This window comes from Podarcis erhardii (genome assembly GCF_964252035.2).
Source record: "Podarcis erhardii genome assembly, chromosome: 5".
In the NCBI taxonomy this organism is placed as follows: domain Eukaryota; kingdom Metazoa; phylum Chordata; class Lepidosauria; order Squamata; family Lacertidae; genus Podarcis; species Podarcis erhardii.
In genome coordinates this window covers 30,024,123-30,290,309 of record NC_138509.1, presented here as the reverse complement: position 1 = coordinate 30,290,309, position 266,187 = coordinate 30,024,123, and the positions used below count along the sequence as shown (strand labels likewise).

Sequence of the window (266,187 nt, the reverse complement as noted above, 5' to 3'; positions counted from 1 at the left end):
TAGCAAATAATTTAAAGGGAAGTTTTTAATGTTTGATGCTTTACTTTGTTTTTAATTTGTGGGAAGCTGCCCGGAGTGGCTTGGGCAACCCAGTCAGATGGGAAGCATATAAATAAATTATTATTATTAGAAAAAAATATATGCAGAGTGACAAAGTTGTAATGCCTCCTATAAACAGTAGTGCAAAGAGTGCAAAGTAGTATCGTTTAGTGGCTAAATTTGCAGTATTGTTTAGGAAAGATGAACCAATAGGAAACTTGATTTAACAGTGCAATCGTAAGCAACACATCTGCTTTCTGATGTATTTAACCAACACATCTGCTTTCTGGTGTATTTCCTGTACAAATTAAACTGCATCCCAACTGTTCTTAGTTGGGCAGGGGCAGGCAAGAAGTGAGTTTAAATCTTTGTTTTCTGCCCTTCCCTAAATTTCTATGGAATGAAATTTAGTCACACCTGCATTTTGGATGGCGCTAACTTACACAAAGTTTGGATTATATCATAAATCATTAGCTTAAGATCTGCCTTTCCTCTTGCAATTCTAAATCATGATCTAAATGGTTTTTAAATTGCTGTGACATAATCCACCCTAGATGAAAGCACCACTTCCACTAGTTCTCCCTAAGTGCTGGGATCACTTCCATTTTGAAAGGTTTTTGTTGTTGTTGTTGTTGTTGTTTTTTAGCTAAGTAGGCTAGCTTTATATTTATCACAAAATATCAGATGCCTTTGCTTGGGCTACTCACCTCCCTTTCCATTTGCTACATTCTACAAGCATCCAAATAATAATTCAAGAATGAGCATAATTATTTGTAATAATTCTGTAAAAGCAGCGTCACACAAATTTTTAACAGTATTAAGCAGGATATAAATATTCTTAAATAAACAAGCTAGATGGCTCTTAAGTCATTCATTGCAGAGTTCAGAGAAAGTGACAGTATCGCAAGAACACCCTCTTAAGCAGCAGACAGGAGCTTTAATTGCTACTGTTTAGGCATGATAGCTGTGGAAGCTCAGTGCGCAAAGGGAGTATACAACTAAACCCCAACTGCTGGGGTCAGACATTGGACAGCTCACGCCTTAGGAACATCCTAGGGGCACCTGGCCTTCCTGGAAAGAGGATGTTGGGACTAATTCCTATACTTCAGGGAGCTGAACTAGATGACCCTTGGGGTCCCTTCAAATTCAGAAAGTCTATGAAGCCTATCACAGGGAGAGTCTGCAGACTCCTCACCCTCCAACTTCACTTGACTGCAGTGCCAGGGTGTTCTAGATAGCAATAACTGGCTTATTAAATATGTTTTTCCACCTCAGGTAACTTTGAAAGGATTTCCTTTGCATGATGCACCTGATTATTTCCATTCCTTTTAAAATTACCGCTTGTCTATCTAGAGAACCAGTATACAAACCTTCAGGGTTCAATTCAACCCGTGTTTTGTCATACTTGGTGCTGCAACATTAATTGTTGCAAAATTTAACCCCTAAAGATAAAACTTTCTTTGGATTATCCACCCACAAGTTTATGTGATGCTTTGAGAAAGATATGTATCATTTGCGGTGAGAAACCATGTTCAAAGTATGCCTCTTAGATACAATCCTCAAGATCCAAAGCAAATTCCAGAAATACTTGATGGTAGCAATTTTACTTTTCTAGAATTTACAGTCCTCTTGTTGAAAAGACAAATGTAGCTAGCTAAATCCTGGCATGATTGTTTTCTACAACTAAGAATTGGGTTATTTCTTGCCCCCTTTTCTTCAGGTTCTCAATATATCATGACTGGCTAAACCATTTTGTGGCCTGAAAGCTCGTGGGCTTATTTACAATGCTGTTCCAGCTGCTGCTCTTCTGCATATATTTTGGTTCAATGGCTTTATTCTCTGCTTTCCACATCATATACTGCAGCTGCCATCAACCGCAATTCTTCAAAAGAAACCTTTCTGCAGGTATTTCAATGCAGTGCTTTTTGCATCCAGCTTATACTATAGAACAGCTTCCAACACACCAAAGCAAGTATTTGGTTCCTGTGGGGTATGCTGCAAAGCTGAAACGTAAAGGAATTGATGGAATGGCAACACCATAAGTGAAGTTAAGAATTTACAACTAGGAATAAGAGCCAGACACCTGAAGAATCACACCTTATTTATCTATTGGGAGCAAGCTTGATTCAGTGGCGCATTATGACATTTTCATGCCCAGGGAATGCATATATGTAATAAAAACAGGGCTAAAATGCCAGAAACATAAGGATGCTTGAAGCATTTCAGGAAGCCACAAGACAACTTTATGGAAGGGCCAGGTGCTGTTAACAGATGCGCCAATCATGAAATACCACTTCAAGAAGCATTGTGCCCTTCCATGCCAGCTGTTGTGAACAGGTAGGAGAGGACAACCTGTCAACTTCACACCTTCACCTTCCAGGGATATTTGAACAGCAGCTGCTGGGAAACTGATGGATTAGTATGGATCCTTTTTTTGGGGGGGGGGGTCGTCATCTGAGGTCCGAAGGGACCTTGGGGTGGCGTGGGGTCACCTACTCCAGCCTCCTGATCAGAGCAGCCTCAGCTATGCAGAAATGCAACTGCAAAACCATTGACCAGCTGTTTGGCCAGAAAGGGGGGGGGGTAACGAGTGTGTTAAAAAAACCGTGAATTCGGTTGGCGGCGAGGGCGGCGAGGGCGGGCAGTTCCCATTTAAGGTGCGGGAGGGGGGGAAAGGGCGGAAGCTCGGCTACGCCCCAAACCTGCTAATAAACAAACAGGTCCCCGAGGCCGCCCTCAAAACACACCCGACAGCGACTTGCGCTTTTCTTCTCCAGAGCGTGTTTCACTGTAAGGGCGTCTTACTATGCCTTGCAAAAACATTAACAATAATAGTATCTGGGCGGCCTCCGAAATATAAAAAACGCAGGTCTTCTAAAGGACGTCTTCTCAAGGTGCGGCTCAAAACGGGCATGTAGGGGCACGTCTAATAATAAATCCTTTGCCCACCGTGGCGGAAAGAAACGCAGGGTGAGGTGTGGGGAGGGGGGGGCTCGCCTTGTAGAGAGAAGAGACAGGGCAGGGCAAAGAGGGGCGCTTTCTAATGGCGGCCAAGAAAGAAGGCGGAGCCCCCCCCCTTTAAAAAAAGAAAGGGAAAAAGAAGCCACCCTCCCCTCCCAGGCACCTCGCCGCTTTCGTTTTCTGAGGTAAAGCGAAGATTCTGTGCTGTTCTCCCCCTTCGTCGCCCTCCTTCCTCCTCCTGAGGGAAGACAAGAGCCCACCATTTTTTATTTTTAAATGGAAGCCCAACCACAGCAAAGCAACGAACACCCCAGGGCGCCTCTTCCTGCTTTTCTACTCCCTGAATAATAACAATAACAGCTGCAGCTGCTAACGGGACCCGAGGGCGCGGCCTCGCTTTCTTACCCGCCGCCAGCGAGCAAAGGAGGACGAGGAGAGCAGAGCGATGCATGTCGGCTTTTCTCTCGGGCTGCGTCGTCTGCAATGCGGGAGGGTCAGCTGACAGGCAGCCTATATAACAAGCCGCGCCGCCGACTGGGAGGAGGGAGGGGGTAAAGCCAGCTACTGCGCGTGCGCACCGGTGGGTCTGCTGAAGCTCGGGAGCCCTGCTCCCGCATTACTGCTGTTGCGCAAGCGTAGTGGTAGACCGAGAAGAAAAACCGATTCTTCCTCGTCGGCCTGGTCTCGTAGTGCGCATGCGTTCCCCCACCGGTTCCCTAGCTCCCTGCAATCCTCTCTGGGTCTGGTGACACTGATTCATCTTAGACATGAGGGGAGCGGGGTTGTGTCATAGACGGGAAGAGGCCGGGATGGTTGATTAGAAGGCTATGAAAGCAAAGTCATGTGAGAGGGGCGGCTGAAGCTCGACCCCCTCCTCTTTGTGTTTGCTCAGCGTTTACTGAGCACAAAAAGCCTGCGTAGGCAATCAATGAAATAAATGTATTCGTCGGGATTGCGTGCAGCCCGATCCTGTGTATGCAGCTGTGTAGTGCGATTTTACACCCAGAGGTTACTGTTTTGCAACTTCCCTAGTGCAAAAATAATGGCATATATAACAGATCTTAAATCTTCTAATGAGTAACAAGTCACTCCTGGTGGGATATACTCTCAGATAAGTCCCATATTCACGTACGTACTCACAAATAATGTGTTCCTAAGTGTGTATAGGGCTGTGGCCTAAGGCAATTAGGTAATCTTAACAGAGAAACTGCAAAAAGCAAAGGGGTTTGCTCCTTTGCTGTCCTCTGCCTACTCAAGGGATTCATGCTCTTAACACACTCACTCACTTCAAATGAGCTTTGGTCCTGATAGTATTTGAAGTATCCTTTGTGAATCTAAGCTCTTGCACCATGGCTGCAATAGGCCAATTTCTTCCAAGTGCCTTTACTTTTGTTACATCGTAAGTGGTCACATGCAGAAAAAAAATAAAATTGTGAAATGTATGCGTTAAGTGTGGTTTCTTGGCTTTAGCAAATGGAGAATTTGGCAACTTAGGCACCAGGTAATAACATTCCTTTTCAACCAGGCCTCTGGATGCTTTAATAATCTATGACCTTTTAAATGTGTCTGGAGTGGGGTTATTGATTTTGTTTGTTGTTATGCATTTTTGTTTTTATATTGTAAACCAGCCTGTGATCTTCATATAAATCTATAAAATAAATAAAAATTTCTAAATTGCTATATAACTGAGGGTTGGCTATGATCCTAAACTACCATCACCCTCAGGGCAGAGGGGTTTGCTTCAGTGAGCTGAACCAGGACTATGCTGAAAGTGTCTTTTGTTTGTTATCTCTCTAGACTAGGATAAGCCAAGCATTTCTTTACTGTGGGCTAAATGTCACATTTATAGTAGTTCCACAGGCAGAACTGATGTGACACGTAGCCTCCATTTTCACACATCTTAAGAGTTGTCAGGGGCATAAAATATTATGTTCTTAAAGGGAAAGAGGCAGAAGAAGCAGAGGTCAGATCTGGGGATTGGAGAATGAAAGCCTCTTAGGATGCTTCTCTTTGGATTTCTGGTGTGAGGTAGCAGAAGTGGATATGTTGTTTGCCTCCTCCTATGTTGCCTTTGTAAATATGTCAAATGTTACAAAAATGCTGTGTGAGTCACCCCAAAAGTGCTGCCTCTGGAACTTTTCACAAGTGAGGAACATGGAACAGCATTCACAGACTAGCCTTCTGTCATCTTTGAGTAAGAAGCTAGAATGGAAAAATACAAACACAGTAGGAGAAATGAATGAATTTCAGGAGAACAAGGAGCAACAACCACACCCTCCTGCTGCAGTGTACTGCAATGCTTTCCAGCTCAAGCTTCTCTGGCTTCCCTCCCAGACCTGTTAAGGTGCAGAAACTAAGCCTGGAGGTCACAAATGCACTGGTTTCAGATTTGCTTCTTGGCCTAGTTTTTTTTTAAACTGCAGTAGCATTGAGTAGAAGATACTGGGTGAAAAATACCTCTCTAGAATCCCTGGGCTGCTAGTTTTTGTTTTGTTTTAACAAAAAAAAAGCACAGGGTCTTGTTGAAAGGAGGCTGGCCTTTACAGATGGCATTCCTGTAGCAAGACTTGCACTACTCAAGGGAGGGCCTTGTTAGTCATAGTACTTGTGTTTTGAAACTACTACTTGCCCTGGGAAATTCAGTTCACTTCCTCTCTTTTTGCCCTTTTGCAACAAGTGTTGTCTGAATGCTTCTTCGGGCAGCCCGGAATAAGCTTGAACGTATCATATTTTTCACTCCATAAGATGCACCTTACCATAAGAGGCACCTAGTTTTTAGAGGGGGAATGGAAGAAAAAAAATATTATTTAAAGGAAGCGCTGAGCAGAGCCTGTATGCATCCCAGGCTCTGCTCAGCACTCCCTTTCACGAGCCGTGCAGAGCATGTGTGTGGCGCTTGCGGGCTTTTCCTCTCCTCAGGGAAAGGCCCCCAAGCACCGCACACACGCTCCACACAGCTCGTGAAAGGGAGCACGGCTCTGGGGGGCTTTTCCAGGAGGTGGGGGAAGGGACTGAGGGGCTAAGCCAGAAGCTAGAACAGCAAGAGGGAGTGCTGCACATCAATACCTCTCGCTGTTCTGGCTTCTGGGATAGCTACGCAGCCTGCATTTGCTCCATAAGACACACACACATTTCCCCTTACTTTTTAGGAGGGAAAAAGTGCGTCTTATAGAGCGAAAAATATGGTGATTCCCACCCGTCCAGTTTGCCAGTGGCATACACCAGTCTCCTGCCACCGTTGCTGCTACTGAAGGACCTCCTTTCTCCATAAATACTTGCCTATACCTTAAGATCATCATTGGAAGGCTTCCTCTAGGTGCCCCTATCATCTAGGGAATGTGGGTGATTCTAAGTGGTGGAAACCCAGTTGCAGGATGCTCTTGTTGGAGAAATTTTAAAAGGGGCTCCTAGACCCTTCTGTGAGGTTACACTCACAAAATCCCAACAGAAAAAGATGCAGGCTCTCAGGGAAAAATAGGTGTTTATTGAAATGCAAATATGCAAGGGACAACCGCAAAAATAAGGAGGCTGCAAAGAGCCACATCCAAAGCAATGTTTCATATCATAGGTGCTGGCGCCCTGGGTGCCTGAGCACCCACAAAATTCCCCAAGAAGGGGCCAGGCACCCACAAATGTCAGCGCCAGGGCCATGCACACAGCATGGCACCCGCAGCCCCAGGCACCCATGGTCACAGGGCCGAGCTGGCACTCCTGTTTCACATACACGTCTAGATTGCACATGTGATTTCCAATCACCAATCAAATGATTACAGCAATCTTAACAGTTGCAACAGAACGTCAACATCCTTACTCTTCAGATCAGTCCTCATCATGTGATTACATATAATCATTTTAATGTCTTAAGACTTTTGCTAATTTTTCTATTCATTAAATGACTCCATACCCCCCCCCCCGCAAAATCCTTTCCCCATCTGTCAACAAAACAAGATTAATCACAATTGCCATGCCTAGCTGATTCTCTTTTTTATGCACACAATGGCCACCCTATATGCCAACAGTTTATTATTTCAGTCTTCTGGAATGAACATTAGCTACTTACAGTACTTAAAAGAAACTTAAAAGGTAGGCAGGCACGGGCCTTTTCAATTTAGCTAGGCCATAGGCTCAAAAGAAAACAGAATCATAAAACTGATATTTTAATGAATTTTTTTATTTTCTTCATTGCTCTCCTCAGGGAAAACTTTGCATGGCACCTGCCTTATTGTCCTTTTCATTCAGTGAAAATATGTTTTTTATGTTTAGATGCAATTTTAATTCTGCCTTCTGCTGCTTTTGTGATTTTGCAGCTCTTAGCTAACCACACTTTTTATTTACTTTGGGCCACTGTGAGAACAGGATGCAGATGGGCTTAATCTGGCAGGCTCTTCTTATATCTGTGCTGCCATAGACACAGTAGAGAAGTCATGTATCCTGACATCTGGAGCTGTGGTGTGATACATTTCACTAACCTCACAATAGCAGTTTTTCACCAGTGGAAATTGTATAGATTTAATGGCACACAAAGACCACTGTTTGCAGCTTTATTCTTTCCAACTGTAAAGCATGAACATGATCTCAAAATAGCATACCAAATCAGCAAAAAACTATAATACCCCATGACTCAGATTTTTGTCAGATGGTATCTGCATCAGACATTTTCATGAAGTCAACTTAAACTGAAATGTGATCTCAAAGGGTAGTGAAAGTATATTGTGCAATGAGCTTTCAAATGCTGTACTGTATTTATTTCCTCATGTGGGCAATGATAGATGGGACAGGACACATCTGGATTAGAAGCATCAGATACCTAACAGTATTGACAGTTTGAAATTCTACTCAAAGCAACAGCTTTATATTCATGGGTCACTTCAGAATTGGTGGTCCCAGAACTGCAGCCATGTCTTCGTCACAATATATTAAGAACTTGAAGCTTAAAGTCCATGGTTCAAATCTCACTGTAGATATGATTTCTCTAGAGGGCCTCAGGAAAGCCATTCTCTCTCAGCCTTAGTCCGCCATCTGCAATATGGAGATGACTATACAGTGGTACCTCAGGTTACATATGCTTCAGTTTACATACGCTTCAGGTTACAGACTCTGCTAACCCAGAAATAGTGCTTCAGGTTAAGAACTTTGCTTCAGGATGAGAACAGAAATTGTGCTGCGGCGGCGCGGCATGGCAGCAGCAGGAGGCCCCATTAGCTAAAGTGGTGCTTCAGGTTAAGAACAGTTTCAGGTTAAGAACGGACCTCCGGAACGAATTAAGTACTTAACCCGAGGTACCACTGTACAGATCTGCTTTGCTGGGCTACTGCTGAGTGGATTCCTAAAATAAATTATATGAAGTATGCCTATTCCCAGGTTAACTAACAGGGTCAGCTGGGGCAAAACAAACCAAATTGGGGAGTAAAAGTTTAAGGACCCCTGGATGATTAAGTCCTGACAAAGGCGACTATGGGGTGAGGTGCTCATCTTGCTTTTCAGGCCGAGGGAGCCAGCATTTGTCCACAGCTTCCTGGTCATGTGGCTGGGATGACTAAACCTGCTTCCCCATGTTGCCTCTGCCTCCCCATGTCTGTTTATCCCCACCCACTGCCTTATTATCCTGCAGCAATGGGCAGGATTTTGTGTTCTCCTTACCATAGGTGGGTGAAGTGGATGGACACAAGAGGGAGGAATGGGTGGTAACAGCTGTGGCTATCTCATCTCCTGCCTTACTAATGTGATTAAAGGTAAATATCTATTCTCCAGACTGAATTATAGCAATTCCATCAGTTCAATCTAAGAGTTGCCAGTTGGGGAGAAACCCAGCCTGCCTGAACTCTGTGCCTTTGACAGAGGTTTGATCTGCAGAGATCTGCAGGTGAAGCTTGTCGTGACGCCAAGCTAAATATCTGTAAATCAAATTTTTGATAAAGAAAAAAACCGCTGCAGAGATGGGTTCAACAGTTGGCAATCCCCAACTACACCGCAAGGCACAGTGCCAAGGACTGAGTGAACTTTCAGCTCTACTAACAGAAAACAATGAGCCACATCTTATCAATAGCTCCAAGGAGTGTGGGTTGCAGTGGGGAAGTCAAGAGATGGTGAATCTCTTTCCCCCACTATTACAGAAGTTAAATGTTTTACCACCTAAGTCTTCAAGCTATAAAGTACGTTCTCTAGGCAGAGTTTTATCCAGTCTTGAATTCACCTAAACTAGGGCCAAACAGGGACGCAGGTGGCACTGTGGGTTAAACTACAGAGCCTAGGACTTGCCTATCAGAATGTCGGTGGTTCGAATCCCTGCGACAGGGTGTGCTCCCGTTGCTCAGTTCCTGCTCCTGCCCACCTAGCAGTTCGGAAGCACATCAAGTGCAAGTAGATAAATAGGTACCGCTCCGGCGGGAAGGTAAACGGCGTTTCCGTACACTGCTCTGGTTTGCCAGAAGCTGCTTAGTCATGCTGGCCACATGACCCGGAAGCTGTACGCCGGCTCCCTCGGCCAATAAAGCGAGATGAGCGCCGCAACCCCAGAGTTGGTCATGACTGGACCTAATGGTCAGGGGTCCCTTTACCTTTAGGGCCAAACTAGGGATAACCATGAGTAAGCCCAAAAAGAGGCATGACTTAACTAAGCATGAATGAGCCAAAGTAGATAAATGCATTGTTGTGCACAGTCTTAAAAATTCAAATAGCATCTACTGGGGGGAGGGGTTAATAATGATTATGATTGCACCAGTCAGCAGGCATGAAGGAGAAATTTAACAGTGAAACTGGATGCCTTCATCTGCCCCAGCTATAACAAAAAATGTCTCTCCCATACTGGTCTCTATAGCTATGGCAGATGCTGTAACTCACTTTACCCCTGATGATGCCTTCTTCCATTGTTTCTTGAGACAGACAGATGCCAACACTATTAGCTCTGTTTACTGAGTTTTAATTGTAATTGTAATTCAATTTAATTGAATAATTTTGTTGTGTTTTTTTGTATTCCTGATTGTAAGTTGTTATGAGACCATTTTTTATATATGGCAATCATGATTTATCATCATCTGAAAAAGTGACAACTCCTGCCTGTTCTTCCCCCGGGGTCTTTCACTTCTCCTCCTCCTCTGCCACCTTCATACAAGAGTCCTGTTTACTACTTCAGCAAAAGGGAAGGCAAAAGAACCTTATAGTGGGAGGGCTGTAGTTCAGCATTAGAGCTTTTCTTGTAGAAAGACCCAAGTGTAATTGCTGGCGTCTCCAGACAGGGCTGGGAAAATCCCCTCTCTGAAAATCCCCTGTTGGAAACCTTGAAGATCAGCTGCCATGGAGCTAGGCAGATATTACAGTTGCTTCATGCATAGCTATAAATCTGAAAGTATAATTCTGTAATGTGGCTATGTAATTATGCTCTAGGGACACGGTGGTGCTGTGGTCTAAACCACTGAGCCTTGGGCTTGCCGATTGGAAGGTCGGCGGTTCGAATCCCCGCGATGGGGTGAGCTCCCGTTGCTCAGTCCCAGCTCCTGCCAACCTAGCAGTTCGAAAGCACGTCAAAGTGCAAGTAGATAAGTAGGTACCGTTTCTGTGCACTGCTCTGGTTTCGCCAGAAGCGGCTTAGTCATGCTGGCCACATGACCCGGAAAAACTGTCTGCAGACAAACATCGGCTCCCTCGGCCAGTAAAGTGAGATGAGCGCCGCAACCCCAGAGTTGTTTGTGACTGGGCTTAACTGTCAGGGGTCCTTTACCTTTTTTAAATTATGCTCTGTTTCATGCATCTATGTTGATAGTGTTTTTGAAACTGTATGCAAGATTCATTGTGGCACCTATTTGTAAGAGCCAATGTGGCATTGTGTTTAGAGGATCAGACTAGGACAGAGGAGCCCCAGGTACAAATCCTGCCAACCAGAAAATTCACAAGATACCTAGGCCTAATTTATCTCTCAGGGTTGTTGTGCTAATGATAAAATGTGTGGGATAGGACACAACCACATATGTCAACTTGAGCTGCTTGGAGGAAAGGGGATCATAAATAAATGTAATAAATAAAATAATTTAGTATCAATAATACTAATACTGCTGCTAATAAAGTGCTTATAAATAGCACTTGATTCATAGGTGCCAGTCAAAGGAAAACCAAAACAGGTTTGCAGCCTCCTGCATTTTAAGATGAACTTTGTATTCTGACCACCTGATCACTCATATGAGACATTTTAATCGGTTCAGGTCAGGTTAAACTCAAGCTGTAAACAAAAGGTTAGTCATCCTTAATGTTAGGATTGTCATATCTTTCTTTTTTTTTTTGTACAGACCTTGATCTGGGGTTTGTAACTAGTTCTGAGCTGAATAATTTGGCCCCGACATGTTTATCTGATTTTAGGGAGGATTAAGAACACCTCCAAATATTGGATTAATATTTGTAGGGTGGTAGACTTTAAAGAATTTTCATTTCTTACCTTTAAAGACAAGGTGGCCAAGGGTTGCTTTTTGTTTCTCTTTTCATTATAAGGGGTATTCTGACGCAGGAACACAGCAAGGTTGCTATTATAAAATGAGAAAGAAAGAAAGAACACTCCAACCATCTCATGTGTGAATGTAAAAAAAAAGACAATAAAACTTTAACACACACACCCCACACAAGTTGTCAAATATTCACCCAGCCATTGATGAGGGGGTAAATAGTCCTGTGAAAGTAGGAGGGGAAAGAAAGATAATCAGCCTAGCTTGAAGTTTCTCTCTACCTCTGTCTTTCTTTCTTCCTGTCCCCACCCTTGTCTTTCTTATTGCCCCTTCATGATGTCATTGGGGCAATTCTGCTTTCAAAACTGCATACACCTGCTAGCGTTTTGGGGTGGTCATACAGCTTCATTTCTGTTCAGTGCATATCCTGTAACTTCAGTGCAGAAATCACACAACTTTTTAGACCAGAAATGTTGTGTTTTATTTTTGTCCCGTTTCTGTTGCGCTATAACCTCTCCAAATGGCAATAACATGGTAGCATTGGGGAAGCACTACAGAGCCAAATCCAATTTTTTGATCTCACCCAAAAGGCCTTCATGAAAATATGTGTCTTTGATTGCACAGGAGCAATTATTTTAAGATGATGCTGTTAAAGGCACTGTAGCAGGGGTGCAAGAAGGTGACCTTACTGATCAGTTTTCAGAGAACCTTTTTTTTGCGGGGGTTTGGGGGACTAGACTCTGTGAAGCATAGTACAAGTCCCTGTTCTCAGAATACTGTATGCAGAAATGCAGCTGTGCTGGTTTTGGGGATATGTTACATTATAGTCAAGGAAGATGCGAACAAAGAAACCTTATTATGTTACAAAACTGCCTGCACTTTAACAGGGGCCTAAATCAGTACTCAACAGTAATATATTAACTAACAATAAAGACGGGCTTAATCCTTTACATAAGATTACGGCAGATATGCCTTTTGCAGAGACGCTGCGACGTTTTGTTGCAGTTCCCGCTTGTGGAATCTTTAGAATTTTGCTGAGTGAATCTAGGCCTTTATCACCGTCCGTTTGTCATAGCTTGATCAATTGTGTCCTGTGGACATTATCTAATGAAGGTAGCCAGATGCAAAAGGGGATGGGGCTCCTGTAGACTTAATACTTGTGTAGAAAAATGAATGGTCAGGCAAGCTGCATCCGCTGGTCCCCCCCCCCCCCCCATTCTGTTAAACACAGTAAATGTTTGCGAGCCCTGCTTTCTTTTGCATTTGGTGACCCTATTCAGGCGGCGGCCACTTTGTGCTAGTGTGATGTGTGTGATGTGTGGTGGGCCCTTTTGGACTCAGAAGAGGGCAGAACGGGAACAGAATGGGGCGTGGCTGGCTGGTTTGTGCAAAGCATGGAGTTTCCCCCAATCTGTGAATACAGTGGTACCTCTGGTTACGAATTTAATTAGTTCCGGAGGTCCATTCTTAACCTGGAACCGTTCTTAACCTGAGGTACTACTTTAGCTAGTGGGGCCTCCCGCTGCCACTGCGCTGCCGGCACGCGATTTCTGTTTTCATCCTGAGGTAAAGTTATTAACCCAAGGTACTACTTCCGGGTTAGCGGAGCCTGTTACCCGGTGTTTGTAACCCGAGGTTCCATTGTACTTTCTTTTCAGGCTTGGGCAGCATAAGGAGTACTGGCATTTGGATATTAAGATCGATCTTAGTGTATATGGTATCAGCAGCTCTACAAAAGTACCCAGATTCTTTAAAGTTTGTCAGGTTTCACACAACAACTGCAAGTCTTTTTTGGTGTGTTGTGCAGTCTGTTTTCCTACCATATGCCACATAACAGGACCGAGGTTTTGTGATTTGGCCTCCGAGTTACAGGATTCTCTCAACTTTTCTGTTTTGAAGAAATTAGCATTTGGTCTGCAGGTGGCAAAATGTATTTTTTTTTATTAAAAAAAAATCTGACTCTGACACCTGCTTGTGCAGAAATAAAAAACCACCTTGCAGAAGACTTTTAGCCTTCCTGGGCTTTTACAGCTGTCACTGGGAGAGCCACAAGCAAAGCTTGTAAACCATTTTTTATGGCCTTCTGTTTCATTGCTTTGTTTTTAAAAGAGTGCTTTGAAGTCAAAGATACCTGACAAGAAAATAACCTAAAAGAGAAATATAGTAAAAGGTAAAGGTACCCCTGCCCGTACGGGCCAGTCTTGACAGACTCTAGGGTTGTGCGCCCATCTCACTCAAGAGGCCGGGAGCCAGCGCTGTCCGCAGACACTTCCGGGTCACGTGGCCAGCGTGACAAAGCTGCATCTGGCGAGCCAGCGCAGCACACGGAAACGCCGTTTACCTTCCCGCCAGTAAGCGGTCCCTATTTATCTACTTGCACCCGGGGGTGCTTTCGAACTGCTAGGTTGGCAGGCGCTGGGACCGAGCAGCGGGAGCGCACCCCGCCGCGGGAATTCGAACCGCCGACCTTTCGATCGGCAAGCCCTAGGCGCTGAGGCTTTTACCCACAGCGCCACCCGCGTCCCTTAAAAGAGAAATATATCCACCCATAAACAATATCTTCAAATATAGATGTATCCAAGCCACAGAGAACTGTCCTACTGCTACTCTGGACTGTTGTGTGGTTTACAGGATCTGCTCCTAAACTATGGACTGAGGGCAAACCTTGCTGAAGCTAGAGTGGTCTGGATCTGTCCATTGCCTTGATAGGAAGGAGACTGATCTAGATCTATGTCACCTTTAATTTTGTGATGGAAGAAAGGCAGAATATATACGTACTAAACAGATGTATCAACGTAGTTCACATTCTGTGTAATGATGTATGTTGTCCTCAGAAACTCAAGAGGAAGTTGATCAACTTTTTCTTAAGTATGCCTATTCACCATATAACACATCTTGCAACATTTCCTGGGTGATAAGAAAATTAAGATTGTCAGGCTTCCCCCCTGGTTTTTGTTTTTTTTAAGGAAGCAAAAACACCAGGCCTGCTAGTGTGCTTTTAAACAAGGATTGATACTGTATGCAGCAGTCAGCAGCAGATAAAAGTTTTTCATGACCATGGAAAGAAATGTTTTCACTTGATAATTGTTGCAGGTCAAAGTGCTATTGAAAAGTTGGACGGCTTCTTCTACTTTCACTTCTTCATTGTAATATGAACATATGGAGAAATATAAAGTGCATCTGGACTAACTACCGTTTCTGTTTGAGGTACCAGTTCCGTTCTTTTTGAAGCTACACTTACCAAGATATCTAAAAAAGAAAATATAAAAATTAGCTTGGCTGATCTCCAACCAACATGGTCTTTCTGGATCAGATTCATTTTATTATATAGCTGGGGTACCCGTGTCTGCTGGGCCTCCCCAAAGTTGATGGGCATTGCCATTCAAATGGTGTGTGTGTACTGTGTCATATGATTGATTATGCAGGGCTTACCTACCCCCCCCCCCCCCGCCATTTTATTCAAGTTGGCACCCCTGCTCTGGGCGTTCCTTCTGGCCAGTTTATGAAAGAAGGAAGAAGCCATACCATAAAAGTGCAGAAATCCAGAAGGGCACTTAGCTGCCCAGATTTATTACACCACCCTCATTTAAAGAGTCCAGAGAACACGCCTTCCCCTTCAGTAGGAAAACTGCTGCTGCTACTCCCAGCTAAACAAGACAGAGGAGCTCCTTTGGGTGACCTGTTTATTGAGTATTCATTTTGATTTCATCCCATAGGTTCAGTGCAATCAGTCCTGTTTTATGGAATCAATTCTAGGGTGAATGCAAGCACAGCAACAAACCCACAAAATCTTCCGTGTGTTCCTGTTATGCTCTCATGAGTTTGCAGCGTCAGATTTTAGTCACTGCATGCAAAATACATTGGGATGCACAATTTGGCAGTCTGCTGGGCCCCAGCTTTGGAAAGGCTGAGAGATATAGCTTGGATGCCCTCCAGATTTTATGCATTATTCAGAGTGGTGTTTCCCCCCCCCCTCCCTTCTGTCTTCAAGTGATGCAGTAATTTTAAATCGGATAACAGTGTGCAGGACAGCATGAAGTTCAGTGTTACACTGTTCTTGCTTTCATGGATTGGGCCCTATTGAAATGTTGTCCTGTGAGCCACCTTCAGGGTCACTGGTGGAAAGGCAAGGTAGAATTGTTTTAGGATCAAGGTAGACAGAATGTAGATCAGGAGCTACTGGTAGATCTCTGGATTACTTGCAGTGGATTGGCAAGAGTTTCCAACTCCCAGTTGTTTAACAACGGCAAAAACGTTTTTACTAACTAAACTTGGCTGTTGCAATGATGAAAGCTAACCTGGAGTGGACTTCTATGTGAAAGGACTGTGAGCTCAACTCAGTTCAGTTCTGCTACTGAAAAGTAATTCTTAGGTTCAGAATATGCTCAGAGGTACCCTGATCTTTAATTCTAACTGATTGTCTTTTGCACCTGCCTCAAGCTGGTGGGTGTCGGGGTTCTAGTAAAAAAGTAAAGCAGATCTGGACATCTTTAAGTTTGCCTATCCTTTTAAAATAAGAAAACAGGAAATACAAGTGCCAAACTCTTGCCCTTGGTCCTTGGGTGGCACACGCTTTGGTGCTTTTCCGGGAGTTATGGAAGGTTGTAGGCATAATAAGGTAATTTGTGGAGGTGGTGCAAGGAGACAACATTGTACCCAAGTGCCTGGGGGTATGTCTTAAGTGGTTTTAGATTTAATGGCTCACCACATGGTGGGGAAACTGTTTAGGGATGTGCACACATGTGTATGAATGTGAGAGATCTGTGTGCAAGGCCAGCCCTATCATTAGACATAGTGAGGCAGCTGCCCAAAGGCAGAAGATGCAAGCAACAGGTCTTCCCCTGCACCCTCTCTAAGCTACCCTTATTGTCCTCCAGCCTGGTAGAAGCTGCCCCATTGCAATTCAGTAAGATTCAATTGACAGTTCAGTTAACAGGAGCAGGAGGTACTGTATTTGCCTCTGGCAGCAAAATAACTTGACCCATGCACTGATTTATTTGTGTGTGTGTTGCGTTGCGGTTGTGGTTTCCTTAAGTGTAAAGCTGAAGTGAAAGAGGAACAGAAAATGACTTGCAAATTTTTGCAGAACAAGTTAAGATGTGTACACAGAGCTAAACTGCAAAAGGAAGGTGCTGGAAAGTTAGGTCAAGGCAATGTCCCAGTTGAGGCATTTATGGGGCAGGAACAGGCTTTTCACTTGGGGGAAGAACAGTGTCACACTCCCCCCCCCCCCCCGGCACCTTGCATCTGCCACACACCAGAAGGTGACACCTGAGGCGGCTGCTCCCAATGAAGGCTCATGTAGATGAATGATTCATGCCCCTTTTAAACTAAAATAGTACTGGGAAATCCTTGAGTATGGGTCCCTCAGAAGGCCTTAAAGCACTTTTCACCAGTGGGGAAGGAAGCTCATAAGTGAACTCTGTCACCATCTAGTTAAACCAGCTCTTAAATTTCCTCTAATTCATGGGTGCCACATGTGCTGTTCTATTCTATCTCACACAGCCATCTAGGGATGAAAAAGAGATAACAACAACTCAGTTTAGGGCAATGAGATTTTGTGGGACTGAAGGCTGTGGTATCAGGCAAGAGAGGTAAATCCCAAGATACTTCACAGGGTGTGTGTGTGTTGGTGTGCTTTTGCTATGCAGTTAATATTTCTATTTCATATTTTAAGGAAGCTTGTGAATTTTCACAACATCTTTGGAGTGACTTCTTTGGGCATAGCTTTGATGCATGAAAACTGTCAGGAGAATATTTCCTGTGGACACGTTTCATGGGTGCTTACTTTTTATTTTGCTCCTCCACAGCCAATGTGGTATAGTGGTTAGAGCATTGGACAGAGACCTGGGAGACCAGGGTTCAAAGTCATATAGCTCACAGGGCAACCTTGCACCAGTTGCTGTCTCTCAGCCTAGCCTATCTCACAGGCATGTTGTGAGGGAAAAACGCAGAGTGGGGAGCCACCTCGAGCTCTTTGAAGGAAAGGTGGGATACATAAATGTTGAAACAACAGCTACAGCTGTTTTCCTTTGTGTGTGTCTTGGTTAATGCCTAATGTAAATAATCACTGAAGGTCACAGTATTTGCTTTGGATTAGAAAAAAGCCCACTATGCCATTTTTCCAATTGCAGAATCAGCTGCAGCAGTCTTTCGTGTGTCTCCTAAATTGCCTGAGGATTTTTCTTAACAAATGGCAGTATACGAATTCACAATATCATGATAATAGATGAATCACATGGGTTACAATGCTCGTGTGAGTTAGGACTCATTTTACCCAACCCCCACATCCAGCATGGATGTGTATTTTCAGGTAGTGTGCATCAACCCTTCTCAACCCTTTTCCTTCAGTTAGTATTTCCACATTCCACTACGGGCATGGATCTCCCCCTTTTTAGATACAGCTTTCCAATATAATAATAATAATAATAATAATAATAATAATAATAATAATAATAATTTATTATTTATTATTTATACCTTGCCCATCTGGCTGGGTTTCCCCAGCCACTCTAGGCAGCTCCCAGCAGAATAATAAAAACATGATAAAAGATCAAACATTTAAAACTTCCCTAAACAGGGCTGCCTTCAGATGTCTTCTAAAAGTTAGATAATTGTTTATTTCCTTGACATCTGATGGGAGGGCGTTCCACAGGATGGGTGCCACTACCAAGAAGGCCTTCTGCCTGGTTCCCTGTAACCTCACTTCTCGCAGTGAGAACTGCCAGAAGGCCCTCGGACCTCAGTGTCCAGGCTGAACGATGGGAGTGGAGACGCTCCTTCAGGTATACTGTGCTGAGGCCATTTTGGGCTTTAAAGGTCAGCACCAACACTTTGAATTATGCTCAGAAACGTCCAGTATACCAGACTTTCACAATGCAGTGCAAGAAAGCTACAATTCACATGCATTTTCATTTGTACACACTCGGGCTGAAGTGCAAATCTATTCTGTTTTAAAATATCTTTTTGCATCAAAACTGGTTTGTGTGAGAGGCAGAAACTGAATACAGTGACGAGTTTAGAGATGGAGGGAAAGACTATCTACAAACCCAATGAGATAAGTAATTGTTTTCAAAGTTTTTTTAGGAAATTATATACACAAGGGCCAGTAAATGAACAAGAAATTGAAGAATTCCTTAGAAATTACGGATTACCAAAAATTTCAGAACAAAATAAAAGGCTTCTGAATGAGAAAATAACAGAACAAGAGATAGAGGGTGCCATCCAGAATATGCAACTGGGAAAATCACCAGGACCAGATGGCTTGACTGCCAGTTACTACAAAATGCTGAAGGATTGGTTAATACAACCATTAAAGGAAGTTTGCAATGAAATTATGGAGGGGAAAAAGGCACCTGAATTGTGGAAAGAGGCTTTCATCTCGCTTATACCGAAAACAGAGACTGAAAAAAACCAGGTTAAAAACTACCGCCCTATATCTTTACTCAATGTGGATTACAAAATTTTTGCAGACATTTTGGCAAAAAGATTGAAGAGAGTGTTACTAGGGGAGATTCATAAGGACCAAACTGGCTTTCTCCCAGGGAGACATATGTCAGCTAATGTGAGGAACATTATTGATATTTTGGAGATGTTAGAAGTTGACATAAATAGAAAGGCTGTTTTAATTTTCGTGGATGCGGAGAAAGCTTTTGACAACATTTGCTGGAGTTTTATGAAAAAGAATCTCCAAGGGATGGGGGTAGGCCAAGGTTTTGAAAACGGTATAGGTGCAATATATTCAGAACAAAAAGCAAAGTTAATTGTAAATAATGTGGTAATGGAAGAAATATCTATAGAAAAAGGTACACAACAGGGTTGCCCAATATCCCCTCTACTCTTTATATCAGTCCTGGAGGTTTTGTTAAATATGATTAGAAGGGATCAGTTGGTTAAAGGAATTTAGGTCGGAGCTAGATACTATAAATTAAGAGCATTTGCAGATGACCTAGTTTTGACTCTGCAACAGCCAGATACCAGTACTAAAAGAGTGTTAGAACTAATTGAAATATTTGGTCAAGTAGCAGGATTTAAACTGAATAAACAGAAAACAAAGGTTTTGGAAAAAAACTTAACAACGGAAGAAAGAGAGAGGTTTCAGAGTGAAACAGGTTTGGAGATAACAAAGAAAGTGAAATACCTGGGGGTAAACTTAACATCTAAGAATGTGAATTTATTTAAAGACAATTATGAAAAATGTTGGTCAGAAGTAAAGAAAGATTTAGAAACATGGTCAAGGTTGAAACTGTCCTTGTTAGGTCGAATTGCTACTATTAAGATGAATGTATTGCCTAGAATGTTATTTTTGTTTCAGACCTTACAAATTCTGGACAAGATGGATTGTTTCAAGAGGTGGCAGAAAGATATATCAAAATTTGTCTGGCAGGGCAAAAAGCCCAGAATAAAGTTTAAGATTTTAACTGATGCAAAAGATAGAGGGGGGTTTGCTCTGCCGGACTTAAGATTATATTACGAAGCAGCAGCTTTTTGCTGGCTGAAAGACTGGCTACTTCTTGAGAACACAGACATCTTAGACTTGGAAGGATATGATAATTGTTTTGGCTGGCATGCATACTTATGGTACAACAAGGCAGTGGTGTACAAAGGTTTTAAAAATCATATTGTTAGAAAAGCATTATATAATGTTTGGAGCAGATACAAAGACCTACTGGAAACTAAAACTCCCAGGTGGTTGTCACCAATGGAAGCCAAGGGGGTGAAAAAACTTAATATGGATTCTAAATGGCCAAAATATTGTGAAATCTTAGAACATGAAGGTGAAAGGGTCAAGCTTCAGAGTTATGAAAAACTAAAGTCCAAAGTTCGAGATTGGTTGCATTACTACCAGATAAATGAGACATTTAAAGAGGACAGGAAAATAGGATTCCAGAAGGAGAGGTCAAAGTTAGAAACGGAACTGTTAGAACCCAATACTAAGAATCTGTCAAGAATGTATAATTTGCTGCTTAAGTGGAATACACAGGAGGAAACGGTGAAATCAGCCATGATTAAATGGGCACAGGATATCGGTCATGACATTATGTTTGCTGACTGGGAACAGTTATGGACCACTGGTGTTAAGTTCACGGCATGTAATGCCTTAAAAGAAAATATAATGAAAATGATTTACAGGTGGTACATGACCCCAGTCAAGCTTTCAAAAATTTACCATTTGCCCAATAATAAATGCTGGAAATGTAATGAGAATGAAGGTACCTTTTATCACCTATGGTGGACCTGCCCGAGGGTGAAAGCATTCTGGGAAATGATCTATAATGAAATTAAGAAAGTCCTTAAATGGACATTTACTAAGAAACCAGAGGCTTTTCTCCTGGGCATGGTTGGCCAATTGGTGCCAAAGAAGGATAGGATTTTCTTTATGTATGCTACTACTGCAGCAAGAATTCTTCTGGCAAAGTATTGGAAGATGCAAGAACTACCTACTCTTGAAGAATGGCAGACAAAGGTGATTGACTTCATGGGACTGGCAGAGATGACTGGCAGAATTCGTGACCAGGGGAAAGAGGCAGTGGAAGAAGACTGGAAGAAATTTAAAATATATCTTAAAAACTGTTGTAAAATTGATGAGTGTTAAGATGTCAAGGGGTAAGAAGCAGAGAACTACAGCTGTAATCAACAAATTTATGGGAATGTAATGAAGGGATTTAAATGGGTAATTTGACTAAAGGGTTGCTAAAAAATTCTTTTTAAAATAAGGATGCAGCGAAAGGGAGGTATGGGGAAGTCGACTGAAAGAAGTTACAGGAAAATAAGATTATGAAATTATATATGTTTAAATGTTTTGTATGTTTTTGTCTTGTGTTTTGTTTGTTCTTATTATGTGTTTGAAAAATGAATAAAAATTATTTTTTTTAAAAAAAACTGGTTTGTGTGGGGGAATACATGCATTGATTCATTGAAAGAAATTGGATGTGTCTGGATTGGGGTTGACCTCATGTGTACAAAGCTGAAAACAAACAAGCCCAGCACATTCAGAGTGTACTGAATGCACACTAAACCATCTAGCTCTTGGACACTGAGACAAAATTTCCTTGTCTATGTTTTCTACCTACAGGTCAGCAGAGGGAGCCAGAGCATAATACTTTATGTCATGATCTTGGGACCACGGCAAGGAACTCCATGACTCAGTTAGTGCTTATGCTGCCAATACCTAAGGCAGTGTCATGCTAAGTAGCACCCTCCAGCAAAAAGACAAGATCCAACCCAATGGAAAGGACAACAATTAGCTATTAGGACTAAAGCCCCAAACAATGTTAAGACATATTTATTTGCCATTGTTATTTGAGGCTTTGTAGCAGGAGTTGGGAAATGGCTCCAGCTGGCAGGCTGAATCCCTATTTACCCCATTCTTGGTGAGCCACGTTTGAGTGGTGTAAATCACCACAGTGACACCTGTTTTTCCCTCCTGAGTCTCAGGTAGGGGTGGTCAGCATTCCTTCCTCTGATCAACTAGCAACAGTGATTCAATGCCCTTGAATACGTGAGTTACCTGCTGGTGGACTCATCATCCTTCACGACTGTCTTGTTAATAACGTAATATCACTATACTCCAGCCACTCAGTGGAGAAAACTATTGGATTTTGTTGGCTTCCCAGGGTAGCCATGTGATTAGGAAGAAACAGCAACCCCACCCGTGCACTTGTGCTTCTAACTTCAGCTCTGTGTGGATAAATTAACAGGTGAAGCTTTTCATGGCATGGAAATAAGCATTATTGCCTGCTAAACAACTGCATATCAATCCACTGCTAAAGGTACAACTGCAAAGCTCAGCTGAAAAGTTGGCAGCCCTGTGATGACCAGTGTTGGTCAAAGTTTCTTGGTCTCAAAAGTTGTCAATAAAAATCCTTTTAGGCTCAATGGTCTGCAGCCCAATTGTTCCTTCCTTATTTCTCCAGTCCTGCCTGGGTTGCAACATCCAGAACCTAAAACAGAAGCTAAGTCGCCTTTTGGAATTGATGGCTTTTCCCATTGCAGCACTACAGGGACTAGTGGTGTGTCCCAGTGGAAAGTCGCGTTTGTGTGTATTGAAGGTAAAGTAAATAATCCGTTCACAACTGTCTAAAGTGGCCTGGCTCCAAAGAACTGCACAACAAGCTACCCAGGGGAAATTTGGACGTGTTTCTCAAGCAACAGCTCCCCAAGCCACAAGGTAAACTGCGCTTGTTTTGAAAAGGAGGGGAGTTTCCTAAGCAGTTTGTGATGTAGCATAATGGTCTGCCATTCAAAGGGTGTGTGTGAATTCTACTGAGCACGCCCAATGCCTTGATTGCATCTAAAGTAGCTCTTTGGATCCCAGCCAATGAATTTCTCAGTTCATTCTTTGCAACTTAAGTATAGGTTTGCTTGTTGTTGTTTTTTTAAATTATATTAGATTTTAAAAGGAGATTCTGGTTCTCATTAAAGACTGTTTTGTTAATGGTGGTGCTGTAGGCAATGCACATCTCTTATTCATTTATTTAATGAATTAATAGGTCGTCGTTCAAAGTACACCAAGGAATTGCACTAGGGGGAGCTGGCTTCAAGCAGCAGGCCCGTTGGCAGATCAACTCTGTGTTTACAAAGATCTCTGCAAAAGTGACTTCAAGGCTGATAACATCAACCCTGCCGTGTGGGAATCCCTAGCTGACTGTATCAGGTATTGTATTGTGTCAGGTATAGTCAGGTATTGTATCCACAGCAGTGACCAGAGGAGGAATGGCCTCTGGGAGAAGCACAGGGAGAAGGAAAAGCCATGATGTATTTGCAGCAACACAACTCGACACCTTCATCTGCCCCAGCTGCAATAATAAAACATGTCTCTGCCATATTGGTCTCTACAGCCACAGCAGGCGCTGTAACTCTCCAACTGTTTGACTTCAACCCCAATAGGCGCATTCCTCTATTGTCTCCTGAGGCAGGCTGAAGCCAACCACAACAACAAAAAGTACACCATCTCCCCCTTGGTGGCTTACAACATTACAGTCATACCTCATGTTACATTTGCTTCAGGTTACGTGTTTTCAGGTTGCGGACCGCGGGAAACCTGGAAGTACCGGAACAGGTTACTTCCAGGTTTCGCCGCTCGCGCAGAAGTGCTAAATCGTGCCTGCGCAGATGTGGCGCTTCAGCTTGCGAACGCTGCGGATTGCGGACGTGCCTCCGTCACAGATTACGTCTGCAATCCGAGGTTCCACTGTATTATGATTATTACTTCATTCCACGTAGAAACTGATCCCTATGAAACATCTCAAAGTGATATAACAATAAAGACATCAACAAATAATAACAACAGCAAGAAGCAATTCCATATGTAAAAACAAGTTCAAATCCAATGTAGACCGGGATAAATATCTGCACTTGTTTGAAAAAGACCACCTTCAACAGGCCCCAAAGAGAAATAGAGGCTGTGTCTGTCTGATATTCCACCGGACGGAGCTTCAAAAGGCAAGTGCTGCCATGCTAAGGGCCCAGTTCCTACATCATATAGAACGGACCACCTGATGGTGTCTGCAGGTGGCCCTCTCTTGTGTAGCACAGTGACTGGCTGGGTAGAAAAGGGCTGAGACAATTTTTAGGCATCCTGCCCTGAGCTGTATAAGGCTCTCACCAGCACCAGCTCCCAGAACTTAGCTTAGTAGCTAATTCAGTACAATTCTTTCTACAGTGGTGTAACATGGCGGAGATAGCTTACCTCAGTGAGCAGCCAAGCCGCTGCATTTTGCACCAGCTGCAGCTTCCGGGCCAAGCTCAGTGGGCAGCCCCTGCAGTTGAAACAGAAAAAAATACAGTATATCATTTATATATTGCAATACGATATAAAAATAATATTACGACCATACTAAAGATCAAACAATATGCTAACAGTAATAATAATAGCAGCAGTTAAGCATTTCACTTTTCCTTATCCAATTCCACCAGCCATTCATCTATGAAATCAGGCAACTGTATTGTCAAACAACACAGCTGGCCTGCGCTTGGAGGACGGCTATTAATCACTGCTCAAAAGCCCAGCAGGATTCCCTTTCAAGTTTTGTGTGTGTGTGCAGCTTCTATTCATTTTTTGAAACACAGTCGAGTCATAGAAGCACCATGAGGGATCTCAGGCATAGCCTCACTTTGCCTTCGCACTCCCTTTTAAGCTGAATCAAGACCAGAACCCCAAAGTGTCAGCCATTCACCCCACTGCATCTTCTGTGAGATGCAGTCTGCACATCCACTACTCTCTATTACTATTTGCTCCTTTTGAAGCAACCATACTTTCTGCTTCCAAACCGAAGAGGGATTAAATGATACAACTATTTACATATGAAGCTGTTTTCCGTTTCTTTATTTTACCTAAACAAAGCAAAAGAAAGTTGTAAAGTGGAAATGTAAAGTAGTATATTCTGGACCACCCCCCCCCCGTGGCTTTAAAAAGACAACCAGGTTAAGCAAATATCCTAATGCTCCCCCCCAAATAAATGCATGGTATATCAAAGGTATCAGAGTATGCTTTGCCATTGATCTGCGTGAGATAAATGGATTTATGGAGGTAGCCTTCCGCATAACAAAAAATACTTTTAAGGAAAAGTGGGACTGAGTTTTTAGGGATGCACGCTCATCTGCTTAATTGTTAGTTTTTGGCTGACTCGTTCTGTCTTTTACATATTTCCAGATGCTTGCCTAGTGACTGTGTGGGGTTAATTGAAAAACCCGTCGGCACGAAATCAGGTGACGTTGCTGACACATCACCAGTTTGGACCAAAATGCAGATATTCAGAACTGCTGCAAGATAATTGGAATCAGATGTCTTTTTCCCTACCCTAAGCCTAAGGCATTTTGGTTGCTTTAGCAACTTATTCCCCTTGCTTCTCTTCTGATGTCATTCTTGGACTGCATTGCTTTGGAACATAGTGGCAGTGGCTGCCAGGATGAGGAGGTGTGCGGTGGCTGGAAATATAGCCTGTGTGGAGACACACACACACAGCCACTGGGAGGCTGAGGGTGCAATCCTGCCAGCTAGTCATAACTTCATTGAAAGCAGTGGAGTGCAATTGGGGTTATGATTGATGCTGGATTGGATCCTGTGTGTCTAAGACCAGAGATGGATGTTGGTTTGGTGTTTTTCAGAGTTGAAGGTGGCATGGTATAGCTATACCACTATGATAGAACCAGACCTCTATTTCTCATGCTGTACATACTTTGTCTTGGACTGGCTGGGTGAAGAGAAGTGCTGGGAGGCACCAGCTGGGGAACCCCCAGGGGAAGAAGGCTCAGAGCCAGGGGACTGCTGGTGGGACGATGCGTGGTCAGAGGGAGAAAAGGGGAGAAGAATGGGAGGAGGATGTGTCGGGAGCTGAAGAGGCAACAGGGTTTAGTGAGCAGAAAGAGGCTGTGGCAGACGGCAGTTCAGATTCAGAGACAGGAGAGTAGGAGGGCCAAGAGACAGAGATACGGCAGGCTGCTAAAGAATCCAGGGAATCTCATCCTCCTGCTGCAACCTCAGATCTCCTAGAACACACAGATAAATGAAGAGGGCAGAGCAATGAGAGAAAAAACAATGGAACCTTAGGTTACTGGGGAAGGAACTGCGGAAGGCGCCATAGAGAGCAGTGGGAAGGTGGGGACTTTCGGTCCTTGCAACTGCTTCATGGGGGCAAGACATGCCCTGGGAAGGTTTGCTGCGACCACTAGGACTGAGCTGTTTTGTTTCTTTGAATAAAGAGTTCGCTGACATCTGGTACTTTATTGTTTTATTGCTGACCTATGCCTGACTTCCAGCTCCTGACATACTTTCTCCTTCTCTTTCCTGTGCTACTATTATTTCTGGTCAAATAGGATGAGGAGGCTTTTCTGGTGCATCAAAACCTTGCAGCACTTGTTGGACCAAAGGTAATAGCGGGACAAAATAAACCAATGTATACACATTGCTATGGGCACTGATGTCTTGATCATGCCAACTCTCTTAAAAAGCATTGCCTGTTTCTTGAGAGGCTGGATTTTAACTGTTCTATGAAGGCAAAGATATTGCTACATTTGAGTCCTTTGTCACCGTGAGCGGCAACCATATACAGTGGTACCTTGGTACTCGAATGGCTTGGCTCCCGAACAAATCGGTTCCCGAATGCCGCAAACCCGGAAATAAGTGTTCTGGTTTGCGAATGTTTTTTGGAAGCCGAATGTCCAACACAGCTTCCAATTGAGTCCAGGAAGCTCCTGCAGCCAATCAGAAGCCGTGCCTTGGTTTTTGAATGGTTTTGGGAGTCGAGAACCAAGGTACCACTGTAATCATCTCAGGATGGATGCCTATTTTAATTTGCAGGGTGCATATAATGAGACAGTCTCGTGGCGTCCACACTGCACAATTATCATGCCATCTTTCCTTTCCTATTTAGGTTTTGTTGGACCACACCTCCCATCTTCTCTGACCATTGGCCATGCTGGGTAAGGCTGATGGGAGTTGGAGTCCAACACCACCTGGAGGACTGACATGCTGGCAACGTAGGTTGACTTGGCATTTGGCTCCTGAGATTGCTTTGCCGTGTGTTCTGCTCACAACCTGCATTTGCTGCACCGCTTTTAAAGCTGTCTGCCAGCAGCTGGGTTGCAGAGCGATGATGCAGGAAGTGTGGGAACAGTTCCAAGCCGGCACATGGCAAAGCAATCATATAACTGCTTGACTGCATGCTGAACTTAGCGCAGCTAAATTCAACCCACATTCCTCATGGGCTGATCTGGTTGTTGGAGTTGGCCCTAACACTGATTGATAATAAAATGGGGAAGGGGAGTTAAGAAATGTTGTGCTTCCAATCCATTCAAAGGGAGGAAACTGTTCTTATTGTGCGTGAAAGTAGTGAATTTTACAAAAGTGCTGTGAAACCAATTGAAAACTGAGATGCCTGCAAAGTATTTATGCCTGTTTGCATGACAAAAGGCTGGTCTCTCAATTTCCTTTTTACATGGGGAGAAAACCACTAAGAACCGTGCAGTCTTGAAGGAGAGCAAGAATGACTTAGTCCTTCTCCAGCAACCTTGATATATTTATTGCTCCAGCTCTTCATGTTGAGGAGAATATTCCCCATAGGTAAAGCAGTTCTCAAATAACACATGCAGCCAATTACAAAACGTCTTGCCTCTGCATTCACTCCCAACATTGCTGTGACTTTTAATTATATTGTTATAAGGTTCTTGCTTAACCGCAACATGTAGGGCACACATTTTCTCGTAACACAGGAAACGATAAGCTTTAAATGTGTCTAGAAATCACACACGAGTCCCAGTGGAATGTGAGCAACCGACAATACCATTATATTTTCACATGTGTATTACGCGTTCTCTGCTGCAAAACTATATGCATGGGGAACTGAGACCAGGACTCTTGCTGGCGTTGTCATCTCTTCATCTGGCAAATCATGAGCATGCCAGCCATTCTGGCCAAAGCATCCATGGTGGTGTGTGGGAAGTTGGGTTGCCATATGTCCTCTTTTCCCAGGACATGTCCTCTTGTAAAAGGGTAAATAAAATAAGAGTTGTCACAGTGATCCATAGTTAAAAGTTGAAGTTGGCAAATGTGTCTTCTTTTTCGCTCTTCAAAATATGGCCACTGAGAAGTAGCTTGCTGATGAACAGCACTAAGGCTGATGTACATTTTTATGCAGAGAGGGATAGTAGAGCCTAGCAGCTAAAATAGTAAGCTGTGAAGGAAGAACTCCCTGGTTCAGATTTCACCCCTGACATGAACTCACTGCTTTGGGAAGGCAAAGAGGACAGTTTCACCCCCATTCGCATGTTTAAATCTTGCTATCGGTCAGGCTTCAGGGAATCCTATCTCCCTCATGGTGGAAGCAAAGAAGCAGATAAAAAAAGATGAGTTCTTACCAATTAGTTTATTCAATATTCACAGAGAGAGACGAAGGAATGCAGTTTCTCTTAGATAATGGTGTTGCTCTGAGTAAAGTCCCACCCCCTCAGTCTCTCCTATTCTATGTCACCCCTGCGCCGGCTGAGCTATGCTTTCTGCCTCTGAGCTTTCTGTTCTACAACAGTGGTACCTCTGGTTGTGAATGGGATCCGTTCTGGAGTCCCTTTTGCAACATGAGCAGAACGCAACCCGCATCTGCGCGTGTTGCGATTCTCCACGTCTGCGCACGTGTGTGACGTTATTTTGCACGTCTGTGCATGCATGAGCGGTGAAACCCGGAAGTAACTCTTTCCGGTACTTCTGGGTCACTCCGGAACGCAACCTGAAAAATCGTATCATGAAGCAAACGCGACACGAGGTATGACTGTACTCTCAATGCACGCCTGGTCCTGGGGGGGGGGGTCAGGAATGCTATCCAGAGACACTGAGTCTGTCAGCTGTCTCTCCCCTGGTGCTTCTTCTTCCTGGTGCTCTCCCAATATTTCCCAGCTTCTCCCCTCTGCAGCCTCTGAACTGTGACCTTCTGCAAACCACTGTTCTAAATCTATACTGTCCTCCTCTTCTTGGAAAGGTGCAGGAAGCGGGGGGCGGTTCCCACCATTCCTCCTCAGTTCAGTCTCTGACACTATCATTCTTGAGGAGCACAGTTTGTTTGTGCTCTTTGGGAAGGGGACATAGCTGAGTGGCAGAACACATGCATTGCACGTATAACGGCTCCTCACTCCCCTGAACTCCTAGAGAGCCACTGTCACTTAAGAGCATACAAGACTGGGCTAGAAAGAATACTGAAGAGGAAGCTGTGGAAGCCAGCTTTTGAAGAGTCCATCTCTCCTGACCCCTGACTATTGGCCACATTTGATGGGGCTGATGGGAACTGGAATCCAAAAACTTTTGGAGGGCCACAGGCAGTGGTGGAGCTTCATGCTCCGGCACTGGGGGGCGGAGAACAGGCGGGGCAGGGCTGGCATGAATCCTGGGGGCGTGGCATGCCGCCTGCGGGGTTGTGGCACCCAGCACGGGCAGGGGGGCAGCCGCAATGGCACCACACCGGGATAGCGCTGCCAGGGGTGGTGCGCTCCCTCCACACTCCTCTTCCTCTTTCAGTGGCCACAGGTTTCCCGTCCCTGAGAGAGGGCAATGTTGAGACTCAGTGTAAGACAGCTTCTTTGTTCAGCACATCTATTTCCCTTGCAGGTTAATATGCCTTTTGGATATTTTTTTGAACTGAAGGGGACAAATGGAGGTTTACCACCACTCCCAGAGGGAAAAAATACTGAGCACAATTCCAGCAAATATAAACGTGGCACAACTTTGATGTACATACATGCATAATTAATTATATGCCCATTTCATTACCTGGATGCGCATGTAGAGTTTAACCTTGTTTTTAAACAAAATTGAGCTTTCCAATAAGAATTGCATAATTTAAAGCAACGAATGCAACACATTTTACAAATCCCACAAAGAGAACACAGTGCAAGGAGGGTCGGGAGAGAAGAAAAACAAGAAAGGAATGCAGGAGAAAGGATGTGAGAAGGTATAGGAGGCTCGGAGCTAAAGATGCCTTCTCCAGTACAAAACAGGTGAGCCTGCTGACATCAGGATCTAGAGAGCCCTTTGTAAGAGTGGAAGGCACCTTCACATGCGCAGGTGGGATATCTCTGATTTCTGACAGTCCCTCTCCAGCTGCAATCCCTTTTCCCCGCCTCAAGCCATTCTGTCCCTCTGCCCATCAGAAGTTGCTTGGGGAGGCGCACAAAGGGCTGCAGTGGCAGCAAGGAGGCAGAAGAGGCCTGGTGCCCAAGCAGAAGGCTGCTTGCATTCCCCACCTTGCTCAACACTTTTGAACATCTTGCATTAGATATACGGTGAACCATTGTTAACATGGAAATGTTTTTTTAAAAAGCATAGAGATCTGAAAATGTCCCTTGTAAGTGTCCTCTTGATTGCGCAGCACAGAAAGTTCGGTTCAAACTCAAGCAGCTACCACAGACTAGGATTTAGGGGTTGTGGGGCAGATAAACCAGCAGCTGGACTAAACGACTGTCCCAGTACCCACATCACCAGCATGTTTTTTTGGTCATGCAGCTTATGATCTGCATGCGTAATCTGTGTCCATTTGCTTCGGTATGCTAGTTTCAACGACAATGGTGGAAAACCATTAATTAATGAGCTAAGCGGTAATCAAGAGCCATCGTAATTAGTTCACACCATTTCACTATGGCTGTTTTAGAAACACAAGATTATGCCAGAAAATATTAAGTACCTTAAGGATATAATCATATTTGTTGGGGTGATTTAGAGAAACAAAATGCCACTCTCCAACTGGAAATCCAGCTGCTTCTGCTAATATGATTCTGCCTTGAATCTAACAATATGAAGCTCAGGGGGAGCCATAAAACCTCCAAACATGATGTGGAATACTGTTTTCTATGCATAAAACGCCACAGCCTTAGGGGAATTTTTTTTCATATCTTTCCAAAGCTAGATGTGAGTTCTGTATCCTCCATTTGGAAGCCCAACAACTCCCCTTTCCAAGGGTTTGACATGTTTCCAGTTCCAGCTCCCAGTACATGCAGACCTTTTTTCGCACGACAAGGAAAGGAGCCATAACTTAATCTCGTGTGCTCTGAGCCCAGAGCTGCCAGGAATATAAGCAAAAGCATTTCTGCAATGAAGGCTTATGCTTTAAAATCAGTTTGCTCAAGATTTTCAATGTGAGGACTACACCTAAGTAAAAGGAACCAGTGATTAGAAGATGGCACGATCTTCTTAGCTCAGGAGATTTCATCACCCCTCTTTATGCTATTTCTTAACTGTGCTTCTGGTAAGAACTTAGAAGGGTGACACAATGAGCGGGCAAAATCAGCTTGAACAAATCACTTTTTGCATATGACACAAACATGTTACCGCCATGCAGATGTCAAGGAAATAAACAACTATTTGACAAAATACAGCAGTATAAAACAATTTCAAGGAACAAGGCACAAAACCATTGCACCAACAATAAACAATAACATTTGGGGTCCTGCACATCACCTGCAGCTTACTCAAAATGTACACAATTCTTCTTTTGTGTGATATAACAGCCATAACTTATTTGCATTCTTTTAAATTCATGTTGCACAGAGGGCATTGTGCGGCTGTAGTAGCATGCAACAACCATCACCATTTTCTCAAGAACTCAAAGAAGAAGAAGGAAACCCCCACAGAGGTGCAGCAACCTCAGAAGTCACATTACACCTATGGTTCCATCAGTCTGGCAGGCTCCTGTAGTTGCGAGCCAGGAAGCAATTTAAAATTGATGCTAGGGTGAGAAATTGAATTTGTTGACCTCTTGCTAAACCAGCAGGGGATTACTATTATTCTTATATCTGAGCCTGTGCTATGCTGTTAAAAACAAAAAAACTCACTGTTTCAAGCCTGTGGCAAAGGGCGAGGCTTGAAGGATGGATGACAAAAAAGCTGCCAAAGGCAGATGATTGGAAAATATGGAAAGACTGAGAGGTTCAAAGGCATGGCTCATCTACTAGAGCCTGATTACTTTGGAAATATCATTTTCAGACAGAGCCATTTTGGTGCTTAAAGGATAGTGCAAAAAATCTGCAACTGGGGATATCATGCAGCCCAGACCCATTTATCTAGGGATGCATTGGTGTAGATACACATATATGTGAGTAGTAACTGTTTAGCACATAGTATTTATAATTCATTAAATTTAAAGCATTTCCCAAGGATGTTTCAACAACAACAACAACAACAAAGCTCCCAGAGTGTCCTAAAGTGCCACCAGGTTTGCAATCTAAAAAAAGATGGCACATAAGGAACAAGGGATGGGGAGGGCAGAGAAAAACAAGCAAACTTTGGATACCTGTTCTTAAACAAGGCAGTGGAGGCTTAGGATCAGAGTTTTCCTTCTCCGAGATGGGCTACCTTCCCAGGTTGACAAGCACCATCTGCCCTCACTTTCTTCTACAAGCAAGTGCACCAGAGTCTGTCTTCACATGCAGGGGAAGTCCCTAACTCAGCAAGGGTTTGAGGCCCATTAGCTACCCGCACCTGGTTTAGCCAGCCATGTGAAGCAGTTCCGGCTGTGTGGCCACTGTTGCTGATTGCTTCCAGGAGATACAGTTGAGAGCTGAGCGCAGGATGGGGACCAAAGGTGGACAAACTACCCCCAGCAGGAACGTGATGTGTCCCACACTAAAGATACAACCCCTCCCCAACTACTAGGTCTATACTGTACATGTAGAACAGCTGCCTCCCAACAGAAGCCCCATCATCCTTTGCCACATAAGTTGCTGCTTTGGCAAGCAGAGGACATTCAAAAAGATGGCTGGCAATGCTTTTTAAAAGGAAAACAAATTGAAAGTCCTGCTGCGTACACACAATCCCTCATGCATCTGTAAATGGATGCTTGGTCCCTAGGGTGAAGAAGGTGAAAGATGATCAGGGAAGCCTTTGCGAAAGCAGCAGTGGAAGGTGGATCAGTTTTCTTAATGCATGAATGCAAAGCCAATGAAAGATTGGGATTAGTAGAGGAAGGAACACTGGGTAAGTATAGGACGTAATGCATATGGGCAAAGTTAGGCTCCTTGCCCTGCAGAATCACCACAAGAAAGCTGCTTTATTCACTTCCAGAAAATGCAAGGCAAGATGTAGCCAGAAATAACCACGGTGGAATGAGCGTGCAGGGCAGGGGGTGCCAAGCTTTTGGGGCCTGTGGACATATCTACACACACACACTCACACACTGCATCCAAGAACACACCACTATCTATTATATTGTAGTGGTTCTTCTAAGCTGAATTTCAACATGGGTGGGGGAGAGATTCTGGGGTCCCAGGGAAGGCATTTGCAGGTACCTATGTGGCTGGTGGGCCCCATGTTGGTGACTCCTGAGTAGGGGGGATGCATCCTGTTAAACTTCCTCATAGCACGCACACATCAAACCTGCTTCCTGTGGATTGTACACAGAAGCTGTGTAAGAAACACTGCAAAACTGCAGATTGGGGTAAAGACACTTTGGGCCCCAAGTGTGATGGTAGGCTGACAGTTAGGAGGTGACATGCCATTAGGTGTGGCAGCCAGTGGTGGGTGGTGCAAGAGTTTATATTTTAGCATGACCTGCCACATAGCTTTTTCACTGTGTGTATGCGCCTTAGGAAACTGGCTGGCTGTGGCTAATCAATGCATGGGAGTAAGACCATAGCTCAATGGTAGAGCATCTGCATGCATAACGTCCCTTGCCTTGATATGGCAGCTTCCTACGAACACCAGCAACGATGTGCTGTATGAGAAGTAAAGACTATGTTTTGGAACAAGATGGAGATAAATTGAAATTGCAGAGTTTTGAGAAATTAAAAAACAAAGTGTGAGACTGGCTTCACTATTATCAGATAATGGAGGCTTACAAACTGGATAAGAAAATTGGCTTCCAGGTGGAAAAATCGAAATTAGAAACAGAATTGTTAGAACCCAAAATTAAGGTTTTGTCAAGGATGTATAACTTGCTGCTGAAATGGAATACTCAGGATGAGATGGTGAAGTCTGTTATGATTAAATGGGCACAGGATGTTGGACATAATATTATGTTTGCTGACTGGGAACAGTTATGGACCACCGGTATGAAATTCAAGGCATGTAATGCCTTAAGAGAGAATATTATGAAAATGATTTACAGGTGGTACATGACCCCAGTCAAGCTTGCAAAAATATATCATTTGCCTGATAATAAATGTTGGAAATGTAAAGAGACTGAAGGCACATTCTTTCACCTTTGGTGGACATGCCCGAGGATTAAGGCCTTCTGGGAGATGATATATAATGAAATGAAGAAAGTACTTAAATATACCTTTCTGAAGAAACCAGAGGCCTTTCTCCTGGGCATGGTCAGCCAATTGGTGTCAAAGAAGGACAGGACTTTCTTTATGTATGCGACAACAGCAGCAAGAATACTCATCGCAAAATATTGGAAGACACAAGATTTACCCACCCGGGAAGAATGGCAGATGAAGATGATAGACTATATGGGACTGGCAGACATGACCGGCAGGATCTGAGACCAGGGAAAAGAGTCGGCGGAAGAAGATTGGAAGAAGTTTAAAGACTATTTGCAGAAACATTGTAAAATTAATGAGTGTTAGAATAATGTTGGACAGAAAATTAAGTGGTTTCCAGCTGTAATGTTTTAAGAGATATGGAAAATAAGGTTCTGAAATAAGCTAAAACTAATGGTGAGGATTTGCTGAATTTACAATTTGAATTGGAATATAAGAAAGGGAGGTATGAGGAAGTCCGGAAAATAAGTTAAAAGAAAATAGGTAAAGGGAAATTTTATGTGTTTTTCTTTTTTCTAGTTGGTTTTTTATTTTTTCTTTTCTTTTGTATTTTTGTACTTTTGTTACTTTTTTGTCTTGTTTATTCTGGAAAATTTCAATAAATATTTTAAAAAAGAGAGAGAGGAGTAAAGACTATGTAGAAGACCATCACGCACATCAAACCCAGCATGGTACAATTGTTTTCGGGGCAGGTGGAGATGCTCTCAAGTTTACGACAACTCACACAAAAGCAAAATTTGTGCAAGTGCTGCTTTAGCCCTGGCTGCCGGTATTTCTGCTGTAAAAAGGGCTTCTTGTTCATAGTTCCATGGAAGTGCCTCTCATTTGAAAAGATGGCCCTCTGAGGATGCCTTTCACTCATCTTTGGCCATCACTGCATTTGGCATCGCTTTTTCCAAGCAATTCCTGGCATCTGAGCACTAGTGCATGCTTCCAGCTCCCAACTCAACCACTCAACCTGTGGACTCCTGACGGTATCATTAAAGGGCTTGTTATGCTCCAGGCGGCGTCCATCCCTGCACCAGAAGCTTGCAAGTGAAGGGCCGAACCCTGACACTACGTACTACAAGCCTGCCGAGCTCCTTTCCCTGAATCACACCCTTCCCGGCAAGGTGTGCTGTCAATCATTCCCCGCCACCCCACGCCTGGAGGTGCACTTTTGGACAGCGGCGGCCCACAGATACACACCCACAACTCACGGGCAGGATGAAAGTGGCGCCTTTTCTCTCCGGCTCCGCACAAAAACCCAGCAACCCCAAAGCACCCCTCGTGCAGCGCGACTCCTCGCTCCCGCCAGCAGCACGCAAGCGCCCCAGCAACGTAGCCGCATATTTTGTCGGCGAGGGTCTTGGACAAAGCCAACAGAAGGGTCCTTGTTAGCCGGCTACTCCCTGGAGAGGGAGGGTGGGAAGGGAGAGCGCGCGCAAGAAGGAGCGAAGTGGGGAGGGGGCGGCGGCGGCGGGGTGGAGCTGGTCTCTCTCTCTCTCTCTCTCTCTCTCTCTCTCTCTCTCTCTCTCTCTCTCTCCCGCTGCCTGCCTCCCCCTCCGCCTGCAAAAGCTGAGGGAGCGAGGGCGGGAGCAGCCGGAGCCGGGAGGGGATGCCGCGACTTTGCGAACACTTTGCAACTCTCCCTCGCCGGAGGCAGCGCTTCTCCCCGGCCTCGCCAAGGGCTCCCCCTGAAGCGCACGTCGCGGCCGGGCCGCTGGGGAAGCGCTCCAGGAACCCCGGCCAAGGAAAGGAGCGCGCGTCTTCTGAGGGGAAGCCGGAGAGAGGTGGAGAAGGAGAAGGAGGAGGAGGAGGGACTCCTTTCCTCGTCCCCAGGGCGCGCCCTCCCGCCTGACCTCGCGCACCCCGCGCCTCAGAGGGGGCACCTTTCAAGCAGCTTTCCTCAGCAAAAGACGGCGAGCCGGAGTGGATGGTCGCCAGGCTGCTGCTGCTGCTGCTGCTGCTCCTGCCGTCGGCTGCCTCGAAGTCCCTTTCGGGACAAAGGCTTCCCGGAGCCGGCCCTTCCTTGGAAAGAGGCTGCGAGGATCCCGCGTCCGGGTAAGGAGGAGGAGGAGGCGAGACATCTCGCGCCCGAGCCGCGCCTCCCGCGCGCTGCCACGCGGGGCTTCCCCGGCCGGCTGCGCCCTTGTCTTCTTTCTGCCGCTTTTCACGCTCTTTTGTTTCTCGGTGGCGGACGAGTCCTTTTGTGCTGTGCGCTGATGGGTTTCTAGCTTCTCGGATGTGTCGGGAGGGAAGGGAGGAAGGAGCCAAGCCTGGTGGCCGCATCCTGATGCTGGGAAAGCAGGACAAGGGGCTTTCCTTCCTTTAAAGAGAGAGAGATACCCCCAAATTCCCAAGCGGCTCGCGAAGTTTTGTAGGAAGAGAAAGTAGCAGCAGGCTTTTGTTTTCCAATGGTTCCTAAGTTGGATATATTTTATTATAGGGCTCGGTGGGTAGAGAGCAAAGCACCTTTAAAGTTGCATTGTTTCGGTGATAGAAATACCTGTGTTTTAAATCTCTGGCGCTGAATGAAACCCATAGGACTTGGAAGGGCTTAACTTTTGGTTTGTGCCCGTAGATGTTATTTTTGACACAGCCTGTTGTATTGCTGAAGCAGAAAATGGTCCATATTGGCGCTTGAAACAGAAAGAAGGGAGACTTTACCTGAAGTTATTAGGGGTTTTTTTTGGGGGGGGGGTCACATATTGGTGTAAGATGCAAGATGTGGGCTTTTGAATTGTACAGGACTCTTCCTAACCAGAAGGTTGTGGTGCTGAATGGGAGTTTTCAGACAAGCAACTTGAACGCTGTGTTTCAGAGATTAGTTGCTGGTCCGAACAAAAGTATGTTTCTCGAGGCCTCATCAGACAAAACGAAGGGCATAGTTCACCAGGAGTTTATTCTGCATCAGCCCAATTGAAATGAATGTCAGCTTTGTAAGGGTGCTCCCATTCCATCATCATCATTAATTAAATTTGTATACCGCCCTATACCCACAGGTCTCAGGGCGGTCAATAGGGATGGTATCAAACATTTTCTAAACAAAGGCTAGTTCTGTGTAGCAATACCTCATATGGAGTTTATAATGTATGATAAATATACACACTTTCATATCAACATGTGTACATCTGGAAAAATAGATATGTATTGGAGTTGACACCATTTCTGCATGTAAGTAGCTATTGTCCAGAGAATTTGTCACACGTGAAATGGTCCTCTCTTGCATTATATTCCCTGTCCTTTGGGAATAACAAAATGACTGTGGTGCCTGCTTTACAGATGAGGAACTGAAACCATTGGCAATCAGTGCAAACATTCAGAAAAGGTATTGTGGTATAGTCCTTCCATGACATCACTACATAATACCGGAGGCATGTGGTACAGTCCTTCCATCACATTACCACTAAATAATACTGGAGATGTATTCCCCTGCAGCAGAAACTTCCTGAGCGTTAAGGACAATCATGTTAAAGAGAGAAAGTTGGCATACAATTTTCTTCCTCAAATCATAGCTTTCTGTTTGTATAAAGTTATTGACATGGATAAGCATTTAAACATGACAGCCCCACACCTGCTTTCAAAAGTGGTGCAGTCACTGGGGGGACGGGAACAGTCTCACATGTGTTTTATTTCTGGGCAGGGAGTTAAGCAGGTTCTCAGAGGTAAACGTGCGCAGGTTCATTGTTCCGTCCGCTAAACTTGCAAGGTACCTAAACTGCTATGTGGACCACAGGGGAGTTAATGTGGTGCATGAATGCCATCTGTCTTGTTGGTATCTGATGCACTGATCTGAAAAGTGAATGGGAAGTATCTGCAGAGATTACCAGAATCATATCATAAGAGTAAAATGGTATCCGTTGCCAGAATTTCCAAGAACAAGACCTTTTGTTGCCCTTTTTTTACTCTGAAGTGATACCCGACCCCACAGACCTTCTGCATTTAAGACATAATCCAATATGTTTGGCAGAAGGATGAAATCGCAAGAGATGATGAAAAAAATAATCAGAGAAATCCAAGTAGAACAGATCAGGTCTGTGTAAATTCTGCACGTAAATCAGAATCCTGCATCAATGTAACCCAAATTTCTTAGCAAAAAATTAATCCTGTGACACACTCATTTTGCAAATATACCAAAATGGCATAACTCCTCTTATTCGGTGTGATTTTGCACATTTTACTTTATAGTGGGTGTGAAGGATAGGTTATAGTGTTTCTGCCTAGTCATGGAAGAGTAGCAGCCTCATTCCTGACCACTGGAAGTTTTGTTCTGCAATCCTTTGGTTTCTGCAGTTTCTCTGGGTACTAGCCACACGTTTTCAAGTATAACTTCATAAGTGCCAAAGTACAGAAACTTACTTTTTTCCTGGTTAATTTGTTAAGGAAGCTGAATTCTGCACACACAACTTTTACTGATAGTCATAGCCACTACATGGAAGTTCTTCTGCAAAAGACATAGAAGACAATATTCAAAGAAAAAGATGTATGTATTATGTATGTATGTATGTATGTATTATGTATTTGTTACATTTGCACCCCACTTTTCCTCTAGGGAGCTTGAGGTGGTGTAAATGGTTCTCCCCCTCTCCAATTTACCCACAAAACAACCCTGCCTTGTTAAGGGTGCTGGGAATTGTGGTTTGTGAGTTGCAAGCTATCATTGTTGTTGTTGTTTAGTAAATTTGTTAGTCACTCCAAGACAACCCAAAGAGACTTACAGTTCTCAGAATTAATGGGGGATGTTTTTCAAATGTACTTTAAAGGTCTGGTGTGTATGCAGCCTAAAGCTACTACACCATTACTGTCCCCATCTTCATCATCTTCATCATTATCAGTTCATTAAATGTTAGTGTACGTTGTGTGGGAAAATATAAAATAAACATGGTTCACACTCAATGGGTTTACCATACGATGCTGCTGAGAGATAAGGGATAAGTGAGACTTAACTGAAGGTGAGAAATCCGAGCAAATTCTATAGTTCATCTCTGTAAGCAATTATACATTTGGTAGCAATGTTAGCAGTCCCTATGGGCCTTCCAAACTGTAAGGTTGAAATTCTTTATTTTCCAACTTTGGAATACAATATGCGTTTTCTACAAACAAGCTTTTCAGATGCTTTGTCTGAAAAAGAAACGCTTCATTAAAACCAAAACCGCATACATAATGTAAATTGCCAGCAGATTTCAATAGAAGCAATACTGGTGGTAGGAAATGACAGGCGCAAAGGCACGATAAAGCCTTTGTTTGGACTAGAGGACTACAGCATATGATAGGCTTTTGCCAGATGAAGGTCTCCTGTAACAATGATCTTTAATTGACTAAATAAGGGAAGACATTCATTGGAGTGAAAAGGAAGGCTCACGCTTTGAAAGCTGATGGGAACAAAGGATGGTTAGGGTGTGCCTGTACTAGCTCCTCTTCTTGCATTTCTTGTAATTTCAGCCCAGTTTCCTCCTCACTGCCTTGGCACTAGTCTTGGCCCACATTTTTGCACATACCTTTCTTGTATGCATGAGAATCCACTTCCCTGGATTGAGGGCCACTTGAAACAAAAAATGCCCAATGCATTTGCTCAAGGAAAGCTTGTCATCTCTGCACTTAAATGCCATCATTTGAGAGCAAAAAAGAAGGGGGTGAAGTGCTCTGAGATGTTCCTATGGAATTCCTACATAGCTATGATTGATCAAGCTCAGTGGTGACTTAATATTTGCCCTCCGGATAGAAATTAGCATTAGAAATTTGCAAGGTGCAGTGGTGGGATTTGTCTGCGCCTAACCAACCTAGCAGTTCGAAAGCACGTCAAAGTGCAAGTAGATAAATAGGTACCGCTCCGGCGGGAAGGTAAATGGCGTTTCTGTGTGCTGCTCTGGTTCGCCAGAAGCGGCTTAGTCATTCTGGCTACATGACCTGGAAGCTGTACGCCGGCTTCCTCAGCCAATAAAACGAGATGAGCGCCACAACCCCAGAGTCGGCGACAACTGGACCTAATGGTTAGGGGTCCCTTTACCTTTAACCAATTTTCAAAATGCAAAAGACAATGGCACTGAAGAAGTAGAGGGCAAGGTGAGAAGTTAGGAAGTTTGGATGAGGGATGTTGGGGAGAACATTTGCCCAAATCAATTGCCAGATGGTTAGCTCCTCTTTAAAGAGGTTCTAGCTTTCCACAAGAAATGAAAGAAGAGGAGACAGCACATGAAATGAAAGGAAGGAAGATAGCAGCAGCACATGCAGTTAACAGCTCTCCCCGACCCTGCTCCTTCACAAAGGAACATATGTAGATTTGTAAATTAAGCGAGTTACAAACTCTTTTCTTGTCACATTAGAGAAAGACTGTAATTCACGTTGCCAGCTCATGTACTAATTTTCTTCCAATTATGATATTAACGCTTCAAAGGAAAGTGCTTCAATCATACACCTACATTCGCACTGTGGTCTCAGTTCATATATTTTCACCCTGATCTCAATCAGGACTTCAGTTTTTAAAGGCATACCTGATTGCTACAAAACTCTAATACCTTTTGCTCAGCCTGCCTTTCCACTCTTTGGATTCAGGGTGTTATGAGCTAGTTGCAAAGCAATCTGCACACAAGGAGGAGTAATGTGAGTATGCAAAATCACACTTCTTATTTTGGAGGTGCTGCTTCTCACACTACCCAGAAGCCTCCAGGAGGACATGCCATTAGTGATCGGCTTCTGTCCTGAGGGAGGAAGACTGAGAGAATTTGTAACTATATCCTGCCTTTAGAATCATGACAAATGCCGTTCTGATTTTACACTGATATCCGGTCCTACACATCTCCTCTGCTTCTCTTTCAAAAAAATAATAATAACCCATGTTGTTCTCATCTGTTTAACTGCCTGTTTATTGATTTATTCCTTAGCTGGCAGGCTGTGGCCTCAACAACAGGCTACACCAGGCTTTTCTTGACTATGTGGTTTTAATTTGTGATTTATTTATTTTTGAGGGATAGCAGCGGTGTACATAGAAATATTTAAAAGAGCTTCCATGACGCATTGCATAGGTTACTGGATTTTGATGTAAGAGTATCCTACATTGGAAAGATTTGAAGAAAGCCTTGTGTCTGAGCTGCTCCTGCTTACCAGGATTATTGTGAAGACAACAGTGAAAAGCTCTACCATTTAGAAATGATACTAGTAATAACAAGTACCTATTCTCCGGTAAAAAAAGAAAGAAAATAATTTGGATGGCTGCTCCATGTATATATTAATCTGCAAGTGAAATTCAAAGGCGACTTTGTGTTTTTGTTTTTGAAAAGGGACATGATGTTGTCACCTAGACAATTAGCTACTGTCCAGAATGTGCCAGACCCTGGAAAAGGGGACTTGCTCAGAAATATCTTGCAATTACCTCATCCTTCAGGCCAACTTTCTACCTTTAGGTGTGGAAAGTTCTCCTTTCATCCTCCACAAAATCACTCAGTGGTGAAAAAAATGAGCCTGGGCATCATTCTGGATCTGAATGTTCCTGGGAGGCTTCTGCTTCAGGGCTGGCAGAGGCAGGTTCACGTAAATTTCATCCATGGTATTTCTCTTCCAGCTTGGATCTCAGCCACTGTGATTGGAAGCTGTGACTTCTGTTGACACAGTTGATCGCTGCAGCCAAATTCTGGGATGGAGAGACAGACACATGGGTATATTCTTCAGAGAGAGCATGTGAGGACTTCTGTGGATAATTCCTGTTAGTATTCAGAAGCATTATCCACATAAATCTCTCATTCAAACCGGAGAATAGGGTGTTGTGTATATGTAAACTGCAGTGTTTCATCCTACCTTAGAGTCCTGGGGGGGGGGGGGGGCGGCGGGCAGGGAAACGATTGGGTAAGCCCTTGCTCCCTCATGGTATTAGTGCTCAGTGCCTTTCCCACCTACTAATTGGGGAGATTTATGGTTCCCAAAGTGGATGTTGAAAAAACAATTATTTTTCCTGGTAACTTTTACAAACCCGACTTGATGCTTGGACTGGAAATGGAGCAAGGTTTCCTGGAAATGTTCACCCCCAGATGCTGGGATATTCAGCGTTCACCAGGAATATGACAATGGATTGATTTACATGAAGGAATTCTTTCTTAGCACTTCCTTGCCTCCCAAGAGCTGCCTTAGGGCGGTGGTGGGGAAACTGAGCACACTAGCTGCTTTAAGGTGGTAAAACAGAAGCAAACGCAGATTCCAAATTAGCTTGAAGGAACAGGCGTCCCATTCAGTGGCTTCTCTGGGCTCTCGGTTGTAAGGGAGGGTGGGAAAAAAATCAAGTCAAAAGGGGCATGTTTCACTCTCCCCCCCCCCTTTCCCATAACAGTCAAGTAGCAATCTGTGGGCACATATTTTACAGTATAGGGAGAGAAGGAATTTGTTTTATAAAAATAATCTCCAAAAAAAAAAAAAAAAAGGCAACACAGTGTTTGAAACCAGAATATCCCAACCTGGAAAAACAGTTTGTTGAGACGCAGATGTAGGTTTGTGGTTTTGAACATGCCCTAAAGGCACAGCAGGGAAGAGTGTGAACAGAGCAAGCCAACATTGTATTTTGCTGTAGGAGGAAGCAGAGGAGCAGCAGCCAGATGCACCTCTGTTGTCTTTAACGGCAGGAATTCTAAGGCCAAAGCCTCCTGCTCTTGGGCGAACTCACGGCTTAGCAATAAGTTTCCCAGCCATTCCTGGTGGTCTGCAGACCATGGCATGTAAGACATCATGTTTTTCACTTAACACCACCTCCAGCCTGAGGTCTGCTGTGTAATCTCTAAGGGTGCCATTTAGGTATACATAGCATGAGTGATGAGCCCACAGGGAAAATGCACTTAGTTCTCGTTCTCGTTCTCTCTCTCTCTCTCTCTCTCTCTTTTAAACAGATAACCTTCCTCAGAGAATCAAGCTGGAAGCAACCACTTCTTTTTCCAGGAGAAGCCCAATTATGCAGAGCGCTGATTGGCTGGCCTTTGTGATAGGCCCAAAGCCACACTCTCCTGCCTCTTCAGTCTGCTCTGTAACGCTGACCAGTTAGTCCTTGTGGCAAGTCACAGAGTCATTCTCCCCTCCTGCCAAGCTGTATCTCAAGTTCTTTTTTTAAACGTATCTGTGTTTTTTTAAAAAAGGTTCTGAATGAAATTTAATTGTATGAATGTTACAGTGTGTTTTTTTGCGGGGGGGGGGGATGTGGCAGGGGATTGTAAAACCAAAACAAGTGGTGGGAAGGAGAAGAGAAAATCATTGCTAGCTAGGTATTAGTGTGAATAGAGGAGTAAAGCTGGCAAAAAGCAGAGTTTAAAGTTGGGTCAAAATGATTAAGAAAAAACACACTGCACCATTCGCAGTGGGGAAAACCCTCATTGAGCTTGGACTACTCCATGCATGTAGAATTACTCTTGTGAGAGTTTTTGTAGGGGGGAAATGCCTCCCCTCAACATTAGGTACAATGTTTTTTTGTCAGATGAGCCATTCTGAGCAGAGGTGTGTAATGATGTGGTGGTGTTCTCCAGTGGGCTGTGAGAGAAAAATAAGAAAGGAGTCTTCCACCTCCAGTGGGTTTTGACAAGGAAGTTAAAGAGATGGTCTCTGAGGAAAATAAACAAGCACGACCCTGAAGATGACCTTCCTTGAACTTCAGAGAGATAGCGAAAAGAAAATGTCAGAGCAGAGTTATCGATTTTACAGTTGTAGGATATCTGTGTGGCTTTTTCTTCCCAATTCTTTCAATTTCTGAATGTGTAGCACGGGTGAAGAGATTACTGTTTCACCTCTCCCTCTTTCTGATTAGCGGCAGTCCTGGAGTACTACGCTTACAAGGGTTCTTTGTGGGAAAGTGGTGGCACAAGAATAGAATGTGAGGTCACTGCTTTTTCAAGGAAAGGATGTTGCATTATATGTATTGCATTGGGGTAGGATATCAGCCCTACTGAGTGACGCTACCTGCATCCCAGCTGATTTAGGGTAACGTACTCTTGGCTCTAGGCAGCCATTGCACAATCAGGATTCAAATCTACTTGCTGCCTCTTTCTGTCTCCCTACTCATCACTTGTAGATATTATCCCAAGTCCAAGTACACAGATGATTCACCAGGAGTCCACATATGAGTAGCTTTCTTCCCAAGGCGATTTTGTTTTGGTTTTTGTGAAAGGGAACATCTTCTGTTTCCAGACTCATTCTAGTAGAAGTGGGTTGAAGAGGGAGGCATAGAATGTCCACATTATTTATGCATGTGGTTTTTTTTCAAAATTTTATTTGCGAGGATCGTTTTGAGGCAAGCAGTAGTTCGTTTTCATTTTAAGAAGCTTTGGCATTAAGCCTCTCCTTTACTGTCCCTTCAGGGTTATGATGACTTTTCCTTCAGACAGCTGTTGCAGGAAAGAAGAGCTTAATTTAGGCAAGGAAACACTAATCTCTCTCTTCTTTTTTGCTTTTTAATTATATTTTCTTTCTGTGCCTCTGTGTGGTCTAGTTGATCCTTAATGCCACCCTGCCAAGTCCACCAGAGATTTCAGTTGAAATGGGCTTGTAACATTAACAGTAAAATCCTGTGCACATCTACTTAAAAGTCAGTTATGTTGAGTTTGGATTGAGGCCGCAGTCCTATGCGCTCTTCCTTGGAACTGAACCCCATTGAAAACTCTGGAAGTTTCTTCTGAGTGAACGCACATAGGATTGCACTGTCAGCCTGCTTGCATCCTCTTCATTGCTGTACTCCATTGGGCTTGCAGAATGATTACAGATGCACAAAGGAAAAACAAACAAAAGCTGCATTGGCTTCTTGGCAGAGAAAAATGGACAAAAGGGCTTTAAATTGTGTAATTACAGCTTTCTCTAAACATATAAAAAATACGAATAATATACACAAGAATGAAAGCAAGGTTCCAGGCATGAACTGCGTCACTGCTGTGGGCTGAGTTAGATCCTGACTGAAAGATGAGTAGGATGAAAAGGTAATAGACTGGCTTTGGGAAATTGCAGACCTTTCACCAGAGCCAAAACCTAACAGATGCTGCATTCACCCAGGAACAGCAGTAAGAAGAACCTTCTCTCAGTGCCTAGTTAAGGACCCTTGTGGAATTTCCAACCCTCGGACCAGCCATCTCTCTCTGTTTGCATGTTTGAAAAACTGGAAGTGGGAAGTTGAGATAGGCTACATATTTCAAACATACTCATCGCTTGGTGAACATCTTTCTAGTCTTTATGACATCTCGGGTGTCTGCAAGCATGCACATCTCACCACCACTGAACATGAACATCATTAGCATGAACAGTAGGTGGTTCTGTCAGAAAGTTAAGAGAAGAAAGTAACAGACTGTTTTGGGACATGTAGTGCTTTTCGGATGAGAAAGACCACTCTGCCAAATGCCCCATGCCCCTAGGAATAGCAACAGGGAAAGGGCTTTCTAAATGCAGAGTTAAGGGTTTTTGTAATAGCCCCAGAATACCCTTTATCTACACATTTGAAAATTCCTGTATCAGAAAGGCAAGTTAGGCCATGCTGCATATTTCACCACTCCCACCATTGACTGGGCGTCTAATACATTTGCAGTACCTTAGAAAATTCCTACACAGTTCAGTATAAAAGAATAAAAGCCAGAAATATATGTGCAGTGGTATGAGACTATAAAGCAAACAGATTACAACTAAATATCACATAAGCAGAGAATTGCTATGCAGCCAACAGTACATTTTTCCTTTTATGACCGTACGTCTAGTTTGATGTTTTCTCACCAGTTTTCTGATGCAGCCCAATTGTATGCATGTTTGCTTAGGAATAAGTCCCACTAATCACAGTGGGGCTTTCTTCCAGGTAGGTGTGCATATGATTGCAGCCTTAGGCTGGACTCCGCAGCCTACTCTAACCAGATGTGCATAGGGTCCTACTGGTAATGATTCATAAGCGGGTGTTCCTGACATAATGTGTTAGATCTCCCTTTTTGGTCAGTTCACATGAGCATTTTCTGATGCTGCTCTGAACCCCTGATTGCAGCAGTTTGGAGTGCATGTGTTGGAAAATCCAAATTTTGTACCTAGGCAGCCCAGTTCTATGTCAAGAGAAACTGAATCCTGCAATAATACATTAATTTGCTTATTTTGTGCACACATTTGCTTATTTTGCACAATTTTGCTTCCTTTAGTCACAGTCACAGGATGTGATGAAGAACTATTCAGGGCTGAATGCCAATTGGGGGTGGGGGGTCACCCCTCCCCCCTCCCTCTGCCTTTTTGACATCTGCTTCCTCAGTTTCCCCATGCAGAGTGAGTTCTGTCTCCAGGCAAGCAAGCATTCTGAGCATCCTTCAGTTTGGTATCAGCACGGATGGCAAGCCAGAGAACAGTGCCCAGTCTACCATTGGATCTTTGTTGAATTTGGGGATAGGGTGCTGCTGCTAGAGACAGTGCTGTCAACACAACCTGTGGTGGCTTCAAGGGCTGATAACGTGAAATGTCTTATGGCTTCGTGATGACGCCATGCTTTCTGCTTTCATGTTCATTGACTGCCATACAAAAATACTGTTTGTCTAAAGTTGTCGTATAACTTTGCTATATGGATATCCTAAAAAAAAACCCCACAAACATTTTGAAGCAGCGAGCATTTTCATGTGGTGAAACTGCAATAGTTGCTTACTGTATTCCACCATCTGTAATGTGGTTTACTCCCAGGTAGCTGTGCATGGGATCATAGCCCAGCATAACTTCCATTTCATTGCATCCCTAATGTGATAATGGTTTGTAAAGTTAGCCCTCTTGGTTTAAGCAAAAGGAGCATTCTGAGCATTTGAAACCACTTTAGCTGCTGATACACACACTCTCATTGGGTATGTACAGGGTGAGTCCTTTCAAAGAGGCTCCGTGGATACAGAGTACACATGTTCCACTGGGCCTGTTTTAACTCACCCTGTAGTTTGCTGCCTTGGCTGTCATCATGAAAGATACTTCTTTAGGGACGGAGCTGTACTGGTTTGGTTAGCAATGCTTTTGCATGGGTATGCTTTTGTCACCAAAAGAATACTAGGTAAGGTTGGGCAGCAGCTAAGGACATATGAGACCAGGGCCACATATTTGGGCAGGGCAGGACAATGATAATTGAGAACTTGGAAGAGGCTGTCTAGGTTTCTCTTTCTTTCTGCAAAGAGAAGTGTCTGTACTGGAACTCAGCCTGTGCTAGTTTCACACACCACATGCTCCATGCCCAAGGCAACCTTGACAGTCCCCTCAGGCTGGAGCAGCAGTTTCCTTTGTGCCTAGACAGGCAAACCATGCCCTTCATCTTATTCCTTGCCTGTAGCCCCACTGCAGGTAATTGATCATATGCAGCCAACAATGATATAAATAGCCCAGCCTGTCGCTCTATTAATTAGACGTCTACTGTCTTGGTTGTTTTTACTTTTTGTGGCTTTCTCAAAGTTCTTCTAATGAATAGTGAATTATTTAATGTAGGGCTTCCCAACCTTTATATTTATATATATTTATATTTTATATATACCGTATTTTTCGCTCTATAAGACGCACAAGACGCACCTAGTTTTTGGAGGAGGAAAAGAAGGGGGGGGGGAAATTCTGAATCTCAGAAGCCAGAACAGCAAGAGGGATTGCTGCGCAGTGAAAGCAGCAATCCATCTTGCTGTTCTGGCTTCTGGGATAGCTGCGCAGCCTGCATTCGCTTCATAAGACGCACACACGTTTCCCCTTACTTTTTAGGAGGGAAAAAGTGAGTCTTATAGAGCAAAAAATACGGTGTATATATATATATATATATATATATATTTGTGAATGCCACTGTCTCCAAGGACAGCTGCAGTGTCTGGGGAGTGAATAGATCACGTCAGAGGAAATGGGGGGAAATCCTGACCCAGATGCTGATGCTTCCTGGTCTCTCTGTCTGCAGGAAGGGCTGTAGCCTGGAGGCTCACATCATGCTCATTCTATAGGGAGGGAAAAGGTGGTGGGAGCCTTCCCCAGATGCTTATGCTTCCTGGTCTGTCTGCAGCTCAGTGGTGGAACCTTCTGCCTTGCATGCAGAAGGTTCCAGGTTCTGCCTTGCATGCAGAAGGTTCCAGGTTCAATTCCCAGCTAGGGCTGGGTGAGACCCCTCTCTGAAATCCTGAGAGCTACTGCACATCGGTGCAGACAATGCTGAACCAAAAATCTGCTAATGCAGCTTTCTACGTTCCTCTATTTTGTGCCCTCCTTGCCAAAATTATGCCTGTTTTGAAAGGCTGCATCTGGACTGCTATGCGCAGTTACACTTTGCCTCTAGTTCACTGCCTCCCCAGCTGTCTTTGGGCGAGGTTGGGCCGGATTGAATGGCACTGTGCTGTCCTTGCTGCTGCAGCGGCACTCTAGACAACATCACATAAGCTACACCCCCCCCCAGTAGTGCTGTCTGCCATACTGTGAGTGGCTGAGAAAGGACAGCATTCATGTTCAGTATAGAGAAGTGCATTTGATAGGCAGGAGATCATCCCTCTCTATCCAGAGGCTAAGCCAGGTCACCCCCTGTTTAAATGTGGGGCAAATTTGGCTTCTCCCCAAGTGGAAAGTCTCCTCTCCCTGTTTGATACCAGGTCTGATCCTATTACTTGCAGCTAATTAATACACAAGCTGCATGGAGCCTGTCATCGCGGGCAAATTCCAGGGAGCAAGAACAGTTTGTTGGAGCGGAGCAGTCATAGCTGTGTATTATTTTCCACTGTGTTTTCATCTTTCTCTGCTTTCAGACATAAAAAAGAGGTGGATGGTGGAGAAAAGGAGTGTGAATCAATTAAATAATTCTACGACCATGGTTTTTCTCACTTCACAGAGTTATTTTGCTGAACTCTGAGTCATTTTGGGAAAATGTGACTTCATGCTTCCATAGAGTTTCCTTAGTCACCTGTGTAATGAAAGGTACTTCCTTTCTTGTAGGGTGGCCCCTAGATACAGGCACAGATAAATGGGCTAATGTTTGCAGTCATCCTTAGCAGCTGGTTGGCTGACTCATCCTCCCTCTTTTAAACCTTGCTTTATTTTAAAAAAATCAACTCTACACTCTTCATTTTCTTATCCCTCCAGAAGAAAGTATTCCAGGCACATGTATTCCCCACAGAGAAGGCAAGATATGCTAATTTATAATTATCCTCATTAGGTGGGATGGTGAGAGCACACAGCTGCAAGAAAGAGGAAATTAGTCTCAATGGGCTATAATTGTCTTGCAAATGAAAAGTTCTGAGCCCAGAGTACTGGGAAATGGCACCAAGTGTAAGCTTCCAGTCTAGGCACACTCAAGACGAGAGAAGACCATGCTAGGCTACTGGCATTATTCACCACTGGCATTAGTTGTGACAGCTGTGGGTGCCAGGAGCAGGTCAGCAATAACTCACACGGCTTCAGTGAGGTTAACTCATTATTCAGAGAAACAAGACAGCTCCAGAGGCCATGCCTAGAGAGCACAGCAACTCTTGCCAGTAGAACTCACTTCTCTGAGGCAGTTGAGAGGACTGACGTTCCCCACCTTACCACAGCTCCTTAAATCTCCTCCCCAGGGTCCTTCCCAAGCAAGCTGAGGCACTGTCTCTGTGCCTGTCTGTGCTCCACCCTTTTCATACCTCTTCTGGTTCTGGGAAACCAGGGGCAAGGGGAGCTGGTTGCAGCATGAGAGGGCAACCACTTGGCTTCCTCATCTGCCTTACTCAGCTCTGCCTCTTGGTTCCCCTCCTCTCCTGCCTCCGCTTCTGCCGCTGGGCTGCTCTCTGCCACAGAGACTTCCTGCTCACTAAACCCTGTTACCTCTTCAGCTTCTGAAACCTCCTCCCAGTGTGCTCCATCTTCTCTCTCTGGCTCTGAGTCTTCTTCCCTTGGGGGTTTTCCAGCTGGTACCTTCCACCACTCCTCTGCATCTAGCCAGTCCATGCCATCTTGCTCCTCTTTGTATATTTTAAGAGCAGGACTGATAATGCTATGCAAAAACCAAGGCTGCCCCCGCGAAACAGCATCATCTTAAGTTCTCCCCTTGTCCTCTGTGATGGAAAGGAATGGGTAGCTGTGTTATGTTAAGTTATACATCTTCCTGCCCCAGCCCGATGAATTTTGAGTCATGTAAAGAAGTCTCAGTCTGCATTAGTGCATTGGTTACACCGACCAACTTCTTCTTGGGAGAAAATATGCTGCATTTCACTTGCCTTCCAACCAAACATCTCAAATCTCAGTGAACATTAGCTGTGTCAGAAAGCTGAGCGTCAGCTGGGAGCAGCTTATCGGAAGAGGGAAGTGTTAAAAGGTGCACAGAGACCCTCTCTGTTTCAGCTAACAATAGGCCATTTATTACTTTTAATTCTGCCTCCCTTACCCAGACAGCAAGCATGTAAATGAGGAGTTTTGATCCAGCACTAAAGAAGGTAACTGAGATAGAGAGAGAGAGAGCATGTTAGGCATTACATTCTCTAATAAAGATTATTGCAGAGGGAGACTGATAAGAGGAAGCTTTTAAAAATAGATTTAATTTAAGGTAAACTTTCTACTGCTGCACCTAGTTCCTACTTTTTATTTTAAGTTCAAATATAGAAATACGGAAGTTCGGCTGGAAAAAATCTCAGGCACCTGGTCGTCTAGGTGCCTAGAATTTTTATTCAGGCACCTAATTATTTGAAATATCTTTTCCTGGCTCTGTTTACCAGCGGTGAACATCTGCTTCCTTCAAGTGATTGATTCTCTTCAAGGGACTGGATCATGTTATGTTCCTCACGTGATTCTTTTAAAAATAATAATAATAACCACTTCCATTTTTCAGAATGTCAGAATCTCAAATCTGGCAAAACGTGGAGACTTGTAGAAGCATTTAACACAGCAATTATGGCTCCACATGTCCATTTTCTCACCACAGTAGTTTTCATGTCACCCGATTTCACGGTCAGCAGCTACAGCTGCTCTCCAACTACAAGCGTTCTAGGAGCTGTGTAGGAGCTCTACTCATTGAGTAGCTACATCCCTGGATAGACCAGGGTGTACCTAAGTTGCTTTACTGTCTCATTCAACTTCATCTCTTTCAACTGTGATTGGAAACATCCTTGAGCATGAAGTTGTTATGCTTATCCACTTGTTCTATATGCTGCAGGAGCAGAACTTATTCTCTCAAATACCTCACACCTGCTCTTTTTGGACTGAAACATCAGAATTTGTTAGTGTATGACTTCGGTATGAGATTCTATAGTGCATCTTTTCCACTTGTTCCCTCATTAAATTTTCGCAGCTGACTTAGCTGTTGGCTTTATTTTCAGAGTACCTGCACTGTTTTTGATGTGTCAACTTTTCTGGAATAGGTGTTGATAATTATTTAGCGGTGGACAGTAATTATATTGTTTCCACGCACTACTTCCCTGTTCCCAACAGTCTTTGCATGGCAGAGAGAAAGGAATAAATATATTTTTGTCACGATCTATTTATAAACATATATTTATTGGGGCACAGAAGCAAGCACACAGACAAGCAGTGCTAGATTCAAGGCCGTATCAGTGCAATCTTCAGAGTTCTCTCTGCAGGAACTTGTTAGCACCTCTGCTAAACTGTTACTCCCCACCCGGCAACCCCCCAAAACCCTGTTTTTCAGCATTGCACACTCCTTTAACTCAAACCGGGCACATTAGTTCTCATCTACACTGCAGAATCAGATATATGGTTCAAGGAGACTTTGGACAAAGGGTAGGCTAATGGAGTCTTGGTGCCCTGTCAGCTACCAGGCTGTGCCTTTTAAAGGGAGGCCTTGTAGCAAACAGGAGTTTTTTCAACTTTATGTGAAAGAATGTCATGCCTTGCTCCAGCCATACGAAGCATTTTGGTAGATAAATTCTTCATTACTCATGTTGGAATTTGGCCAACACACTGAGGACCCCTTTGCCTTGAGGAAGATATTTCAAATGTCACAAGATTTCAAATGCACATGTGTGTATATGACCTCAGCTTGACATCTAACTGGGGAAAAAACACGGCTGCACTGATACATGATACTTTCTGAAGCATAGTCACATATAAAAATCAACATCTGTAAAAGCTGCATGCAGATACGCCAGAAATGTGAATTGACCATGCGAGGCTTACATAGTTCCATATCACAGTTGCTTTTCTACTACTACTACGTCTTGCATGGGGGTTATATTTCTGGAATGGCACATATAGGCAAAGATACATACCACCCCCCTGGAATTGCCCTGCACAATCATCCTTACCTTCCAGGTAAGGCAGAGAGCTTGCTTACCAGGCTCTGGGATGGTCTCATATGACCTCGTGGGGCTGGCTGAGTTCTCACAAGATATTGTGGGAACTCAGGTGGCCCTGCCAGATCTCGCGAGACCATCCCAAAGCCTGGTAAGTAAGGCAGGGAGTTGAAAAGCTGTTTCCATGCCAGGAAAGCCTGGCGCAAAAGTAGATTCTAAGATCTCCACCTTGCACACAGTTAATTTGTGGGATTTTGACCGACCGGCTTTCAATTGCATAAGGTTGAAATCATGCCAGATAATTGCGTGGAAGATGCAATTATACCATACACTGATGTCAAAGAGAGCATAGCTTGGGAAGAATGGAAAGAAAAGGATTTCGCATCACAATACTGTACTTGATTTTTTTGGAAGACATTTGCTTAGGGTTGCCGCATGTCTTGAATTTCCCAGACGTAGCTGGTATTTGACCCTCATAAACATGACAGCCAATTTCCTAAAAAATAGCTCTAAAACTCTCCTTTTTTTGAGATTTTGCAAAAAAATATATATCTTTGAAATGCTTTCTGGTTTTCAGACAGCCCAGACTACTAAGCTCCCCTGGATTTTATGTGGTTGTGACATATCCAGGTTTAAACACACAATTCTGTTGCTGTCATGTCTAGTTTAACCTTATGGTCTTCTCAGAGGCTTTGGTAAAGTTTCTGCATTCAGAAACCGAGAGTTCAAAAAGAAATGGTACTGAAAGCATGTTTGAAGCTATGTAAAGGGATTTGCATATTTTATTTCACCCCTCCACCCCAGTACCTCAAATATATTGACATGTTCACATCTTGGCAGTTACAGACCCTGGACACGACATGGAAAGCTTTGCTGTCTGGGTGGAAACTGATTAATGGAAGCCGTAAGCTCAGGAAACCGAAAGAGCAGCCGTCACACAATCGCACATTCCATCAGAATAGTTAAGTGAACATCAGCTAGCAGAGACTTTTAAAATGCATAAATGGATGCAGGGCTCTTTTCAATACCCATCGCTGCGAAGATAATCTAAGCAGGGTTTTCGAAACCAAGTACCAGTCTTGCTCTGAGCTCCTGATCATTTATGCTTTTCAATAGGCTGCTTTATGCACCGGGAGGCAGAGAAGTTAACTGAAACTGCTCTGTTGGGAATTGACGCAGTTCTAAGAATCCAAGTGAAGAAATAGCTTCTTGTAGTAGACGCTTCGCTTGTAACACTGTTAAGTGAATGTTTCTTTAAGCAGCGCAAATATTACCCGTATTTGTATATCTACTGTGAGCAAGAGGGACATCCGTTTACTGCATTTAAAAACCCTAAAACCCTGCAAATGGAGTCATTTTCAGATACTGGGTGTGCTCATTCAGTACTGGGGGAGCAGCACTGCAGCAACAGGCTGTGTCCCAAATCTACACGCATTCATTGTAACGTCTGAAAGAGAGAGGGCTGCCTCAGGAATTGGGAAAAGCCTTTACAGGTGATTCAAGGAAGGTGTGTTGCCTGGCGGTGTGTCTGTGAAGTGGGAGAGTAGCATTGTGCCAACAAATAATAATAATAATAATATTAACAACAACAATAACAACTTTATTACAGTCATACCTCGAGTTACAGGTGCTTCAGGTTGCGTTTTTTCGGGTTGCGGACCACCGAAACCTGGAAGTACCAGAACGGGTTACTTCCGGGTTTCAGCAGTCACGCATGCGCAGAAGCGCTAATTCGTGCTTTGCGCATGCACAGATGCGCCAAATCACAACCGTGCGTGCACAGACGCGCCGCTGCGGGTTGCGAACGTGCATCCTGCACGGATCACGTTCACAACCTGAGCATCCACTGTATTTATATCCCGCCCATCTGACTGGGTTTCCCCAGCCACTCTGGGCGGCTCCCAACAGAGGACTAAAAACAGAATAAAACTTCAAACATTAAAAACTTCCCTAAACAAGGCTGCCTTCAAATGTCTTCTAAAAGTCAGATAGTGGTTTATTTCCTTGACATTTGGTGGGAGGGTGTTCCACAGGGCAGGCGCCACTACTGAGAAGTCGCCAGGCCTAGAGACATACAACGGATGTCAGAAGACAGCCTATGCACAGACAACAGTATCAGTCAGGAACAGTTTTCCACTATGATATCACTCTCCCCACAACCGAACCTGTGTAGAGAGCTGGATAGGGTTTGCAAAGGAAAAAAGCCTCCACAGGGGGCCCTGTTACAAATAATGCATATAGATTGGCAGGTGTGGGGAGAGCTTGGCTCTGTGACGCCACCCCTTCCTCCCCTGTGCATTCATTGTCCGGAAAGGGTGAGCCAAATCCTGCAAGGGAGCCAGAGCTTAATGTTCTCTGTTTGTTCTGCTTCCCCCCTGCTCCCTAGCACCTTCTGTTCTCTACTAGAGTGAAAGCTCCAAATGTATGTTTTTGGGTAAAGGGGCACTTCCTAAATCCAGAATGGCATAAAAATAGTAGATCATTAAATATGCGGCAAAGGTATTCAGTTAATAGGAAGGTGGAGGATTCCAGTCTGATGTGATGAACTGAATAGTATGGAAACTTGCTGTTCAGCTTTGAGCAGCCAACGGCACCGAAGGAAGACAGCCAATCCCTATGGGGTCACTTAGTATTTAATAGTCCATACCAAAAACATAAACTCCAAATCTGCTAATAGATCTACGGGGGTTAGCGGTTCGAAGAATATTATCCACAGTATCCCCAAGGTTATGGTGATATTGCATGTTGCTGCTTTCGGAGGTGGCCCATAGATAGAACTACCGTACTTCCATGTTCACATCCTTGGCTTATTGGTGACTTTGAACTATGGGTGAGCTTGACACATTCACACACAATGCGATCCAAATAGTGCTTCAGTTTTGAGGGGAAGGGAGTGGCTTTGGCAAGTCTCTTTTACTCATTAAAGAGCTGTGAGGGGTCTCTGGCATTAGCATCACGAAGTGTGAGTCAAATGAACGGAGTCCCGGTTGGCCATTTCCATATTTATTCCTGTGATTCCTGATTTTCCGGCATCTTCTGGTTCTCCTGGAGCAGATTCCTAGGCTTCCTGCCATTGCGCCGCGGAAACAGTCTGTTTAGGAAGAATCAACTCCTTTACCCAGATGAACACAAGATGCTGAAACCAGCCTTCCTGATTTCCTTCCTTCATCACATGATGTCTTGAAATACTTTCTTTGGCACCTCTTTCATCTGAAAAGCGAAGCAGAGTCCTGGCCTGTTTCAACTAAGTGGTAGATTACTACTTAGCCTAAGGCCAGCACTGTCACTTATTCTTGTGCCCCAGTGTATGAACTGCCCAAAGTGATTCTTGCCATGTTAAAGCTCTAGGATAGGATCTTGTAGCCTAATATAGTGAATGCTTCTGTCCAAGTGATGCATGCTACTAGATTTCAGGTGAAAATAGCTTCTGCCCCAAGGGATGAGGCCCATGCAATCATAGAGGGCAAAAGTCAGAGCAGTTCCTCGACCCACCTGGGCTTAGTACTGTCACCCTCCTTTTATACAGCCCAGTGTTTGAGTGGAAATCTTATTTTAAAGGACATTAATCACTAATTTAGCTGTAGTCAACGGGAAGCTGAAAAAAGGCTCAACCTTCAAACAGGAATTGTTTAAATAAAAGATACAAGGAGCCTGCTAAAAAGTGGTCCAATAAGACCAGCTGATGTTATTAATACATTTTATTTGGGGGAAAATAATCAAAAATCAGGTCAGAGTGGTGGGGAACAGGCTGTCAGTGCAGAAAACACTGGACTTCAGTGACATTATCTGGATTCTCCATAAAAAGTGAGCAGAGGATGGCAATTCCAGAGACAATCACTACTGTCTCTTGAGCCGTTAATGTTACCAACAACTTCATCCCTGATCTTTCATTGTTTTAGATCAAGGTATGGTTCACACATGCATGTTCATCAATAAAAATCATACACATAGGTAAACATTTTATCAAGATTAAAATATGTTTATACAGTGGTACCTCGTTTTATGAACTTAATTCGTTCCGGAGGTCTGTTCGTAACCTGAGGTACCACTTTAGCCAATGGGGCCTCCTGCTGCACGATTTCCGTTCTCATCCTGGGGCAAAGTTCTCAACCTGAGGTACCACTGTATTGCACAAAACATTAACATGTAGCTTTGCTTTTAACAAATGCATTGTACTGTATTTACTCAAATCTAATGCACACCTTTTTGGGCCAAATTACATTGCGAAAATTAAGGTTTACATTCGTCAGCAAATACCTTTTTTGGTTCCAAGGTTCTGAAAATTGAGGTGCACATTAGATTTGATGACACATTAGACGAGTAAATACGGTATTTCTCAATGTTCATCATAATATAGTTGTACCTCTGAAGTCTAACAGAATTTGTTCTGAAGTCCGTTCAACTTCTGAAACATTCGACTTCCAAAGTTCAGCTTCTGATTGGCAACCCTGCAGCCAATCAGAAGCCACGGAAGCCCTGTCAGATGTTCAGCTTCCAAAAGAACGTTCGAAAACTGGAACACTCACTTCCGGTTTTCGATTGTTCGGGAGCCAGAACATTCGACTCCCAAGGCGTTTGGGAGCCGAGGTACAACTGTACAAACATTTCCTCTGTCCCTTTGAAATCAAACTTCTGTAATATATGCAAAATCGTTTCCCCAACTCCTTTATGCTTCAAATGGTCTATTTCCTAAGTTAGATGGGTTCCAGGCAAAATTCCTTCGGTCTCTACTTCAGGTTACAAATTGTGTTCCTAATTCAATTCTATTTCTGCAAACAAGTTGAATGTCGGCTTTACACCAAAGCGTGATGGGCTGCCTTGAAATATTGGCTAAAGATTTGGCCTGGGGAAGGGATTACTTGTACATTTAACCAACAAGGAGTCTATCAGCTCCTGGTCAAAAACTATGGCCCAAAAAGCCTCCTTGATTGGACTTTCACCATCCTTTTTATATCATCTGGGTTATGATACTGCCCTTAAATCCCTGAGGCAGAGGTTATAGGACATTTCATACAGCGACCTTCGATCTCGATCTTATGTAACTTGTGGACCGTTTGCATCTGGAATTCAATATGGACATGATTTTCAGTTACCTTCATATCTTATGAATCTTTCAGTACCTAACTATCGTTGACTGTTTACCAAAGCCAGATTAAATGTATTTTCATCTGAAGTACTAAATGGCAGACTGGCCAGCATACCCTATTAGTATAGGCTCTGTTTACGTTCTCAGGCTGTGGACTGTATGAAGCATATCTTACTACACCGTTGCCAGTATAAACAAGCCGGGGATAAATTAATCAAACCCTTATTGGTAAACTTACTGGCGAAATCTGAAACCTTCTATCTCAAGTATCTTCTTGAAGATAAGTCAAAGGATAATACCCTGGCCGTGTCTAAGTTTGTCTCAGAGGTAATAAGATCTAGAAACCAACATGCTCCAGATAAAACTTAGTGACTGCCTTATAATCTTTAACCTGTATTTCTGCTGTATCTTGCTTTGAAACTGTTTCTTGTGGGTCTTTGGACCTTAATAAAGAATGTGTGTGTGTGTGATATATTGGATTGCGGTAGAGATGGAATTTTTTGAAAATTCAAGAAATTCACATGGATTTCTTTAATTCCTGTTTCGACCCTTCGCCTAGACAAGAAATAAGGATTTCCCTAAATTTTGCTAAAGACGTGAACAATTTTTGTATATTATATGCATACACAGTTTCATTCCAAGTTTCCTAAATTATCCAGAACATACTTACAGCTGTGTTTATAACTATAAAATAGATATACAGTACAGTAGTACCTTGCAAGACGAATGCCTCGCAAGACGAAAAACGCACAAGACGAAAGAGTTTTCCGTTTTTTGAGTTGTTCCGCAAGACGAATTTCCCTATGGGTTTGCTTTGCAAGACGAAACGTCTTGCGAGTTCTTGCGAGTTTGTTTCCTTTTTCTTAAAGCCACTAAGCCATTAATAGCCGCTAAGCCGTTAATAGCCGCTAAGCCGCTAATAGCCGTGCTTCACAAGACGAAAAAACCGCAAGATGAAGAGACTCGCGGAACGGATTAATTTCGTCTTGCGAGGCACCACTGTATAGGAATATTCTTATGAAATTGTGTTAACAGAAATATAGTACAACATGGCTCTTTTATACATATAGCTGCATATATTTGTACATATAATCCCCTCCACCCTTCCCACAAAAAAACCCCTAGCAGTGTCTGAGCAGCTTGGACATATGGGTGCTTGTTAACCAAAGGAAATCTCATGTTAGCAAAACTCAATCTTAAGTGAGGTGTAAACAGCACCTCTTTCTTCAGTAGCCAGTTTAAGCATGCTTTTTTAACAAAACAAAACCAAACCATGTATTTTGGGCCTAAATGGGGGAAGATGACTTCAGGGAAAACAAGTGTGTGGGTTTTTTGGTTTTATTTTGGCAAATTGGGTATTTGATTATATGTTTGTATAACAAATAGCAGGTAGTTTGCCATACGCAGCAGCCTCTCCACCTCCCTTGTTCCCCTGCCAAGGAGAGTTACAAGGGTAGAAAACCCTTGAATTTAAGTTTTGTTCACTGTAGTGTAAACGTTATTTCCTCTTTGTGACATTTAGTAGTGGGTGGCCCGTTAAATTCATTCGAGAAGAGAAGATCTACTGACTTCAGTAAAGGAAGAGGGTAGCACGAGCCTTCTAAAAACAGCAAATTCCCATTTTATGCATGTCTTGAAAAGAGTGTGCTGTTAAGAATACGGAATCTCTACTGCCCTGAAAAATGGTAATAGCCACAATAGTCCATGGCAGCTGTTGCCATCAGAAAGAAAGACTTTAAGGCAGACAGTAGTTTTATGAGAGCTGAAAGTGGTTTGAGAGATGTTTTGTTTCTCATGGAAATGAGTACAGTAGTACCTCAGGTTACATATGCTTCAGGTTACATACGCTTCAGGTTAAAGACTCCACTAACCCAGAAATAGTGCTTCAGGTTAAGAACTTTGCTTCAGGATGAGAACAAAAATCGGGCTCCGGCAGCGTGGCGGCAGCGGGAGGCCCCATTCGCTAAAGTGGTGCTTCAGGTTAAGAACAGTTTCAGGTTAAGTACGGACCTCCGGAACGAATTAAATACTTAACCTGAGGTACCACTGTACAAACATATTTCTTGCCTCTGGTCAAATAGGTGGGGCAGGTTTTTGAGGCAGTGCTTGAACCTCTGAAATCTTGAAGCAAATAAGTAGGACCATACTGTTACCAACAAGAAAGATGACAAAATCAAAAACAAGTAACCTTTAACTCCTCCTGCGCAGCAAAAGATAAGCCAGCATCCGCTTCTCCAGCCTGTTCCCTGCTTGGTCCTGTTGTCAACGCTCCCTTCCCCTGTTTGCTATGTTAGCACACCTGGATTCGTGATCAGGTTGGGGAGGGTGTGGACCCCAGGACCAGGAAGAGAGCAAGCAAGAGAAGCTGATGGTTCCTTAGAAGGTATTTGTAGTTTAGCTTTGTCAACAGTAGCAGCTATGCCTCATTCAGACTTTCTTCAGCCCTTTCTCCTCCTTTCAAAAAAGAAAAGGAGCAGCAGCAGTGTCCTCAAACTGAAAGGCCTTCTGTCACCGCAGGCGCCCAAGCAACGTGACCACCTGTTCTGAGCATCGCCACTAGCGCTGCTGTAATAGTTGCATGGCATAGCCTTTGCTGAAGCCGTGCCACGTAAATCTGCTGCACTCCGAACAACTCTGAAACAGAATATGCCAAATGACTCCATGACTCTGTAGGCCGGTACTGTTATTCCTCTTCTCCCAAATTACTATTTGTGCAGTACAACTGCCACCTCTGTTTAACGAAATGTTAGAGGGCCATTTAAAAACTAGCAAGCCCACTAACGTAAGTTTGCCAGTGTTTCGTGCAAACAGCTCCCCTTGTGCCATTCAAGTAGTACATTCCCCTATGTGAGGACTATGCCATATCAAAAGAGAGGCAAGAAGTGATGGTAGGAAGAGATCGTAAGAGGTGATCACGGCATCTTTTATTCTGAGGTGGAAACCCATGACTAAGTGCAATGAAGTAATTCATTCTCTATTTCTAATCATGCTGCCATCATAAAACCCCCATCAGTTCAAGCACACAGGCAGTAGAGGAAGTCAAGCACAGCCCAAATGCTTGTCTTTGTTTCCCAGCAACTGTGTCACATGATGGAGTGGCTGATATGTGAAACAACAACAAAACCCTTGTTTTTAGAGGATGCTCCACAAGTTACAGGAGGCAGGCACCATCCTTTAAGAAGCATGTCTTCCTGTGTGTGTCCTGAAGAGGTGCTTTCCTTCCATGAGTTTTCAAAATGCTTATTAATTCACCATGTATTGATTTTTTAAAAAATGTGCTGTCTGATTAACATGGGGAAAATAGAGATGTTGCACAGGTCCATGACTCTCATTTGTTTCACCCAGCAACCCTGTAAGCTAAGTTAAAGGAAAAAAAGTTGCAAAAGGGGAAAGTACACATGGTTCAGGTCCCATAGGGTATCCACTAATTAAAAAAAAAATCAAAATATTTTTGATTAATGAAATATGGCAACCCTAATTGACCTGATTCAGAAATGAAGAACCTGCAGCTCTCCAGATGTTGCTGGACTGCAGCTCCTATTGTCCCTGCCAATTGGGCATGCTCTCAGGAGCTGGTGGGAATTGGAATCCAACATCTGCAGGGCTACAGGTTCCCAGCCCTCGCCAAATTGGAGCTAGTCCGATTAAATATATATTTGTGTCCATCTTCCTTGTCCTACAACATCTTCTTACTCTGTATTATTTGTTTGCATCAATGGGCTGTTTCCTCTTCCAAGAAAGAATGTAGGAAGCTTAAGTACAATACTAAAATATGCTTTGTTTTGTTTGGACTTTCAGTCTGAGGTTAAGAATCTTGTCTGATGCAACGTCTGGCAGGATTCCTCTGGCTCATGTTCCCATGATGTAAAGAGTAAGAATCAGACAGTAAAGAAGCAATAATCCATAATTGGCTGTACCACTTCAGAGCAATCATTTGAGCGTATGCCGATGATGAAATTATGTTCTGAATGTAATACACCTATTGGCTTTTATTGGTGCAGTGAGGGGGGATTCCTAAAGCAGATTTTAAAGATGGAATTTAGAAATGTGGTTGAGCAGAAGTAAAGTTACTGAAGAACAACTTCCCCAACGATGCTTCTTCACAACGAAAGTGCTTTCCATTCTCCACAACAGAAGCCTTTGAGCTCTTGAGTAGTTTTGCTCCTTTAACTGTATTTGGAAATGCCACCGCCATCTGGCATAGGACAACTGCAGATGTCAAGTGAGCAGAGGTTTGAGTGTTTTTGCATCTTGTGTAAAGCATGCAGACTTCTTCCCCTGAAAGTGCACCTCCAGGCTTTGAATAAGACATAGCAAGAGGGAGTATGAATCACACATATTCTCCCACTTCGTTTCATGTAACCAGGTGGGCTGAGTGAGCGCACCCAATAATGGTCAAGCCAGATGATTTAAAAACTTGTCCAGCCTTGTTGCACTATTTATGTTTAGCTTTAAAAGTTCACAAGCAACAGTTCAGGATTCTGATGCCAGGACACAGTTTTAGAATTCTGAAATGAGATTAGAAAAAGAGTGCAGCCTGTGTATTACAGGGGAAGGTAGCTGACTGGGTACTTTTTTTTTTTTTGGTATTGTTTTGTTATGAAATAAAGATGGTTTTTGGAGGGGAGTGGGGAGTCCCTGGGATATTGTTTGAGGTGACCTTACTGTTAGGTAGTGGGTGAACATATCAGACGACACAGCAATTCTTCAACAGCTCTAGTTTATTCACATGCCAGAACAGAACTGAACTGAAGGGTTCAGCCAGCCTGCTTATATGGAGCTCCACCACAACACAACTGTAACAACTTTCTGTAACTATCCAATCACTGAACGTCACCTTCGATCCCTTATTTGCATATGTGGACCTGAGTGAAAACTATCTACAGTATCCCCCTGCTGGCCCAGGGTGAGAACATCAGTACATAACAGGTAGGATGAGGTTCAAAGAGAGCAAGTCGTTCATTTTAGTGCCATAGAGGTGCCATTTGGATTTCCATGCACAAGAATTCCTTGGGCTGTATCATCTGGACCAGGGGTTTTCAAACTCATTACCCCCATGGCCCATTGGAGACTGGGGGCAGAGCTTGGCATAATCAGCTGGCAATTACTGATATCAGTTTTTATCTAACCTTCCTTGGAAATTGCCAGATTCTTTGCCACATCACTTTCCTAGCTTTTCTCAAGCTATAATTACAAACATTAGCTCCGGAGGTTTTGTGACTGCTGCCCCACCCCCATTTTAGGCAGAATTTGCTGGCCCAGAGGGTTGAGCCTCAACATACAGAAGGCTTGTTCTTTTATATTTTCTCCTTCCCACCCTGGTGTGCATCCCAAAGTATTTTTATCCGTTTCCTGTAATTTCTTCTCCCATTTGCCTTTCACACTCAATTTGTGCCTTTCTCGCTCTCTCTTTCTCCCCCACCCCTGTCCTGAACCCCCACTAATTTCTTTCCTCCTTGGCCCTTTTGCATCTGTTTCTTCTTCCTTTAACAGCTTACCTCTCTTATCCCCCTCCTCTTTCTTCCCACTTTGCTTGCTTGTTTCTAATAAATATCAAAATTTTACCTGTTGATATTATTTTAGCTTCTTATTCCATTTCTAATTTCCTTCACGCCTTCTTGGGCCCTTTCCCCTCAGAGGAAGCTTCCTCCCTCCTCATCCCCAAAGCCCTTCTGTCTCCTGGCCATCTTTACTCAACATGCAAGAAGTTGCTGGCTCAGCTGAAAGGCTTATGGCGACGGCAGGCAAGGGGTTAAGCAAGTGAAGAGGGAAAGAGCAGGCTGTTGCACTAAGGCTTGCCTGAAAGTGGGCCCACTGGTGAGTCCTGTCCCACTGTTTGACAGACATTGTTCTAGAGGAGGGTTTCCCAAACCTGGGTCTCCAACTGTTTTTGGACTACAATTCCCATCTTCCCTGGACACTACTCCTGCTAACTAGGGATGATGGGAGTTGTAGTCCAAAAAACAGCTGGAGACCCTGAAGGGATACAGTTAGGGTTACCCCAGAAAGCCCTAAAAAAACCTGTTTGTGAATTCCCCCCCCCCCCCAGCCAGGCCTCGGCGTACGCATTTTAAAAAAACTGCATTTCCTCTAAGACAAAAAGCACGAGCCAAGCAGTCCTCTGTAACAAAAATGCTGTAACAAACCCATAGCTGAGAACAGTAAAGCTTTTCGCTTCCCAGATCCCAGATAACCTTGTCCTGGTACACTGATTTGCAACATACTTCCGGGAACAGAGCCAGAGAACGAAAAGCAACATTTCTATGTAAGAATCTGTGAAGGGGGAGAGGAAAAAAGAGGTTTGAAAAAAGGATAAAACCTGCTTGTAAAATGTTTTCGGTGCAGCCTGACTTTTGTGAACTGAATCACACAGGTGCCTTCTGCCCCCCCCCCCCGGATGGCAGAATAAAACGCTCTTTCTCTGGATTAACCCCTTGGTGTTGTTTGACTCCTTTTGTCTCTGCTCGGGTGCAACAATTATTCCTACCCATGGATTAAAAAGGCTACAACCCCAGTTTGGGAAACCTTGTTTGAGAGGGTGGATTTTGCACAGCCCAGAAATCAAATAATTAAAGTACCAGCATGGTGCAAATAGAACCAATCTTTTTAATAATCTAAAAATAAGTAAATCTGTCATCAGCATTTTGCTTTTCTTTGAGCTATATACTATTTAAATATTACACTCGAATGGCCTGCAACACAATGAAAAGGCTGCTCCTGGTTGCCTGCCCCATGATGTTTCCCACCCTGCTGAGATGAAAGCGATTCTGAAGAGCATCCTTAAGCAAAGTCTCAAATGAAAACTGCAGACCATATTGCTTTGTGAGCCACCGTAGGCTTTTAACAGTCCTTAGAAAAGCTCATAAACAGAAATATGACTTTTAAGAGGAAGCCTGTGGTGAGACAGAGGTCAACGAGCCTGCTTACTATAAAAGTCTGGCTCAGAGCAACAGTTCTGAACTGAAAGGGCACATTCAGATGGTGCAGTAAGGACGGCTTCAAACGATCCGGATTTCTTAAAGCTTTGTGATGAGCAAACTCTTCATCCGGCTCCCAGTGCAAGCACCAAGCTAAAGTTGCTTTTTGGAGGTAGCTAGCACAAGAAAAAGTTAGTGATCTGTAACAGACCTAGGTTTGGAATTCATCCTCAATTAGAAGTATTCTGGCAAGACTATAGATATATTTTTTTTTGCTGGTTTGTTTTGACTTTATTCTTTAACCCTTCTCTACAGGCTCCAAGTTAAATTAATATTCGGCTTACCATGAGCTGCCAGCTGCCTCACCTGGATTTTGCCCTCATTTCAGCCTCATGACTCTGGTTCTTGACTGTCCATATGGAAGACAATTGTTTTCCATGTTAATTTACCCATGGGCGTCTCGTTCATTATTCCTTATTGTATCGTATCCTCATCCAGCCCATACTGACACTCAACTTCATACTTCACATAGCAGCATTGTTGTTTTTCAGCTACATTTGTGTTACCCACAGCAAATGCATAAAATGTGAGTGGTGGTCTTAAACACATAGCAGGGAGTCTGAGTGTCCAGTGCATGTTCACATGCACCTGCCTGTTGCATTTTATGATGCTGTTTTAGAGAATATTGATGTGACAGCAGAGAAGCAGTGACAAACGTGACCGCTGTGTGAAGCAGCTGTGAGGACATGCATAGACTTTATACTGGGTATTCTGAAAGACAGGCAACTCCCATTTTGTACATGTGACCTGCACTGTTTTCAGATCCGGCCACTTTTAGTTAACCACCATAAAGGTGCTGTTCTTTGGGGACTGGATAGTCTGGCTGCTGGTAAATTATGCCTTTATGGTGGATGGGGTTATGTATATCTGTAGTATTTCTATGTTTTCGTTAATTCTGCATTGATTTTTATTGACTTCCTTTAATTTTGATTCTGTTAGGCTGCCTTGGGTCTCTTTTTATGGGAGAAAGGCAGGGTAGAAGTCTTCTCATAAATAAATTAAATACATTTCCTTACACTGGCTGGGGTTTGTTGGCGACAGAAATCTGCTCACCAGTTGTCCCTCGGAAGCCAGAATTAACAGCACGTTTATTGTTGTCTCTGGGTATTTTGATACCGGTCTTAAAAAACACTGAGGCTGCAAAACCACAGTGATTGCAGTTCCATAGAAAGGTGGTATACAAATTTTAAAAAATGGAATGGGACTAGAACCCTGTACTTGTTTACCTGGGAGTTGGTCCCACTGAGCTCAGTCAAAATTGCTTCTGAATAGAAAGGTGTGGACAACTGCATTGTTAGAAGGAGAACATTGGGTAGGTGGGTGGGTGCATATTTAGAACTAGAAAATTTTATCCACATTTTTCCAGGGTAAGAAGCAGACAGCTGGGAGTTAAAAGCAACACAGAGCACACAGTTCTGAGTCTTAAATGAGAAACATAAGCCTGCAGACTCGGTTACTTGGCAAATTACTATTTTTATGGCAATAACATATCTGAGCCAATAGTGCAGGTTGGAAGCGCAACACTCAGCCCTGTGTTTTACAAGAGAAGCTGAGAACACACTCAGCAGTCTTCTCTCCTGATTTCTCAATCTTAATTTTGTGAAAAGAGACATCTGGGTCCTATGCGTATTTACTCGAAAGTAAGCCTCGTGGGATCAAATAATTGCAGCCTGTGTGTCTGTATGACACAAGTAATATCTCCCTCCCAAACTGTGAATTGGCAGAATAACTGAAAGTTGTGAGAAGGCCTCTAATCTCGAGTTCTATCTTCCTTTATTTGCCAAAAAAAGAGGACATGCTGTAAACTCTGGCTGGGGGACACACGTTTTGTTACTGTTTTCTGTGTTCAAATAACAGAAAGAAATGGCGTCTCCACAAAGCAACGCCTGGCAGTTAGCTGAGTGCTCAAGAGTAACTGTTTACCCTTTGGAGACTGAAGTGGCTGCTTGTTTCTCACTGTTTCATGGCAGCCATGACTGAATCCACACCTGTGACAGTCGTTTTCGGGCCTAGGGCTGGCGGACCTCGCAGTCAAACTACGTATTCTTCTGTTAAGCACACTGTTTATAAATGGAGTTAGAACTCGCCAGCAGCAGCAGCAGCCATGGTGGGCAGAGGGCAGTCTGGATTGGGATTGTGTTGTCACGTAGGATGGGGAGAGGAGTAACCACTTTCTGCTTTACAGTTTTCCGATGGAAAATGCCCCTTGCAGCTGCTATTTGCACTTGAGCAAATACCACCTGAGGGTGGGGAGATTTGAGGGAGGCGTGCTCTCTTCCCCTGCCCCAGTGCTGTGATCCTTATCTGTATCAGCGCAGGGACACACACACACACACACAGAGAGAGAGAGAGAGAGAGAGAGAGAGATACAGGCTTTCTGCTGAGAAAGAGAAGTGGAAAATCTTAAGTGCACTTTCAAATAATGTACTTAATGTAATGTTTAGTTTAGCTCTGAGATGGAGTTTGGGGGTAGGGGTTAGGCTTGGGGTTTCAAGTGCAGGAAGCAGATGATAGTTACAATCAAGGTCAAAAAGGGAGGCTGTTGGTCATTGTACCAGGCCTGGCGAATCCAAAGACTTAATGTTATTTGCAGGGCTTGAACAATACATGCCGCTATTTCCTACCCTACCTGAAATGATGATTACAGTGGTACCTTGAGTTAAGAACTTAATTCGTTCTGGAGGTCTGTTCTTAACCTGAAACTGTTCTTAACCTGAAGCACCAGTTTAGCTAATGGGGCCTCCTGCTGTCGCTGCGCCACCGCTGCATGATTTCTGTTCTCATCCTGAAGCAAAGTTCTTAACCCGAGGTAATATTTCTGGGTTAGCGGAGTCTGCAACCTGAAGCGTATGTAACCTGAAGCGTATGTAACCCAAGGTACCACTGTAATTGGAGTCCCACGCCCCTCCAGCCACTGCTATGTTGTAGGACATTGCCTTACTCTTATTCATATGCCACTTCAGAGATACTACTTTTTAACTGCTGGAGAAGATACCACTTTATAACTCAAGCAGTATAACCTCCAGAACATATTTTTTTGTCATCTTTAAACATATGGTATCCATAAGCATAGCACATCTGGCCTGAGCATGCCCTCCACTTTCTGGGACGAAATATACTGCTTCCCGAGACTTTTATGTATAAATATTGGTTTAAAATGTAAAAAGTAAAGAATAAAGAATCTATTTATTGCTTGGGTTCCTGGTTAGAAGTGCATGGGTTTCAATTATAGCCATGTGATTCTGTATCAAAACCCAAAGGCAGGCCAAATGTATTCTGGAAAGGGGGAGGGGTTCATTAGTAAAAAGCAACCCGTGCCAAAGTTTCGTGAAAAAGCAGGATGAAGGTTCATGGACCCCTAGAGGAAACTTGGATTATGTGCATGTTAACGAAAGGGTTCTAATAATCTGTTTGCAGTTGGATTCCTGTCACACACAACATCATTTACAACAGTCAGTACATACCCTGAGGCTGGAGGCAGGCAACAGTTTGTGATGCGTTGGTTCCTCTGGTCTCCACACGCATTTCTCTTGCCAGGCCATCACCTCTGGTCAAGCAGCTTCTGCACAGGGACAATAATAGGGTGGGAATACACGGTGTTAGCAGGATCTCTTCCGCTCTCAGGGTGGGTGGGTGGGATTGTGTTTCTCCAGCCTGAGACACCTGTTCTGGGATCCAAATATTTACAGAATGGCTCTGCCCCTCACTCTGAAACACTGAAATATTGTGAAACCTTTGTGTAAGCAACAAAGGGGCCGTTTCGCTTCACTACCGATAAGGACAGACTGGTCATTTAAGGCCTTTGGCAGGCAGATTTTTGCAGCTAGATAAACTATTCCATGGCAAATAGGCTCAGTTGTTAGGTGGTTCTTGTTTATGATAGATTGATGGACAATTGGAAAGCAGCGACCGTTCCTACTGGCTACCTTTTAGCTGGGTTTGAAAACAAAAATCTTATTGGGATTCCATTGAATTTTTATCTTACTGGTGATATATAGGCCACATTATTAGAGTTTATGCCTAGCTTTAAATATATTTAATTTCCTGCACATACGCAAGCTCCTGCCAGGAACAATCTGTAGGTGGTTTCATTTGCGCAACTGTTAAAAGAAATGGCAGCATTTGATTATGACATTTTTTTCAGCTGCCCCAAATATCCTGTCCCAGAGCAAAACCGGTCAGTAAATTATACAAGCTCACAGCTTGTTATTAGAGAAACATGATCTTCACAGACTTGGCTGGGTTTCAGGCCTAATGAGCACAGCAGCAGGTAGGTCCGACTGTGAAATCAGTTGCTGAGTCTAAAAGCCCCTGCCTCCCCAAACCCTTGTAAGTCTTCCCCTCTCCAGGGCTTGTTCCAAGCAACTGGAGACTGTGCCTGCGTGCCTGTCTTTCCCCCACCCATTTCAGCCCTCTCCTGGTTCTGGGAAGGGAGAGACACCTGTTGCTCTTCACTAGCCTGACTCATCTCTGCCTCTTGGCCTCCTTCCTCCCACCCTCCTGCTTCAGCTTCTACCTCTGACTCCTGACTTTTCTGCCACAGACTCTCCCAACTCACTGAGCCCTGTTACCCCTTCAGCTTCTGCCACCTCCTCTTCCCTGTCTTCTCCCTCTGACCACTCACCATCGTTGTCCCACCCCCAATCCCCAGGCTCTGCGCCATCTTCCCTTGGTGGTTCCCCAGCTGGTTCCTCCCACCATTCCTCTGCATCCAGCCATCCATGGCATATCCCTACTGAGCTAACACCTGGATTTGCGAGCAAATGCTGGAATTCTGAAGCCATAGCTGCTCGCACCAAGTTAGTGTGCACATCAGAGCATTGGCACGCTTAACCAGTGCTTGCCCACAACAAGGGTCAGTTTTTATGACCTCTTTGCTACCAGAGAGTTACTGTTTATTTATTTAAGACTGGCCCTCCTCACTTAGCAGGGCATTCTAGAGGATGGACCGTACTGGGCTGGTGTTTCCAATTCCACAGTGGAGGAAGAAGTACAAAGATATTCAGCACTTTCCCCGAATAGGCAGAGGGTGGGCCCAGTGCCGCGTGTTTCATTCAGCCCCTTATTAAGGAGTCGGAGGTGGTTCCTGCCCTCAGTGGGATTCCCTTTCCAGGTTCGAGGCCCCCACCTCCCTTTCTGCAGATCAGAGAGAAGCCTCTGGGCTTCTGCAAATAAACAGTTGGTGGGACCAGCGAGTTTTGCTTGCGCAGAGTATAGACAGTTGCCTTTTAGAGCTTGGAGCTCAAGAGTCTGAAAAGCCAGGAGGGCCTGGTGCCAGAGGGGAAGTGCAGCAAGGGGTCTTTGGGGAAGATTTATTTTTGGGAACGGAGAGATGTTAAGGGGCAGAGGTTGATGGATGCTCTCAGCAGCTGAGAATGGAGCTTACAAGGAAGAGGAGGCCCCCTGCTTTCTTTTTATTGCTCTCTCTGCTGAGCTAGAGCCTTGCTCATGCAGCAAAACAGAGCAGCCTTCAAGCCCTTGATGTGGAAGCAGGGTTTCCATATGCCGAGAGCCCCAGATGTTTCCTTGATGGTTTGAGGCAGAACACAGGGGAGATACTAGAGTGCCATACATTTCCCAGGCCTGTGCGGTGAGATGCAAAGTGTCCACTTTAATTAATGGGAGTCCCATCTCTCTCCCACTGATTTATCTTAGTAGGGGTCGGCAACCTGTGGCCCATGGGCCACAAGCAGCCCACAGGGGGTCATTTAAAGGGGCCACGAGCCAACCGCTTGGCGAGTCGCCGCGCGCTGCACTAAAATGGTGCAGCGTGGAGCGGTGACTTGCTTTGGTGGCGCTGGAAATCGCATCTCTGCAGACGGAGCGATCTCCACGGGAGTGGACCGGCCCAGGCGAGGTAAACCTTGCGACCCCTGGTCTTAGGGTGGGGCTGCATGATATGGGGGAAACACAGTTCCCAAATGTCTTTCTCTCCCACTCCCCAAAAAACCTTCCCCTAGAGAATTGCTGTTTTTTTCTCACATTGATGGTCTAAAACGGAAAGTTAACCCTTGAATTTGCAAGGACAATTGATGGGCATAGGGATAGGCAGGAAGGGTAGGTTTCGCAGCCATCCTTCCCTGTCAGTCCTTCTGCCCATACATTTTTTCTCTCGGCAAATGCATAGAACACACAGTATCCAAAATAAGAGTCTAGTTCCACTGTTAGCTGAGTACAGTGGTACCTCGGGTTAAGTACTTAATTTGTTCCGGAGGTCCGCTCTTAACCTGAAACTGTTCTTAACCTGAAGCACCACTTTAGCTAATGGGGACTCCTGTTGCTGCTGCGCCGCCGCCAAGCGATTTCTGTTCTCATCCTGAAGCAAAGTTCTTAACCCGAGGTACTATTTCTGGGTTAGCGGAGTCTGTAACCTGAAGCGTATGTAACCCAAGGTACCACTGTACTGTGCATGGCTATTGCATTGGGTAGTATCTGCAATACCTTCAGCAATGTATGCAAACTCTCCCTCTCCAGCACATTCTTTATTTCCCTTTGCTGCTTTTAAAAGTTTGCCTTAAAGGCATGAAATGAACTGGGTGAAAATCTGCTTTGCCCGTTTGATCTGGTTTCACCATTCCATTAACTTCAATATAATTTTATTTAGTTACATTAAGAAATAATGCAGAATATTTATACTCCATTACAAGGATAATCCAAAAATGTGTATGGAGAATCTTATGTGTATAAAGTTTCTTTCTTTCTTTCTTTTCTGCACCTGAGCTGTTTCGAAACTCCCATTGGCAGAGATGCCATTCTTAAAAAGGAGGTTCGTAGAATCTATGACATAGGTGACTATTTCCTTCCTGCCCCTGTTATCTGGGGGAGAAACTTTGTTCTTCGCTAAGAGTGAGCACCCACACCATGAGAAATGCTTCTGAAATAGAGCCTTAACCTAGCTCCCTTCCCTGCTGCATTCCACTGGCAAGAAAATACATTTTTGTGAAAGGTTTTTGGGGTTTTTTAAGTCTTTGCTGGTGGTTGATGGATGATGCTATCTGGAGGCTAGTTTTATACAAGAAATTAGCTGTCAGGCTTGCTGCTTTCTCTTTTTTTACTGTTGTTTATTATGTGGCGGTTGAACTTGCTTTTATTGGATTTTTTTTTAATCGTATTTCATTGTCGCCCAGTGCTTTATGCTTTTGTAATTAGAGTATCTCTCTTTGCGTGCCCGTGGGCCATGAATGCAGGTAGCCGATATGATGAATAAATAATCAATTTCTGTTGAGCAACAGGTGGGACTTTCACTTTCACTGCTGCTGTCACTCTAGCCCTTTCCCAGCCCTGAAAGCTCCAGGGCGAGGGCCAGCCTTGCTTCCTAGGAAAATATTTAGGATTAATTGCCTAGGAACCTGATCTATACCGTTCCTCGTGCCTTTAAACTATGCACTTTTGTCTTACTGCTTGGAGAAAGATGGTCGGTACACATTAAGATTAACTAACAATGCAAACTGCCACATAGCACCCAAGCATTAAATAGCTCAGACAAGGTGAGAAGGTGGAGGGGGGAATGTTCGGGGGGGGAGATAATGGGACCGGCAGTCCTCAAAAAGGCAGTAGAGGGAGAGGGGCCAAGCTACACAATCAGCAGAACCTTGTTGCAGCTTTTAAGGTCATATGTTGGAATGCCCCCCCTATGCCCTCCTGCCCATCCCCCAAAAGCACCCTATTCATAAAGAAAGAAATAATAATAATTTATTATTTATACCCCGCCCATCTGGCTGAGTTTCCCCAGCCACTCTGGGCAGCTTCCAATCGAGTGTTAAAAACAAAACAGCATTAAATATAAAAAACTTCCCTAAACAGGGCTGCCTCCAGATGTCTTTTAAAGATAAGATAGCTACTTATTTCCTTCACACCTGAAGGGAGGGTGTTCCACAGGGCTGGTGCCACTACTGAGAAGGCCCTCTGCCTGCTTCCCTAACTTGGCCTCTCGCAGTGAGGGAACCGCCAGAAGGCCCTCGGCGCTGAATCTCAGTGTCCGGGCTGAATGATGGGGGTGGAGACGCTCCTTTAGGTATACAGGACCGAGGCTGTTTAGGGCTTTAAAGGTCAGCACCAACACTTTGAATTGTGCTTGGAAACATACTGGGAGCCAATGCAGATCTCTCAGGACCGGTGTTATGTGGTCCCGGCGGCCACTCCCAGTCGAAAGAAAGAAAGAAAGAAAGAAAGAAAGAAAGAAAGAAAGAAAGAAAGAGTGTCGGGAGAAAAGTCAGGGTAGGCTAGAAGTTCTCTTCTTGATATGCAATATTTTTAAATGCATACATATAATACACACAGAGAAAGAGGGGGAACGATAGAGAGTGTTCAGATACGCAATTCCCCCATTTACAGTTTGCAATGGTGCCAGCCAGAACTGGATCACATTGCTTGGCACAGAATCTTGGGAAGGAAAGCTCAGACAACTGTGGGTGCTTCCAGATGGCTTTTTAATATGCAATCTGGTCGCTGAGAATATTGCAAAAGGTTAAGTTGGCAATAGGCTTTTTTAAAAAAAACTGATTGGAGCTGTCCTGGAAAACAAATATGAAGATTGAATTGGGGGTGGGGAGGGGAAAATACGTCATGCGGATCCTGCAAAAAAAACAACAACCCCCACTTGCATTGATAAGTACTGATTCCATAATAATGTGGAAGCACCTGCTTCTTTCTCTGCTGATCACTTGAGGTAAAGGGAAGTTTCACAAATCCTGTGCACTCGCTCCATCATGAAGTGCCACTCTGGGTCTTTGCTTGGGTTGTGTCGAGGGATGGAGGAGCCCTGCTAGGATGCTGTCCTACCACCCTAGTTAGAATCACGAGATGGAAATTGGCAGCATCCCAAATTTAAGCCAGGAAAGGCGCAAGGGACAGGAAGAAGCCAAGCGAATGTATGTGTGAGCTAGGAGCTTTAGGGGGATGTGAGAGGCCAGATGACACAGCCACCACAGAGATATGTCCCCCACTGACATGGGAGGGTGGTGTGTTCTGTACCTCCAGGAGGCAGCAACCTTCTTGCGGCTACCCTGTTTCCCCCTGAAGGTGGGCAGGGACCTTGGTGACTCACATCCTTTGGAAGCAGTCCTGCACTGGATGAATCTCCTCCGTCGGCAGAGCCAAGAACAGCGGTCTAATGCCCATTAAGTCCAGATAGATCCAATTTGAAAGTGCGTGAATTTTGCATGCAGTTCAGACGTGCTCCTAAGCATGCACTATACTTATTGACACGTGCAATTTCTCTCAAATTCTCTCTCTCTGCAGGGCATCCTAATGCTAGACGATGCTTTCCAGATAGCTGAAGAACAAGGGGGAAGTTTGAGGAAGTTCCCTTTACCCCCTTCTCCTCAAAGGGGAAAGGCCTTTCTTTGGCAAGTCATCGAACGCAAGACTCTCTCTCTCCATGGATAAAGGGCACACGTTACCTCAAGACTTCTGGGAGCTGCTGCATTGCCTGAGGATGAGGAGCAAATACGCCATCCTCCTGGTCTTTGTGGTAGCCCTTGTCATTATTGAGAAGGAGAACAACATCATCTCAAGGTAGGAGGGGGAAAGGAGAGCTGTGCTGGAAGAGAGGCTTTCTCTGTACCCTAGCGTAGCCTTCAGGCTGCAGCTATATCTTACCACCTTTGCAGGTCCCAACTTGCTACCACCATCTCTCCGGCCTTTTGGAACAAGGTAAATATTTCTTGCCTCCCAGTGTGAATTAAGCTACCTCTTTACCCAGGAATGCAGGCAGGTTGCTCTTTTAAACATCATGCCCCACACAGGGATAGGTGGCAGCAATGGATGGTTGGAACTGGTTTCATACAAATTGATTTGATATATAAAAAGAAGAGCCTTCTAGCAGAATCCGCCTAGAAAGGGGCAAGGGGGAACTTTGCAAAGCGCACCTTTTCTCCCTCTTGCTTGACAAGCTGCTGCTGCAAAAGTTCACTTTTCTGAACAGCTTTTAAAGGTACAGATAGGATCCCAGTCCACACAGAAACATAGAAAACTGCCTTATACTGAGTGAGGCCACTGGGCTCACCCAGATTAGCGTTGTCTACACGGACTGGTAGAGTTTCACACAGGGCTCTCTCCAACCCTACCTGGAACCTGGGGCCATCTAAATGCAATGCAAAGCAAAGTTATGGCACTCCCCGCCCCCTGGGTCATCCTACTTGTGTCGAAAGCCGTCTCAGACAGTGGTTATTACACTTTCCATAGACCACTAATAATTGACACTTCCGAGTGCTTATACAAGCGTGGTAGTTAACTACCGTGGTACATAGACAAGCATTTCTATTCTCAATCACTCCCTTTTGCTACCAGGTAACCTATAACAGAAGATCACTATTGCCCGGGCTGGCTTTATGGCAAGTTACAATGGCAGGGCAACAGCCTCTGGTGGCAAATTGCGAATGGCTGGCTGGTTGTGCTGCCACTTGTCCATGCCACTTGTGTTGACTTTGCCGAAGAGATACATACACACAGAGTATGTTTTTGGACTAGCCGAGGCACCGATTTGCAAATGGTGTTCTGGGGGATATAGGGATTCCTTAGAAGGTTTATCAGGGGTTCAGTCAGAATATTAGAATTAGCAGGTAAGCATCCTGCTATGAAACTTTTCTTCACCCCAGGCAAGCCCAAGACATTTTGGTGCCTAATGCCGACTCCACCCCAGGCCTTTGTCAAGTAGGTGAGAACCAGCGGCTGTACTTGATTTCTTAAGGCCTGGAATAACCTTTGAAACACTGCATGTTTAATATTGCTGCTGCTATTCGTTAGGGTGACTTTTGTTCTCTTTCTTCACAGGGTGTCCGACAAACTAAAGCAGTCTCCGCAGTCCTTGATGGAAGCCAACAGCACGGACTCCGGCTTGGTGCTGCCAGAGAATGGCTCCCTGCTGTCCTTAAGCGAGCTGGATGCAGCTTTCTCCCAGCTCAGGAACCGCCTTCAGAATGTCACTTTGCAGCTGGGGGGGACTTTGCCAGCCCCTGTTCAGGGAACCCGAAGACACATTCTTCTCATGGCCACCACCCGCACCGGCTCCTCCTTCGTGGGGGAATTCTTCAACCAACAGGGCAACATCTTCTACCTCTTTGAGCCGCTGTGGCACATTGAAAGGACCGTGTCCTTCGAGACCGGAGGCGCCAACGCCGTGGGCTCAGCCCTTGTCTACCGGGACGTCTTGAAGCAGCTCTTCCTCTGCGACCTCTACATCTTGGAGAACTTCATCATCCCGTTCCCGGAGGACCACCTGACCCAGTTCCTGTTCCGGCGTGGCTCCAGCCGCTCCCTGTGCGAGGAGCCCGTCTGCACGCCATTCGTCAAGAAGGTCTTTGAGAAGTACCACTGCAAGAACCGCCGCTGCGGCCCCCTCAACGTGACCCTGGCTACGGAGGCCTGCCGCCGGAAGGAGCACATGGCGCTGAAGGTGGTGCGGATCCGGCAGCTGGAATACTTGCGCCCGCTCGTTGAGGACCCTCGCTTGGACATGAGGATCATTCAGCTGGTGAGGGACCCCCGGGCGGTGCTGGCTTCCCGCATGGTCGCTTTCTCCGGGAAGTACGAGACGTGGAAGAAGTGGGCCACGGAAGGCGCGGCGACCCTCAACGAGGACGAGGTGCAGCGGCTGCGGGGGAATTGTGAGAGCATCCGGCTCTCGGCGGAGCTCGGCTTGAGGCAGCCAGCCTGGCTCCGCGGCCGCTACATGCTGGTTCGCTACGAGGACATTGCCAGGTCGCCCCTCCAGAAGGCCAAGGAGATGTACCGATTCTCGGGCGTCGCCATCACCCCGCAGGTAGAGGAGTGGATCCGGAAGAACACCCAGGCACCGCACAACAGCAACGACATCTACTCCACCCAGAAAAACTCCTCCGAGCAGTTCGAGAAGTGGCGCTTCAGCATCCCTTTCAAGCTCGCCCAGGTGGTGCAGAATGTCTGCAGCCCAGCCATGAAACTCTTCGGCTACAAGCTGGCCGGCAGCCCCGAGGCCCTTACGAACAGATCGGTCAGCTTGCTGGAGGAGAGGAGGACCTTTTGGGTCACGTAAAGGCACCACTTTACCGGTAGCTTTCTTGTCAGATTGGAAAAGCTGGAGCGCAATAATTGTTGGGGGGGGGAGCAGCGTGTAGCACAAAGGGTGGAGAGGGGGGAGGCCTTTGGCTAGCCTGCTTTGTGCTTCTGCTTATCTTGCGCTCGCCGTCCTCGCACCGAGGTGCTTTCTGCTTTTTCCGGGAGCAGGCGTCACCTGCCTTTCAACTCCCAGGCCCCTAGATGGATTTGTGAGGTGGCTGAGCTCAGTACGAAGGAGAGTTCAGAAGCTGACACAGGCTGGAGCATGAAGCGCTGGGTTCTGCTTTCCCTACCTCATGTTCACATCCTCCTCAGCAGAGGAGGGCCTTTCTCTTAATGCCTGGGGCATTTGTTCACTAAACACCCAAAGAGAGAAAATATTCTATTTTTGAAAGTTATTAAAAAGGAAGAAGAAAAAGAAAAGAAATTGCTTTCACATCCTGCTGGGGAGATGTAAGAAAAGCAGAGTTGTTGCACTGGTAATCACCTCAGGCAGCCTTAAATTTAGGGCTGATATTTGCGAGAGAGTGTGAAAGAGGAGAAAAACGTGTTCATCCTTTTGACAAGAGGGTGTTTCCTGCTTGAGACCCTCAGATAAATTAATGCCTTGTTTAAACTTGAGGAGATGCGTTTGGATCACACCAGTCACCAGGGGAGTGGGGGGGGGGACTGGCTCTACCAACAGTAATGAGAGGATTTTGGCCTACACCACGGGCAGTTTCGTGTGCTTGCTGCCTTTTGTCTTGCTTTGCACCTAAGCCCTTGGAAGAGAGACAGAAAGCAGGCTATGAAAACAACATTCGACGGGAGAAGAGAGGAAGAATGGAATAGCATTCAGCCTGTGTCCCTGAGGATCAGGCTTCCTCAGTGCCATCAGCTGTTTTGGTCTCCGATAGTCTATTTTTGAAAACAAACACCTGCCGTCTGGTTTTCTCACTTGTCACTGAATCAATTGTTATTGAATCTCATCCAGCCGACTGGAGGCGGTTAGAAACAATAGCTGCTTTCTTGTAAGGTGACAGAAGGCTGTGGCTTTAACTGTGTTTCCCACCCTGATTGCTCCTCCTTACCTCCAAAAATTGTTTTTGTGTCCTTTTTAAGTGCTGGTTGGAAACTACCAATAGTTCTTTCTCTGCAGTTTCAGAGTGGGGGTTGTTTTGTACAGAGCAGGCCTGCCGAAACACAGAGGGGACAAAGCAACAGGCCAGTGGAGCTGGTTCAGTGATAGGAAATGGAAATGGTTTCTGCAACAGCAAGAAACAAGATCTCTGAGAGCCGTCAATGAGCTCCTCTTATTCCTTTCTGGTTGTAGGTTCACTTTTTCGTTGCTTTGCTTCAAGTGAATGCAACCAAGTAAGAAACCACCCAATGAATCTTTAGCACATGTCAGCCCCTGCTATTAAACTGAAGCACTTATTACTTGCCCTGCCTGGACTTGAGCATCCATGGTGGAAATACTGAGTTTATTCCAGATAAGCATATATATATATATATATATATATATATATATATATATATATGCCAGAGGGGAAGCTGCGGTAGCGAAAACAAAGGGCCTTGCCTTGTGTCACCATGAATACAAAAGGATGTAATATAATGGCATATACCAAGAGTAGCATGAGATATGTCACATTTCTGAGTGGAGACAGATATAAGACTATGATCCATTCTTCACAGTTGTCACAGTTCTTTCTTGCAATGCTAATTTAACACCTTAAAAAAGAAACAATTACTTTCTGTAATAGGTAAAATATCTCCATATTATTAGAACCTTCATTTCCTTTTGTTTCTTTCTTTCTTTTAACAAATGCTATTCAGCCAGAAGCTGTTAATGCTTACGGCATTGAAGACCATTTTTTTTTTGGGGGGGGGGGGAGAATGGGGAGAGAATTGCCGAATAAGTAACTGCATTTTATTTTAATCCGCTCAGAATGGAACTGTATGCATCAGGGTCCTATTTTCCTGACATGAAGTGAGTGATCAGGGAATGAAAAGAGGATTTTTGCACAGCTGCGGGGGAAAAATATCATCTCTCCACCCCACCCAGAAAAAAACAGTTGATTATCTAAACAGAAAATTTATACCATGGTGTAGTAGAAGATAAAAAGAAAGAGTATGCCGCTGAACAGAAGGTTAAGAAAAATGCTTCTGGGTTGCCATTAACTCTTTCCAAAATGTCTTCCAAAGTTCCAAAGCTAGGTTTTCCACAGAAAGCATCACAGAGGAAGTGGGTGTTCACATCAGCTAATTTTCACCCAGTTGGATGACTTCACACACTCAAGATTACTAGCACCAGTCACCTGTACAGCAAATGAGCACAAATTATTCTTTCCCCTCCACCCTCCCCTTATTAACCTGTCTTCGGTGGAGATAATTTGCCTGACTGATCCTCGCTGTCTCACACATTCAGCGATCAGCCGAGTTACCAAATGATGCCTATGATGCGTGAAATTGCCCTCAGTCGTAATTCAGGGAAGCCTTTAAACAAGGGTTGTGCATTCATTTCCAGTCCTGGGCAGCGCCATGGGCAAAGGAGATGGATGTGGGCGCAGTCCACATGGATCTGGAGTTCTGCACACAGCAGGCATTGAGAGCACCTGCCCCACTGTTGAAGGGAACCCTCTTGTCAATGGTGGGGAAGGCGTGGTGCTTAGACGCAAGGAAAATTCTCTTTTGGGGGTCACTGTAGGGAAATGTTCATGCTCTGTTGCAGTGTTTCCCAATCTTAGGTCTCTGGCTGTTTTGGGACTACAATTCCCATCATCCCTGAACACTGGTCCTGTTAGCTAGGGATGATGGGAGTTGTAGTCCAAAAACAGCCAGAGACCCACGCTGCTATTGTATAACTTGGCATAGAGTGAAACGGAGTCCTGCTGAATGGTGCGCATTGATGTATGCATGTAAAACACTTTTTTGGGATCACTCGAAAGCTCCATTGATACACGTTCATGTGTTTTGGACAACCAACTCCCATCGGCCCCAACCAGCATGGCTCCTGTAGCCCAAAATGTCTGAAGGCACCAGACTGGTGAAACCTGGTCTAGAGCAGGATGGTTGCATCCACAGCTGCAACATCCACTCACATGGCGGCTCAGGTGAATTCTGGGTTCATGTACTAGCAGATATTATTAGTGTGGTGCGGAACCACACAATCTGCCCAAACCACGTGGTTAGAGGTTATGGTCACAGGAGACAGTGTGATATGGCACATGCTACAAAATGTATAACTGAGGCTTAAATGTCAGTTTCTACACAGAAGAAATATTGATGAAAAGCTATCTGTGCCATTGTCATAACGTTAGGACACGTGCTTGCTTTTTGCCTTGGTTGGGAAGCTGCATACAGGTGGCAAAGCAAACACTTCTACTGACTTTGCACCAAATGGTGCAAATTCTTTCCCCTGCAGGGTGGACATCTCAGTGGAGGCAGAATGCTACCTATGAAACAGTCTTAAGCAGGGCGAGGGTCAGATGCCGCACAGCTTGCTCTCTCTCTTGAATATTACTAGAAGGAAGCATGGCTCAAACATGGCCTGTTCCAAAGGACACAGTACAGAGGTGTTGGGATAGCTATGAGAACTTTCTGTCTATGAAAAGCAACATGGACAGTCTTTACTTCCGAATCTCAAGATATCCAGTCCACAGGCAGGTAGGATACTTTAACAGCCCCCATGCCCATTGGAAATTATTCTGGTTTATGGAAAGTTTCAGCCAGCACTGTGTTCACTATGTGTTGCTTCTGCTGTTGCTTAATTTTAATTGTGCTTTCACATTCTGTTGTGTTGTTGTTTTCAAAAAAAAGTACAACTGTCGCTTTGGTGAAAAGCAGCCATAATTTCTTTACATCTACAAAATGGTTCCAGTTTTGTATGTTTTCTGTCTGTCTTTAGCTGTAAAATGTGCAGTGGGTTTGTTTATTTATTTATAGTATGGGGGGGAGGGGAAGATGAAAAATAACTTTATTAGCAGGAATTGGGACTGCACCAAAAGAAAAACAGACTCGGAAATGTTTCCCAATAAATAGAAATGCAATTAAATTAAGAGTAGCTCTGGTTAAAATAAAACATGTCTTTTTTCCCTTCCTGTTTTTTTTGCAAGAATCTTTTACAGGAGAGAAGGGTTCTATTTAAAGGAAAGAACTGGGCAGGAAACAATTTATTCTCCCTCTGTAATCTCAGAGCTCTATCTTAGGAACGATAAGGAGAGCCATTTGTTCTTTTAACAATGTGTTCTGTATCCTCAGCTCAAGAGAATTCTTCCTATTGCACTGCAAGAGGTGCATTTATTTATTTATTTGCCAATGAAAAGGTGGTGTGTGTTTGAGGAGGGGGACGTGGTTGCAGTCACATAAGAAGAGGATTCACAGTGTGATGGCATACAGACGTTTTCTTTTAAGATCTTAAAACAAAAAAGAAAAGTATTGCACACAGTTTTATCACACCAGAAAATGCAGGGGAGCCATAATCCATTGCCCAGTAATGCTATACCAATAATTTTCGCCCGTGGGGCTTAAGTGTGCCTGAATGGGTGCTGGATTGCAGTCATTAGCTGCATTTATACTTTACAGATCACAGGTGATTGGCAAGTCTAGAATCAAGCTATCCTTTAAATATATTCACAGAAAGCAAAATAGGTATGGCTGTCATGCTGCAGCCCAGACAACCCACTTCATCATTAAAATGTTTTATGTCACAGCGACATTGCCAAGCTTGCTTCTGCAAGGTGGAGGAGCAGGCAAGACTTTGCTTTTGCCCCGTAGGAGGAGGGAGGAGCAACTTGGAGGAGGAAGGGCGATGCCGTGGCAAGCAACCTCATCTGGTTGAAGGTAAAGGCAGCCTGGCCAACCCTATATCAAATATGGGGTTCATTCCCCCAGAGAGCCCCAGCTCTTGCGCTTTGGCAGCTGAGAAAGCTTCCCGTTTTGTAAGGCTGCAGACATTTTTATATACTTATTTTAATTTATATTGACATGATGCAAGCATATGGAGATGCTTGGTTAAGCACAGTGTCTGCCAGTCTTGCTGTATCCACTGGGGGATAAGAGTCCAGGCCAAAAGTGGGAGTCCATAATCACTGGTAGGAGCAGACCCAGGAATAGGAGGGGGTGTGATTCTTTGGCAGCTCTCAGGAGATCACACAGAAAGGCTCCCGACTCTAGCTAGCCCGGGGATAGACACAGAGAGGCAATTTTCTCCTAAGCCAATCATTTGACCTTCCTGAGCACAAGGGCGTCATTCAGTGCTGGTATATTTATTTAAGGAAGGGTGGGTGGTTGGTGGGGTTGGTTTTTTTGGAAACTTGATGAACACATCTTCAGTCTGTGAGAGAGTGAGACAGGCTTTGACCTTCTGGGTATTTTGACTTGCTAGATTATAGAAAAATCAGGTTTCCAACAACACAGCCTCGCACCCCCCTCGTGTCTTCTGTCAAGATTCAATCAGCATGCTGTCTTCACTTCCATCTGTGCTGTAAAAGGATGCAGTTGGCCCAGGAGAATGGCGCATAAGCCCAGTTACGGGCTTCCTTTGCTGTGTGGCCTCCTGACCCCCTGTTGCCTTGGGGCAGTGCAAAGCAGCTCCTATCAGCCGTCGGGTTCACTTTGCAAAGCAAATTTTTTGGCACACAAAGCATCCTGCAAGGGTAAGGTTATTGGTTCAGGAGTCTTTGAAGCAGAAAGGCAACAACAACTACTATTATTATTATTCATCTGATTTCTATACTGCTTTGGGTTTTAAAGAAAGAAACCCTCAAAGCAGTTTACAACACATTAAAACATCAGATAAAACAAGCCAGAATAAAACAAATTGATGCTTCAAGGAAAATATTCCGGATCCAAGTGACATTTTGCTTTCCCCCATATTTATCTGCCTACTTAATTTATGTAGCTGCCCCATAGCAGAAGTACTCTAGGAAGCCGGTGTGGTGTAGCGGTTAGAGTGTTGGACTAGGACCTGGGAGATCAGAGTTCAAATCCCCACTCAGTCATGAAGCTCACTGGGTGACCTTGAGCCGGTCGCAGCCTCTTAGACTACCTCACAGGGTCGTTGTAGGGATTAACTGAGAAGAGGGGTGAACCATGTCCTCCGTAAATAAAGCTCTTCTGCTTACCTGCTTAAGGAAGCTGGAGGGAGCAGCCAGATGAAGATGCCCACAGCCAACCTGGCATGCAGAGACCTCCACGTGGTTGCAGTTGGGCCCACGTCAGACGCAAAACACCCCTGGCGCCTGGGGAATTTCTAACACTGGGCTTGTCATTGCACTAGGTAAAGGTAAAGGATCCCTGACCATTAGGTCCAGTCGTGACCGACTCTGGGGTTGCGGTGCTCATCTCGCTTTATTGGCCGAGGGAGCCAGCGTACAGCTTCCGGGTCATGTGGCCAGCATGACTAAGCCGCTTCTGGCGAACCAGAGCAGCGCAGGGAAACGCCGTTTACCTTCCTGCTGGAGCGGTACCTATTTATCTACTTGCACTTTGATGTGCTTTCGAACTGCTAGGTTGGCAGGAGCTGGGACCAAGCAATGGGAACTGACCCCGTCGCGGGGATTTGAACCGCCAACCTTCTGATCGGCAAGTCCTAGGCTCTGTGGTTTAACCCACAGCGCCACCCACGTCATTGCACTAAGTTAAAGTTATTTATAACCCACCTTTTCCCCAGTCTGGGACTCAAGGCAGCTTACACAGAAAAAATATATAGAACAAACTAAAACATAGAAAAGGCAGTCATTAAAACGTAATTAAATGCAACTAAATGTTCATGTAGTAACACAGAAAAAAATGAGTTTGGAGTGGAGCCATCAGAGTTCCTTAGGTATCTCTACGGTTGTCCTGTGAAACATTTTCAAAAAGGGAGGAGTTACCAATGTTAAAAGATGCCTGCAGTGGCACTGCACCTCTGATTATAAAGCCTGTTGCCCTACTTCTGGCCTCTGCTTCTGTGTGAAAGGACAAAGTGGTGCATGCAGTAGTTGAGTGCATTTTCCCACATGTGCACAGGATGCAAGCAAGATACTGCCCTGAGAAAATTGGATTTGGTATTGTTTACTCACCTAATGGCCGAAAATTCTGCAGCTCCGCCACCCTGCCCCATCCAACTTGCCTCAGAGACAGAACTGCAGACGTGTATCAAGCCAAAAAGTTTAGCATTTCCAGCTGCTCTCAGCCTTCCAAGGCTGTTGAGAGAGCTGCTCTCTCCTACTTTTATCTGTTTTTCCATCTCTTGTTTTCTCGTTTATCCTGGGCTACGCTTTAACTCATGCGGAAGAATCATCTGTCCGTCACGTCCCCCTTTTAAACCCCATCTTTGAATGGACAATATCATTCTGCCAGAAACAGCTGTTTTAGTTTGTTTAAAACCAAAACATCAGTATACAAGATTCAAGGCAGGCCCTGTATCTTCAAACTGAAGGGGTTCACATGGGTGGGAGGAATCTGTGAGGAAGGAGGCCAGGAAGAACAGCTGGGTTAAATGGTAGGAAAATGTGCTTCCCGTATCTGCAAGAGGAGAGCAGTTGAGAGGTTCAAAGAATGCCCTCCCTCTGTTTATTTACCTGTGCACAGAGATGTCTGTGTTACGAGCTAGGAGCTCTCCCAAAAATAGTGAAACCAGTATGTAAATATTTTCTTACTGGCCCTATGTGCTGTGATGGAGGTTTTTAGCTGGAGAGCTTTGCCTTGTGCTTAAAACTTGCTTTGGTCCCTGGCCTGCTAAGGCAGTGCCTGCTTGGACGGAGACATGTTGGGGTGATGTTTCATGCTCCTTCAAGGAGTGGGAAAACTCAAGGCAGCTGTAACGTGAAGGGCATCTATATAGTGGCCCGTTTACAAACGAATGATTAAGAAGGCATTACAGGGGTGCAGACACAAGCACACAGGCAGGGTTTTCCCACAAAGAGATGCCTGTTCGGCCCCCTTAAAACCCAGGCGGCTGCTTTTTTATTTTATTTTTTGACAGGCCTTGCGGAAGCTCTTCCAGACAAAGCTGGTTCTAACTCACAACCTAGCAGGAAGCTCTGACTCATTTGCAAGCTGCTTGGAAGAGTCATCAACCATAACTGTGGCTACAAAACCGTCCTAATTTTTGTACGCCTTCGTTTTGTTTGCAATTTCCCCTCATCCCTCCTCACTCCCTGTTTCCTGCAATATACTGCCTGATTAAGAGGTCTGGGAAAGCTCAATGGCTTGCCACATTTTTGTGACAGTTCAGTTGGTTCCAACGTAGTAGTAGTAGTAGTAATATTTTTTTATTTATATCCCGCCCTCCCCAGGCTCAGGGCGGCTAACAACAATAAAATAATACAACATTATAAAATCATTTCATTAAAATTAATTCAACTCAAATTGCTTCTTCCGCTTTGCTTCTTCTCGGGGGACGGGGGGGCAGTCAGTTGACCATTGGTGGCCTTGTCCCCCTCTAATAACCTGCCACATCAAAGCCCAAAGGTAGATCCTATGGCACAATAACAGTGCCTAGCTGCCTTGCTAGGTTTTATTGTCAAGCAGAGAACTGCTGCACATTTAAAACAACAACAACAACCCAAGGCTGTGGACCCGTTAGAAGATCTGTTTTTGCTCTTAAATAAAAAGAAATGCATAATTCTGCTATTCTAAACTGACATCTGTCTGGCACTTTTGTCTGGCAGTGGGAGATGGCGGCTGACGATGCGCCAGCTGCTGAGACTGCCTGCTTAAGTAACTACAAGTGCTGACATGTCCTAAGGTGCTCAGGAAAATAAAAATAAATGTGGGGTCTAGGAGACAAAGCAAAGCAGAAGGCACCCCCCTGTAAAGCTTTTTAACAAGCGCCCAAAAGGAGGCAATGGTATGCTCTCACATTTCCTCATCTGCTGTGTTGGTTGCTCACCTCCCCGATTCTCACCCATTGCTTTCCATTCTCCCCTGTTTCATAGAGAGACAGTGAAAGGAGGAGGAGGAGGCATAAAATTTGAATTCAATTTATTGAAAGAGAGGAGGCAGCTTCAGTCAGCCAAGAAGCGCTACCCCACCCCCAGATGCATGAAGCCTGAGTGTAGTGGTTTCGTGGCAAATCGGTACTCTGCACATGTTCAGAGGCTTTATTGTCATAGCCTGCCGCAGATACCAGCCATGTAAATACATCTGATATCCAACTGCACATTTCCTGGGATTCTATAGCAAGCCACAATGCGTACCATAGGCTACATTATGGTGGAAAGTATAAACTATCAGGGCACAGAAAATCATGTTTGCATGCTTCTTGTATCCCTTCCCGCCATCTTTTTTTAGCAGTGTTGACTGCAAAGGAAATGGGGAAAAACACACACACCAGACAGTTAACTTTTCTTCTGTGTCCCCTCCAGGAGTAGCAAACAAATTGCCCACCACATGCTCACTGCAAAAGAGGAAGTCTCCTAAAGTTATTCTTCTGCGATACATTATCAGACAGATGGTCTTAGGAGGATGAGAGAGAGAGATATGCAATCTTTGCAATTATGGGGGGAGAGTATGTAAGCTTTGCCGGTTTCGCAGAAATCCTTAACTGGGGGTGAGAGGGATAGAATCCAGGTTTTTTGGATACCAGCCAATCTAGCAAGAGGTGTGAAGCTGATTATCTGCAGAGTCAACAAGCATTTGCATCTAGCCCTGTATCTCCTCCTCTGGTGGCAGTGACTCCCCCAAGATCTCTCTCAGAGGCCTTTTCCAAGCCCTGTTATCGGAGAGATAACTGAAGAGGGAACTTCAGACCTGCATACCAAGCTTATGCTCAGCCACTGGGATGTGGCCTTCCTCCAGGCGTGGAGTCGGCCTCATGGGGAACAGCCAGTATGGCATACTGAGTAATGAAATGGGCTCCTGCTGCTGCTGTAGCCCCAACTAGGTGATGCCACTGCTACTGCTATGTCTGACGTGGGTAAGCTTTTTGCTACACCACCTGCAAAGGGAAATCCTAGAGCACCTCGGCAATTTATTTTTAAAAAACCTGACCATGAAGGCAATTTAATTTAAGATCCTAAGAGTTGGAAGGCACCCCGAGGATCATGTAACTCACCCCCCCCTGCATTGCACGAAGATGCAGCTGGGATTGAACCTGTGACCTTGGCATTATCAGCACCATGCTCTAACCAACCGAGCTAATAGATTGCTTTAATTAGACAGCTGTTTAGCAGGCAGCTTATGAGCAGCCTTATAAAAGCCTGGATAGCTCGGTTGGTTAGAGTATGATGCTGATAACGCCAAGGTTGCAGGTTTGATCCCCGTACGGGTCAGCTGCATATTCCTGCATTGCAGCGGGTTGGACTAGATGACCCTCAGGGGTCCCTTCCAACTCTGCAATTCTATAATTCTATGAAACAGTCAGAGCTTCCTTTCCTGGTAGGATAGACAGACAGACAGACAGACAGACAGACAGACAGACATAGACACACACACACATACTGAAACCATGTGACTGGGCATGTGTGTTCAAATTGCCTTCAGTAGGGTTTTTATTTAGAGACCTAAACATCTTAGTAGCGTTTTTGAGCTTGTAATAGAAAATGTCCCTTGTAGGAAAATGCCATGCATTTTTTCCTAGCTTCACATTTGAAAAGAGGGTTCGGCGTTTCTCTCGCTCCCCCTCCCAACCACTGTAATTCTCACCGCGGGCAACAAGAGCTGTGGATTTCATTCAGCTCTATTAATATCCTCTCCATCAGTCTGGCTTTTGAAGCCAGACTCAAAATTAGTTGGAGGCCGGCTGGAAATAGCAGCCCCTTTGCACTCTTGTCTCCTTCTGTCCCCTTTCCCATGCCACTCCTGCCCTATTAATAGCCTCTAAGTGCAACCCGGCCATTTATTCACTCAGTAAACAAATAGTAAAATGTCAGCATGAGGGGAATGCACAAGCGGAGGGATGAGGAAGGGGTGGCAGGGGGAGGGAAGAGTTAAGTTGCAGGAGCAGGTCTTCTCCTTCACTGGCACAGGGGGCCAAAGGGTGGTGGCATCATCACACGCTGCCTCCTTTGTGGGAGAGAGAGTTGCCCTAGGGAAGCCAGGGCAGCAGGCAGGCATCTTCTGGCCTCTTGCCATACCAGCCGGGGCTCTGAGGGGCCACTGGGAGCTTGCACCCCTGCCTCCCAGGAAAGCCATCCTACCCTTGTCCTCCTGCCAGAGAAAGGGAAACTGCAGGGAGGAAATATTATTTCCACTTGCACAGCTGAAGGGAATCTGCACACTACGGCTTCAGTCAGCAGTCAGGTTCTTAAGAGTTGCGTGTGTGCAAAGTACAAGTTTTGGACCTCTTTTTTTAAAAGTTATCACTTGTAAGCTGAGAATATTTGATAGAAAAGCAGGGTATCATGTTGTTGGCAACCGTCTGTCTTGAGAAGCAATGGAGTGCGCCTCCAGGGCCGAAGTCAAACAACTGAGTTAGCAGCAGCAAATTGACCTCTCTGGGGTGCAAGCCTGGGTAGAGTGTATGGAGGTCCTTGGCTACCCAGATGACGAGACTCCCCCACCCCCCTTTGGCTTTGCTGATGTGGCCCCAAAGGAAAGTAGAGCAATTCTGTTTGACACCAGCTTGGCTGCAGGAGTTGCCGGAAGGAGGCATACAAGGCACCATCCAACCGTCTTAGGGACTCCACACTGGATTTGCGTAGGGTTTACTCCTTTGCCTTTTCTTTTCCTGAAGATACCCTGCAAGGCAGCAGAGGTTTAGGATCAGTCTTCTTTCTCCTGGATGGGCTGCCTTCCCAGGTGGATGAGCCCCACCTGCCCCCCGCTTTCCTCCACAGCACGTGCAGAAACCGCCTTCTTGACCGCTGGGCTAAATAATTAAATAGATGTTGCGATGAGGATCAGCAGCTGGAGACTCCAGGGCTTTATCTGGCCACAGACTGAGCTGGCTCCCTAGGTGTGCACTAGTCCCCTCTCACTTAAAACTCAATGTCAACACACACTACTGTGCGCATTCAGTGTTCAACTCACAGTCACCCCAATGTGCACATGGGTTTGTGAGTATACCACAAGTTTCAAAAGAATAAACTGGGGTGTACCTTACAAAAGTAACTAGCGTACTCGGTGGGGTTCACATGTTATCTATTTATCCAGGAGAACCTATAATTATGATCGTTGCTGAGAATCACGTCCAGCCACTAGCTCCTTCTGTTGCAAGCTGACCCTGTGGGATGTTCTAAATAGGAGCATTGAAACGGCAGGCTCTGAGGAAGAAACAGCCTTGCCTTGTGACTCAAAACACTTCCAGACATTCGCCGGCTTGTTTAAGCTAAGAACAAATACCTCCATTTGGGGGGGAAAGACAGGCAAGCGTGCAGGACTGTTAAAAAGCAACTCTGTGCTTGTTTAGGAAATGCTTTTTACCTTCCATGTCACCCTGACTTCCAGTGGGGACATAAGCAAAAACATACCCAAGACTTTTCCCTTTGCCGCTGCTCCTCCCAGACTCTTCCTCCACCTCCCAGGCAATATATGTGATTGAATAACAGAAACAAGCCTTCTTCTCTTTCCCGCTTCATCAGTCTATCCAGTTCCCATGTTCTGTGCCTAGACGGATTGCACTTGAATCAGCTACAGTCCTGCAAACACCCTCATTTTCTAGTTAAGGCCAAAATTAATCCTGATGGACAAGATTTAGAACGGCTAGAAAAGTGATTCTCTAGGATGCTGGCCTGGCAGGGCTGGTGGTGTGCAGTTAGGAAGTGGAGAGGGCCAGGGAGACAGCAGGCAAGCAGGAGTGAGGGGGAAGGTGAGAATTAAGACTGCAAGAGTGAATTAAGACCAGAAAAGGGGGGGGGGGCTAAGATATATGGCAACTGTCTGTCTCAAGAAACAACAGAGGTGTTCTTCTTCACCTCTGGGGGTGAAGCCAAACTGCGGTGTTAGCAGCACTAAAATGACCTCTCTGGGGCACAAGCCTGGGCAGTGTGTATGGAGGTCCTGGGCTGCCCCGATGACAAGAACCCCCTCAGCCTTGCTGATGTGGCCCCAAAGAGACTCTCCACTCCAGATTTGTGAAAGGTTTACTCCTTAGCCTTTTCTTCTCTCAAAGATATCCCCCGCAAGGTAGCAGATGTTTAGGATCAAAGTTTTCCTTCTCCTATATGGGCTACCTTCCCAAGCTGACAAGCCTCACCTGCCCCATTTTCCTCTACAGCATGTGCAGAAACCATCATTGGACCATTGGGCTCACTATTGGTCTTGCCCACTCATTCCGCCAGAGCCTGACTTCGCATGCAGGGGTGCTAAGAAGATGGGTGTGTGTGAATTCAGGTGAGGCTGACAGGTCTGGGCTGCAGGGATGTTGGCAGCCTGAGGTAGAATTCAGGGCTACAGAACCATGGGGGGCGGGGGGCAGTCTGTTCCCTTCTGAGCCTACGTGCCAGAAATGAAACACTTTGTCAAAGGTGAAAGCATGCATCAACATAACCTAATATCCATCAAGTCTATCAGCATTTCAACAGCCCATTTCATTGGAAATTGAAAATTCACCACATGTTGAGTGTCTGGAAATAAATTGCCACAGAGGTGTACCTAAAGTATTCCGGCAAACCTAAAGATGACGCTACATCCAACCCTTTCAGAAGAAGTTTAACAAATAGCAGTGAAAATGTTCTGTTCTCATGGGCATTTGATGCAGTAGCCCAAGGGCTATAGCTAGGAGAGCTCTGTTTGTCTCGCCACCTCCACTGGTCAATTCAGAACCTCCTTGCCTCGGTTCTGCATCTAGAAATAGCAAGGGACCTTCCTTCACAGAGATGCCGTGTCCCCGCTCCCGAGCCCAAATCTAAGGCTTGTGCAAATGATCGCATATAACAGCCCAAGGCCTGTTACGCAATGCACATGTAGTGCTTTGAACACTTGAAGGCGATGTGTCAATGATGCTACCCATCTGCATCCAGTCAGATCAATGAGACATGCAGATGCACCAACATCTGACGTGCATGTGCAAGACAGCTCCTGTGCACAAATCTCACTTTGCACTCAGGCAAAAGCTTGCAGGACTGGAAGCTTGTACACACATCTCTGGGAGCAAAGCCACAATGAACCTAATAGAATTTACTTCTAAGCAGATATACATAGGATTGCGCTGTAAAGCACAATGCAGGTTAGGGCTCCACTCCCATATGCCAGGAACTTTCAAACTCAGTAGAACTACCTTCTGAGTACACTTAGGAAGCTGCCTGGATCAGACCATTCGTCCATCTAGATCCAGGTCCTTGTAGATGCCCATGTCACTGGAAATGGGCTTTTTCCAAGAAATGACATTTTAATACAAACAATGTTATGTGGACACTGCAAAAAATAATTTGTGTGCATGTACAGTACTGACCCCACAATAAACCGGCCACCCAGAATTACCCTAAGAAAGATCTGTATCACAAGTTGCCTGGTAAGAATGGTAAAACAGTGGCCTCTAATGTCCAATAGGGAGAATGCCAGGTTCACACAAAAAATTATGTGCAGAATGAACTAGGGAGCAGCTGGCTTACTGCCTGCTCAGTATTTCAAAGTATGATTTCTTATTTTGTAATCTTAATAATAAATGTGGAACAGGTGACCCAAGGCTATCAGGGCCTGACTGCAGGATAGAAATACAGGGTAGTAATCAATTATATTTTACCCAGAGTAGACCCACTGGAAATAATGGACATTGCAAAGGTTCATTAATTTCAGTGAGTCTACTCTTGAGCAAAACTTTATTCACTACCACCCACATTAAACAAGAAACATGAATTTGAAGTACAATCATGCTTTTGCACCATAAATTCAAAGTGCACATGACTCTCCCCCCCCCCCCGCAAGAATCTTGTGAACTATAGTTTAAGGGTGCTGGGAACTGTAGCTCTTTGTAAACTGCTTTGAAATTTTGTTAAAGGCAAGCAGTATACAGATCTTATGAAATGAATAGACCTCAAGACAAATCCAAGAAATTGCTTTCTTCAGACAAAATTACAAGGTAGATTGTATATGAAGGTTCTGAGAAAAAGTCCTTTAGTTGCTGGGAAGGTTTGTGGTGTGTAACAAGTTTTTGAAAGCCAGCAGGTCCTTTGAATACCACAGCCGTTTCCTTGCTGCAGTGGGGACATGAAGGAAAGGTACATTCTGTTGTGAAATGTTGACAGGAAGTTGCTGTCTAAGTCTTCTTAGAAGTTGCTAGTCTTCCTATGATGCAGTAAGGCAAATAAATAAAATGAAGGATCCCCCCCCCCCCGAGTTGGAAAGAAATGGAGACAGGACAGCTTTGGGATGAATCAAAATATCTCTCATGTACATAAAAGGTTTCTTTCTCTTGGAAGCCCAGGTCGGTGTCCAGCCCAGCCAAAAGGGAAGCTCTGGTGTGTGGTGAACTACAGGCCCAACAGACTCTGAGGAAACCCACAACCTGTGTACTTTTCAGTGCCCTCTTTTTAGCCAAAGGCCTTGGGCTGCTTATTTTGGATGCTGTTGCCCCTCCTATATCTCCTGGATTGGGCTGTTCCAAGAGGTGTTACTAACCTTCCATGCAGCTGCTCAGAAAAGACGCCTTCTAAGGACGCAGACGGTCCAGGAATCAGCATGTTTTTACATGAGTAGAATGTGTCCTTTTAGAATCATAGAATCATAGAGTTGGAAGAGACCACAAGGGCCATCAAGTCCAACCCCCTGCCAAGCAGGAAACACCATCAGAGCACTCCTGACATATGGTTGTCAAGCCTCTGCTTAAAGACCTCCAAAGAAGGAGACTCCACCACACTCCTTGGCAGCAAATTCCACTGTCGAACAGCTCTTACTATCAGGAAGTTCTTCCTAATGTTTAGGTGGAATCTTTTTTCTTGTAGTTTGGAACCATTGCTCCGTGTCCGCTTCTCTGGAGCAGCAGAAAACAACCTTTCTCCCTCCTCTATGTGACATCCTTTTATATATTTGAACATGGCTATCATATCACCCCTTAACCTCCTCTTCTCCAGGCTAAACATGCCCAGCTCCCTTAGCCGTTCCTCATAAGGCATCGTTTCCAGGCCTTTGACCATTTTGGTAGCCCTCCTCTGGACACGTTTCAGTTTGTCAGTGTCCTTCTTGAACTGTGGTGCCCAGAACTGGATGCATTTCTGGGTTATTTGTGGGGCCTGCCTGGTGCTTTTACATGAGTAGAATGTGTGCTTTTATTTAAAAGGTATCTCTGGGTTATTTGTGGGGCATAGGAATTTGTTCTTTTCCCACACAAAAAAATATAGCCCGGCTCCCCACAGGGTTTGAGGGACAGTGGACTGGCCCCCTGCTGAAAAAGTTTGCTGACCCCTGGCCTAGTGGTTGGTGTGTTGGACTAGGATGTGGGAAAAAATGGATTCAGCTGTCCATGAGGTTTGCCATTCGCTGATTTTTTGAATGTGAAAAGCGGCTCATCAATTGATCAGTGAGAGAAGAAACAGGTGCACAGTGGGTGCTGCTGCTATATGATCGGTCTCTGGGAGCAGTTCCTCGGCTGAAAAACATGAAAGGGACTTGAGTGGAGGTTCACCCAACACCTCTACAGCCTTCTTGGAAAGCTGTACACCGGCTCCCTCGGCCAGTAAAGTGAGATGAGCGCCGCAACCCCACGATTGGACCTAACAGTCAGGGGTCCTTTTACCTTTATTATAGTAATAAATAATGCGAGTGAGAGCTGATAGGGGGCAATTGTAGGGGAGAACCAATGGACAGGATAAAAGTAAAGGTAAAGGTACCCCTGACCGTGAGGTCCAGTCTCGGACGAATCTGGGGGTGTGCACTCATCTCGCTCTATAGGCCGAGGGAGCCGGTGTTTGTCTACAGACAGCTTCCGGGTCATGTGACCAGCATGACTAAGCCACTTCTGGCAAACCAGAACAGCGCACGGAAACACCGTTTACCTTCCCACCAGAGTGGTATCTATTTATCTACTTGCACTTTTTGGCGTGCTTTCAAACTGCTAGGTTGGCACAAGCAGGGACCAAGCAAGGGGCGCTCACCCCGTCGCGGGGATTCGAACCGCCAACCTTCTGATCGGCAAGCCCTAGGCTCTGTGGTTTAGACCACAGCGCCACCTGCGTGCCTATGGACAGGATAGACAGGCGCAAAACTATTCCCATGCCTACTAATTCTTCCAACAAAAGCACCATAGCTCATGGCAGAGTTATGATCAGTGGTAAAGCAGAAACTCCAAGGTTCAATCACCAGCATCTCCAACTCCCGCTAGAAATGTCCCCTCTTTGAAACCTTGGAGAGCGATGGTTTGCAGACCCAGCCACCTAGCAAGTGGGCCTCAGGGCAGCTATCAGCATTGGTAGGCTTCACCACAGTTCTGAGCTCCTGGCAGCTGCTTGCCAGGCCTGGGTACTGTTCAAGTAATGGCTGGTTCCTCACTTGGAATCCTACTTGAAAACACCTACATGAACTCCTTTCGTATGCTTTTCTGGAACCTAACCCAAGCCATTTCCCTTCCTTTCTGTTTGCTTGCAAAGATGAGTTCGTTCTTGTCAGATTGCTGGCCTCGTTCACATTACACATACAATTAACAGATGTCCACAGCCAATAAAACAAAGACAAACTGGTCTGGGTGTGAATCCACTGGCTGGTGTTCTTTGATCAACCACAGGGACATTAGCAATGGGAGGGAAAGCTATAAATGAAGGGCTGTTTTTAAATCCTGCCCTGAAGAGTGGTGGGTTGTGTAACTAGGCAGGCATGGATTTCTTTCTTTACTTCAGGCTTCTCTCCCCCATTCTCTTTTCAATGTGATCTTCCTAACAGGAAAGTCAAATGCTAAGGGGCCTGAGTTGGGAACTTTCAAACTTTCAACCTCTGGTCACTTTTTACTTCGTGAGACCAGATCTTGATACAGTGGTACCTCGGGTTACATATGCTTCAGGTTACATACGCTTCAGGTTACAGACTCTGCTAACCCAGAAATAGTACCTTGGGTTAAGAACTTTGCTTCAGGATGAGAACAGAAATTGTGCTCCGGTCGCGCAGCGGCAGCGGGAGGCCCCATTAGCTAAAGTGGTGCTTCAGGTTAAGAACAGTTTCAGGTTAAGAAGAGACCTCCGGAACGAATTAAGTACATAACCCGAGGTACCACTTACATCTAAATGCATCTCAGGTCCCACCCCTGATTTTGCACTACATACCCAGCTAGTCAGTTTCTCCACCCTTCAACACAGTTTGTGCTCCTCAGCTTGGAGTACGGCTTTCAGCTTACCCTAAATCACCCTTCCCAGCTGCCAACACCATACGGGAGCCTGGCCTGAGGGCAGGGAACTGAGGCCATGGCCACAAAACCAGAAGAAGGCACCACTTTCAAGCTGCCTCACGTTTTTTAGGGAACAGTGAACTTGCTTTCAACTGCAGATAACTTTCACACAGATGTGTTTGCTTGTTTTATTATCGCTGAGGCTGCTGTTGTTTCTGTCTCTTAGTGTGTGGGTTATCTATTGTTGCGATTTGCTGTTGGACACCATGAAAAGCTGTTTCTAAATTAAATAGCAGACAATAATTCTTGCAAAAAACCCAAAAATGTAAATCGCAGCCTCGTGCAAGAGTGAAACTAAGGTCCAAACGGAAACGGATCTTATTTATGATTACATTTAGATCCCTCCCTCCCTCCAAAGAGCTCAAGATGGCAAACATGGTTCTCTCTCTCTTGCCCCATTTTATCTTCACAACAATCCTGTGAGGTGGGCTAGGCTGAGAGGCAGTGGCTGGCTCAAGGTAACCCAACAAACTTCACGACTCAGTAAGGATTTGAACCCTGGCCTCCCACATCTTGTCCAACACTCGAACCACCACACCACACTGGTTTAGGACATTTTGCTGAAGGGAAGACAATGCTTTCACTGTTTTGTCCTGATGCACAAACAATACATTCTTGCTCTTATGTGAATTGATCATGTGTGCATGTTCTCCTTTCCTTTATTTTTGACATGCTGAGGTTCTGTTGCTGATAACTGGGGGAACAGTTGAACGAGAGAGTTGTACTCGATATAACAACTGGGCAATTCAGGAACTTCTGAACGCATTTTTCTGTGATTCAAATACGGGAGACTCAAACCATTTTTAGCTCCTTCCTCCTTCTCAAGGCTAAATACTTATCTTTTAAATAGTCCACAGAACGAAAACAAACAGAGCTCTGAAGCATACTGGCTGTTGACTGAGGGTGCCTGTTTGCAGGCTGCAGTGGGAAAATAACGTCAAAACAAGCAGGTATGCAACAATATTTGTAAAGCCTGGAAAGAAAAACACCTGCAGTGAGCCCAGCGGGTGGGAGGAAGGGAGGGGGAGAAGGTCTCATTTGACCACAGTGACTTCTGTATTCCAAGTTACTTTCCACTTGCTGCTAGTTTGTTCCTTTACACTTCCCCTTTATTCACAAAACTCTCTTTTAGTTCAGCTGTTTTGTTTGGGCTCAGTTTTTTTATATTGGCCAAGCATCCCTGTTGATTCGGGTCCAGAGCTGAAATTTCATTGGCTTTTAAAATTTGTTGTGCGGGGGGGTGGGGGGAGACAGGATCTCATCTTTGCCAAGTGTTTGAAGGGGATCTTGGGGAGTGTTCTTTAAATATAGGTATGTGTCAAATTTTATGCACAATAAACGAGTTCCTGGATGCAATCCTATGCACACTGACTTGGGACAATAAATCCAGCTGCAATGAAGGACTTCCAAGGATAGAACCAGCCTTGTGTCTTTCATACCTTTTTGTCTTATGCTGCTCAGCTATAGGCAGGCAAATGCTGTGAAGGAGCGAAAATGCAAAATATAGCAAATGCACTATTATAATTTTAGCCTACCTGCATATTAAAGTTATCCAGGACACTGGCCAGGCTTGCGCCCTAGAGAGGTCACTTCAGGCACTGTGATTCTCCAGTGGTTTGATTTCACCCCTGGAGGCGCACTCCATTACAGTGGTACCTCAGGTTACATACGCTTCAGGTTACAGACTCTGCTAACCCAGAAATAGTACCTCGGGTTAAGAACTTTGCATCAGGATGAGAACAGAAATCGTGCTTCGGCGGCACGGCAGCAGCAGGAGGCCCCATTCGCTAAAGTGGTGCAGGTTAAGAACAGTTTCAGGTTAAGAATGGACCTCCGGAACAAATTAAGTACTTAACCCGAGGTACCACTGTATCTCCCAAGACAGATGGATGCCAACAACATCTAGGAGGAATTCATTTTAGTAAAAATGTGCTTCCATTCCTTGTTGCATTTGCAAACCCCCTCAACTACTGAACTGCCAAAGAGTTGCTCAATCATCACCCCCGTTTCCCCCCCTCAACCAGTTGCTAAGGATGCGAATTCTGGTTTCCTGGACTTGACAGGTTCTGATGGTTTTGCTTCCACTCAAAAAAGGGGTTTCTGTTTTGCAGATCAATTTAGTCACTTACACCTCCTAGTGGCGATAATCTGACAAATTTTCTCTGGCAACCTGAATGGATGCACCTTTATTTAGAAGTGTAGGTAGGCACACTATATATTTAAAGCACATTGCCCCCCGCCCCAAAGAATCCTGGGAACAGTTGTTTCCCCCCCCCCCAGCTACAGTTCCTTAAACCACGGACCCCAAGATTCTTTGGGGGAATGCGGCTTACGTATAGTGTAGACCTGCTCTCAGCCCACTAATTCAATGAAGCTTTGTTGTTGTTGTTGTTGTTTAGTCGTGTCCGACTCTTCGTGACCCCATGAGCACGCCAAGCACTCCTGTCTTCCACTGCCTCCCGCAGTTTGGTCAAACTCATGTTGGTAGCCTCTATAACATTGTCCAACCATCTCGTCCTCTGTCATCCCCTTCTCCTTGTGCCCTCCATCTTTCCCAACATCAGGGTCTTTTCCAGGGAGTCTTCTCTTCTCATGAGGTGGCCAAAGTATTGGAGCCTCAGCTTCACAATCTGTCCTTCCAGTGAGCACTCAGGGCTGATTTCCTTAAGAATGGATAGGTTTGATCTTCTTGCAGTCCATGGGACTCTCAAGAGTCTCCTCCAGCACCGTAATTCAAAAGCATCAATTCTTCGGTGATCATCCTTCTTTATGGTCCAGCTCTCACTTCCATACATCACTACTGGGAAAACCATAGCTTTAACTATATGGACCTTTGTCGGCAAGGTGATGTCTCTGCTTTTTAAGATGCTGTCTAGGTTTGTCATTGCTTTTCTCCCAAAAAAGCAGGCGTCTTTTAATTTTGTGACTGCTGTCACCATCTGCAGTGATCATGGAGCCCAAGAAAGTAAAATCTCTCACTGCCTCCATTTCTTCCCCTTCTATTTGCCAGGAGGTGATGGGACCAGTGGCCATGATCTTAGTTTTTTTGATGTTGAGCTTCAGACCATATTTTGCGCTCCCCTCTTTCACCCTCATTAAGAGGTTCTTTAATTCCTTCTCACTTTCTGCCATCAAAGTTGTGTTATCTGCATATCTGAGGTTGTTGATATTTCTTCCGGCAATCTTAATTCCGGCTTGGGATTCATCCAGTCCAGCCTTTCGCATGATGAATTCTGCATATATGTTAAATAAGCAGGGAGACAATATACAGCCTTGTTGTACTCCTTTCCCAATTTTGAATTCACCAAGAAGATCAGCCTTATTTAACTAAAATGCGTATATCTTGCCTTTCATCACAAGATCTGAGGGTGGAGACCAATTAAATTAAATGAAAACAACACATCCTTTAAGCAAGCATAGGGATTGATAAAAATGATTGACATTATCGCATACAGCGATCTGTATTTTTAATATTGACACAGCCTCACTTTCTCTTCCCCTTCTGCAAAGCAGAGCACGTCCTCAGTTAACAGTAGAGTCAATTATCCTTCAGAGAGGACTTGAATGATATTTGATATATATTTTAATGATGAAGCGAAGGGGAAGAATCTCATCACAAATTCAGAAAACCAACATTTTATTGGTAAGTTGGACTGGCACAAATGCAGTACTACTTATAGCCAGCCATTTCAGAGGATTTGCAGAACTGTGCACACCTAGGCTATGTACTAAACTCCGGGTCCTGATTCTATCTAGCCCAAAATAAAAGCTAGAGCACCAGCATATAAAATATGGTGTTGCGCCTTTGATCTGCCTACTTTTAACATTATGGCATCACAGAACTTCCCTGAAGAGGATGAGGGATGCAACAACACTTATGCAACATGTTTCCCAGTAATGCAATGCCATCTGCTTATATAAAAATGTGGGTGGTTAAATGTGGGTGGCCAAAATTTATACAGATCAGCACTGCTCATAAGTTAAAGCAGCAAAGACACTATTCAATCTCATGATATGTGACTGATGTACAAAGCAATCCTAGACACGCCTGTTCAGAAGCAAGTCCCAATGAATTAAAACGAGGCTTATTCTCAGAAAAGTGGGTATAGGACAGGGGTCTGCAACCTTTAAGACAAAAAGAGCCACTTGGACCCGTTTCCGAAGAAAAAAAAACTGGGAGCCGCAAAACTCGTCATTATAAAAATAACTTTTTTGTCACTTTTTTATTATTTCTTTGTTTGACCCCTCAGAATTACTCCTCCTCATAGAAATAAACATTAAATTAACAAGTTACCTTTTTTTGTGTGTGTGTGTGTGTGTGTGTGTGTGTTCTTCACTCCCGTTCAAAACAGTGACCAGCGTACATGCCCCCTTTCAATGCAGTGACCAGCGTACAGGCCCCTTACAATGTAGCGGGCGGGCGGGCAGGAAGGTGACGTCGGGACGGTGCGTGACTAACGCACGCACCGCCCCCATGCGACGTCACAGCCAGTACAGCGCCCGCCACAGTGGGGAGTCTCGGGGCGCACAATGCGCCTCCTTCCCTCGCTAGTATCCGCCCCAGAGCCGCGGCAAAGGTGTAAAAGAGCCACATGCGGCTCCGGAGCCGTGGGTTGCAGACCCCTGGTATAGGACCACAGCCCCTTATGCATCTAGAAAAAGCAAATGGTAGAGTCATTTCTGAACTGGAATATGTACTTCTTTAGACTATAAGCAGGGAGGGCTTCAGGTGTCTGGTGTGTTTCCGCATGTAAAAGCTCTCTTCACACAGAAAGCTAGCATGTCAAGGAGAAAGGTTGAGTGTTGGAAATTTTTCACCTGTTTTGCCCTCGGACTTGGAAATAGAGTCCAGGGCATGGCTCACAGGTAGAGCTGCTTCAATAAATTGGTTGCAGTGTGGAAAACAGTGTTTGTGTGCAGTATTTTACTTGCTGCAGATGGCAGGGATCATTCAGTATACGGGGAGGGACAGTCCCAGCTTCATATATATCTCCAGTTACAACAGCCTAGTTTTCTCCCATGTAAGCCTGGCTCCCATTGATTTCTACTTGTATTTCATTTAATTAAATAAATTTATATCTCACCCCTTAGTAAATATTTCCAAGGCATCTTGCTGACGCAAAACTATATATTAAAAAAACAAAAATGACAATAAGCAAAAGGACAGAATTAAAAATGAAAACGACACAGCAGCATACACTTTCCTATCGAGGCTTGGGAAAATTAATTCATTTCCATTAACTTCCCAGTTACTCCATGATTCTACCATTCAAATACAGAATATAATTGCTGACTCTCTGCTTTCAAGAGTAGCCTAACATACAAAAATGACACAAAGCAAGCAAGTTTGCCCAATCACTCATCATTTTTCCTTATATGAGGAAAAATGTCGCCTACTAAACCACGTATCAAGCTGCTATTAAAAGCACAGTAAAAAGGGTGGTAAAAAGATGGCAACCCCAGGGCTGAAACTTGTAACAGGCTAGGGAGCATGAATTTTGATCTTCTTTTAAGTTTCTAGTCCTTAAGTATGTGAAGACAGACTTGGAAGTGGGTGGGCAACGTCTAGTTTGTTCATTGTACTTATTAATTGGGTTTGGGGGTTTATTTCTGAAAAGTATCTCAAAGTGAAGGGGTACAGTTTTGACTCCTTTTGTCTCTGCTCGGGTGCAACAATTATTCCTACCCATGGATTAAAAAGGCTACAAAAGAAATTTACACACCCAAAAATTGCACAACCAAAAACTGAAACTGAGCCAACATAGTTATAAACAGCACATTCATCTTTATAAAATGGCACAACTAACACCCCAATCCACTGAAGGAGGCCACAAATTAATTAAATGTCCAAAGGTCTGATAGAAAAGAAATGTTTTTACCTGGTGCCTAAAGTGAAGGTGCCAGAGGTTTTTAACTGCAGTCCTATGTACTTTTACCTCAGAGAAAGCCCCAGCTGAACACAGTGGGGCCTAAAGGTAAAGGTAAAGGGACCCCTGACCATTAGGTCCAGTTGTGGCCGACTCTGGGGTTGCATCGCTCATCTCACTTTATTGGCTGAGGGAGCCGGTGTACAGCTCCCAGGTCATGTGGCCAGCATGACTAAGCCGCTTCTGATGAACCAGAGCAGCGCATGGAAACGCCGTTTACCTTCCCACCGGAGTGGTACCTATTTATCTGCTTGCACTTTGATGTGCTTTCGAACTACTAGGTTGGCGGGAGCAAGGACCGAGCAACGGGAGCTCACCCCGTTGCGGGGATACTTCAGAGCAAACAAACATAAGGTTGCACCATTAAGTCTCAAAAGCCGCCATATTAAGAGCCAAGCACATGTCCTAGCGATCAGGGGACACAAGCTGTCCCCACATAACTCTGGGCCACTCTTGAGCTGCAAACTCAAAACAGGTTATCCAACAGCAGCAAATATATTCGCATGCATATAACCGGCTGTCCCCAATACAGAATTCATGCTGTCTATCTTTCCACATGGCAAGCTCACAGATACAGCGCGGTTAGCAGTTAACTCCAGAAGGAGATGCTCCCAATAAAAGCCATCGAAACGACTGCCGTTCATAAACCCGGGAGCGAAAACAGCGGGAACATGTTTGCGCGCAGAGTTGGGCGCGAGTCCCGTTGGAAATTACCGCTGCTCCAAATAATGCCGGGAGACCGTACCGTGTAACATGAGGCTTCAGCCTAAAGCGCGCTTCCTTGGGAGTAAGTCCCAATGGACTTCAGGCGACTCCCCGAGAAAGCACGCAGAGCAGGACCGGTTATGAAACAAGATCGCCGACAGTCCCGGCGCTTCGCTAGGGGGCAGAAAGATGGGGAAGGCAGGGAAGTTGGCCGTGCACCACGGCGCTCTCCTTAAACGTCTTCCGGGAAATCTGGAGTGACGCCCGGTTCCTTAGTCATTACCCAGCAGATAGCAATCGAAAGCGGGCCAGTGATTCAGGCTGCTTACTTGCTACCACCCGCCTCCGTCCCCTGGAAATAAATAGGGCGGAAGCGGCAGCGTTTTCCTGCTCGCTTGCAGACTTTCCATTTTGCAGGTAAGTGGAAATGCGGAAAGCTTCCAGAGATTTCCCTTTGTGGGGCGGAAATGATAATAATAAATGGAAATTATGATAATTATTGTTTCTGCGAGAGGCCTGACTTGGACCGAGGCAGTGTTTACGAGTATTTTGGAAGGGGGCATTTCGTTGCTCCGTTAGCAACGAAGGATAGTGGCCGATATATGCTTCTCAGCTTTTTAGCAGCATGCCGCAGTTTCATTAAAGCAAACAAACAAAAACAAGGCAGCTTTCCATAATAATAACAGTTTTAAGGAAGAAGGCACCAAGCATTTCCGTTAGTTGCCTACCTTATGAGCTTGGCAGCAAGAGAGTCGTTTTCAGCAAACGGCTGAAAGTTTGCCTAAGAGGCGCTCGCTGAGTCCCGGTTGGAATCGGCTGGTGACGCCGGAGGCGGTTCCCTGCAGTTATCAAACGAGCCTCGGCAGCTCCGGGGACGCGCCTCCTGCGGATGATCCCGGGGACTGAACCGGTGTATCAGGGATCAGGCGGTCCTGAGACTTTCTAATGGTTTCTGGATCCCATGCTTTATGAAGTATCTACAGCACAGCATGTACCAATAAGTAATCTAATTAGAATTAGCAAAATTAGGGTTAGTAAAATTAGTGCAATTAGTACGTAGATCTCTGTTCCTCAGCTGAACTCTTCACAGCATTTCCCCCTCTTTTCTCATTTTCTTTAGCTGCCTTGGCTGAAGAGCTTTTGCTCTCTTCGCGATGGGCGGCCAAATCTCTGTGGACAAGTCGGTGCAGGTGGTGATAGTCGGGGGCGGCTTCGGCGGGATTGAAGCTGCCCGCAAGCTCAAGTGCTGGGGAGTCCCCTTCGTTCTGGTGGACATGAGGGACGCTTTCCACCACAATGTCGCTGCTCTCCGGGCTGCCGTACAGAGTGGTGAGCTTCTCCTTCTGGGGGCAGCAGCATATGTGCTTCTTTCTCTAAGATATGGGCAGTTTGTATAAGGGAGATAAGCGGTCAAACCAATTGCATAGATAGGGGCTTATACCATAGAGCTGTGTTGCTTACTCAGGCCTTTGAAATCACAATTGGTAGAGAGGGCTCTGTGTGATGTCATTTCCCGTTCTCCTGGAGAGGAAGGAGCATATAGTGCTTCCTGTTCCCCTCTTCCTTCAACCAGCCATGGGGGCAGATATCCCCTTTGCTTGCTCCAGCTCAGACAGATGCCTGAAGCTGGTTACACTGTAAATATGCCTATTTCCCCTGCATACATATTTTATATTGTTGCCACTGCTATGAACCAATGCAAGATGATCAGTAAGTCAGTCATATTTTTAAACTTACCTCCCAAGTTGTAGCCTGATTCATTGTTAAGTGGAGCAAGGAAGGGAGAGCCGGCTTCCTTCAAAGCTGGACTTGCTCAAAGCAAAGTTTTATAGCTTAACTCCTATGCTTTATAAATTTCGCTGCCAAGGATGGGATTTTGAAACTCTGTTCAACCCACACACGTGGGTGCCTGGAGGGATAAATTGCAATTAATATATCCTCTCCATTAAAACCCATCCCACAAACAGCTCCAGTGTGCTATGAGAATATTTGTAGATAGGATGGGAGCTCTTGGATCTATGTTCAGAAACTAAGTACTGAGCCTGATAATCAACACCTCTTTCCAAGTGGCAAAACCAGGCTGAATCCTGCACATAACAGGAAATGTAGCCTCATTCTTTTCCCTACACTTGTTTCTCTCCCTGCCCTTGTCCCCAACAACATGATGGGTCCTTTCCTGTCAGGGCCATATGCTGGGAAATGACGTTTTTATTTTTATTTTAAATGCCCTGTAAATCTTTAGGCAAATTTTGCTGCTGCGTGAATTGCTAAGCTGAACACAGTTTCCAGGTAGCACCCTGTGATTCTCCCACTTGAAGTACTTGACATTCCTTCAGTAGCACCTTAAAGACCAACTAAGTCAGTTCTTGGTATGAGCTTTCGTGTGCATGCACACTTCTTCAGATACACTGAAACAGAAGTTTCCAGACCCTTCTATATAGTGAGAAGGTGGGGAGGGGTATTACTCAGAAGGGTGGTGGGAATGGGTGATTGGCAGATAGCTGTGATGAGCCTGTTGACAACTCTTAACGACTGCAATAGGTCTTACAGGAAAAAGTAAGGGGTGAAAAGGTGAACCCTTACTTTTTTCACCCCTTACTTTTTCCTGTAAGACCTATTGCAGTCGTTAAGAGTCGTCAACAGGCTCATCACAGCTATCTGCCAATCACCCATTCCCACCACCCTTCTGAGTAATACCCCTCCCCACCTTCTCACTATATAGAAGGGTCTGGAAACTTCTGTTTCAGTGTATCTGAAGAAGTGTGCATGCACACGAAAGCTCATACCAAGAACTGACTTAGTTGGTCTTTAAGGTGCTACTGGAAGGAATTTGTTTTGTTTTGACTATGGCAGACCAACACGGCTACCTATCTGTAATTGACATTCCTTCGTTTTTGCAGTCCCAGATGGGAGTGATAATGAGGTTTACTGCACCCACAGTGACAATATTGGTTTGAGGAGACAAGAAGTTATATGGACCTGCTCTAACAAGAAAATGTTTCAAAATTAAACCAGTTCAGGATACTGGGTTGAAATTCTGTGATTTAGCAACTTGAGAAGCCTGAGGGCACCTGAGCAACACCTTGATCCTTTCTCTTCTGTTCCATTTCTGTGTTGTTGATCCGAAGGATTGGTTGTATTTTCTTTGGTTTTAGAAATTGGTAGTTGTACAGTGATTTATGCCACTTTTTTACACTGTATACTGCTCTGAATACATTGGTAGAAGAAAAAAATATACGGTAGGTATATTCATACAGCAGTTTTGGGAGCCTTAATGTTTGTGGGGCAGAATTATGACTGAGGCCTAGTCTACACATGCAGCAGAATGAGGTGGTTAAGTCCTGTAGTGGTATAAAGGACCCTAATTTATTATTTAAGTTTTCTCTTTTTGCATTGCCTTTTGTAAAAGGTTCACTGTACCTAGAAACTGGAGCAGATCCATGCCTTACATTTAAAACACACCCAAAAAAAAACTCCAAGGAAGGCGAGTCCACAACCTCCCGAGGAAGTCCGTTCCATTGTCGAACAGCTTGCACTGTCAGAAAATTCTTCCTGATGTTTAGCCAGAATCTTCTTTCTTTCTTTCTTTCTTCTTTCTTGTAACTTGAATCCATTGGTTTGGGTCCTGCCCTCCAGAGCAGGAGAAAACAAGCTTGCTCCATGTGACAGCTCTTTAGATATTTGGAGATAGCTATCATACCTCGTCAGTCTCTTTTCCACAAATACAGCTGGGTGTGATTTAAACACATGGTGTGGACCTGCAGGTAGGTTGGACTGAAGTGTTTTTGTTTCTGTTATAGGTTGCTATTTTAACTTGCAGGGGTTTTTTTGGGGGGTGTACACTCTGAATGTAACATGCACCCCTGGCGGTCTACTCCTATTACTTTGGGCTTCTACCTTCTCATCCTGCCACACACATAGACTAGGCCATACACGTATTAAATATTTAACTTCTTTGTAGTCTTGCTCTTTAAGTACCATTAATGTCCTGAAAATTCTATACATCATTTTGCAGGATTTGCTAAGAAAACTTTCATCTCCTTCTCCAAGACCTTTGGAGGCAGTTTCCGGCAGGGTCTGGTAATTGGAATTGACTTGGAGAAACGGCATGTCCTGTTGAATGATGGTGAAGTGAGTGCATTGAGGCTAAAATCTGTGGTAGCCTGTAGACATGAATTGCAAGAAGGTCCGACTGACACTCTTTTAACATTTCTTTTTAGCAGCTCTGCTATTCCCACCTGATCCTTGCCACAGGGAGTGATGGGCCTTTCCCAGGAAAATTTGACAAACCCATGGACATGCAGTCTGCTATTCAGACGTACGAGGACATGGTTCAAGAGGTGATGTTGCAAATTCCTTTTGGTGGGAAATTGGTCTTTTCACCTTGTGTATGTCTGTGTCTAGGGTCTGTACATGGACCTACCTTGGCTCACTAAAGTGCCACTTAAGGCTGACTTCTGGCAAGATGGCAGTTGGGCAAGTCCAAATACTCCCTTTCAATCAGAAACTCAGACATATAAGCTTGGCACCAAATGGCTCCTTAAACCAGGGTTACAGTTGCCAAAATGGAATGCCTAGTTTCCATTTGGTGACCAGAAGGCTCAAGAGTTGTATTTTTCAAGACAACTTTTGGGTTCCTGAAATTCGCTCTGATGGTGCAGATAAAATATTACAGATATAATTCCACAGGATGCGTTGTTAGCATGTGAAAACAGGCAAGATCCAAGGATCCCCAGGCATGCACATCCAAATGGTGGAGATGTTGGGCACCATCCTGCTTAAAATTATGAAGACATATTAACATAATATCTAAACTCTCTCGTTTCTCCTGGTTTTGAAAGGTTGAAAAATCTCCCCGCATAGTAATTGTGGGGGGTGGTTCTGCTGGTGTTGAAATGGCTGCGGAGGTTAAGACGAAGTATCCCAACAAAGAGGTAGGAGCCACAAGTGACACTACCGTTCACCATTTTATTCCTCTGGTAATTGAAATTTCCCCAGAATAGACGAGGGTTGCCATAAATGTGGACTCTTTAATGTTTGTGTGTGTGATTCTAAATATCTCTATAGTTTTTTACATTTCTTTACCCCTGCCTCCTAACAGATAACTGCAATTTTGTGCATGGTTACTTGGGAACAAGTTCCACTGTGTTCATTGGGACTTGCTTCCAGCTAAGTATGCACAGGATTACAGTTCAAATTATTTTATTTTTAAAAGTGAATGGGTGCTTGGTGTTTTTTCCTCTTCTATTGCTTTGTCTTTAAATGTATGCTCAACGCTACAGGTTTGGCTAATTCCTCTTTTTTGGTCTTTTTTTTAAGTAGAGAAATTGCAGTTTGGATGAGTTGTTGCCCAGTTCTACTGTTATGTTGAATTGTAATCCAGGGATTCAATTTTCTTTCGCTGTGTAGTGGATTCTAGCTTGCTATGTCTTCTGTAAGCCAAAGCTTTACTTTTGCGGGGGGCGGGGAGTGATCCAGATCTAGTTGCCAGCATAGCAGACAAAAATTTGAAAAGCTGCATGATTTTAGGGGCTCTCAATGGCCACATTTAGGTGTCATGATATACTAGGTAAACTATTTACCATGCATGAAACCAGTTGCACCCACTTAACCATATTCCCTGGCTTAGTGTAGTGTCTGAACCAGGAATTGTGGTTTCTTTTACACCAAGCAAACCATGATAAGCTAAGGTCTACTGATTGTGGTTTGAGAGAAACAAACCTTGATCCCTGATTTGGATGGAACACTAAGCCACCAACTTTTTATTTTATTTTCTCCCTAAAAAGGAACAAAGGGGCTCATGCATGGGAACCCATGCTTTACTACGATTTACCACAATGTGAGAATGCTGCCTCTGTAGTAATCGAAAACCTGGATAAATTGATATTGCGGACAGGTAATGAGTCTTTGCTGTTAACACCCACAAATTCAGCAATGTGGTTTTGTCCCCAGGTCACCCTTATTCACTCAAAAGTTGCACTGGCAGATGCAGAAGTGCTCCCCAGAGTTCGGCAGGAGGTGAAGGAGTCCCTTTTAAAAGAGGGGGTACATCTCTTATTGAGTAGGTACATAGCTCATTTACTGCATGTAATTGTCTCCTAGGAAAGCTGAAAATGATCTTTCCTCTTAAACGTTTCCAGACCAATTAAGGATTGCTTCAGAAGAGTTTCTTTTTGTGCTTTGGTATACATACACTGTGCATCTCAATGAAACTATGCTCATGTAATTTATTTAGCTACTTTTAAAATAATACACAGGAACAATTGGCAAAGAGGATTGAGCCCCTGCTCGTATTTTAGTAGCATAAATGGTTAACATGCATGCACATGTCAAATTAGGACATACAGTGTTTGTATTTTGTATGTTGCTCAAAAATGTTATTTAGAGTGGTTCATGGGGATTACATACTATGGCAACTTTCATGTAAGTTGGAATACTATGCTCCCATTGGACTTGGAGAGTGTTGCTTCTGAGTAGACAAGCATAAGATTATACAGTACTTCGTTCCTATTTTACTTCAGGTTACTTGGTGAGGATATTGTGTATTTATTTTAACTGAAATGTGTTTTTGCTCAGGAGCTGTATACAATGTGAAGTCCTCCCTGGGACCAAGTTCCAACCCAATTTTTATAATTAGAAGTTGCTCATATAATAGAGTTCCAAGATTTTCTTTATAACCAGGAGGGTTAGTAACACGTCTTTTTTAAACAAAACCGTATTGGAAGTTTTGAACTGGGCACTTGGTTACTTTTAAGTTATGGTAAATATAAAACAGGGTTGGAGACTGAATGTAGGTTCTCCAGATCTTTTATCTGACCTGTGGGATTCTGCAGGCCATGCCATGTGTCCAGTTTAACATATTCCAGCCTTCCTGAGCACCCTGTCTGAAAAAGTTCCCCCCACCCTTGTTCTAAAATTTAAAGTTAACCAACATCCTTTTGAGAAATAAATACCTTAAAGCACAAGAGGATGGGAGCACGATTGTTGCAGTGGTTCAGTGACATATGGTGTCCTTGTTGTTTTTTGGCTGCTTACATCAGGTCAGAAAGTTGAAAACCTGCAATCGCTGACTTTAAACCAATTCAAAGAGAACATGATAGTGAAGACAGACAAAGGCACAGAGATTGTTACCGACATGGTGATTCTCTGCACTGGGATAAAAGTCAATTCCGCAGCATACAGCAGTGCATTCAGTAAGTTATTTCCCACCCTGACTTCATGTTTAAGGTAACATAGTTCTTCCAGTCCTCATGTCTCAGTTATAAATTGGAATTGTAACTTTGTACTTAGTTTCAGAAGGCGCCATGCTAGCGATATTCATTTGTTGGCTACTGTTGATGCCTTTTAAAATGTGACCTTTTATTCATATAGCTGGCCCTACCACGTAGTATCTGCTTCCACTGCTAGTTTTGGGAAGATAATTAAGGCACACATCCTATGCACACATAGCTGGGAGTAAGTCCCACTGAAGTCTTGCTTCTGAGTAGACATGCATAGGGTTGAATTGAGGGATAACATTCTGCATGTATTTTAATCATTTTTAGACCTGGGACTTTGGAAGAAAATATACTAAAATGGACACTTCTGATATATCTATATTATAAAGATAACGTTGTTTTGTGGCTTGTGGAGAGTTCATGGTTTCCATAAGACCAAGAAAGACAGGTTAAACTGAATTACATAGTTAATGGAACTACATACTGATTTAATTCCATCATCCATCATTAGGCGACAAGCTGGCAAGTAATGGTGCTTTGCAAGTGAATGAGTACCTTCAGGTTAAAGGATATGATAACATTTATGCTATTGGTGATTGTGCTGATGTGAACGAGCCAAAAATGGCATACCATGCTGGGCTCCATGCAGATGTTGCAGTGACAAACATTGTCAACAGCCTGACACAGAAGCCTCTGAAAACCTATACACCAGGTAAGTTTTGTTTTGTGCCTTCATGTCTCTCTTACACGTCTTTGACAAATGTGCATTACAAGGGGTATGACAGGAGCTTCCATAACTGCACCAGAGTTTGAAGCTGCTATTTTAGGGGACTTCCTACAATCTCTTGTACTAATGGTTCATTACATACTTTATTGAGCATTTTACTTGGGATTGTTCAGGTGGAGAAATAATAGTTGCTAATTAAATGTGTGAACAAGGCCTCAATAGCTCTTATGAGTGGGGAATATGGACTTTGCATGAAATGGGTTGCATGGGTTAAATAAATGACTTAAAGTAAATAATATAGCTTTATAAATCTTTGTGTCCCCTTCAGGATCACTCACATTCTTGATCTCACTGGGAAGATGTGATGGAGTGGGCCAAATCAGTGACTACTACGTGGGACATCTCTTAGTGACAGTAGTTAAAAGCAGGGATCTTTTCGTCTCACAAAGTTGGAGAAAGATGGGACAGTGTATGCCATGCTAGATAGAAAGGGGCTTGCAAGAAAAGATGCAGGTGCAACAGGACCAGTGCCAAAAAAGAATATACCTTTCAATTAAAGAAGAGTTGGGTAGTTATTACTAATTTTAAAAAGCTTAACTTTTGTCATATATGGTTTGTATATCTTATCCAAGGCTATATTTTACATTGGATCTTGGGATCATTTTTACTATCTGGCTCATAAGCTATAATGGATTCTGAAAGTTCTTGAATTAAAAGAAGTAGCAACCTACAATCTGTTTTGTGCTGTATTCATTGAACTATGTGTGTCTTGTCTGCTTGAGTTTATCTTTTTTTGGTATATTAAGCTTAAACCTACCTCTTTTAAGCAAACAATTTCCCCTAGAATATATTTATATTGACTTCTAGCTGATCCAAGCCCAAAAGGTTTAGGGCAGTTGGTCCATGCAGCTCCCAAAACTGTGTAAGCTATGATGTAGAATAGCTCAAGCTTTAGAACTTATTAGTTCCTAGGACCTCAACACTGCAGTTGTTGTTACTTTACATATTTTTTGTGTGTTGAAAGTTGTTTGTTTCTTAAACAATACAGTATGATGACCTCAAAAAGTGAAGTTTTTCGTTTTTAAAAATGTATTTACAAGTTTCCTTCTACCTAAGGGTCAAGAATGGAACATTGAAACCTTTATGAACAAACCTGTGCGTGTGTGCGGAATCGTTTTGATTAAAAAATCTAAAATGACAGCAACATACCTATTTTTCCTTGCCACCAACACACGGTCGTCTATTTCAAAGTAGATAAAAGGTAAATGTAAAATAACATTCCATTATGCACTACTTTTTTCTGTGTTCAAAACTTTCACCCATCATAATATAGCTCTTTGTTGTTGTTGTTGTTGTTGTTGATGATGATGATGTGCCTCATCATATTACTCCCTTTGTTCATGGATGAGAGCAGAAGTGGGCAGTTTAGTGAAGCTGGTTTTTGTCTTCTTAAGAAGGAATGGAACTAACACTGACTTCAAAATAAACTGTATAACACACTGGGCACTATTCAACTAAAGTTGAGCACTTTATGTACTCCCCTAAAGCTCAACAGCTGAAATCTAGGAGACTTACACGTACAGTGGTACCTCATGTTACGGATGGGATCTGTTCTGGAGGCCCATCTGTAATGTGAAATGCCCGCAACTCAAAGCATGCGGCGAAACCCGGAAGTAACCCATTTCGGCACTTCCGGGTTGCCATGGGACATAACCCGAAAAGATGCAACATGAAGTGGACGCAACATGAGGTATGACTGTACCTGATGGTTTTTTTTGTGGGGAAATTCAACTACAATTTGTGACTGCATGGTTGCTTTTTTTAGTACATTTGCATCCCCCCTCCATTTGTCAGATTCTGTGGTGTCTTTTAGTAGCGCAAAACTACAATATAGTCCGTTCCACATATCTTTCCCAATGGCACAGACTAGGATGGAACTGGTCTCAATTGTTCCAAGAGACTTCTCTGTCATAAAACTGAAGATACTTTCCCTTGAGAATAAGTCTTAAGTGAAAAGGTTTTGAGTTTCAAGTTTTTAAAAAGCATGATGCCACATTTTTTTTATATAAAAACAAATAAGATGAAATATTCTCAGCAATTACAGTTCATTCTGGGGTAAAACAGTAAAGCACCAAGTGAAGTTTTCTTTGAAATTACTTTCTCCAACATGGAATGTAGACATAACAAGGTTTTCTAACTACCAGTGGGGAAAGAAAGAGCAAACAATTCATTTTCCCACCCACTGTGTTGAATTGTCTTGCTACTCTAAAATGAGATTAATCTTTAAAAGGTCTAAACTAAAATAACTTGAGACATTAAAAGGTAAAGAGAGCTGGCAATGTAATTTCTTAGGGGTGATACAAAATGGTAGAGGGTGCCTAAAGCATGGTATAATTGCCGATCACATTCTCCCAAACAAATTCCCCTTCTCCCCCCCAATTAACAAAAGCCCTCCACCCATCACAAAACTTCAAAGCTACTCACATACTCCGTCCTCACAATATTTTAAAAATAAAACCCACTTCTAATTCATTCCTACTCATATTCATGTTGAAAAATAAATTTTCATTTGGCTTCTGTTGCTACTTTGCATCTAGCTTTGCCATCTCTTGCACGTAGATGCCAATGCTCTCACTGTCAAAAAGCACGAAGTAAATGTTCTTCAAGGAAGAAGGGCTGGAGTCATCAAAATGAGAAGAAATGGCTTTGAGTGTCAGCTGGGCTGCAGTCTGTTTTGGAAAGCAATTTCTATATACAGGGGAAAAGAGATCAACATTAAAGCTTGAACATAAGAGCATTAGCCCAAATTATGAGCTAAATGTACTTTATAAATGCTCAACTCATTATCTAAAAGATGTTATTCCAGAAAATTATCAATAATGTTCAACCTTATAATTGCTAAGATTATAGCAGCTAAAAATCAGAAAAAGCGTATCTCCTACTATATTTGAATGGATTGAGAAAATTTGGACCATAGCAACTATGATCAAGCTAACATAAAAGTACATATGCACCAGCCTAACAGACTTATGGAAAAATGGGTATCTGCTGCTCAGGAATATCAGCATATTTATAAAGGATGGATAATCTTTGTTTGGGAAGAAGAGGAATGGTAACAGGCAAGGGCTCATAGGGACATGAAGCTCGGAAAGAGTGCAGTGGATCAAGATCAAGATGTAGCTGAATCAACAACAGTAGTTTCAAGATACAGATAGTAGAGCTTACTTGGTCATGGAAATAAAGGGAAGGGAATTATGGGAAGAGAAGCTTGGCTGATAGTGCTTCTCAAAGTATACCACACAATGTAAGTGATGTAAGTGGCTACTGGGCAGAGGAGACACTGTTGGAGAGAAGTATCTTAACATTTTACCTAGCATACCTAAATCCTTGGACAGCACTGAAAAAGGCCACAGCTATTGAAATATAAAGCCAGTCACAGAAATCATTAAGGCAGCCAACTCATTTCTAGCAAAGCTCTTTAGTAGTTGCATGAAATACTAGAAGTTCAGAAAGCGATGCTTTCCTTGACACAGAGATGCAATGACTGAGAAAGTTGAACATTATGCAGTCATTAAAGGTGCAGGACCTCTGGCAGGAAAAAAAATATATGGCAAGCCTTCATGTCACACTTACAAATTTGTTTTGTGACAAATTTGACAAGATGTTGAAACATTCATAACTAAGTGGCGGGGCTTTACAGAGAAAACCACATACCTGCCACTGGGGAAAGGTGGGAAAGCCACAGATTTCAGCTTCTTGTCTTCAGCAGCAGTTAAACAGTTCTTTACAGTCTCCTCCAGTTGCTCTTCACATTTGTCTGAACCCCACTGTGGGATGTGACAGTGAATGACAAACTTTGCTGCTAGACCAGTAGACTGGCTGAGAGCAGCTGAGGAAAAAAAGGGAGAAAAAAAGCAAATATGTTAGGCGTTAAAAACACCCTGTCAGTTTAATCAGGTCTATAATTTTTGGCTACGGAAACCAATAATTTTTGGCTACAGAAACCAAAAATTGTTGTTGCCAGCCCCCATCCCTCTGTCTGGCTTTTCCTCAGGAAGAACCAGCGGGATGGGGGGAAGCTTGCTTCCATACCACTGCTTGAAGGTGCCTTTGCCATCCTCCACCCAGTGAGGGGAGGGTTGCCATGTGGTGTAACCCACAGCCCCCCTCCTGACTCTGGAGGGTACAAAAATCACTGTGCAACCACTAAGCTCTGCAGCTTCAGAATTAGATTTAAGGCTTAACATCTCTTGCACTCCGCAGAGGACAGCTCCACACTTGCTGCAGTGAGTGTGGCAAATGAAACTGTTAAGCCTGCTATTCATTCATACTTCCAAACCAAAATAACATTCCTTATAAAAATATAAGGTAGTCTTTATTCTGTTGCAATATGTAATGGTTCTAGGGGTTGCTCGTGCCTGAGTGAACCTTTTCTGTCCGGACAGCCACTCACCCGTGGCTGTCTCAATCGCTGGCAGAATCCGTCAGTGGGCGTTTCTTAAACTTCTTCCAGCAAAGAAGCTCTTTGACGCCTAGTCTCCTCCTACTCTCTCTGTGCGAAAGCCTTCTGCGCAAGGAGGGCGTAGGCAGCGGAGGACCTCTACTCTCCCCACTGGTCCCCGGCAAGGAGTCATGGGACCGCCTCGCCGCTTCCCCCATCTGCCCCCATTCTCCACTGGTGCTACGCTGATTCTCTTCTCCAGAAGATGGGCTGCCTCTCCCAATCCTGGGATGCTCTCTGGAATCCCTCTGGATTTTGCTCTCTCCCTCCGGCACTGATGGCAGTTCCCTGACACAATACAAGCTACCTGTGGGATGGAATCCCACAGAGATTGAAATAACTCATGCATTTTTTCGAAAAGCTATTCCAAAGACAAACAACAGCAAGAAAAAATATTTCTTGAATATTTGTAAGGAGAAAATACTAAATGATTAATAAAAAAAATCTGCAATAAACAAAAGAGGTTACCTTCTGTGACTTCCAGAGGTCCTTGTGTTTTACGGAGTTCCTTTATGGTTTCTAAGAACTCTTTACCTCCAGACTTTTCCAGTGCCTTACCTGGGGGGCAAAAAAGCAAGACACGTTTCTATTAAAATACTAGTGGAGTTTTCACATAAAAATATAGGATCTGAAGTCAGCTATCAGTTTTGAGCCTATAGTCCTACGGTCAAAGATTCATTTAATAAAATGATTTCCCCTCCTCCCAGTGCCTCAACTTTCCATTTAAAATGTAGATAAATATTGTGCTGGCTGTCTCAAGTTTATTATAGTTTTATCGCACTGTGGTTTTTATTTTTTCTATTTGTAAGACACCAAGATAATTCATTTTATGAGGTGTCTAAAAGAGAATAAACAAACTAAACTCTTAAAACACTAGCAGAAACCTAAGTACATAGCAAATGCAGCCAACTTTAGGATGGTGTAATTAAAAAGCAAACATAGTATTGCACCAACTTACTGTGTTATGAGATATATAGGCATCTGAAATCTTGAAACAAGACATTTGAATGATATCACTGTTAAAAATAAAACAATTGCCACAAAGATGGAAACTGCTGTACAAATACTGTAAGGGCTTTTGTTACACATAACTCAGACTTCAGCAACCTGGAGACCTCCAGAGGTTTAGACTACAACTGCTTTGAGTGCCAGTTAGCTTAGTCACACTGGCTGGGGCTGATGGAAGTTGTATTAGTTTTGAGTTCTGATGTTAAGGTTAGACTTCAACAGTCTCCCTGGAAAAGAGTTACAATTACAATTCAAAGGTTCAAATATCCCCATCTCCTTAAAAAAAAGAGTCTTAGAGACTTACCTACTTCTTCTTTGAGGTCTATTTCACTAGTAGTCGGGTGCACAATGCCTTCTACTTTCATAGAACCAATATGGCTGATGTCACTCTGCGTCAGAGAGAGCTGCAAGATGCCAATGAAACAGGAGAAAGAATTCACAAGAATATAAAGAAGCTGGCTGGATTGGACTAAAGGACTATAAAGTATAGAATCTTGTTTCAAACATGCCAAATAGCTGTCTTCAGGAAACCTGCAATCGGATTGCATAAAATCAAAACCCGTCTATTCTATGACCCCAGCTGATTGTATCCAGAGATACTTTTTAGAGATGAGGAAACTAGAGCCAAACATAAGATTCAAAAAGTGACCATATCATAGATTCATATAAAGGCATCAGGATACTGACAAGCTCTATTTTCAGGTCCTTTCCTAACATTCCCAGCAAAGAAATTGCCTTTATGCTGCAAACCAAGTTTATGCTTTCAGTGAGCTGCTAACCATAACTTTAATATATTTCCTATGTAGTCTTAGCCTGTTCACATCCCGTGTGTGTGTGTGCGTGTGTGTGCATGCTGCTATGCACTTTGCATTTATTTACTGATGCTGTGAAATTGTCTGAATACTAAACTACTAAAACAGAAAGCAGATTGTACTTCATTTTCTTATTGCTACCAAGCTGCTATCAAATTGCAAGGCTCTCACTTTCAAACTAGGCCTCGAGCAGCTCACTTTTCAGACTTCAAACAGAGCCTTTAAATACAGGATGACCACATGCTCTTTTCATTAGAAACCCCTGCTATCTTTTAAATGCCTATCTTTATAATCTGGCCCAAATCCAGCTGCACATGTGCACAGCAGTAATTGGGCTTCTGTGTGCATAGCCTGTATCAGATAACTGGTGATAACGCTGATCACCCATACAGGGGAAGGAGGTAATGGGAGAGAGGGTACAAAATCCAGTCCCCTAACCAACAAATGGTTAGAATAACTGCCGGTTTTCTGACTGCAGCGCAAGCATCTGGATGCAGGAAGGAATTATACAAGCAATTACTCATTCACCTATGGAAACAATTACTCATTCACCTATGGAAAGAACCCTGCTTTCCCGCCCCCAGCTGATCAGGGCACTTAATTTCTGTGTTTACTATATGCATATGTATCTATAGTTACAGAGATTCACCTGAAATAAACTGGACTAAGGGCACATAACTTCCCCTCTAATAGGTTCATTGTTTTCAGTTTGCACAAGAAATACCTAACATTTTTGGATTTCAATTTTACTAAAGCTGCATCTTCCTATTATTACTATCATTAAATTTATATACTGCCCTTCATTGGAAGTTCTCAGGGTGGTTCACATCACAGAGAAAGAACAAATAGTGAGAACAAAAGCAAAACAAAACAATACCCCCCTGCCCCATTCCCACAAACACATTTAAAAGCCCACAGAATATTAATCATCCTGGTCAAAGAGGAACATTTTCACCTGGCACATAAGGATATTTAATGAGGGCATGCAGTGAGCGAACCTCGCTGGGGAGAGCATTTCACAAACGGGGAGGCACAGCAGAAAAGGCCTATTCTTGTGTTGCCACCCTCCGGACCTCTTGAGGCACATGAAGCAGGGCCCCAGATAGTGATCACAGAATCCGGGTTGGTTTATATAGGGAGAGGTATTGCAGCACAGTGCACAGTGTTCAGAGATGTTAAGATTATTGCAGTGCAAACTAATGCAGTCCCAGACCCCTGGAATTTGTGCCTTATAAATAACCCATACCTATTTCATGCAACACTTTCTCACAGAGTCTCTATCTCTCTCTGTGTGTGTGTGTGTGTGTGTGTGTGTGTGTGTGTGAGAGAGAGAGAGAGAGAGAGAGAGAGAGAGAGAGAATATGAGAATATTCGTTGCTGTGAATGAGGAGAGGGGTGAGACTTCAGTAAGAATCATGACTGAATAGCAGGGGCATGGCCTGTTTTAAACAGGAGAAAGCTTAAACATGTAGCTCCTACAGTGAAAATCTGCAGAGTGGCTACTTCATCATGATTTTTTCCCCTTAAAATTAGGGATTGCTTCATAAAAATACTTCCTGGATCTTGAGGAAACCCTGACTAAAATATATGCAAAGCAAGAGTCAACTGAGCAAATTTTGGTGTGGATAGTGTGGACATAATTTTATTGTACTGTTCTCTAACTTGGTACCTTCTGTCCTGGAAGAAGACTCTTGGAGGAGAGTATAGTGAACCCATCACCAGGTCCATCATCAGCTGCTGAATTTGATGCTCCTTCTTTTTCATTCTCCTTCTGTTTGTTCTATTGGGGGCAGGGAAAAGAAACATTAAGAAGAAGAAAACATAACAGAGTAGGTGGGGAAATGTACTGTCAGAGAAACCCCCCCCCATATTCACAACTAGTTTCCTCTGACATGGTAACTTTTTTGTTTTCCACATGAGGGGCTGGTTCACATAAGCATCTTACTGTGTAAGAACAAAACAGAAGAGCCATTGTGTAAGGATCTTAACACCTTATAGGTAAAGGTGTGACTTGGCTCTCAAATGGACAATGTGAAGATCAATGCTAGTATTAAACATAAATATATTTTGCCTTGCAGAGTTGGGTTTACTTTAATCTGTGCTATCTTGGTCAGGTCAGGTGTCCATTTGCAGCTATGATAGATTTTGAAAACATGAACTGTTAACATATCCATGTGTGACTCATCTATAGTTTTTCTATCTCCTGGCGTATGTTGGAAGTGGAGAAAACAAACCAGCTCTTTAAATCTATGTTAAAAACCAAGAACACCAAGACTGTGGTCCTAAGCATAACTACTTGGAAATAAACTCGAAGTCACCCAAAGGTTCACTTTCTTAGATGGAAGGAGCTTCCTTTGGAGGAAGGGAACCTTTGGATATAATCCAATGAGACTAATTTCCAAATTATTTCCCCCAAAAAATGGTGAAGTCTATTCCCTCTTTATACTATTAAGTGTTAAGGATAGCATTATATGTAAGGGTCCTCCCCTCTTATACATTACAACCCTATATGGCAGCCAAACTCCTGAAAAGCTTGAGTTACTCCTTTAAAATAACTTACAGAGAAAGTTATCTTACAAGAAGTTCTAGTTTGCTCTTGCACAGTATATACTGGGGCTATTAATAATGAGCACCCTCCGAAATGAACCTGACCACAAAGAAAGGCATTATAATGAGACAATGAGACCAATCCTAAGAGGGATAGCATAGCCTGTTTTCCAAATAGAGCTGCTTGGTCCAAGTTTTGCTTACCTTTTTGGGTGCCCGGGCTTTTGCAGCCTTTGTTTTCTTTCCAGTCTTCTTGGTCCCCAAATATTTCCTCCCTCTCTTCTCTGGAGAAGGTGAAAGGATAGTATCAGATTTGCTTTTGGTGCCTCGTTTTTTGGCAAGAAGCTCTGGATGAATCCTGGGCAGGACACCTCCACTTGCAATGGTCACTCCTTTTAGCAACTGCAGAAAGAAGCAGTGTACAGAGAGAGGACATACCTGAATACAAGTTCTCTTGAGGGTACTCATTCACTTTGATAGATTTGCTTGTTGTTTTTACAAACAATTCACTGTACAAAATGGAAAAACTCCAAATATGCAGCTCTGCTTTCATGCTTAAAAGAATAAAAATGTGATCAAATAAGCAAAATAAAAATAATAAATTCAGTTATATTTCCTACATTTAATACAAAAAGGAAGACACAATTTATAAATCAGATTGCTGATACTGAAGGCCCATGAGCTTTGGTGACAATATACTCGTTTATGCTGTTTCCCGTTCTCCAATATTTCATGGATGAGAACTGAGCCACTCTTTTGTGCATGTCCAAGTATTTCTGGAGTGGAGTCTGGCACCTCAGCAGCATGCCTGGCTACATAACGCTGCGGCCAACACAATTCAGACTCAATCTGCCAAAAGTAGAAACAGGGAGCTAAGCAGAAGCCTTAAGTTGATAAAACTAGTGAGGCAACCCACAAGCTATCCAGCAAGTAAAAACAACACTACTATATTGCATTTAAACCACAGAACACTGGTCCACTTTAACAGTCGAGGAACACAGAGGCACAGTAGTAAATGCCCAGCCCAAGATAAGTGAATAAATTTATAGTAAGAATTATAGAAAAATAAAACATTAAGCAATTGTAGCCTCTCTGCCCCCAGTTAAAAATGTAGCGTTTGCAGTGTGGTGGCCTAGTTCCCACAGAGATTAAACTACTAGCTCTTCTCTCTATAATAGTTAAGTATCCCTCTCCATTGCTGCAAACTTCACCCAGAGAGTGTACCATTTCATCCCACTTCTCATGTTCCTTCCCCAATCTGGCAAAACCAACCCCTGCTTCCCTTCCCATTCTCCCCAATTTCCTCCACTGTAAATTATGCCAAGACCTCACTAGGGCAGCTCAGGAGTCTACTTTCAATGCTGGGCCAGAGTTCTGGGAATAAAGGCACCTCTGAGATCGTGAAGAGTACGAGCCCCTCATCACTGAACTACTGCAGACTTTTGCCCTCCCACAAACTTAACACTCAGGAGTAGGCTGCCTCTGAACACATACACAAACACTGAACCATCATCAATCCTTTCTGCAATGCCCATGCCCATTGTCTCCTCCCACTCCTCTCATTCCTTAACTTTCTCTCTCACACTCTCCCATCCCTTTTAACAATCTACCACAGTGGTTCTCAAAGGGTGTGGCAGGACATCATGGCAAGTGTGGCAGAAACATTCCAGAACAATAAAATATTTAAACATTTCAGTGCAGTATAGTATATCCAGCCAACTGAGGAGTTATGGAGAAGTTTATTCACTGTTATGTTACGTTTTGGTTGGGTCTTATAAAGGTATGTTTTATTGCAGGCTTCCTCAAACTTGGCCTACATGTTTTTGGCCCACAACTCCCATGATCCCTAGCTAGCAGGACCAGTGGTCAGGGATGATGGGAATTGTAGTCTCAAAAAGCATATGGAGGGCCGAGGTTGAGGAAGCCTATTCTATTGGGTACATCATAATTTTGGTGGTACCATAGTTTATGGATGTCAAAGATACAGTCATACCTCAGGCTGAAGTAGCTTCGGGATGAATATCTTCGGGTTGCGCTCTGCGGCGACCCGGAAGTAACGGAGCGCGTTACTTCCATGTTTCGTCGCTCGTGCATGCGCAGACACTCAGAATGACGTCACGCGCATGCGCGGCGAAACGTGACCCGCGCACCCACAGTCGCATCTTACGTTTCCTTCAGGATGCAAACAGGGCTCCGGAACAGATCCTGTTCGTATCCAAACGTACCACTGTATAAAGTAGCACATCTCAGTCTGATAGGCTACTCTTTGTGACACCTGTCTTGAGCTTCAGCTGCTGCTTTCATTCACATGAATCATGCAAAAAGGAGGGGAGATAAGAGGGAGGAATGCCCCCCAGCCTCTAAATCAATCTGATTCATTGAAATATTTGCACACTGCTCTGTATAGATTTCAGAGTGGTGTAAAACCATGGCAGTCATGGTTGAAACAGAACAATTGGAAAGCAACAGCACAAACCTCCAGCAGTTAAACTTGGACCAAGTTCAATGGAGTTTACTCCCAGGTAAGTAGGTATGGGATTGAAGTTTGGGTGATTGCATTTTGTGGCATTATAACAGTATAGCTGTTAGTATACCCTTTCTTAAACATTTTTGTGCTAGGGCAGCATGTCTAACTACTGAATACTGGTTAATAAAAATGTACTATTCAAATCAGAAGCACATGACTGTAGAGCTGCCCCATGTAGAGCAGTTTAATAAGAATGCTTTAAATTGACTCCAAACACTTCCATGCTTAATGTTTATTTTTTCACTTTCTCTCTCCCCCCGCCCCCTTGAAACCTTTAAATAAAGAACAGCAAACATATTCATGAAGAATAACTGCAAGCCATGCAACACCTTGTTTGGCAAATTCAGGAAAAAACTGTAAGAAGCCATGAGATCTTGGTTTTTCAACATTTTTTTCCTAGTAGTGTTGAACTACAGCACTACAGCACTACAACAGTAATTAACAGTTATCCAATGCAATTATCTTCTGTAAATTGTTTGTAAAGCATACCTGATTCAGCTCCTCATCATTAGCAACTGCCAGAAGGATGTGTCTTGGAGCAATTCTTCCCTTTTTGTTGTCCCTTGCAGCATTACCAGCCAATTCCAATATTTCTGCTACAAATACATTGGGATACACATCAGTAACAAGATACGTCTGCTCCTGGGACTCACTTATATAAATAATTTACACATTTAGGCCATCTGTGAACCACCTCACAGTTTCATTTCCTAGATCTGTAAAATTCTAGGTCCTTCCTTGAAATGGAAAAAAGCCTGGGATGTGTGTATTTCCATACCTTTGCTTCTAATGATTTACTGAATTTACTAAATGGGGGAGGAGCAGAGCAGCACATTCCAAGCATTGCCAGCTTGCAGTGCAGGGGGATGGCTTCTAATCTTTCTTTTCACTATACCAGTTCCAGGCTGCTAGCACCCTGCTCCTAAAGGCACCATTTCAGAGCTTTCTTCCTGCTCCCACTAGCAGGAGAACTGGCAAGAGCTTTCTGCCCGCCTGGGCCTTCCAGCACAGTGGAACCCTTTCCACTAGCAGTACTTCTCTCTGCTGGCAAAGAGGCAAACAGTGTGCCATCCTGACCCCTCCAGCCATAATCGAGGAATTAGGATTGATTATTATTTGACAATTTCTATTTATATCCTGAAGACAGGAGTACCTGGCCTGCTCTGGTCCATGGGGTCACGAAGAGTCGGACACAACTAAATGACTAAACAACAACATTTATATCCTGCTTTTCAATTATATAGTGTCCAAAGCTTCTTACAAAAAAGAAAAGCTTTCCCACTTGGGATAAAGCATGCATGATCAAATGTCCACTATTCCCACTGCTCTGTTAACAGCTTGAACTCAACAACATCAAACAAGCAAATGATTTCTTTACCATTATACAGCCTCATTTCCAGAAGTGTTGTGCAAGCACTTGGCCTTGCCACTTCATTAATTTAATTAAAACATGTTCTTACCTGCTAGATATTCTATGACAGCTGCCATGTAGACAGGAGCTCCCACTCCTATCCGGAATTTGTATGTTCCTTTCTTTAAGTATCGCATCATTCTGCCCACTGGAAAAATAACGCCTGCTCTGCTGGAGCGAGACATTTTGGTCATTTTTTTCTTTCCACCTCGGGCCGACATCTTGTCGCTCTGTGTTTTTCAGTCTTCTGGCAGATGATTCTTATTTGTTTGTCCTAATATAAAACATACAAAGGGTGAAACAAGGATTGATATTGGGTGTGATATAATAGGAGCTGGATTTTTTAAAAAATGTAGGGGAGCAAGATTTAAGGCTGTGTACAGACTATATCTGGCTACGCTATACATTCAGAACATGTTCCCCTGCAAAGAATTCTGGGCTTTGTAGTTTGCCCCCAACAGAATTAGAATTCCCAGCAACCCTTAACAAACTGCAAAACATAAATGACCTATAGTAATGTAATTGGTATGGAAACAATACTTTCAATATTGTACCAACTAGTTCACAATGTGAACAACTAACATGGCACAGCTGCCAACATCCATGATACATCTGAAACAAAGTTTTCATAGTCAGTTTCTTCGTCTGATGTTCATGTGGGTGTCAGTGCTTAGGCAGCAAGACCTTTATCACACACACATATGATGTTATGAACAGATGTGAAGGAACCCCATGTTGCAGAAGTACAGTACAAAAAAAAAATTGAGAGAGAAAAAAACCTGTGAGAGACACACCTCAAAAACAGGGTGAAGACTGTGACCACGAAACACTGATTTGCCTGGGGGATCTGGAGAACCATGTGGAGAAATGGAATAGAGTATCCTGGAGGAAGGGTACTGACTGGAACAGTGAGCAAGAGCACTCCGCACTGCAACACTGGATATATGTCCCAAACCTGTTCATGTAATAGCCTCTCATATTATCCTAGGCTGTTCAAATGCAAACTAAAAATAGGCTTCTATACTTTTAAAAATTGTGTAAAGTGAAATTTTCTGAAAGGCACAGCTTTGTCATGAAGGAGTGAGCATAATTGTACCTGTTGAAATTGTCTTTGCTACACAACTATGAAAAAATATGGAAGCTGTATCCTCCATTGCATTGGAATACACTATATTTTGATTCCATATGGCCACAAAGGCATATATATCTTATAGGTAATAAGTAATATATAAGTAATTTCCATTTTTTATTTGACCTGATCTGTGGCTTTTAACCTGGAAGCCTCATACACAGATGAAATTTGTCCTAGCATAGAGATAAATGGATCTCAGGGTTGTGATCTAACTATCGAGATGTACCTGACTTACACACATCTGGTAAAATAGCCTGTATTGGCTCAGAAACTAGGCCACACCCCCACACCCGATTCTGTACATAATGCCCATTGTGTGCTTGGCATTTTACAAAGTGAAAGAGGCACACAGGAGACAACAAAGGGGAGGAAAATGGAGCAGTGATAAAAAGGGCAAGTAACTGCAATTATTTCAGTTACATGTACTTAGGCTTAGTTAAATGCATCATTATACTGTTATTTGTTTGTGCTGTGTAGCTTTTGTGTGCCTATGTGAAGGGAAATAGGATGGCAACCTTTTCCCCTAGCAGAAGGCTCTCTGCCTTCAATGCAGGCAACCCATTTATGCGGAGGTTACGTCCCAGGTCATTGTGCGCAGTCAGTGGACTGCGTGTAAGCTCATTCCGCCCTCTTCTGGTACCAAACCTGGCAAGTGTGTGCACGGTCATATGTGCATCAAATGTGCACAAAATAGGATTTGCCCGTACCAAATTATATGCTGAAATTCAAACAGCCGCAGCATTCTCAGAATGAGGATAAAACAATAAAGCAAACTGCACCTGTTTAATGCAATTCCTGTCAGACTTGTAGTTCTTTAAGATACAGAAACATAGGAAAAGTGAAAACCCCAGAAGGTAGAAGGGTTGTCTGTGGATAGATTTCTGATGTTAGCTTACACAATATTTTGCATTCATGTAGAAAGCTGCATGTCTACTTGTATTTCTGAGATAGGGCGACCTAATTAATGTGTTATCTAGTTGATGTGAGCCCTGTTCAGAAATGCTCTCCATGCATTCAGGGAATCAGGGGAGAGGAGGGCGTGGAGCCCACTGGTCCCACCTCCAGTTTGCTTACTGACTTCTCATCCATCGCCTTCATACATTCAGTGTAAGGTTTGGAAGCTTAGGGCTCCCAAATATATAGCAAACCAAACCTTCAACCGAAGGTGTACAGGTTGTGGGCAAGGCCAGCAGACATGCCGATACTGCTTCTCCTTCTCACTTGTTTCCTAAGCCCATAAAGGGCACTTCTGATTTTTCTTTTCTTAAAAAAGAAAATGCATTTAAGACCATTTCTATACTGCTTAATATATAAAATATTTCTAAGCAGTGCACAGAAAAACACACTAATATTACCTAAATATGTAAAACCACAAATACAAATTACAAATACAAATTACAAAAACAATAATGAAAAGTTAAGAAATAGAGCATTATAAGTGGCTGCAGCACTTCTGATTGCAGGGGGAGATATCCATGATTGAATGTTCCCCATACAGAAAAGTACAGTATATATACTTAGACTAGATGTTAAGGAGAAGGGAATCACCAGACTACCAATTCAGCGGGAACTGGCCTTAAATGACAGGGAGATCAAATTGCTCAAATTATGTGGAAACTTCATTATTTCCACTGAATCTTCTGGCACGATGCAGAAAATATAGATCTTATTTATCTAAAACATTTACATCCCTGTCAAAGTGGCTGAAATAACCATTATAGGGGATCTTTTTATTATGGCAGTAGTGATCGGTTGAGGGGCTGCGTGGGACAATAAGAGAAAATGTAAAAAGAGGTAGACAACCATTTGGAGAAACAAAACAAGAAACCTCAAGACCTCGCAATTCACACACACAGAGCTTCATAAATAGAGACACGCACTGCGCATGCTCCGCGGCCGTTTCCTCCATCCATAACATTCCCTCTCAGAAGAGGGAGGTGTGACATTGCTCGTCCTCATATAAGAACGCCCCACTCTTTAAAGGGGCTGGCCTTTAAATTCAAGCAGGAACCTTTCTGTTTCTTTCAAATTCAAACCGCCAAAGCATTAAAACTTATTTACGTAGCGAGCGAGAACGTGGAGGAAGATGTTGCTTAATACGGAGTCGGGGGCGGGGCGCGCGCGCACTGAGGGACCCGCCCCGCCTAACGTTCTTTAGGGCACGCGCTCATAGGTCGGACGGTTGAAAGACGCGGGCTGGCAGTTTTTTCTTAAAGGGGGTGTGTGGGTGGGCGTGAGGGGGCCAGCGTTTAAAGAGGCAGGATGGAGAGCGCGCGCTTATGCGCGAGCCGCCAGTCAGGCGCAGGGAATTCTGGGAAACCAACGCCGTTCCCTTTCCCGCGCAATTCCCGTCCTCCTAGCCTCTGGCGGGGCGGGTGGGGGAGGCGTCTATCTCCAGGCTCTCTCGTCAGATTCCCGCCTCTCTCCTCGTTCTGCTTGTGGCCCGAGATGAGCGGGGGGGGGGGGAGTGGTTGAGATGCCGTTAACCGGCTCTCGTTGAAAGGGCGCCCCGGAAAGGGAAGCGCCGGGGAAGTGACCTCTCCTCACCTCACTCCCCCTTGGGAGAGCCGTGCGGTGGGGAGGGAGAGAGGGAATCGCGACCCCCGAGAGAAATGGGGGGGGGGGGTTTAGAGAGAAACAGCGCAGAGGGCGGCGGCGCCTCCCCCCCCCTTCACGCCACTCGGCGGCATTTTCTTGACCTCTGAGGAGGACAAAACGGGAGCGGGAAAAGCGCCGCAGCCTCAGCGGGAAGAGATTCTCATCTCGCGCGTTGAGGTGCCGCCACTCCCGCTTGTTTCTGTTTCAACGGCTCGCTCTGCCGCCTTTTCTCTCTTCCCCTCGCGTTGCTCCCTACCGGGGATGACGCGCCTCTCCCCGCATCGCCTCCATGCGTGGGGATGGGGGGGGCGGGAGGCTGCGGCTGCTTTCGGGGGCCGCTTCCCCTCCCGCGGCGGCGCTCTGGGTGAGGGGCGGGGGCGGCCAGGGACGGCGACAGGCCTCCTCCTTCCCCACCCTCCCCTGCGGGCCCCAACGGCTCGTCCTCCGGGGGTGCATTAACCGAGCAGCCTTTCCCCCCGCCCCGAGCCTTCCCGGTCACCTGCCCGCCTGCTGCCGCCTCCGCTCCGGCGCCGCCGCAATGCCCGCGTCGCGCTTCCTCCTTTCCCTTCCGTCGCTTTTATTGTATGGTTTCAATGGCGGCAGCTCTGGAGGCCGGGGGTAGGGAGGGGAAGGGGGGTCCGTCTCCACATACCACCTCTAGGAGGAGCCACGGCAGCGCGGTCCTCCGAGCGCCCCCGCCGCCAGCCCTGGCGTCGACGGCGCTCTCCTGGTGCCTCAGGGAAGAGCCGCCAAGGGGGCCGGGTCGCCGAAAGGGAGCAGCGATGCTGGCAGCTGTAGCAGCAGCAGCAGCAGCGGGGCTTTTTAGCCTTGCTCTTCGTTTGGATCGGCTGCGGGTCAGTTTTGGAGCCATCGGGACACCCTTTCGAAATAACCCACTAACCCTCTTCCTACCTCTGAAGGTTCCCAGCGCCTCCCGCTCCCGAATTCTTCGCGATTTCCTCTAATTCTTGCTTCGCAGCGGTGACTTTCACCTAAAAGAAAGCTCTCTGCCAAGGAATACCTGCCCAAACAGAAAGGGGCGGGGCTCTTTGGGAAAATACTGTGCAGTGGTGCTTCTTTGGACCTGGTGTTACAACACCGCTGTACTCTTTCGCAAGCTGCTTCAGATCGCTGTTTGGCGAGGATGTTGCAGAGCGCGCTTGAGATCCTAGGAAGCATCAGTTAGGAATCTTGTGTTGCTAGATGTCCCTCTTCATCTTCGATGCCGCACAAAAAGTACGAGTCTTGTGTGTTCAAAGCTGCCACCGCAGCGTAGGCTTTTCGCCCATAATTATTCACTGAAAGGGTGGCACATCATTTCCCCACTTTTCATTACCACTGTTTAGCGCAGGTAAGGGTCGAACAGCAACTTCTTTGGAGTTGCGTTTTTTAAAAACTGTTAAGGTGGCATCATCTGTTCTTAAACACGTCAGGCAGATTGCTTCCTGTAATAAATTAATGTGAGTATATTGTGTGCAAAGAAAGGGAAGGACCATGCCTCTGGTAAAATACGCAGTTTGCCCCAGCAAAAAATTATGTGGAAGTAATTCCTGCTTTGTTTCCTGAGGCTTCCAGTAAGATGTTTATAAAATGCTTCAACTACAGGACTCTACTCAGACTTCGAGATATTATTGAGAGGCCTTACTCTGATGTCTTGCCACCTTCATGGGCATGCTAAGTGGACCTTTTCAGTGACTGCTCTCAAATTGTGTCATTGCCACAGAGGGCTAGGTTGGCTCTTTCCTTTTGTGGACAGGCAAAAACTTGATTCAGAAACCTTTGGCCACTAACTGGCTGTTGCAGCAGGGCCTTATGAAGGTGTGTGATCTACTTGTGCTTTTAAATGGTTTAGAAGTCTTTTAGGGCTGTTTTTAATAGGGTTACTTATTTGTCTAAACAACAACAACAACAAAATTGTTTTTTAATAATTATACCGATTGTGCATGTCTTAGCTGTATTTAGCTGTGAGCTGCCTTGGGTCCTCTACTGGGAGAAAGGTGAGAGGGGAAAAAAGTAAATATGAATAACATAACAGTACTCAATGCATAACTAATAAGAAAGAAATAACATTTCATCACTAATACATCAAAATCTTTTAAAATCTTATTTCCTATCACAAATGCAACTACTTTTGTCACCATTTTATAAGTCCTAAATAAAAAAGTCCTAATAGTGAAATACAGCAGGAATCTTGATCACAAGACAATTATATCTTTTGAAGAATTATATCTATCTGAAGAAGTGTACATGCACACAAAAGCTCATACCGATAACAAATTTAGTTGGTCTCTAAGGTGCTACTGAAAGGATTTTTTTTTTTATGTTTCGACTACGGCAGACCAACACGGCTACCTACCTATAACTATAACTTTTGGTGTCTGGCAATGATTTCTGCACTTGTGCATGAATCACATGGGTTGCGATTCAGCGCTTTGCACATGCGCAAAGTGTGATTTAGCACTTCTGCACATGCACGAAATCCGGAAGTAACTCGTTTCGGTACTTCCGGGTTTCGGCGGGTCCATAACCCAAAAAACCACAACTTTCCTTGTGAGGAGAGATTAGTGGTACCTCGGGTTAAGTACTTAATTTGTTCCGGAGGTCTGTACTTAACCTGAAACTGTTCTTAACTTGAAGCACCACTTTAGCTAATGGAGCCTCCTGCTGCTGCCACGCTGTCGGAGCACGATTTCTGTTCTCATCCTGAAGCAAAGTTCTTAACCTGAAGCACTGTTTCTGGGTTAGCGAAGTGTGTAACCTGAAGCGTATGTAACCTGAAGCTTATGTAACCCGAGGTACCACTGTATTGGAAATACGGTCTTTGTTTATAAATATAAAGGTTGAGTAGAGACTGCTAAGCAGTATCAAAGTTTTCAGTGAAAACTGAAGCATGGTAAAAAAAAAGGTTAAAACAATCCACCACTTTATAGCAGACACACACATAATTAATATACAGATAAGGTTTTGTAAGAGAATGCACACTTTATTTTTAAATCGGCTGCATGAAATAATAAATCGTAAACATTTGCCATTTTAAAAAGATAAATATTTACATCATATACAATAAACCAACAGTATAGAATTGCATAAACTTACGTTTTCCAAACAATAAGCCCACTACAGAAATAATACAAGAAAGTAAATGTTAGCACAGTGAATGTTTGTAGTTTTCCTGGAGTAGGATCAAATTGTTGCCCCACAGTGCATGATAAAGAATGGAGAACTAGTTATGGCATTTGAGCATATATCCTCAATGTTGCTTATAATCTACTTTACCTAAGAAAGCTATTATTATACTTGAGGCTATGTGCATATTGCTGTTTACTTCAGCTCAGTGTGCTCCCAGCACTGATGGTTTGAAAACATGGACACATGGTGCTAACCACAATCCCTATCTATCCTCCAGCTTCTTGGGAATTACTGGTGTTTGATGTGTTTCCCCTCAAACCAGCTTCCATCTGACTTGAAAACATAAGCAGCAGTTAATCTGAGGTGTGTTCATTTCCGATAGCCATTGTCTGGGCCAGCCTAGGACGTTTTTGCCGCATGAGACAAAATAGAAAGGGCTGCTGCTTCCTTTGCAGCGCCCCCTGCCACCACTTTTCAGCAGCCACAGCCACCTGAGGTAAGGAGGTGGTCTGGAAAAGGCCCAGCATGCTGAAGGTGGTGGTGGGGAGTAAATAAAGCCAGAGAGGAACAGCCTGTGAGCAGAGGAGGCGGCGGCCGACAAGCACAGGAAGCAGTGGGTGACATGCTCCTCAGAGGCTGGATCTGCCACGTGAGTTGACTGCTTCACCAGTCCTCATGGGCGGGCTGGCCCATGTGCAGATGAAAGTTTCATTGAATTGGAATGGGTGGGGAGTAGCAGGTAATGCACATTGGTTGAAGACTTTCCTGCTTCCTCTCCTGTGTGTACAGCAACATAAAAATGTGATTTGGAAATGTTGCGAAGGAAACCATGTCACTGCTTTTCAAGCCACGAATGTGTATGTATCCTGATTTAGTATATTTTTACATAAAAAGTGAACATTTTTTTTTTTTGCTGCTACTTTATAAAGATCTGAGCATCATCTCCTTACATTTTGTTACAGTATAAGGACGAGGTGTATGCTTGATTCCATTTCTCCAAAAAGTAATTTTGTTGGGAATGTTGAAAATAAAACTGCACTTATCCATTGATTTCCATAGTTCTACTCTGTGTATGACTTGTTGGATATAACCCTAAACGTTTAAATCAGTATTCAGCAGAAGTTTGAAATACTTTTTTTAAAAGTGGGCATAAACTTCGGCTGCAGTTAATTTCAAAATAGCTTATCACACACACATACTATTTAAACAGAATTATTTAGGTTAAGGCTGCAATTTTGTACCCCATTATCTGGGATACACTTCTGAGCAGGATTGTATTGGGTTGTACTTTAAAGCTACATATAATTTGATGAGTTTGCATCTCTGATAAATAAAGGCTTATCTGAAGAAACAGGTAAAAAACAACAATAGTAACTGCTTAGGTAGATAATCCAATTTAAATGGATAAATACCTTTATCTGTTTGAAGTAAAAAGAGTTTGAAGTTGCTTTCTCACAAAGCTTATTAAATATTACCCTACAATATTTAGTTGGCATGCCAAGCAGTGATTTAACAAACTGAAAATTTCATCGCAACCTATGTAGATACAAAGATGTCTATCTCAAATCAGTTGAAGCCTATGTAGGAGAATGTAGAAACAATGCCCCAGCAATGCAATATATTCCAGTTTAATAAAATTTTAAATATTTGTACATCAAATAAAACCAGATAAAAAGCATATTTTGTCATGTAAATTGACAAAACCAGAAACAACAACAAATTGTTTCTGCAAATCAGTTTCCTGCAAAAACTGGATCCATAACAAAAGTATTTTTTAAAAAATAATAAAACCAAATATTAATTCAAAAGATTAGCTACTCATATAATTTTTTAAACAAATTCTGATAGCTTAAATATCTAGAATGAAATGATGACTTTAAAGCTATTACAATAGTCCCATTGATTATTGTGAGGTAGGATACCACACAAAAAATCTTAAATGGCAGGTTTCTGTCTGCCCTGATTTTAATATCTTTGCCTACTATTTATGAAGGTTCCTAGAATTTATTTATAATCTACCTTAACCTGGATTTGGAAATAATTCCTATAGGGTCTGTCCTAAATTAATACTTTGAATTCATGACACTAGTTTTTTTGTTGTTGGTAAATGCACACAGAAGGCAAATAAAACTAATTTGTCATCTTTCAATAAGTCACATGAGTAAGATATGATGGGTCCTTGGAAATATTTGCATGGGTCTTTACTCACAGGAAATTCTTCAAAAAAATCAATTCCTTTGCATGCAAAACATGATTTTTGGACATGCATCTTTAGACATTGTGGTGCTGGATCCCATAATTAACTGAAGGGGAAGAAAAATTGCTGCTAGCATTCCAAAAATGCTTGCACAAGAGTGCACAGAGCTATTGTAGATAGGCTTTTCTAGGAGTTCTCATTGCTCATACAAAAGTTTGCATAGCTGCTAGAACATATTTAGAATTAATTTCACTTTCGATATCTTTGCTGTTTGACATGCACTGATTTCTAGTTTTGGAAGAACATGTAGAATGAAGACTAGAAATTTTTGATTACATATATTGGGGAAAATTTGGTAGATACATTAAATAGGAGTTTAAATATATTTTATGAAAATATATTTGTTGCATGAGGAGGATATGCACTCATTTGCAAGAGTCACTAGAATTAGTGGCACTGATTGAAAGGATATGAAAGATGTAGAAGTAAGGTGTTGAAGTGTATTGGGATGCGGAGACATACGGAATTTTCTCTAAATGGAAGTTGGCACTCGCCAGGAGCAATGTATTAACAGGAAAAGGTAGCTAATTGATTTACCATCAGACCCTTATACTTCCCATTACTGTCTGAAATCTCAAAATAATATAGTAACTAGTCAAAAATAATAGCAACAGTAAAACCTAAGATTAATGCATGTAAAAACTATAATTCCTTCTCCATACATCATTTATAAAGCAAAGCTGGTATTTAGTTACAGTATTTAGATATAAAACCATTGAGAGCTAACAAATATGCAAGCAACCCAAATGCCCAAAGATTATACAGACTGCGTAATGAACTTAGCGTTTAAGTGCTCAATTAATTCATAAATATATTGGGGATCATGCAAGATCCATTTTATCCATCTGTTTTCAATAGAGGAAGCTTACAAGGAGAGAGTGAAGGTGATGGCAGTCCTCTCTTGCTCATTCCTCAGGCTCTTCATGTCCAGAGCTATACTGTGTCTCTGAGCAAGGAGTTGTTTACTTAGGACAATTTGGATATTGAAAGTTAAAGCACAGGAAGGTGTCTTATTGGATCACAAAATTGGCAGTATTAGGTTAGTTTCATTTTCACAATCGCTTCAAACTGAACAGACATGTTTGAGTCTGTTTTCGTTTAGAGAGACCACCTGTCATCAAAAGAGACCATTTCTTTGCCCTTCCTGGTCCCTATATTTTGTGTAAATTGTTACTATTATTGAAAGAGACCATTTTGATCCCTCAATCCAGCTCTAGTGGTGCATAATTATACATAGCTAATGTGCCAGAATGATGGGGGTGCACAGTTAGATGCACATTCACTGGAATGTGAATCCCTGTCCTCTTCCTGGTGTTGTTAGCCAAACATAACTGAGTTGCTAGAGCTTGATTGGGGGCCTGTATTTAGGGAGTCCACACTTGTTTGGTCCCCAGGGTAGTCTGTGGAAAAAAGAAAACTTCCGAGCTGAACATCTGCCCATCAGCAAAAAAGCACCAATAAGATAGTGTACTTGGAAGGCAAGAAAACATCATCCCTAACAACAAATGATTTAGGAACTTAAAATTTTCTTGCTTTCCATATCAAAATACAGCTACAGAATATATAACAAAATAAAAAAGGAAATGTAATATTAAAAAATGAATATATTAAAGTACAAAGGCACACCGCCCTGCAGTTGGACACATTCTTACCTCAACAAAACAAGAACTTCTGCAACAAACCTGATATGCAAAAATAGCAGTCCCTGTTAATACTTACATTGAATAAGTCTTATATCAAAAATGTTTTGAAGTAACATTCAATTTCTTCTTGTTCTTTGTGAGCACACACACTCCCTGATCTGAAGAACATTCAGTCCAATCCAAAATTTTGCAGGTGCATACATAAAGAATTCGTAAGTGCAGAGGGCTTTCTCCTCATTGCTGGGCAGTCCTCTGTATGCATCCCCATTGTCCATATGGAGCCACCTCCAACATCGCAGTGAACACCTCTTTGCTGACCAGATTGTATATGTGGAGGTTGGGATGGGAACAATCCTTGAAACCTAGCAGGACATCTAAATTATGGGTACACTGCAACACAGATCCATGCTTATGCCCCATTGATTTCAGTAGCATTGGTTCATGATGGTGCACTTAACTGTGCCCAGTGTGGTATAATTATAAGAACTTAAGCGCAAGTCTCATGAACAACTACCCTGTATCACTTTTGACTTGCCCATTTCTGGTTTTTCTGCAGTTAAAGCTGTGGCAGAAATCATCTAGTGATGAAATAGTACCCAGTGGCAATTAAGGTTTCCAGTAACCAGTTTATACTGTTCTCAGTATTGTGAAATCCTTCTATTTTCTTACTGAATAGTTCAGGCTCTGCACTAAACTATGATTTATAAGCAATCAATGAAACATAATGGTTTAGATCCCAGATTGCTGTTCTAATCAGAAGTGAGGGATTTTAATTTGCAGGCCCCCATAGCATATCCCCAAAGTATCCCAGTCACTACTAACAGACTTTCAGGGGACTAGAGGGAAGGTGGGGGGAGCCTCATTCCACGAATTCTGTCCTGGTGAAAGAAGCATCCAACAATCAAAGCAATCGTGTGTTTCCTTAAGAATTTATGGGTTGTTGCTATTTGAGTGTTTACTGACAGTTCTCATCTAGAGCTTTGTGGGCATTCCAATGTGAATATGCTATTTCTGCATGAATCCATTTTCAGCAATGTAGGATGCAGATCTGCATGTGTAAACAGATGTATACACAGAATTGCCTCCTGTGAAAGGGATAAGGGAGCCCAAATGCATGCAAAAGTGTTGTATGCAAGGGGCTGTTGGGGCAGTTTAACTGTGCTAGAGCCCTGGGGGAGCATTCAGAAAAGGAAAAAAACCATCAAGTAAATTACAGATGAACTAAATGCATTTTTGGCACAAATCTTCACAATAGAAGACATCCCAGAGATACCTACACTTAAAACAAATTAACAATAATACACATGGACTACAGGAATCAGTAGAAGTTTTAAACCTAGTTGACAAAATAGTAAGTTACTGGGACTACATTGCATCCACTTGAGACTTCTTAAATAACTCAGATGATATTACAAAACTTATCAAAATTCAAAAGGGGCGAAGTTGTCATTAAAATTGTCAGCACATTATTGGAAAGTTATATTCCCCCCCCCCTAATCTTTTGTCCCATAAACTTGTACAGTCTGTTAAAGTGGTACCCTTATGTTTTTAGCACTGGGATAGTTCCACTGAAAAGGGAGCCTAGAGAAATTGAACAGAGTTTTATCATGGCAGCAAATACTTCATACTGTTTCTAGTATGAAAAATTTCTGAAAATGAGTAGAACTAAAATTATGTAGAAAAGAAATCAAACATTTATCAAATTTAAAATTAACTTCTAGTACACCAAAAGGATAATAACTTTCTTGCAGAAAAATAAACGGTAGCTTTTGAAGAGAAGCCATGAAAAGGTTAACGATGGAATCATCACGTGAGTAAATGAATGTTTGTCACTGGGCAACCAGGAAAGATGGCAAAGTGTTGCTGTATCTTCACTGAGCTGCTTTTCAGAATCAATATTCAAGTTTATTGCTTAGAAATATGAGAAAAATAGCCCCTCTTCTGAAAAAAGCAACAACCACAGAAAGTTGTCTTATGTCCTAATGTTCTTCACATCAGCTGCTGCATGACATGTCAAGATTTTCGGACGAAGGCTCCTATTATCAAAACAGACTGAATTGAATGAAAAATGATGAAACAGAAGCCAGTTTCTCTCACATCTGGCACTGGTGCCGACCTCTGGAAGGAGAGAGCAAAAACCACTGGGGTGTCCATCTTCTGCAGCCTCACCAGGTCCACTGTTCAGGAACAAAGCTCTGGTGCGCGTGGCTCAAGAATACTTCCGTGCTCCTTGGAGGCAACTCATTCAATAGCTTCAGCAAACCTTCAAGCAGGATGTTCTTCTGTCACCACTGTAGGCCTTCCACAAATATCTCCACTCTCTTACTTGTTTCATTATTTGGCTATCAGCCAAGGAGTTTGACCCTTTAAGTGACAGATATATAATTTCATATAGAAATGTCCTTTCAGATATTAGTAAAAGTGCTGCTCTCATGTACTTAAAACTATGCAAAATCTCAAATCTAATTTTATCTGTGTTCCACTGGGCTCCACTTAAACGTTTATAATCCTTAGCAGCAAGTATTTTTCACTTATCTATTTTGGGTTTTGCACCTGTGCCATCCCTTTTCTGAAAATGATGGGAGTCTATCACACCTCCCTGAAATAATGTGAGTGGATTGCAGCTAGTGTGTTGCACAATCCTTTGCTCTACTCAGAATAGTGACATTGTAAACCAGGAACAGTCTAGTTTCCTGTTGTGCCCTGATAGTGAACTAAATCTGAGTTGGATTTCATAATGATTCATTTGGGGTGCATCCATGGGGATGCAGTGCACATTTTGAATTGTCAGCTGCAGAATTTGGCAGACATACACCATATATTTAAAGACCAACAAATTTAAAGCACATAACTCGCCCAAAAAATCCCAGGATCTGTAGTTTCCCCCTTCACAGTGCTACAATTCTGTCTTTTTTAAACTACAGTTCCCAGGATTCTTTGGAGAAAGTAATGTTCTTTCAATGTGTGTTGGGTATGCTTTAAATGTATGTTGCGGATCTGTCATTAGTGTGGATATTGGTGGTAATCGTGATGGGGAATTTGCATGGTGCATGAACTGAGTGACATCTTTTAAAATACTGGTCTGCGTCTATAGTATACCTAACTAGTGCTGCTTCCAGGACTAAGAGAAATACATAGCAGTAATCTACACAGGGCTAAGCCTTCACTTGTAGTACTATGTTTTCCATACTAAAGTTCAAGAAAATGCTGAGAAGCCAGAAGAGATTTAGAAGGATATGAGAAGAATGACAAGTCACATGGGGAAATGAGAAAATAATTGGAAATGTTCAGCTGAGGCACACACACCTCATGACCTACCAAGCCAAAGCATATCCTGCTGTGGGTTTGTCCTGGTTTCAGTGGATTGACCAGAAAGCTGCTCTTTCCTCTGTGTGAAGTGGTCAGCATATATTTAGTTAAGAATCTATCATATGTTAATAATGTCATGGGAAACTTAACTGACTGTTCACTGATCTGAGGGCACAACTAAATGTGACCTTGAGATCCTTATCATGGATTGCCTGTGTGTGTGTTTATAATTAGCTGCAGCTTGGGGGCTCCTGGGGTCAGGACCACCACTCTGGGCCTCTTGGGTTCATGTGTTTTAATTGATAGTGGCCACAATTAATTATTTTAGTCTCTTGCATTACCTTTAGTTTGGCACTGAAGTGAGGACAAGAAGCAACATGTGTTAAAACCAGAGGAAAACAGCCGTTGTTTGAGTTGTGAGATCTTGCAGGATGCAGGGGCAAACAGGGAAATGCTGAATAAATGCATCTTAGTGCAATAACATTTGATGCTCCGTAGAATGAAATATTTGAAGAGCAGCAGTGCATGGGAAGAGAGGCAGCAGCTTTTAAAAGATGTCCAAGAACTGAAAAGAGTTATTGTGAATGCTAGAAGTTTCTACTGAGTTCAGTGGGACCAACTTCCTTATTGTAAGGGTGTATAAGATTGTGCACTTAGTTGTGTATCGGAAGCCTGCTGTTCCCACCAATGACTTCCTCAATGAAATGTTAACCTTTGCTTTAACTGATTCTAGAAGATCAGTGCTTTATGTATGTGCATGTTTTGTTATCCACAAATTCTCTCCTACAAATTTAGTTATTTCATCAGTGGTGCCCTCTGCTGGCAATAGGGTTTAACACAGGTGGTCCCTGTTGTTTCTCACTTTGTTGGCTTAAGTTTTCCCATGAAATACCATTATATACATATATGATTTATTTTACGAATGTTAATTTCATTTCATTTTAATAATGAAAGTCCATAGTATTTTAAGTTGTTCTTGCATTCATTGTCAAATGGCTTTGTTGGTCTTCCTATGTAAATAGAGTTATTCTTCCTGGCACCTTAATGCAATAACTTATTTAGCTGTATCACTTAGTATGAGTGCACAAATATCATGCAAATATTGCAGCTGTATTCCACAATGCAAGTAGCATAGTATCAATATACATATAACGATACAAATGACTGACAATCAGATAAAAAGGAAAAAAAGTAGCATTTTCTGTACAAAAATATGCAGCTCTTTATAATTTGAAAAATGCATTATCTTTTGGCACTTCCAAAAAGAACACTGTATAAAAATAAATATTCTATGCACAAACACACATACACACACAGGCCAGTCCATGGTTAGAATCTTCACTGCAAAAGAAAAATATAAAACCATGTTAATATCACAAACAATAATTTTGAAAGGGATTTTCTGTTGAGAAGAAGTGCTGTGAAGGTATGCTGTTATGTGAGTATGATCCAAGGGAAATAATCTAAGCATGTAATCAAAGCTAAGCATGTTGAAGTCCTATTGATGTAAAAGAGAAAGATTCTGTATGTTTCATCAGTATGAAAATGTCTAGCTTTGTTGACAGGCATTTTTCTTAGGAACTGAAGTCCTGGGGAAATCACCTGTTCATTTTGCATTCTTCAGTAATTGACTTGGAGAAATTTGTAACCCATTTGGTCCTATTCCCTCTATATTCACAGTCTGCAGTTTGGAGTTCAAAATGCTTCACTGGAATTCCACTTTAATCAGTGGCAGTCTTATGATCTGCAGAGCTTTTAAGCTTTCTGCTTTGCTTGCTGGGCAAGGCCCACTCAGCATGCTGGCTCTGGAAGGTTAAGGATGCTCACACAACATCTCACAGGAACTTGGAAAGCCCTATGAGATCTTGCAAGAGAATCCCAGCACTGGTGTGGGCACTGCCCACACAAGAAAGGCAGATAACTTAAAAGCTCTTTTTGCACTGGGAAAAACTGGCACAAAAAAACTGCTAAGCTCTCTGCCTTGCTTGCATTTAACTTGTGTAATTTCAACCAGCTTGCCTTCAACCTGTGTTGAAACTACACAAGTTAAAAGCATGTAAAATGTCATCATACTGTATGAGACATCTTGTGAGAGGTTAATCACAGCACGAACTTTATGGAGAGATACTTTATCACAACGGATGCACCAGGGCATCTTAATGCTGGATTCAGCCATATAGCATACTTTTGAATGCATAAAGGTTCACAAATACTTTTACACAGAGAGTCCAATAGATATGTAACCTCTGTACAAATTACAGACTCTGTTACCAAGTGTTTAAAACCTAATTTTAAAAGTTTTGGATGTTTAATTATGAAAGTCTCTGTCTGAATAACAGAAGTGAGTTGTTAAATAAGTCTAACATTCTCATGAATGTCAAATTCTGACTTCTAAGGACCAAACTAGATATGTCATCAAACACATCATGAGTAAGCAGGTATGTGGATTAAAAGAAAAAGAATAGCGGACTTGGGCTGATTTTTGTCAGGACCAAAGTACATGGTGATAGAAGGTTTAACTCTTTATCATGGGGCCCCCAAAAGATAATCCCTTCCAGCTGTTTTTGACCCCAGAAGGAAAGTTCTCTTTGCAGCACTCCCCTCCTGTGTCTGCTCTGCATTAAAAGAGAGACAGCATACAGAGATGTTTGCTAATGATGTGTTTAGCGTCATGTCTACTTAGGCTCTTAAAATATTGGTATACAGTTTATAATTTTAGGCTTTTGATATGATTATGATTATATTATGTATACCCCACTCTGGGTGGCATACAGCATGGTGAATTGCTAATGTGTTTGGTTTGGTCTGAGTTATAAAAGATACATTACCCATGTATTCATCTTATTTGCATATATTTGAACAATAACATAGTACCTATAATATAGATGTTTTTGAATTGGGACAGAAGTGTGCTATGGCCAACCCTTCATGCTTTTCTGTTATAGTTACACCATGCAGAAGCAGCACATATCACAATCATGCCATTACCTTATTCCAGCATCCTTGAACTGGCAAGCCATCTTCCCCCTATAACAAAGAATGATTTAAGGAGTTCAAAACAGCAAAAGACTAAAATAAATCAGGAGAGGAAATAAATAATATAGCTGCAGAAAATATTCAAAATTTAAAATCTGTTTAGATGAGATATCCCAATGTAATACACCTTGCTTAGCCATAGATTGAATAAACATGTTTGGTACAAGAGGGCTGCCTCTGCATATAATAGAAGACCCACATGTTCCAAATCAGAATCTTGCAACCAAATTCATGTTGGGCCTTTCCATACAATCAGTTTACTGTCCAATAAGTGTGGAATCCAGATCCATTAAAACCTATGGAAGTTTTGTCACTGATTTCTATGGTTCATAAATTACTTTCTAAATGGACAGCTACTGGTTTAGCCTCCAGAAGCCTCTCCTCTCGGGTAGGCTGTGATGGGGACATAGCATTTTCCCAGTCCTCAAACTACAATGTTTTGATGTTTTCTTTAGTGCTTTGCAGGCCGTGTGTGCACCTATTATTTAAAATATCTGTAAGCACAAATAGAATAATTTTCTAAGGCTATGCTCACCAAGCCATGATTATATGAGGGGAGCCAGTTTAAAGGAAAGTCCCAGGATGTCCCCATATACTGTCAAGTGTGTGCAGCAAGCTGTATTCCTGTCACCCAGATTTCTAATTGGATTACCCATTAGTCATTCCAGTATTTTAACGTGTGTGTTTAATATATATATACATATACATTTATACATACACACAAACCTATCAAAACAAAGAGCTGGTCAGACTTGTGGATTGATCAAACTTCAGGCAGAATTATGACTGGTTTGTTCCTCTGACAACTAATATGCTTTCTAAATAGAGATTTCTCATGAGAAATAATACCTTTTTTATTATGGCAATCTTGAAATATAGTGGCAAGAAGTATGATAAATTAATGATCATTTGACACTGAAATAACCACATGTTTTCTAAACCTATTATCCTTAATGCAGACACTCTCCTCACAGTACATCTTTCCGCTGGTACATACAACTGCAAAATGCAATAACTGAAGAGCCATTAACAATGAATGAAGAAGTTCCCATTGGTACAATGGTCCCATTGGCAGGAATGAATTGTATAATGCATGTAAAATCCAAAGTTAGGGAACAGGAGTTACAATTGAGGGGATCAACAGAAGGATGTGGTCATAACAGTGTGTTTGTTTTGCAGAGGCTGGGAGGCAGAAGGAAGCATATTTATTAGTAAAGAGCAGAAATTAGGCATATCACACTTGAAAAGCATGGACTTCATACATGCTCTTAGAATACAGAGCAGTCCGGGAACTATGGCAGCAGAGTGACAAGTTAAAAAGTAAGGTTTTTTTCATGCTTGAAGCAGATAGCATATTTTAACATTGGGTTTCTTCCTTTGTTATAAGAATATGGCATCAGTTTGACTTTTCACAAGATTTTGCGTGTGTGTTTGTATCCATGTAGTGTATCAGAGTAGGAATGTGTGTGCTTGTGTGTGTAACCAGTAATGAATGTGGTATATTCCATTGGGGGGGGGGAGCAACACTGAAAAGACCCATTATTGTGTGGCTAACTTTCTGCACCTTCCTTGGGTGGGGCATACAGAGAAGAGTCTCTGATGAAGACTTCAGGTTATGGGCTGGTTCATCTGGAGAGGTGATTCTCTTTAAATGGCAAAAACAGCACTTTGAACTGAGCCTGGAAATTATTTGGTAGCTGGTGCATTTGGGCCAGAATCAGGGTAACATATTCAAACCTTATGGTCCCAGTCAATAACCTGTCTCCTGAAATCTTCAAGGAACAGATTACAGTTGAACAAATTACAAATTCAGAATTAAAAAATGAAAGAACTATGCATAGTCTTTTGCCATGATACATGGGAAACCTGTAATTCTGAAATAGAGGATATGAAATAGGTGTGTTGCAGGACAGAAGTGGGAAGGCAGGGTGATGTGGCGAATAGCAAGATCTGCGGAAGGGTCACAGTTTATATATGTGAATTAGATGCTCTTTTATGTGGTGTGAGATATTTGTGAGATCATGAAAGTTAAAGAAGAAGTAAAGCAGATATGAGCGAGCAACTTTATGTTCCTTAAACCAGCATATTTATCCTCATATATTGCAGGAAAATGGTAGTAGCAACCGGTCTCACTCCAAAAGCTGTTATGGGTGTCAATGGACATCAAGCATTTGGGAGAAAGGGAGGGGATATGGAAAGGGGCTTGCAATAAAGGAAGGAAGGAAAAGCAAACTGAAACATGCAGGAAAGGGAAGGTAACACCATACCAATGGGCAAGGGGCATCCAGCCCGTCCAGCCCTGGTAACCCCGGCTCACCCTTCTCGCCTTTAAAACCTCGAAGTCCCTGTTCGTGAAATCAACCACTAGAATTACTTTAGTCAGTGCAGATAATCTCCATTTTATGGGTGGAGAAACTCAGTAGAACAATGATGTACTCAAAGGCACTCAGGTTATAGTCCCAGTGTTTTTATGTACAATGGCATACAATGATAGCTTTTTAAAAAAATAGTATTCTGAAATAATCAGAAGCTACTAGTTTTAAATGGAGAAGATTAGAGAATCCAAATTTTGGGGAAAGACTTCCCAGGAAGCTGATACTTAAAAGCAACTTGGTGGCAGGCGTGCTTTAGCTGTTTGGATGGCTTTGCTACAGAATTCACAGAGTTAAGGAAGTAGCTGAAATGGAATACTTTGGGGTTTTGTCACATTTTTTATTAGCTTAACTTTAAAATATCTTTAGAAAATCTTACTGAAGTACTGTTAATTTGATATGATTAAGAAAACAGAATAAAATCTTGTCATGTTCTCTGGCCAGATACAGATACAAGCTATTATAACCCAGATAAAGTAAACCAAGTAAAATACTAGTTAGCACTAGAACATTTCCTTAAAAAATAAATAAATCTTATTTTGAGACATAGGAGGTAAGGAATTCTGAAGCTCTCCACATAGCTGCACATGTTTCAAATTATCTTTCAGGTGTCATCAGAAAGCCACTTGCTTCTTTGTTAAAAGTACAATTGGAGTAATTTGCCCGTATGTAAGTGGCTCAATGTCAAGAACTTTCTCCTTTTTCTTTGGACTAGATCAGTCTGTTTTCCACTGGGTGTCATAAACTGAGTACCCTGCAACACAATCAGCTGCAACATCTTTCTGATACAACATTTGCTCATCACCAAAGTGGGCGAAGGAAGAAGGCACTTTTAGATTTCACTTTTACTCAGGCCCTCTTCACACATGCACATTCACTTGATGATTATAATGTAAAGTGATGACCCTTTACAAACAAACCCCTGTAGATGAGATCACACAGTTTTCACATTGCCTCATAACACATTTCATTTGAGATAGTTAATTCAGCAGCAAGTCATCAAGTGAACGAGTGAACACACATGTTTGAATTGGCCTTGAGTCTATGGAAGACGCTGTAACAGTGAATCTAGAAGTTTTTAAGTGGTATTGCTTTTTCAACTGGGCCAGTTTTACATGGCCAGGGCTTGCTCTGGCTTCCTTTATCACTTCAGTAGGTATGGCAGAGCTCCCCTCTTCTTCTTTTTTCTTCTTTTTTAAGAAATCAATTCAAGGCATTCCTGCATTGTGGTGTCATTGCCTCTTGTCCTTCTTTCTTCCCCAGTGGCTTAAAATATAAAACAATGTGCCTTATAAAACACAACATACCAATGGGCAGGGTGCATCTAATCCAGGTGCTCCTTGGTCTCCCTTATCCCCTTTAGGCCCCCTAGAGCCTTTCTTGCCCCTTTCCCCCTGTGAATAATAGTTTATTAAAAAAGATACATAAAAGATTTAGGATTATCCATTTCAAGTCAGTGTCTCATAAAAACAAAATACAGTAATGTATTAACTGTAATGTATTAACAATTAACTTCAAAAGCTTGATTTTCTTTTTCATTTAACATTCTTCATGATTATTATTTTTTGGGCTGGCTTTGGCATTTTATGTTTAAATGTATGTGTATTTTGTATTATTAAAACCTCAAACTTAAACAATAGCAAGGTGTTTGTCTTCCATTTTCATGCAGTGGCTCTTCTTTATACAGTTATACAGTTATATAGATATTTCTTTTCCGGGCAGTGTTTGTATTGTTTTGTCATGGCCTTTGGCTAGTGCAATAAAGCTTATTTTGATTGATTGATTGATTGATTGATTGATTCAATAATCACTGTTCCTCCTAAAATGTTTCAGAATAATTAGCATTGGGAACAGCTTCTCCTCACATTTCCTCAGAAGTAATCCCATTGAGCTTAGTGGGGAATTCTGACCTACAATATCCAAGCGGACAATAAAAGTAAAATGAGTGGTGAGGGTCATTACACTTTTTTTCCAATGACTAACTTTGAAAAAAACCATAATCTTGCTGAAGTTCTGTATTATTTTTAAAAATAAACCTAGGAAGACACACTTCTGTTTAAAAATCACATATTAATCAGCTGGATCCACCATGTTTTTTTTATTTAACAGGAGAGGCAACATTGGCAAATTCTTGTAAAAATGCTCTATTCTACTTAAGTTCTTAAAATAGACCCTCAAAGGGATAAAAATGGAAACCATCGGCCTCATGCTACCTCTCTGAACAATGGTGCAAAGTCACCTTGAATGAATAATGCCAACATCAAGCCAAGGACCAATAGTCAGAAAGACAACATAATTATGAAATCTTTCCAAGCCAATTTACAAAAATCAGCAACATAGAAAAGAGGGAAACATTTTGATAAGTGCTTGTGGATGTAGGATGTAAGTGGGATTGCTGCAGAGGGAGTTTCATTTAGTAACTGGTATAAGGATTAGGTGGCGCAAGGAGACGACATAAAATCAGGCAGAGTGGGTATATTTTTTTAAGGGAAATAAATGGGTTTGTTGTTTGTTTTTTTAATAAAACAAAAATAAACTGGCAGGAAAAATGGATGGGAAAGGAGAGGTCACCCAGGATCAAACGTTGGCTTAGAGGGAGGATAATCCAGGAGAAAATGCAGACTGGGTTGTGGCAGGAAGAGAAGGAAGGATCCGGGAGAAAAGGCAGAAGAGCAGGAAGGGATAAGGGGGACAAAGGTAGACCTGTAGAAGCAAGGAACACACACACGCAAACCACACAAAGACAGGAGAAGAAGAAAAAACAGTTGAAATAACAAATTCAAGTTTAATGCACAGAATAAGCATTGGCACCTTTTCAGCTGGTTTGTCCAAATGAGCATACTCCATTCCCATGATCTGTTATAATATTGCATTTATTTCTATTTTCTTGACTGCTCTTTCTGGGAGATAAACCCCTATGGTATCACACAAGAGCCAATGGGACTGATTAGCAGAAAAGAAGGACCAAGCTGCATGGGGTGGTGGCAGCATGAGATTCATGGGTCAGAATCAGGCCTGACACTGGATCCTTATAAAACAGAACTTGGGGTGAGACTTAAAAGCACATTAGGGGCAGGCAGGAGAACCTCCTGTTCTCTGTACTTCTCCCTACCCAAATTATGTCTTCTTAGCTCTTTTTCAGCCAGGAGGACTCCTAGGCTGGAAGTAATCCTGCTAGGATAAAAGCAGCTGGAAAGAAGCAGGTGGGGTGGGAGGGGCAGGGTTAAGGGCTCAGCAGTCTCCTGCTCTCTTCTGTGCTTTAAATCACCCCCTTTCCCGCTTTGTCAACATACAGCATAATGCAACCAATATTGGGTTGTGCTACCATCAAATCTAGTTTGGAAAGAATTTCCACAACTGCTGCACAAAGTATCCCGTTGCCAAATCATGGTGCAAGTTAAATAACAGGCTGCCCTTGACTGTTTTACATCCATAGCACTACACATTTCATACCCGACTCAAGAAATGTTTCCAAAACATCAATTAGTCATAAAGTGTCTGCTAATGATATATGGAAGGACTCTTCATTTCTTAATGACTAAATGGATACTTATGCAGGATTTGTGTGTGCACAGTTGCTGCTCACTCTAACTCATCCCCCGCCCCCGTATTGTGATTTCAAAGTATTTGTTGCAGTTTTGCAAAACATACTCCTGCATGGTGCTTTGGATCTTTATTCTCTTTAAGTGGTTTCAGAATTATGAATGGCACTGAGAGTGAAAGTGGCCTGACTTTCCCCAGAGCTTTATTACAAGCAATTCAGAAACAAAGCTGTCTCTTGTCTAACTGGGCAGAAGGTTCGCTCATCAATCTGTGACAGTTCTCATCTGCCAATAAACTTGTTGGGACAGAAACCCAGTCTGAAGTGGTTTCTGAATTTTCAGTTTTAGTTAACCAAGACTGTTCTAAACATTTTATTCAAATTTAAAACCAACTGAAAAAGTATCAGGAACTTGCTTGATAGAGTAATCGGAATAATAACTACATTTTATTTATTTTTTAATCAAAAGGAAGTTATAAAAGCAGAGGTGGAATGATTAAGTACTCTATGCAACAGCAGCCTTGGAGAAATCATAACCTAAGAGGTAACGCTCATCATGACTGTGATGTGCTATGAAGACTTATCATCTCGTTACTTCAAGTATTGTATCACAACTTTATTTTAAGATTTTCCAAGTGTTTCATGAGAATTATTTTGAACTCTGGTTCTATTATTGCTAGCAGCCAATATTACTGCAGGCTCCTACATTCTTGAACAGGTAACATCCTTGAAAAGGATGATAAGTCTTTGGGTTATACTTTATTAGGCAGTTAGATTTTACCTTATCCCTTTTGATGTCCTCACAAATTTAATCATTCCACCGTTCCTTAAAGGCCTTAATAGTGAAAGAGCCATAATTTAAGACTTACCCGGTTTCCTTTTTCACCTGGTGAGCCTTGTGAACCCTATAATATAGGTATGAATGTTTAAAGAAGTTACTCATTTTAAAGCCAGTGCAGTACCCTGCTTAGTATTTGAATCCCCACTCAGCCATGAAGCTCATTGGGTGACATTTGACCAATCATTGTCTCTCAGCCAGACCTACTTCACAGGGTTGTTGGGATAAAATAGGGAGGCGAGGAGAACCACATATATCACCTTAGAACTACAACCTTGCTCACAAAGTGATTCATCTGATGACTGAGATGGAAAAGATCTGAATTGCTATTAGGTCACTGGGCGGGTTGGAGACGTCTTAACCTCTGTATTCATCCCATCCATTTTCCTAAATATTACCCCCGCTGTTCTTACACCAAAATTGGTGAAGCCTTGTGGAGAATGGCAAAAAAATTGCTTGTGGAATCTGATCCAGCCCCCCAAGCTAGGAGTTAGCCACCTTTGAACTAGACAGAAAATTGATCATACTTTTTTTTACTTATGGAGAAATTCTAAAGCATTTAGCTTTACTCAAGTAACTGCAGCAGAAGGTCTATGTTCTCGTGCAGTAGAATTATTAAAGTGAATTTCATGGGGAAAGTGAGGTGGAGGAAGAAGAAATAATGCTCTATACTTACAGGAAGTCCTGCTGGTCCTGTTGGTCCTGCTGTTCCAGGGTCTCCTTTATTGCCCTAAAAGGAATTTAGGAAGACAGAAGTATGTCCTGATTTTGAAAGTGTACTACAGGCACAGAGAAGGTAGACCAATACTATATCTTTCATAGTAGCAAGTTACTTCTGAGCCTTAGGCGACAGAATTGTATTTTCAGTTTCACATAATTTTTTCTCAAGCTAGCGTGGAATTGGAGAGGAGAGATTTCCACCTCCATCCCCGCAAAAAGGTCCCCAAAGTGTCGGTTAAACTGTATTTTGCTGACTAGAAACAGAATAGTGCTAAATAAACATTCCTTTTGCTGTTTATCTCTGAAAAGGTATCATGTTCACATAACAAAACACATTAGAAGTGAAAAAGAGACAGTGGAAATATCCGTTAGGTAAGGTAAAAAGGTAAATGACCTCTGGACAGCTAAGTCCAGTCAAAGACGACTATGTGGCCAGCATGACTAAACCACTTCTGGCACAACGGAACACTGTGATAGAAGCCAGAGCGCATGGAAGCGCTGTTTACTTTCCTGCTACAGTGGTACCTATTTATCTACTTGCACTAGTGTGCTTTTGAACTGCTGGGTTGGCAAGAGCTAAGACAGAGCAACAGGAGCTCACTCTGTTGCAGGGATTCAAACTGCCAATCTTCCAATCTGCAAGCCCAAGAGACTCAGTGGTTTAGACCACAGCACCACCTGCATCATGCCATCCATTAGGAAACATTACTTATAATATCAGAAAAGTAAAATTTGCTGCGTTTAAGATGTATTGGACTTGTAACAGATAGCCGGTATATGGACCTATTTGCTATAGGTTGCTCACCCTCTCTCCTTTTGGTCCTGCTGGTCCTGGAACTCCAACTGGTCCCGGAGTACCCTGAAATTTTAGGGAGAAATAAGTCCATGAAGCCATTTACTCAACATATTTCAAACTGGATAAGGAAAAAAAAGAGGAGTTTTTGGTTATTCAGGTATACACTTAAATACTACAGCTTTTAAAGTTGATGACCATCATTATTGTATATACAAAGCAGAACCACGTCTGGGCTGGTTGAGATGATAAAAAATATAAAAGACATTTCCTGAAACATTAGATGAAATATTTATTCCTTTACAATCATCAACAAAGCTAAAAGCTGTAGCAAAAGGGGAGCAATGCATGTTCATACTTAAAGCCTTTTAAAAGTGGTTGGGTAGAGTAGGGGAAAAGTAAAGTTTGCATCACTTTTTACATAGGCAGCTCATCATGCAGGTTGACAGATCACCATGCCACAGGCAGTAATGCAAATGTACAGTAATATAATAGAGAACATGAGAAGGTCTTGTTCATTTTCAAGTCCTTATCTGCCATTTAAATTTAACTTCAGTGGGGCAGAGAATGGTGTGTTTTGGTTTTCGCTCCGGGTGCTTCTAGACAAGACAGAGGCTTATTGTGGAGTCAGTGCTGCTCACACACTCAGGTTTTTTTTGCATTGTCCATATGATGATGATGTTATCAACATACCCAGCCACATATTGTTTTACATTTATCTTATTGCAGAAAACCCAATAAGTAACAAATAACATGTTATACATCTGTGGTCACCATAGGCTTGTGGATGTTATTTATTTATTTATTTATTTAATGAATAGTTTATCACATGTGTGGTGATGTGATAATAGTCCCCAGTGCCACATCCCTGCCTGCTTCCACTTGAGCATAACATAGCTATTGTATTTTCAGCACACCAGCCTGCCTGGTATCACCAATCCAAACAATCTAGTTTGGAAAAGCTATTCCCTAAATATCTCATCACAAGTGGGGGAATACCTTGGAGACTGTAATCACAGCACATAGATCAGAACTTCTCTTTAAAAAGAAACAAACCAAAGATTTTGTGCAAGACCTCTTTATCATAATTTCTACAGAGCTAAATAATGTATTTTTAAAAACACACACAAACATGGAAACAGATGTTTCCCACCAATCAAGGACCTCCCACTAATGTGGCTGGGAAACAGCAGAATGCATGTGAAAAACAAGTGTGTGGGTGCTTGTGCGCCAACTGCGCACACAGAAAACCTGGATCTTAACTGGTGTGTAACATATAGCCCCCCATCTGGAAGTGCCTTCAATAGCATTTCCCTTTTTATAGCCAAGTTCTACCAAAATTTTATTGGGTTTATGAATCAAATAAATCCATGCACAATCTAGCTTAAGGATCAGTTCATACACTCAAATTAATCAGTCAATCCGTCTTCCCAGGGAACTCTGGGAGATGTAGCTCTGTGGCTGCACAATTATAAGTTTAACATAATATCACATTGATCCCCCTCAGTCCTAGGTATTGCTCTATAAATTCAAGTATACATAAAGAAATCTAGTTTTTAAATACAAAACAAGCAGTACAACCTGCTACAACAACATGGCACTGGAGGTTCCATTGTGATTTCACAGAAATCAAAATTATGGAGTCTGTGACACAATATGAAGACCTAATGGAAACAGCTGCCCATTTGCAATCCAAGGAGGTGCTTTGTAAAATGGGTTAGTATAGTTATTCTGTCTTTCAGCATGAAGAGTTGGCCAGCAGAATTCATAGGTAGTTAACTCAATATTGTCAATTCTGAACAAGCCTAGTCAGCTTAGTCACAGTGTTACAGCATATCTAGCCATACCTCACAAGCATTCTGACACCTTCACAGTCTCTTGCATTGCCAAAATGATAACCACTCTATTGCTTTCATTATCACTTATCCCCCAAAAGGTGAAAGCAAGACACACAAATCAAAGAGTCCATATTTATTATGGTTCAGTTTCAGATTTACTACATGAACATGAGCAAATGAGTCAGGAACTGTTATCCAAGGATTGATGGCTGTGTGAACTGCCTGAAATGTTATCCAAGGATTGATGGCTGTGTGAACTGGCTGAAATGACCCAAGCCAAAACAGGAAGAGAACTCTAGAGCCTTATCATGGAAGCTGCTGTTAAGCTAGTAGCCTTCTGGGACCAACAAATTCAAGAGCATTGTCCGTTTTAGATTAGGATGGATCTGAGTAGATCACTGAGTAAATATGAAGGCCCACTTTGACATGTTGCAATACACTGTTCCTAAAATAATGGTTCATCCATATTTTCACTTGCCCTGTATTTTGATCATATTGTGTACCAATTAATTCTCTTGGGTCCGAGAGCTTTTATTCTTGTTCTGCAGCTGTGCCTTGCAAAAATCTGATCGTACCCGCTGAACTGCTGAAGTTTGGTTAAGCAAAATCTCTCTTTGGATTTTCTGTGCATCTTATAAGATTTGATTCAGCAGGCAAGACTGGGTTTTTGCAAGGCACAGCCACAAGATAATGAGAAAAGCTCTCAGACCTGGGGAAATTAATTGGTACACAATATGACCAAAATACAGGTCAAGCAAAAGTGTGAATGAGCCCCTAAGTCTTATTCCCATGTCTCATGCACATATGACAAGCATCCTAGGCTATAGTGAGATCAGAACAAGAAATTGGTTGCAATGCATTGCTTGAATGTGCTTGAAATAAAAATGCAATAGAGTGCCTTTTGCTCACATAAGACATTTACAAAGCATTACTATGGCTGAGAAAAGTGGAAGGAGATGCTTTAAGCAAGCTTTCCATGGGGAGAGAAAAGAAGACAGCTGACAACTGACAATATGAGAGACAGAAGTACATAACATTAATAATGGGTACATGCAAAAAATTCATTTATAATTTACAATATATTACAAGTAAATAAAATAAAACCAGGTTATCTTTAGGGCTAAATTCCCAGACCTGTGGAAATGTGTAATGATGTGAATTAAAACTTTATGGTTGTTCGGCATCAAAATGTAGCAGCTGCATTTGTTCTGTCTCAGCTTTTTGGAAAGACAATGATACAGATACGGTTGTGGCAAGACAAAGAAGACAAACCACAGCATTAGGGGATAGGAATGTAGGGTAAGAGAGAAATGGAACTCACCGGTGGGCCAGGCCTGCCGTCTAAACCTGAAGCACCCTGGACAGACAAGGAAGGGTTAACAAAACAAAAGGCAAGGAGGAAGGGAGGGTGAGGAGGAGGGGAAGGGAGAGGTGAGTGAAGCAGTGACTGGAGACAAACATATGCTCACAATAAAACAACAAAACTTGGATCTCAGGGACAGGTGATGGCACTTACAAGGAAACCAACAAAAAACAAGACACTGAATGTAACATGGTCTGATTGCTTTAGGTTGCCGGTGAGAATGCAGCACACCAGCATACTCTACCAGAATAAACAGGCCTAGCTTTGGGAGAGTATCGCTGCTGTCTCATGCTCTATAGCTGAGGTTGCGATGGTAACAGGAGAGCTGATGGCAATCCTTAGGCCATCAGTGGGAGTTGCTTTGAATCCCAGCACATTTACTGTAGCATCTGATGAAGGCACAGCTCTTTACCTTGGCCTCTATCCCACACCTGTGAGAGATATACCTCACCCTGTCTATCCACCTGTTGTCCTGATTTTAATGTGTTTTAACTGTTTTCAGTAGTGCATTTTTAGATAGTGGCAACCAACCTTGGGATGTCATTGTGAAGGATAGGTAAGACATTAGTAGGGATCTGGGGGGAACTGGTTCAGTTTGCATTCCAATGCAACCTTCCCAAAGCTGTACTTAACAAACAGAAACAGAAACATCGCTCTGCTCTGAAATTCATACTTTTCAGAATTTTGTGGTGCAATTCTTCAACCAAAAGATTGCATACAAAAAATATGTTGTTAGTAAAAAAATAAATCATTCTATAAGGAGGAAACTGCTTGCTAAAATGCTGATACTAGGCAAAATTGTGCACAAAAATGCATATATCAGGAGAAATGTTCACAAAAAATGCACATAGATTTTCATGTGGACTTTTAATTCCTTTAAAAATAAATAAATAAATTGCAAAATGCAAGTCTGGAAAAATGAGAAATAGACGGCGGGGGGGGGGGGGATTGACAGATCTGTCCATCCCCAAGCTCTAGTCATACATAAACAAGTTACTGATGCTGCATGTTGTGCACATAGGCTGCATTCTCATTCAGGTATTTGAATACTAGTCAGCTTATGTCTGTTTGTTTCTAACCCAGCAAGTGAAATGTGCAATAAGACTGATTATATTAGCTAGATAGGAGAGACTATTAGAACTGTGAATGATCAAGCACATAAATTTGTTAAGCTGCCAATTTCTGATGGGCTTCTTTTAAAAAAAAAAACCACAACCCAACAACTTGAAGGAAGAAATTGGTTGGTTGAAATGCAAATTAAACAATGATCATTGGTGATTTATTAGGTTCTTCAAGCAAGAGAGAGAATACAAAGAAAGATGGGCACTGTTTAAATCTAGACAGGCTGACTGAATTAGCAAACACACTTAACACAATACCTGCAGAAGATACATGGCCTCTGAACACAGAATCCATTTAGCTATCACAGGAAATTTCTGTCAATGGAATTTCTCTAATCTTTTTTTTTTTTTAAATCCAGTCAAGTTACTGAATTCCGTATTATGTGTCTCGTGAAGTACTTTCTTTTGGCTTTCCTGAACCTACCATAAATCAATTTCACTGGGTGACCCCCAAGCTCTAGTAACTGAAACAGTTTCGTGTGTTTTTGTAATTTGCTTTCTTCCACAGATACACTCTAAAGAGTATCACGATGTGACCCTGAAAGAGAAAATTTTCAGCAAGAGAGCCCCAGTGTATGAAGAAATTCTGACCAGTTCCTGTACAACATCTTCTGTACTCTCATTTCTTTGAAAGGTGGTAGCAAGATGCATTTGATATCACCTCTTTCTATACACATTGGAATTTGGCTATATTTGTTGCAGTATTTGCTCATGGAATGGTGCTGAATCTTCATATGCACACACCTCATCCTCTGCTAGGGTCAAGAGACTTTGAAACTGGAACCAACTTGCAGTAATATTTCTAATGGGATAATGTGCAAGGACAATGGGACATAAGTCTTGAAAAATTAGCCCTCACTTAATATGGTGATGTATCCATAAGGTTAGCTAATTAAAAACTCTATGAATGCACACTGTTGTTCTTATCCAACAAGGGAGATCCATGTTTGGAGAACAGACTTCCACTCAAGCAACTAATGTTCAGGCACATTCCAATTTTCTCCTGGACTTCATTGAAGTGACTGGATACAGAGCTTTTGTTACAGATAGGGATGAACATATACAGTAGGAACCACTAGCCGGTTGTGTCACAGCTAGGATATATAAATCATCGTATAAACGAAAGTAAATGATATACTATTATACATCAAAGTCAGCCTTTAAGATGTATTAACAGGAAGCAATGTTCTGTTATGTGCATTTATTAGCAAATCTAGTATTGTTGACCTGGGTATTTCTTTCTCCAGACTTGTTTAAACTCTCTGTGTTAAGTTCAAAAGTTTAGATTTCTTAAAAATAATAATATTCCACCTATAAATTGGTCCTGCAAAAATTGCCATGTTTGTTATGTCTTGCATTCTGTTGGCAACATTTCTGAACTCTTCCACTTTCTTAGTTTTTTAAATCGTTTAGTGCTTCTGCCCTGCTTTGAAAATATTGTTAAAATCATGACATTACAGCAACCTATTTAAACAAAGACCAGCAAACCCTCAGCCAAACAATCACACAGCTGAAGCCTAGAGAACTATAAAGATAGTTCAGGTTAGTTTCTGAATAACAAGACCTGTCCCTATCCATTTGGTTTTGATGTATGAATGCCATGGAAATCCACTAAAATAGAGATGCTGCCCATATGGCCCAAAGCCCAGATACAGATATCAGAATTCTCCTTTTTGATCTGCCAGCTGATGCAGCTCATGCTTATCTTACCAAGTTGCCATCCATTTTGCATTGCTTCACTATCACCCATTGATGACTTGCACAGGTGGTAGGGAAGGCAAAGCACATGCAATCTTGGGAATATCAGTGATGTTGTATAAACAGGGCAGCTGCATAGTGAGATATGGCACTGGTCCATCTCTACTGCAAGCACATGGGTTTCTAGCTTCCAACTTCTGCTACAGGCAGCTGGACATTGCCAAGATGAGGACCCTGTGGCCTGGTTGCCACTTTTCTATGCAGTCTTTTGTGGTGTTGATCCCAGAATGTGAGCTGTAAGCCAGAAAGTCCCTAATTCAAATTTCATTTCAGCTAGCTGACATGAATACTCCCATAAAAAAGTGGCTATCCCTGCCCTAAGTGTCCATGATAACATTCCCTCGAACTTCATAACTGTAGGATCTGCACAAATAAATGACCAGGGAGTTTGTAGCCCCCTCCTTCCTTCTGGACTAGGTTTGCAGGTTGCCTGTGGAAAAGAGTGCCCTATGGTGGGTGGGCACACCAAGCTACAGGTATCCTATGGATTGAGCAACAGCATGCTTTATTGCAATCTGGAAACTGGAACCATGGCTTGGGATGAAATCTTCAAAGCGCCCATTTGCCATTAGCAAACTGCAGTGCAGGAAGACAAAAGGGGTATGTGTGGGCTGACTGTGTCAATTAGTCCATATTTAAGAGAGGAAATGGGTTATCTGGTGAGGAGTATTATTCTCTAGAAACAGAACCCTAATAGAAACAGGGAATGCTGGCTTTGTATGAGAATAGAACCCTGCCAGACCTAGGCGTAGCAGTTCAGCCTGGTCTTCCCTGATCTAATGCCCTTCACGTTTTGGACTGTAGCTCTCATTAGCCCCAACCAGCAGCCTTGTTTATAGAATAGTTTATAGAATCTACAAACTATTTACGTTTCTTGCTTGAATGTATTGGCACTTGAAGATTATTATGAGCATAAGAAACACATGTGGCAAGAGCCCAGAAGTAAAATTTCTCTTGTTGGTATCACCCAAGCAATCAAAATTCAGGGGACCTTGAGTCAGTGACCAGAATTCTCAAACTCAAGACATCTTTGCAGCTTCCTGGACTTCACAGCATGGCATCGTGTTTTGAAGCTTCTCATTCCATGTGTCATTTTATCAAATTATGCTTCTTATTTTAGTATTTGGTGAAAGCTTGGGTTAAAGATGACCTGTGAAGTTCTCCTTGCTTTCTAGATACTTACGGGCAATCCCAGAGGACCTCGGTCTCCTTTTTCTCCCTGGGCACCCTTTTCGCCTTTCATTCCAGAAATGCCTGCTTCCCCCTAAAGGAAAGATGTATCAGGAGAAAGCCTAACACTTCCTTGGAATCTTTCTAAACAGATATTAATTACATAGCAAAGGCACCCAGTAGCATCCAAGACATAGCAATGACTAAAGAACATTTTGCAGCCAATTTCACTCTCACACTAGACAATGCCAAGTTGATCCACTGTTTTCAAAGGAGATATTTAAAGTGTTCAATAGTGAAAGTGACAGGATAATCAGTCTCTGTAGTCGATGCCAGAGTTTATGCAAATTGAGAAGTTCTGAGCTCCCATAGATGAAGAGTAAATATTTGTAAGATATCCTGATTTTTCAGTGCAAATCACACAGGAAGGGAAGGGCAAATACATGTATTAGAGTCAAATTTCCACATAAGAAAAAGAAAACAGCTTTGGAGCCATTTTGAGTAAAGAAGGTGTGGGAGGAGGGACCCATAAACCCTTTTACCATGTGTTGTTTGCCTATTTCAAATTGCTCACCTAAGTGGCCTTTTTGCATAGAACAGAAAAAGCAGAAACAAACAAGTGTTTGGGCTTTACATACATGAACTGACACAGTAGCACCTTAAAGACCAACTAAGTTAGTTCTTGGTATGAGCTTTCGTGTGCATGCACACTTCTTCAGATACACTGAAACAGTCTATCTGAAGAAGTTTCAGTGTATCTGAAGAAGTGTGCATGCACACGAAAGCTCATACCAAGAACTAACTTAGTTGGTCTTTAAGGTGCTACTGGAAGGAATTTTTTTATTTTGTTTTGACTATGGCAGACCAACACGGCTACCTATCTGTAACATGAACTGACACATAATGGTATAAGAAGCATGGGTTTATTTCAGCCTGAAATAAGAGTTTCTGCTTTAAAACCTGACACTATTTGAATGTAGGGAGATGAGGTATATTAGTTCCACTGACATGTTTGGAAAGACTCTAAATTGTCCCAAGCCAATAATTTGACCTTCAGGGCAGCTTCTTACACACGTTCTCTAAAAGGGCCTTATTTAATCCAATGTGATGGTCCTTCATTCTTACCTTAGGTCCTCGACCACCTTGAAGACCCTGTATTTGGAACAAACAAGAATAAAAGTTAGGGTGGGTTAAATTTCAGAAGTCCGGTAGCACACAGTTCCTATATTACTCATTCTTTTGCACCCTCTACTTTCTTGTTAATGATATAAATTACAGCAACTAACAGTTAGAGCAATGCCCCAGTGCTGTTTTTATCTGTTCCCACCATTTCCTGCCTATAGATAATAGTTCTATACTGTGCCAGTAGTGATGTACCAAGTCTTTCTTGTTGATGGATACATCGGTTTGAAAGGATTGGATTAACAGTAAGGCAAGAGTATATATAAAATAGAATGGGGATTTTTAGATGTCTACAATTGATTGCTACAGCAGTGTCATAATTGTACCCATCCTTTTGTCCTTAAACAGGATCGGCAAACAGACATTACATAGCATATCCTTGCATATGGTGGGTGACAGTAGTGGACAGCACCTGATCTCTGGTCACCTGTGTCACTGCTATATACTGGGATGGAAAAGGGAAAGGACAGAGTGGCAGTGAGGTGCAAATGCACTGTTGGGAGTGCAAACAGGCTCTGTTGGTGTATTTGCACCATGCCAACTTCCCTGCTATCCATCCTAGTATACAGCAGCAATGTGGGCAACTGGAGGTCAGGTGAGCATGACTGCCCCACCCCTGCCAACTGCTATTGGTGTGGGAAAGGCCTTTCTTTGCAGAAGCAGTTATGAGCAGCCCCCTTCTGCCACTCTGCTTTAAAACTGCAGCATCCCGACACTGCTTTTTCATCAGGAATACAGTGTTATCTCGGGTTACAGATGCTTCAGGTTACAGACGCTTCAGGTTACAGAATCCGCTAACCCAGAAATAGTACCTCGGGTTAAGAACTTTGCTTCAGGATAAGAACAGAAATCGTGCTGCAGCGGCAGCGGGAGGCCCCATTAGCTAAAGTGGTGCTTCAGGTTAAGGACAGTTTCAGGTTAAGAACGGACCTCCAGAACGAATTAAGTTCTTAACCCGAGGTACCACTGTAGAATAGAATCTATTGAATTAGTCTGCAGATCATATTGCAACAAAAACAAACATTCTTCACTGGGATGTGTTGGTCTATGTAGGGTGCCCTGGCTCAGTTCGTACAGCAAACAGTAGGTAAAACCGTAGGACCAAAATATGCTGTGCTGCCAGCACTGCAGTTTTGTTGATTTCATCTACCCAGAGATTGCTCCTTATTGCTATACTATAACTGCAATGGCATTCAATCATATATATATATATATATATATATGCAGGTTTTGGTGTCCTCGGGTGTCTTCCCGTGTAAAAGTTGGGGTGTCTAGGCGACGTTTCGACGAGGTCTCACTCGTCATCTTCAGGCTGGTGCTTTCGGCTTCTTGTTACTGGAACAGAGCAGGATCTCAGTGTTTGAGTTCCTATAAATACTGTAGAGGGGGTGTGGTGTATAGCCTCCAATGTTCTGGGCAGAGAGGAAGTTCCCAGGCTAGTGTGCCTTTTCTTCTTTTGTTCCTTAATTACTTGAGAGATATCTTGAGTGATTTGAGTGAGACCTCGTCGAAACGTCGCCTAGACACCCCAACTTTTACACGGGAAGACACCCGAGGACACCAAAACCTGCATTCCTGTACCCGTGAAAATCTACGAAAGCAAATATATATATATATATATATATATATATATGCAGGTTTTCTGGGAACTTCCTCTCTGCCCAGAACATTGGAGGCTATACACCACACCCCCTCTACAGTATTTATAGGAACTCAAACACTGAGATCCTGCTCTGTTCCAGTAACAAGAAGCCGAAAGCACCAGCCTGAAGATGACGAGTGAGACCTCGTCGAAACGTCGCCTAGACACCCCAACTTTTACACGGGAAGACACCCGAGGACACCAAAACCTGCATTCCTGTACCCGTGAAAATCTACGAAAGCATATATATATATATATATATATATATATATATATATATATATATATATATATGCCTATATACAGTGGTACCTCGGGTTAAGTACTTAATTCGTTCCGGAGGTCCATTCTTAACCTGAAACTATTCTTAACCTGAAGCACCACTTTAGCTAATGGGGCCTCCTGCTGCCACCGTGCCGCTGGAGCACGATTTCTGTTCTCATCCTGAAGCAAATTTCTTAACCTGAAGCACTATTTCTGGGTTAGTGGAGTCATGTAACCTGAAGCGTATGTAACCTGAGATACCACTGTATGTTGTATTGTTTTCATTTTGTTTCTATTTTAAATTTGTCCACAAGCTGTCTCAAGCTAAAGACAAGATAAAAATGGCTTGGACAACTATAATAACCAAGTTACTTGCTTGCTCATGCTGTGCATTGCAGTTGTGTATGAAGTTTCAGTGAAATGTTACCATATATGTAGTTGACAGATAGGACTTACTGGTGTTCCTGGTGGGCCTTGGGGCCCTGGGGGCCCTGGTACCTGAAACCCCAAACAGAAAATGAAAGGTCAGTGCCATAGTAAACAGCTTGCATAAGAGCACATTATGTAACCTTCAGAACGGTGGGCTCATGAGAGAAGTGAATGGCTATGGAATAAATGAAAAGAGCAGATGGGTACCATTTATGTTTCTGAAGTCTATCCTTCTGGGTGTCTTTTCTTCTCAACTAAGCACTGCATTAGAGGTCGGGTTGGCTGGAGAAGTGCTTGGGGAGCAGGGATGCAGAAAACCATGCCGTGAGTAGGGAAGGCTGCTGTGGTCCTCACTCAGAAATCCCCTTTGCTGTTAAAAATGGTCCCTGCCCTTACTCTGTGAGTACTCAGAGGTCAGCCACAGGTCAGTTGCCATCACGTCAAGGCAGGGCCCTTTTTCCGTAGAATAGTTTGGAGTAGGCAGTTTAAAGTTCACAACCCATAAAACCCTGACAGATGCTTTGACTACACCAATGATCCTCCCAGTAAGCTTCAGCTTCTGTTTTTAGAGGGTAAATTGTGAAATGACAACTTACTGAATCTCCAGTGTCTCCTTTTGCACCGGGTTCTCCTTTCTCTCCCTGCAAATGAAGCAAGTATAGCATAAACCCAAGCACTGGTATGATTTTTATTTCTTTACAGTTTTAAGAGCTTTCAGATGGCTTAACATTCAGATGAAGACATCCATTAGAGAAGAAGAACTTGCACCCCTCCCAAAATGTACGACAGTGTGCCTGAATTAGCTGTGCTACCTATCTTGATCTTTGTCAAAATAGCTGGGCACCATTCTAACAAATTTAGATAATGTCTTAAGCTGGCAAAGTATGTTCAGAAAGGAAATATAATGGCCAAACTCTTAAGAAACACACATTCCATATTTCTAGAAATTGTGCCCTCCCTGCACACAACTGATTAGAACCTGTTTTATCTCAGGCATAGATGCTTCCACTTTCCCTCCTCTTTGCTCAAACATACCGGTAATTGATTTCAAAAGTAGGTGGTTCTGACAAGACTTTTTCTCAAGCAAGCAGCACTATGGTGGTATAGTATAATGACTTAAGGTGAGAATTGTGGTACTGGTAGTTCCTGCTTTAAATCTCACCTCCTTCACAAACTTACTGAGGAGCCTCAGTTGAGCAACTGTTAGCTCAGCTTCAGCTGAGAAAGAATTCAAGGCAGTGTTTTGTAGTGCTTGACTCTCCTCACAGAAGTGGGTTTTTTGGGGGGATGATCTTATTCTTTGGATAGCTTACTGTTAATCCTGGAAGTCCGATTGGACCTGTTAGGCCTAGAGGTCCTGGCATCCCCTGATCACCTTTTTCTCCAGCTAAGCCATCAAGACCCTACAGAAGAAGAAAAAAATATTTATTTTTAAATACTATACAATGCAATAGAAAAACATGAGTGCACTGCTGGCATTATCAGAGTGGAAACGTACTGAGACCCAAGTACTAAGGGCGCTGAACTCAGGCTAGCAAGCAACTACAGACCCTTTGTGGTCTTTACTTGCAGAACTATCTCTAATGTGTTTCTTGACATGTCCCTAGTCAACAACCTACTAGGCAAAGGTCCTGGGAATGCAGTGCAGATGGATTGATTTGGTAGAAGCAGTGGCAGATGTAATATAATAAAGAGTATAATTGAAGAACGTTTATAACCCAGAGTATCTTTCAAATGAGCTGTAAGTGGCTAACAGGAAAATCAGTAAAACAATACACAACAAATTATAAACAATAAATCTTGCTGTTCATTTGTTATTTTTATTGTTGTGTCTTATATGGATTTGCCTTGTAGGCCACCTTGAGGGCATTTGTCCAAAGATGCACAAATAAATAAATGGGAGGATTTCTCCCCATTATGACATCCCATTTATATGAGTGTGACCTGAAGTTCATAGAACATAGAATTGTAGACTTGGAAGGAACATGAGGGTCATCTAGTCTGACCCTCTGCAATGCAGGAATCTTTTGACCAATATGGGGCTTGAACCTATGACCCTGAAATTAAGAGTTTCATGCTTGTGTGTGAGAGAGAGAGTGAGTGGGGGGGGGGCTTTGTGAAAATGTGTGTCTGTACAGGATGGAGGGGATATATTTAAGTCCATCCCTCTGTTCCTTCCACACCACTGCAAATTACTGTGAATCTCTTCTTAGGAAAAAACCACATTAAAACACATTTAAAGTTCTCAGTCTTTCACCATCTTAGTCCTATAGAAAGCTATGCTAAACAGAGAGGCATTCCAAACTTACTTCAAGATAAATGTGTGTAGTGTTTGGATTTCTGCATGCAAAAATCACATTGAGTTCATTGAGAAGAACATTTGTGTATTTAACTTGTGAAGAAAGAGGTAGACCCATCAGGAGGGAAGATAAGGCAGCATCTTGCCTTATGACAATTCAGTCAGGTGTTGAAGTCTCCAGGCCCAGTTTGGTAAAACATACAGTCTGGAAGTTCTGATACCGTATGGCTAATGGCAGGTATGTATTCAACAGCTGCCATAGATCAGGCCAAGCACTTGGCAAATGGAGCCACCAAAAGCATTATTGTTTTATAGAAACAGTTTAAATCAAGATCATCATCAGTGCCTTTTATAGTAATTCCAGTTTTAGAGAGCAGATAATCTCACCTTCAGTCATTTGAAACTGTGACCCATCTATTTTCATGCTTGAAAGGCCAGCCAAATTAATACACTCCCGTTACCTAGCCCTTACCTTTTCTCCATCATGTCCCGGAGGACCAGGCAGGCCAATTTCACCCTAAGATGCAGAAACCAATGGAGATTTTTAAAAAATATATATATGAAGGGCTATTTCACCTCTTTATGTGTTAAGCATGGGAAGCGACAAAAAACAACTCTGCAGGTAGAGGAATCATAGGCAATTACAGCAAACTTCACTCTCCAGGTGCATGGCAAAATCCAGGCAAAAGAGAGTGGTATCAGCAGGCTTGGTGGGGGAGTTCCAAGGGTTGCATAATAATAATAAAAACCTTTAGATACAAACCTTAAGGTGCGGGAAAACACCAAACAATCCAATGAGGATTGAGCATAGTGGCTACAGAACGTTGTGAGACTGCAACCTGGAAATCTACACTGCACATTAAAATTCCCTAATGCAGGGAGCATGAAGGAACCATGACCACTCTTGCTTGTTCCACTCTTTCCTGGCACCTGTATTTCTTGCAGTAGATCTAGAGTCTGCTTATTACGACAAGTGGAGAACAGGAGGGAGGTTGGGAGGACGGGCAATGCTAAGAGGGGAACTTGTGGGGAAACCTGAGTTGTTCTCTGCTTGGACTGGGATATTTCCAGCCAGCAACCTGGCCGTCCTATTCACTTGACAATAGCAGTGCCCTAGAACTCCCACACCACAGAGGGATTCACACAAGAGCCAAGCTTGGGGAAAAGGTTTTCCAAGATGGGAATATCAGGGGAAAATGCAGCCTGTTCCCCCAGCTGTGCTGATGCCTGTGTACATACTACTTTCCCTCAAAGAATTCTGGGTGCTGTAGTTTACCCCTAAATTCCTTGAGGGGGTAAATGTGCTTTGAATGTATTTCATAGTGTGTATGTACCTAGCGTCCACTATACACACAATTGAAATTCATCCCCCAGGTTTGTGTTATGTTTCCTTTATGGCCACGGAGAATGAAGTAATTCCCTGCCATAGCATAGATGCAGCACAATCATCAGACACAAAACCAGGTTTTAAATTATGCTTAAGGATGGACATACATTTATTTTTTTAAAAGCAAATTGTCTGTGGTAAATTAATTTACAACCAGGTGTGTCATCTATCTGGCTTGTACCTAACATGCACTTGCCTCAGGTATATCAATCAGGGGGTAAAATGTAATGTGCAGAAAAGTATTTAGAGTGCAGTTGACTAAAACAAGGTGACTGAAAAAGAGGTTTCTTGTCTCAGACATTATCCAGGCATACTTTCATTTATAGAACATTTCCCCTTAGTAATAGAATGCACAGCACCACCACTAAAACTAGGTTTTATTATTCTGCAGTTATAAAATGTGAGATATAATGAGTAGGAAGAAAAGTTTACAGCTGCCTTTTCATTATGGAGTGATGAGGATACACAGGGAAAATAACTCTACTGGTCATGTAGTACATACACGATCTTTTTCAGTTACCCAGGGGTAAGTTCCATTGAGCGGGGCTTGTTTTTTAGTAGATCCTATATTTGTTGTTGTTTAGTTGTGTCCGGGTCACGAAGAGTCAGACACAACTAAATGACTAAACAACAACAAATATAGGATTGCATTGCAAGGTCCTAATTATTAGTAAGCTTGGAGCATAATCACAAGTTCAGGATTTTTGAATTTAAATGAGAGAGAGAAACATGTGTAGGCATCTATTGCGTTGAAATCTTATGGGTCTTAAAGTGTTTTTGTTTTGTTTTTCTAGATCATGCCCTAGTCATTTTTAAGGAATCTCAGATTGTGATTCTTACCTTCTGTCCAGGTAGTCCTGGAGGACCTGCGACACCAGGTAGTCCAGGAGGTCCCTGATGAAAGAAAAACTCGTTTACAAAATAACTTGCTTTCTTCCTTTAAAAATGAAAACATTGCAAAAGTAGATACTTCTTAATGCTAAGAGCTCTTTGACAGTGAACCAGGCTGCCTTGGGCAGTGGTGGGCTCTTCCTTTGCTTGTGGTACTTAAGCAGAGGCTGATGGACAGCCATCTGTCAGGGATGCTGCAGCAGCATCTTGCTTAGCTGATCCTGTGCACTGGTTGGACCAGATAACCTCCTAGGCGTCTTCCAACGGTTGCTGATTCTACCCCTTTTATGTAACAGAACTTTGTTTATAAACCCCACTGCATATAGGAGGAAAGGTGACTCACCATAAGAGCCAAGGTTCGTATCTCCTGGAAAAAACCAAAAATATATATATTAAAGTTTCTTCTTGAAGAAGCAACTCTCTTCCTTTCACCTCCAAACTAATGCTTAAACAATTAACCACATGTTGCATGAAATGTTATGTAGGTTTTATTTCCATTCTGGAATTTCAAAATAGTTTTTACACTGTAATTTTTCTTTAGGGAGAACAGCAGCTTTACAGCATCTTCATAATATGGGCAAGATTCAACCCAGCAAAAGACTTCCTCTTCCCCTCCCCTCCTTGCAGAGGGCCTCCCAGCCCTCTGAATCAGATGAAGAGGGGCATCAATGGGAACAGGGAATCCTGTTTACAGAAGTGGAACTCAGTGCACAAGTAGGGCACCACAACTGGATATACCACCCTATATGTTTACGAATGTCCAAGTTGATCAGCCATTACAGATGCATAGAAGAAAGCATCCAAGTTGGCAATCCTAATCTGAAACAAGCACTACTTCAGTACCTTGAAATTCAAAACCATTTCTCCCCAAACAAGCAATTTCCATACAGCTCTCCCTGTACATACACTATAGACCTGGTTCCTACAGCCCTTCAAGTGGTCATTTTATAGTTCAATACTTTAGACAGCCATATTACTGATTAGTGTACACTGCTCCCACCCATCATCAATCATCAGGCTGCATTGAAGCCATCAGTTTACTTGCCTATTTCTGGTGCACAGAAATAGCTTGAACTCCCATGGTAAAGACCAGAAGAGAATAGGTTAATATGAGGTACAAAATGGAATTTATTAAGCAGACAAGAAATCTTCATTAGGGGGAAAAACCCATTTCAGAGAGTTAAGCTCTTATTCAAAATATAAGTATTGCAAGAAGTTCTTTACTGATTCCTACTGCCTAATGGGTTTATAAACATCTGTTGTAGCTAGGTAACAAATCTGAAACATCTGCAGTATTAATCTGGCAGGTGGGGAACTATCTTATTACTACTGCTATGTCTGTACAACTCTTGCAAAAAGTGATCTGCTGGCAAGAGCTATTCAGGCATATTATATAATATTGCACTTTGAATTAATGTCCTCTTTGTCCTAGCTGACAGCCTATTGGTAGGGTATAAAAGAGATCATGGAGTGCAGAAGTAAGAATACTGAGAGACATGCTGAATAGCACCGCAGTATACAGTCTGAAGGCAAATGAGACTAACATCTTGCTGGAGCTAAGCAGACCTTCTCAGGTATTAGATGTGAGAAACGGACAATGTCTTGTCCCTCCTTCGACTCAGATATTCTGTGGTCTTGGAGATTCAGACAGTCTTTGGTCATTTCCATATCTTGCATTCAGAGATGTAGGTCTGGCATATTTTTAGAAAAGGACCAAGATCCATAGCTTCCTAAACATTCCTTGTGATGTCCGTAAGCTTAGGGCCCAAAAAAACTGTGATGCTAAATGCATCACTACAAATTAAACCAATCTTTTAAAAACTAAATAAGCAAATGTTGGTTCCCTATCACTGACATTAGCTCCACAGGCCCAAGAGAATAACCTGTTCTATCCCATCATGGTTTCAAAGAGAATTATCTCCACATAGCAATGGAAGTTTTGCTCCTGGGGTTAACAGCAACTGCGGGAGTGATTTTAATTGGAATCATGGCAGGGGAATAAAAACTCTCTCTATGAGCCACAGTTCTGATTTTGTTCAGGGCCTCTCATGCCTGTTATTTTAAAAGATTCACATAACTCATAGTGACCTGTTTAGCATCATGTATAGTTTGACTTGAAATTTACTAACGGTGTAAGGAATGGATATCAGCTCCGAACATCAAAAGAAAATCCAAAATAAGCTAGACCTACTAATACAGTATGGTGTTTAGTGCCACATGTAGTTTGGCTCTTAGTGGACATCTGGATGGTTTTATACTGAAGCCCGCTTCACAGTAAAGTCTAAATGTCACTCAAAAATCTTATTATTGGTTCATGGTGGCTGCATTATCTTTTTTCAAGGCATAATGTTTTTGCATGCCATAATAGGCCCTTCAGCTTTGTCCAGTGAGTTGGAGTTTGCTAACACTCCCCAAAGTAGGACTTCTGTTCTTGCAGTGGTTGGGATTCTTTATGCATATTCCAGAGGAATGCCACACTTTTGCTGATCTACTTTAGGTAAAAGATGCTGTTTTGCATGCAGTGGAACAAGGAGATTGCAAACTAATCCTACCATCTTCAATAGGTGACTTCACCAGAATCCCCTGCACATTCTAAAATTTGAGTAGTCCTAAACATGAATGATCTCCACATCATGATCCAGTGCTGCTCAATCACTGGCTGTGATTACAATAATTTGTATACATAAATATAACACCCAACCAAGTCTCCATACTATAACTTCTACAGAGGTAGCAATTAACTGTATGACAGGGTGCCCAAACTTTTTTCAAAGAGGGCCAGATTTGATGAAGTAAACATGCATGAGGGCTGACCACAGTTGTTGAGCTTTTTATAGGATTTTACCCAGGACATATACTGCCACAGGGGCCGGATTAAATTGACCGGCGGACCAGATTAGGCCCCTGAAACAGACTTTGGACATGCCTGCTATATGAGATGATCACTTGTTGCAGCTAAATCAGCATGAAACAACCTGTTACTCTTCAAAAAAACATCACCATAAAACAAACAAATAGCAACACATGGTACATGCCTGTGTTGTATGTGTCAGCTTAGTTTATTACCTGTAAAGCTTCATTGATATTGCCATTGTAATCTACCATTTCATTCTTTCCTGGTTCACCCTTGGGACCCTGAAAAATAGTACATAGGTGGCTAGAAACCAGAGTTTCCATCTAGATTAGAGATACTTCGGTGCATGAAAGTATCTCTAAGTATTCAAGTATCTTGAATAGAAAGCCCCAAAGAACAGGACATGCTTCACCGAAAAACTGGTAGTGCAGTTATCTGCACATATAGTCAGATTCTAACCCACTCTGGAATTGTCTTCAGTAAGCATATCTTCCTCTACTATATTTGCATAAAGACGTTATCAAGCTGTGGTTCATCTGGCCAAGGACAGGTGGTGCTGCAAACTACAGTGGGTTGACAGCTTGCCAAAAACACACAAACCACCCCTTAGTGGAAGAGGGCAAGGTGGAGGGAAGAAGTGGCCCAGGTGGGCAGGTGAGCCACAGATGAACATTCAGTACAGACTGGTGCAGCTCCCCAGCAATAGCTCCCTAGTCCTGTTTTGCTGCCACCTGCCACTCCCCTCCACCTTACCCTCTTCAAGGGCCGCTCCTGCAGTGTAGGGAGGGGTGGGTAGTGAGCTGTAAGGAAAAGGGGCTTTGTTGAACTGTAAGGAGTCAGGGGCTTTTTCTTGTGTGGTGGGGAATATAAGAGGGTTGGCAAAGTCTCCAGGGATTGGGAAGTAGGTGGAGCTGGTGAGCAACCCAAGCACAGATGGAGCCCACAGTATGTATATAAAAGAGCAAGGAGAATTTACTCACCTTTGGTCCTGGAGGTCCAGGTAAACCAGGGGGTCCAGGTTCCCCTTTACCTCCTCCAAGTGCATTGTCAGAATCTCCCTTATCTCCCTAGATATACAAATAAACAACAGTGGTCAAATTATTGTAATGCCTGTATTTCTATAACAAGGCTTATTCTGAACGAGTGAAGGGGAGGAAGTGATAAATGAGAAGGTATTGCTGCTAATACCCCTTAGTCAGTTGAGTGCTGACATTACATATACTAATTGTGAAACCAGTTAGCAAAACCAGCACTGTCCACACAGGAGAAGAAACCTGCCTCTGAGATTTGGCCCGCTTTTCCAACCCCTTAATGTGGTTGGCCCCCTTGGAACTCCATGCCAATACAGTGGTACCTTGGTTTACGAACTTAATCCATTCTGGAAGTCCATTCTTAAACCGAAACCATTCTTAAACCGAAGTGCACTTTCCCTAATGAGGCCTCCTGCCGCCAGTGCCCTTCCACACTTCAGCTTCCGTTCTTAGACCAAGGTAAAGTTTGCAAACTGGGACACTACTTCCGGTTTTGCAGAGTTTGTAAACCGAATAGTTTGTAAACAGGGCTGTTCTTAAACCAAGGTACCACTGTAGAAGTTTGCTTTTAGGCATCTTCTGAAAAAAACAACCACTGAATTATTCAAACAGGTCTTTCAGTTCTGAAATCTTGCCAACCAGCTATCGCTGATGTGTTGACATTTTTACTATAATAGTGTGTTTTCAGTCTGTATACCGCCTTGTGGATATTTCATATGAAAGTGTGGCCTATAAACATTTTAAAAAAACAAATGTACAAAGATCTGTCCAGTGAAATATTTTTCCCCAGTCAGATTATTTGCTGTTTTTATGGACGCATAAAGATGTATATTTGGAGGTGCCCTGTTCCCTGAATGTTTCTGTGCAAGCAAATAAAGAATATATACCTGTTACCACATCCCATTCCCAGGTAACAAAACAAACCTTTTGTCCTACGGTTCCAGGAGGTCCCGGATCACCAGGTTTTCCTTTCTCGCCCTGTTGGTGAAATATACACATGGTTGGATACCTACTGCAATTATTGGTTTAATCTGCACTAGGATCAGCTGAATGGCAGTAAATCTATCTTTGGACACAACATGTCTACAAGTATGTCTACAGCTTTATTCCTGTTCCTTTGCTAGTTTTCCTTCCGAAGAACCATCATTTGCCTTTTGATTCTATATCACAGCATGGCCATGTGTCCATTTTCTTTTACACACCCACACCCACCCACCCACACACCCCTGTGTGTGTGTGTGTGTGTGTGTGTGTGTGGTTTTTCTTTTTTTAAAAAAGTTCCAGCTACAAGAAGTTTCTCTCTTTCAAAGAACATGGTTTAAAATGAAACAATCTCTCAAAACTAATCACCATCTAATGAACTTTCCAGTTTTGAAAGGCTGCATTTCACAAACATCTTGTGAAGAAACCATCTTCACAGGACAATCATTTATCTGATGGTTTGATATTGGGGGCCAGGAACTGGCAGGTGCGTCACAGGTACTCAAGGTGATGCAATCCTGTATATGTCCAAGATCATCCATCTACAGTGCCTGTATAGATGGCTTTATACCCTTGTGTTATGCCTAAGAACCTAAGCTTGATAAAACAAACAATATGGGTATTGCCATTTCAGTTATCTAACACAGAAACACCATGATCATCCCTAGTTTCAGGAAAGTTCTGGCCACCTGTTGCAACCCAAGCTTAGCACACTTCCTCTTGTCCCACTTTGAGCTAACGAGCAATTAAGGCTTTTTCCAGATTCACATTTGCTCAACATAGAGCTAAAGACCAAGTTTTCCCTGGAAAAGGAGAGGGGAAACCACTCGAACCATACTTTCCAGACATAGGACAAGCGGAAGTGTGGACGAGGCCTCAGTGATTTTGCCAAGTTTCGGTGCAGGTGTGCATGCTTCACAGAGGCATAGCTGGGGGGGGAGGGCGGGGGCGCCACTGGGTGCCACACCGCAGGGGTGCCCAAACCACGCATTTCTCCTGGGAGTGACACGGTGGCTCATGCATCTGCAGGCTCTGCACTGTTGAAACACCAGTGTGGAGCTTGCAGCCACCTGCTGCCTCCACCTCAGCTGCCCTACAGATGAGGGAGAGGCAGTGGCCTGCCCCGGCTAAACCCCACCCAGTGGGTGGCTTCCCTTGCCCCTGGGTGCAGGGCACGCACGCCGCCCCAGGTGTCCTAGTGGCTAACTACACCACTGATGCTTCAGCTATAAGGAGAGATCACTCCATAGTACAAAAGGGTCTGTGGGCTGAATGGCCAAACATTTTGAGTTGTGCCTTTGCATTACATAAAAGCAGCATTCAGTTGCAAACAAATTCATTTTGATCTTTTTATGAGCCACCTTTGGCTTATACCCCAAAGGCAGTGTGCAGTTAAAATAACAAATAAAAACAACACAAAAATTCACCATCAAAACAATGTAAAACACAGAAACAGCAGTATCCATCCCAAAAAAACCAAAGCAGACACCAAACTGCAATTTAAATCAGCTATTCAACACACCAAAATGCCTGGGAAAATAAGCAAAGGAATTTGCTTCCAAAAACACTTTATAATGAGTGGTGGGGTAGCTAGTCCAATAAAGACATTGTAAATACAAGGTCAGATGGTTGTGGGATCCAAACAAAGGCCTTGAGGGAAGACCTTGCATTTTGGGTAGAATCAAGTGGAAGAGAGTAGTCCTTTAAGTAACAGACCCCAAGTTATCCAGGCAATAGCCAGCACTTTCAAATGTGCCTAGAAAGGAACCAGCAACTATTATAGTTATTTAAGAACTGGTGAGATGCAGTCTCTATAGCTGCTGTGTTTTGTACTAACGGAAGTTTCCAACGTCTTCAAAGGATATATCACACAGAGTGCATTTCACAAGTCCACACTAAATATTACCAGAGCATCAATAATTGTGGCTGAACAATCTAGCAGGGGTTGCAGCCGATCTACCAGTTCCAGTGACAGTGCTTCATCAATCAGCAGCACCAGACTGTGAACTCCAGAGACTGTAACCCCATCCTTAGGGAAATGCAACCCAGTCTGTTCTAATTATCTGAGCTGGCCAGAATGCATTTTTGCTCAAGAAATGTCTGGATTTCAAAATAGGAAACTTGATTTAAATCATATTGATCACACTGATTTATAATAGCACCAGCTGTATGGAAGGCTATATTGAGACCATTTATTCCGAAATCATTTCATGTACCCCAGTGAGAGCCCATTTTTGTAAATTTCTGCTTGACGGCTGGATCACATGTATGAACCATATGAGCGACACATTGCTTAATGGGAAGGGCATCACTAATATTGCATGTGCAAGCATGATGTATAAAGCAGGTCTGAGAGTTAACAAGGGCAGTTCTTTTTATGGCAATAGGCCTTTGGAAGGAAGGGAAACAGAAGGGGAGCACAGAGATTGAGGAAGAATGAGCCAAGTGGTAGGGCAGAATGAAGTAGTGAGAGCTGTGTGGAGCAAACCTGATTATCTGACCGCTGAAAGCTCTGTCTGACTTTCCTTTCCAACTGTTTTCTACAACCAAGACAGCCTTCAAAGTTAAACCACAACAGCTGGGATTCTCAGGATGCCAACTTCTGTTCTAAATATAACTGCTTTCTGTGTCTGCATGGTACGCATATGCAGTGGTCCAAATGGACATGGCAATAACACTTTTGAGTACAGATGGAAATTGTTTACTCAGAGGGCCATTTTCATCTACTATCTGGATCTGCAGTGGAGAAGTTGAGTTCACTTATATTTCAAAGTGCACACAAGGCATTAAATGGAGTGCTTTATTTTCAAATTAAGTTGGGAAATGTGAAGAGTTAATAAGCTGCAGCCAGAGCTAATACTAATCAGTTGCATGGATTTTGCTATCTTCAAAGTCAGCAGCAATTGCATCCTCTTATAAACCGGCATCCCAGCATACATCCAAATCGTTCTGTCCTCCCATCACAATACTTATCCTGTTTGTTATTCCAAGGGTGAAAGCAGACACAATATATAAACACATCTCTTTCAGAAGACGGCTAATCTTTGAGTATTCTGAACAGGGGTGCTTCAAATTCTGGGTTTAGTTTTGGGCATACACAGCACACTCCACACATGTAAGAAACAGGATAAAAGCATTCTTTGGCAAGCATGAAAATGCAGCTCAAAGCAACCTGGTCAAGGTTTGGGGGAAGGACAATACAAATAAGCAAACCAAGCTCAAGCATTTGACAATGTCCTACCCTCTGCCCCCTTTTCCCTGGCAAACCTGGGGGGCCCATCTTCCCTGCAACTCCACGTTCTCCCTTTATTTGGAGGATGGGTAAGAAAAGGGAGGCAGAGAATTATGTCTGTTACGCTTGACAGGTAGTCTCCAAGCACAACATAGCCAAACCCTGAAACACCTAAAAGAAACAGCAAACTTGCTAAAACTTCTACTTTTGTTGCTGAAAGCAACAACAACATCAGTAGGATTTATATAGAGTTTTAAAGTGGTGAAAACACTTCACATACCTAATCTTAGTAATCTACACAACAACCCTGTAAAGCAGGTCATTATTGAAGCCCTTCTACTGAAGCTTGGGGAGGAGATCTAGAGCTAAGATATAGTAGCTCCATAGATAGATAGATAGATAGATAGATAGATAGATAGATAGATAGATAGAAACTTCTACAGACCCTGGTGAAATTTCACTTGTTTCCTGCTGGGGAGGGGAGAGGAAAATAGGGAACATCTCTACTAACCAAAGTATTCACATACTCACATCCTGATTATAACACCAGATCTCCTTAAGAGACTTAAAATTAAACATAGACAAAGCAGACTAAGAACAGACATTTCTTTAAGTGCAATACCTTTGCTCCTGGAATCCCTGGCTCACCCTGCATTAGGAAAAGATGGAAAAACAAACTGAGAGGAGAAGAGAGGAGAGGGGCAATTCTTTTACTTCCAGCACTAACAGGCAGAGTAGGTGACCATTCTTTGAAGAAGACCTCATGCCAAAGCCCCACTTTAGCTTTATTTCAATTTGCATTTACGTCTGTCTAATGGGTTTCACTAGGTCTCACACAGCTGTGTACTGATGTGAAATTCACTCATGCAACTTTCTATCCAGCTTTAAACGGACCAAAAGTATTTTATTTCAAGACTCAAAAACAGAATCTGCAGAAATACAGATGGGCAAGAGTTGTTAATATTCAAGTTTGAGGGTGGAACTAATGAAGAAAACATTGAGTTCTGATGTTTTCCTTCTAATGCAAATGTCAGTCAGGCCTATTTTCTGGGGAGAATCAGTAGATGGGAAAGGATTTGAAGCCTTCCCTCGCTTGCAGATTTTGCCCTGCAAATATTGTCCTAAGGAGGCAACTTTGGAAAAAGAGAACCATGACTATGCAGATAGGAGCAATGTTGATTTGGGCCACCAGAGTCATAGTGCCTTTCTTTACATTCTCCCATAGAAGTGAATGGAGCACAATAATGTGTTGCTCTTGGAGAAACCCTGGTAATGACACTGGGGGCTCAACCACACTTCCCTTCATCCCATGATTTCTTGGTCCAAGAGGTTTTTCTTCCATCCCACCACTTTCCCTGAGAAAACCTGTGGTTTACTGCTGAATTGGAACCAACGTCAATCTGCAGAAAACCCAAATACCATTTATTCTGATTCAACAAAAAAACTGCAGATTTTCCCAGAGAAAGTGGCAGGACAAGAAAAAAACTTCTCAGACCCGTGTCTAGAAATCATGGGACAAATGGAAGTATGGATGAGCTCTGGGTGGCCCAGCCCTCACCAACAGAATTCCCAGGGAGGAGGAAGTCCCATTTGCTTCAGTGCAGAGTACAAATATAAAATTCTACCCTCTGCACATATCCTACCTTTTAAAAGGAATTTTGGTAGCGCTATAAAATTACTCTGATAAGGCAGGCCTAGGACTCAGCTATACAGCTGCAAATAAAACGTGTGTTGTAAAGTATATTATACAAATGTGGCATTAGATGGCAATGGTGAGCTATGGCAAATTCAATATTCTTTTCAAAACATTAAAAAAGCATTTTACAGAGTTTTTTATATGTGTTTAGATTCCACACTAGTTTGCGAGAAAAGTTATATTATGATCATTTAAAAGAATATAATGTCTCTGTAACACCAGCATCTCATGTGGGCTGTGGTACTATATTTTTGTACACCACTCTAAGCACTGGTTTGCTGGCACATCAAAGCTGCTTTAGGTCTTTTTTAAAAAAAACAACACCGGTGGATAGTGCATGATATGAGAATCTGCCATTGTGGCTATTTAATTAATCTGATGGATGCACATTATGAACTTCCTTTGACCAGACATTATCTTAAACATTTGCACTATTGACGAAGTGCCACTTTTTTTTTTTTACTATGAAGGAACTTTGTACTCATAGGATCTCTCCAGTGGATTATAATCTCTACTACATTACAAAACTCTAGATGTGATGTTTCTGAGTGCAATAAAACCCCAAAATTTAGCAGTTGAACTGGCAAAGTAGTAAGTAGTCATAAGGATAATTCTTTTTAAAAAAAATTTTTTTATTAAAACAGCTCTAATCTCAGGGCTGTGCTTTGCTTTTCAGTTCTCTGCTCCCCCACTATTTGATGCTGAGAGCACACCTCTGTTTTCATCTCCTAAGAGAGCTCTACAGCCCCCCTGAGAGGTTAGCACTTGAAAACTAACCTTCATGCCTGCCACCGCAATTCCAGGATCCCCCTGACAGAGAGAAAGGAAAGACAGGGATACTTTGATAGATGGTGAAAAAAAGGTGTTTGCTCAAGAGATAAAGTTTCAGAAAGTTTCTCTTTTTTTTCTTGGGGAGGGGGCAAAGCATACCTAAGGCAATGTAAAATAGAAGCCAACAGCCTTGGAAGATTGCTAGGGCCAAACTAGATGTGACAGCAGCACAGGGCATGTTGGGTGCATCTGATTTTTCACAGCAAAGGGAGTGTGTGAATGAATCCCTTACCAAACCCACTGCTTACTTCCCTCTAGCCTCTCCCCGCAAAGACTTTTCTGATGCCAGAGCACAGATAACAAAAGCATCAACACACAAGAGCACAGGAAGCTCCCTGATACTGAGACAGACCACCGGTCCATCCAGCTCAATGTTTCCCAAAAGTGGATCTCCAGCTGTTTTTGGACTACAACTCCCTTTAGCCCTGACTATTGCCCATGCTGGCTGGGACTAGCAGAATCTCATAACTCCCGTAGGACTGCAGATTCCCCACCTCTGACCCAAAGGGGCACACTGCTGGGAGATAAGCTGCAGTTAGGAGCAAATTTTCTAAACCTAAATCCACACCTGTGTTCCTCTTTTAGTTCTGAGAGAGAAAGAGAAAGGTGGGGCAGGGAGGGGGAGAGAGGAAGAGGAAGAGAAAGGTCTGCTGCTGTCACCTCTGGCTTGGCCCTAAGGGATTCCTCAATGAGGAGTTCAGCATTGGCAGACAAACTTCTCTCAAGCACAGTTTGCCTTCCATTACCATCTCCTGCAATGTTTGGTTGCAGGGAGTGCTAGGTACATTGTGGAGCACATCACTGGTCCACATGTGCTTGGCTGGGGCACTGTGTGTGCTGAGAGGACACCCTAGAAATCACTATGGATTGTTCAGTACCACAAAGGGTTCCTCAACACATGCAATGGGGTCCTTTCACAGACAAATCAATGTGGAAAGAATTTCCTGAGGGCGGAGGTTTTAAGACTCTTGGGTCTAGACAGGAGTGTTTCACAGTTCCTCTACACTAGCATTATCAATGCATCTTGCTATTGTTTTGAAAGAGAAACTGTGCTATTGCTTTTAGCAGAAACCAAACCTTGGCTGTTTCATAATCTTAAGGTTTTCACCATCAACTTTACTGAACAGTTTCTGGTCTCATGTATGCAATTGTGCATATCTAGTATTATTTTATGACTGAGGGAAAATGTGAATATTAGTAATGGGACATTAAGGTGGGGGAATGAAATGAAATGTAGCAAGAATGCTATACAGCCATGGGATCTGTCAGGAGATCTTTGTACTTTGGATGGCAGGAAAATAAATAATTCCTCACATATGCAGGATTTTTTGCATAAAATGTGACAAATGAGTGTTTGGTTTTGTCCTCATATCTCTACCAATTACTTAACCTTTGTTTTGCAGTTGGATTCAGGCAAACTGTTGAGGTGGTAAAGGCACCACACAAAAAACAACTAGTTATTTTTACATATGACTTCACACATTATCCAGGAGATTGTCAGCTGCAGTATCTGCATTATGTCAGTGCATTTAAAAGAACAGTCCACGTAAAAAATATTGTCCTGTGATGACTTAGCTATTTTGGCTGTTCATCTGAATCAAACTTGGGAGATTCTTTGTGAAGGCTGAAGCACATATTGAGGCTGATGAAAGGGATACTACAGAAAATGGCCTCCCTATGATAAGTGACCCCCAGCTCTGTCCATAATGGCTCCATCAGCATGTAATGCTAAACTATGTCTTAACATTATGAGGACAAGCCACAATGAGTCTAGGACTCTTGCATTCACTTCTCTTCTCCTCTCCTCTTTTGGCATAGCTGCAGGAACGCTAGAATCTTCTGCTTCCATTTTATATTAACCACAGCTGTTCATTCTGTGCAACCCTAAACTGTGGTTAATCATAGCTACAATCTACTCAAACAAGCCAGATTTATAAGTCACAGTCTGAAGCTGACTTGTTTTAGCAAACCATATTTAAGAGTATCTGAAGTCTGCCCAGGTTTGAACATCACAACCAGCTGCAGTTAGTCAAATAAGGAAACAAAAAATTATTAACTCCTCTTCATGGTTTTGCCAGAGAAGGAGGGAACAAGCCAAATGCTCACTGCAACTCAGTTTTGTAACATAAACTGTGGTTTAGCATTACATGTGAACCCAGCCAAAGTTGGGAAGTACACCTATAAAGGCTGTTACCTTGTGTCTCCACATATCCTTCCCAACGGCCTCAAGATGGCCATGGATATGCAGAATGTAATGGCTTGATCCATTTGAAATACACTTACAAGTGTTTCAGCAGGAAGAAGGACCAGTCACCATGATGAGGTCACGTTCAGTAGCATTTATATGGCAAAAATAATGCCCCCTGTAGACCACTGTATTTCACTGCTCCCTATTAATGAAGGGAAATGATGCTAATGGGGAGCAAGCTCATCAAAGCAGCCAATATGTAACATGTAACACCTGGGCAGGGAAAGAAAGATACTGGAAGCCTTTGGGAAGGATATCAAGTGGTAAGAATTTCCTAGACAAAAATTGCAGTGCAGATGGAACCTTGAGATGAGTGCTTATTGGCTAAATAAAGGAGGTGGGCACATTCTACATATTAGTATCTGTTAGGCTCTTCAATGAGAGAATTTGATTACAAGAGCAAGTGGTCCTAGGGAAAGAAGTGGGAACGGATGGAAATATTTATTGTTAGATATAGAATAATGGAGGTTTGGAGAGTTTAGTGAAATAGATGAACAACAAAGAGACTTGCTTGGAGAAGCAGATTTAAATCATAAACCAAGAAGGGCAAACAGGTTCAAACATTGAAAGGTGTGAAGCAGATGGGGATGGAAGAAGAGGGAGAAGGATCATACCTCTCAACTTTCTGAAACAGAAATCAGGGGCATAGCTAAAAAACACAAGGACAGAAGATGGAAATCAGGGATTCTATGTAATAACAGGTGAAAGAAACATTCAGAAATGCATCAGATGTGAGTAATGTTTAGTAACTATAGGCTAGAGACATGAAGGGGATAAATATATATTGGGAGGGTGGATTTGATTGAAGAGATGGCATGTCAGTCCTTTAACATGTAAATGAATGCAATTCCGGAATCCTTTAAATAAGGGTTATTCTGACCTAAAATATGTGCACTGGAGTTTAATCTGAATCGCAGCTATAAATTTAAAACTAAGCACATACTCAAGTGGAATTCTTTTCCACTCCTCTGAAAGTAATAAACATTTGAACCTTGATCCAATGGCAAATCAGTCAAATTTATGCTCTCTGTTTCCGTGGCGCAAATGAAGCACGGATTGGTTTAGTGGACCGCACACTCATTGCAGTGGGTATCTTAAGGCACTTCACTTCTTTCCACAATGGGAAAACTGTTGAGGAACAGGCATGCCATTTGTTCAGCAAAACATTTCTTCCTGGTTCTTCTTCCTTTTGCTAAATCAGACTTTGAGTTTTTTGTATTTTAAGAGTAGCAAATACATGTACAGAATACATGTAGAGAATGTTAAAGGTAATTGGTGTAATCTCTGAGACTCAGGGTCAGTTGAGAGGTATGGGTAAGGGTGGTTGGATAAGTCAGACTCCATTCCTTGCAGAATACCTGAACTCCTTGTTTTCCTGGTAGCCCTGGCATGCCCCTCTCCCCCTGGAATAGGAAAAAAACAAGATAAAGATAATGAAGATGGAAGAGTGAGGGGAAAACATAGGTCCCCATATGACCTTTGTTGGTAACCACTGAAACTGGAGAAAACTGTATTCCATAAGATCTCAAGAAGCTCTGACGCTTCAGAGTAGAAGTCAACCATTGCTGTGATAATTTCTTACAATAGAATTAGTAAATTCTGAATTTATTATTAAACATTTGAAGTGTTAAAGTTATCATGATGAGAACATGGTTTTCTCCATCTTTTGCATGGGGAAAATGTCAAAATGTAATGCCAGAATCAAACCAGAGACTGGTTGTGCCAGCAAATAAATAATCAGTGCAGCTCATGGCTTGTGGTGTCAGGTAGTGTTGCAGAGATATTATGCTAATATGCCATAGGCGTAGGGATTGACTTATGACCTTCTCAATGTCACTTCAACTGGCTGATGTTAACTACCTTCCCAGAAAATACAGAACTTCACTGTGTTGAATTTATTACATCTGAAAACAACTTATCTGCACGGCGGCCAAAACACAGATCAACTCTTTTGCTGTATGGGTAGTGTGTCAAGTTCTCCCCAGCAATGCAAGCGATCATTTACCCTGGCATCATCATATCATGTGTTTTCCTACCACATAATGACTGCAGAAATGGGATGATGTACAATGGACCACATGGAGCAAGTGAGCCTAAATACTATGGGAGGAGAAAGGCAGTACGATTCAGTGATGCTGGAGTTTTGGATGACACTTCCTTGTTGTGTGTAACATATAGACATGAGCGTCTCTCTGGACTATGGATGGATGATTGTGACAATTTTAGTTGCTCCCAGTTCCTCATTTCCCCAAACTTAACTTCAATTCACCACATTTCCACATCAGTATTCTATTTTTTAAAAAACCTTCTCATGAAAATCTGAGTACATTTACGTGCTAATTTCTCTTAATAAACACATTTCTGTTTACAATTTTTCCAAATATACACATTTTTGTAAGCAATTTCAAAAATGCAGAATGCATATTTGTATGTCATTTTCACTAATGTGTACACACACCCTACTTATGTGTGATCGACTCACATGTGACCGCATATATGCACGACACCAGGAAATAAATAAATAAATGGATAGACAGATAGACAGACAGACAGACAGACAGACAGATAGATAGATAAAGGGATCTGAACAGTATATAAACCAAACGTATGTGTTCACAAGTGCCAAAAATGGGAAAACAGTTTTGATTGTCACTAAAGCTAACATGAAACAATGTACTGTAATTTGTTTCTGCTTCTAACAAACCAGCAGAGGGCAGCCCAGGATCTCAATTCAAAGCTTGAGGGTGGGCTGTTGGGGGGGGGGGAGGAACAGACAAAATGCTGTTCATTTCTTCCCACCAGGACAGTCTCCTGCTGGTTTCCTCTTTAAACTACAAGTTTCATGGAGCTTTGATTTTTCTTAACCATGAAATTGACGCTTCCTTCTCATCACAATCCAATTGGAAAACCTGGATTAAGAAGATCTCCAGATCTCCAGGGTTTAATGATCTGGCTGTGCTCACAGACAGGTTGTGAAACTCTTGATGTATAATCCTTTTCACCTTGGAGAATGTGTATGTTTTTTTCAGCTGCCCGGAAAATCAGGAGGCAGCCTCTAGGTAGGTGTGGAGAACATCACTGGGATATGCTAGTTAGCACTGATATTAGTTGCTAATGATTACCCACCTTCCTCTTAATATGCAACTTGCTGTTGGGTAATGACAGACACAACATGTGAATAACTGTGGTGTCTCTGAAAGCAGACTCATTGCAACCTACAGTACTATGAAGTCAGTCTATGTAGCAGCCTAGGGCAGCAGTTTATAAGGGGCCGCCTTTCTGCACAGTAGGTGACGGATGTCAAGTTTTCTTTCCTATTAGTACCTTAGTGCATGTATTTCTCTTGCTCATGAATAGTAAGGAATAAGGGAAGAATGGAGCATCTGTACTTAAAAAAGAATAGGGAGGATATGACCATTAAATTACCTCAATACATGTGCTGGGAAGCCAATTGTATTAGCATATCTTGTTTTGCACCGTCTTGATATTGTATGTGAGGGGGCAGCACATAAATGTATTAATAAATCAAATTTGTCTCAGTAAATTGTAGCGGGTACATTGAAAAGACAAGCTATCCAAATAGACATTTTTAGTAGTGTGTAATTGTAGTGTGTAATTGTAGAGTAGTGTGTAAATTGTAAGTAGGGTTTAATTGTAGAGTTGGAAGGGACCCTAAGGATCATCTAATCCAACCCCCTGCAATGCAGGAAAATGCAGCTCTCCCATACGGGGATTGAACCTGCAACCTTGGTGTTATCAGCATCACACTAACCAACTGAGCTAGAACCAGCCCGAAGACATTTAAATCATACAGCCTGTTATAATTTGCCTTGTCTTTTGTGGATCTTGGCCAAAGTTGTAATACCTTTTTTAAAAAACACAGGGATATATTCAAAATTTATAGGCTCAATATACATTTTAATCAAATAGATAACATATGGGCATGAAATCATGTTAGCCTCTCTTAAAAGGGCGCCGAGCATCAGAAGAAAAGAAAGGAGCATGCCAAACCTCAACATCAGGATCTGCCGATTTTAGAGTGGGTTTGATGTGTCAGCTAACCAGACATTGTGAAGAAACCCCAACCCGTCTCACAAGATACAGAAGGGCAAGAAATCATCAGCCAGTTTGAGTAGTCAAAGAAATGCCTTTGCAAAGAGTCAAATTCCACCAAACTCATAAAGATAGATTTCACCGTGTCTCTCTGTGTGTGCCTAGTGGAGCCAGGACATGGAAGTCTGCTAGTGGTTAATCACAACACAGATGGATATGCTATTAAATAGGCCACAGGTCTGTCTTGGGTCAAGATTTTTATAACAATACATTGTTCTGAGTAACAATTCCCATACCAGATTGACACTATGCCTACCTTCATGCTAGGCTCCCCCTTTTCACCCTGTGCAAGGGAAAACATAGAGAAGAAAATGGGGGGGGTAGAAAAAGAGGGGGGAGGACAGGCAAAAATAAGAAATTAGGGAAAATGAGCTGCATTGAGAAATGGATGAGAAATGAAGGGTGGCACACTTGAAAACCATGTAGGTTGTAGATAGACCCCAAAAAATGTAAGATGGTATGACAGAGCGCACAGTGTACACATACATTTTTTCCTTCTTCTATTGTCTCTGGCTCCACAGGTTTTTCAAGCACTATAAAACCAAGCAACTTTCTTTGACCAGAAACAAGAGCACAGAGCATCGTTTGGGCTAGAACCCAGTCATAGCATCTGTTTTCAATACCAGGATTCAATTCTAGAACATATGAGATCAGAACAGGAGAAAGCACTGCAAAATACATTCCTCTCACCACTAATGGAGAAAGCCTCTGCAGCAGGAATTAGAAATTCCAGGGCAAAGAATGGTGTTTTCACCTGCCCTAGCAAAAGTGAGGCGGGGGGCGGGGGAGAGAGTGTACCTACTACCCATCACAATGGGTCACTAAATCTTCATGTCAAGACTGGGAAAAAATATTTGCCTTAAGCCATACATGTGTGCAGAATGTCCTCTGGGTGCAACACCACTCCTCTTGTCAATGTATGGGATGTTCATATGAACATCATTGTTGTAACACAGTGAAGTAGCAATCGGTTGAATTTGGGACATGGGAAGTTGCTGGTGCAATGCAAAAGTTACCTTTGGGCCAGAAGGACCAGGAAGGCCAGGGGTGCCAGGTAAGCCAGCCTCACCCACCTCACCCTGGGGAAAAGATACAAGGAAAGACAGGAAGGAATAGGAACAGATAAGGGTCATAAAAAGTCAGGTTTTCTGGCTAAGAAGAAATATTATTGAAGAAGTGGTGAACAGTAATCTCAGGATGACACCCTTGCTGTCCTGCCTGGATTAATACAAGAAGGTATTCAAAAAAGCAACAACAAAACATACCTCTCCTGTATCAGTATCTACAGTCACAGCAGGCACTATAACCTTCCAATAGTTTGATTTCACCCCCAAAGGCACACTGCACCATTGTCTCCCGAGACAGATGCCAACCAAACCAAGTCAACGCTTTCCTCATGTTTCACCTAACACGTGAGTTCCATGACCCAAGTCACAAGATTTAGAAGCCATCTCTTGGAAACTGCTGGGGCTCAACCCTAGCACCAAAATGAACCTACTAGACTCAAAAGATTCAATATAACTCACAGCACAATAAATCAAGGAAATCATAATAAAAGGACTATTGTAAAAATAGCAGAAGCGTCACAAACTCCAACAAAGTGGTAAGTAAGACCAGCCATATAAGGCAAGTAGGTAAGAGCTGACCCAAACGTTTCAGTGGACTGTACCATCCCAGAAGATACATGGCGAATTGCTTCTTCGAAAGTGCTCACATTATCAAAATCTCTCTCTATGTATGTTCCTGACATTAGTTTTCTACATGCAAGGAGGTTTTCATGTGCCCCTCTGACAGTTTGGATCGGGTCTAATCAGATTCAGCCAAGGGTGGAACCACTGAAGGATACCCAGAGTTTGTACATTTTGCATGTGAATGTGGATTCAAACTCATTTTTATTCCAGATAGGTGTCAAATCTTCAGGGGCTTACAGTTGTTCCTGGCAGAAACTGTCATAAGCAACCAAGAGAGCCTGAAAAATTGGAAACTTCTCCAGTCCTACCCTCTTGTTAACAGATTCTACCCATGGGGCATGACAGAGGTTGTGATGGCTGCAGGGGAAGAAGTCACACTTACTTCAAGCCCCATCACTCCCAGCCGAAGTTGCTCAAGGTAGGAAATGAGCAAAGTGTGATAACCAGGATATGCTTGTGTCTGTGTGCATGAGTAAGGCAAGGATGGTGTATCTTTGCCAGCACTTTCCCAGATGGCTCAGATCTACATTAATGTATTTCAAATGTGCTGTGCTTTTTTCATTTTCTAGTCTTATGCTTCTAAAAAACAACAACCATACCTTTCTTCCATGGTACCCCTGAATTCCAGGGTCCCCCTGTAAATGCCAAGTGAAATAAAAACACAAACAAGGATTGAGTTAGGTTGCATTCAGACTGAAACCCCTTTCCCTTTATGAACATGAACGTAAGAATCTGAGGGGGACATAGACAGATACAGGAGTCCCCAAGAAGAGCTGTGGGGTATTCATGTCCCTTGCAAATTTTTCAGCTCACTTAACTCTAATATTGGACCATTCTAGCCTTTAGGGATCTCTGTGTGACCAAATGTTGGGTATTACCTGCCCCTCTTTGGAGGAGTAGAAAAAGCAGTGGCATGCAGTAGCAAGGAGAATTCTATAGTATCAAAAATATTGTCCTGGCTCCCGCCCAACACATTCAGACAGAAGCTCTTCCTTGAAGTTAAGAAAGAGATATTTATTCAGGCAAGTAACAGTGCAGGTTTGGCAGCAGACCCAGTGCTCAGGAGTCAGGATTAAGGAGTTCAGGAGCAGGCAAGAAGTTCAGAATTGGATAGAAGCGATGAATATGTCCCAACAAGTTTCCCTGCCCCTCTTGCCAAGCTTTGTAAAGCAAGGCTTGGGATGCTCACTCACGAGACTCTCTCACCTTGTGAGAATGACAATTTTGCAAGTACACACTCCATCGGTGCAACCTGGTCTGCTCCCTGCCTGGTTCTAAATGACAAGGTTGCACCCTCCTGTTCAGTCAGTGATGCCTCCCTGTTCAGCTTCCCTCTCAGTTGACCAAAGCCCTCCCTAAAAAAGGTCAGAGGGGAGAACCTGCACCCCTGCTCTCTCTTCCAAAGTAACTAAAATCAGGGTGGAAAGGGGAGATCCCTGTTCCTCGGTTTCTTCTTCTTCCTCCTCTTCCTCCTCCAGAGCCTGCCAACCCAATCTTAATTGTGCTGTGGAGCTCATTACAGATATGCAGGTTTTTAAAGCTAAGTTTCTCTCTGTTCAAAAGGTGTGGAAGAATGATTTTACTTCCTAGCTAGTTCCTGGCATACTTCCCAACCTCTTCTAACTGGCTCTTAGTTTGTGGTTCTAAATCAGGTAAGGCCTGATTCAAAGCTGGTCTTATGTGGAGGTAAGAATATGAGTAGGAGGAACATGAGCTCTTCATGCATTACTAATTTTCATGCTAATAAACACATTAACGCAAACAGGTTGTCCTTATTTTCCTATACCTTCCAAAGGCACATACACAGTAAGTTTATTCAGAACTTGTTCCTTTGCTATATATAGATTTGAGCCTGTGCTTCTAAAATGCATTAAACATGACAAGTCAGGGTCATGGATCCTTAAATAAACAAATTAATTAGAAGATCCCTAATACTTTTTTGTGTGTAGGGTTTTCCCTTGTTCATTCTCAAAGCATGATAGACTAACTCTCTTGTAATTAAACCATTTTGCAGCATCCCGAGAACACAGTTTATAACCACATTCTGGACTTCACTGCATTTCACATTTCACTCACAAAGTATTTGAAATTTTAGAGGGCAGTTTTTATATCTGGTATTTCTTCTGAGTTGCGTTACTCACCTTTGGTCCAGGAGGTCCTGGCAAGCCCTGCAGATAAAAGCATATGACATCATGAAGCAGTAAAAACCTGAAAATCCCCACAGCACTGGGCAATATGCTAAGGTCTGTACTACATTTACTTCTCCTTATACCATACCACCATATATTTTATCTTTTATTACTTAAATCATGTATGCAGAAATTATCCTCTGTAGTAAGTAAATGAATTCTAAGCCCCATATCAAGCATGCACCATCTTGCATTATTTCTCCTTTATAGACCCTGAACTATTCATTTTAATAAATGTCAGCTGATACTTCAGAAACATCTTTCCATACACCCAAACTACTAGGCTATGGTCCCAAATTTGAAGAGACAGAATTTATTGGGATGGCAAAAAAAAAAAAAAAGGCATTTCAGGCCCATGACTGCAGACAAGCCACACCATTAAAGAACTGTAAACCACCCCTGATAGAGCTACAATTCTCAACACCCTTAACAAACTACAGTTCCTAGGATTCTTAAGGTAGGGAGGATATCCTTTAAAAGTGCTTCAAATGTATGGTGTGTTTGCAGCTCAAGACTCTTTCCCTCCCTCTCTTTTTCACAGATAATAAGCCTGTTTTGTGCTTATAAGTGCTTATCCTAGGATTAAAGCAAGATGAGTTGAGAAAAATCCTCACTCCCAATTATTTCAAGTTAACCCTCCATCATGCACTCAAATCATTAGGCTGAAGTTCATAGGGTGTTTGTTTTAAAAAAATAATAATCCTAGAGTTCAGTGGGGGTTTAAAATCCGAGAACCGAGTAACTGGACTTTTAGCAGACTACATTCAGGTGAAGCTGGCAAGAGAATGGTCACTGAATGACCAACTCCCTTCACTGCTTGCCTACCCTTCCCTTAATGCATGCAGTTGTATGGCACTGTTGAGCCAGCATTCATTATGTCCCTTGAAGGCACCAAGAAATAAATCACATTCATGCAAGCAAATGCAGCAACCGTAGGAAAGGAAAAGATGAAACAGATACCTTTCCATCCTTGCCAGGCTTCCCTGGTTCTCCTGCTTTTCCCTAAGGCAACACAGAAATGTGTCTTTCAGAGACGCCAGCTTGGTAAACCCTTATTTCAACAAGAGTGATTTTGACCTTTTGAAAATGCTTACTGTCCCTGCAGGAATGGTGCTGTTACCAGAACATCAAATAGAATTTGAGGCTTTTAAAAGTTGGGTGTCCTGCTGAGAGTGACATAATTGCAGCCAGAGTGTGACTTCTTCACCCTGGAAGTTCGCACAGGCTGGGGTAGAGGAAATGGAATCCTCATGTAACATGGGAGAAGAAAGGCTTTGGGGCACCACCATTGCAGAGCCACCATGGAGGTAAAAGCCAGATCTTTGGTTCTTCGGAGAACAGGAAGTATGGGAAACAGACACAAGCAATTGAAGAGGTACTTACAGCTGGTCCAGTTGGTCCAGGTTGTCCTGGAGTCCCTGGGAGGCCTGGTGGCCCAGGTGGCCCTGGAGGCCCTTGGATTCCTGCCTGTCCCTGTTCACCCTGAGGTGTATTGAAAACAACGCTATCAGTGCAGCACAATGACCCTGGAGTGTGATCTATAGCAAGCAGAGCCTGAGCAAAGGAAGAAGAGCCAAGCCAAGCAAGTTGCTGTTAGTAAGTACCTGAAGGGGGTTTCCAAAATTTGGGCAAAGGGCAATGTGTGGATGGGCTTTCTGCACGGATTCCTGAATGACTATAAAGCTCCCGTCAGAAGGACTACAACTCCCAATCAGATCTTAGACTGGGAAAGTGAGCATCAGTACTAATGCTCATCAAACGAGCCCTTGCCATTGTTCTTAAGGCTTCTCCTTCTTCTGCCCTTCCTTACAGATTTACAGACTGGGGGTTTCAGGGATGTCTGAGTGACACAAGACAACAGCCCCCTAAAACTACCACTTCTGTTCCATCTCCGTCTCTTTTCTGTTCTCTGCTGCTTCTTTTCCTGTATTCAAAAGACTCCTTAAAAGCTTATGTTTTCTCTCAGGCTTTAAGAATTTTGTTTGCTTGTTTTACTGATGTTGTTTATCATTTATTTTACATTGTACCTCACCCTGGTATCAGTACCGATGAAGGGTGCGCTACAAATCCTTTAAATAAATACAATAAAAAATGCAATCTATTTTGGTGCATTATTATTACTATCTCCACTGAATATTGCTCCTTCCTAACAGAATGCAAAATAGAATGTATGAAGTAAGAACCCTGGTTGCATCTGCTTTTTCTCTACCCAACCTTCACTATGTCCTGAATTCCAGCCGTCTGTTTCGTTGACTTCCCTGTTTTGTTTTTTTACACCCAGCCAAAGTGGTTGTGTGAGATAGCCTGCAGTGAGCTCTAACAGAACATTAAATCCACACACAATGAAACCACTTGGTGCTTAGCAAAACTTTTAAAAAAATTATATAGCTCCAATTAATGGTTAAAAATAGGCATGTGACATCCGATAAGTATGGCGTTTGATCTCTGACTTACTCCCTCCATCCAGTTACATTCCAGATGAATCCTAGAGGGCCATTCCAGGCTAAAAGTATTCATAAGCATACCATAATGCCACAGTAACAAGAGGCTTTGTGTGGGTTGGCATCTCACTATAGAGAACTCTTGCTGAGATGAACCATCTGCACTTATCTACACAAATACACATAATACTGTCCTCAAACAAAGCCAAGGGCACTGCGGCTGTATCCTCTGAAGGATGTTGTAGGCAGCTGAGCCAGTACTTGCCAAATGCCCATGTATAAATCTCCATAGATATACAAGCTAATTCATTCCAGTGCCTTCATTCAAAGTGACATAGCTATCTCTAGAGGAGTTGAAGAGATTGTCAGCAGAGGTTCCCTTACTGTTGTGCTACAGTCTGTCTGTCTGGGAAGTCAAAGGGTGTTTGCTGTGGATGCAATCAGGATATTATTTTGTGCGGCAACTGTGTTTAGTAAAGTTACACTGACCTATCAAAACCAACACTTTCCACAGTAAACATATTAAGTGTAGACACTCCCAGAGGAGCCATGACCAGTCTGGTGTCCATGACACAAATCCTCAGGTATTTAGAGATGGGTGCCTGTTTGTCACACTTTGCCAGGCCTTGAGAACGTCTGATCTAGCAAGCTGAAAACAGCCACCCTACAATGTGTTGTGGTGTTCTAGGTGCTTAACAGTCCCCTTGTTTTTAAAGTCTAGACAGTTTGCTGAGCCTCTGGGTTACCATACACTACATTCTGCTTGATAGGTCCCAGGTTGTGCAAACTTGCCTTAAAATACATGTTTACATGTTTACTGCAGGCGATACCTGCATGATACCAGTGCATAGTCTCGTGGTAAACACAGCCTCAGTATAATGCATGGAGGGCTCTTAGATTCAGTTCTCCTTCAGATATTCTATAGTACTGCAAGGGGGGTCATTTGCTTTCTCTCCAAGAAAAAGAAGCAATCCTTTTCTTCAAGTATATCCTGTGAAAACCTTGTTCTTCCTCAATAACACTCTTTCTTGCAGCATCTTGTGTGGCCCTGAAATCAGATCATCAGGAGAAGCAGCCAAAATATTTCTGTTCATGCTTAGCTGCTTAAACTGAGAGCGCAAGCACACAAGTGAACTAAAACCAGCTTGTGGGGTCATTTCTGATGTACAGGCATGTCAAATGGTGGATAAAACTGACTCTCTAAAGAGATCCCTGCTTCTTCTAGTTTTCATGAAACCCTCTTTAAGGAAGAAAGGAAGCTGATTAATCGCCAGTCTCTGAATGAAAAGAAAATGCTTAATACCAGGAAAAGAAGAAGGATACCTGGAAGGTGCGTCTCTTTATGACTGGGGGTGGAGCCAGCCGCACTGAATTGAGAAGAGGCAACAGCTGAAGAAGACCGAGCCAGGAGGTCACAGGGCAAGGGCCAAAGGTCACAAGGCAAAGGAGGTCAGTAGTGCATCAAAAGTCATACAGAACAGCCAATGAAGAAAATGGAAAGGGGGTGGGGAAGGAAAACAATGAAAGGATGTAATGAAAGTAAGTCACAGTTCAGAGACAAGAATGAAGGGCAATGGAAAAGGTATCTGTCATTGGGAACCTTTTGGCAAGCCTCTTGAGCTCTTCTATGTTCTATTTTAATATTTTGAACATAGGCTTTGGTTTTATTCTTCAGGATTCAGAGTACTCTAGTTTTTTTAAAAAATACTTTCTAGTTATATAACATGAAAGAGAAAAAGCTGATTATGCTGTCACCTTCTGCTGTGTATCATTGCAACTAAGCATAGCACTTGCTACCCTCCACACCTGTAGTCTCTAGGCAGAGTACTTCTGCTCTAAATTTGCTTCTTGACTTCTTATTTGCACTTCTCTGTTTGCATTGTATTCTTCTCTTTGCTTCACCCAAAGTCTCCATTCCTCACTGGTTGTTTTTGTGCTCTCCTTATTACCAGATATAGTTCATTTCTTGACCATTCTTTTTTGTTGCTAGCTAATTCCATAGCAAATTTGCTAATCACTGCAAAGGCTATTCTGATTACAACAGATATTCTCAGCAAACCATTTTTCATCCCTTAGATAGGCCAAACTGTATTAGAGAAAACTAGTCATTATAGTAAAAGAAGTGTGCCTGCTTTTTTAAAACACCCCCCTCCCAAGTGAAAATGGATATGAAGAAGGCATCTTTTAAATTTCTGAAGGGATGAATGCAGAATAACTTGAAGATTTCATTCCAACAAGGAATCCAGCTCTACATCTTGGCAGAAGTTTCACTCCCTGCCAAGTCCAACTATAGGAGATCTTTCTCAGAACTCATTCCTTCAGTGTTCCAAACATGAACTTCACATGGAGGTCATTTCCCTCTTCAGTTTTACCATACCTGACCTCACAAAAGTAATTAGTATGCATGAGATGCATTTCTAATTTGAGCACCTTTCCAAAGTTTACTCCACATCATTCTACCTTGCGTGTGTGAGCATGTGTATGTCTTGCCTCACAGCGTGTCCATTTTAAATCCAAAGCCATGTGTTCCATGCTACAGATATCCATTCCACCTCACAAAAATGGCTCCAGGAAAACAAACATATTTATGCATATCTATGCATATTCTGCCTGCCAAATATTCAATGAACTGTTCCAACCGCTGCATATGCTTATCCTCACTCTACAACTAGAATCACTCCTGATTTTCACTAGTATATGTGCAAGAACAATCAGGTCTTGCTAAAGCTCAAAAATGCAGATGCCTGTAATTTCTTTTGAGGCTGAGAGGTATGCCTGCAGGTCTCCCATGACAGCAACTGTGTACACTTCAGAGAGTACACTTTCTTCCCCTTATTTATGGCTGCTTGCTCTTTAGTGCAGGCCAAGTTCCAGTCTTGTTGCAAAACTGAAATGTCATCACAATATTGCAGCACTGCAACCCAGTCATTCTGGGCAGCTTTTTAAAAATAGAAGATGTGTTGTGGTGGTAAAATTGGAAGAGCAATGGTTGGATTAAGAAGGCCACAATCAACAGCAGATCCAAAGACCACAGTCTGTGAATCACAGAAAAAGACACTGCACATTCCCTGTAATTCTTAAGAGGTGGCAAAGTCAGCTGAATTTTGGGAAGCTGTAGCCCTCTTCAGGTGTTTTTCTCCACACAATCTCTGTTGTGCAGAAAGAGACACACACAGCAGAGCCACGTGTGCTTCCTCTGCCCCCACCACCACACCACACATCTGCCTGTCCCCACCACCATCAACATGTTGGGGGAAGATCTAAAGCAGGGTGGGAACTGCCTGACAAGCACACAGGCTGCCCTGTGAGTTGGAACCCTGAGTGCTCCTGAAGGCAGCCTCTGCATGCTCAGCAGGCATATCCCCTTCAGACATTCCCCCAATGTATCAACACTGTGGGGACAGTATAGGGTGTGGTGATGCATGCAGACAAGCACATGCAGCCCCACTAGTTCTCTTTAGGTGACTGCGACAGTACAGAGATAAACACCTGAATAGGATTTTCATATTCCATCTGTTCTGTGTGAGGTGTTGGATTTGAGCAAACATGAGGAAGATTTGGAATGTCATCCTTAGGTCCAGCTGTTTTCTTCTGATGTCTCACCTTTCCTAATAAGAAGCATGGGAGTATCTAGGGCAGGTATGAGGAAACTGTGGCCTGCCAGATGATGCTGATCTCCAAACTCTTATCAGCCCTGGTCAGTCAGGAATGAGGGGAGTTGTAGTCCAGAAACATTAGGAAAGCCACAGGTTGCCCGTTCCTAGCTCAGCTGTTAGAGCATGGTGCCGATAATGCTAAGGTTGCAGGTTCAATCCCCATATAGGGCAATTGCATATTCCTGCATTTCAGGGGGATGGACTAGATGATCCTGAAGGTCCCTTCCAACTCTATGATTCTATGATCTAGGAGTGCCTTTCACATGTCTTATAATCAACTGTGAAATTGCTCAGTAGAAGGGACTCCTCTTGAGGCAAGATCTAAAAACACAGACAAGGCAAAAATAGTGCTGATCAGTTTAAACCTTCAAAATCTCGAGTTGGGCTGGGAATGAAACCCTGGGGAACTGCTGCCAGCCAGTGTAGACAGTGCTGAGCTATATGGAACAGTGGTCTGGCTCAGTATGGCAGCTTCCTATGTTCCTAAATAAATCTTGAGATGAAAGTCATTAACGACTATTGGAAGTTGAGCTCAGGATAGTTCAGATGGCATGACTATGATATACAGAATGTTTTTCTTTACATCATTTGCCTTTTCCCACAGTGAAAAACTGAAGTCTGATGGTAGCATATATTTTACACATTTTCCTTTATTGGAGGGGAGGGGGTAGCGTCCCGCAGGTATGTTATTGGATCTTTTGCCACTGAGAACATGCAATATTGGATTCATCTCCTTGGCCTTTTGCAACAGGACCAGTTAAACCCTTTCCCCACAAACCTTCAGTGTAAGGATCTGATTAGAACGCAGGGCTGCAAGTGTGGTGCTTAGGTATTCCTAGGGGGATAGTGGAGACAGAGCAACACAGAGCTGGGTCAATTTGATTCTCTATACCATCAGCAGCAAAATGAATTTCACCAACTCCTAAATTTAGTCCGAAGACAACTTGCAACCCCTGCCCAACCCTGTTGCCTTTTTTACCTGTTTCAGTTACCTCATCTGTCCTCAAGGCTTGCATTGTGCAACACATACATAACCTCTTGATGCATTCATTTCCTTCGTTGAGAGCACAGTATCAGCTTTCCTAATTTGTTGCTCGACGAACAGGCTAGGGAACTACATAACAGTGGGGCTGGATTCTCAGTCCTTGCTTTACTGACAGTGGTAGAGGAGGGGAACCCAGGCCAAAAAATCAGTTCATATGCCACAGACACAATGGTAAGAAACCCATTATTCAGAAATCCTAAGCAAGCTAAAACAAGTATCTGGGCTATTCCTTCCTCTTTTTGGAAAAGAAGATAAGTTTGTTATTATGGAACAAAGAAATTAAATGCCTTCCTTTAAGATCCATGGGGGGGGGGACACCTTACTGTTGATAATTTGCAAAGTATTGCTGCCTTTAAGGGCAACGCTTAACAAAGATGGAAATTGTGACCAGTGCCCTGAGTCCATCCAAGATTTCCAAGCAGCAGAATAGGCCTAATCTTCTTGTCTAGCACCTCTCAAAGTTCAAAAATCATGAATCTGCTTAACGGCTTTTTTAAAAAGCATAACATTTTAATGACTTTAAGAAATCATTTGGCTCTGAAGTCTTTAAGAACATTTTTGGTATCATCTTGAGGCCCAGTGTTGTTTTTAAAAAGAAAACGAAAACCTTTAAGTTCCTATAATTTTAATTAGAGTTGGAAGCTAAAATCTCAAACTTTGCTGGCTGCGGCTCACCTCTCAGGTTCCTCACCCCCAGAAACAAAACATAGGCTGCCGGTTAGTATAGAATGTAGCAGAGGAAGGCTCAAGGCATACTCCCGTTGCAAAGCTTTGCCAGAGCTTCTCCACCTTAATCTATTTGCTCATAGGATGTGGATCATTATTATATTTCCTCTTATTATGTAGATCTCCTGTAGCTGAAAGCACCATTTGAGATGGGAAGGTATAATTTCTTAAATAACAATTCCAAATATCCAACAGAGACAGTAAGCCACACTATTTTTTTCTTTGTGATCGTATGGTATGGTCAAGTCCTCTTTACCCCTGAGTAGTTTCTCAGTGTTTTAATATTATGTGGACCCTCCTTTTCATCTTGATCAGCACTGGGAGAACTTGCAAGGGAGTGCAGCTGAACTCAGAGCATTGCTCAGGCAAACTATGCTTCTAACTTAAAAATAAAAAGCCCATAGCAATTGACTGACACTGCTTTTCTAAATAAATATACTTGGCTCTCTGTTGTTGTAATTATATGGGCCAGAACACACAGCCAATCAGCCAGCCTTTGTTCCCGGCATTCGTCTGCCTCAGATACCTCTAAAAGGGTCATTATCTGCATCCTGTCATCACTCAGGATCCTGGACAAACAGAACATCTATATCTCTCTGGGATAAGGGCCAGATTTTAGGTATATTTATTAGGAGACTTCTCAAATGCTGAATATGAAGTATTTAAACCTGTGTCCCTATAATAATTTCAGCCCCAATGTATGCCTTTCTAGCTGAGATTTCTGAATTGCAGGGGGTTGGACTAGATGACCCTCAAGGTCCCTTCCAACTTTACAATTCTATGGTTCTAATGCAGAGAAACTGGGCAGAGCAATCCTAACTAGCAGATCTGCTAGCCAGATGGAGAAATTGGTGAAATGTTTCCCGGAAAACTCTGCACTCACTGTATCTGCCAATAGTCAGGTAATAAAATATCTATGTGGATGGGGGGTGGGTGAGGAAAGGACTGCAAGAGCCAGTGATGAACTCTAAGAACTCTTAAGTTCTATATTTCCATAAAAGCCATCCAAATAAACAAGGGATAATATGCAAGGGTCACTTTACAAACAAAATAGAAGAGTCTGCTTACCCTGTGTGGATAATCTCCACATTGACCCTGCAAAAGTAGGAGATTAAAAGAAAATAGTTTACATCATGAATGCTGTAACCAAAATAGATTCGTGGAGACAGGTTCATAGCAGGTGCATTGCTGACTTGAATGCATCCATGTCAGTGAGGATAATGCTGATTTAAGCATCCTGTGGACTGGACTTTGTCCATGGATTCAAAAGTGCAAAGGTGACATTATTTTCAAAAGCAACTGTGGATATTGAGACTATTGATTCAGGGTACATGAATAGCCAGGAGTTCCAGGTTGTTTCAGCTTCCAGATTCTAGAAAAACCTGCATTTTAATGTGACTTAAAATCCTCTTTAAGAGAGCACACGACTATTTTAGCTTGCCTTGAACACAGGTATTTCTAGAAACTGAAACCCAAACCAACATGGAACTCCCTTTTTATTGTAGGTAGAATGTTAATTCTGCTAAGCTCACCTTTTCTCCTTTTTGTCCAGCGGTTCCCTATAGAAAGTAGAAGACAAATATAGAGTCATGTCGCATATATAATGGTGATAAGGAATGCCAAAAATAAGTGTCAGCAGAAAGTATGTACAAGTAATTACTCACTGGTTGTCCTTTGGGACCAGCTGGGCCCTTTGAGGGGAGGAAAACCCAAGCAGAGGTTACATCAAGTGAAAAACAAAGTGAACAATATGATGAATACGACAGCACATGATGTAAGCTTCAGATAAAACTTTGGCATTACAGACAGGAAACACAGGCAAGCTGTACCCCCTTTTGCGATAATTCTCACCCAAACCTTTTAATTCCATAATCAGGTATCCTTAGGATCCTCCAAGTAACATATCTTAATTGGGCCTGTTACAGATGTCATCTACTCCATGTACAGATGTGGGAAATCTTTCTTTCATGGTGATGTTGCACATCAATTAAATATCCTTACAGCATGTGCAGTTCCCATCAGGAGAGACTATCCACTAGTGACATAGTTACCAGGAACATTCAGCAGTGTGGGCGGTGGGATGCATAGTCTGTAGGAGTAGCACCACCAAAAGTAGGGGTGGGGGAGGAATTCAGTTCTATTTGCATTTAAAGACGACAGATTCGCACTTTTCAAAACAATACTGTGTACCGAAATGGATATCCTAAGAAAGTCAGACTTATCCGGATTCTGCACAGCAGTTCTCCTGCCAAACAATGTCTACAAGAATGCACAGACTATGGTAATGTGTGCACATAAATGCATATATTAGTGACAATAAAAAATCAAATATGCATTTTGCTTCGAAAAATGTGCACACTGAGCAAAAATGCATTTAGAATACACATGAGAAATTTGCACAAAAATGCTGACAAATTTTCTGGAGGGCTTAAAAAAATATTCCAATGTAGAAATGTGGAGACTGAACTTAAGAGTGGAAAAGTGAAGAACTGAAAGATACTGAAATTGACAGATTAACCCATTCCTAATACAGAAGAGTAAAAGCTTTTTCACACATGGGACAAATAAGTCTAAACTGTCCACTGCTTCTTGCAGAATGGAGGATGGACTATTAGCTACTTCACAGCAGGGCCCCGACCTGTGAATGACAAGTGTGAAATCCACAGTGAGGTGGAGGTCTTATTGTCTTGCCAGCAGGTGGTGGCTCTGGCTCAACACCACTGCACCCCTTAATCTAGTTTGCTAAGGTATGCTGTGACATGTGCACGTCTGGTGAAATGATCTGGGTGGCTTATAAACAAAAATAACAGGTGCCCAATTAAAAATAAAATCAGCAGCATTCGCCTATTAATTAACTAAAAGAAAGCAACCAAAAAGTAACAAAACAACAGCAACAACCCACATTCAAAGCACAATAGCATCCAGCTGCTAGTTGGTTTCCCAAACTTGGTTCTCCAGCTGTGTTGGACTACAACTCCCATCATCCCCAACCATCTGGGATGATGGGAATTGTAGTCCAAAAACAGCTGGAGACCCAAGTTTGGGAAACACTGAGCTAGACTAATAAAAATCAGGCCATGATGTGAGATGTGTTCTAAATGTCTTTTTTACATTCTCTTCAAAGATAAGATAGTGCTGACATGACAAACTTATCTGAAGAGGGACCTGCATACATTTTTTACAGCAACAACAGGGTATGGCATACCTCTCATTTGCACACTATTGTGTGATATTTTGGCATACGTCTGATGCCTATTAGGGATACAGCTCTCTGAGAAAAAGTAATGGAGAAGTAAATCGGAGCACAGCCATAGACTTTAGCCTATTTAAAATCTCTTGTGCTTGGCCTCTTCCTTTCTGGTGTTTGGGATGCACTGAAAATATGCCTGGTGGAGACTTGCTCCACTTGTGACTCAGTGAGCTGAACACAGGCCACCAGAGGCTCAATAAAACTGTCTTTGGCGCCTGCCTGGAGCTTCCCTCCCTCCCCCCCCCTAAAAAAAAAAAGCATTTTGGTTTTCTCAAACACCTGGCTGGCCCACACAACACATGCCTGGTGGGCTGTGTTGACTTAGAGGGTCACAAAATATGTGCATTCCGCCCCAAAAACTTAATTTAAAAGAAAATCTCACAATCAATTCATCAGATACAGAAAGCACGGCATGTTTCAGCATCTGCCTGCAACAAATAATGTAGTGAAAATATACTATATTAACAGAGTGTCAATTAATTTGAACAGTGGGGTTAAATTGGAATTCTGTAGGCTCTGGGCCAAAGCAAGCAGAAGCTTGCCAGACCACAGGCCTGTACTATTTGATAGATTGTAGGGTGGGATTATTTCATTAACTCAGAGAGGAAGCAAAGTATACACTATATCCTGTGGTTCGCTCTGCTTTAGACACAGGGTAAAACTCCAGCTTCGTAGAAAATAAAAGCATGACTCGAGCAATCCAGGAATCGAAGCATACACTGAAATGAGATACTTTGTAAAACAGGGCCAATACACACAGGGTGGCAGCAGAATTAACAAGGTGGATAAAATTTATAGACCAGGAATTTAGTATGTGAAAGTGTGTCCAGTTACAAGCAAGATAGGCTAAATGGCCTGTATCTGGCTATTACTAACTCTGCTTTCCAAGTTATTGACTTGAATAATTTTGTGAACAGTTGATTTTCAAAACTGTGTGGGTTCCCTGACAAGTATTTCTGGGTTTTTGAAAAAAAGAAATCTGGATAATGAAAACAGGATATCCTAACACAGTTTCTCAGCACTCAACCCCATTCATCTCAAACAGCACAGTCCCCCCGCCCTATCCTTCTATTAAGTACATGTTAAGTTGGATGGAGGAGGGGTGGAGTGATGTGGAGCTACCACCTGATGGTGAAACAATCAGATGACCCAGTTCACAATGCATTTCAGACTTGCCAGTCACCCAGCAAATCCTCCTGAAGGTTCTAATTATCCCAGTGTAGCTTAAATATGAAGGGACTTAGCAAAGCAGTCACAACAAGGAACAGTAAGCACAAAGGCAAATTAAGCCTTGTTGAGTCATGAAGCTAACTAAATTTATGGTGACTAGCATCATGGAAAGGAGAGAGATACCTTGGCGATATTGCGGGTTTGGTCCCAGACCATCAGAATAAAAAGTGAATATTGCAAGAAAGCGAGTCACACAATATTTTGGTTTCCCAGTGCATATAACAGTTATGTTGATACTGTACTGTATTCAATGAAGCCAGTACCTCCTGGCTGCAGGGTCAGGAGGAGAAAAACCTGCCTCCAGTCCTACCTACTCCTGTGGCCAGAAGAGGGACAGCAGCAGTTTGCCTAGAAAATTTCACTTAATATTAGATGTACTGTAGAACTGATTTGCCTTTGGTATAGCTACAGATGCAGCTCGATTCCACAAAAATATGGAATCCAGACGAGGATTTGCAGGTCCAGCTATGACAAAACCACCGTACCAGGTATATTCACAAGAATCTGGAGTTCTCTTGCAAATTTAGAGCAGGGATGGGGAATATGAGGCCCAGGGGTGTCTATATGGCACTTGCAACTCTTCCTGGGCCACACATCCTCCTTAGCTGCATTCCTTTCCATCCTTGCTTTGCACCCTTCTTGAGTGTCTCTGTCTGGTAGGAATATGTCCTTGAACAGTTCATGTTTCTTGCTTGGAGACTAGCAAGGGGAGTGTGTGTGTGTGTGTGTGTGTAAAGAAACTAGCCTTCTGCACACTTTTGCCATTGGCATTTGACCCTGGAAGGTCTCCCAGAAGGGAATGCGGTTCTCAAGTTGTGGAAGATTTTCTACACCTGGTCTAGAGACTTCATTGATGCTATAAAGCCATACCACACATGCACAAAGGACTCCTGTGCAATGGTGATGTCATACCCTACCATCTGCTGCCTTTTTATATACATTTCAAGGTTTTTATATGTTATTTTCTCTTTTATGGTTTTATTTGCATAATGCCTAATAAAGGTTTGATAATAAAAAATAGATAAGTTTGGTGGTGGAACAAGGGGGGGAATTCAATGTTGCACTCTTCTAATAGATCTGTCAGTGCAAGTATTTCTGCTTGCAGACAGAACCCCCCCCCCGGCTTTTATCTTGCATGCATTGTTCTGGGGTTCTCCTGGCCCATCCCCCCACCCCCAGAGCAACAATCTAAATTTCCCCATTGGCGTCATTCTTTCAAAGAGGAATGTCAAAGATCTAGATATCAATAAGAAGTGACAGTGTTTCCCCTATGCAGAGCTTTCTGAGAGCTACGCCTACAGATTATGCCTTCCGCCGTGTCAAATGGTAGAGACAAACAGATACCAGTCTCACAACAGATTTGCATTTGTAATTTAAAGCAGGTGGAGAATGTAATCCGTTATGCACCAAAATGTCCTTTATATGATAGTACAAGGGAAAAATTACTGAGAAATATTTTGTCTAGTTTAACAACCCATCCTGACCAAAAAATTATGTGATTTCTCTTTGGAGTTGTTTATCCATTTGTTACATATAGAACAACATTGTATGCTTTAGCTGCAAGCAAACATCTAACAGAAAGAACTAGTGTATTAAAGGAGGCCATGCCTTAGGAGCTTTAAGAGTGTATTTAGTTTAATCTTACCTTGAATTCAGTTTTACTCTAATTATGTTAAAATATTTAATATCATTAGAAGGTACTTTAACTTTCTTATTATACAATGCTTTTATTGTTTAGGGATTGGAATTTTTTTGAGTTTATTTTTAAAGTGGTCAAGGCTAGTACAATAAATTTGTTGATGATGCTGTTTACGGGGTGGGATGGGGGGTGGAGGTCTTATTTACAAATTTGCCAGCAGAAATCACTTTCCTGCTTTCATTGCTAGAGTAGGAAGAGAAAAGAATGGGAGATCTATTCCAGGTAGGGCTGCCATATGTCCAGAATTTCCCGGACATAGCTGGGATTTGTCCTTCAAAAATGGTGTCCTGGTGGAATTTTCAGAAACTGGTTAAAATATCCAGGAAAACCCAGGCGTATGGCAGCCCATATTGGAAGTCTTGCATTTTTGGTGAATTTCTGAAAAAATACAAAACAAAACAAAAGCTTTAAAACTCAGCAACCTTTGTGTCCAGATTTTCACATTGAAATATGACAACCCTGGTTCCATTTTGAAATGAAGACTCCACAAACCCGCCCTGCCAGTTTTGCTCTTTTACAAGCTTGAAAGTCTCCAGCCTCAACCCAGCATATTGCACAGAAATAGATTAAAGTCTTATTACCACTTCTCCCTTCTGTCCAGGTTGCCCCTGAAATGGAAAGGAAGACTGCATTAGGGGTGGCCATTCTAGTTACTAGGACATTTTGAAGCCTCAGACTTCTGCAATTGTCATTACCGTTTAGTCATGCGTTCTCCTGTTGCTTTCCTACAGCAATGGTTTTTTCATGGTTTGGACGTCTAAAGCCCTAAGTGGTTTGGGATCATGTTATCTGAAGGGCTGCCTGCAAGTGGATGAGCCTGCCGAAGCACTGAAATGAAAGCTGTGACCCTGCTCTCTAACTGGATAGCAAGAGCCATTAGGCTGGCAGGGAGCAGGAACAGGGCTTTCTTGAAGGTGGCCCCACACATTTGGAACTCACTCCTCACAGAGATACATACAGATGGCCTCTTGCAGTAGGGCCCAAATTTGGGGCAGAGCAGCCTTCCTGACACTGGCTCCTACACAGCCCTGACCTTTCAGCCACTGTGCCCCTGCAGCAATGCAAATGTTGGCTCTACCTCACCACAATGGCCGCTACTGGCCACATCGCTACTGGTCTTTCAAAGAATTTCTGACGATATATTTATTCAGGTCTAGTTTTGGATGAATTGTGATGTGGGTCCATATCCTGTAAGTGTATTTTTCCCCATGTGTCCTGAAAATTGGGTTTTAAAGCTTTAAAAATTTAAACAAACACACACATAAAAATAGAAACACTGGTGTATGATAGGTGGATTTTTAAAAAGTCTCCAACTCTATAAGTTACATTTCTGACGTCTAATTTCTAAGACGTGTCTTTTGGTGGTCTGCACACCAGCACCACTTCACATATACGGATTTGCCCAGAATTATTGAAACAAATGATTTAGCGATAAACATTTTGAAAGTGTTATTGACAGAAAGCTGCTGACTAGGAGTATGAGCAAGAACAAGAGTCAGGGGAGGGGAAATATTCACTTACTGGTTTGCCGTCTAAACCAATCTGACCCTGAAATTAAGACAAAAGAAAAGAGGTGACTTTTTGTGTAATTCTATACAGGTCTACTCAGAAGCAAGCCCCACTGGGTTCAATGGGGCTTTCTCCCAAGAAAGTATGTAGCAATGAAGTCTAAAACAGGCAAATATTCTGACTGTGTTCATAGCCCATATATACAGCCCACAAGACTGAATACCTGACAGGTTTTGGACAGAAAACACAAGGGAGTCTAGTGACTGAAAAAGCATTGCAACAGATCTAGAAATTAGTTCAAATCACAACACATATTTATAGTTTTATGTTACAGTTTTTGCTTTAATGACTCGTTTGTAAGGAAAATATAGGAGATCTCTCTACTTGCAATTTTTTAAAAACAATAAATACATTTTTAAAGAAATCAAAGCACTGAATGAAATAGCAATGTCTTTTCTGTGACACAATCCCCAGCCATCCATTTTTAGAACAGATGCGTCAAGAGGCATTTAGCTTAAGGGATGCTGCACTTAGAAATATATCATTCATACATACCAGTATGCATCAGCAGTGCCACTTACCGGAAACCCAGGAAAACCTCTTGTTCCAGGCTGTCCCTGAATAGAATGAAGCGGAAAAAGAGATTAGAAGAAACAGATGAGACAGCAACATGTGTGACTAAATCACTCCATCAGGCCTTGTGATTTCCTACTCTCCATCATTTGCCAGATGAAAATATGTACACTTGTTTTACATGACCTGAGGGATTAGCTCTTGACTGCGGAGAACTAGTGCAAAATGAAGCCATTTCTGTGGTGTCTGGAAGCTACCGCAAGTCACTAAATAATATTGGACTCTCTAATCTCAAGTTGCACATTTCTCCACCACTCAGAAAATGCTTATGTTGATGCTCAGCCACCACAAATCTTTAAATGTTTCAGTATTCTTTTAAGTGTAGTCCCCAATACCTTTATTCCCCCCCCCCAAAAAAAAAATTACAAGTCTTAGACCTTTAAGCATATTGCTAATGCGGCTTCTGTTCCTTCTGCATTTGCTCCCACACTGTTCTGGGCACAGAGAAAGACTTCCATCCATGTGGTTCAGCTTGACTGAGGATATATTTATAAGCTATGCAAATGATAGGTCTTCTATGGGCTGGACATTGCTTATGTGTCCTGTAAACACACCATGAGGCCAAACCATGTGGGCAACCTATTCCCGAATCAGTGTGGAAAGAACTGCAGAACCTGGAGCAAACACACCAGGAAGGATGATATGTGCAAATAAGGTCTTGGGCCCAAAGGAAATAAGCAGATGTACAATGGCCAGCCACTTGGAATCCCAACTACATGAAGATCGCTCCATGTGACAAAGTGCTGATGTGAAGCTCCTCACCACATGGATTCGATACTTACTATGCTGGTTCCACCACATCATTGTAAACCATCAAACAAAGCAAACTGCTGAGCATGCTCAGTCCTCACTAAATTCTTGAGAATTGACTTTGGCTTTTAAAGACTGTCGAGCTTCTGCAAACTTTGGTCTTCCCATAAGAAGGCTGACAAATCCTTCTTGCTTCTTGGTGGGTCCATTTTGGCTCCAGTCCTGTCAGTGCTTACCACCTGAGCTCACTACTAGAAGGAGAGATGGTAAGAGAAACCTGTGCAAGGTTATCTCAAGGAACCTGTTATTCTACTCCCAAACAGATACAATTATAACTGCTGGAGGATATAACACAAATAACCGGTGTTGAGGAAATTAAAAGGAAAGCAGTTCTGTGGAAGAGACTATGTAATTTCCAATTTCCCTTCAATTGTTCTTCAGCTATAGCCACTCAGGCTGGTTTCACATGAATGATGGGAAATAAAGAGGCCCAGCAGCATTACAGAAGGGTTCGTTTTGAATTCCAGACAGTTTGTCTGAAGTTTCTGAATCAATTACATGTGTGTTATAAATTCAAGCTTGCTCACCAGTCCTTTTGGTGCAGTTTGCAGTGCCTGGGATCACTTTATAGGAATACTTTATATAACCGCATCACAGTGCCATAAAATGAGGCATTTAATGGTGGTCAATCAGCTGTGAGATGTATACTGAGCCTCAAAGATGATGGTGGTCTTGATCACTCAAGCCCAGTTGTCTGGCTTTCATATCTCCTCATTCATTTTACCCATAAGGAAAATGTTGAAGCAAATATGGTTGCCAGAACAGTCCTAAGCAAGGGTGGTATGCAATGCCAACAGAAGATGGAGCAACAAATGTGTACATCCTGTGTCTGTTCCCAGAAGTCCCTTTCTGGTTGTTCCGTGTATTTCAACTGTACCTAGTTTGTGTAGCTAATTTTACTGTGTAGCTAATTTTAAGGTTTACTTGCTAAGGGTGCCTGGAAACAATGCTGCCTATTTTTACTTGTCTGATCTGACAAATTTGCAAGTATCTATTGGATTTCGAATTTCTGATAAACATCAGTGCTTGGAGACATGCCACAACTCATGACTGGCTAAAATGTTTCTGACACATGTGTTGAAAAATAGAGAGAGAGAGAGAGAGAGAAGGTAATGTACATGATATATAAGTGTTTTTTCACTGGACTTGCTCATATTGTTATAAGCATACTCTTCAATAATACAAAATGGTTCATACTTTGGGTGTGCATAGTCTGGAACTTGATTTCTAATGGCTTATACAAGCCACTGCACGAGTATGTGTGCCATGAACAGCTGTTTCATGCGCTGGCTTACTGCTTTTTTGTTTTAATTGATATTGTGGGTTTGTGGGTTTTAAAAAAATTGTGGTGTGGTTTTATGGCCATGTTTGCATGCAACACTAAAGTATGGTTTGGCATTACATGCACAAGCTTGCAGACTCCCCCCCCCCCCAAATAATAGCCATGAGGATATTGCAGGCACCTGCTTTCACTTTTAAACTAATTAGAACTAATAATTTTAAACTATGGTTTGTTAATCAGCCATATCACAAACCCTGGTTTGTACCTGGTTTGTTTGAACTAACCATAGGAGGAACAGGGGAGGGAAAATGTAAGCCCAAATTCATGTACAGCACACCAAACACTAAACCATTGTTTAGGTCCATTATGTTGTAAATCACTAAGTTTGTAAGCCCACACTAAGAAGGCAGGACACGGATGTAACCGAACAAATAAAAAATAACATCCTATCTTCTCACTCTCTATATAGCACATACATCTATTATAAACACTGCAAGTTTCCAGTTTTCTCTCTTCCACAAGGAAACTCTCTCTCTAAAACTTCCCCTGGGACTTCCTAATACTCAGGGAAATGGAGACACCCTTCTTTGTCTAATAGACAAAGAATAGTTACATGCTATTGTTCTACAATCTGATCCAAAGAAACATTCAGTGCTTAGTTACAAGTTTACTCATGTGTGTGAATTGTTTATATAAGCAATTGCTTACATTTACCTCAATTGCTGAACAAAACAAAACAAAATGGGGAAACGATTATAAACTCTTATAGCAGATTTAAGATTGAGAAGAGTCCAGATAAAGGTGCTGAAAATCTCAATCAATTACAGTATATTAAGATAAGTTATAAGGATAAAGACAAGGATGAAGGATTTGCTGAAATATCTATTTGAAGTAGAATACAAAGAGGGGAGGTGTGAGGAGGTCAAGGAAATAAGTTAAGAAAGGGAACTATATTAAGGTTGGTTTTTTTGATTGTATTTTTTTTCTTCTTCTTTGTTTCTTTTTGGCTGTTTTTTGCTTTTTTATCTCTTTATTTTACTTTTCTTTTGGATATGTTGTGTTTCTGTATTCTGTGTTCCTTTTTGTAATTTTTTTTTTGAAAATTTGAATAAATATTATTTGAAAATCTCAATCAACCTCTTTCCATTTAATACTTAGCACAATCTAAGACAGGCACAGGTAGACCAGGTCTGCAGGATCTAATTGTGTTTGCAGTAGAATTGCAAGCTCTACCAACCAAACCCAGGTGCAAAATAGTAGCAGCAGGAGGAGCCAGATGGCAAGCAGTAGCTCATATGCTAGATATAATTACTTACTACATAGGTTATACACTAGGATAACCTGTACAAAAATAGCTTAATTTCTAATAGCCTAATTTAGAAAGTGGGGAAGCCTTTTTGTTGTTGCCAGTGAAAGTCTGAAACCCTATTGCGTGGACAGGCGGAGTCTCCAGATCCCGAGTGGTCCCCCCCGTCATGTGGAATAACGACTCTAGACAACGTGCTATGGGATTAAATTGGCCACAACTTTATTAAATTTCAAATGTGGGTAGACCTTGGCTCAGGCATTGGGCGTTCTCCCTCCCTAGTCCCCAGCCGGGGACCTAGGGAGCATCAGGGTTATCCAGTGTGGGGGGGGGGATGGGCCGGCTCTGGAGAACATATGTTCAAGCAGAGATAGCCGCCCCCGTTACGCCGCCGCAGGGGAGAGCAATGACGACCTTTCGGCGTACGGCCAAAGCCTCCCTTCAAAAACCCCGTTAACGGGGAACCCTGGTATCGCCGCTGCAAAGAGGAAGATGGACTAAAGGATTCCGCCCAAGGCCTGATACCGCCAAAGTTGTGATGTTTTGCTACGGGAAAGGCGAAACCTGCCAATGCAGGGAAATTCCTTTCCGGCCCTTTAACAGCGACCTTATCGTAGCAGCGCCCGCATACCTGTGGAGACAGGTTAACCTGCAAAACCTATGAAGAAAAGTTAACCTGCAAAAGAAGACATTAACTGAGGGTGGGTAGGGTGGGAGAAGCTCTGGAGCCAAGTGAGGATTACCAATTAAGATCCACCCTCTATTGTGTGGGCAGGTAATCTCTCCCCCTACCTGGCCTGGTTTCCCTGGCAACGCTTCCCCCAGGTGGGATTGGACAACTCACTGGGGTAGGCGGGGACCTCCAGGTATCCCACCTGAGGGAAGGCAAAGCCTATGCTGATGGGGCCACTCCAGATCCAGGGCTGCACGCGTCCACGCAAAGGGCGCCCCCCGTTTTAAGTGGGGAGCGGTCATTATACACAATAAACTGTAGCAAATCTGCTGCTGTATTATAGTCATTTTAGAAGTAAAAGTAGCCCTAGGGTTTCACAGTTACTCTGTAAGGCAATTGTTTGCAAACTTTTTCTCTTGAGACATTTGCTTGTCTACCATGGAACCTCTGCTCGTTAGTGGAACGTTCCAAGTAAGGATTGTGGGGGAGGGGGGATTCAGTCCAGTTCACATGTATAGGCAAATCCTTCAGTTTCACACTTTCCAAACTGGATGAGAATTGAAATACTGTCATCTTTCAAAATTCATACTTAACTGAACTTTGCAAGTCCAATCAATGTGTACAAAAGATACATTATATTAGGGGAAAGAGTGTGTGCGTGTGTGTGTGTGTGTGTGTGTGTGTGTAGTGAGAACAACCAAAAGTGCATTATGTTAGGGGAAACTGCTTGTAAAATATGCACATTAGTCAAACTGCATACAGAAGTGTGTCTATTGGCAGAAATTCCCACTAAAATACTGAAGAATTTTCACAGGGATTTTATTTTTTCAATTCACAAATTGCTGCAGAAATATGGAGAACTGAAGTTAAGAATGAAAAAAATGAGAAACAGAAAGAACTGAAATTAGCAGATCCTTCTATTTAATTCCAGGGCATTTTGTAGAATTGTCATTCAGTTCATGTGCAGCACTCACTGGATCCTATTGTTTTCCCCACTTTAACAAAACCTAGAATACACCCACCCACCCTGTACCTGGGAACATTCCTGGTATTAGTGGGCAAGCTGTTTTTTGGAGACGTTTGCCTGCCCTTACTGAATGTTTCATCGAAGAATCTTTAATAAGCTTCCATGGAACCCTAGAATTACCAAGTGCATGCTTTGAAAACCATTGCTTTTTGACATACACCCCGCTTTCATATTACAAAAGGGCTTTCACAAGCCAGAGAATGAAGACCAAAATCGTCTTAGAAATTCCTTGGAGAATTACTGTGGCTATAAAGTGCCTTAAATTGCTCCAAACAGCGCTTTTTAAAAATGCTGGTGTGACTGGAGTAGACTTGCTTAAAAATTATTAAGCTTTGTGATGTTGCATTTGGTCATATTGGCTTTGGCAGAATATATAAAACCACCTGGAGCCACTGGCTAATGACCAAGGGGAGATGATCTGCTATAAATTCCATGGCCTGTCCACTCCGTAGCTTTCCGAAACAACAAGAAAGGAGAGGATCTCACTAATAAATCTCTGCATGTAGATTGTCTCTGAATGTTGATGGACAAGAAAGGGCTGAGCAAAGAATAGTTAGAGGAAAGCCGGAAAGGGTGCAACTTGGCCTCTGATACCTTCCTTGTAAACTGCTATGCTGCTCCTTTCGACTCTTTAGGCTGGAGACAATAAAAAGCCAGAGCAAAAGTTCAAGCACTAGAGATTCCAAGAAGCATGGAGCTTTCTCTTCCTCAAATGTTGTTTGTATCAAGTTCTCAAGAATAGAACTCTGGGAACTGCCAAGTCGTGGAACGCGTCTGTTTCTGCCATGCTCAGCACGATGCTTTGCTCAAGCCAGCAAACCCAAGTAATGTTAAGCAGCTGAAAAGCTCTGGATGTGCAACTGCTCACATCATCTCGCCTCCAAAAGACAGTCTGGAAACTATTTGTCATCTCACATCTGTCTAAAGCATGCTGTTATTCCAGAGTACTCCTGCGTTTCTTTTGCTATCAAGGTGCTCCTTAGCGCTTATCACCAGGTCACCATAAAACTAAATCATCTTTGCAATTGATTTGGAGAAGGAGATGGAGAAAAAGCATTTTCCCCTGTACTGATGATTATGGCAGGCAACAATTCACTTCAAGCATAATACGTGCCTTATTAAAGCCACAGTCCTGAAATTATTTCCTCTCAAGTAGTTTCACTCTAATAAAGTTTAGGTAAATGCTCTCCAGTGAGGAGTCTCAAGGCAAAATCAACATGCCTTTTCATTTTTGTAAAACTGGCCCTCAAAGATGGGTTGGAAAAGGCAGCTTGCAGGAGTCTTGTGGGCAAATTGCCAAGTTATCAGTGAGAGGGTGTTGCGGACAGTATGATTTCATTTCCTGGTTAGAAGCTGAAATTGCTAGATTCATCATGCACAAAGACAACGTTCTGCTGTGCAATTGCCTCTTTTATATCACTTTAGCCTTCTTAAAACTTTCAGCTCTGTCTGCATTTTTCTTTCTTGCCTCTCTTATCTTTGAAATGCAAATCCTGGCAGCAAAATTATTTTACTCCCAAAAGAAAGTATACTAAGGGACAGGATGAATCAGTACTGAACCTACTCTATAATTATACAGATGCAGGTTGCACCATCACTCATAATTCAAAGTTGTAATTTGCCTTCTCCGGCCAAAGCTGCAGCACAATGTGGGCTGCTCATTAATGCAAAACTGAGGGAAAGAATCCATCCCCTTTCACACATTGTGCTTATGATATTCATTACTGTTTGCAGAAGAACACTGTTGAGTCATAAAAAGCCGAGTCACAGCCATTCTGTATAAAGTCAACATGAGGAGGAGATTCATGCTCACTAGCCCTGGCCCTGCCTTTCATACGTTTCCCTGGCCTTGCATATGGACTATGTGCACACATGCTGAACACTTTATGTTCTGAATGTGGAATCTGTATTCTGCTGTGGGACACACTTTGAGGCTCAGAGGTGGGGTCATGAAGTGCAATCCTGCTTCCTCTTCCGTGTAATGTTTGTATCCAGAGCGGCAATGTGAAAAGGGCATATAACATTCTGTTAGCGTGTGGAGCAGTTTTCAGCTTAGTTATGCAATGGAGAAAAATCACAGGTCACAGTCCAACACAGAGATAAATGCACTTAAACCATTGGTTTTAGTAGCCTGAACATACCTAACTCTGTGCTAGATTGTGGCTACTGAGTATTATGGCAACATATGAACACTATAGACTAGTAGGCAGTAAAAAGAGAGAAACGTCGCGACTTTATGTTTTCTGTCAGAAAATAAAATGGGCTGAAACACATAAAAATGCAACATAAAACAAATAAGCACCTCAGCGATCCTCCTCCCCCCCACCCCCCAGTTTGTCCCCTGGTTTTACCTGCATCTGCAAGCCCAAGCATAAATAATGCAATCTCCCAAAGATACTAACTTTTAGACAAAATACATGAAGCTGCCTTGTACTGAGACAGGATTGCCTAATCTGATTGACAGTGACTCTTCAAGGCCTCAGTCACAAATCTCTTCCACCCTAGCTGACATTATTTAACTGAAAGTGACAGCGGTTAGGCCTGGCAACCTCTACCAGTGCCTGCCTCTCTCTCTCTTGTAGTCAACTAACAAGACATCCCATTCTGTTTTCACTAAAGTGGCCAGTAGTTTTGTGGCAAGACCTCCCTGAGAAATTCTGCTCGTCTTATCAACAAACTTTCCACACCTCTCTGAATTCCACAGATGTTTTGCCTGAGAAGAAACCCAACAAAACCTCTTAGAAGTTTACCATAAATAAAATCTTGAAGCACCACCAATTCATTTCTTACAGTGTTGAATACTACCAATATGGTTCACCTTAGGTTGGTGAAGAAGAGAGGGGGATCTGGGTCACCACACATTTTCTGGGAAATGACGTCAAATTTCTTTCTAGCACATTGCACCAGAAATCAGTGACCAGCTGGTATTATCTGAAGGCAATACTGTTTTTATTTTTTTGCTAAAAATACAAGGGTGTGTAATATGCTTTCTGTTACTGGCTTTTCCCTTTAGACCAGAAAATATTTCCATTACTTTTAAACACAGGAGGGGAAACCACTGGTACGGCCAGTTTGAGCTTTTGTGCTGAGACTGATGTACTTTCTAACCAATATATATAGTCTGTAATTTCAATATAAAAACAAATCTGGCCAGGGATGTAAACCACATCATTTAGTGTTACAGGCCCTTTGAGCTGACTAGTGGCATTTTCCCACTCCCTGTATTTTTTGGGCAACTCATCCATACCCTTTAAAAATTAAAGTAGAAGAAAAAAAAACAGAGAAGGCAACTTACTGGTGGGCCACGGGGACCGATGATGGATATGCCGGCTTCTCCTGGGGCTCCCTGCAAGGGATGGGAGGAGGAGGAGAGGGAGAACATGGATGTGAAAATCAAAACCAAAACAAGACTGGGAAATGGCTTAGAGTTGGCTGTTGAAGAAAAAGAAGGAAGGGAAGTATTTGAGAGTGGGAGAAAAATACACGAATGTAAGTGACAAAGCCAAAGCGAATATTTAAAGTTAAAGATTCAAATGAACAACAACTGAGGGCTGAAAGGAAAGCATGGCCAAGGAAATAATGAGGAGGAAAAAGGAAAGTTTACAAAAGAGATTAAAAGGAACAATACATCTGCACACTCTTGAGAAAAAAAATGAAAAAAAATGATCAAAAGCAGGTTTCTTCCAGTTAAAACAGCAGGTCCCTTGGCCTTTTCCAAACAAGACGGGGAGCCATTTTGAACCTATTCTGAAATCAGATCAAAGCATAAGTATAATCTCACTATGTAGAGATTCTGCCAGAGTTGTCTCACTTCTAGTTATCACTATCTTTATCCCCATGATGGGGTGAGCTCCCGTTGCTCAGTCCCTGCTCCTGCCAACCTAGCAGTTCGAAAGCACGTCAAAGTGGTAGTAGATAAATAGGTACCGCTCTGGCAGGAAGGTAAACGGCGTTTCCATGCGCTGCTCTGGTTCGCCAGAAGCAGCTTAGTCATGGTGGCCACATGACCTGGGAGCTGTACGCTGGCTCCCTCGGCCAATAAAGCGAGATGAGCGCAGCAACCCCAGAGTCGGTCACGACTGGACCTAATGGTCAGGGGTCCCTTTACCTTTTACACTTCTATGTACACCTAACTTGGCTAGAGAACTGCACCACAAAATTTAGAGAAGTGTTAATTTTGAAGGATGGATGCGTTTAGGTTCTCAAGTTCACAAGGAAGTGTGAATTAAGTAGGCTTGCTTTCAAATGCAAACTGAAACAAATTTCCACCCTTCATCCCTAGTGACCGCTAACTTCTATTTTCCAACATTTTGGGTAGAGGAGGTGCTACTTATGTTTACCTTCCTTAACTATTTGGGGTTGCCATGGTTTTTTTTTTCTTGCTTCAACTTTTTTTAAAAAAACCTCGCACTGCACACAATGGGACAAGGCTCTCTCCCCAGCTTCATACCATCCACACACTTCCTGGAACACCATGGGAGCATCATGCCACTGTGTGGAGCACCGACCTTATTTGGGAAGTTAGAGCTACCCCCACAAAATCCCTTTAGCCACCTTGTAAGGTCAAGACAGGTAAGCAGTAGCCCCACCTCAAAATGTTGAGAGAATTTCTTTCTCATCCCATATTCTTTCAGAATGGCTTCATACTGTCTTTATTTCCCTCAGTGAAGGTCAAAAATAAGCTGGTTGGGTTTTTTTGTTTTTGGCAAAGTTCTACGAAGTGCTGTTCTAAATATTTGGAATATGATTCACAACTGTCTATGTCATTGGGGATGGAAAATCAGTTTGGTTTTTGTTTAAGTGGGAGACCTAGATAGTAACAAAATTTCTGGAGACAAGGATGCTGTTGAAGATTCCACAGCACTGATGGTGCTATGAATCTGGGATTGACTGTACGCTTATTCCAGTGTCCCTGGGATGTCTGCTTAGTTTACAAATGTACAATTTGTAAATGAATTACAAAAGCACTATAAATCTCCAATTCTCTCCCCTCTAAACCTCTCTGTCCTCAACACCTTAAAGGCTCAGGGGAATGTGAATTGTTGCATTTTTGCTGCTTATTTAATAACAGGGAATGAACAAATGATGGGGGTTTTGAAGTGACTGTAGTGCAAAGAACCTATGTACCCATAAGTAAAGGGTCTCTATAATCACATAGGATGGAAAGGATATGCAGCCCATATAGAGTTCCCACATCTTAATTTGGCAAATTATGGACAGCCAGCCATTCACTGCACTAGTGGACAAGAGGAATATTCCACTAGTGGATAAGAGGAATAGGACATAAGAAGAGCTGAATACTTAGACAGATAAAAAGGGACAAGTGTCACACCAGCAGCTTGGAGTGGTGGGTTCCCTCTAATAATAAGCTCAGGTGGTGGAGTGCCAAGAGGATTATAGCCAAAACAGGACTTCTGAGAAACAAGAGAGCATGCTTGGATGAATCCTGAGGTATGCAAAACAACGGCCCAATGAGGACAGAGCATGCTCAGTGGCATCCAGGAGTCACAGAATGTTGAGTCCAGTTGGAAAAGGGAAATGGAAAATGGAGAGTGGGTGGGGAGGAGAGGACAAAGAACTGGCCTGCTTGAGTCCCTGACAACTTCCAATATGCTAGAGGAGGGCTGGAGTGCTGGAAAGAACCCTAAGCAGCATTACTTCTGTTAGCAGGTGAGGGTACACTACAACATTATGCTTCAGGTTCCACTTGTTTTACCTAAACATGCCCAAATATTTAATGTCAAACCTGATGAAGGTTTTTATACTAATTGTCTTGGATGACCTAAAGGAAACCAAGGCCTATGTCTGTAAGCTGCTTTGCTCTTCTGCTCCAGAATATATCGTGCAGTATCTTTTCTTCTTCATGTCAGGCTGACAGGATTTCTAAACAGTCAACTTTTTTGTGGTACTTCCTTGGGAAGGACAGAGAATCTGCAGCAAACATCCTCCCCCCCTTTTTTTTCTTCTGAGGTGTTGCAACATCTGAAATGATAGTGCTGCTTACTGGCACACACACAACATACATTTGGCATTTGAAAAAGCCCTAGTTCTGTCTGGGGCAAAGCAAATAAAAATATGATATTTCCATTGCAATCTGTTCTGGGCTACCACTTACCTCTGCCCAAACATAAAAAGAACTGATGTAATGCTTTTCTGGATAGGAGCAAACGAAAACAGCACCACAGATTAAAGTAAACGTTTGAGGGTCCCCTCGCACCTGCTTTCCTCAATTATTTTTTATGAGGCTTTCCCTTTAGATAATAGAAGGCTGCAATCAGGAAATGGTGGACCTGGCCCAACACAACGCATCTGGCCGCCTAGGACACAGCTGGTGCAGTTAACCACATTTCCACGTGTATCTTTCCTGAACGCACCAATCACAGCTGTCAGCAACAAAACAGAAAATGGTTCCAGAAAATACCAGAAAGGTCCAGCTGCAAATGTTGAGCTTGCCTAGCCAGCCTTCACAATGTTAGTATAAATTATAGTAAACAATTTTTTCCCCTGCTGTCTTGGAACATGTGTGGGCTCTTTCCACAGAGTGCCAGGGGAAAAACCCCGCCCTGCTATTTCTTATTTGCATATATTAATTTCTGTAAAGTTTGTACTTCTAAACTGGGCCTTTGGCTCACGTAGAGGATGGGATTTCTTCCTTTCTTCTAGTCCAGGAAGAGCAGGGGTGGAAGTTAGCGAGGGATAACGTGGACTAATTTCCAACCAACCACATGGCAAACTTGTTGTCAGGGCAAAATACCTTGGTTAGGGAGGTGTTTCCAGGGGACATAGGGTTTTTTTAGGACACGGTAATGAAGTGATGAGCTGGAAAGAGCTGACTCACCTTCTCTCCAGGTTGCCCCTTTAGTCCCTGGGCCACCATTTACACCAGTCGCAGCCACATGCAAGAGGGTGAAGGAAGAGAGAAAGAGAGACACAAACACAGGAGTCAGTGTTAAGGCACACTAAGCCCCCAAACAACATAGATGCACACACAGAAGCACACACACAAAAATCCCCATGTGACAAACATTGAAACATGCTTTGTTTAATGCTCACGCACAAGCACAGTGGATGGCAACATTTGCTTCAGACTCCCTCCCATTTAAACCACTTTTAAGAATCCCCGTCTCTGGATAGGGGAGTGCATCATATGGTGAAAAACTGTTCCTGAAACGTACCATAAGGGTTCTCATGAAAGAATGTATATATTTCTCTTTTTTAAAATCTACATACGTAGAAAACTAGTATGCCTGGGAGATGTGTTCCAGCCCGGTCTTATCAATAAGATGCTACTTTTTATGTTTAGGAATTTTATACATGTGGGACAGAGGGCACATTCAGCCATGCAATTGCTCATCTGCAGTCTGAAGTGGTACGGAACAGGGACTGTTTTGCATCATGATTAACTCTTTGTCCAAAGACCCTAAAGAAGCCTAAGAAGGCGGCAGGAGCTGCTGCAGCTGAAGCTAGGAACCCAGCTTAAGTTCAAGAATGGCAAAACAAATGGTATGCGTTAGCAGTAAGCTCATAGTTAGCTAGGCTGGGCTAGATTTAAGCTCAAAAGTCAGCAATGGGGAAGGAGCAAGAGATTTGGCAAGGTTCCTTAGACCCACCGCAATCAAGAAAGATTTACTGTTTGGAAGATCAGTTCTGATGGCGTCACTTAATGCAAGTTCACCCCCATCCTAGCCAATGCCACAATAACCAGAATAAAAGCATCCCTTTGGCAAGGTAATCTGTTGTTACCACCCAACACACTACTGAAGCACGAGCATTTGACCAATTATAAACAAAATATTAACCTGAATACTAGAGCTGAACTGCAGACTACTCTTCAGTTGATGGTATGTTAAAAAAGAACCTGAATGCCAACACCATTCTCAACAGTTTTTCCTTGATATTCCCAAGGATATATGTATTTGTTTTGCAGACTCAGAAGTCAACTCATAGCCAAAAGCTGCTGAAGTGGTGTACAATAAGATAAAATAAAATCCAGAAGACACAGACTTCATAAACTGAAAACAAGAAAGCTACTTCTACAATGGTATACTTAACATTCCATAAAAGACACTGCAGCCTTCATGGATTTATCGTATTGTCAATTTGCTCTTTTACTTAACACATTTCCCCTAACATTCTATTTAAATTCACTGCCCTCCATTTTAAACTTGTTGTTTCTTGCATTTCTTGTGAAGAATGTGGAAATTCTCACTTGGTTTGACATCTTCTTTCTAATAACGACTTTCAGATATTTGAAATCTGTCAGTGCATTTCTCTAGTGGAGGCTAAACATGCACAGGTCTCTCAGTCTGTCTTCATATGACTTGATCTTCTAGACCTTTTGTAATTCATGTAGCTATTCTGTAAATTTTCTCCCATTTCTCAAGACTTTTAAAAACAACAACTGATACCCAGAACTAAACAATACTTCCAATATTGTGCAGCTTTAGCCACCATGAAATATAGCTGCATGCAAGATTATATGACCAACACCCACTAGAAATTTTCACCTATCAACACTCTTTCCAGAAGTGTTGTGCTGTGTTTCCTCAAAAATACAATCAAGTCTTGCATGACTACTTGGATGTCAGATGTCCCATCATTTGGGGCAACATCACAGGTGATGGAGTGAAGTTTTTGATCATTCTATTTATGTTTGCTAATTAACTTGCTGATTTGAGAAGTTCCTGGTCTTGGTGGCCTTTGTAGAGTACATTTTCAAATGCTCTGGTCTTTATCATTTGGTTATTTACTTGAAATGTTCATGTTTTGACTTCTAATTGGCGTGCATTTGATGTATTACAACATAGATCATTTGGAATCAACCTATGAGGCAGACCATAGGCAGAAGCTTGAGTGTATCTTGACTGAACCAGGAATGAGGGTGCCAATTGTTGCATTTATTCTATGCCTTTTTTTGTACATTGGAAAAAGTTTCATTCTGTCAATATTTGAGATTCAAGTTTGAGGTATGTCAAACAAAAATATTTTCTCACATCTACAACACATCCAGGTGCATGGAATAATGCCTTTGGAATTATTAGTTTTTATGCATGTTACTGGAAATGCACACAGACTGACATGCACTTGTATGCATTATAGAGGACAACACTTCTTTGGTCAGTGAGTGTGGGAATATATTCTTGCAGTGTTGTTTCTTAACTACAGGAAAGCAGCAGAGTGTACTCCCCCAATCTTTAAATTACAGGTTGCAGACACTTCTTTGGGAGGTGATGTGACAAGAGAACATTTAGCAGTGGTTAGCATTAAATTGAAACATGTTCCACCTTTATGGTGTTGACATTGCTATGTTGTCCCAAGAGAACAATGCTCATCCTTAGGCCAAAAATGTATAACTGTTTAATCTTTGCAGTTATTTACACCCTTTTCCAACTCTGGGAAAGCTGTAAGAAAGTAATCTGTTTTAGAAGCAATCCTTCCCTGCCACACACACCCATTACTCCTGTTTCAGCTGAAAACCTGGTGCTATAGGGCCTATAGTACAGGCAATCCTCCAAACAGATCAGTTTCTTTTTCACATCCCACCATTAATTTATGCTCATTGAGTTTCCATGTAAGTTCTCTTCCTCAGTTAATTAAAGATCCCTGCAGTTTTATGCAACAGAAGCATCTAGTCATTGAGATTTCCTCTGCCTCTTGCTATGAAGCTCTCAGCAATCAAATCAGTTATTTATTTTTTTAATAGTAGCTGCTTCATGCTTTGCCTTTTGCACAGCCAAACTAGAAATGGACCCAGAGTCATTATTACCCTGAGATAATGAATATATCACGCCTCCCCCACAAAGGGGCCATGGATAGCAAAGGGTTTAGAAGCAGGTGTGTCAGGTAATTGCAAGAGGTTTAAGACTCACCGGTAGTCCACGGATCCCCATGGCGCCTTTGTCTCCCTAACAATTAATGCAAAATCAGAGGGCAGTTGGAAACTGGCCATATGTGGTGCTATAAAGTGACACAAATGAGCTTTTACTTGGTGTTTCAAGCAGCTGCATTGGTTAATTTACAATTTATGTAATTGGTTTAGATGTTTGTGTGTTAGGTTGAAAATACAGAAGTTTGCGTATTTTATGGAATCTGAAGTGGAAACTATGTGGTTGGAGCATCTTCAATGCAACGGTATAAATCTGCTTGCATGGTCTTGTGTGCGTATAGGTGTATGTCTAAATATTTTTTAAATATGTCTATAAGTACGTAAGTATAGCTGTGCAGAAAATTGATAAAGAAACATACATGGTGTCATTATATAGAAACATTTTATAGTTTCACAAATTTGCAATATTGCATAACACATCAAAGTTGTTGAGAACATAAGAACAAAACATAAGAAGAGCCTGCTGGATCAGGCCAAAGCCCCAACTAGTCCAGCATCCTGTTATCACAGTGGCCAACTAGATGCCTATGGGAAACCAAGGAAAGTAGAAAATGAGCCTTCTCGTAGTCTAATGACATATTCTGTTTAGCAGTATATTTCCTAATCCATTAGTATAATACAGTGGTACCTCAGGTTAAGAACTTAATTCGTTCTGGAGGCCTGTTCTTAACCTGAAACTGTTCTTAACCTGAGGTACCACTTCAGCTAATGGGGCCTCCTGCTGCTGCTGCGCCGCTGCTGCATGATTTCTGTTCTCATTCTGAAGCAAAGTTCTTAACCCGAGGTACTATTTCTGGGTTAGTGGAGTCTGTAACCTGAAGCGTATGTAACCTCTAGCGTATGTAACCTGAGGTACCACTGTAAGTGGTAGCCCATTGGTTATTAAATTGTGTTTTATTTTGGATCCCTTGCTTGTTTGTTGTGAATCATTATTATGTCACCATGTGGGGAAGGTATTTGAAAGGCTTATGATTATTAATCACCTGCTGTTCTTTGCTTTCATTGCTATTTGTGTGATGGAGAATCACACATTAGCAGAAGGGTCTTTTTTAAAAAAAAAACTTGCACTGTCAAAGAAATAAGCAGCTTCTCTGTGGCTTGCCTCTTCAGCCTGAGGTAGAACTACTAACAGGAATCTATAGCTCTTTAGCATTTTCCTTTTTTATTAACAGTGTGGCATCAACATGCCCCTGAAAAATGCACCAGAAGCCCTTGAATCAAAGCTAAAGAACCCTTGTATCAGTTAATTTGAGAAAATCAGTTCTACACTTTTTCAAATTTTGGTGTCACACAGGGTCTGCTGAAATTTGACACCCCAAGGCCTGCCACAGACTAAGAGGCATAGAAATTACTTGCTTTAAATGTGCATGTTGTAAGCTGGAAAAAAAGTTGCACTTTCAGATCTTCCTGCCTGCAGTCCTAACTATGTCTACTAAGAAATCACTGGGGCTTACTCCCAGCTAATGGGCAGGATTGCAACCTCATAGTGGATGCATGTCTACTTAGAATTAAGTCCCACTAAGTTCATTTGAAATTACTCCTAGGTAAGGATGTATACGAGAGTCACAACGTATATTCTAGCATTTATGAGTCTTATGTCTGGTAATGGACTCTCTATTTTGAACAATGTGCATTGCCCTCTCTGTGCAAAAACATTCATATATATCTTTGGAACCCTAAAGGCTAGCAACATGCTTTTAGACAATGAAATAAAGCTGATCTTATCAAGAAGTTGAATTCTGAACCCAATACTGCCTTCCAGATTCCTCTTTAATTGCACCACACACACATCCCTGCCTATGATGTTCAGAATAAATTACTGATGCTTAAGAGAGCAGGGTGCCTATCATGTAATGCCAAGAAACACACTCACTCATGAGTAATGTTTATACCCCTCACAGTGCATTGGCACAACCTTCATAGCTTAATAAGTCAGCATGGTTTGCCTGGCTGCCTGCCTACCATGTGTTTCTAAGGTTTTCATCACCAAAGCAGCCAACACACTATACAACCGCATGAAAAACAAGGGCCTATCTTGATGTTATTATCCCCTAAGATTCCACAATGTGTGTTTAGGTCCCTTATTTTTATTTCTTTGCATTTGAAAGTCACACTTGAGGGATATTTTATCCAAAGGTGTCATATCTAAGATCTGAACTACCTTCAAGTCTGACCCTTGTATGGTCTTTCTAGAGAAGAACTTTCCAAACTGATTTCTGAAGCTGAACACATTTTACTCCCAAATTTCAGAAAATTAATCCTAAAGCTCCCTAACTATCAAAGCTAAACCTTTTGGGTTAATTCAAATTGAAATCAAGTAATAAAAAGTAGGAGAGCTTCTTACTTGACATTTTGAATTGAGGTATAGATACCTGAATACAAGACATGCACACACTACTAATTTGTACGTGCCTTGATAAACCGCTCAGTTTTCCCAGATGTTTTTCCATTATCATGTCCATGTATATAACAAGGTTTTTGTTTTTTAATGTGCGAAGGCATGCTTTGCAATTGATGGATGCCCAGTCATATATCTTGAGCTCAGATATTTATACACACTGACAAAACAGCAAGCAAGAACAGAACTAAATGTTATGCTTTTCAGACTGAGCTGCCAACAAAAATGATACACCGGCTTCAAGTTCTCCCACTCGTCCCTGTTATGTTTAGGCATATTGAGCAGAATCAAGACATCATCATGTTATACATTTCCCCAGCCCTTGACTGTGGTGTAGGCTGTGTTGTTGGCAGGCCAGGGTAGATGACTATCATGGGTGTCTTTGTACATTAATAATAATAATAATTTTATTATATATACCCCACCCATCTGGCTGGGTTTCCTCAGTCACTCTGGGAAGCTTACAGCACTTAGAAAAACATAATAAAATGTCAAACATTAAAAACTTCCTGATACAGGGCTACCTTCAGATGTCCTCTAAAAGGTGTATAGTCCTTTTTCTCCTTGACATCTGATGGGATGGCATTTCTAAAACTTTTGGGGAGAAAACTCAACAAGAGACTATGGGTTTTGGCACCAACCCCATCTTGGAGCTAAAACTGACTTCTGCCCTGAGAAATGTCCCTTTAATAAAAAAGAGAACTGACTTCCAATATCATATTCCCATACTTACAGTGAAAAACAGTGGTACATTTATTGTGGTTATAATTGTTCATATAGATAGGCTCTTTCGCTTTCCCCTGAGTGAACTAGATTCTGAAGTCAGTAACTTATCATTAGATTAGATTAGAGGGGAAAATGTCAGTCCTCCAGTATGAAGTCCCTCTGGCATATTTTTTGTGACCCATCATGTCCACAGACTATCACTAATACCTGATTTCCATGTGGATTAGCATTAGGTATATGTTTACAAATCCCATAAAAAGTGACCGGCACCATGCTGGTTTTGTTTTTAATCTCCGATAATAAGACTATTCATATAAACAAGCTTAGAGGGGAAAGAAGAATGCAAGCTGTCAACAAGGTGGGAAAAGAATATTTACATCTTTTGCTGTTTGAGAGGAACTACAAGCATGTTGATTGGAATGGGGGATGTGTCCATTAAGAAGAGATTTAATGAACTAGCCATGTTCCTACCTAGCAAACGTAGAAGGATAATGGAATGGATTCTGATAATAGATCCTATCCCAGCTAGGCAAATGCAAAACCACCCAAGGTAAGCTAGGTACACCTTCCATTCCACCAGTGACAGCTAGTTACAGAGGGGCAGAAAGTGGTCAAGTGACCGCCAATGTTGGTTATGAGAGAGGGGTGCCTGTGATCCATGACCTGGTGGAAGCAGCCAAAACAATAGTGCCTCACATGTAGCACTGTGCAGCTATTTTGGTGACTGGCTAGTTCACCATACCCATGTGGATATTACAGACTAATTACACAATTGGCCCAAAATTACCAGCACATGCCTTCATGAGTATCTCTTGCCCAGGCTACTCCCACAGATGTTGGTTGGTAAGCCCCAGATGTTCCCCTCCCATTTGACAGCTGCTTAGTGGTATTGTTTTCCATACCCCCTTATCAGCCACTACTACTTCCAGGAAGTGAAATCAATGGTGGCAATGAAAGTTATATCAACCAGATCAAGAGATCTTAGGTAGCAGAAGTGGGGAAGCTCCTCCAAGCTTCTAAAATCAGGGTCACAATCAACATGCTTCCAATCACAGCACTAGACTACATTGACCAGGGGTAGCCAGCCAACTGTCCTTGGATTACAATCCCTATCAGCCCCAGCCAACAGGGCCAATGGTCAGAGGTGGTGGAAACTACAGTTCAGCAACATATGAAGGGCACTGTGTTGGGTACCCCTGACATAGACAATGGGGTGTCCAATATGAGGCAACTTTTATATTCTTAACTGTGCTATAAATGTGACTGGCAGCTTCCCAAAATGCCAGTGTCTGAATGTGGGCTGGAAGGATGTGTCTTCTCTGTCATTATATTTTCCTGATGCTTGGTTTGTGCTAAACCCAAGCCATAAAATGCATGGTTTTTTGCTCAAGGAATGTTGTGCCACAAATTCCTGAAGGAAATCAACCCACAACACCAAAAAAATCTAATGAACTGGAGCTTCCATTGCACATGGGCCAAACAGGTCAGCTCTCTATTTCTGCATCACTAAGAACACATTCTTCACACAATGGTATTTGTTCAACTGAACCTGCAAATCCTTTCCACGATTAAATAATATAGGACAGATTTACATTTCTGCCTACTCACAAGTCAATGCTGGGTATGCCAAGAATCTGAAAACTCCTGAGAGCTTTATTATATGACTTGTAAGTAGACCAAGATATAGATCCTTTGTATGTTTCTGCAGGAGTGGCTTGCAGAAGCAACTCCAAGAATGAAAACTGCAATGTGGGAAGGAAATACCCTAAGTGCTATGAGCTCATCTGAAATCAAAAGAACTTCTTAAAGGAAATGTGTGCTCTCCATTACAAGAAAGACTTGGGAAATTCTATACTTAGAACCTTTGTCCTGACATTGGGTCAGTCTGCATGTCCCACTGAAATCCAGTTCTCTTTGCGTGGACAGGCGGAGTCCCCAGATCCCGAGTGGTCCCCCCCGTCATGTGGAATAACGACTCTAGACAACGTGCTATGGGCTTAAATTGGCCACAACTTTATTAAATTTCAAATGTGGGTACACCTTGGCTCAGGCATTGGGCGTTCTCCCTCGCTAGTCCCCAGCCGGGGACCTAGGGAGCATCAGGGTTATCCAGTGTGGGGGGGGGAGGGGATGGGCCGGCTCTGGAGAACATATGTTCAAGCAGAGATAGCCGCCCCCGTTACGCCGCCGCAGGGGAGAGCAATGACGACCTTTCGGCGTACGGCCAAAGCCTCCCTTCAAAAACCCCGTTAACGGGGAACCCTGGTACCGCCGCCGCAAAGAGGAAGATGGACTAAAGGATTCCGCCCAAGGCCCGATACCGCCAAAGTTGTGACGTTTTGCTACGGGAAAGGCGAAACCTGCCAATGCAGGGAAATTCCTTTCCGGCCCTTTAACAGCGACCTTATCGTAGCAGCGCCCGCATACCTGTGGAGACAGGTTAACCTGCAAAACCTATGAAGAAAAGTTAACCTGCAAAAGAAGACATTAACTGAGGGTGGGTAGGGTGGGAGAAGCTCTGGAGCCAAGTGAGGATTACCAATTAAGATCCACCCTCTATTGTGTGGGCAGGTAATTCCTCCCCTTACCTGGCCTGGTTTCCCTGGCAACTCTTCCCCCAGGTGGGATTGGACAACTCACTGGGGTAGGCGGGGACCTCCAGGTATCCCACCTGAGGGAAGGCAAAGCCTATGCTGATGGGGCCACTCCAGATCCAGGGCTGCACGCGTCCACGCAAAAGGCGCCCCCCGTTTTAAGTGGGGAGCGGTCATTACAGCAGAAGAGGTGAACATGGCACCCTTCAGATGTTACTGGACTGAGCAGTAGCCATGCTGGCTGAGGATAAAGCTGATGTGAGTCCAAAACCATCTAAAGGGTACTATATCGTCTACACCTATTGTCTGACAATACGTTCTTTTGCAATGGGTAGCCAGCTATCTCCTCCCCAGTATTCACAGACTTTAGGCAGCTGGCAAGAAAGGAAGAAGAGAGGAGGAGAAACACAAAAAGGGGGGGAAATATTTACCGGAAGCCCAGGTCTTCCTGAAGGACCCTGAAAAGAAACACAGCAAAGGACAAGTTGGCACAAGGAGCATGGGCAATTGGATTGGTACAGAGAAACAATAAAGACATAAGCTAACAGAATCTTGGATGTGAAGAATACCACTCCAGTAGCGGTAGAGCACATTCTTTGTGCAGATAAGGTGCCCTATGTTTAATTTGTGGCATCTCCAGTTAAGTGATCATAGACAGGAAAGCTAGGAGTTTCCAGACACTCTGGCAAGCTATTGGAAGTCAGAGTAGACAAGACTGGGCCAGAGACAACTGACTTGGCGCAGTTAGCCTTGTGTATCCTAGACAAAGATGTGGGGCTCACTAAAGAAGGATATGTAGCTTGTTGAGTACAATTGTGAACCACACCCGCTGCTACTATTCACTCCCACTGCTGTGCCGTCAGCAGGTGCATTTCTGCACTGGGATTAACTGGCATTATTAGTCCATGTAGATTCATTCTAGCATAGGAGAGTATGTGCAGCAAACAAGCACAGAACAAGCACACCCTACGTGAGTGAGAAGGAGAGTGCTTGGATAAACGACAGCTATTTGCTCAAATATGTTGTAGTCTTTCAAAAGAGCCAGTTGTTCAAATATGTTGTCGGCGTGACTCCTCTTCAGGCGTGACCGATTCAAAGGAAAGTTACAATAAAAGAAGGAGCTAAAGAGATCCTTTCTCTCTTCCCCCCACCCTGCGTCTAAGCACGCACACACATGATGGATGATGGCAGGCGGACTATATTGTATCAATAGTATAGGTCTCTGCTGGAAACAATTTGTGTAAAAAAACTGGAATGCAGAACTCTTAAGCACATCAACTGTCCAATCCTATTTACTAGCGCGGAGCCAAAATGGCCCACAACTTGACCACCCTGGCTGCAAGCTGCAAAGTTGGGGGGAGGGGATGTTTGGTGATTTATAAGGGACACAAACATATGCAAAATGCTTGCTCCATTTGCTACAATAGCTTCTAAACTCCCTGCTTCTGCCTGGCAGTTTCCTGTGTGCTTCCTACTCAGAAGATGCCAGCGTGAGAGCAGAGGGAAATATTCCTCACTCTGAATTGGCTTTAGAATGATACCACATATAATCATAAACATGTGGCAACAGCTGTGAAAGCAGGTGAAGCGTGTGTGTGGTTTCATGAAACTTCTGCCTGTTCCTCTCCAAAACCCCATGTTTGAGCCAGAAAAGGAATCAATGAAACCTTTGGCTCAGCTCTAAATTTCTTCAGGCACATGTACTCCCTTGTGTTAAAGCAGATATTGTGTTTGGACCTGTATGTGGAAGACCTGGGTTCAAAATCCCTAGTAAGCTGTGAAACTACCTTTGGTTAAGTCACTCTCTGTCCCAGCAGAATAATCTACCTGAAAGGGTTGCCTACAGGATAAAAGGAGATAACCCTATGTATACTGTATCCAGGGGTGGACCTTGGTAATATGAAGCTCTGTGCGAGGCCAAAATTTGACACCCCTCCATCCCAAAACTGCCTTCACAAAGCTGGGTAAGTGAGGTGCAGGGCTTTGGGAAGGAGGTGTGAGGCTCTGGCAGGGTCCTCCTGCCCCCTTCCCAAAGCTGGGCAAGCACTAACTAGGCTTTAGGAAGGAGACAGGAGGACTCTAGGATCCTGGTAGAGCCCTCACACCTGCTTCCCAAAGCCCATCACTTACTAGACTTTGAGAAGAAGGCAGGAAGGTGCCCCCTAGGCCCCTTTGCCGGGGTACCAGTCACGCTGCCCTAAACCCACCTCTGCTGTATCTTGAACAACTTAGAGGAAAGGCATGATACAATTGTGAAACACAAATAAATAATAAATACATGGTTACAGAATTACAGCCCCAAAGCATCTCTCTAGCAAGCCAGGTCTGATAGCTTGACTCTTGGCTGGACGACACAACCATATGCCCATGGCGGAGACTGTCAAATAGCCTGTGCAACAAATGGGTGTCAGCTATGGTTTGAGCCTACACAATGCCGTTATACAAGGCTACATGAATGAGGAAACCCTTCTGGGTTTTGTTCAACAAATCAGCATTGTTAAGAAAGTCCTCAGCCCCTTGGCTTTGGAATGCGGGTTCCAAATAGCTCTTGAAGATGTGAAGAAACAGGCCATATTTTCTCGGGTATGTTGTGTTTCTTCTGACTACGTGTCTGGGCATTAAAGTAAATGAGATGAGAGACTTCCAGCAAGTCTGAGATCCCGAAATATCTCAAAAGTCTAGACACGGGAGGCCCACAGTCACAAATTCTGTGTGGAGGTATGAGGAGGCATTGTAAATCAACACAAAGCAGAAAAACATCGAATGCAAGTAGTATATTATAAGTTATTTAAATTATTATTTTAAGTTATTTATATAAGACAGATACCACACACAATCACCAATCTGTTCACAAGGCAAGAAAATAAGCACCATGCGCCCACCAAATTGGTTTAAAGGCAGGAAAATCAATGGCCAGAAAATAATGCAGTCATGGCCAACTGTAGCAAATCAAATACCATAATTCACAACATAAACATCACACTCTTTGCTTAGCAATGAACAGTGAGGTTGGGCTCATTGTTTTAAGCGCCCACCACATACAGCTAATAGGAATCACACAGCAGTCTAAATGACAAATATTATAAAGTCTGTACACAGACCCCAGGTAAATGTAATGCATATTTTCCTTTTTTCCAAACTTCCTTTTGGTTGGTTTCACAAGGGGCCATAGCTCAGTGGATAGAGTGCACATGTTGCATACAGAATATCTTTATTCCAATCTGTAGCATCTTCAGTTAAAAAAAAGCATGGGTAGCAGGGCTGGGGACAACCTGTTGGTTAGAGCAGATGGCAACCAATGGCCTGACTCAGAAAGGAGTTCCCATGATCCTCCCTGCTTACATGTTCACAGACACGTAAGGAAGAGCAGGATCACATCCAGCAACATGCACCCTAGCCATGCTCCGTGCCAGCTGGACATTTGGCAGCAGTGTAAATGAAACAGATACATGGACAGATGTACACATGTTGGGCTAATGCATTTTTCATTGACTGCATTTTATGGCAGACTACTTCATGCTGGCACTATTGGGACCAAGCAGTTTTGCAGCACTTGGGGTCTGTAAAACTATAGTGTTTTCAGAAATTAGTTAGTTGCTGCATTTTCTTAAGGACACAAACTGAGAGAGATGCAAGGAGATCAGCGGAGAGGACATAAAGAGTTTTCTTATTTTCACTCACCCGTCTTAACTTTTTGCCCTGGATCTCCCAGAGATTTTTTAATGTCATAAAATAAATGCTCTCTAAGTAAGCTTGCGAGAGCCTCGGAATGTTTCTGGTCCTCCCACAACAAAATATACAGGTACCAAAAATATGGAAGAGCAGGTGGCACAGGCAGTTGAATCTTTTGTGAATCAGAGCAGCAGCAGTTTATCAGTTAAGCCCTTTCTGTCCATTAAGAATTCCTGATGTTTCAGGAATGTTCCTCCCTCTCCCCCAGTGCCCAGTCACCTTACCACCAGATGCATTCTTCACAACACACACAGATGTAAGGTTTGGTACTTACAGGGGGGCCTGAAAGAAAAGAGAAAGAAAAAATAGTTATCATGGTGGAATGTGTTAATGCTATTGACCTCTATAAATAGCATCTTTAATAACATCTTCCTCAACAGATCCATCATTTTTCAGTAGGATTATGAACTGGCAAGTGGATGGTTCATATCTCACCTTAGCCATAAACTTATCAGGATTCTGCAATATGTGAATAACAACACTGACCCTTATTACAAAGCTGTAAGGATTACTGAATAATTTGTACAAGGTGCTTTAAACACTCAAAAGTAGCATGGAAATGTTAAACTGTGAAGGTGGTGTGTTTTAGGTTTTGCACTACAAGAGCTCCTGTTACCTTGATGCTACAAAAACCATATACATCAACTAATACAGGACAATAACTGAGATGTCTGATTTAGAGCAGTGGAGTTCAAGATTATCAACCCTCAAGGAACTTTCACCTGCATCAATTCATCTTTTGTGTGTGGCAGAAGATTTTGGAGAACACTCCTGATCCTAGTCATCAACCAAAGTGGGCTGAGAATACATTTTAGAATGCAGCTAGCAGTGCCTTCTGCATATGTACCTTGCAGGAGACAATTAGCCATGACACTTTGGAGCAGCTTTTTGCCATTCTTCTCATCATGGAACTCTGACTAACAAGCTTTCACGGAGCGCTAAGCTTCTTTGGAAAATGGTTTAAAAATCATTGGTTTAGAGTGCTTAGACAATACTGACCAAGGCTGTCAAGATATGGAGATATACAGTACAACACATGACACACAGGGGACATGATTAGTCTGCCATTTTTGGCGGCAACCACATGCTTCTTATTTGGTGTAGTTTTGCTCTAAGGCTGTGCCTAGAGGCATGTTTATGATATACTCTCCAGTCCAGTCTCTCCTTTGCATCTAAAATGTAAGGTTTTCTTTAACACTTCCATTTTCAGCATCAAATCCAGGCACAACCCAGGGTGGAACTTTTCTGATTCCAAGCAGATGACAGCCCTTTTGAAAACATTTTGCATCCCCAATGGCAAGATTTTCTTTCTTTGTTTTTAAAATAAAGTAATACCATACATGATGATGTCATAATCCATTACAGTAGCCACTAAGTGACATCATATGGGAATTTTGGACTGCCACTCAGAAACCTCATTTGCTCTTCAGTGGCTTGGAAGAGGCCAACCTCTGTCAGCAGCACAGTCTACGTACCGTATTTGCCGGCAAGCTGCATTTCACACACAGCTTGCAAAATGCAACTTAACTTTGTCTCACCTTGTAGGGATACATGGATCTCGCAGTCAAAAACCCATCCTCTTTCTCCCTCTCTCTCTGGCTATCTGTGTACACCACTTTGGAACTCCCAAGTTGGGAACTGTCTCAGTATATACTATTTAATTTACAAAAGCTACTTAAGTGGATAGTCAGGGTAATGCAGTAGTTAAAACAGTTAATTGGACAGTTAGCTAGCTGATTCAGAGAGACTTAGTTTCTATTATATAATGGGACAACCCCAATATGGAATCTTTACCTCCTTGTGAGAAGAACTGAGTGCACATGCAATTAAAAAATAAAACCTACCCAGTTTTCACCTTGCTGCACACATATTACATTAATTTATCCATCAGCTATCACATTCACCAACTTACCTTTCCATCTGCCACTTTATGCAGTTCCTAAACCATTTCCCCACCACAACCAGCCAGCTAGACAGGCACAGCTGTGTAGTCTCAATGGTGGTGTTGGGAACCTCACACCTTACCCAAGACTGTGGGTGAGGACATGGAAGAAGGGGAAATTTCACATTTGGTGGGAATGCCCTTCAGCTTCATCACTTTGGACTGTGGTTTATCAGAAAATATCTAATATAATGAAACATCTTATCCAGTCTTCTCCATTAATCTCTTAGTTGAATGATTGGGATGATGACCCAATGAAAACTTTTTGATCTATTGAACTTTTACCCTGGCTGCTGCCAGGATCTCTGTAGCACAGAAATGGAAAATGCTACAAGATCTCCAGTTTTCCCTGTGGTATAAAAATATGTGGACCTTGGCCATCACTGAAAAAATAATACATAACCTATGTGTTGCTAGGAGTATTGAGAACCCAGAACAATTTCACACCATCTGTGGGACTTTATTTCATACTCCTTGAACTTGCATATACAAAAGTCTCTATCCTACTCACGGAATTTGGTTATTTTGACAATCTCCTGTGTACCAACTGTTTCTTATTAAGATAATATCCAGCCTCTTGCACTGCCCCTATGTCTTTCCCCCCTCTGTTGTTTTCTTTGCATTGCCTGCTATATTTCAACAAAACCTATAAAAATGGTGGTGTTAGGAGAAGCGGTTTGGATTTGTTAGGCCCTGAGGAATGTTTTGGAGCAGGCCAGGCCTGTACAAATGGGACAGGCTCTGCTTGAACCAGGATGGAACCAGACTGTTGGCACTTAAAATAAAAAAGGTTACAGAGCAGTGTTTACATTGCATCTAAATTGCAGTAGGGTGGGAAAACTTTGTCCTCAAACTGTAGGCATTGTTCTGTGAACATGCTAACATGATTTATAGCTAGCTTTGTACAAGACATCAGGGTTAATAGCAGACACTAACAGTTACCTCAATTCAGAAAAGGAAGCTCACATGAAGGAGCAGGCTTCCATACACATTGCTGAACACTTTGTTCAGGAAGTGTTAATCAGATTGGTTCCTTCAAAAATGTGACCAAACAAAGTCCTTGAGCATCCCTAACAAGAAAAAGTAGCTTTTAATACAGGAAAATAAAACAACAACAGGAAGACTGGAAGATTGTAAACCAATTTACACATTAGAAGGAAGAGGAGGAGGAGGTCCTGAAGTGAATTTTCTAACAGATAGCTGAAGTCAGGAGGATGGAGCTATATTTTACAGCTAAGACGGTCTATTGATTTTAGCCACCAGCTTCACTAATCAGAGACAGATGCTAAGTATCTAAGTGCATGAGAAAGGCCAACTGTGAGGGTTGAAAATGGGGAATGTACTGTTAGAACTACGGACTGAGGTGGGTGACCTGTGCATAACCATAACTTTGGCTTTACATGGAGACAATAAAAACCCTGTTCTGCTACCCTCATAGTTAAATTGTAAATGGTCAAGCCAAAATAACTTCCAAGTTGCCCTTTAACCTGGCTTCTCACAGAACAGTGGTTTAGGCTCTCATGCAGAAACAAGTGGCAATTATAAATGATTTATTTTATGTTTAATAAAATAATGTTTAATCTCTTCAGCAAGGGAAACACTAGATTCGAACAGCTAATGTTGTCTCCACCGTGTTTCCAAATGACACTGGTTGATATCCAACAGTCATACTCAGAGTACGACAAATTTGGAGATCACCTACTGTTTGCACTTACATTCTCCACTAAGAATAGGCAAATATGTCAACTTTGGTTCTCCACAGTTTCTCATATGTTCCCATCTTAAATTCAGTTCTCCATATTTTCATATCAGTTTGAGATTTGTTTTAAGTCCTCATGAAAATTCACCAGCATTTTTGTGCAAATTTATCCTAATATACACATTCTTGCATGCCATTTCCCCTAATGTGCACATTTTAGCAAAGCAATCTTCCCGAACATAATGCATTTGGCATGTTACTTTCACTAATATATGCATTCATAAAAGGGAGTGGGTGGTGCTATGGTCTAAACTGCTGAGCCTCTTGGGCTTGCTGATTGGAAGGTCAGCAGTTTGAATCCATGTGACGGGGTGAGCTTCTGTTGCTCTGTTCCAGCTTCTGCCAACCTAGCAGTTCGGAAGCATACCAACTGGAGTAGATAACTAGGTATCACTGTGGCGGGAAGGTAAATGGTATTTTCATGCTCTCTGCCACCCATCACAGTATTCCGTTGCACCAGTAGCAGTTTCATCCTGCTGGCCACATGACCCGGAAAGCTGTCTGCAGACAAACACCAGCTCCCTCGGCCTGAAGCAAGATGAGCACCGCACCCCATGGTTGCGTTTCACTGGACTTAACTGTCCAGGGTTCCTTTACCTTTTACCTATATGCATTCATATGCAGATTAAAGCACACAAAGATGAAAATATAATGTAGAAGCCTATTTTGGCATTTAGTAGTATCTCAATTAAATAACAACAATAAGAGCAGTTATAATGCAGGGGGCAATAAGAGCATCATGCCCAAGCCAAAAAAATCTGGACTCAACACAGGTCAAATAAAAAATCCCAAAGCAACTTTAACTGGGTTGCCATGGCCCTACCAAATTTTAATCATGATGTGGGAAGAAATTCCGCTGCATCATACATAGAATTGTAGGAAGGAATGCAAAGGGTCATCCATCTAGCCCAAGCCCTTGCAATGCTGGAATCCCAACACTTCCAATTTGAAACCAAACCGGACCCTGCTTGGCTTTGCTATATTCTGAACCATTCAGAAGAGAAACAATGAGTCTTCATGTGTATTTCATATAAAAGTGCTAGGGAATGGCACCTTTAATATGAAGCTTGACAAATCTATGAGTTAATTGTTCTTGCCCCCGCGCTCTTGTAAATGGGATGACCACTGAAAAAGTGTCAATATTGAAGCTGACTAACTGACTAAAACATTAAAAATGACCAAATATATGACAATGTTTAGGCCTTGGGACTTGACTACCTCAGATGTGCTTTGCAATAGAGTTTGAGCCTCAGGAATCTCTGGATAGGCAAAGCTTGTCTTCTTTGGCCTGCAGTGTTGGCAAGGAAGAAAGCAGGAAGTATATTTTTCCTTGGAGGGTGTAGGGAGGAGGACTGATTATGTGATAGCTAGAGAGGGGGATTGTTTTCCTAAAGCCAGGGTTCAAATACTCCTGAAAGATAAATGTGTTGGCTGGGTCTAGAGGAAACACACCCCTTGCACTATCAAATCCACAGGACAGCTTTTAATTTTACTATGACAAATTCTAGAGAGTAGGCTGGTTTTGTCTGCAGCAGCAGAAACCAGAGAGTCTCGACTCTTGTGGCACCTCAAAGACAAAATAATATTGTGGCAAAACTTTGTTCTCCAATATATTTGTTAGTCTTTAAGGCTGGTTTTTTTAGTCACTTGTGGTTCTTTCTGTTTTACTGTGTGATAATTTTCATATTTTCTTTCTTTCTCTGATCACAGGGGAGCAGTCAGTCCTTTCAAAATATGTTTCCTTTACATAGTCAGTATCTATGCCTTTGGAAACACCCTTTGAAAACAGGCAATTTGTATAGCTGAAGAGAATATATACTGAAATATTTGATTAACTGTGTAAAAATATCTGGGGCTTAGGTTGACAGACTCGTTTCATCAGGTTCCTGAGCTTTCCTCAAAATGTTCACGGATATTTCTAGTAGAAAGCGGATTTAAATAACTTTTTGTGGTTTCCTTTCAAGGAGGGGAAATGGGATACTTAATACAACTGTCAAAGCTGTAAGTGCTTTTCATATATTCTAGACTCTTATTAAAGGCAAGAGGTCACATACTAGACTCACTCTATGAGGCAAGAGCTAACAGACTTGCCTTTTAAGTTAAATGGGATAGCAAATGTGTCAGCCCTGAAACAAAAGACTGGCAAAAGGATGTGTTTTCCAACTTTTTCCATTTCACCATTTGAATCTCATGGCAGTCTGCAGGGGTGGACTTTGGTGTTTCAAATTTCAACGGGGCCCTGTTGCACCCACCTACCCACCCACCCAGCCTCTTGCCTTCCATTCTGCTCAGTTAACTACATCATAGTTGTGACACCCTGCAACACCCTCCTAGGCTTGGCACCCAGTGCGGCAGAACCAATTGTGTTGCCTTAAATCCGCCTCTGCAGTCTGCTTGCTGCTATACTGACAGTGCAAGGACACACAATATATTTATGAAAGTCATCACCAATCATGGAGGCAGAAGCAACACTGCATAAAAAGACTGACACTTTCAAAACCAGCTTTGGGGTTTGGGGGTGTAAGACAAGTAACAGCGCTGAAAAATTAATCAAGTCCAAATTTGGAAAGTAAAGTCAAATGCCCTGGAATTTCCTTGCAGCCTCTGGCATAACTCCACCCACTCTCTCTCTCTGGCAAGATGAAGGCACTGGATTTTGTACATTCATTAATGCTGAATTTGTCAGAGTAGATTGCATAGCTGTCAACTTACAGATTTGAAAATAAGGGACCAGCAGCCTTGAAAACAAGGGACCAGCAGCCAAAATAAGGGACCTGCAGCCTCACCTGTTCCAGGCACTCCAGTCTTCCTGTCCTCCTGCAGTATGGTCAAACTCATGCGGGTAGCTTCGAGAACACTGTCCAACCAACTTTGTAACCAGAGGTTCAACTGAATAGAATCTGAATCACATGCACCACAAGGCCTATGCAGCCTCAAGATGGCTCCCCGGCCTGGCTTTGCACTACAAAGTTTGCAGCAGCACATGCAACAAAATGGCGTTCAGCATTCAAAAAAACCCTCAGCTTGCATTAACTAGCCACACACAAGGCATGCAAGCTCCGCCCCCCCAGTCGTTCTTAGACTTCTTATTGGGTGAGCAACACAGCCAAGCAACACAGTTGGAGCCTCCCTCCTCCCTGGCCGGCAGGGAGGGAGGGAGAGGAGCTGCTTCCTTTGAAATTTAAGGGACATCATTTAAGGGACATTTAAGGGACATCCATCAATAAGGGACAGCAGCGGGACATGGCGCTGGAATAAGGGACTGTCCCTTCAAATAAGGGACACTTGACAGCTATGAGATTGCTAGTGGTCATGTTGCAGCTATTATTCTGCAATTTAATTCTGCAACCCAATGGAACATTCAGGCAAGGATCACTTCCCTCCTACCTCCACCCTGGCCAGTCACACTTGCACCACTGCATGCTGGTTATTACATCCTATGGAAGGTCATATGCATCTCCCATATGTACACTGAATCAGCGTATTCTTCTCCAGGGCTCCAAAAGTAACATACTGATAAGCACAAGTAACCTGGAGGAGCAGTCCTGGGGAGGTGCTGGGCTCTGGATGTACAAATGGGATGCAGAAATGTAAAAGGAAAGTAGGTTGGCGCCCCTCTTCATAAGTCTGGAAAAGGTTTAGGGGCTCATATAATAAGGCATTGCCACTTACTGTATGGCATCTAACCATTTTATGTTTTATATTAACTGTTTTAATGCTGTCTTTTAAAATTGTATTTTGCATTATGTGGTTTTATTGTTTTTATTATGTGTTGTATGTCACCCAGAGGATATTAATTGTTAGATGACTAATAAATATAGGAATAAATACATAAATAAATAAATAAACATGGATCCCCATTGCAGGTAATGGCCAGTGTGCTGAGGTACATGCTTGAATAGCCTTTGTTCAGTGGAGGAGTGAGGGGAACAAAGTACATTTCCATGGTGTAAAAGAGCAGAGTCCAATGAGGATTTTTTTATATATATAAAAAGCAAAGGTCTTTCTACTGCTTTGCTTAAAATAGATGGTACCACACCTTCCATAACAGATGCATTCAACTCCAGCCACCCAATCAGTCAGGCCTCCTTCATTGGCTTTCACCAGCCAGAACAGACAAGGATCAAGAGGGCATGTGGTCGGTCTCTAACCTCCAAGCAAACATACACATTAAAAGATGACAAGCAGATGCTACGGTCACAACCACCGATCCTGCTCTAAATGTGGAGTCTAAGTAAGGGAATATGAGTGACTTTACCAACAAAGTGTTTTGCAGATTGATCACAGCTGGCATCCAAAGGTTCCTCCTCACTACACGAGATGTTCAAATATAAGACCTCCTAAATAAAATCTCTGTTGGCCAGCACTGTGCTAATGCAACATTGGCAGCGAAGTAGATGAGTGCTGTGGGGTAGTTCCCAAAATGAGCTCTAGCCCATTCTCAGTCAGATTCATTGCAAGTCTTCCTCCAGCTTTGCTCTAACTCTTTCCAGTTGCTTCATCACCCCCGGTTCCTCAAGAATCCAAGAAGCTTGAGCACTTCCTGATGGGAGAGAGGTTTGGGGAGGGGAGTGATTATGTCAACCATTTGTGCCATTTTTCTATTCCAGAGATCAACCAGCATCTTGCTGGTGACGAATGATTGTTTTTCTGGTACTTTTTAGAGCGATACAGAGTGCAAAGATTTGTGAGGACTGGTGTAGTATAGTGGTTAAAGTGTGAGCTGTGAATCAAAAAACCAGGCCTTGCAACCTCAACCTTATGCATGGTGGTCACCCTTACAGGGCAGTTGGATTACTGGGAGAACAGGAATTGAGGTAGCCCAAAATTGCTTATACATATCAACGAGTATGTGCAATTTTTTTACTGAACACTGTATCCTTTGGCCCAGGAACCTAGTCTTTTAAATACCTAGCAATGCCCTAAATGGACTGACTAAAGAAAAAGTCTGTGGGGCTTTGAGAGTTGCATCTCGCTCAGAGATGCCATCATAACCATTACACAAGTTAGTCCTTTTGCCCATTAATCCTGATTTTAATGTTATACTAGTGGGAGATCCAAAAGGCAGTAGGAATCACCCGGGTTAGGTGTTATTGTTTTCACCTATAGCAGCTGGCTTGTTTTCACTCTTTGCTGGATCCATGGCATGTCTCTAAGATATACCCAGACCCTTCAACTTTCTTGAAAGTCACGGCCAAAGCAGCAGGTGGTATTGTCCTTCCAGGGGGTGGCTGGGTCCTCTCAGGGCTCATGCCTCACCTCAGTTCTCTAATGCTCCTTCAGCAGCAGCAAATAATGACGCTCGATTGACTACCTGACGAAAGAGAGAACCTTTCTCTTTTTATTATTATTAGATGTATAACCTCTTGTTGACCTCAGTTAAAAATGTTGAACTGAGTTTTTAAACCCTCTTTAACCACCAGACCATAATGAACCACTGCTCCAAAAGTCATGAATGCTCAAGTTCAGGGGACTGTTTAAGTATAACAGTCTGATTAGAAAGACTGATGAATTTATGATGATCTATGAGGGAAAGGTCAAAGATCAAGTTACCATTTTCTCCTCATAGATTTGATGGACCATGACAAATACATTCGCCAGACTTCAGTATTCTATCTCAATGGAGAAATGGAAATTAATTGCATCCGTCCATCAGTCACCCCCTAACAACATCTGCGTTGCATTATAGGTTTTAGAACTGGAGGTGAACCACAATCAGAGAGCTTTAAATCAGAAACCTCTGGAATTGGCAGAAAGGCTAGGTCACATTCTCATTCATGTGTTTAAGCTTACTTGTGTGATCCTCTCAGTTCTTATCCACAATCTGAGAGACAGAGAGAGAGCATCATTTTCTTGTTGCTGATTGGATGCAGCTGAACTATTATGAGAAGAATTCTTCTTCTGACAATTTGGTTTCCAGTGATGGAAAAAATATAAATGATGAGTCATTTTAATTAAATGGCCAATATCTTTGGCTCACATTGAAACAAGACATGCTGTATGATTTTGACACCTCCCATTTTGAACCTAAACTGAAGCTAGAAGACTGTTCCAGCTCATTCAACCATTACTGCAAAGAAAATAGTTGGCATGTATGGAGAAATTTAGTTGTTATATGGGATCTCTCATCCCAGAAGCCACATTGTGGGAAAGTAGAAACAGAACAACAATCCACAATTAAATAATGGGCCTCCATTCATTATGAGCTGGTTCACACCTGTATGCTCATCACTGGATGACTACAACATCAGGTGATGTCTTGTCACATCACATTGCTTCGAATATTAAAGTATTTTATTAGAATCATTCAACGAACTCAGACTGGATTAAGAGGTAGACCCCCCCTCCAAGATGCATTCTTTGTGGCCTAGTGGGATGAAGAAAAATGCCTACACTTGATCCTGATGCCCCCATCCTTTCCACAAGGTTAGTAGGGACCTTCACAGCAACAGGACTCTGGAGAAAAAGTAGACCTAAGACACAGGCGCAAATATTGGCAGGGCACTGCTTTGTTCTTGATCGGGAATTCACTTTCCCCTTTTTTTCATTTTTAAATGTTCATATGAGGATTTATGTGGAATTGCAAGTAAATGTTCAACCTTTACAGAATAAAATGAAATATACATTTTATTTTTGTTTGTGTTTTTTTTAAAAAAATATAAATATATAGACATCTCAGGAATTGGGAAGGGAAAATAAAATACCCCTACAAGATACATATATCTTGAACTAAAGTTCTTGTGGTAGGGAAAATTCGTATTTTACCATTCACCACAAGTGCTGCAAATTTCCTTGTATCAGAAGAGGAAATTAGAAATGCCCTTGATATCCCCTCAAAACTATACATGCCTTTATCATCTCCAGCAATTTAACTCAGCAATGCTGTTACATCCTGAGCCACGCAGTAAATCCTGTAATGCCTGCGTCTTGCTATTCATTAAGATGTTCAGATCAAAGGCGTTTCTGAGGTTCATCTTCTTTATATCACCCTCTATAAAATTAAGGATAATGTGGAAGGGAAGTAGATACAGTCATTTAATATAAAGGAACTCTCACTGGCAGGCAATAGAATGTATGTCTGGAATAATGTTACCTGTTATGAGTATTGAAGGCTGAGCTGAAGTGCAAGCGTAGCTGCTCATATAGAATAATATTCTCCTTAACACCATGCGCATGAATGCAGCTTCTGGGCAACATTTTTCAATCTGATGCATATGGGGAGGTCCCAGCTTCCCTCTTCAGGGAAATATTGTATGTAGTGTAGTATGTCTACATGTGTAGTATGTCTGGTGTCCTTCTACCGAGGCTCCATAGAGAGCATTCTCACATACTGTATTTGTGCTTGGTTCTCCAGTTGTACAGCTAGGGAGAAGAAGGTGCTCCAGAAGGTCATAACCACAGCCCAAAGGATTATTGGTCATCCTCTCCCATCTTTGGAAGAACTGTACGGTTCCCGTTGTCTTAGGAAAGCAAACAACATCCTGCAGGATTCATCTCACCCGGGATACAGTCTGTTTGCACTACTGCCTTCTGGCAGGAGATATAGAAACATCAAGTCAAGGACAAATAGACTGAAAAATAGTTTCTATCCAAGAGCTGTGGCCTTTTTGAATGCTGTAACTCGATAGTGTGACCTGGAAGTTTGATGGGTGTGGGTGTGGGTGTGGCTGGAATGTGGTTTGTTTGGTTGTTGTTGCTGTTTTGCTTTTGTTGTTTTTTTAAGGGATGGCATCCAATTTCGTTGCACTGTGCAATGTTGCACTTGTGTAATGACAATAAAGAATCTATCTATCTATCTATCTATCTATCTATCTATCTATCTATGTAATGTTGTTGTTGTTTAGTTGTTTAGTCGTGTCCGACTCTTCGTGACCCCATGGACCAGAGCATGCCAGGCACTCCTGTCTTCCACTGCCTCCTGCAGTTTGGTCAAACTCATGCTGGTAGCTTCGAGAACACTGTCCAACCATCTCATCCTCTGACATCCCCTTCTCCTTGTGCCCTCCATCTTTCCCAACATCAGGGTCTTTTCCAGGGAGTCTTCTCTTCTCATGACGTGGCCAAAGTATTGGAGCCTCAGCTTCAGGATCTGTCCTTCCAGTGAGCACTCAGGGCTGATTTCCTTATGAATGGATAGGTTTGATCTTCTTGCAGTCCATGGGACTCTCAAGAGTCTCCTCCAGCACTATAATTCAAAAGCATCAATTCTTCGGCGATCAGCCTTCTTTATGGCCCAGCTCTCACTTCCATACATCACTACTGGGGAAACCATAGCTTTAACTATGTATGTAATAGGCTAACTTAATTTAAAACACATCTGTACATACAAAGTTTTAGAAACTTTTATTTAAAAAATGAAAAGAAAAGAAAAGAATTCAGCTGGGATCAGGCTGGGCCACTCCTTTAGGAATGTGCAGGGAACAAAGACAGCCAAATAGAGGAAGATCTGGAGGACACAACTGGAATGCCTGCAGAGTGCCCAGAGTATGAGAGAGCAGTGCTGGGTTTGCATTGTCATTAAAAAAGGTTCCTCCTGGTATTTAGGCCCAGTGTAACAGGTGTCTATTTTGTGTGCTGATATTTACAGGGTATTAGTTAGCGGTTACAATAGGTCTCTCTCATTAAGTCCTGCAGCAAAGCATCCTATCAGTGGAAAATTTGAAAACTATCTTCCATGTGCTATGTTACGCAGGACAAATGCATTCCACAACCCCCAGAAACACAATTACTTTCAGAAATTTGGGAGTATGTTAATTGATAACGAGATAGCTATGACAAACAGTTAGCTATGAATGCTAATTAAAATATCAACCACCCTAAAGCTGACGTTTATTTATTAGGAAGGGAGAGATGTATTCCTTGGTGCACTTCCGCTTCATCTCATCTCCCTGCATGCTCTCTAAATCTGTTCTTTAGGATCCCCCAATCCTCTGGAGCAGATTTTGAGGGTGCATAGAGGGTTTCAGGGGACAGGAGAGGAGGAGGAAGTTCTGTTGCGTGAGCAGAACGGCAGCATTTGATAGATGCTTTAGTCTTTTCATAATAAAACTAATTTGATGTGGCATTTAACATCCACATTCAGCTTGTATTTTAAAGATGAAGCACTCTCTTTTTCTTACATGATATTTTGGGATTCTCTTTTTCTTCTTAACCATTTAATCTGGGTTAAGACAGTTGTTCCTGTGGATTTTTTTAGAGTCTCTAATTCTTCCATGTAATTGGCTCTTCACAATCCTGTTCAACATATTTGTGATACTTAAACATACAGAAAGGACTTTCTTCTAACCAAGCTCACATCCACCCAAGATGACTTTTATCTCCGATAACCACTAATTAGCACAACTGATTTTAGAACAGCCACAGATGCATCCCTCAAATAGTCAGCTTGCTGTCTCTTGGAGCCTGTGATACTCCACCTAAAAGGCAGATGAGAATGGCTACCACTGTCTTCCAAATCCCCATAATTAGCAGAAGGATAAATTTGTCCATTATATTTTTTGTGTGCCAAAGAATGCCTGTCGAAGTACCAAAGCACAAGCATGCCATTATTTTATTAAGACAACCTAAAAAGTTTCTGTGGATCTCTAGGGCTATGTACACATTTCTGGCCCAAAACACAGTTCCTTGTCTCAAGTCTCAAGTCTCAATTCAGTTCAAAGTTGGCTTGGAGGGGAAATACATCAGAACATAGAATTTCATGTCTGAGAAACAACAGGACAGATATGGATTGTGGCTAACATCATGTGTACACCGCTTCCCAATCCGGCAGCGGGAGCACATTGATTGCAGAGGAAACAGGAGTATGTAAACAGCCTTTGCCTTAGTTTGTATGCACTTAGCAGGCTATATGTGAAGTGGGTGCTCTATGAGAAGGCATGATTTTGACACGAGAAAGATCACACAAATTTGGTTAACACATCTGTGCAGTCAGTCCACCACGTGCCATATGTACCTGGTGGAGGGAAGGTAATGTACCTACTCCTACAACACATAAAGAGCATCAACACTAATTGTCTGGTAAAAAAAACAGACATAAGATGTCCATGCATCATTGGATACTCCTTGGCTCTTGGGATGAATGTAATCCCACTAGGAGCTTTTGTGATTGAACTTCATCATGGCTGCCTCACCACCACCCCCATAGGACTTAGTTAACTTATTTTTTAATTGCTTCCCCCACCATGCCACAGGATCTGCAGTGTGGACTCTCTTCTCTTCTGAGTGCAAGCCACTGCAGGTTTTAGTTGTGCCAGCTGTCACGTGTTGGTTCCTCCAGGCCCCGCAATTCTTTCTGGCATTACAGAGCTCCTTTTGAACTATTTTCCCCTATATATATGTTTTTAAAAGACTTGAGATCTAGTTTTGGGAGGAAAGTTGAGTAAACAAATAAAACAAATAAAATATGATGTCACATGATGATTCAAACCAGTGGTTCCCAAACTCTCCCCCTCCCCACCCCCACAATGGGTGACTTGAAAATTACTGATAGCCTTGGCAGAGCACTCAGTGATTTTTCTGATTGTTGTAGCAATCTCAATGATTGTGTTAGATACTGTATTTTTGAATTTTTATTGCTTCTTTTGTTTCTTATATTGCATTTTATTGTATTAAAATTGACATTCCATACAATTCAAATAGTAATTGGTTGAAATCCAGCAAAGCTAAGCAATGGCGACATTCAAAGTTAGGAGTTTTCACTGAAGTTTCCAATGCAGTGGCATGTACTAAGGAGCCAAGCCGCTTAAAAATTAAAATGGAAAAGTGCCACTTCAGTACATGGTGGAATTTAAAAACAACAACATCCAGCTCATCAAATTTTTCTTTGGTTATTTTCACTGAAAGTGCACCTGGGCTTGCCTGCTTGTCCCTGGGTCAAAGGTTAGGATTAGCCAATTGCAGTAATATTTGTGAGTAGCTGCACTCTTTATATATTGCTTAAAACACTTAACTGACATAGACGTATTTAAGATTAAATCAGGACTTTCCCTCAGCTTGATCAGATCTGCCGTAGGATCACAATTCCAGCAGCTGTTACTTTGGCCCCATGAAAAAACCAAACACACAAACTTAGAAAAGGGGAACACTAGAGGCCTCAACTTTGCCCATTAGCTTAACTCCATGGGAGACCACACTGTGCAACCCATATGTTTTCTAACTTTTTCCATACACCATCCTGATCTCCCACTGCATCCCTACCTGGCCCAGCCTGACCCACACAGCTGTGATGCTTAGGGAAGCGGGGCAAAGACTGTGTCGCCTCAGAGGAAATTTGCTGGGTGGTCTCTTCTGTACTACACATGTTGCCTGGAGCAATATCAAATCATAATAAACAAGTCCCACACACAACCCCGTCAGTTCAGATTCCATTTAGACTGATATAATCTTCATTTTCACTTTGAAAGGCAGGAGGAAGCAGGAGAGAAGATAGACCTCCTTCCAGGGAGAGAGAAAAGGCGCATGACATGCGAGTAATATTCTTGCTGGCAAAGTGACTTACCAAGTGTATGTATACAAACGTGCTACTCATCAGCCTTTTTGCCCCCTGTGTTGCACTTCCTCCTGCTATCCTCATGATTCCATGGGGAATATACTTATTTAATTACCTTGTCCTGATTGAGCTGACTGGTGCCAAAGCAGCACAGCAATGACATCATGAAAAGAAGAGAGGGCAACCCCTTTTGCAGTCTTATTAGAACAAGAAAATCAGTATGAATGAATTACATGAAAATATTTTGATTGATGCCACTCTCTCAAGAGCACATATGGGAATAAGACCAAAGATATAACATGTGTGGCATGAATCGCATAACATATGTGCAAGAAAGATTTGTGGGTGTGCATTACGACAGAGCCTTCCTTTCTCCACAAAGGCCCAGGAGTGCCATAGAGTGTGTTCTGGTGGACAGATCTGTGGTCAGGGCACTGCTAGCAATTGTGCACAAAATTCTGCAAGTGCGGCACTATGCCCCTTTTTCGAATAAGTCTCAAATATTTCAAACACCCAAACAGGTGAAAAGTACAGTGGACCTGGATGGAGAGATTCACCCTTCTGGTTTTGCAATATGGAATCCAAGTATAATATACAACTAGCAGCAGACAGAGCTCTAGCTAAGTGGTTTCCAAACATTTTATTAGAAGAACCCAGCAATGCAGCTTTATCTAGTTTGGGACCCTCCACTCAGTCATATTCCTCTGGTGATTCTGAGTTATAAGCCTCCAGGTGTACTGGAGGTGAACTCTGCTCTGCCAGTTACTTGACAGCCTTCCTGTTTTTGTAGTCCCCAATAGGCCACTACAGCAGGGAGATTAACCACAGGACGGCCTAACACAAAGCAAAAGGCTGTAGCTCTATGGTAGAGCATCTGCTTTGCCCACAGAAGGTCCCAGGTTCAATCCCCGGCATCTCCAAGCAAGGCTGGAAAAAAGCCCTGTCTGAAATCCTGGAGAACTGCTGCCAATCTGTGTAGACAATACTGCGATGGATGGCCCAATAGTCTGACTCATTGTGAGGTGGTTTCCAATGTTCCTACTACAAGCCTGTGCAAACTTTGGTGGGATAGCAATACACATCTGATGGGCTGCATTCAGCTTGGTGGGTGAATTTTCAAGTGTTTCCAAGGCAAAAACAGAAGGCTTTGGGGGTCTATAAAGAGCCAGGGAGGCTTCACCTGAGGACTCAAGTTAAATTTCTTGTAAAAATATGAGTTAATGCTGAGACGCAATGTAAGCTGAAAAATTCAACACACCCTATTGTGGCAACATTGGGCTGGCCACTGTTGGAAAGACGATACTGGACAATGTGGACTTTTGGTCTGACCCAACTAAGTCTTAAACTGTGCAGACTAGTCCCAGACTCTTAAGTCTAAAATGCTAAATAAGTGCACTAGCTTCCAATTAGCTACTGGGCTAATTTCAACGTGCTGGTACTGGTGTGCAACACCCTATAAAGCTTGGGACCAGGACACCTAAAAGATTGTCTCACCCAACCAAGAACTGTGCTTTATACCTCTTGCAGATACCATGTCAATAGGAGATCCATTCCGTATGATGTAGGAATTGGACCTTTAGAGTGTGGCACCAACCCTTTGGAGCTCCTTCCCCTCACGTGTTAGACAGGCACAGTCTCTATTGTCTTCAGCACTCATTGAAGCCTTTTAAGTGGATATTTTTACCCCAGTCTGTAATATATGTTGGATTAACATTTGCTTCTATATGCATCCTTCTTGTTTTAATTGTTAATCGCTTTGGGATGCTTTATGAGGAATGATTCATAGGTGAAATTAAATCAAACACATAAATAATAGAATTGCTAAAACTCTGGTGTTTAAACACCCCAGTCTTTTGTATATTGAGATGCTGCAGAGCTCGCAGGTTTGTATACAGAGTTGATGTTTAACTGAAACAGACACAGTATGGAGGGTCAAGTTATCTCCTGGCAATCAGGCATGTCTGGTTCTGGTTCTCTTCATTTGCTTTACACATGACTGGGCAGGCTGAGAATGTTCATAGCCTGCTTGTTACATCTTCACACTCCAGTTATTAGCTTCCTTGCACTAAAGTTCTATTCAAAAGGCACAGGGAATGAATGTGCAGACATAAGAAGAGCCTGCCAGATGAGGCCAGTGGCCCATCTAGTCTAGCATCCTGTTCTCACAAAGGACAACCAGATGCCCATGGGAAGCCCCAAAGCGAGACCTGAGCACAACAGCACTTTGCTTGCTTGTGATTCCCAGCAACTGCCTCCGAAAGTGGAGCCAGAATATAGCCACCATGACAAGACACAAGTATTATTGGTTAGTAGAAATGTGAACGGGGTTTGGAACCTTTTCTGGATGGGGCTGCACTCACACTGAAGAGCTAGGTTCAAAGGTAAGGGTGCTCCTGAACCCGCCTTGCTCCTAGATAGCTAGGTGGCTGCTGTGGCTAGGAGTGCTTTTGTCAGCTTGAACCAGTATACCAACTGCATCTGTTCCTGGAGAAAGCATATCTCCCCTTAGTCAAATCCATCTTAGGTTAGTGCAATGCACTGTACACAGAGCTAGTCTTGAAAAGTGTTCTAAAACTACAGTTGGTGTAAATATGCAATAGCCACAATAATTTCTGGTGCCTGTTTTTCTGACCATATTGCTCTGGTCTTGTTTTCATTTACATTAGTTTCCAATTCATTTCTGGGCCAAATTCGAGCTGACGATTTTATTTTATTTTACCTATATAAAGCCCTACATGGCTCAGAACCTTCTCTTCCAACATGAACCTGTCCATCAGTTGTAGTCCTCCTCTCTGCACCCCACTAAGAAGGTAGGTACAGTTGGTAGGATGTGGGGCAGGGCCCTTTTGATCACAGTACCCTGTGGAACTTCCTCCTAAGGGGAGCTGAATTGGTCCCTTCTCTGGTGTCCTTTGGGTGGGTGGTTATATTCCAGTTGAATCACTGAGATCATATGCAGAAGCATCATTAGTTGTTCCATGAGTTGGCAAGGTTCATTTGACAACAACAAGAAACCAAGTTTTTAGTGTTGTCAGCTCACAACTGCCACCTGATTTCTGATTTTAACTTTTTTATTGTATGGTTTAAATGTACGATTGTTGTAAACTGCTCTGGGTTTCTTTTTATGACTTAAAAATGTAAAGGGACCCCTGACCATTAGGTCCAGTCGCGGATGACTCTGGGGTTGCGCGGTCATCTCGCTCTATAGGCTGAGGGAGCCAGCTTTTGTCCACAGACAGCTTCTGGGTCATGTGGCCAGCATGACTAAGCCACTTCTGGAGAACCAGAGCAGTGCACGGAAACGGCGTTTACCTTCCCACCAGAGCAGTACCTATTTATCTACTTGCACTTTGACGTGCTTTCGAACTGCTAGGTGGGCAGGAGCTGGGACTAAACAATGGGAGCTTACCCCATCAAGGGAATCGAACCACCGACCTTCTGATTGGCAAGCCCTAGGCTCTGTGGTTTAGACCACAGTGCCACTTAGCAGTATATAAATAGTTTTATAAATAAATCAAAAATTGCCAGCATTTTAGTGCACATTTCCCCTAATATATACATTTTTAGCAAGTAATTCCCCCTCCAGTCTAATGCATTTCAGTATGATAATGAGTATCTGCACTTTATATACATTTCCCCCTAATATACACATACTTGTACACAACTGCAAGAAAACTGCATTGCAAACTTTGAAGGAGAGCTGCATTTTGGTTCATTTATTGTTTCAGAAAGTACAAATTTGGTAATTTTTGCAAAAAAAAAAAACCTGTATTTCTCCCACTATCCCAGTTGGTGGGCCTCAGGATCCTAATAAAATACAAAGTAGATTCTATAAGGCTGAAGTCTGCCCTTCCTATGGTTAATTACTTTCTCAGAGCCACATCAAGGCGACCATTTTACTACACATTGTGTCACATGTTTTACTACACAGCTGCACCTGACATGTAAAATCCTCCTTACCACTTGGAAGGATGATACAGTTGACTAAACTTGGCACACTAGCTTGTTTCTTTGTATGGGCTCTCAATGAAAAAGAGAGCAGGAGTTTAATAGCATGATGTCGGCTTGCTAAAATTAAGCACCTGTGAGAATGAAGATAGCACATGTCATTTGAATTTCACACAGTTGTGGAAGGCTGTTACTTTCAGAAATTCTTCTTCCACAGCCATGCAAAGACATACAAAAATGGAAAGTGGTTCCTTTAACTGAGGGGAAAGAAGTGAGTTCTTCTGTTTTGCTTAATAATCATACCTTTTGCTTAATAATATGGAGCACCAACCCAGTAAAAAGAGAACCCGTGTTTACCTCAGGGTGAAGGCAACAGCTTAATCATTAATTGCTGCTAGTTTTAAACGTCAAAACCCAACCCAACCTCAGAAGTATTGCCTGGTCTTCAGTGACTGTCGCTGATGGGAAACTCATTGGAGCATATATTTGGAGGGGAAGAAGGTTAAGATGATTAACTGGTGCTAACAAGTTTAGGATGTGGAAGAAGTATTTTCTTGGACGTCCATCAAAGAGGGGATTGAATGTTCCGAAGCACAGTGGTGGGAGGGGTAGGAATGGAGGAGGCTGGGGGTGTTATGTGTTTACCAGATGATATTTCTCAACCAGCTTTGCCTCCTTAGCTGTCCTTCCCAGCAGGCGCAGCAGAACTCCTCTTTCTGCTCCTAACCCCCTCCCTCCCACCCTAGACCTAACGGGGGGGGGGGGGGGAGAGAGAGAGAGAGAGAGAGAGAGAGAGAGTGCCCCAGTTAAAGATGTGTCCTGGCAGCTGGGCAGAAAAATGATACAGGAGGAAGAGGGCAACGTCACCGCTCTTCCTGTTGATCAGTGCATTAAGGACACCCTTTAGATACCGGTCCCAGCAGATCTTCAGCCTCTTCTGTCTCCAAAGGCTGCACTAAAGGCTGGCCAAAAAGACTGATCCGAGCAGCTGAAAGTAAATCTGTCTTAATCCAGCAGCTAAATGCTTCCTAGTGAAATAACTACCGATCCTTGTCAGAGACAGGAGCTTTGCTGCATTGATTGTAGGTAGCAAGGCAAGAAGTAAATTTGGGCTGGGGCGAGGTGGGTGGGGGGAATGGCAAAGTATTCATTTTCCTCATAGGATGGAGACAGCAGGACTAGGGCAGATTGGCACACACTGCCAAGAGTCAGCTTTGGCGGCCAATCATGTAGAGTTTGGTAGGTCCTTCATCTTAACTAGATTTGCTGGGTTGGAAGCACTGCAAAGAGAATGTCATCTCAGTGGTGCTTCAGATTGTTTTCACTCCCCGATCCTTGCATGGCAGGAAGTTCTAAGGCAGCTTAATGGAGGTGGCTTCCTGTGGAGGTAAGGAATAGTGGGTATCTCAAGGGGGTTTTACAGGGCTGTGCCAAATATTCTCCGCTTTTGGTTTGAAGGCAAAAAACAGTAGTTACTAAGAAATAGAACTATTTCCTGAAAAGCACACTGTGAAAATATTCATGTTTTTGCAATTGTGAAGTATGACACACTACTTTGGTGTCACTTCTCCGCCCCCCTGGTTGCTGCTCCTTTCTTCTCCCTGGACTGATCAAATGAACAAGCCAAGCCAAACAGGAAGAGCAGGGGTCAGCAAACTTTTTCAGCAGGGGGCCGGTCCACTGTCCCTCAGACCTTGTGAGGGGCCTGACTATATTTTTTTTGGGGGGGGAGGTGAACAAATTCCTATGCCTCACAAATAACTCAGAGATGCATTTTAAATAAAAGCACACATTCTACTCATGTAAAAACACCAGGTAGGTGCCACAAATAACCCAGAGATGCATTTTAAATAAAAGGACACATTCTACTCATGTAAAAACATGCTGATTCCCGAACCGTCTGTGGGCCAGATTTAGAAGGCGATTGGGTTGGATCTGGCCCCCGGGCCTTAGTTTGCCTACCCATGAGGAAGAGCCTGGTGAATGGGATGCCATTGCAACACTACGTGGCTAACCAGAATTGGCTATGACATAACTGAGGGGAAATGGGGTTAACTGAGAGAGGTGAGGCAATGTAAACAAACAGGTAAACGTTTTCTCAAGCAGTGCTGAAAACTGAGGGGAAAGGGAGAAAGTCTTTCAACAGTGGGAAGAACGCTCATGGAAAATAGAACGTAGCTTTGGTACAGATTTGGTATTTTGTAGTACTCATTCACAGATCCATCAGGCAGTAAGCAAGCAGTCACACAGAAAGGCAAAGCCAACCTCAGACTAGCATGTTCGGCACCCCATCAGCCTACAAAGTTGCTTGTGCCTACCAGAATGCTCTTAGTAACCTTTCCCTGCCAGCTTCAGACTTCAAACTATTACCCCTGCCCTGGTCAAATTCCAAGCCAAGCATTGCATGTACGTCACTTGATGGCTGTACGCTTGATCACTTACAAGTCTCCACTGAAAATCACTGCATGGGAGGTAAAATGTTGTCTGTGTTGTTACATCTGTGACGGCCCATTTACATAAGCAAGGAATGCCTTGAGGTAGCAGCCATCAAGAGAAGGAAGTTAAGATTTCTGGCTACCCTTCTCCCCATGCCTGCAGTTACTTTGAAGTTCTCAACACAGAAAAATTGTTCAGTATTAAACTCTTTACCCAGGCATCTAAGCATTTGTATTTGGTCAACGCATTACATGCACATTGCATGCACATTTATGTAACTATAGCCAAACAACTGATTTAGGCCAGGAAACAGTGCTTCACTGTGAGCATTTAACTCTTTCCCTGCCCAAATGATTTCCACCAGCATAGAATTTTAAATGTGACTGAAATAGTTTTGCACCCATTATAAATCTCATGAGAAACATAAGCTGCTTGGGACTGATTTGAAGCAGAGAAATTAGAAGTGTGAAAGCGTTCAGCTCTTCTTTCCTAGCCATTTCCCTGCTCCCTGAAAGACAGCTTGCTCACTGCAATGAGGAGTTCTTTGGGGAAATTATTCATTGTACATAAGGCTGCTTTTGAAGAATGACTGGAAACTGCAGTTAGTAACCTAGCACCTGTTACTAAACTGAGTGGGTCCTGGCACTGGGAATGCATCTGACTTGACTTTCCATAACTTCCAGTCCACTTCCACTGCAATTCAGGGTGCTGGTGCTTACCTTTAAAGCCTTGTATGGCTTGGGACCTGGATACACCAACCTGCCCATATACTAAGATCTTCCTCTGGGTATCCCCTCCATCTAAAGTGAGTGGGCTATATAGGAGAGAACCTTTTCAGTTGTGGCACCCCACTTGTAGAACTCCTTTCCCAGTTTTGCTTGGCACCTAAACTAATATCCTTTAGGAGCCAGGCTAAGACATATTCATTTCCTTAAGCTTTTAACCTCTGATGCATTTTCTCCCCTCCTGTGATTGATTTTTTAATTGTGTTTGTATTAGTCAGTGTAAACCACACTGGAGATCTTGAACTGAAGGGCAGTATAGCAATGTTTTAATGAATAAACAGATACATTAGAGGCATCCTAGGGCACACTTGCAGTTATACGTACAGAGCAAGGGTGAGGCCCAGCAGGCCCAGCAAGTGTCGCTCTTGACCTGAGAATATGTCTTAGAACCTGACCCAGAATCTTCTGCAACATGTGCAGGGGAGTGTCCCTTGGCCAGTTAACAGGGTCTCCTCCCCATACCATGCAGAAATCATTCCCTGATGGCAGAAAGTCTGGAAACCATTAGCCTATAACATGCCAATGTGCGTTTGTTTGTTTGTTTGTTTGTTTGTTTGTTTGTTTGTTTGTTTATAAGCATTTGTATACTGCTTAATATTTCAAAAATCTCTAAGCTATTAGAAGAGCTGCAGCATTCCAGACTTTGGCCTGTCAGTCTGTGAAAACGAGATCTTGTTAAGCATTTCAATAATGCAGGAGTACACAGAAGTCACTTGCTGGCAATGCCAATGAAACTCCCCATCTACACCAGATACTCAAGAGAAACATTAGGCATGCATGCCCAAAATAAATCAAGTCTTTGTATATATATATTTGCTAAATCCCATAATACAAGGCATTCTTTGTGCACCACAGGGTGTCAGAAGAGCTACATTAATTCTGCGTGTCATGTTTTCAAGAATTTCTTCAGTTCTCCGTCTACAGTTGAGACATTGCTTTGACAAGGCATTGGTTTATGTATGTTTGTGTGCTACTGGGGAATTTGTAAAACCCTGAAAATGCATTCCCTGGTGTAAACACTTTTGCTGAGTATCTGTGCAGAAGTATACACATACGCTCAGAGCAGTTTTGGAAGGGGGTTAATCAATCACCTGCATAACAGAACTGTTCTACTGGACATTGATCTGGCGTGAGGCTAGACTAGGATTTCATTAAGCCATATTCCGATTTCATTAATTATGTTTAACAGAACCAGAGATATGGAAGGGGCTGAAAGGACACTTGCCCCACCCTCTGTTCAGAAAGACAATTCGCACAACTAAGTGCTGAAGTGAACTGAACAATAATTGACATTTTCAGCAGATTTGCACTTGTTGAACTAGTCTTGTGAACAGGCCAAAGGAATTTGTCCAGATTCACAGTCCTTAATAAATAAATAAATCTCTGAATAATGTTTTGAGTTAACAGATAAGGGGCATGCTTGTCCACACACAAGGCATATGCAACATATACAAAAGTTTAATTTGTGTAGACCTTAAAAGAAACGGATTATGAATCAGTCCAAAGACGGCTATTAATAATGTCCACCTGTTAAACCAGACAAAATGAATTTGCAGTTGCCCCAAATATGTGGCACCCAGATCATGCTATTGTGTAGGAAGGGGATTAGTAAGGGGCAATTCATTTGACTAAATGGTACGATGAGAATGTTGGTTGAGTTTCAATCTAGGCACGTTCAGACAAACTGCCAGGCCCTTCATTAGGAGCAGAAGAACACACAACACAACCTCTACTTCAAGTGAAACTGGAGCAACCTTGGCAAGATTCAGGTATGTTTAATGTGTGGTGTGGGCACTCCAAGCAGATGCCCATGCAGCAATCACTTCTTAATGTTACAGATCAGGCGGGGCTCACTTATCACAGGGAGAGTGTTTTCAGATGACAGCACCAAATAACTCAAGGGAAAATTGCAGTTTGCTTATAATCCCTGTTCAATTGACTGAATCTCTGGTAAATTGTGGTGACTGGAGTGACTATAACCTCAGACCCAGCCTGAAATCTCTGTGATCATCTAAGCTTCTGAAAAAATGGAAGATAAACAGTAGATCCCACATACAACACATAAGCACATAGAGCTTATACATTAGTTCTGTACAGACTGGATTAACATGTGGAGGTTAGAAGCAGGATCCTTTTGTCTAAGCCTGCCACACCCTCAGAACATAGTATTTGTTCACAGCTTTGGTGAAATGAACAAGGTTCCAGTCAACTTATCTAAGAGACAAAGGATGAAATCACTGAACAAATTGTTCTTTACAAAATAGTTGCTCAACCCCTTGAATCAGCACCCACGTTCTACGCATTCTATACAGAATCATAAAGTAATGGGATTTTAGATTTGGAAGATACCCCAAGGGTCATCTAGTCCAGTCAGCAGTTACCTGTGAGAATTCTTTGCATGTGATAATATGCTGAAAACAGATGACTCATTGGCATTTCTAAAGCAAACAAGCCCCAGTCTTGAATACTGTCTGCCAGAGACTCATTGCATAGGAACAACCCATGGATCATTGTGTTTACATAAACAGCAGGAGAGCAGAACTTTTGCAAAAGCAGCAGTCCTCAATTCCAAAGAATTAAACAAACTCCAAGGGGTTAGCTGTAAGAAAAATACAGTGGAAAATTTATCTTGAGACAGTTACCAGATGTGCCACACTCCAAAGGCGTTCTAGACCATTTATTAATTAGTTCTTCTGCTGCAAAGTTATTTTAGAAGTAGTTTATTTGGTGGGGAGACTGCATCAAAAGGAGACACTGGCCATGCTGAATCTAGACACATTAAAGAAGGGTTTCAGTTTAAAGCTTTGTAAATTTAAACAGGGAAAACAGGTAGAGAAAAACGGGACTTTCACATCACCATCTGGGACTCATGATTCCATTTCTGTTGCATGTTCTTGACCCCGTTCTTACTGAGGTGCAAAACCTATGTCCAGGGGCATTAGCACCCCTGACTGCATGTGGAATTAATTAACTCAGGGCTCTTGCAGACTGTTGGGTTTTAGGGGCAGGATTTGTGTGTGTGTTCCGCAACTTGTCATTGACACATTAATAGTGCATTAATGTTGGACTTATACTGGACTATCCACATATAGTTCTGCCTTATTAGTTGTTCCGCAATGCTTCTCTAATGCTACCGCATTTTTGACACCTGGAGGAGCATTCCTGTATTATAGTGCAACAAAAGGGAAATAAAAAAGAAAGCAGAACATTTTTGGTATAGAAGTTACAGGATTTCATAAAGATGTTGCAGGACATGCACTGATTTGAAGCACAACAATACGATCACTGCAAAACTGTTACAGGTCAAACAGTACTGAAAGCATATCATACATGTATCATAACTACTATCATATTAGTGAGGGGGTTAAATTCCCTTCAAATCAGATTATTCTCTCTGAGTGCATGCGGGAAAGTTTTAAAAATTACTTACATTTTGCTACACTGAAACAAAAATATGATCATTTCCATCTTTTAAACACAATGACCGCTCCCCACATTAAATGGGGTGCGCCCTTTGTGTGGTCGCACGCAGCCCCCTGGACCCTATGCGGCACCATTAGCACAGGCTTGGCTTCACCTTCCCCAGGTGGGATACCTGGAGGTCTCCGCCTACCTCAGCCAGTTGCCCAATCCCGCCTGGGGAGGCATTGCCCAGGTGATCAGGCCAGGTAGTGGGAGGGACCACCCTGCCCACACAATAGGTGGGGGATCTTACCTGGGAATCATCAGATGGCTCCAGAGCTTCTCCCACCCTACCCTCCCTCAGTTAAGACTTCTTTTGCAGGTTAGCCTTTTCTCCACAGGTATACGGGCGCTGCTACATCAAGGTCGCTGTTGAAGGGCCGGAAAGGAATTCTTCTGCATTGGCAGGTTTGCCTTTTCATAGCAAAAGGTCACAATTTTGGCGGAATCAGGCCTTGGGTGGAATCCTTTAGTCTATCTTCCCTAAATGGGGGTGGGCGTGTAGTGGTGACCTACGCCCCCCTTCTCTTTGTGGCGGCGATCCCAGGGTTCCCCATTAAAGGGGTTGTTTTGGGGGAAGGCTTTGGCCATACACCTAGAGGTCGTCATTGCTCTCCCCTGCGATGGCGGCGTAATGGGGGCAGGCTCGCTCTGCTTGAACATATGTTCTCCAGAGCCAGCCCATCCCCCCCCCCACACTCTGGATAACCCTGATGTTCCCCAGATCCCCGATGGGGATAAATGCCCAATGCCTGAGCCAAGGTCTACCCACATCTGAAACATAATAAAGTTGTGGCCAATTTTTAATCCCATAGCACATTGTGTCGAGTCGTTATTCCACACGGGTTTGGGGCACTCCGCCTGTCCATGCAATATGCTCTTATAACTGCATGATATTTTTGGGGGGGGGGGACACATATTTTATTAGTGACAATAGTGACAATAGTATGTCACTAATTTGTTTTGGAAATAATTCTGATACTAATGTAATTTTCTGATGGTTTGCTTACTCTCTGGCCTTTATTTTTCCGCTGGGCTCCACAAGCTACATAACATCATATAGCATCCCTGACAGTAAGTGTGGCAACCATCCTTATGGTTGTAAGCCTATGGGCAAATCCTGTTTTATTTTTAATTTGTTGTACATTGCCTTTTTCATAATCAGGATACCTGATAAATTAATTAATTAAAACCCCATTGCTAGGAAAGGCTTAATGATGTCAAATAATCATAATGGAGGGTCAAGTGGCATACCATCTAACATTTCTCCAATGAAAATAGGAGCATCCTAAGAAAAAGTGGGACATTCTAGGATCAAATCAGAAACCAGGACGGCTTCTGTAAATCTGGGGCTGTCCCTGGAAAATAGGGACACTTGAAGCATCTGAAGTAGTAGTCAATTGCCAGGGCAGAAATCTTGTGATCAATAGGTACAGTCCTGCAGAATCTGGCCTAAAGGGTCATGGGGATAGGCAGCAAACATCTCAGTTGAGGTTCAGGCATCCAGAGTCTCAAGGCCAAGCCGGCACTCCTAGGGCTATGGTGATAACGTGCATTGTGTGTACTATTCCTAGAAAGCGATGTGGAATATACATTATTGGAAAGAAGAATGGCGGCTGCACTTTCACAAAAAAACACCCAGCATGGTACTTTGCTTGTCACTAACTACAACCTCTCTTTCCTCTCCATTTCCTTCTGTATTTGACCAGGGAGTTTTTATTCATGACAAACAGGCATGGCTGTGGCGGCTGCAGGGGACAGGGTATCTTGTTACAAACCCTGCCTAGCTCTTTTGGTGGCTCAGAGCCAGGCAAACTGACAAATCACACTTCCTCTCAACACAGTCTCTGCCCTGAAATAGTCAGACCACTCCAGTTCAGAGCCCCCCACCTCCAAGAATCCCAAGCATCCCTCTACAATGCATCCCTATGGAGCACAAGCCAAAGCCAAGAGCTAAGCTGGTGTCCAGGCCTTTAATCTTAACAGGCAGGTTAGGAGCCCCAGCGTCTGTCATGTTGTGCCTTATGTCAGAGCCAACTGAGGCCTCTTAAGAGAACATGAAAGGAAATTAATCATCATCACCATCACCATGCAAACAAAGGTGGGTGCAGGCAATCTTGTTTCCCAACAAGGAATAATTTTTGCAGGCAATGGGTGGTCATTTTCAAAATTATGCTTACTTGAACAATAGTTAAAACATGATCTAAGGAAGGAATCCTGGCTGTATGGATTATACACCAATGTGGGTCCTCAGAATTATATTTAGCACAGCTGGGATGTTTACTGAATACAAAAGCACAAAAATGCACTGCTAGATCAGGCCATGTTCATCTCTTCCTTCATTTCATTTCATTCTGTTATTTAAAGCCTCTAAGGGTGTTTCTGCTCTGCTGCTGCTATAATGATGCTTTATAGCCCCACTTTTCAGGCAGACCTCCTTAATTACATAAAATTATTAAAAACAGTAAGCACCAGTACACAATATACAGTAAGACAGAAAAGCAACTGTCTGCCTTAAAGAAACTCTTTCTGCTGCTCCTTATCTCAGAGCAAGGTTTTATTGCAGAAAGGCAAAGTATAATATTGCAAGTAGCAGCAATTAACCAAATCTAAGCTTGAACGATATTCCGAGTTATACATTTTCTGTATACAGATGTCCCATTCAGTTAGTGGGCTTTTAGCTGTCAATGTACCTATTCTCATGAATTTGCACAATCTATTTGAAAGTTATCTAAACCAGTGGTCATCACTACAGCCTGTAATAGTGTGCTTTTCCATATATGTACTAATTCAACCAAGTAAACAAACAACAGAAGAAAATGATGGTGATGATGACAACAGAAAAACCCACCCTCTTGAATTCCATAAAGTCCATTGCTCTGTGTGAGAAGTGCTTCCTTTTGTCAGTCCTGAACACATCCAGTCGGTTTCAGTGGCTGATACCAAGATCTAATATTGTGAGGGGGAAATGTCTCTAAATCCACTTTGTCCACCCTGTTCATAAATTTATAGACCTACGTTATATCTCCCCTTACTCATTTTTTTCCTTAAGTAAAAAGACATTTAAAAGAGAACTAAAATAGTATTAGCCATTTCTCATACATAAGTTGCTGATACACTGATGTTCAGCCTAACTTGGGTGCTATGCAATTAATAGATTTGTTCCTTGTTTTAGGCTGGTGAAAAGCAGCCCCACTGCTGTGAAGGATACATTCACGAGCTCAGTTAAGAATAGCATTTGTGGCTCTGCATTTTCAGACCATACAAATCATAGTTACTGAAGGATGACATGCAAAGGCTGCTTACCAAACAAGGTTCTGCTTCTGTGGAATGAACATGGCAGAAGATCTGCCACAGTAATTATTGTTGTGTTCATTACACACACACACACACACACACACACACACACACACACACACATTCTGTATACAGTACAGATGGGCGGAGGTTGATGCTTGCCTAACATGCCCCAGTTGTCCCAATTTGTCAGGTGTTGTTCCTATTTTCTGGTCCCTGTCCTTAATGAGTTACTGTTGGAATGGTCTTGGGTTCATACATCTAAACCACAGAATAAGGGCTAACAAATAACCACAATCTGCAGAGCAACTTGATGATTTACAGTAGTCTCAAAACCTTTCTCTGCTCTAACAGACCCACATGCTCTTAGTGCAATGGTAGCCAACATGGCTTCCTCCACTGTTGGACTACAATTTCTATCATCCCTGTCCTTTGAGTATGCTAGCTGGGGTTGATGGGAGATAGAATCCAACAATATCTGCATTCCTTAACCTTGTTGGCTACCCCCATCTTAGATCATGTCCAAAAACCATCGTTTTCTAAGGAAGCGTTTAGTATCCTGAATAAGGAAATATCTCTTAAGTCAGTTTTCCCAAACTTGGGTCTCCAACTGTTTTTTGACTACAACTCCCATCATCCCTAGCTAGCAAGACCAGTGGACAGGGATGATGGGAACTGTAATTCAAAAACAGCTGTAGACCCAAGTCTGGGAAACACTGCTCTAAGTTATAAACTCTCACTCTTGTGCCTCTATGGTGGTGGTGGTTGTTTTTAACCTGTTAGTTGTTAGCTTTGCCATTTTTTTAGGCTGAGGTACAGTTTGAACTAGCAGCTTCCTGACCACTATAGTACACCACCAATGTCTGTAGTGTTTATGTACTAATGCAATCCTCCTGGAAGAGCAGCCTGATTATATGTGAGGAAGGAGTTGAACTTCATTCATTTTTGGCAACCCTAATGTAGAGAAAACAATACTCCTGGCTTCTGTGTGGAATTTTCGAAGGGCTTAGCCCCTTCTCTTCCCTCAGCTATGGAGAAACATTCTGGGAAATATATAGGGCAATGCAAAGACAAGTGCTGACCTCTGAGGTATTCCACTCTACCTCAGATCAATATGTTATAAACATTAGCAAAGGCTAGGCCAAGATACCTCTTTACTTTTTTAAAAAAGAGAGTTTATTTTGGGGGCTTTCCCCCCATTTCCGGATATCCAAAAGTCCGTAGAGCTGACTAGAGTGTAAAAGTCACTCATATCTTGGCTTCCCAGGATGCTATGCAGTAGCACTGTATAATAAATTTCAACATACAAAGATTTAAACAGAACGGTGAGAACAAAATAGTGATTTTTGCTTATGCAACAAATAAGTAAATAAAATTCCTTTACATTCCTGCCAGGTGGGGCAAATCCAGTGCTTTTTTCTGGGGGTATGCAGGGGTACGCATACCCCCAAAACATTTTTGGGCCTCATTGAGGGGCAGCATTACAATATGAGGAGGAAAATGAGAGTACCCCAAAATATATTTTTTAAAGAAAAAAAGCACTGGGCAAATCTATACCATAACTGAACTGGTTTCATAGTAATTCCTTATCTGCTGGGTACACTGAAACCTGTAGCTCTGTATCACTCCGAAAGTCAGCTCCCAGGGTTATCTGGGAGAAACCATGACAGTTAAACTGATATAAAATCAATATAAGATTATAGAATTGGTCCCAGAGAGTGCAAGAATGAGAGTAAGAGAAGGCCCTAGCCTCTTCTTTTTAAAAACTACACTTACTAAGAGCTTGTAAACCGATTCCTTCACCTGCCATGAACATACTTATTGAGCAATCCCAGTGCTCCTCCGAGCAGAGAAGATATATGAGGTGCATTAGGGGGAGCAATAATCTCACGACAGGGACTTAAGCAGAACTTGAGCTTGGGAACATCATTCAGCATAGCTGCTCCAACTGCCAGGCATTGGCATGCATTGTTGTTCATGGTTATCTTGGACCCATTCAAAGACTTGCTTCCATGGTAATGTGTCCCATGAACTGTTTGCTCAAAATTAGAAAATAAACCAAGCTTAAACGAGGGTGGCTTCCAACACTGCATTTTGTAACCAAGTGCAGTAACCCAATCACAGAATAGGTATGCACTTTTGAAGGGTGGTAAAAATAGCTACTTTTTATTTATTTTTAAGTACATGGAATGGGAGGCTCAGTCCTTTCATGGACACCTCTTCCATTATTTTTAAAAGGAATGAGAAGATTTTTTTCATATGTGTTCCTTTTATCATGTAGCACACTAGGCATCTATTTTGTACCCAGGATTTAACTACATGTATAAAATGTAGTCTGAGCAGCCACTCTATGAAACAGGACCATAAGGGAGAAAGAGGGGGAAATATGAGACTCTTGACTGTTTCATTCCACACAGAGGTACATACACTGCAATATTATATGTGGAAGATTATGCTGTACATCTGACAGGGCCACCCTATACATTCATTGGAAGGAGTCGGCCTTATACAAAGTCACACTATTGGTCCATTTAGCTCAGTATTGTCTACACTGACTGGCAGAGGCTCTCTAGTTTCCACCAGGATTTGTTTCCAACTCTACCTGGAGATGGAACCTAAAAGCTTTGCATGCAAAGAAAGTGCTCTAACCACTGAGCTATAGTCTCTCTTAGATAACAAGGTCAGAGATAGCTCAGTTAAGACAGGACTACAGGCAGCGACCATTTTGCACCAGGGTTCTGTTCCCAGCCCCTGCATGCGTTGGCAGAGCATCTCATTACACCCTGCCCCCATTCTGCTTTCTTCCGGGTCCAAAAGGACCTGCACATCGACAATCACACATCAGCTGGACACACCTAAAACCGTCACTGCCAACAGAGAGCCTCTGGAGAAAAGTAGCATATTTAATATCATATCTTACCCGCATCTCCCTCCAGGTGGCATTCGTATTATTATATTGTAGATAGGAATTTGAGTCAGAAAGGGTGAACTCTCCTAGTGAGTTCATGGCAAGGCATAATTTGAACCAGGAACTCCCTAGTTCACACACAGTTCACCATTGCACCACACCTGTTCCATTTTCTGCTTACCAACAAATATACTTGGTTGCAATAAGCCCTTAAAGTATGCAATATTCATGCTGCCCTGCTCCACAGCATGTAGCTGAACTCTCCATAAGCTGCCAAGTTTGAAGGCTGCCACCCTACATTTAAAATCCCACCACAATGCCAGACCTTCAAAGGACCTGCTGAAATGTGCCTATTTTCATCTGTCAGTGTTCAGAGGGCAAGAGTGTCTTCACAAAGCAAGATATGGATGTTATAGCCCTCTTTACTTTCTATATATTCTGAGGCAATGAAAAAAAAATGTTTGGAGGAAATAAGGAAGTCATTAGCGCAATCGATTTCCAAGAACGCCTCTAAAATGGGCCTGAAGATGTTCCCCAGCAGAACCCTTTTTCAGCTGACAGATGGTAGAATCATTTCATCAGGCTGTTCCAACACTCAGCTCATATGACAGGCAGCAGGGTGCGGTCAGGTTGCTGCACTTTGAATGGTGATTATGCAATGCTGCTTTGCATCTTAGCATGAGAAGACATGTGAGCCATCTATGAGCAGTTACCCCCATGCTACAAGTGTAGAGCTTCCACAGCTATCCAGTGTTGCTGCCTGAATCTTCTCACACAACTAACCACACAATGTCCACGCCACACCTGGTTACAGTTTACAGTTTGATAACTGCTGTTTATTGCAACAATAATCCACAACCGCAGCCTTTTTCACTTGTTCCCTTCCCACATCTATGTTTTATAAAATGTTGGCCAATTGTCCCCCATTAAGATTATGTGTGCTTCAGGGGTCAGAACTTTCCTTTACTTACATGTATATCTTGGGTCCAGCACCCAAGAGTCTTGAACCTGACAGCAATGCAGCTTTTAGGTGCTACTATAATCCACAGAAACAATAAAGTGCTACTTGGAAAGATGGAAAACTCATTTTGCTTTCGCCTTGAACCCACTTGGGGGTTCAAAACTTCAACTGAAGCTCTGACAGAGACGGAAAGGAGTGATGAAGAGACAAAGAAAAAATAACTAGTAGAAAAGTGGGCTGTAAATGGAGGCTGACTGCAGGCAGAATGAAAAGAAGAAAGCCAAGACAAAGGAACAGTGGAAACGAGAGGTGTCAAAATCCCAAATCCTTTGGTAAACAGTGAGAGGCTGGCAGCGCAAGCCTTCTTCTGGCAAAATAATCAAAATTATTTCAGTGGTTTCTTAGTTACAGTGTGATATAGCGGATACACACAGATACACTTAGCCTTTCCAGTGCAGGATTCATGGCCCAGCCATGAAGTTCAATGAATGGGTGAGAGCAAGTCACTTTTTAAAATTAGTTTCCTTGGACAGAAAAGTAGAGCCTGTGAAAAAGTATGTCTGTTTGCAATGCCCACATATGCAATGCCTCTATTGTCAAATGCCAAATCAAAATACACATGGACAAAACAGTTGTCTGTGAAAGATGTATTTTTTCACACCTCTAGCTTCAGATAGTTCCTGCTAGATCTTGAAGGATGTCTGTTAGTAGAGATTTCATTTCAACTATTTCCTGCCTCCTTAGAATAGTCTATCTCTTTATTTTTATTTTTGACATAGAACCCATTATTTGACATAGTATTTTGGATGGTTTGTAAGCTCTTTCTTTCTAGCTTATCCACTCCACTTTAGTTTGAATACCCACTAGCTGAATACTTTTAAGTGTCCCAGGTGGGCTTCCCCCCATGGCTTAGGGAAGCTGTTTAGGACAGTTTATCTATCTGGCATCAGATTTCATTGCAACCATAGAGCCAAGTTACATGTTATATCAAACCCATTGTTTGGAGTTGTGTGGTTTATTTATTTTTAGAAAAGCTTTAAACAGCAACCATGGGAAGGGTGGGGAGCTGATGAGGATGTGGACGGTGGTGAGGGATGGAAGTACTGATGAAAATTGCCCCCTAAAGTTGCTTTTTATGTCAGGAGAGAAGCTTCTATAGGTATCCCTCCTTATGCAAACAGCAACTTTGGTAGGGGAAATTATTTTTGTTGCAACTGCAGAACTGACACACCCCAGTCCCAACCTGGGCAGTGCCTGCCATAACTTCCTATTTGAAGTTTAAAAAATAAATGCACACCAAACTACAGATTAAATTTATAGCTTTTCCTGTAGCCATATCCTCCAACATGCCACAGAGGGCGATCCGGACATGCGTCTTTTGGGATCCTGCTCCCACAGGTGTCACCTGGCTCCTGGGAGAGTACGGCCCCTCAAAACGGGTACCTTTGGGGGCTGCGTTCCTGTGGGAGCCAAAACAGGACATCTCGGGATCCAGTCAGAAGCTGGAATGACTTCTGTAATTCTGGGGTGTCCCGCTCAAAGCGGGACAGTAGACAATTATGCCTACAGCTAGAAAACAGGTTTCTTCTAGATATGGAGTGGAACAATACCTCCATGGCCAACTTTGTGCTGGCTATTTCTTAATCCCTTGCACTTCGTTCTAAAACTTCTAAGGATTCTCCCTTCAAAGGTGACTTGAGACCCAAGCCTATAACAACATATGTTGATATTCTAATGCTTAATTAATGAGATGCTTTTGCAGATGTGTGTTCAGTTCCTTCTTTCTTTAAAGTGTTTTTTTCAGTGGTTAAAAGTTGGGGAATTTTTTCTTAAATGAAAATGCAATCATGAATTTTAGACAATTGCATAAGCAATTGAAATCCAAAAACAGTTCAGCTCCTTAGCCAATAAAGTGGGTAAGCTGCCCATGAAAGCTTATGCTCCCATAATGTGTTAGCCTTTAAGGAGTCATGGAATTATCTCATTTAACCAGAAACTTATTGTATTAAGAGTACCTTGAAAATATTATTTTGGGAATGGGGTCAGCATGTCACACAACATGCAGCAACTCTTGTTCTAAAAATTGGGTGAAGTACAGGCTTTGACAAAGTTCACAATAACATTTATCAGATCCAAAGATGCTAGGCACCAACAGCCAAGACCACAGCAGCTAACAATCACGGACACAGCTCGGAGACTTCCTGTACAGTCTTATGGTGATCTTTAAACCTTTGGTGACCCTAGAGAAAAACTCAACTCACAGCGGGTGCCACACCTATCCCAAAGCATGACAGATTAGTAGTGTCGGTTTCCTGAGCCTAAGGAAACATAGATTTCCTTATCGTGTCTATAAATAACATTAAAACACTGTGTTTTTACTTCTGTCTATATTGTTCTTATCTTTAGTGCTAAGATAACCAAGACACACACACACTTATGTATCCTCTTTACAGCTTCGCTTTACTCAGTCTTCTGTTAAACTAAAAGTACAATTTTTACAGTTTGGACCATTTACAATTTCCCTGCTGCTTTCAAAAAGTCTGCAGATGAACTTGTGTTCTCTTTTCCTTTCTGCACACTAGGCAGAACTCGGAAATCGGGGAAGAATCTGTGGGAAATATGGTGCAATGTCACTTATGGTAAACATTTATTTTCAAGAAGGAACATGAGGTCTCCTTGTTTATAGGCACCATAAGGGGCTGGCTTTAGAAGAGAACCTTGAAAACATCATGCTGACTTTCCTAAAGTTTGAGAAAGCTTCACATCTGCCCACAAGGACCACAATGTCTAGGATCAAGAATCCATCTAGGCCATAAGCATATCAGGCATTGGAGGGGGGGGTGTCAAGAGTGTAGTGTTTTCCAAGGTCTTCTCCTGGTTTAATATTCACAGTGAGAAAGCACACTTGCATTGTTCAAAGTCAACCTGAGCCCTGCCTGCCAGACCACTACTCCAATGCCGCATTCCACCCATTGAATTCAGTAGAGTGTCTGAAATGGATGAGAGTGGGAATTTTGCAGATGGCATCCGTGTCCTTGGAATCTTTGGTAATGATACAACAGGTGCCTAGAGGCAAAAAAAGGAAGTCACAGATTCATGTATGCATGTTACCCAATTATTCCTTGGTTATGTAGTCACTCATCCATTCATTCGAAACAAGGCTACCTCTCCAGAGGAGAGTAGGAACAACACAGAATGATTGCTGAAATATTGGGAGTGGGGCATGTCACAGAGAGCAGAGTTTTCTTGAAATGCCCCCCCCCATCTTCGCTCAACACTAAGTGGAAGCATATGATTCAGCAACCCAGTAAAATAAAGACCTATTTCTCATTGAGAAATGCGGCATAAATAGCTACTCTTAAGTTGAGAGGTGTCCCAAGAGCATTTCAGCAGCTGACTAGATCCCTCCTTTTGATAATGGCCAGTGCAAAAGAAGACAATGACAGACATTGAGGGATATAATTTTACAAGATGCTTCAGTTTGCTTGTGGACCTCGAGGCATTATGAAAGTCATGCTTTCTCTGACCTGCTGGTATGCAGACAGACAGCACTACATCACTTGCTGTCTGCTCTTGCTCACACTGTTGATGTTTTAAAGTGTTTGTTTCATACACATCTTCCAGAGCAATTACGCAATCAGACGTCTCAACCTCCGTGTGTGGTGTTTGCAGTTTTAAAGTCCACACACCACATGTGTGTTCTCTCAGGTGTATCAATTGTATTGGTGAGATATTGCAGCATTTAAAGAAAATTGTCAAGAATGTAGAATGGGGGGGGGGACTCTTAGGGCATATGGAGGTGCCAGCGCAGCTGCAACAGGGGTGCTATTTGGTTAGGGAAAGGAAGAGTTGCAGGAATCTCAATGAGGTTCCATTATTTTGTTACTTTTAAGCAGACACTAAGTATTTATTTGTTCTGTCCAGCCTTTCTTGATGTTTGTTTTACACTACTGGTGTTTGCCTGGTTTTTAGTATTGAATTTGTATTTTAAAAAAATTATTGTATTGCTTTTATCTCCTGTTGGAAGCCGCTGCGAGGGGACATTGTTCTAAAATGCGGGTTTTAAAGGAATATTTGGGGAAATAAACTAATTTGCCTCAACATAATATTGTACAAGATTAAGTTAGGACTGTCACTATACTGATGGACCAATCCAGATCTGAATGTAAGTAAATAAATACATAAATAAATGCTTATATGCATCCATAGAAAGCATAAGTGGATAACCTTTTTTGGCTCAATTTCCGTTTTTGCAGGGGTTCTGGATTGTGTGGAGGGGTTTAAACTGCCCAGCTCAGTGTTGCAATGTTACCTGTCTGCCCCCAACCCAGTCCACCATTGGTGCTGCTGAACAAGGCACCCTTCCTGTCCAATGTCATGTTTCAATCAAAAGCAGATCAAAGTATTCTGGGAACAAGAAACAGCACTCCTACCTGTTCTGTTTCCCAAAGGGGCATTCAGGAAACATCAGAGCAGAGGAGAATGCTCTTCCCTGTTTTTGGAGTGCTCTGATCTGCTTTCAATGGCAGCAGCTACAGGACAGAAGCGACACTTCATTCAGTGGTTTTGCCACTGTATGGTACTAGTGGGATTGTTGTCCACAGAACAGACAAGCTGGATCGGAACTATGAGTCATCAATTCCCCACCCCTGCTATACTCAGTCTTGTACACGTACACGTACACGTACACGTACATGTACATGTACATGTACATGTACATGTACACACACACACACACACTTACTTATTTGCTGACTCATTGTTACATAGGCATGTGTAAAATTAACTTAACAAATGTTGCTCGTATCATTGAAACTCTTCTGGCTTCCCTTCAAATTCCTCAGATGTTTCACTTGAGAAAGCAGGGTCAAAACTGCTTTGAATTTTGCTTTAGGCAAAATTTTGATGACAACTGTACTCTGACAACTGCAGAAATTCACTAGTATAATTCCATTACTTTCCACATTTACCACATGTGTGAGATTATCAACAGTTCTGCATGGCCATTCACAATTCCCACTAGCCCAGTGAATTCCATGGTGCTTACTTCTGAGTAGACATGTGTAGGATTGCACTATTAGAAATTAGAAAAATGCATGTTACATTTTGAATAGGACATTTTGAATAGGACTGCAGTGTTCATAGCTTTTCTCCAGCTGTGTCCAGTGGTATAAATTAGAAAAAACACATTAATACCAAATATGTTGGCTTTAACAGCCACATTTTATATTGCTGGCACTGATCACCTTGCAGCCCTGACATCGTCATCATTATTATCAAAAGCAGGAGTAGCTAAAGGATGTCATTCTAAATCATTGCCTTAACATACTGAATTCTTCTAAAATTGTGCTTACATTCCAAAGGTATACATTACTTTGATTCAAAGCAGTCTCAATGTCCTGAGCTAGCAGTCTCACTCATTAAAATATGTTTTATTAAAACATTTCATGAGCAAGTCTCTACAGAGGAGACTTGTACTCCCCCTCCTGATTTCCTTGAAAAATGAAGATTTTCAAATGTTCATTCCCATCAAAGGGCTTTTGGGATGTCAATATGAACATTCAAAACCACTGCTACAGCCAATCCCCTTCACTGCTACTTCTCCTCCTTTCCAAAGGAAAAGCCTTGGCTTAGAGAAGATGGATGGATAGTTGACAGAAGAGGGACTGACATGTGGAACACTTTTTCCAGTTGGAGCTCATAGGGGTTGATTTTAAGCGTAACAATTTCTGGGAGAAAATGAACCCCCCCACACACATCATTTGTAGCTAATAAGAGGCAATATAATAATAATAATAATAATAATTTATTATTTGTACCCCGCCCATCTGGCTGGGTTTCCCCAGCCACTCTGGGCGGCTTCCATAAAAACCAGAAATACACTAAAATATCACAGATTAAAAACTTCCCTGAACAGGGCTGCCTTAAGATGTCTTCTGAATGTCAGGTAGTTATTTATCGCTTTGACATCTGATGGGAGGGCGTTCCACAAGGCGTGTGCCACTACCGAGAAGGCCCTCTGCCTGGTTCCCTGTAGCTTTGCTTCTCGTAATGAGGGAACCGCCAGAAGGCCCTCGGCGCTGGACCTCAGCGTCCGGGCAGAACGATGGGGGTGGAGACGCTCCTTCAGGTATACTGGGCCGAGGCCGTTTAGGGCTTTAAAGGTCAACACCAGCACTTTGAATTGTGCTCGGAAACGTACTGGGAGCCAATGTAGGTCTTTCAAGACCGGTGTTATGTGGTCTCGGCGGCTGCCCCCAGTCACCAGTCTAGCTGCCGCATTCTGGATTAGTTGTAGTTTCCGAGTCACCTTCAAAGGTAGCCCCACGTAGAGCGCATTGCAGTAGTCCAAGCGGGAGATAACTAGAGCATGCACCACTCTGGCGAGACAGTCCGCGGGCAGGTAGGGTCTCAGCCTGCGTACCAGGTGGAGTTGGTAGACAGCTGCCCTGGATACAGAATTGACCTGCGCCTCCATGGACAGCTGTGAGTCCAAAATGACTCCCAGGCTGCGCACCTGGTCCTTCAGGGGCACAGTTACCCCATTCAGGACCAGGGAGTCCTCCACACCAGCCCGCCCCCTGTCCCCCAAAAACAGTACTTCTGTCTTGTCAGGATTCAACCTCAATCCATTAGCCGCCATCCATCCTCCAACCGCCTCCAGGCACTCACACAGGACCTTCACCGCCTTCACTGGTTCTGATTTGAAAGAGAGGTAGAGCTGGGTATCATCTGCATATTGATGGACACCCAGTCCAAACCCCCTGATGATCTCTCCCAGCGGCTTCATATAGATGTTAAAAAGCATGGGGGAGAGGACGGAACCCTGAGGCACCCCACAAGTGAGGGCCCAGGGGTCTGAACACTCATCCCCCACCACCACTTTCTGAACACGGCCCAGGAGGAAGGAGCGAAACCACTGTATAACAGTGCCCCCAGCTCCCAGCCCCTCTAGATGGTCCAGAAGGATGTTATGGTCGATTGTATCAAAGGCCGCTGAGAGATCCAGCAGAACTAGGAAACAGCTCTCACCTTTGTCCCTAGCTCGCCGGAGATCATCAACCAGCGCGACCAAGGCAGTTTCAGTCCCATGATGAGGCCTGAATCCCGATTGGAAGGGATCCAAATGGTCCGCATCCTCCAGGCGTGCCTGGAGTTGTTCAGCAACCACGCGCTCAATCACCTTGCCCAAGAATGGAAGATTTGAGACTGGGCGATAGTTGGCCATACTGGCCGGGTCTAAAGATGTTTTTTTAAGAAGCGGTTTGATGACCGCCTCTTTCAGCGGATCTGGGAATGCTCCCTCACAGAGGGAAGCATTCACCACCCCGCAGAGCCCATCGCCCAGCCCTTCCCGGCTTGCTTTTATTAGCCAGGATGGGCAAGGATCCAGGAGACAGGTGGTTGGTTTCACGCGTCCAAGCAGCCTGTCCACATCCTCGGGGGTAATGGATTGAAATCGATTCCATGCAACTTGACCAGACAGAGCTCTAGCACTCTCCCGCCCCAGCCCTGCTCCCACGGTGGTGTCTAGCTCCTTCCGAATATGAGTGATTTTATCTGCAAAAAACTTTGCAAAATCGTTGCAGGAGATCTTGGGGTCTTTACAAAGCCCCAGTGGTAAAGGTGGTTCCGTTAAATTACGAACCACCTGAAAAAGTCTCCTGCTACTATTTTCTGCAGATGCAATAGAGGCGGTGAAGAAAGTCTTCTTCGCCGTCGCTATCGCCACTTGGTAGGCTCGACGTTGAGCTCTAACCTGTGTCCGGTCAGATTCGGAGTGAATTTTTTGCCACCGACGCTCTAGCCGTCTCAGCGATTGTTTCATCGCCCTCAGCTCCGAAGAAAACCACGGAGCTGTCCGGGCTCCATGCAATCGGAGAGGGCGCTTCGGAGCCAGACAGTCAATAGCCCTGGTTAACTCCGCATTCTAGCGGGCCACCAGGGAATCAGCTGAAAGGCCATCAACATGGGATAAGGCATCCCCTACCACTCTCTGGAAACCATTTGGATCCATTAAGTGGCGGGGGCGGACCATCCGAATTGGTCCCACCTCCCTGCAGAGGGGAAGGGTCGCGGAGAAGTCCAGTTGCACCAGGAAGTGATCTGACCATGGCACTTCTTTTGTTTCACTTTTACTTAGTGTCAGATCACCCACGTCACTAGAGGTGAACACCAGGTCTAAGGCATGTCCATGACTATGAGTTGGGCCAAACTTATTCAGGGACAGCCCCATGGAGGCCATGCTTTCCACGAAGTCCCGAGCAGCCCCTTGTAAGGTCGTGTCGGCATGGATGTTAAAATCCCCTAGGACAACCAAACTAGGTGTCTCCAGGAGAAAATCCGCCACGACCTGAAGCAGCTCAGACAGGGAATCCTTGGTGCAGCGGGGAGGTCGGTACACCAAAAGGAATCCTGTACTGCCCCTATTGCCCAACTTCCAGAACATGCACTCAGAAAACTGGATCTTCCCAGTAGGACGCCTGGTGCAAGCTAGTGACTTCCTAAAAATCACTGCAACCCCCCCTCCCCGCCCACATGACCTGGGTTGCTGTGCGTAAGAGAAACCTGGTGGGCAAGCAGCAGCAAGGACAGGCCCATCTGCTTCCTCCAACCAGGTCTCTGTCACACATGCCAGGTCAAGTCCTCCATCCACAATCAGGTCGTGGATGGCAGTGGTTTTATTCATCATTGACCTGGCATTACACAGCAACACCTTCAGGTCATGTAGGTTTCCCCTGTTGATTCCAGTATCCATCCGGTCAAGGCCAGACCCGGAGGCAGGGATAGTCTTCAAGCAACAACTAAACCTGCCTCCTCGGTAATGACATGGTCTGGTCTTAGCGTAACTCCGCCTCCTGCCCATGATCACCGAGATCGGATGTCCCAGTGCTTCCCCCCCTGTGGAACTTGTCCCAGCCATCGTGATGGCTGGGGCCCCACTCCCAGGCAGCCCTGATCTAGCCCCTTCAAAA

General features: G+C 42.8%; 6 protein-coding genes and 2 long non-coding RNA genes across 63 annotated transcripts in view; 3 read left to right on the top strand and 5 right to left on the bottom strand.

Annotated features, from left to right (window-relative positions):
• Positions 1 to 3,561, bottom strand: part of PSAP (prosaposin) — a 24,228-nt gene extending 20,667 nt beyond the window's left edge. The window contains exon 1 of the mRNA XM_081861874.1: positions 3,406 to 3,561. Coding sequence (XP_081718000.1) covers positions 3,406 to 3,451 — 46 coding nt within the window. The 5' untranslated portion in view covers positions 3,452 to 3,561. The remainder of the gene's footprint in view (positions 1 to 3,405) is intronic.
• A 10,741-nt stretch (positions 3,562 to 14,302) lies between these two features.
• On the bottom strand, positions 14,303 to 36,440 carry LOC309342755 (uncharacterized protein; the record flags this gene model as incomplete). Its single annotated transcript, XM_081863581.1, has 3 exons — positions 14,303 to 14,336; positions 24,121 to 24,190; positions 35,358 to 36,440. 2 exons carry the CDS (start codon positions 36,438 to 36,440, stop codon positions 24,122 to 24,124), a joined length of 1,152 nt encoding a protein of 383 aa, XP_081719707.1. The 3' UTR covers positions 14,303 to 14,336; position 24,121.
• Positions 35,742 to 76,832, top strand: CHST3 (carbohydrate sulfotransferase 3). Of its 5 annotated transcripts, none has more exons than XM_081861885.1 (3): positions 35,742 to 36,212; positions 73,628 to 74,041; positions 75,161 to 76,832. In XM_081861885.1, exon 3 carries the CDS (start codon positions 75,198 to 75,200, stop codon positions 76,398 to 76,400), a length of 1,203 nt encoding a protein of 400 aa, XP_081718011.1. In that variant the 5' UTR covers positions 35,742 to 36,212; positions 73,628 to 74,041; positions 75,161 to 75,197; the 3' UTR covers positions 76,401 to 76,832. The 5 variants fall into 5 exon arrangements, with proteins under 5 accessions (XP_081718011.1, XP_081718007.1, XP_081718008.1 ...); XM_081861881.1 differs by having other exon boundaries at positions 35,743 to 36,212; positions 73,628 to 73,903; XM_081861882.1 differs by lacking the exon at positions 35,742 to 36,212 and adding an exon at positions 62,217 to 62,339 and having other exon boundaries at positions 73,628 to 73,903.
• Positions 41,358 to 66,180, bottom strand: LOC309341986. Its single transcript, XR_014156635.1, has 2 exons — positions 64,672 to 66,180; positions 41,358 to 41,778 (listed from the first exon to the last, which is right to left on the bottom strand). It is a non-coding gene; the product is annotated as an uncharacterized lncRNA (long non-coding RNA).
• Positions 76,833 to 101,456: 24,624 nt separating the features above from the next.
• AIFM2 (AIF family member 2) lies at positions 101,457 to 109,952 on the top strand. 2 transcript variants are annotated; one of them, XM_081861938.1, is made up of 9 exons: positions 101,457 to 101,692; positions 102,396 to 102,604; positions 105,291 to 105,406; positions 105,496 to 105,615; positions 106,117 to 106,209; positions 107,228 to 107,336; positions 108,316 to 108,468; positions 109,004 to 109,204; positions 109,548 to 109,952. In XM_081861938.1, the coding sequence occupies exons 2-9, from the start codon at positions 102,430 to 102,432 to the stop codon at positions 109,700 to 109,702; spliced, it is 1,122 nt and encodes a 373-aa protein (XP_081718064.1). In that variant the 5' UTR covers positions 101,457 to 101,692; positions 102,396 to 102,429; the 3' UTR covers positions 109,703 to 109,952. The 2 variants fall into 2 exon arrangements, with proteins under 2 accessions (XP_081718064.1, XP_081718065.1); XM_081861939.1 differs by lacking the exons at positions 101,457 to 101,692; positions 102,396 to 102,604 and adding an exon at positions 102,860 to 102,985.
• Positions 109,953 to 111,237: 1,285 nt separating this feature from the next.
• On the bottom strand, positions 111,238 to 127,232 carry MACROH2A2 (macroH2A.2 histone). Of its 6 annotated transcripts, none has more exons than XM_081861940.1 (9): positions 126,668 to 127,232; positions 122,075 to 122,299; positions 121,104 to 121,210; positions 118,292 to 118,489; positions 117,210 to 117,320; positions 115,033 to 115,132; positions 114,189 to 114,278; positions 112,934 to 113,108; positions 111,238 to 111,967 (listed from the first exon to the last, which is right to left on the bottom strand). In XM_081861940.1, exons 2-9 carry the CDS (start codon positions 122,244 to 122,246, stop codon positions 111,802 to 111,804), a joined length of 1,119 nt encoding a protein of 372 aa, XP_081718066.1. In that variant the 5' UTR covers positions 122,247 to 122,299; positions 126,668 to 127,232; the 3' UTR covers positions 111,238 to 111,801. The 6 variants fall into 6 exon arrangements, with proteins under 6 accessions (XP_081718066.1, XP_081718067.1, XP_081718070.1 ...); XM_081861941.1 differs by lacking the exon at positions 126,668 to 127,232 and adding an exon at positions 126,255 to 126,519; XM_081861944.1 differs by lacking the exon at positions 126,668 to 127,232 and adding an exon at positions 125,219 to 125,240.
• A 7,223-nt stretch (positions 127,233 to 134,455) lies between these two features.
• Positions 134,456 to 220,946, bottom strand: COL13A1 (collagen type XIII alpha 1 chain). 46 transcript variants are annotated; one of them, XM_081861856.1, is made up of 40 exons: positions 220,926 to 220,946; positions 214,760 to 214,795; positions 211,729 to 211,755; positions 208,186 to 208,236; positions 199,741 to 199,776; positions 199,172 to 199,198; positions 198,232 to 198,258; positions 193,136 to 193,162; positions 193,004 to 193,030; positions 192,540 to 192,566; positions 187,368 to 187,433; positions 184,987 to 185,085; positions 184,564 to 184,605; positions 183,556 to 183,582; positions 182,014 to 182,049; positions 180,740 to 180,802; positions 179,980 to 180,006; positions 176,969 to 177,013; positions 173,309 to 173,341; positions 171,458 to 171,484; positions 170,845 to 170,907; positions 167,547 to 167,600; positions 166,572 to 166,658; positions 165,804 to 165,872; positions 163,081 to 163,104; positions 162,687 to 162,740; positions 160,932 to 160,976; positions 159,474 to 159,563; positions 158,757 to 158,801; positions 158,188 to 158,229; positions 155,769 to 155,795; positions 154,657 to 154,737; positions 150,553 to 150,588; positions 147,406 to 147,459; positions 146,557 to 146,610; positions 145,912 to 145,947; positions 142,809 to 142,895; positions 139,082 to 139,120; positions 137,403 to 137,434; positions 134,456 to 135,148 (listed from the first exon to the last, which is right to left on the bottom strand). In XM_081861856.1, exons 2-39 carry the CDS (start codon positions 214,778 to 214,780, stop codon positions 137,432 to 137,434), a joined length of 1,725 nt encoding a protein of 574 aa, XP_081717982.1. In that variant the 5' UTR covers positions 214,781 to 214,795; positions 220,926 to 220,946; the 3' UTR covers positions 134,456 to 135,148; positions 137,403 to 137,431. The 46 variants fall into 46 exon arrangements, with proteins under 46 accessions (XP_081717982.1, XP_081717983.1, XP_081717941.1 ...); XM_081861857.1 differs by having other exon boundaries at positions 137,407 to 137,434; XM_081861815.1 differs by lacking the exon at positions 142,809 to 142,895 and adding an exon at positions 141,397 to 141,474.
• LOC309341980 lies at positions 140,356 to 142,685 on the top strand. The gene is made up of 2 exons (XR_014156628.1): positions 140,356 to 140,449; positions 142,217 to 142,685. It is a non-coding gene; the product is annotated as an uncharacterized lncRNA (long non-coding RNA).
• Positions 220,947 to 266,187: the final 45,241 nt, after the last annotated feature.

Bases quoted from the DNA above. Each gene is read 5' to 3' on its own strand.
- AIFM2 (XM_081861938.1), top strand. From the start codon at position 102,430: ATGGGCGGCCAAATCTCTGTGGACAAGTCGGTGCAGGTGGTGATAGTC. The intron at 105,407-105,495 runs GTGAGTGCATTG...ATTTCTTTTTAG, and splicing joins TCCTGTTGAATGATGGTGAA to CAGCTCTGCTATTCCCACCT. The intron at 107,337-108,315 runs GTAGGTACATAG...TGCTTACATCAG, and splicing joins GGGGGTACATCTCTTATTGA to GTCAGAAAGTTGAAAACCTG.
- MACROH2A2 (XM_081861940.1), bottom strand. From the start codon at position 122,246: ATGTCGGCCCGAGGTGGAAAGAAAAAAATGACCAAAATGTCTCGCTCC. The intron at 118,490-121,103 runs GTATGCTTTACA...TTCTTTCTGCAG, and splicing joins ATGATGAGGAGCTGAATCAG to TTGCTAAAAGGAGTGACCAT. The intron at 115,133-117,209 runs GTACCAAGTTAG...GGCATCTTGCAG, and splicing joins GTCTTCTTCCAGGACAGAAG to CTCTCTCTGACGCAGAGTGA.
- COL13A1 (XM_081861812.1), bottom strand. From the start codon at position 214,780: ATGGGGATCCGTGGACTACCG. The intron at 193,031-193,135 runs GTGAGTAATTAC...TACTTTCTATAG, and splicing joins CTGGTCCCAAAGGACAACCA to GGAACCGCTGGACAAAAAGG. The intron at 167,601-170,844 runs GTAGGACATTGT...TTTCACCAACAG, and splicing joins CAGGGAAAAGGGGGCAGAGG to GGCGAGAAAGGAAAACCTGG.
- CHST3 (XM_081861881.1), top strand. From the start codon at position 73,767: ATGGATAAAGGGCACACGTTACCTCAAGACTTCTGGGAGCTGCTGCAT. The intron at 73,904-75,160 runs GTAGGAGGGGGA...CTTTCTTCACAG, and splicing joins GAGAACAACATCATCTCAAG to GGTGTCCGACAAACTAAAGC.